This window comes from Myotis yumanensis, unplaced genomic scaffold (assembly GCF_028538775.1).
Source record: "Myotis yumanensis isolate MYYU_CA2020_CCGP unplaced genomic scaffold, mMyoYum1.0.hap1 SCAF_1, whole genome shotgun sequence".
In the NCBI taxonomy this organism is placed as follows: domain Eukaryota; kingdom Metazoa; phylum Chordata; class Mammalia; order Chiroptera; family Vespertilionidae; genus Myotis; species Myotis yumanensis.
Window position 1 is genome coordinate 44,307,515 of NW_027223752.1, and position 262,237 is coordinate 44,569,751.

Sequence of the window (262,237 nt, forward strand, 5' to 3'; positions counted from 1 at the left end):
CACGGCTGGCTCCCTGGTGTGGTCTCTTGGGGATCCTGAAATCTGGGCATAACATTTACTTTAACATCTCCCTCTCCCTCTCCCCTTCCCTTCCCCATTATCCTCTCTGCCTCCCCCCCGCCCCCCTACCCCCCGCATCTCCCTTCCTCCTGTCTCTAAATTCATTTTTTTTTTTAAAAGTTAGAAGCAAATTCAATTTCATCCATGGGCTGCAGTATGGACTACTGGTTGAGCATAGAGATTTTTCTTTTCTTTTCTTTTTTTAAAAATCTATTTCTTTATTGATTTCAGAGTGGAAGGGAGAAGGAGAGAGAGATAGAAACATCAATGATGAGAGAGAATCATTGATTGACTGTCTCCTGCACACCCCCCACTGGGGATGGAGCCCGCAACCCAGGCATGTGCCCTTAGCCAGAATCGAACCCGGGACCCCTCAGTCCACAGGCTTATGCTCTATCCACTGAGCCAAGCCAGCCAGGGCAAGAATAGAGATTTTTCCCTCAAACTGCAGGGGTCTGCCACAAAAGAGAAGTTACTCTAGTCAGGCTTAGTTGCATACCGTCTAGAGCAGTGGTTCTCAACCTTCCTAATGCCGCAACGCTTTAATACAGTTCCTCATGTTGTGGTGACCCCCAACCATAAAATTATTTTTGTTGCTACTTCATAACTGTAATTTTGCTACTGTTATGAATCATAATGTAAATATCTGATATGCAGGATGTATTTTCATTGTTACAAATTGAACATAATTAAAGCATAGAGATTAATCACAAAAACAATATGTAATTATATATGTGTTTTCCAATGGTCTTAGGCAACCCCTGTGAAAGGGTCGTTCGACCCCCAAAGGGGTCTCGACCCACAGGTTGAGAACCACTGTCCTAGAGTCATGAGATAACTGAATGAGTTAATCTATGTAAAGCATTTAGAACAGTGCCTGCCACATTAATTGCTCTGTAGGATTTTGCTATTGCCATATTCTGCTCACTCTGCTAAATATGCTTGGATTGACCACTTCAAATCATTTATTTATTCCTTTAATAAATATTTACTGAGTGGCCTATCATGCTCCAGGCACTGTGGGACAGTGATCCATTTCCTTTACGGTAAGCCTTGGCGTGGTCATCTGGAACCCCTTTACACTCACAGTTGTGCTACAATGGAAGAAGTAATTCTCCAGAGAAGAAAGCACTGAATAGTATGACTAGGGAGGCAGATCCTCAGCAGCCTCTCTTGATTCCCATGCCCTAAGAACAGCCTAGGAAGGTCAGAGGCAGACAGAAGGCACACAAGACACGGCGTCCACTTGGCCAGCTGCTTGTTTGCCTCTTCCCCCCAACACCCCATTTACCCTGGAACTTTTCTTTTTAATACATTTTTATTGATTTCAGAGAGGAAGGGAGAAGGAAAGAGAGATAAACATCAATGATGAGAGAGAATCATTGATTGACTGCCTCCCTGCATGTGCCCTTGACCGGAATCGAACCCGGGACCCTTCAGTTCTCAGGTCAATGCTCTATCCACTGAGCCAAACCATCTAGGGCTGCCCTGGAACTTTGACATATTCTCAGGCAAGGGTGGAGGTTGTACTAGGACAGGGGTAGATGAAGGAGAAGGTGTAATACTATAAGGTCTGTATCTAGATTCATTTTCTTTGTACATGTAGATGGCTAGTTGTCTCAGCACCATTTGTTGAAAAAACTATCTTTGCTCCATTGTGTTGCCTTTGCTCTTTTGTTCAAGATCAGTTGATTATATTTATGTGGGTTCTCTACTCTATTCCATTGATCAATTTATCTGTTCTTTTACCAATACATACTATCTTGATTACTATAGCTTTATCATAAATCTTGTAGTTGAATAGTATCAATCTTCCAACTATGTTCTTCTCTTTCAATATTGTGTTGGCTATTCTGGATCTTTTGACTTTCCATATAAACTTTAGAATCAGCTTGTCTATATTCACAAATAACTTTCTGGGATTTTGATTGAAATTGCTTTAGATCTATAGATCAATTTGGGAAGAACTGATGTCCTGACAATATTGAATCTTCCTATCTATGAACATGAGATACTTCCATTTATTTAGCTCTTCTTTGATCTTTTTTAAAAGATCAGTTTTGTAGTTTTCCTCCTAAAGATCTTGTATATATTTTCTTAGATTTATGCCTAAGTATTTCATTTTAGGGATGCTTATGTAAATGATAATGTGTAAGAAAGTAATGAACTTGTTCAGGTGCCCACTTCTGGCCCTTCATGTGCCCACTTCTGGCCAATCACTTGGCCCCAGAACCTTGATCAGAAGCCCAATTCCAGCGGAACTCCTGGCACCACCCCATTGATCAGGAGGTTGGGGCCATGTGAACTACCGGAAGTGAGCTACGTGATGGGCGTGGATGTGGGCACTTGATCAAGGGGGCAGGGCCATGTGACAACCCAGAGGGTTGGGACTCCTGGTGGTCTGGAGGTGAGCACGTGAACAGGGGGGCCGGTCACATAGGTGGTTGCAGGATAGTTAATAGTCAACAATTAACTCAATAACAATGAGTTGATTTGTGGATTTGTAGTCTCAGCAGACTAGTGCCTGTACTTTGAAGGGTCCGAAAAGGAAAATTACTTTGACATTCCAACAATATGCTATCATAGATGCAAAAAGACAATAGCGCCCTAACCGGTTTGGCTCAATGGATAGAGTGTCGGCCTGCGGACTGAAGGGTCCTAGGTTTTATTCCAGTCAAGGGCATGTACCTTGGTTGTGGGCATGTCCCCAGTAGGGGGTGTGCAGGAGGCAGCTGATCGATGTTTCTCTCTCATTGATGTTTCTAGCTCTCTATCCCTCTCCCTTTCCCTCTGTAAAAAATCAATAAAACATATATATAAAAAAAAGACAATAGACAAGCTCAGTTAAGATAAAGATTGACCTTTGTCAGAGAAGATACAGGCTGAGGACATGACTACCCACCATAAACTGCTTTTTAGTTTAAAAAGTCTTAATTTCAGACCGTCCTTTGTGGTTACTTTAGGTCTCTGAGTTTGCAAGGCTGCCACACAGGCCTTTCCTGAGCTAGTCAGGTTAGCATGTGGCTCCTTTTCATCCACAGATGTCAAAGTGGCATCTGATCAAGGGGGCGGGGCCGCATGATTGGCCAGAAGTGGGCATGTGAACAAGGGGGTGGGGGTCATGTGAACTGCCAAAAGTGGGCATGTGAACAGGGAGGTGGGGCCATGTGAACTGCCGGAAGTGGGCACTTCATGTGGCCCCACCCACCCTGTTCATGTGCCCACTTCCAGCCCTTCACATGGCCCTGCCCCTATGTTGATAGGTGGGAGAGCAGGGCCAGACACCCAACCACAGAGGTGGCACTCCAGAAACAGACCAACTGAGGTCCCAAGGCAGCGGGGCCATATGGTCAGGGGTAAGAGGGCACTTGTACAAGGGGGTGGGGCCACACACTCAGCCAGCTGTGGACAACTGATCAAGGGGGCAGGGCCATGTGTCAACCCAGAGGGACGCAGGTGGACAAGGGTGGGGTCTCCTGATGGTCCGGAGGTGGGCATGTGAACAGGGGGCAGGGCCAGGAGATCAACCTGAGGCTAGAGTGTTTAAAGACCCTAAATCAATCTTTTCCAGGAAAAACAAAATCTGCCAAGGACGAAGGCAGCGGAAGCCAAAAGAATAATCCTGCTTTGCGATCTGAACCACAGAAGGTGAGGGGACTCTAGGTATTCTCCACACATGGCCCTGACTCAAATGCCAGGGGCCTCCACCAAGGTTACTAGCTTGGAGGGACCCTGGGACAAAGAGAGCAGCCACCCAGAGGCACTGGGGCAATGACGGGACCCCTGTCTTGTGGGACTGGAGGAGGGGTGTGGGTGGAAGGGGCAAGCCCATCAGAGCAAATGGCCACAAAGTGAAGGGCCACCTACCCAGAGGTCACAGGTAAAGGAGACACAGTCTGTGGGCAGCCCAAAGTTCTATTTTTAGCTCTGCCCACTAACTGCTGCGTGCCCTCCAAGAAGTCGCTCGCAGGAGCCTCGCCTGTACAATGGGCCACAGCTGCCCTTTCCAGGAGTGTGGGGTGATCGTGTGTGTGTGTGTGTGTGTGTGTGTGTGTGTGTGCAGCACTTGCCCTGAGGGCATTCCCCTTCCTAGTCAACACCCCTGCCTCACCACCCATCCTTCCCCAGCCTTCCAGGGACTGCGTAGGCCCCCCTGGACCACTTGCATGGACTCTGGAAGGGCCACTGCTCTCCTGTCTCCTTTTCAATCCCAGCTGTCACAGTCCCAGCAGGAAAGAGGGGGGCACGCACACACCATTTTCTGGAAGGACTTTGGCAATGGGTCTGTTGACAAATAGGAGAGCAGGGCCATACAGCCAAGCAGGGATGTGGCACCCCAGAAACAGAGGCCAGGGGAGCCCTTAAGGGGGTGGGGCCACGTGATCACATGCAATTGGGCACCTGAAAAAGGGGGCGGGGCCAAGCGATCAGCCAAAAGTGGGCGCTGGCTGCGTGAGGATAGGGGTAGGGTGGGAGAAGGGGTGTGTGTTGGGGGGGGGGGCGGGGGCCGAGACGCATCCCTTCCATCTTCATGTGGCCCCTCCTCCGTCCTCACGTGACTTCTCACGGGAGTTCACATGCCCCCTTGTTCACGTGCCCACTCTCACATGTTCACCTGGCCCTTGAGAACTTGGATGGTCTCTCTTTCCCAGGTGCCACCTCCCTGGTTGGCTGTCTGCCCCTGCTCTCACACCTGTCAACAGTTTCTTTGCCAAAGTCCTTCCAGAAAATCGTTTGCGAATGCCATCCCTTTCCTGTTGGGACTGTGACAGCTGGAATTGAAAAGGAGACAGGAGAGCAGTGGCCCATCCAGAGTCCATGCAAGAGGTCCAGGGGGGCCTATGCAGGTCCTGGAAGGCCCTTCTGAAGGGTAACCAGATGTCCCCAGTTATGACTCTTGAGATGAAGGGGAAATCTACTGAAAAGAAACGCCTTATGAGAAAGCCCTATACTTTACCCTCTTCTTTCTGCCTTGAAAACAAAAATCAAAGGCACAGCAGTTATCTTTTCACTAAGTGGCAGCAAACAAGGAAAAAGGAAAAGAATCATCTAGTCCAGTGGTTCTCAGAGTCGCCCAAGGACCCTTGGAGTTCCTCCATGCCCTCCCACGGGTTCTCACAGTCATCTCTTTTCCAACTCGTATCTCTGTGAGGCCAGATTTCCTTTATGTACTTCAACCACATGACCATGGCCCAACAGATTGACTGAAGAAAGAGATATGAGAATCTGGTTCTTTATTAAGCCAAAGTGAAAGAGTTTTGTAAAACAATGCCAATGTTTCCACTGATTTTCTTTTTGTTTTGGAATTATAGCTATTTTTCACAAAGTATGTTAATAAGTAATGGGCTTATTATTTTTAAATCAACTAATAATTTTTAAATTTATAAGTTTTCCAACATTATAAATATCAATAGATATAACCCACATAAGCAAAACCTCTTGGTTTTTTTGGGGGCGGGGGGTGGTCCTCAATACTTTTTAAAAATGTAAATAGGTCCTGGGCCCAAAAGTCTGAGGTCCAGTGGCCCAGATAATGGTCCCGACAACCATAGTTACTCAACTGATGTTAGCAGCTACAAACCTCTGGAATTCTTATAATGAGAAAAATTAATTCCTATTTGTCTGACTGCTGACAGCTACTCACAACCTCTATTTCTTTTTTTTTAATTTTGTTTTATTGCTTAAAGTATTACAAAGAATATTACATATGTCTCATTTTTCTTTTCCCCTTGACCTTCCCACGGCCTTCCCTACTCCCCAGTGTCTTGTGTCCACTGGTTATGCTTATATGCATGCATACAAGTCCTTCGACAACCTCTATTTCTGAGCTGTTCAGCTGGCATTGCTCAGCGGTTGAGCATTGACCTATGACCCAACAGGTCACAGTTTGATTCCCCATTGGGGCACATGCCAGGGTTGTGGGCTCGATCCCCAGTGTGGGGTGTGCTGGAGGCAACCAATCAATAATTCTCTCTCATCGTTGATGTTTTTTTCTCTCTCTCCCTCTCTGTTTCTCTCTGAAATCAATAAAAAAAATTTTTAAGTGATTTCTGAGCTAACTCACCAATGAGTAGTCATTGATGAGGCATTATTTAAAACTGATCAATTGAAAAGATAGTCTTAATTACTCGTGGTTATTGACTAGTAATAAAGTGAAGTAACAAAATGATAAATCATAACTGTAAAGTATGATTTACAGAAAGACCAAGACAAAAATCTTTCAAAGGCATATAAGGATAACTTTGGAAATTTGCCTCATGATTTTCACCAACAGCCTCCTTACCTCTAAACAGATATCTTCCTAATAAATATTTAGTGCTCATATTAAATAGAGTATGTCTTCTATAGTTCCTACCTAAGGAATGTTCCCTGAAGGCTTTTAAGACCTTATTTAGATTCTTTGATCTTGAAGCCTCTTAATTACAGATCATGTCATTGTGCTCTTTTTTCCATTGCGTTTGACATTCTGACCTCCTTATTTTTGACAGAATTACCTTATTCTTATAACATACCCGTGTCTTCTCTGAAGCACTTACTCTTTACACCTACACCTTTCTTCACTGAGCATCCTTTCACACAGTATTAGCAATGAGGCTAAGTGTTGTCCCAGTTATACAGAATGTTTCCAATCCTTCCTCATTGTAAGAACAAAGACATAACTTCCTGTCACCTCTAAACAGTGAGGAATAAAGCAAAAATCTTGGCGCACTTTCAGTTAGCAGTATTAAAGCTAATCCTATATAATAAAAGCCTAATATGCAAATCGACTGAGTGGTGGAACGACTAGTCAAACGACTGGTCGCTATGACATGCACTGACCACCAGGGGGCAGATGCTCAAAGCAGGAGCTGCCCCCAGCCCACAAGCCCCAGGCCAGCCAAGACAGGTGCCAGCAGGGTTCCCCACCCCCTGATCTCCCCATTGGTTGCCCCGTGGAGGGAGGTTGCCCCATGTAGCGGCAGTGGAGTGATGGGGGGAGGGGAAGGCAGGGCTGGCCAGTGAGCAGGCTGGCGCCACCCCTGATTGCCCTGCCAGTCATCTCCAAGGTGGGTGCCAGAGGGGGCTCCCTGATCGCCCTGTGGTTGCCCCACAGATCAGCCCTGATCACTGACAAGGCCTAGGGATCCTACCCATGTACAAATTTTGTGCACCGGGCCTGTAGTAGAAGATATAAAGCTGGTCTTGGTTTTCGTGGAAACTACTCATTAGGGTATTTGGCCCTGGAGGGAAAAGAAAAAGTCTTGCATTCAGAGTTGCTCTGCTTTTAAAAAAAACCATCTAACATTAAACTGATGAAAGCAGCTCACTGTCAATATGTTTTTAAAATTACCTGTTTGTTTGTTCTAAAAGGAGCATACAACTATTGCATTCAAATCTGATAGGTGTTTTCAGGTAAAATGTAGCGAATCTGGCATTACATGAAAAATTGGCAACAGCTTCATCTATTGAGAGCCCCGTAGCTTTCAAGGACTGGTTTGGTAAAAAGAACAATCAACCATTGTCTTCATTTTTGCATTCTAAAGTAATTTTCATAGACATTCACACATCCTCCCATGTACTAATAAGAAATCTTAGGAACATTGGACTTCTTTAAAGTTTCAATCTTTTTTTTTATTATGATAAAATACACATTAAAAAAATTTACCATCATAACCAATTTTAAGTGCACAGTTCACTAGTGTTAAGTACATTTATATTATTATGCAACCAATCTCCAGAAGTTTTCATCTTGCAAAACTGAAACTCTTTACTCACTGAACAGTAATTCCCCATTTCCCCCTTCTCCCACGCTGCTGGCAAGCACCATTCTGCTTTTTATGAATTTGACTATTCTAGATGCCTTATATAAACGAAACCATACATTAGTGTTTTGTGATTAACGTATTTCACTTAGTGTAATGTCCTCAAGATTCACCCACGTTGTAGCATGTGTCAGAATTTCCTTCCTTTTTTTTTTTGTTTGTTAATCCTCACCAGAGGGTATTTTTTTTTCTATTGATTTTTAGAGAGAGTGGAAGGGAGGGGAAAAGGCAGAGAGAGAAACATTGATGTGAGAGAGACATATTGATTGGTTGCCTCCTACACATGCCCTGACCAGGGCTGGGGACTGATCCTGCAATCAAGGTACATGCCCTTGACTAGAATCGAACCCAGGGCCCTTCAGTCCACAGACCTGACACTCTATCCACTGAGCCAAACCAGATACATAAGTTCCCTTAATAAGGCAGCCTGGCTGGCATGGCTCAGTGGTTGAGCATTGGCCTATGAATCAGGAGGTTATGGTTCAATTCCTGGTCAAGGCACATGCCTGGGTTGTAGGCTCGATCCCCAGTGTGGGGGCATGCACGAGGCAACCAATCAATTATTCTCTCTTATCATTGATGTTTCTATCTCTCTCTCCTTCTCTCTTCATCTCTGAAATCAATAAAAATCTATACTAATAAAAGAGAAACATGCAAATTGGTGTCACTCCGCTACGCCCACCAGTCAATCAAAGTGACTATGCACATTAACACAACAAAGATGGCGGTTAATTTGCATACGCAGGCATGGAGTGAAGACTGAAGACTGAAGAGGCTTGGCTTCTCCGCTGAGGCTGGACCAAAGGCCTGGGTCCCTGGTGCTGGAGGAAAACCGGTGCCAGCAGCCAGGGGAAGGAAGGCCTATTGCACAAATCTTCATGCAACGGGCTTCTAGTATTTAATAAAAACATAAGGAAGGCCAAGAGACATATGAAAACATGCTCAAAGTCACTAATCATCCAAGAGATGCAAATCAAAATGACAATGTGGTACCATCTCATACCTGTCAGAATGGCTATCATCAACAAATCTACAAATGACAAGTGCTGACGAGGATGTGGAGAAAAAGGAACCCTCTTGCACTGCTGGTGGGAATGCAGACTGGTGCAGCCACTGTGGAGAACGGTATGGAGTTTCCTCAAAAAACTAAAAATGGAGCTACCATTTGATCCAGTAATACCACTTCTAGGAATATATCCCAAGAAACTAGAAACACCAATTAGGAAGGATATATGCGCCCCTATGTTCATACCAGCACAATTTACCATAGCTAAGATTTGGAAACAGCCTAAATGCCCATCAGCAGATGAGTGGATTAGAAAACTGTGGTACATCTACACAATGGAACACTACGCTGTGGTTAAAAAAGAAGGAATTCTTACCATTTGCAACAGCATGGATGGAACTGGAAAGCATTATGCTAAGTGAAATAAGCCAGTCAGAGAAAGATAAATATCACATGATCTCACTCATTTGTGGAATATAATGAACAACATAAACCCATGGTTGGCAAACCGCGGCTCCCGAGCCACATGCAGCTCTTTGGCCCCTTGAGTGTGGCTCTTCCACAAAATACCATGTGCAGGCGTGCATGTACAGTGCAATTGAAACTTCGTGGCCCATGCGCAGAAGTTGGTATTTTGTGGAAGAGCCGGTATTTTGTGGAAGGGCCACACTGAAGGAGCCAAAGAGCTGCAGGTAGCTCACGAGCCGCGGTTTGCCGAGCCTCTGACATAAACTGATGAACAAAAACAAATCCAGAGACAGAGAAGCATCGATCAGACTGTCAAACCTCAGAGGGAAGATAGGAGAGGGTGGGGGTAAGGGGAAGAGATCAACCAAAAGATATGTATGCATGCATATAAGCATAACCAATGGACACAGACACCATGGAGGTGAGGGCATGAGTGTGGGGGTGGTGGTGGGAGGGCAATGGGGGGAATGAGGACACATATGTAATACCTTATTCAACAAAGAGAGAAAAAAATCCAAAAAAAATAACAAAAAAAAATTTTTTTTAATATATTTTATTGATTTTTTACAGAGTGGAAGAGAGAGGGATAGAGAGTTAGAAACATCGATGAGAGAGGAACATCGATCAGCTGCCTCCTGCACACCTCCCACTGGGGATGTGCCCGCAACCAAGGCACATGCCCCTGACTGGAATAGAACCTGGGACCCTTCAGTCCGCAGGCCGACGCTCTATCCACTGAGCCAAACCGGTCAGGGTGAAAAATTTTTTTTAATTAAGCATATCCCAGAGGCTCCCCATGCAGGATGCACATCAGTGTTTAACAATCTGGAGTCCAATCACAGAAAGGGTTTAGAATAATCTGTTTCTCACAGCTCAAAGGCCTCTCGAAGGTCAGAGTTGTCAGTGGATGAAAGAGCTTCAGCAGCAGCTGCTTCATTTGCATCACGGGGCAGGGTATGTTTTCTCATCCGGGCCTGTGTGTGAACCTGGCACTCACGTTAGGATATGACAGGATTAGGGAGGCAGCGTGCCACAGCGATTACAGGAAGACTCTTTCTAGTGGGCCTGAGTTGGGTTTGGCTTCACCACTTCCTAGCTGTGGGACCCTTCGCCAAGTTATTTGACTTTCTCTGGCTTTATTTTCTTCTATGTAAATTGAAAGTAATAGAACCCTATCCCATTATTGGTTGTTGGCAGGATTAAATGAATATATACAAAGCACTTAGAAAAGTACCTGATAAACAATAAACATATTATGTGTTTATTACAATTGTTGCTTCTTTTTCATGTACATTTTAAAAAACATATTTTTATTTATTTCAGTTAGAAGAAGGGAGAGGGCGAGATGGAAACATCAATGATGAGAGAGAATCATTGATTGGCTGCCTCCTGCATGCCCCCTACTGGGAATCAAGCCCACAACCCAGGCATGTGCCCTTGACCAGAATCGAACCTGGGACCCTTCAATCTGCCAACCAATGCTCTATCCATTGAGCCAAACTGGATAGGGCTTCGTGTACATTTTTAATACAGAGATAGACAGATCCAGCTGCATATAATGTAGTATTCTTTGTCTTTTTTTTTATAGTAGATTACACACCACATAGAATTTTAAACATTTTTTTAAAAATATCTTTTTATTGATTTCAGAAAGGAAGGGAGAGGGAGAGAGAAATAGAAACATCAATGATGAGAGAGAGTCATTGATTGGCTGCCTCCTGCACACCCCAAACTGGGGATCGAGCGTGCAACCAGGCATATCCCTGACCAGGAATCAAACCAGTAACCTCCCGGTTCATAGGTCAACACTCAACCACTGAGCCATGCTGGCCAGGCCCATTTTAACTTTCCTTAAGTGTATAATTCAGTGGCATTTAGTACATTCACATTCTTGCAAAAGCATCCCCTCTACCTCCAAAACTAATTCATCATCCACTATCTGACTCCAAAGCTTACTCGTCATCCCAACTGAAACTGTACCTGTTAAGCAATAACTCCTCATTCTTCCCTTTCCCCAGGCCCTGGAAACCACTGTTCTAATTTTTGACTCTAAGAAATTGACTACTTTATATACTTCCTGTAAGTGGAGTCATACAATATTTGTCCTTTTGTGGCTGGCTTATTTTACTTAGCAAAATGTCATCTATGTTGGAGCATGTGTCAGAATTTCATTCCTTTTTAAGGCTGAATAATATTCTACTGTATGTATACACCATATTCTGTTTATCCATTCATCCCTTGATGGATATTTGCGTTTATTCCACCTTGGGGCGATTGTGAATAATATTGCTGTGAATATGAGTGTGCAAATATCTGGGTCCCTGCTTTCAATATTTTGAGGCATATACCCAGAAGTGGAGTTCCTCGATCATATGGTAATTCTACATTTAATTTTTTGAGGAATTACCATACTCTTTTCCACAGGTATAATAAAATTTTACGTTCCCACCAGTAATGCATAAGGGTTCCAATTTCCCTATACCTTGTATTTTCTTCTTTTTTGAAAATTTTATAACAGCCATCCTAATGGGTGTGAAGTGTATCTCATTGTAGTTTTGATTTGCATTTCCCTAGTGACTAGTGATGTTGGGCATCTTTTCATATGCTTATTGGCCATTTGTACATCTTCTTTGGTGTAATATAATCTTTTTAGATACACATTTTCTAATTATTAACCCTAAATAATATTGAGACTTAATCTATTAGCATGTAATGAGTACCTTCTACTATGCTTAATACACCATGTGTATGCCTGGCATAGATAAATAGCAACTCCAGTACGGTGATGTGTTTTATTTTTCACGCAGCCGGTTATGATAGCCGATAGCCAGGGTGACAATGGAAAGTTTCTCAAGTGGAGAGACTAGGATGGGAATCTTTCAGGCAGCCTGACGTTGAAAGTTATCTTCCTCCTGAAACTCTTCCAGCTGCCACAGCACTTGCAGAAGGCAATTGATGGCCAACATTCAGAGGCAGGCATTTCCTGGCAGCTGTAGCAAGGATTTTGCAGAATTAGAGTCACATATATTATAACAAGAGCCATAAAAATGCAGTTCTTGGATGCTCTGTTCTTCAAGTTTGCACTCTGAGCAATTTCAGATGGGAAACAAAGGATTCCTTGCAACGAGAGCTTCTGCTCTGACGGTAGAAAGTGATGCGGTCATCACTTGGTACAGGCAGATCTGAAGATAAGCAGACAAGAGAGCGGCCCAGAACCACGTCAGATGCATTTCCCTTCGCCACAGCTGCCTTAAGGTCTCACCAAAACCTGAGGGTACAGGATCCCAGAGTCACTTATTCATAAATGTAGTCATCAAAGATGAACACAGCCTACTATGTGTCAGATGCTGGTTTAGGATCACAGAGATGAACAAAACACGTCCCTGTCACCTTAGCACTATGTGTTATTGGAAGAGGTGGAAAATAAATGATCAGAAGGATCATGTTTGAGCTGGACATAAGTACTGTGTAGAAAACAGAAAAATAAGAGTCATTTAATTATACCTATAAATTATTATAACTCTGTACTTAGTATTGAGTTATATCTAAAGTTTGTCTGTACATAGTTCATTTGATAATATGGAGTCAATCATCTTTGTCTTTTCTTTCAAAGCCCTAACAATGTCTGTAAGTGTTATTAGAGAAAGTGATCTGAGCCCAAGAGTGCCGGCCTGTGTCCCAGAGTCTGTGTGCCAAGCAAGCAACCCTCTCAGAATGGAGCCTGATGTGAAAAATAATCAAGGAGAAGGTGCACTGCTAAGTGAAAAAGGAATAGCTGTGGCAAAAGTAGGCTTACGGTTGTGAGTACACCAAACAATGTGTTCTTGTATTATTGTTTATTAATTATTTTCCATATGAACAACTGTAAACGTACTTTTGCCCCACCCTGTATTGCTGATAGTAAAGCAAAGTGCTATAGCCACTTTGGGAAACAGATTGGCTATTGCTTACTAAGTCAAACATAAATTTACCATACAACCCAGTAACCCCATTCCTAGGTGTTTACTAGGTAAGAGGAATAAAACTTATGTTCACATAAAAGCCAGCTTGTAATAATAGCAAATTTATCCCTAATTGCTCCAAACTGGAAATAGCCCAATGTCTTATGACTGGTGAATGGTTAAATAAACTGTGGTATAACCATACAATGGAATATAACTCAATCATAAAAGGGACCAATTACTGATACACCAACACCATGGATAAATCTCAATTACATTGTGCTCAGTCAAAAGCCTGCATCCTGTATGATTGCATTTATATGACATTTGGGAAAAGGCAAAATATAGAAACAGAGAGCTGATCAGTAGGTGTTAAGTGCAGGGAACTGTCCACAAAGGTGCATCAGGGAGTTTTTGGAGTGATGAAACCATTCTCATCTTGGTTACGGTTACATGACTACACAGGTCTACCAAAATTCATAGAATTATACACCTGAAAGGGTGAACTTTACTGCACATATACCTTAGTCTTTTCCTCTCTCTTCCACTCTCTCTAAAAATCAATGAAAAAATATCCTCGGGTGAGAATTGGAAAAAAAAAAGATTATTATATAGAACTTGTCAGAAAGTAAAGGTTCTTGAAAGTCAACAATCATGAAAGTCAATAAAATTTTTAATTCCTTGTTACATAAAATAAGGTTTAATACAAAGTGCATGATGTGGTCCTGTTTGTTTTTTAAATGTATTTGAGTGTATATGTGCATTTGTATGTGGGTAAATTGTGTAGGCCGTATGAGGAAGTCTTGAAAGATGAATGTTTTGAACTTGGCCCCAGATTCATTGACATTTCTCTCAATGAATGATGGGGTGTACATCTCTTTCCCCTTGAATCTGGACAAGCTATGACTGTTTCATCCCATAGAGTACAGCAGAATTCACATTGTGGATTCTGAAGTTAATTCATAAAAAGTCATGAGGCTTCTGCCTGGTTCTCTTGGAACGCTCACCCTCCTGAAGTTTGCTTTGGGACAGTTCTTCTCAGAACCCACTGGCATGCTGTGAGAAGCCCAACACACACATACACACACACACACACACACACACACACACACACACGAAGGCTGTATTAGATGTTCCAGATTCCAGTCAAGAAGCCCAGCGGTGTCCAGCCTTCAGGTCATCCAGCACCATCAGCAGATCCGGGAGGGAAACAGCCACAGGTGATTCCAGTCAGAGATAGTGAGTCACCAGCCGTTCTCCTCCCAGCCCCGGCCCTGGCATCATGGAGCAGTCAAGCTACTCCACCGTCCCTCTGAATTCCCAGCACAGAATCTGCACACACATCATCAAATGTTTTGTACCACTAAGTTTGGGGTAGTGTGTTATGCAGCAATGGATAATTATGCACAAAATCAATAACTAAATAGTAGATAATGAATGCCAAAGCAGTAATAATGGGATTTAGAAATATTTTCTTATTTATATTTCCAATCTTTCTGTAATATAGGTTATATACCAGACAAATAGTGTTTTGCAAAGAATCTCAAGAAAAATTACAAAAATTCTCTTAGGCCTACTCTTTCAGAGTTGGTTTCCTGCTCTTTATGTATGTTCTCTATCCAAGACACTCTTCATAAGGCAAATGGTTTCTGGGGCCTGACATGGCCATTTCCACCTTAAGAAGCAAGTTGTTCTCAGTGACCGCCAGTTCACCCCGGGGGTGGTGGGCCTGAATCACCTGAACAGAATAGATAAGCAGGCCCATTACGTTGTTTACTGCTTTGGAATATATAGTTCTTAACAAGCACGTGCCACATAGCTACAAGTCCCCTGCGTTTCTGGAGGCTCTGTGTAGGGTATCCCAAAAAAATGCATACACACACTTTGAATAATTATAAAGGCAGTGTTTATTAAGATACATTTCATTTTCAAAATTGAGCTATTGGCTGTGTTAACGTAAGAAACAGTCAAACCTGTGAAGAATTTTTGTGAGTTTTTTGAGCCAAATTGTCAACAAATGCCAGGAAGCAGAGATAATGCTCTGGAGAATGGCAATTTTGCACCTTGTTTTTGATTGTTTTATTACAATCAAAAGAGGAGACATAAGTAGGTTATATGAAATCCATTGGTGACAGATTAGGGAGGTGGGAGAAAGCAAAGCGAGGGGTGGAGGGGGGGGAACCTCTGGGATTGGATAAAAAGTAAAATGATGAAGACATACTTCTTTTACTTAGGTAGTGCAGGATAGTTAATAGTCAACAATTAACTCAATGAGTTGATTTGTGGATTTGTGGTCTCCGCAGAGTAGTGCCTGTGCTTTAAGGGGTCCAGAAAAAGGAAAATTACTTTGACATTCCAACAATATGTAATTATAGATGCAAAAAGACAATAGACAAGCTCAGATAAAGATTGACCTTTGTCAGGGAAGATACTGGCCTAGGACATGACTACCCACCATAAACTGCTTTTTAGTTTAAAAAGTCTTAATTTCAGACCATCCTTTGCGGTTACTTTAGGTCTCTGAGTTTGCAAGGCTGCCACACAGGCCTTTCCTGAGCTAGTCAGGTTAGCATGTGGCTCCTTTTCATCCACAGCTGTTAACGTGTGTATACATTTTGGGGGGACACCCTGTATATCAATGCCCCATCCCCTTTCCAGTGTGGAGATCCATAATCTGGCTGCCACCCAAGACTGCTTCTGTCCATAAGTTCCCTAAATAGATTCTTTGTTTAATTCTAAGCTATCAGCCTCTTTCTTTGGTTTCAGTACACCATGGGAAATTTCTCCAACACTCTCCAAAAAAAACCCCAAAGAGAAACTCTGAAACTCCAAACTAAGAATGGAAAAGAGCTAAGATCAATCTGAGGTTTGCATAAATGATTATGTGATTATTATTTTTGCCCACAGTATATTTCTTTTAAGAAACCAAATGGTACATTTTATTTCTTCACAAATTTTGAAAAATACCTAAGAAGTATCAAGATGGGTGACTCCTTATACAGCAAGAGGAAAATTGCCAAGGTACATTTGGTATAGTAAGTGCCACCAATTAATTATAAAGATAAGTTGGAACAAGTTCAACTTATGTACAGACTGTATACAAGATTGTAAACTGACTTTAATTACTATCCAAACTATGGGGGAATTAGTGTATCGGGTTTAGAGCAAGAACTTGGTAGATGTTTTTATATTTAAAAACTAGAGGCCCGATGCACGAAATTTGTGCAAGGGGCTTGGCCCTCACAACTGCAGCAGCTTGCCTCAGCCCTTGCAGCCAAACCCTCGCAGCCCCGGCTTCATCCGGAAGGTCATCCAGAAGGTTGTTCGGTTGTCTGGTCTAAATAGCATATTATACTTTTATTATTATAGATAATTTGCACTTGTTTTGTACTTAACCATTTAAAGATCACTTCCACATATCACTTCCATGTATCCAGGTGCGTGTATTCTAAGTGAAATACATGCACTTAGTCTAAAAGTCTCCAAAATAAATGTTTAGAGACTTTTAGAAACTGAGTTGCTCCAAGTCATAGGGCAAATAAATGACAAAAGACATTTCACACTAATGAAACCTGTGTAATCTGACTCGAAGGAGGAAACATGTTTTCATCAGATTCTCATGTAAGCTCTTTCTTCTTTCTACAGCATCTCGGGATGTAAGAATTCATCCAAAGTGAAAAGGAACTTTTGCTCCTCCGTTGTGTGGGCTGAAATTCAAAGCCCGTATCTTGCATGTCAGTTAGGGTCTCAGTCAGAAGCATTGGCTGGTTTAAGCAAGAAAGGAAATCTACTGAAAGATATTGGGCATCTCATAATCTTTGGGAGGTCATGAGCCAGGTCAGGATCTGCACTCAGACTGGTGCATGGGCATTAGCACCGCTGCTGCCCCTGGGCCCAGCCCTTGCACCTTGCCCTGCCAATGCTGGACATGGGCATTGCTGCCGGAGACACTGCCCCTGTGCCTCCAAACAGCTGCCAGGCAGCATTCTGCTGGGCTCCTTCTTCGCACCATTAATTTTATTTCACAGTCTAGACGGGTGTGTGCCCTGATTGGCTGGTGCTGTGCCTCCGCCCTGGCTGCAAGAGAGGCTCTGAACGTGAATTTCTGGTATTTTCAGCTTCAGAAGTGAAAGCCTGACTCAGCCTCACAAGGCTGCAGATTCCTGTGTCGAAGGAGGTCCACAGGACGAAAGACAAAAAGAATCAATGGCCTCTGCCTATGATGAGGACCTTTCACTCCCCTCAGGAGGAGACTGAAAGCTGGTACGGAGTTTGCACCTAAGTGAACCTGCTGACACCTTGTTTGTGCAAGTGGTGAGTAGATAATGAATCCATGGGTGTGTGATTTCATTTTGACTGAACAAATAACAACATAATTTTTAAAATACCTACCATCTGTCAAGCATCATCAGGGGCAGGTTTCCTTGGAAGCTAAATAATGTATCCTTCTCCTTAAAAAGAAACCTGCACATTCTATATTCTTCTGGACCAGCAAAACCTGGATCCCCCTCTGAGCACTCTACTAGGTCCTTCATATGCATCAGCTCTAATGTTCACAATGATGCAAGGTAGGTCATAAAGGACAAACAATTTGATAAGCATCTGTGGTCACCTGCACACACGCCTGTACCCATGCTCTTTCTTTAAAAAGATAGTTCTTTTGTTTGCTGCGGCTGCCCACCTCAATCGTATTTCTCAGACCTTGCAGTTATGTGAACTGGTAAGCTTTCGCTTTGTAACAATCCTGTACTTGGTGGCTTAAAACGAATGCAGCATACATGCAGCCGCGCCACTCGGGTTCTTCTTCGAGTGAGGACTCACTGCTTAACAGCAAGAAGTAGAGTCAACTGATGGCTCTCAGACCGAGGTCATTCTCATCTCAGAGTGGCACCTAGCCAACGGCTGAGCAAGGCTGTGGTGCAAAGGCCTAGCCATTTCTGTGTAGTGCAGGGCTCTTCCAATAGGCAATCTTTGGAACTGTCGGGCTGACAAAGACTTGTGAAGAACATCATACTCTGACAGCCATCTCCCTCAAGCCCTCCCCAGCCAAACCCTGCTTCTTGCCCTTTTCCCTTTACAGGTATTTTGTATTCCTGACTCCATTTCAGCATCTGCATCCCAGAGAACTCATCTTGTACCAGGCAGCCATTTATTCAATTCATAACTCTATGGGCCATCAATTTGGGCTGGGCTCAGCTGGGATGGCTCACTTCTGCTTCCCCTGGTCTCCATCCTCCAGCAGGCTGGTTGGACTTGTTCACCTGCTCACATGGCAGTTGGAAAGGATTCCAAGAGGGAAAGTAGAAGATCCCTAAAAAGTCTAGGCTCTAAACTGCTACCACATCACTTCTGCCACAATCTGCTAGCAAAAATAAATCACAAGAGGAAGAGAAACGACGGTACCTCTTGATCAGAAGAGCTGCAAAGTCACATTAAAAAGGGATTGGGTACAGGAAAGAGGGAAAGATTGTGGCCAAAATAAAATATATTTAAAAAGAAAAAGAAAAAAGGAAAGATTGTGGCCAATTGGCAAACCGCCACAATAGGTGTGGTCAAGTGATTAAGTTGCTAACAACAATGAAATGTGAACAGAAGTGAAATGTGCGTTTATGTGCCTGGGTCTTCAGACACAACGCCCTGCCTCCTCCTCTCTCCCTTCCCACCATCTGGAATCCATCAGATTCTGTTATGCAGATGATATCAAGGCAGAGCAATAAACAACCTGGGTTCCTGAATAGCTAGAGAGAAGAGCTGCCCTGCTGACCAGGACCATTTACATCATAGCTGTTGAGAGAAGGAGAAGGGGAGAGGGAAGGGGGAGAGGGGAAAGAAGAAAGAGAAAGAGAGAGCACTCTTTTCTTCAGACCCCTGCTTTTTGTCATGGTGTTGTCATGATCCTAACTAGGCTTATGATCATTGATGTAGGCCCTGAAAAATGCTTAGGAGCAGTTTCAGCGAGCCTCGCCCTGTGTTGTGCAATGCAATCCCTCTAATTTTTTCCTGAGTAACCTGCACTCAAGGTCTTCTTTAATTTTCCAATGTGGATTTTGGCTTATTTCCCCCCCCAAAAAAATGTCAGTATACTAAGCTGGATCTTAAGGAAGCATGGGGCAATCCACAAGGAATGCTTGCATGTGGAATACAGAATTATTACCCCATTTTTAGACAGGGACACTACAGTCATGTAGCAAATAACTGAGGGAAACAATATTGCAATCCTGACTTATCAGACTCCAAACTCATTTCCCACCTAAACATGTATGACATTTATTTTTCCACTGTGAGAATCGTGGAGGTTTTATTCTCTCTACTGTCATCTTTAGAGAAACCTCCTGTGCTATCTAGTGTCACTTGGTGGTCCCTTAGGGGGATAAATTACAGAAAGGTGGTCAGGATTCCAAGACTAATTTTCTCTTTGGAGAAAGAAGCAAGAGAGTTCAGCCAAGTCATCCTTTTGCCAAAATTACCCCTTACATGAAATTATGACTTGTTTGGCATCTTTATTAATTAATTTGATGAGGGAACAGCCGGACTGATGCTATCGATGCAGAATGATGAAGGTGGCTCATGCTTCAGCCAGAAATTGGAAGAGAAGTAGAAGGAGGTTTAAAATTGGCAAAATGCTGTGGTACTCGCTCAGTCTTTTACCAGGGGCTTTGCTTCTGGCCAAAACTGTAATATATTTAATAGTATTTGCATATCTCTTCAAATAATTCATGTGTATATATGTATACACACAAAGGATTATATGGAAAAACATGACATTTTATAACTGTACTTCTAGGTCAAGATTTAGTATCTTATAAGTTTCTGCAACTGAGCAGGAAGGAGGAAAAGTCTAATGCCTGGCACTAAAATTTGCTTTCCAGTTCCAAATAACAGCTTTAAATCTCAAGGCTTAAACAGCAACAAATTCCAAAAGAAATTTATATACATAATTAACTAAGTTTCCAAGCAATAGTACATTTGGTGAACTGAAACAAAAATAAATAATGATAAGAAATTTACTGACAGCTAAATTAAAATAGGATTTTGCAAACATCTTCATATAATTCAAAACTATATTTACAAAAGTAATTCTTTTGTATATTTCATACAAAACATTCTAGGTAATAATGCTGCCAGAATTATTTCTCATACTGAAAGTTAGTGGCTCTTAACCAAAACTTGAAGTTGGGAGAAGACTTGCACAATATCTAGTCCAGCTCATCATATTTTTTTTTTGCATTTTTTTTATTTCAAGAAAAACTATTTTAAATATAATAATGTGCCGAAACCGGTTTGGCTCAGTGGATAGAGTGTCGGCCTTCGGACTGAAGGGTCCCAGGTTCGATTCCGGTCGAGGGCATGTACCTGGGTTGCGGGCACATCCCCGGTAGGAGATGTGCAGGAGGCAGCTGATCGATGTTTCTCTCTCAACGATGTTTCTAACTCTCTATCTCTCTCCCTTCTTCTCTGTAAAAAATCAATAAAATATATTTTTAAAAAAATAAAAATAAAAATAAATAAATATAATAATGTTACATGGAATAAACACCAATCAGCTCATCATAGTAAAGATGAAGAAATTGAAACCTAGAGAGGTTTATTAATTAGCTCAAGATTATTATTAATTTTTTTGTGTTTCTACCCTTATAATTTGTGGGCAAAAAAAGGGATCACATACTAAACCTGACAAGCTCAGGGGAGGCCTGCATAGCTAGCCTTACAGAAACATAAAGAACCACATAGGCCCTGACCGGTTTGGCTCAGTGGATGGAGCGTCGGCCTGTGGACTCAAGGGTCCCGGGTTCGATTCCGGTCAGGGGCGTGTGCCTTGGTTGCGGGCACGTCCCCAGTGGGGAGTGTGCAGGAGGCAGCTGATCGATGTTTCTCTCTCATCGATGTTTCTGACTCTCTATCCCTCTCCCTTCCTCTCTGTGGAAATCAATAAAATATATTAAAAAAAAAAAAAAAAAAAAAAGAACCACATAGGATAGTCTGAAATTAAAACTTTCTAACTAAAATCAAGTTCGGCTGGGTAGATAGTCATGTCCTAGGCCAGTATCTTCCCTGACAAAGGTCAGACTTTACCTTAACTGAACCTACCTATTGTCTTTTTGCATCTAAGATAATATACCTTTGGAATGTCAGGGAAATTTCATTTTCTCTGGACCACAAAACCCCTCATTGTTATTGTTATCGTGTTAATTGTTAACTGCTAACTATCCTATATCCACAAATGTAAAAAGAAGTATGTGTCTATTTCTTTTACTTTTTATCCAATCCCAGAGATTTCCCTCGCTTTACTTTCTCCTGCCTACGCCTTCCTAATCTATCATCAATGACTTTCATGTAACGGTTAACCCCTTATGCCTCTTCCTTTGGTTGTAATGTATAAAATAAAGTGCAAAACTACCATCCCCTGGAGCATTTTCTCAATCCATTGACATTTTGCTTCCCTACAATTGTGGTCAGTTTGACTCAAATAAACTCATAAAAATTCTCTACAGGTTTAAATGTTTCTTATGTTGACAAATTCATCCCTCTATCCTTAGTGCTTTTGTTTAAGTATTATCTTAATTACTGAAATAAAGAAGAGGAGAAATGAACTCTAGAGGCAAAAATGATCTCAGAATTCTAAATAAAACTATTTCCCTACATCATTAAGAATATTTAATACAAGCAAACCTCTTTCTACATACAAGTTTTATCTCTGCCTGGCACATAGTAGAGTCTCAATATTATTTGAATGAGCAGATTCTTCCAGGCTAAAGCAAAAAGTGAAGAGAACCAAGTGTACCCAGCATATGGATTCATTGTGGAAAGCTCTTTCTATAATCCACACCCTGGGTACTTTCTGGGTGACAGGGTACCTGCTCTATTATACCTCAGGATGGCCAAAACAACCCAGAGACTTGTAGGGACACCTCTAAATCAGTTTATTACACCTGACATTCCAATTCTCCTAGTTTTCTTAAACATTTTGCTACAAACCTCCAAACTAATGTTTTATTTTTCTCTCATCCTTTAACTTGGAATTATTGAGATTGATGCTCTGTAAACCATGGAGAATTTACCTGAGCACTGATGATATCACCAGAGATATTACTTGTTGATCAGAACAAATAACATCTAAAATCTAGGCCAACCAGTCTGGAGGGTCCTGATACCCTTACCTGGATATTCCCTCTCACTGGACCGTTTGTCATTGTTCTTGTCATTCTAGCTTTTACCCTAATAATGTCAAAATCTGTAACACAATTGGTCTCCACCAGGTTACAAGGCCTACTCATATTCTGGGAATACCACCCCTTATCAACTATAAACACCATCACAACCTCCTTCTATGCCCAGGCTTCATCGTCCCTCAGAAAGTGAGGATCACTTGGCTCTGAAGGAAAACTTCACCCCTCTTCAGCAGGAAGCAGCTACAGAACAGACCCTTTGCCCCTTCCCTTAAAGAATTCAGAGTCAAAAATCCTTGAAAGGAGAACATAATGGACAGTTAGACAGACATGAGCAGATTAGGAATGAGAGGCCAGGTACAGAAGGTCACCAGGGAAGAAAGCCCCAGATATCTAGCAATAGGCAGAACTGTGAGAACAAGTATTGTAGGACTCCTGCCCCCAAAGTGACTTTTCCTCTCCTAGCATATCACTAGTCATGCAGTTTGGACCCTCTGACCTTTCATATCACTAGTCATGTGGTTTGGACCCTCCCCTGACCTTTCCTCCCCTCACATGTCATTAGTCATGTGGGTTAGACCCCCTTAGAGGAGGAATAAACAAGGGGGCTGGAGAATAGCCTCAAATAAGCCCTTGTACACCCACTTCCTTTGGCAGCCCTAGAGATAACATCTAGGCCTCAGTTGTGTTTCAGCTCCAGGCCTAGAAAAGCAGCAAGGCCAGACAGAGCCATGGCTGACATCAGACCAGATGCAATGACTAATGACCCTCTGCCCTGGCGCTGACCAATCAGTGGAGACCACAACTCTGAGGGAACAAAACTGGAAAGCTATTGAATATTCTATTGAGATTCTCCCCTGAGACCTCCCCTAGAACTCCTGCCTTTAAAACCTTTATGATGAAGGACCCAACACTTTCTCTCCCTCTCTCTCTCTCTCTCTCACACACAACCCCTTACCCCACCCTCTTCTTTCCCCAGTATGCCTGTGCCTTTGCCCCTCTCCTTCTTCCAGTCATGTTCTCAATGCCTTCCTTTTCCCTAAACTTCAAGGGCCCTTCTTTTGCCTCTATAAGTTGTTTCCTGAGCCCACACAGCCCAGCTGACTCACTTTTTCCATGGCTCACTTCTTCTATCTCTGTGACTTTCTAAATTAATTTTTGCTTGTATTTGAGTCTTAACTCTGAATTCTTTCTTAGCCAGAACTCATATACCAAGGTTGCTGAACTGAGGTCCAATTGCCAGTAACATTCTGGTGCCATTTCACTGCTAACATTTCCACCTCATCTGGCCAACCCTCTTATCCCTCTAGTCTCAGTCTAAATGTCACTTCCCTAAGAAAGTCTTTGCCTCCCCCAATCTCCAATCACAGAACTAGGGTAATTGTAGTTGTACTTATTCTTCAGAGCCTCAATCAGAATTTCATCTTTAATTATGTAAGTATTATATAATTAATGTTTCTCTTTTCTACTAAATCAAGGTTTCTTATGAAGGCTTGTGTCTTCACCACTGTATTTATAATACCAAGTGTTACCTGACCAAAGGGTCCATTTGCCTGTGGCATCAAAGCCCACTAAAACTCAAACAGGAGCTTGTGGCAACGAAAGTAAGGGTTTAATTTTAAGAAGTGGCCCACCCTGGAGGCAGGTTAGCTAATGCTCAAAAGACCTGGCTCCCCAGTGACTTCCAGGGGATGGGTTATAATATAAGGAAAGAACCATTAATCATGGTGACTAAGGGAGTTAAGGTCGTGTCAAGGTCATGATCTCTACTGACTTGTAGGCGCTAGGGTAGGGGATACTTGATCATTGCATCTGGTCCTGACGTCAGCCATGGCGTTGCTTCATCTAGTTTTCCTGCTTTTCTAGGCCTCCAACTGAAACACAACTGAAGCCTAGATGTTATCTCTAGTTTGACCAAAACAAAGCTCTGTCTCGGGTCTAGGGACCCAAGGCTTCCTTCCTAAAATTACGTAGTTGATGCTGATCAGAACCTTATTGGCCTGAGGGCTTAATGATTAAGGGAGTGGTCCTGCAAGAAAGAAGGAGACAGGCAAGCCAGGGTACTGGGCAAGACCAGTTTGAATCAAAAGGGAAAGAGAAAAGGTAATATTAAAGAAATGATGTTTCTCCACGGTTACACAAGCACTAGAATTGCCCCATAATAAATTCTCTATAAACATTTGCTGAACATTGGAATAAATGAATGAGTGAATGAACACATAAACAAGCAAATGGCCCTGTGGCAAAATCACATTTGGCCAGACAGACCTACAGGAAAGTATATAATTTGTCTTTCCCTGAGTTATTTAAAATGAGATAGGAAAGGGAATAAAGAAACCAGTCATAACAGATGTCTGAAACTCAGTTCCAGACCACAGGCAAATACAGACAAAATTGTAGCAAGGAAATACAATGGTTGTAAAGAAACATATTCAGGAAAAACTGGCTCTAACAGAACATTTAAAAATATACCAATAATAATATTGTAATAACTATATGATGTCAGGTGGGTAGATTTATTGAGGTAATTGCTTCATAAGTTATATAAATGTCTAATCACTATGTCATACACCTGAAACTAATATAATAATGTATGTCAACTGTAATTAAAAATAAAAATATATTTTTAAAATTATTTTTAAAATAAAACAAAAATATAATGGCATTTCCCACAATAAATTTACCTTTCATGCAAGTCCAACAATGCTGGGGCTTGCTACAGTTGTATCTTGCACACAAACATCACTGAATGAAGGAAAAGCTAACTTTACATTGGTTTTTCTTCATTCTTCTCTGTTGGCAACTGTTACATAAGGATCAAGGAAGGAGCAAGGACAGTCTTACCACAATTTAAAAATGAGATTCAAAATCCTTAAGGCAAACTGTTCATGGAAAACGTCTCTAGCTACCCAATTGACTTATTGGACAACCAATAAAAATGAACTCAAGCTCATGGCTGTATTTATCATAAGTGAGGCGAGAAATGAAGACTAGCTTTTCAAAGTAAGTCAAAAGCTTCAAAGCAAAAAGGAGATCTAAACCAAAAACTAAAAGCTGTGACATTAAACAAAGAGAGAAACACTGGCTATACTTTTACAAATTACAAAAACAAACAAAAGGAAGTGCATACAATAGTTTATATATACTGTTTAACACACGCTTTGCAACAGGAAGGATCAACTTCCAGCAAGGAAGCGCATACCAAGTGAAGCTTTTATCATCAAAGCCCAAAGCAGGCTCATTAGAGCAAGGTTTCTAGGCTGGAAGATCAAAGAGAATCCCCAAAGAAGCAAGATGTAGGGCACTCCTTACATCATCTAAATGAGTGTATCAGAGGAGACATGGGCAAAATAAAGATGAAAATGACGGTGATAACCTACTGAGGAATGTGATGTAATGGGAAAAGTTTGACTGTTGATGGTCAATGTACTTGCTATTGTGAAATTAAGAGGAGAAAGAAAAACAAAAATCACAAGGCAAAACAAAACAGGATATAGATGAATAGTCACTATGGCCCTATTCCGGTTTGTATGATACCGCTAGGCCAGTGATGGCGAACCTTTTGAGCTCGACGTGTCAGCATTTTGAAAAACCATCAAACATTGACCAACACACTATGGATAGCCCAAAAGATAATATTTTTAAAAAGTAATTTATCCTTTCATAACTCAACTTTAGAAGCCCTACTTAATACCTTGATTGAGAAAACAATGGTGTTAAAAGGTAAACCAATAGTTTGGGAGAAAATGAGAATTTTAAATGCTAAGGCTGGAACCATAGTTCTTCACACCAGTGCTTCTCAAACTATCTGTCATAAGGGACCAGGTGTTTTTTTAATCTGTTGTAGATTTATACTTACATAAAATACAATAAGAAGTCATTACTATACTAGAAAAAAAATGAAATAAAAAAAAGACATACTAACCATGAGAAGCATCAGAAATATCTCACTTAAGGGGCATTCTACAAAACATCTGACCAGTTCTCAAAAACAAGCAAATCTGAAAAACTGTTTCAGCCAAGAGAAGCCCAAGGAGATATAAAAACTAAATGTGGTGTCCTGGATAGGATTCTGAAACAGAAAAAAAGACATTAGATAAAAACTGAGGAAATCTGAATAAAGAAATGGACTTTCTTCATAATAATGTGTCAATAATTGTTTATTATTTGTAACAAATGTACCACACGAATGTACTAGTAAGAAGATAATAATGGGGAAACTGGGTGGGGGCACATGGGAACACTCTGTACTACTTCATAATTTTTCTGTAAGTCTGTTCTACAATAAAAGCTGTATTTAAAAATTTTTTGAAAACAAAGACATATAAAGTACCTCCCCAAAAAACTTTTAAAGTATTACATCCAACAGACATAAAATTATTCTGTCAAATCTCTAAATGCTATAAAAAGTTTCTGAATTCTTACTCTCAACTTCTGTACGTACGATAGACTGGAACTAGGCCCTGAGCCACTCTTTGAGGATTACTGGTTTAGACCAGTTCTTCCCAAATACCATGCTGACGTCTTCACTGGCTACATAATGAGAAAAACTAGGACAAGGAATTGAGCTTTCCATAAAGCAAACTTAATTTCATAAAGGACCATCATCCTATGTTTTGAGATTATCTCTTTTCCGTATATTTAGGGGGCGGGGTCTGAGAAAGAGAGAGAGACTGAGACAAACAATGGAGAGAATAGGTGGTAGTTGTCTTTGGATGCCTTTGTTTACAAATTAATGAAGAGTGGCTTAAACAATGAAGATATTTCTCATTTTTCCTACAAGAAGCCTGCACTTAAAGGGGTGCCAAGGTTGAGAAATGCAGGTGATGTATTTCCAACAAGATTCCTTTCATCTCACACTGTGCCATCAGTGTGTTGGCTGGTCCCTTAAACCGGCTTTCCTCATGGTCCCCAGATGGCTGCAACAGGTCCAGCTGTCCCAGGGAGACAATGACGTTCAAAAAGAAAGGCTGCCAGTGGTAATTTACCAAGAAATGAAAGCAGTTTAAGCTTTAGAACCCTTCACTTTCACAGGCTCCTTCCAAGACTCTTGGAAAGGACCCTAGCAATGCATTCACCTGGTCATATATATATACACACACACACAATTTTTATTGAGTTCAGAGAGGAAGGGAGAGGGAGAGAGATAGAATCATCAATGATGAGAGAGAATCATTGATCAGCCACCTCCTGCATGGGGATCAAGCTCACAACCCAGGCATGTGCCCTGACCGGGAATGGAACCTAGTTCAAGCATGTCAAACTCAAAGGCTAACATGGGCTAAATAAACAAGGTTTAAGTTTATGTGGGCTGCAAAAACACAAAAGCTTCAATTTTCATAGAAACGTAGGTTTATTTCGATAGAGACATGCTGAATACAAAGACTGAAATAAATGAGTAATCGTTAACATAAAATAATAGAACATTTTAATAAAAATTAATATTTTTCTTGAACATTAACTTACCAGACACTGAATAACTGCACAAATTAATAAGCATGATGCAAATAAACCTATTTTTCTTGTTCTCCGAAAGATTTACTGTTGCACACACCAAACAAGCCAGTCCAAGACTAATGACGTGGCAATCGGCTGCTAAAATATTCGCTGCTAGTATTAGTAGAGAGAAACGGTGCACCTGCACGTAAGGTGAGTAAGAAAAATGAATGCAACACCATTATAGTAATCAGTCATTAGCGAACGTTGTAGTTCGTTATTAATAATTATGTATAACAGGATATTGTAAAAATTAAGTTATGAAATTTTTATTAAAACATTTCTTACATATTGTTATATTGGCTGGGCCACAAAAATATTCATTGTGGGAGAGCAAGATGGCGGCGATATAGGCAGACGCGTCCCAGGTCTTGTCCCGGAGCAAACGGAGTAAGCAGCTGAAACTAATAACACCCACCCCGAATTGGCAAATTTACTCAGCTGGTGAGACGGCTTGCAGCCTGGAAGGGCAGACCTCCCCTGGAAAGGTTAAAAACCAGGGATCTGGGCAGGAAAGTTTGCCAGACCTGAGCCCAGAGGGTCGGAGGGAGACCGCATGGCAGACAGCCGCGTCTCTTGGGACAGACACAGACCCTGACCAGGGTAAGGAGTTCCGCGGGTTTGCTGGCGCCAGGAGATTTGAGATTTGGATTTTGTGATTGCGGAGAACTGAGACTAAAGGGGGCATCCTGAGGAACTGATCAGACCATGCAGTGCCCATAAGAGAGGAGCGTTTCCCAGACCATGCAGTGCTGGTAAGAGGAGCGTTTCCCAGACCGGTAAGAGGAGCGTTTCCGCGGCCGGCCGGCGTTTGTCTGTTTCTTTGTTTTCACTGAACCCTGCTCATAGGACAGTTCAGATACAGACACTCACCTGTGCTGAAGAGAGGGTGAAGGTGCAGACGAGGGGAATCTGGGGAGAGGCTGAGGAAAGAGGGGGAGCCGGAGGAGGTGGCAGCGAATTGAGTGCTGAGACCCCCCTGGGCCCAGGACTGGGGCAGCCATTCCTCCAGAGGGTGGAATTCCTCCCCCCAGCCCCCCAGGCAAGGAGCACAGCCACACCCAGATTCCACCCTGTATGAGATAAAGGACTAAAACAAGCTGATTAGTCCCTGGGAGTTACCAGGGTCTGGCCTATAGAGGGATTTTCAGTCCCACCAACAACACAGAGCAGGGTAAGGATTAAAAAAGGATAGAGAAGCTGTATAGCCTCAGAGGCCAACCCAAAAACACTGCCACCCAGAGGTTGAGCCACAAACTGACTCTTAGGGGAATACAAATTAAGGCAGACTGGATCACAAATACGGCCTGCTTTAAAATCAGGACTGTGATTTACAACACGGAGGAACAGTGTAATGCAGGCAAATTCAACACTCTCCTAAATACCTGGCAGGACTAAGGCGAACCAGGCTGAAGAGTAGAAGAACCGAAAGACCATCACTACTGCAAATTTTTTCTTTTTCTTTTTCTTTTTAATTTTTTCACCTTTTTACTAAGAAACCAATTTTTTTTCTCTCTTTTTCTTCTTTTTCCATCACCTGATTTTACCCTTTCAATTACCACATTTTTATTTTTAACCAGTATTATTACTCCTACCATTTTACCATTTTTTAAAGTGCCATTTTATTTTCTCTTTATTTTCTTTTGGGATTAGTGTTCTCCATTCTATTTTCATCGTTCCTTTAGCATTAATTTTCCCTATCCCAATTCCACCTCTTTGCTAAAACCCTCTTCCTTACTTTTCCCCTTTTGGTGTCCTGTTTCTCTTACCCTATTCCTGCTCCAGACTTTCCCAATTCCCTCTTTTTACCCCCTGTCTAATTCCACCTTACTTATATATCCTATTTCCAATCTACTGCTCTAAATCCTTATACACCTATTCTTTATCCTTCTTCACTTTCCAACCATTTTTTTTCTCTCTTATCTTTCTATTGTTTTCTTGATTGTTGAATATATTGGGCTTTTTTTTTTTTTTTTTTTTTAATTTGTTTGTTTGTTTTGTTTTGTGTTTTTTCTTCTTTTTTAGGACTGGTTGTGAGGTTGTTTTTCTTTTTCTTTTTCTTTTTCTTTTTTTTTTCTGCTGGTTTTTCCCTTCCCTCCCCCACCCCACCCCAGTTATTTTTGTGCTTCTGTTTTCCCTTACCCCTCTGGATATTATTGGTGGTTTGTAGTTTGCATTCATCTCCAGGGATCTGTTGCTGGAATTTGTTGAGATTAGTGGCAGTTCTATTGGAGTTTGCTCCTCATACGGGGAGTCTCTTCCCCACTTCTACTTCATTCTCTTTTTTCGCTCTCTTTTTTTCCCCCCTCTTTTTTCCCAATTCTATTTTTGCACTCCTTTTTTGTTTGTTTTTTTCTTATTTTTCTTTTCTGTTCTCTCTTTTATCTTCTTCTCTTCTTTCTCCCTTATCCCCTAATTCTCTTAATTCGGGTGGTCACCTTTATTTGGAGTTATTAATATTGTGAATATACTTGTGTTCAGTGCCTGGTACGTTGTGCCTTGCTCTGTTGTATTTTGTGCCTTTAAATCAACGCAGCAGATCCAAGCAACAGCAGCCCCCTGATCACCGCAGCCTCCTGATCACCACAGCCTCCTGATCACCACACCCTCTGTCTGTGGAACAGCAACTGTACGTAAAGCCTCCCCCCACCAGCCAGAAGAGCCAACACAGCTGTGAACAACACCCACCAGAGGAGCTGCTGCCAACTGGAAAGCAGCTGCTACCGCAACCGTCTGAGCAGCAACCACAACCCAAGGAGCCCCTGCCACCCAGGGAGCAGCCACTGAACACCTCAACATCTACATATGTCAGCGAGATCAAACATGGGTAGGCAAAGAAACCCCCAAAGGAAAGAAAAGGAGGACTCGCCAGAAAAGCAGCTAAGTGAGACAGAGATATGCAACATGACGGAAAAAGAATTCAGAATAAGGTTCCTAGAGTACATGCACCAGATGTTCAAGAAGCAAGAAGAAACAGATGAAAAACTCAACTACTTATGCAAGAAGCTAGAAGAAACAGATGAAAAAATCAACAACTTAAGTAAGTCCCAAGAAGAAATGAAGAGTGACATAGCTTCAATAAAAAACTCCATTGAAAGTATCAACAGTAGACTGGGAGAAGCGGAGGACCGAATTAGTGAATTAGAAGACAAGGAAGCAAAACACACTCAAACTGTACGGCAAATGGAGAAAAAAATTAAAAGACAGGAGGAGAGCCTAAGGGAGCTTTGGGACAACATGAAACGAAACAACATACGAATAATAGGGGTGCCAGAACAACAGAAAGATGAACATGGATTAGAAAACCTATTCGAAGAAATAATATCAGAAAACTTCCCTGAGGTGGGGAATAAAAAAGTCACACAAGCCCAGAGAGTCCCAAACAAGGTGAACCCGAAAAGACCCACACCAAGACACATCATAATTACCATGGCAAATGTTCAGGATAAAGAGAGAATCTTACAGGCTGCAAGAGAGAGACGGAAAGTAACATACAAGGGATCTCCCATTAGATTATCAAATGATTTCTCAACAGAAACACATCAGGCCAGAAAAGAATGGACGGAAATCTACAAAGTGATGCAAAGCAAAGGACTGAATCCAAGAATACTCTATCCAGCAAGGCTATCATTCAAAATTGAAGGGGAAATAAGAAGCTTCACAGACAAAAAAGGGCTAAGGGAGTTTATCACCACCAAGCCAGCCATGCAAGAAATGCTAAAGGGACTGGTGTAAAAAGAAGAAATATCAAGCTCAGAAAGAAAACAGCCACACACACACACACAAAAAGAAATGGCTACAAACAAATACCTTTCAATAATAACTTTAAATGTAAATGGACTAAATGCTCCAACCAAAAGACATCGAGTGGCTGAATGGATAAAAAAACATGACCCATACATCTGCTGTCTACAAGAGACCCACCTCATTAGAAGGGACTCACACAGACTGAAAGTGAAGGGATGGAAAAATATCTTTCACGCAAATGGAAAGGAAAAGAAAGCTGGGGTAGCAATACTTATATCTGACAAAGTACATCTCAAAGTGAAAGCCATAACCAGAGATAAGGAAGGCCACTTCATAATACTAAAGGGATCAATACAACAAGAAGATATAACCCTGGTAAACATATATGCACCCAATGCAGGAGCACCCACATACATAAGAAAACTTCTGGAAGATATCAGGGGAGAGATCGACAACAATACAATCATAGTAGGGGACTTTAATACACCACTGACATCACTGGATAAATCCGCTAGACAAAAACTCAGCAAAGAAACAGCAATCCTAAATGACTCACTAGATCAGATGGACTTAATTGACATCTTCAGAACACTTCACCCCACAGCTGCGGAATATACATTCCTCTCAGGTGCTCATGGGACATATTCAAAAATAGACCACATATTGGGTCACAAGCAAAGTCTCCACAAATTCAAGAAGATTGAAATCATAAAAAGCTTCTTCACAGACCACGATGGCATAATGTTAGAAATAAACTACAATAAAAACAACCCAAAATACTCAAACACTTGGAAGCTGAATAGCATGTTATTAAATATTGATTGGGTTACCGATGACATCAAAGAAGAAATTAAAAACATCCTGGACACTAATGACAATGAAAACACAACAATCCAAAACCTCTGGGACACAATGAAAGCAGTCCTGAGAGGGAAGTTTATAGCTCTACAGGCCTATCTCAAAAAACAAGAAAAAATGGTAGTCAATCATCTAACTCTACAACTCAAAGAATTAGAAAGAGAGCAACAAGAAAACCCCAGAGTGAGCAGAAGGAAGGAGATAATAAAGATTAGAGCAGAAATCAATGAAATAGAGACCAAAAAAACAATACAGAAAATCAATGAAACCAAGAGCTGGTTCTTTGAAAGGATAAACAAGATTTACAAACCCCTAGCCAGGCTCACCAAGAAGCAAAGAGAGAGGTCCCAAATAAACCAAATCAGAAATGATAGAGGCGAAATAACAACAGACCCCACAGAAATACAAATGATTGTTAAACAATACTACGAGCAACTCTACTCCAACAAACTGGACAACCTGGAGGAAATGGACAAATTCCTAGAAAAATACAACATTCCAAAACTCAATCAGGAAGAATCTAAAAACCTCAATAGGCCAATAACTATGGAAGAAATTGAAGCAGTCATCAGAAAGCTTCCAGCAAACAAAAGCCCAGGGCCAGACGGCTTCACAGGGGAGTTCTACCAAACATTCAAGGAAGAACTAAAACCTACCCTCCTCAGACTACTACAAAAAATTCAAGAGGAAGGAACGCTTCCAAGCTCATTCTATGAAGCCAGCATCACCCTAATACCAAAACCAGGTAAAGACATCACAATGAAAGAGAATTACAGGCCAATATCCCTCATGAACATAGATGCCAAAATCCTCAACAAAATCTTAGCAAATCGGATCCAGCAGTACATCAGAAGGATCATACACCATGACCAAGTAGGATTCATCCCAGAGATGCAAGGATGGTACAACATCCGTAAATCAATAAATGTGATACATCACATAAACAAATTGAAAGAAAAAAACCACATGGTCATATCAATTGATGCAGAAAAAGCATTCGACAAAATCCAACACCCATTTTTGATAAAAACTCTCAGAAAGGTGGGAATAGAAGGATCATACCTCAACATAATAAAAGCCATATATGACAGGCCCACAGCCAACATCATACTCAATGGACAAAAACTAACACCATTTCCCCTAAGAACAGGAACAAGACAGGGATGCCCACTCTCACCACTCCTGTTCAACATAGTACTGGAAGTATTAGCCATTGCAATTAGGCAAGAAGAAGGAATAAAAGGCATCCAAATTGGAAAAGAGGAAGTAAAACTGTCCTTATTTGCAGATGACATGATATTATACATACAAAACCCTAGAGACTCCATCAAAAAGCTACTAGACTTAATACATGAATTTGGCAATGTAGCAGGATACAAAATTAACCCCAAGAAATCTGAGGCATTTCTATACACCAACAGTGAACTTTCAGAAAGGGAGATCAGAAAAACAATCCCATTTACCATCGCACCAAAAAAATTAAGATACCTAGGAATAAACTTAACTAAAGAGGTTAAAGACCTCTACTCAGAAAACTACAGGACGTTGAAAAAAGAGATAGAGGAAGACATAAACAGATGGAAGAACATACCATGTTCTTGGATTGGTAGAATCAACATCATTAAAATGTCCATACTACCCAAAGCAATCTATACATTCAACGCACTTCCCATTAAAATACCAATGGCCTTCTTCAAAGATCTAGAACGAACTCTCCAAAAATTCATCTGGAATAAAAAAAGACCCCGAATAGCTGCAACGATCCTGAGAAAGAACAAAGTAGGTGGGATCTCAATGCCAGATATCAAGCTGTATTACAAAGCCACTGTTCTCAAAACTGCCTGGTACTGGCACAAGAACAGACATATAGATCAGTGGAATAGAATAGAGAGTCCAGAAATTAGCCCGAACCAATATGCTCAATTAATTTTTGACAAAGGAGGCATGAACATACAATGGAGCCAAGATAGTCTCTTCAATAAATGGTGTTGGGAAAATTGGACAGACATATGCAAGAAAATGAAACTAGACCACCAACTTACACCATACACAAGAATAAACTCAAAATGGATAAAGGACTTAAATGTACGACAGGAAACCATAAAAATTCTAGAAGAATACAAAGGCAACAAAATCTCAGACATATGCCAAAACAATTTCTTCACTGATACAGCTCCTAGGGCAGTTGAAACTAAAGAGAAACTGAACAAATGGGACTACATCAAAATAAAAAGCTTCTGCACAGCAAAAGAAACCATCAACAAAACAACAAGAAAACCCACCTCGTGGGAAAACATATTTGCCAACGTCATATCTGATAAGGGCTTAATCTCCAAAATTTATAGGGAACTCATACAACTTAACAAAAAGAAGATAAACAATCCAATCAAAAAATGGGCAAAGGATCTAAATAGACACCTTTCAAAAGAGGACATTCAGAAAGCCAAGAGACATATGAAAACATGCTCAAAGTCACTAATCATCCGAGAGATGCAAATCAAAACAACAATGAGGTACCATCTCGCACCTGTCAGAATGGCCATCATCAACAAATCAACAAACGACAAGTGCTGGAGAGGATGTGGAGAAAAAGGAACACTTGTGCACTGCTGGTGGGAATGCAGACTGGTGCAGCCACTATGGAAGGCAGTATGGAGGTTCCTCAAAAAATTGGAAATGGAACTCCCATTTGACCCTGTGATCCCACTACTAGGAATATATCCCAAGAAACCAGAAACACCTATCAGAAAGGATATATGCACCCAGATGTTCATAGCAGCACAATTCACCATAGCTAAGATCTGGAAACAGCCTAAGTGCCCATCAGTAGATGAATGGATTAGAAAGCTGTGGTACATCTACACGATGGAATACTATGCTGCTGTTAAAAAGAAGGAACTCCTACCATTTGCAACATCATGGATGGAACTGGAGAGCATTATGCTAAGTGAAACAAGCCAGTCAATGAAGGAAAAATACCACATGATCTCACTCATTCATGGATAATAAAGACCATTACAAACTTTTGAACAATAATAGATACAGAGGCAGAGCTGCCTCAAACTGATTGTCAAACTGCAGTGGGAAGGCCAGAGAGAGTTGGGGGGCAGGAGGGAGGGGAGTAAGAGATCAACCGAAGGACTTGTATGCATGCATATAAGCATAACTAATGGACATAAGACACTGGGGGGTAAGGGAGGGTAGTGGTTTGTCAAGGGCGGGGGGGGAGGGGGAAAGGATACTTATGTAATACCCTTTGTAATACTTTAAGAGGAAAATAAAAAAAAAAAAAAAAAAATATTCATTGTGGGCCGCGAGTTTGACATGCTTGTCCTAGTTCATAGGTCAATGCTCAACCACTGAACCACGTTGACCGAGCTGGTCATACATTTTTGGAAACTGAAAAAGCAAAGACAATTTTATACATTTTTTTAGAGGGCCCCAAAATTGCATAAGCTTCAAGCTTCACAACCTGGATCCTACCCTGAAGAGCATTTTTTCTTCATGTGTCTCTCTTTGTAAGAATAAGACAAATCTTTCCCAAAACTCTGGCATTATATCCTATTGGCTAAAACTTAAGGCTCACCCCTAAACAAATCACTTACCGTGGGGTTGGAATTACATAACTGACTTATACTAATCAAGATTCACCCCTCGCTGCCGGGTAGGGGCCCAGTTTACCCCGAAGCCCCTGGCTGCCAGATACCTGAACAACATTGGGATTCTGAAAACAAGAGGAAGAGCATAGTCAGTCACTTCCCTGATCTCTTCAGACTTCCCAATCAGAGTCTTTTGCAACTTCCTTGACTTGCAACTTATGAGCAAGCATATCTCAAATATATCGGTCCCTTTCTCCTTCTACAGCCCTTGAAACCTGGTGATTTCTTCAGCGTCTTTGCTAGGCATTCATCGCCCCTCCACAACACCCTTTCAAACAGTATCTGGGATAGGTACTCACACTTCTTTCTCTCTCTCTCTCTCTCTCTCTCTCACACACACACACACACACACACACATCTAGGTCTTGAGAAACATCAGGCAGCCTTAGCCCCACTAAACTTTATTTGCATCTGGCCAGCTCCACTCACATCCTTTAGATTTCTGGAACAGAGCCTGCTTTACTTGGCTTGGGTGAGGGACATCCACCCACAAGATCCACTCTATGGTGGCAGTTGGGCAATCCACATCATAGCTCTCTCCTATCCTTTCTCTCTCATCTGTCTGTACTTTCAGTGTGGGTGAAGGGTTTAAGAGCTACTTAACCTTGTGCTATGCTCCACTATTTTAATTTAATTTAATCAAAATTAAATAAAATTTAAAATTCAATTATACCAACCATGTGTCAAGTGCTCAAATAGCTACATGTGGCTAGTGGCTACTATATTGGAAAGCACAGATACAGAACATTTCCATCATTGTGGAAGGTTCTGTTGATTCTTGAATACCCACTTTAAAGTTTATGCATGGTGGTCCATCTCAGAACTTTTGGTATCTAAAACTTATCATACCTTAAAGCCTCAAGCAAAACCCAATCAACTTTTACACATACATTTAAAAGTGTGAGATGTATTAATATAATTAAATATGATTTTCCCATAAATTTCATTTCATGCATAATAATCATTACCTTCTTAAAGTTGTAAATATTTGCAAGGACTACTTCAATCATTTTGCTGCAGCTTAGATTCAATTAATGTGGTATAATTTATCTCAGAAAGCATATTTTTGATATCATTTGATGGTGCTTATATTTGTTAAGTTTACAATTTTTGAAATTGCTCTGTTATATTTTATGTTCAATTCACAAGAATCTAATTCACAAGAATCAAACTTAAAGGTGGTTCATAAAGGTGTAAATATAGTAAAGAAATCAGTAATACAAACATTATAATTGAGAACAACAACACAAATGTAAAAAGTGAGCAAAAACCCTAGCTCAGTGGTCGGCAAACTCATCAGTCAACAGAACCAAATATCAACAGTACAATGATTGAAATTTCTTTTGAGAGCCAAATTTGTAAAACTTAAACTATATAGGTCGGTACATTGTTATTAACTTAATTAAGGGTACTCCTAAGCTGGCCTTTGCTAAAAACGTCCTCAATCTGAGGGGTCAACCTCAGCGAACGTACCCCCACTTCTTCTAACGCCACTTCTTCAAAATAGACTCGCCCAGGCCGAAAACCGACTTCTGCGCATGGGCCACAAAGTTTCAATCGCACTGTACGTGCGCGCCCGCATGTGGTATTTTGTGGAAGAACCACACTCAACACATTGTTTGCGGGTAGTTTTTATCGCGCGCTAACAGGTGGCTCTACTACTTACAGTCAACGTAAAACGTATAAATACGTTTCCCGCATACAATGTGTCAAGGGGCCAAAGAGTTGCAATTGGCTCGTGAGCCGCAATTTGCCGACCACTGCCCTAGCTGGTTTGGCTCAGTGGATAAAGCATCACTCTGAGGACTGAGGGGTCCCAGGTTCTGATTCCGGTCAAGGGCACATGCCAGGGTTGTGGGCTCGTTTCCCAGTGGGGGGCATACAGGAAGCAGCAGATCGGTGATTCTCTCTGATCATTGATGCTTCTATCTCTCTCTCCCTCTCCCTTCCTCTCTGAAATCAATAAAAAATATTTTTTTTAAAAAAGTGAGCAAAAATCCAGGAATATAGAATGTGAGTGTATTCACACAGAGATAAATGAATCTCTGAGTAATTCTGATTTTCCACAAGTAACCAATGGTGAAAATTGTGAACAGGAAATATGATGAATCTATGAAACTGAATGTTACTCATTCATCAATTTCTTCCCCTCTAGTTCTGTGTGTTGTCTCCTTTGAAATGTTGTCAAATAGTAGCATGAATCCTTTGTGTAATATTCAAACAAACCATCTTGACCACTCAGATGAGCCAAACATTTTTTCTATTCCCAAACAAAATCTTCAACATGAAAGTGGTAAAGTTTGCTTCTAGACAGAAACAAAGACTATCATTCATTCTTATGAGTCATTAATAGGTACATGTCTTGGTATTGCTAAGCAATAGTCACAAAGCAAATGATAAGAATCATATTCAGAGAGAAGACAGAAAAAGCTACTAGCAATATCCTTTAGTGAATGACTCTATTGTAGACCCTAATAATATTGGCATACTGGGTGGAAGAGTGGTTGTTACCAGTTGTGCATATTAGTACTTCACAGTGGAAGGAATTCACCGATGAGTATCAGGGTAAAAATCAGCTCTTAGCATATTGTGATAGAACATGTGAGTGAGAAGTTCCAGATAACTTTTTGGTTTTTTTATGCCTGAAAATCCATGCTAATCATTTGCTCGGTTAGCCAAAGTTCTGTGAGTCATAATCTTAACAGGAAAGTGTGTGCTGATATCAGCACTGACCAGACAGGTATGTAACAAGAATGATATCCAAAAAAAGAGGCTGTACCTGAATACCGATCCACATTTATTCAGAGAGAACAGTAGGCAGTGCTCTCTCTCTCTCTCTCTCTCTCTCTCTCTCTGTCTCACACACACACACACACACACACACACACACACACACATCCCTACATACAGCTGTTGGTTCTGTTTCTCTGGAGAACCCTGACTAGCACAGCCCTTTTGGTGACGTCTGCATCTGTCCAAGTCCAGAAGTGGCAGGAGGAGGCAGAACTCTCAGGGTGCTTGGCCTGGATGTAGGATGGCAGCAAGAGAAGTGACCCAGCATCCCAGTGAGAGGCTAGTAAGACCCAGGGAACAGGACCAAGTAGGCCACAGTGGAGTTGGCTGGGTTTCATTGTGGCTTGGGTAAAATAAGTGGCTAAGGGTTCAGGAGGTCGCATCCAAGGAAATCTCAGGAGGAGCAAAAGGTGTCTCTGAAATTGACCTGAATCTAACTTCAGGCACCAATTATCTAGATTTTTAATGTTGAGGGTAAAATATTGGGATTTCTTCAGAAGATTAAATTGTATACATTTGGTTCATTTACAAAGACCTTAAATTTTCACTAACTCTTAATGATTCTTCAGACATCTGGGAGATAAATCAATGACATTATTCAGCATATTTTAAATCATATTCAAAAGCTGCAACAGTGAATCAATTACTTCCAGAGTCTACTGTCACCAAAGAATGAATTAAGAATTCGTTGTTCAAACTTCAGTGTTTGAGTGTGATATGCTACAGTCTTGGCATCTGATGGAGCCCTAAAAATAGTTTTCTATTTCTGCATAACAGACTGCCCCAAAACATAGTGGCTTAAAACAAGAACAATCATTTATTTGTTTACAATTCTGAAATTTGGACAGGGCATGGCTGGGACAGCTTGTCTCTGAGCCGTTGGGCTAGGATGGCTTACTCAGAGGTTGGACTATCTAAGAATGGCCTTATTCACATGGCTGGCAGTAGGTTGTGACTGTTGGTTCGGAACACAGCTGGGGCTATCCCTGGGACACCCCGGTTCTCCTTCACATGGCCAGCTTGAACCTTCTCAGAGCATGATGGCTGAGTCCCAAGAAGGAGAATTTTAAAGGGACAAAACCAGAAGCTGTGAGACTTCTGGAGGCCTAGGGCACATTCTGTTGTACAAGCAAGTGATAGGCCAGCTGGATTGAGTGTGGTAGGCAGGATTCCAAGATGCCTCCCTTGATCTCTGCCCTCAAGATTGCTCCCATGATAATGTTACATGGTAAAGGGAATTTGTTATCCATTATCACACTGCCTTGACAAAAATTGCATACAACATCACCCCTCTTACAAATCTGAAATGACCATCATAAATTTTGAATATTACTTATCGTAAGTGAACAATCTTTAAAATTTTTTCAACTAAATTTTCATAGTCATTTTTCACAAATTGATTTAAATTTTAACTGCATTGTGGTTAAGAATTGTAGTTCCAATTATTTAAAATGCATTGTGACTTGAATTGTGGACTATTAAGTAGTCAAATTTCTTAAGGTTCTGTGTGGCATGAAAAAATGTGCATCCTCCAATTGTATTATGGGATTATATATATATATATATATATATCCATTAATTTGCGCTTGTTAACTATCTTATTTAAAATTTATTTATCTTTACTGATATTTTCACCTACTTCATCTATTCATTACTGGGTGAGTGAGCTAAATTTCCCACTAAGACAAGGGATTCATCTTTATGTAGGTGATTCATTTCTTTTTGTAGTTCTATCAATTTTTGATTCATATATTTTGAAGCTATCTATATATATAAAAGGCTAAGCGACCATCCGACCCGTAGCTATGATGCACAATGACCACCAGGGGGCAGACACTCATCGCAGGAGCTGCCGAGCTACAGTGACTTGGCGACACACCAGGGAACCAAAGAAGAGGGTGCCCAATTCAGGGGTGTGTCACCCAAGAACCGCCCTCTTGCAATCCGGGACCCCTCGGGAGATGTTGGAGAGCAGGCCAGGCCAAGGAATCCACCTGCCGGAGGGACCCTGCTCACTCCGCAGATGTCCTTCGAGCCGCAGCACTGTCCTAGGTATGGCTGGCCAGGGAGGGTCTGAGGGAGGTTGGCTCCAGGGTGTGTCCAGCCCATCTTGCCCAGTCCCACCCTGCCAGCCACCTTCTAATTAATTTCCTTTCAATGTGCACGAATCCGTGCACCAGGGCACTAGTATTACTATATACAATCAAATTTAGAATTATTATAAACATCCTTCTGGTTAATTTGTGTGTATATTATATATGCATATAGATATATACATGCATGTATAAATATACGCATATATATATATATATATATATATATATATATATGGTATCCAGCTTCCAAAATAGCCCTAATTTCCCCACCTTGGTATTTACATCCTGTGCTGTCCCCTTTCACATTGCACCAGGGTTGGCCTGTGTGACCAACAGAATAGAGCAGAGGTAATGGTGTGTCACTTCTGAAATTAAGTTATTAAATAATATGTTTCCATTTTGGGTGCTCTCTAGTGCTTGTTCTTACTTTCTCTCTCACTACATTCTCCCTGGGGAGCATGCTGCCTTGTGTTATCAGCCTTGTGGAGAGGCCTATGTGGTGCAGAACAAAAGCCTCCAGTCAGTTAATAGTCAGCAAGGGACTGAGACCTGCCAGCAACCACTAACTGAGACTGGGAGGGGATTCTCCAGCCTTGAGATGACCGAAACCTCAGGAGAGACCCTGATGTTGAATCACGCAGCTACGCCATTCCTCCATTCCTAATCCCATCTTTAATGAAACAGGGGAATCTACAATCACAAAGAACAGCTATGAAGAATACCTGCCAAACACCTTCAAATTGGATCAGAAATAACGGTGAACCCTGAGAGCACTGGGCCTCAGATATATGAATTTCTGAGAAAGGTGATAGTTCCAAAGAATCTTTGATTAAAGCACCAAGATCAAGGGCCATAGGAAGACCATGGGAGAAGCAGTAGGTGCCCCAAGGAAGACACAATTCTGCACTGTAAAGTGTGTGTGTGGCGGGGGTAGGGGGCGGGCCGGGGCTGAAGAAGAGACCACTATAACAATAATTCGTATTGTCTATAACCTAGTCTAATAGCTGAGAGAGAGAGAGAGTTTAAGGGATTTTCCAGAGGCAGTTTAAGGGATTTTACTGTGAGTATACCACGCTCACCTCCTGAAGAGTACATAAACCCTTGGAAAGAGGAAGTAGTAGATATAGGAAACCAAAGACTGTCCGAAGTAAACCAGCCCAGGCCCTACGAATGTATTCTTCAGGAAGAAAGAAAAGAATAAAGAAATGTAATCAAACTTCAGATAAAGAATATGTGCAAAAGAGGATTTATCCAAGGAAACAGGAAGGGTTCAAAAAAAACACAGTAGGGGTAAAGGCAAGCCAGCAGGACCCAGGAGAAAAATAGTTTAATGGTAAAAACTTACCAAAATAATACTACATGAGAAGTGAAAGTGGGGAAAAAACACAAAACCATAATAAATGACATAAATTACAGGCTTTTTAAAAAAGAGATGGAAAGGGGCAATGATATAAAATATATTAGAGATGATAGATATAGAAATCAAAAGAGCTCTAACAGACACATCATTGATATTCCTGAAGAATAGAATCAAACAAATGAATTTTTAATTTCCCCCCAAATATAATAGAAGAAAAATATTCCAAAATAAATATTTGAATCTTCAGAACAAAAAGCCATATGAACCAGGAAGAACCAAGATAGAATGCCCCAAACCAAGATATAGCCTAATGAAGATTAAAGGAACTAGTGTTACATACAAAAAGAAAAAGTTACACACAACAGAGAAAAGTTAGGCGGCCCTCAGCCTTCACCACAAAAAACATCTGTTCCAGCAGACAGAGAACACCACTTAGACAGATGTATAAGAAAGTGTGACCTAAACATTTATATTTAGCAAATTTGCTCTTCAAATAAAAACACAAAAGACAGAAACTCTCCAGGATGAGAGAATTCAAACAAAACATCCCTTGTGAGCTCTTCTAGAAAAAGAAAACAAAACTCTTTGATGATAAAATCCAGGCATCTGTGCACCAAAGGGGCCACATGCTAACTTGACAAACTCAGGGAAGGCCTGCATAGCAGTCTGGAAAACTCAGAGACCTAAAGTAACCACAAAGGATGGTCTGAAATTACACTTGAACTAAAAGCAGTTATGGTGGGTAGTAATATCCTAGGCCGGTATCTTCATTGACAAGGTAACCTTTACCTTAACTGAGCCTGTCTTTTTGCATCTATAATAACATACCCTTTGAAATGTCTAGGTAATTTGTAACTTTCCTTTTTCCAGACCCCTTGGGGCACAACCTAATGTGCTGGGTGCCAGGACAGATACCACAAATTCCTTCATTAACATGTTAATTGTTCCTGCACCCACCTAAGTATGTGTCTATCATTTTACTTTTTATCCAATCACAGGGGTTTCCCTGCTTTGCTTTCTCCCACCTCTCTAGTCTATCACCAATGGATTTCATGTAACCCACCTACGTCCCTTTCCTTTGATTGCAATGTATAAATACAGATGTAACCGCCAAGCTCCAGAGCATTATCTCAATTCATTGAGGTTCTGCTTCCCGGCATATGTCGACAGTTTGGCTCAAATAAACTCACAAAAATTCATTACAGGTTTCAATGGGTTTTTTACATTAACACATCCAAAGGGTAGAATCAAAACAACAGATTTAGAAATGAAGGAGGCCCTGGTAAAATGACCAGGTGAGTAGACTCTGGTGACAGACTGCCTGGGCTCCATTCACAGGTCTGTGTGACCTTGGACAAGTCCTTTAGCTCTCTGTACCTACGTTTCCTCATTGTAAAATGGGCACAGATGTTGAACTTAAGACTGAAGATTTTCGAAGACTTCATTTGGCTCACGTGTAATGCACCTAGAATAGCGCCTGATACAGAAAAAAGAGCTATGAACTACAGTGGTCGGCAAACTGCGGCTCGCAAGCCACATGTGGCTCTTTGGCCCCTTGAGTGTGGCTCTTCCACACTCAAGGCATGCATACACAGAAGTCGGTATTTTGTGGAAGAGCCACACTCAAGGGGCCAAAGAGCCACATGTGGCTCGCGAGCCGCAGTTTGCCAACCACTGAACTAGAAGTGTGTAAGCTAATATTTTATTTTAGAATAAGTCTGAACAACTATGGGCTGTTGCTGAGAAGTTAGAAACCTTGAAGGCTTCACAGCCAAAAACATCCAAAATATGGCTACAAGACTAGTCTAGTGAGGATAGCCTATTGCCACGGCCAAGGACCGATGACCCCAACCCCCCGGCACTGGACACTGTTGGCCACCTCTGGCACTGCTGTTCCTGAATGACAATCTTGCTGCAGCGGCCCTGAGAGAGTGCACCGATCACATGTTACAACCGAGGTGCAAGGGAAACTGGGAAGGGAGTACCTGCACTTTCACCTTTGTGGTGGCAGGTGGGTTCTGTGTCCAGATTCACGTGGAGGAGAATTTCCCAGGCACAATAAGAGCACTCAGATTCGGGGCCACTTAAAAGAATGACAGATCTCCTCTTCAATAAGACAAGGCAATCTAACTTAAGAGAGATAAGAGCATGACACTCTCCACACAGAACACCAAAGTGCCAATGCTCTGCGACTGTGGACAAGCTAATTAAGCTTTAGGAGCCCTGGTTTCATCTGTAAATGGAGAGGATAATAGTACCACTCTCGTAGTGCTGTCGTGAGGATTAAATGAGTTAATTTATTAAATGAGTTCTTTCAAGTGTTCAGTGAAGGTTAGATCTGAAAGTAATATTTCTTACATTCCACTCCTTCACTGCTCAAGATCAATGTATATATTTCTTCACATACTTGTCATCCCCAAAGTGCTCTCACCTAACAAAATTAAATCATCCTGAGCAAATGAAATTATACCCACCTCTCCTTTTAAGTCCCAGAACTGAAACAGTTACTGCATCCAGTTTCAAGTCCCAGATATCTGTTCCATTTCTCTTTTCTTCTATCACAGCTCTGATCGATAGTCTGTAATATGTAGACTAATATTTAAAGCTAACATGCTCTATATGTAGCTGTGGGGGGCAAGGGAGAAGAAAGAAGAGGGAAACTAGAGTACATTAGCATATTCATGGCACAGTAGAGAAAATATGTGTTGCTAAAATTGTTCTTATTTCTGCAATGCTGTATAAATACCAACGTTGGTTTTTATGACTTATTTTTCCACCACCTAGTTCATGGTCCTTTGGCTTTTCACCAGCATCTCATCTGGTTGGAAATTTTTACCTGATGAAAGTGAACCAAACCTTAAATTCGGCGGGATCTGAGCCTTTTGTGATCTGGTTTCTATCAGGTTACTGTATTGTTCCGCTTACTCTCACCATTGGCAGTAGCTGTGGCAGTGGAGGAGGCAACCCAGTGGTTCCCTGGAGGCCTACCCATATTCCTTCTCCCCCTCACTGTGAGCCATGGTGCCCATTGGGTTCTCTGGAAGTGATCCCCACCTGTGATGTTACGGGGGCAGAAGCAGAATTGAACTGTGTGCCAGCCTGGTGGGGAGCTCTGGAGGGATCACCGCCTCACATGGGCTATCCCAGGAAGGGTCTGGCCCTGGCTGAGGCAGCTCTGTGCAGCTGAGAGTCGCAAGTCCTTCCTTCAAAGGGACCTGGGTGACTCAGATCCCTGCTTTCTATAGGCAGCAATCCCACTTCGCTTAGGGGTCAGGCACCCCATAATCACCCCATCTACACTGTAACTCCTCTTCCTTTGTTCACCTAGAGGCCTGTGGAAACCTCACCTTCCAATCCATTAGAACTGTAGGTGCATCTGCTGCTAGAGGCATTCCTCCCCAGGGCGTGGAGCAAAGCATAGAATGTTGAAAATGCACAATAAAAATTTTGCAAATGGCCCTAACCGGTTTGGCTCAGTGGATAGAGAGTCAGCCTGCAGACTCAAGGGTCTCAGGTTCGATTCCGGTCAAGGGCATGTACCTTGGTAGCGGGCAAATCCCCAGTAGGGGGTGTGCAGGAGGCAGCTGATCGATGTTTCTCTCTCATCAATGTTTCTAACTCTCTCTCCCTCTTCGTTCCTCTCTGTAAAAAAATCAGTAAAATATATATTTTTTTTAAATTTTGCAAATGGGTCATGGAGCATTATGATTGGAGGTGCTTCCTCCATCTGCTTTGTCATTGGAGCACACAGCTCAAGATACAGTATTGTAGTTTTAGGGAAACAGAGATTGACGTGTTCATGTCATAGGGGAAAAAACCTGTATGTTAATCAAATTGTGGCAAATTGAATTGTATTTTAAATGCATTTGGGGAGTTCATAATATAAGGGAAATTGTTCTGCAAAATGAATATTATTTTTGTTAATCAAATAGTCACTTTTTCACCCTCTAACTTCCTTTTCCCAGCTGCTCTCCACCTCCAGCAAAATTAATATATTTTATCCATTAACTTGTATGATATTGAGTTTTAAGAGTAACACACACAGGTACTGTTATCCACAATTTAATATCCCATAATGTTTCCTGGAAATAGTGGTTTCTTGTTCCTAATGAGATAACTAGGGTTTATGAAATGATCCCAGCAGGAGGCAATAGAAATGTGAATATAAAACCTTTCCATTAATGAATGAGAAAAGTTAAATAAATGTCCCTGTGAAAGGGCCCCAAGCACTTGGTCTCATTAAGAAAAATTCATGCCCCAGCTGGTTTGCTCAGTGGATAGAGCCTCAGTCTTCGGACTGAAGGGTCCTGGGTTCGATTCCGGTCAAGGGCACATGTCTGAATTGCAGGCTCAAACCCCAGTAGGGGGCATGCAGGAGGCAGCCAATCAATGATTCTCTGTCATCATTGATGTTTCTATCTCTCTCTCCCTTTCCCTTCCTCTGAAAGAAATAAATATATATGTGGTTTTTTTTTTAAAGAAAAATTCACGAGGAAAGGTGGGGGGAAGTAGGAAGAGATCAACCAAAGAATTTGTATGCACCTATGCTAAACCCAGGAACACAGACAATAGGGTGTGAAGACCTGGGGCAGAGGAGGCTAGAGGAGATCAAGGGGGGGGGGGGGGGGGGGGGGCATATGTAATACTTTCAACAATAAAGATTTTTTAAATAAAATTTTAAAAATTCATAATAGCAAAGAGACACCTGATTGGTGATGTTGCTCTTATGTCAATCAGGGGCAAAGGAGATGTACAGTCCTTAGTTCATCCTAGCTTGATGCCTGTGTTGGTGGCCAGAGCTGTTTCATGCCTGAGGCACATAAAAAATTTTTTTTCACAATAGCCTAAAGAGTTAAGTGAAGATGTGTACATAACTACAGTTCAGTATCATGGAAATTGGAATGTTTTAAGACTTTAGGAGTAAAATGAGTAAATGTCTTTAAATCACTGTGATACAGTTGTAATAACCTAGTTAATATTTAACATGAAAAGGATGAAAGGGGAGAGCAAATAGTATAGGCATGCCATTTATACAGCTTTGCCAAAAAGTTGTATTTAACACTCTCCAGTCTGTTCCCTGCTGATTGATGGGGGAAGGGGCTAGACCAGTGGTCGGCAAACTCATTAGTCAACAGAGCCAAATATCAACAGTACAACAATTGAAATTTCTTTTCAGAGCCAATTTTTTAAACTTAAACTATATAGGTAGGTACATTGTTATTAACTTAATTAGGGTACTCCTAAGGCTTAGGAAGAGCTACACTCAAGGGGCCAAAGAGCCACATGTGGCTCGAGAGCCGCAGTTTGCCGACCACGGGGCTAGACAAAGGTAGCTTATATGCATGCCCAGTAAGGAGTGAGTGACATGGAAGGCTGATAGCCTGTCAATCACACCTGGTAACAGGTCATTGGCCAGGATGGGCGTGGCCCCTGCAAGCTCAGGGTTACCTAAATATTTAAACTTTCAAACAAAGGAAGTTCAGCCCTTCTCTCTCTCAGGTGCCAGCCCTCCAGGGACTCCTGCTGCAAGGGGTCTTTGCTCCCTTGTGCCTGCATGGTGCACGGCCATGTTGGACTCCACACATGGACTGATGGACTTGAATCTGGCCTGAATGCTGAACCACACCTGGTTGCAACATGGAACAGAAACTGCACGCTGGCCTGTTTCTGACCCTGAACTCCCAACTACTCCTCTTCCAGGACTGGCATAGGGGCTTTAGGGCCCAAGAATGTAACTTTACACAAATACAGCCTTCTTCCATATTCCGTCCTCCCATGCAAGTCTCAGAAAAATTCATTTTCTGAAGATATCTCAAGAGCCTCATTCCCACTCACGTCGTGGCATCAATTGTGATTTGATTTTTATTTTATTAGAAGAGTCTGGTCCTAACAGACTCTTTAAATTCCTCTTAATTTTACCAAGACTCTATAAATTTTGTTTTTGCAATGTTCTATAGGATTGTTTATTACTTCAACATTTTCTGCACGTCGGACCAAGGGGTTATAAAATCCTGTCCTTCTCCCTCCCCCCCACCGCCCTCCCCCCCGCCCTACCAAGAAGCTCACAGTCTCTTGGTATACAGAGAAGTAAATAAAAAATGATGCTGGTCAAATATTTAAATGATATACGTGCCCTAATAGAGGTATGCACAAAATTGCCTGAAAGAGGGCAGTTAGGAGGATGACACATGGGCATGTCACTCAAGCCAAGATGTAAGGCTCTATAGGAATTAGCCACAACAAGCTGCCATTGCTCCTTCTTGACCTTTCAGTTGTAAGAATGGTCCTTCAGTTTGCCCTGTGGGAAGGGAAGGAGTCAGCCTTCTTTCACCCCTTCCACAGGCACTGTCCCTCCCATTCTGCCACCCCCACTGAGAGGACCACATCACCATTTTGGTTAGATCAAGTTCTTTATTTACATTACAGTTGCAACGTAAATGCTAGTCATACTTGAGCCATTAGGCATATCATATCTTTTCCTTTCTTTTCTTATTAAATATAATTTTCCTTTCATCTACTTGGTTTTAAGCCACAGATTCTCTAAGTCTCTAAATGTCCACTCCAAATTTTTGGTGCATCAACTTTTGTATTGATTTATCTTCTTCATCTGTCCTAGAGCCTTATGGCCAGTGCCAAGTTCAAACTGGTGGCCCTTCATGCTGGTGCCATCAGCCTGGATTGCGGCAGGCTAGAGACTGGGTTTCTTTTCACTCTCCTGCCAAGAATGGCTCTTTCTCTCTCCTGGATTCACTATCTGTTTTCTTCTCTCTTAATTTAAAAAAATTTTTTTTGATATGTTTTATTGATTTCAGAGAGAGGAAGGGAGAGGGAGAGAGGGATAGAAACATCAATGATGACAGAGAATTATCGATCGGCTGCCTCTTGTACAACCCCTATTGGGGATGGAGCTTGCAATCCAGGCATGTGCCCTGACCTGGAATGGAACTGTGACTGGTTCATGGGACAATGCTCAACCACTGAGCCACACCGGCCGGGTCTTTCCTCTTAATTTACTCCCTCATGCTGGGTATCTCCTGATACCCCAAGAAAGTATAATTGTTGAAACCGCTCATGTTTGGAGATGGGATTGGAGAGAGAAAGTTAGGTTAGTTAGGGAGCATGAGGACACTTTGAGGTCAGAGGGATATATTCGTTATCTTGATTGTAGAGATGGTTTCATAGTTGTATACATATGGCAAAACTCATCAAATTGTGTGCACCGTATTGCATGTCAATTATATCTCAATTAAGCTGCAAGAAAATAAAAAGAGGAAAAAGATATGCATATAAAATTCAAAAGTTCATTAACTTATATTGGCACATCTGTGGGTAAACAGGTACTCATATATAGTGCTGGTGGGAATGCAAATTGTACAACCTATATAGAAAGGAATTTGACAATATCTAGCCAAACAACAAATGCACTTAACCTTTGGCCCAGCAATCCATCCCACTTCTAAGAATCTGTACTACACATACATTGGCAGAAATACAAAATGATATCTGTACTATACACTTTGTTGAAGCACTATTTGTAATAGCAAAAGATTGGAATCGATCTAAGTATCCATCAGCAGAATACTGATAAATGAAGGTACAGCTCTACAAAGTGAAGCACTACTCAGTTGAAAGGAAATAAGGAAGGTCCCAATATACTGCTATGGAGTGATCTTTGGGATTTATTGTTATGTGATGATATCAAGTTATGAAACATTGAGGATATTTGTACTTTTTGTTCCTGAAAATGCTCTCTATCTTGATCTGAGTGGTATCCACATGGGGTGTATAAATATGTAAAACTTCATTGAGTTACACATGACCATATGTATGTTAAATCTCAATTTAAATTAGAAAACGTATATATATAAATGGGAGCAGACTGAAGAAAGAGTGGGAGAAGAGGAAATGGAAACAGTGGGCCTTGGCCATGAACAGGCAGCACTGGTTGGAACAGACTGTAATGCCACGGGAGCGTTTTTCTCTCCCTCCTTTCTCCTTTCCTTTCTGCCTGCCTTTGTTCCTTTCTTGTTATAATGGGAAAGATTGAAGCATATGTAAAAGCTCATGGTTGATGAGAAAGACCAGTTGAAAAGTAAGGTTGACTCCATATAAGAAAAATAAAGAATAGTCTATAGTGCAAGGTCCTTAGAAAGTTGAGGTGTCCTTGGAAGAGAGACACCAGCCCAATGCGGGGAAAGGAGGCTGGAATGGGAGCAGCTACAGGAGATTGTAGGACTGGGAGCACCAGGCACACCGGTACTCTGTAAGGAAGCGAGCTGAGTGGGGCGTGCAGTGGGAGTGCAGAGAGCTGGTTGCAGAATCCAAGACTTAGAAAGAGTCTGAAATAGTATCACAGGGAGTGGGAGAGTCAGAAATGAGCTGGACAGGAAATGTCAGGTGTTAGGGAGTGTCAGATAGTAAGGGTCTCTTTGAAGTTCATGAGCACATGCCTTTCTCCAGAAGGGCTCAGAGGAAGCAAAAAGTTGGATTCATCCAAAGTTGGATTTTGCCAGCTAGGTACAACTAAGACCTAAGGGGGGTTATATAATTGGCCAAGCATGTTATTAAAATGATGAATCATTCAGTCTGAGGTGGATAAATGAGGAAGTAAAAAAAAGCAGAGGGCTGATTGATGAGAAGTAAACAGAAGGCTCAAAGGATGGGCATTGAGGTGAGGTTGGAAAGTGATTGTGGGAGCTGGTGGGGAGGGATTGAGGAGAGAGAGAGAGAGAGAGAGACTCTTGGAAAGCAAAAGGAAGAAGAAACAAAGAAAGTTGTAATGGGACCAGTTGAAAGCTGTGAGTCAGCATTTCCCAAAGTGTGTTCTGAAGAATATTACCAGATAAATGGCTCGTGCACTAATAATGCATCATTAAGATTCTGAAACATCTTGTATCACAGAGGCCTGTACTGTGTTTAACAGAGCACTTTCTGAATCCTGGAATTACTAAGCCTTTTCAGTGGAACATCTATTAACATTCTTCTAAACTAGTGTTCTTCCACACATCTTTTAGCAACTCTGCTTTGTCACATGCTGAAACTCTTACATTAACAGGATGAAGTGAATAATTATCACAGCATGTGATCATTATTTTTATATCTGCTTTCATGTATTTCAATATGAAAAGGTTATTTTTCTATTAAAGGCATGTATAAGAGTAGAACATATTTTTAAAGGTTAAAGGGGGTATGGTTCATGAAGTTAATACTGTTAGGCTTACCTCATTCTGCTATAAAGGTGAATAAAAGACAACACTATTGTGTTGGATAGAGTCCAGATTTAACCACTAAGATTATTATCTTCGTCTGCATTAATAAACCTCGTTTGAACAGTAAGCAGCCTCTCTTAAAACCAATTACATTCCAGCTGCAGAAACACTTTGAATATAATAAAGGTCCTGATGTTAATCACATCAAATGTGTATTTCTATTCTTTAAACTCCATAATAAGATTTCTACCATATACAGTAAAAAGAATAAAAAAAATAGCCATTACAACGTATAAATAGAAAAGGTCTCCATTTTCTTTCACTTCATTTCTGACACATTTAAGAACAATAAAAAAGTAGGTATCTGATGTAAGCTGAATTCATGTTTTTTGCTGCCCACCCCTGAAGGAGGATTATACTTGCCCACCTCCTTGACATTAGTCTTGGCCAATGAAATGTGAGTGGAAGAGACATGAGTTACAAGCAGAAGCTCCAAGAGCCACTGCCTGGTTCACCGTGACCTGTCTCCTTGTAGACCAGCAATGTTCTACAGGCTGCTCTGTCAGCCTGACTCCCTGGGTAAAGGTGACACAGAGCAGAGCTTCAGCTGATCCTTAAAGGACGCATAGCATTAGCAAGAAATGCCAACAGGATGGGGTCATTTGTTACCACAGCTTAACCCAGTTTGTGCTGATTAATACAAAAATTATATCCTGTACCCTCTATTCATGTTTCCCAAACTGGCAACTGTTAATGAACAGAAATAGAAGTAATCACCAGAGGCATCAAACTCCCTCCAGAGAATGTCTGGATCACTGGTGGCCAATTAGCTTCATCTCTCATGTCAACTCTATCAGACTCATAGTGACAACTTGAATCAACTCTGTAGAGAAGGGTTCTGAAGCCATGGCCTTGCCAGAAGGAAAGAGTGCCATATTTATGTGTATGTCGCCCAGGAAAGGTGATGTAATAAGTTGTCCATCCCTGGTCTATAAGGCACAACCTATGCTCACTATCATTTCTGTTATTTTTCTCATTGGTGCAGGAGGCATTATTTTTTTTAATGCCCCTAGAAATAACGGAAGTTAGTTCCCTAAAATATTTAGACCAATAAATAATTTCATTTTATTTTACTTATTTATTTTAAAAAATATTTTTATTGATTTCAGAGAGGAAGGGAGAGAAATACTAACCTCAATGATGAGAGAGAATTACTGATTGGCTGCCTTCTGTACACCCCCCACCGGGGATCAAGCCCTGAAATCCTGCCATGTGCCCTTGACTGGAATCAAACCCAGGACCCTTCAGTCCGCAGGCCAACACTCTATCCACTGAGCCAAACTGGCAAGGGCAATCATTTCATTTTATTTGCTGATAAAGGGAGAAAACAAATTGTTTCTATCAGAGCTAATCACAGAATTCCTCCTCAGGCAGAGACTGTCTTGTTAGAAATATCTTAAAAGGATGTTTTAGTTATTAGAATGGCTCTCACGGCCAAGTCTGGATGGTTTGTGGAGAAAGGGAAGTAGCTAAACTGTTTTGCTTTGGAGATGCGCAGTAATAGTTGGAGTTGTCACTGAAGGAACCGGGAGGAGTTAGGGAGAGGTAAGGAAGAGGGACAGGGGTTCAACAACATGGCTGGAGGCTGGGGAAAAGGCAACCCCAGGAAGTTCCCCTGGGGATGGAATGGCTAAGGGACTTTGAAATGAGATGCTTAAATATTCCGTTGCAAGTCTTTTGCCCGTCTATGCTTTAATGTGACATCCCTAACACTAACACACATACCCACTTGTTATGGCTGACCTGCAACCCTCCCCCCCAAATACATATATGTTGATGTCCCAATACCTCCCATACTTCAGAATGTGGCCTTATTTGGAAAAAAGGACTGTTGCAGTTGTAACTAAGACGAGTCATGCTGGAGAAGGATGGGCCCCTAATCCAATATTACAGTGTCCTTATAAAAAGAGGAAATTTGGACACAGACACACACAGAGAGAGAGAGAACGCTGTGTAAAGAACGGAGCTATGCTGTCGCAAGCCAAGGAACTAGCAGAAGCCAGGAGAAAGGCCTGGAACAGGTCCTGTCTCCGTGCCTTCCAAGGAAGCACAGCCCACCAACACCTTGATCTCAGACTTCTGGCTTCTAGAACTGTGGGAACATAAACTTCTGTTCTTCAAGCCGCTCTGTGTTACTTAGTTATAAGAGCCCCAGGACACACCATACCACACACACACACACACACACACACACACACACACTCCATTGCCCCAGTCTTTAGGAGAGTCTGCAGCATGCACACAGCTGTGAATAGTGGCACAGGGCATGCAGGAAGCAGAACACAGAGTGGAGACCAAGAAAGCAGTGGAAGCAGAGACCAGTGGCAGAGGAAATACAGGCTCCTTCTGTACATGCCAGCAAGAATTCTCAGAGCTATTGGGAAAGTATCTGGCCTACTTATGAGGGATAGAGGTTTGAGGCACTTTTTACTAACGCATAAAGAGCCAGATGAGCTCGGCAAGCTGGGGAAGTTAGAATCACCTAGTGGCTGACATCTGGCCCACACGACTAATGATGCCAAGTGGGTGTCTCTGGTTCACACTGTCAGTGAGTAGTATGTAAGTCAGGAGCAATTAAAGGGAAACGGCTCACTGCACCATCCCTGAAAAGAGCAGTCCCCGCCACAGCCCAGGCTGCTCTGTCCTTGGCCTAATACTCATTATCCCCTGCACTGCGATAATGAGTTTGCTGCTTTGTGGGCTTTAGAGATGAGCTTGGTTTAATGCCTGCTGATTCATAAGACACAGGGGCCCTGGCCTGCCTCTGATGCGATGTGTGCATTTGAGTTGGGAACGATTTCTATTTCATACTCTCCAGCAAAATGAGGTTGGGTTGCTAAAGAAGGCCAGCTAAGCATCCAGAGACAGAGACCTGAGAACTCCACCCTGGGCAGGGGGGTGGGGAAAAGGAAGGAGCAGGCACATTGCCTCTTAGCCCTCCCCCTTTTAGCTCCTCTGCAAGCAAGCTGTTGCCAGAAAGCATTAGACCTGCTGCTGAAGCCTATCAGATGGGAATGACTCTGAGCAGAGCGCGTGTTTGTGAAAGGCGGCCTATCCCACGTTAGGCACCAACTGGACACAGAGATGATTCGACGGGAGTTGGTAATCCAGAAGGGAGTGTCAACAATGAAATACAGGACAAGTTTCAGTGAAATGTTGGCCAAACTGGGCAAAAATGACATGGTATGGGTACGCAGAAGAAAAGCTGTCTTAGCTGTTTCTTGTGAGATCAGGGAGGGCTGCACGCAGAAGGCTGCATCTGAAGGCTTTCCGGGGGCAGGGAAGCTGGAAGAGCTATTTCCAACCGATGGAGCTGTAGGAGATCTGATAACTTAGTGCTTTTTCAGAGCCTGGATGGGTAGTTTGGAAACTGTAGACGGAGAGGTTTTATTTGTTGTTGTGTTAACTTTTCTTTTTTTTTAAATTCCATGTTCAGGAATTTGTACTTTATTTTAAACACAGTGGGGAATGCAGATTTTGCAAGGTGACCTGTGTTTTAGATGTGTATCTGCAATTTACAGACTCAATAAAAAATGAACTCCCTTCTTGTAGGCCCAGCACTCTGCCAGGCACCACAGGGCCAAAAGGAAGACCACAGTCCTTACTCTGAGACAGTGGTTCTCAACCTTGGCTGCACATTAGAATCACCTGGGAATCTTTTTAAAATCCTGATTTCTGGGCCCCGTCCTCCGGAAATTCTGTTTCTTTGTTATGGGGTGGGGCCACAACATTAGTAACAAAGAAACAGAATTTCCGGAGGACGGGGCCCAGAAATCAGGATTTTAAAAAGATTCCCAGGTGATTCTAATGTGCAGCCAAGGTTGAGAACCACTGCTCTAAGGGGATGCAGACAAAGAGAGAATGCACAGACCTAGAGTCGGAGAGAGAGCTGGGAAGAGCACCGGTAAGCCACTGGGCTACAGGAAACCAGAAAAGGAAAGCCAGTCAGGAAAGGCTTCATGATGGGAGCGAGCTGGGGCTAAACCATGAACAAAGTTTAGGATTGGAACTGCAGAAAGAGGGGAGACGTACATTCTGGGGTTGAGCAGGAGGAAGGTGGACTAAAGCAGCATGAACAAAGGTTGGTAGGGCAAGTGGGCGGGGGGTCCTGGGGACACTGGCCTGCGGGAGGAAACTAGAGAATGTGAACGAAGCCCTAACCTCATAAGTTTTGCAGACAGTACCACCCAGGATTCTGTATCAAAGCCACTGCCTTTCCCCAAACCAATGTAGTGATCAAGGCTACAAAAGAGGACCCATTGTAGTCACTCTTTCAATGCAACCAAACCTAGAGATGCCACCAGAAAACTGCAATTTGCAACCTGACGCTAAAACACACTTTGTTCTTTTGGGAAACAGCATGAGTTTGTGCCACACCAGCAAGGCCAAGGGTGAACCCTGAGTGGAGGTGGTGAAGGATTGAGAAAAGACAGACAAGAGAATGAGCTGGGTCTCGGTGGGACGCTGCTGGAGAGACAGTGCCATGGACTACAAGCCGTGTCTTTTATTTTATAGCAGATCCTACGAGGCAAAGTAAGGGCGTGGTCAAGGTGTTTACAACATTCTCATGGGTTTTGATCCTATTCAAGTACATGCACCTGAACTCTATCAAGCCCATATTACTCAGACACGTGGAGCCACGTGTTCGGATAGGTTCAAGCTTACAACTATAACTGTTGGCTGTAATTGTGCTGGGAGAGCTCTGCCCTCCAAGCTGAGACTTGCACGTGGCCATGAGAGGACTGTGCCCTCTCATTAGTCCGAGGCTTGAACCTGTCCAAACACTGTAGCCGCTCTCCACAGAGTTCATCAGTCTGAAAAGTCCTCAAACATTCTTGAAGCTGATGCCCAGGAAGTTTTAGGTCAGTGCCTGGGCTCTAGCAGGGACCAGAGAAGGCATGTTCATACAAAATCATGACACAAAGTAAAAAGCCAGCTTGCACTAGGCCAGTGATGGCGAACCTATGACACGCGTGTCAGAGGTGACACACGAACTCATTTTTTTGGTTGATTTTTCTTTGTTAAATGGCATTTAAATATATAAAATAAATATAAAAAATATAAGTCTTTGTTTTACTATGGCTGCAAATATCAAAAAATTTCTATATGTGACACGGCACCAGAGTTAAGTTAGGGTTTTTCAAAATGCTGACACGCTGAGCTCAAAAGGTTCGCCATCACTGCACTCAGCATATCCTGCACATATGCCAAAAATGAAATTCTCCTACCTTGGTAGTACTGGAAAAAAAAAATCTCTGATGTCCAGCCAGTGTGGCTCCGTGGTTGAGCATCAACCTATAAACCAGGAGGTCACCGGTTTGATTCCTGGTCAGGGCACATGCCTGGGTTGTGGGCTCGATCCCCAGTAATCGGGGTGCAGGAAGCAGCTGATCGATGATTCTCATCATTGATGTTTCTATCTATCCCTCTCCCTTCCTTTCTCTGGAATCAATAATTTTCAAAATCTCCTATGTAGGAGGTGGTGTGGGACCTGGGAAAATCCCAAGGTTGAACACTGGAAGCCCTCCTCACCGTACGACCTAATTGTTTTGAGCTTCAATGTCCTCATCTGTAAAATGAGGGTGACAGCACCCGCCTCACCGTTCTGACCTGAAGATGAAATGAGGTGACACAGGCAAACACCTCGCAGGATAACTGGCATCACCTGAGCCCTGGGTGACCACTGGTTCCTCCTCTTCACTCCCATTGGTCTTGGGTTATGAAGCCAGAATCAGAGGGTTGGTGTGATTTCTGAGAAACCAACCAAAGGATCGTGATGCTAATGAGGCTTGACGCCTCAGACCGCATTAAAGGCCTCCGGGGCATTGGTAATGTGCCACATCTGACATGGCTCTAAGATTTGCGTCTGTTCCAGATGTCACATGCTGCCTCTCCATCACACTTTGGCATCGAATGACAAGATAGGATCTATAACAGGACGCTGGAGTGAGGCCAGCACAGCTGCCCTGAAACCCTGCTCCCTGCCCCCAGCGCTGGCAGGACAGGAGCCAAGAAGAGGTGACTGGGGGTATGGAAACAGCCTCCAAAGGTTTAGCTCATGCAGGAGGAACTGGAGCAGAGAAAGCAAAAGCAATACTACTAAGAGTAGTAAAGGAGCCCTGACCGGTTTGGCTCAGTGGATAGAGCATTGGCCTGCGGACTGAAGGGTCCCAGGTTCGATTCCAGTCAAGGGCATGTACCTTGGTTGGGGGCACATCCCCAGTGGGGGATGTGCAGGAGGCAGCTGATTGATGTTTCTAACTCTCTATCCCTCTCCCTTCCTCTCTGTAAAAAATCAATAAAGTATATTTTTTTAAAAAGAGTAGTAAAGGAGCCGAAGCCGGTTTGGCTCAGTGGATAGAGCGTCGGCCTGCAGACTGAGGGGTCCCGGGTTCGATTCCGGTCAAGGGCATGTACCTGGGTTGCGGGAACATCCCCAGTGGGAGATGTGCAGGAGGCAGCTGATGGATGTTTCTCTCTCATCCATGTTTCTAACTCTCTATCTCTCTCCCTTCCTCTCTGTAAAAAATCAATAAAATATATTAAAAAAAGAAAAAAATATGATTTAAAAAAAAAAGAGTAGTAAAGGAAAGTCCTCCATATAGAACACTGCCTGGCTGCCAGGAAGCCCAAGCAAGTTAATAATCCAACTTGATGGGCAGCCAGAAGACTTAAGGTAGCTCAGTCAAAGTGTGGGCGTTATGCAGCCCAGAAGACAAAGACACATAAACAATAGCAGGTAACATGTGAATCAAGCGATTTAGCAAGTCAGATTGAGAAGCTATCGCTTGCCACGTCTCAGATTCCTAATAGTTAACTTTCCCTCTGTCCCTTCTCTTCATCCTCGCTGCCCTTGCCCTCATTCAGGCTCATATCAACTCCTGCCCGTTCAGGGACACCTTAATTTTCTATATATACAACTCTCATCAAGTTCCTGGTGGCTCGCCAAATAAAACCTAAATTTCCAAGCCAGACATTCAAAGCCCTCCATCATATGACCCCCATCTTAAACAGCCTGTTCCCTTTCAGGGTCCTTCTGTTTCAGCCCAACCAAAATAGACTCACTCAGACCTTGGTGTTTTTCATTTCACTGTCTTTGCTTGAGCTGTTGCTTCCCAGGGATTCTCACATGCCCTTTGTGCGTGTTTCCCAGGCTGCCATAACAAATGACACAATTTGGGCAGCTTAAAACAACAGAGGTTTATTCCCTCGCAGTCCTGGAACCCACAAGTCCAAAATCAAGGTATTAGCAGTGTTGGTTCAGAGGGAGAATTTGTTCCACGCCTCTCTCCTAGCTTCTGCCGCCTGCAAATAATCCTCGTCATTCTTCGACTTAGGCCTGCCAACCTCTGCCCGTGTCTTCAGATGGCCTTCGTCTGCTGTGAGTCTGGGTCTCAAACCTCCCTCTGCCTTTCTCTGAGAAGCTCACCTCTCATTGGATTTGGGGCCCACCCTAACTCCAGGATTATCTCATCTCAAGAGCCTTAACGTGATTCCATCTGCACAGGCCCTTTTCTAAATCAGGTCACATTCACAGGTTCTGGGTAGATAGAGGTGTCTTTTGGAGGGACCACAATTCAACCCCCTACATTCTTTTTGATAATTTAATTTTTTTTTTAATTAAATCTTTATTGTTCAGATTATTACATTAGTTACTCTTTTTTCCCACCATAACTCCCCTCCACCCAGTTCCAACCCCACCCTCTGCCCTCACTCCCCACCCACTGTCCTCATCCATAGGTGCACGATTGTTGTCTAATCTCTTCACTCACCCCCACACCCCTTTCTCCCCCCCCCCAAGAATAGTCAGTCCATTCCCTTTCTATGTCCCTGATTCTATTACAATCACCAGTTCATCAGATTATTTATTCACTTGATTTTTAGATTCACTTGTTGATAGATGTGTATTTGTTGTTCATAATTTGTATCTTTACCTTTTTCTTCTTCTTCCTCTTCTTACAGGATACCTTTCAGCATTTCATATAATACTGGTTTGGTGGTGATGAACTCCTTTAGCTTTTTCTTATCTGTGAAGCTCTTTATCTGGCCTTCACTTCTGAATGATAGCTTTGCTGGATAAAGTAGTCTTGGTTGTAGGTTCTTGGTATTCATCACTTTGAATATTTCTTGCCATTCCCTTCTGGCCTGCAAAGTTTCTGTTGAGAAATCAGCTGACAGTCGTATGGGTACTCCCTTGTAGGTAACTGATTTTCTTTCTCTTGCTGCTTTTAGGATTCTCTCTTTGTCTTTTGCTCTTGGCATTTTAATTATGATGTGTCTTGGTGTGGTCCTCTTTGGATTCCTTTTGTTTGGGGTTCTGTGCGCTTCCTGGACTTGGAAGTCTATTCCTTTCACCAGGTAGGGGAAGTTTTCTGTCATTATTTCTTCAAATAGGTTTTCAATATCTTGCTCTCTCTCATCTTCTGGCACCCCTATAATTCGGATGTTGGTACGCTTGAAGCTGTCCCAGAGGCTCCTTACACTATCTTCATATTTTCGGATTCTTTTTTCATTTTGCTTTTCCAGTTGGGTGTTTTTTGCTTCTTCATATTTCAAATCTTTGACTTGATCCTTGCGACCCTCTGGTCTGCTGTTGGGAGTCTGTATAATATTCTTTATTTCAGTCAGTGTATGCTTAATTTCTAGTTGGTCCTTTATCACAACATCGAGGGTCTCATTAGATTTCTTGAGGATCTCACTACATTTATCGGCGGTCTTACCAGTCTTTTCGAGGGCTTCTAAACAGTTCTTTAAAGACCTTAAAAGTGTGGTTTTGAACTCTATATCCAACAGTTTGCTTTCCTCCAATTCTGTCGTTTGTGTCCTGTTTCTTTGTCTCGGCATTTTTTTATGCTTCGCTGTGTCGATAGAGTGCCTTTCTGTGCTAAGTGTCCCAATTACCTAAGGTAGACACTCTTGGTGCACCCCCTTGTGGGCTTTGTGGTTAAGCCTTGATTGTTGTAGTTATCACTGTGAGGAATTGACCTCCAGGTCAATTGGCTGTGAGAATCAGCTGTGTCTGCGGTGGGAGAACTTCTGTGCTGGAGACACCCCTCTGGGGCTAGACTTGCTTCGATGGGGCTTTGGTGCTCACTGAGTCTGCCTCCTGAGTGTGTCTTTTATGGTTCCATGGAGCTTAAAGCTGGATGGTCCCACTCTGACCTCTGGGCTTCCTGGCTCCTGGATCTCTAGGGAGGTGCTAATCTAGCCTTTGCCTGAGGCTATCCAGCAAAAGCCTCCCTGCAGGGCTTGAGCGGGGCGGGTCCCACGGGATCAACAGGGCGGGGTTAGCAATTATGGCTGCTCTCAGTCTTGCCCTCAGAGGCTCTGCTTCTCAGTGTCCCAGTAGTCTCTGCAAGCCCCACGGAGAGAAAGCTGCCCTAGGGTTCTGAGCGATGCCAGACAGTCCCGCTTCTCCCGTATGAGTCTGGGTCCTTAGAGACTCGCCCGGAACTGGAGCTCAGAGCCTGAGACTCCCTCCCGATTGAAAACAACCGCGCCCTCAGCCTCCAGCCCGCTCCACATGCACTCCGAACCTTAGTATTTTACTTCAGCACTGCGCCTCCTCTGAGCCTCTGTATGCTTTTCTCTTTCCTCCTAGTTGTAGAACATCCACTCAGCCAGCTTTCCTGTGGTTCTGGATGATGTCCGTTCCGTCTTTTAGTTGTATTTTTGAAGTGGTTGTTCGAGGCAGCAAACTCCGGTGTTTACCTATGCCGCCATCTTGGTTTCTCTCCCTTGATAATTTAATTTAACTTTTTTCCATCACCATTTACCCCCTCTGTGCCCTCTTTCACCCTTCCCCACCTGCAATGACCACACTGTGTCCATGTCCATGAGTTCTCTCTCTTTTTTGCTCAATCTCTCCACACACACCCCTCCCCCGCCGCCACCACCAGAGCTGCAGCCTGCTCTCTCTCTATGAGCCTGTCTCTATTTTGCTTTGTTTGCTCATTAAATTCCACATCTGAGTGAAATCATATGGTACTCGTCTTTCTCTGACCGGCTTATTTCACTTAGCATAATGTTCTCCAGGTCTATCCAAGCCAGGGTAAAATTTCCTTCCTTTTTACGCAAGAGTAGTATTCTATTGTGTAAATGTACCACAGCTTTTTTATCCACTCATCCACCAATGAACACTTGGGCAGCTTCCAAATCTTGGCCATTGTAAATAATGCTGCTATGAACATAGGGGTGCATATATTCTTTCGTCAACCCCCGACACTGTGTAAGACTTTGCTCTATCGCTGCCTCCTCTGTGAAGTATGCCCTGATGTCTCTCCTCAGGAAGTAATCTTTCCCACTTGTAACCTGCCAAGACATATGATTGAATTCTATTTGGTGTCACTGTATTTTTATGCAGGACTTATCTTTGAGCGAGTTGCCTAACTTCCACAGACCTCGGTTTCCTCATCTTTGACACTGAGATGGTAAATACATCTACTTACAGCATTGTTTCGATCAAAAGACATTTTCGGGGACTTAAGTAAGTCATCTGTCAATGCTATATATATCATCATTATCTTGATTCCTGCTGTTGTGTTATCTTCTTACCTACTATGTTGTAAGTTCCTTAAAGACAGGCCTATCTGAACCTCTATGGAATCTAAGGAGTGTCTTGCACAAGCCATGGGTGAGTGGCCATGTGAGGGGGAAAGTGACGTGTATGTTATCTTGAAATAAAACAGTGCACACGGAGGCATGCTGGGAAATGTTATGAGGAGAGGGAGCCCTCTATCCAACTCTCTATCAGCAGTGAAGTGCCCGGGTCTTCCCCAACAGTGCCGAGTCTCTTCTTAGTCACTCCTACGATATTTTTGCCAGCAGTTACTCCCTTTGGCTCACAGGAAGCACAACTTGGAGATTTGCCACGCAGGGGCCCTTCTGAGCAAGTACAGCGTATCTCATTTGTGGATTTGTCATCATGACAATTATGTCTTGTTATTGCCATGGTTCCTCTTAGCACCGGCTTGACTGAGAAATAGAAAGGAGAACAGGGGAGGGGAGGGGGGCTGACTCCTGGTTCAAGGGAAGAGTGACTCAGTGGCCCTCAGGAACAGGGTAGGTGTGCTGACTCACCTTGGCCTCCTCCCACGGCTGCTCCCTCAAGGCCTCTCGGGAGGCGTTCCCCACACCCCCAGGGGCTATTTGGCAAAGTTGCCTTCTGAAGGGCCGAGACTCTTGACGGATGGTTCTGTGTTGTGTTTAAGGATAACTCTGAAATGTTCTAAAATATTTCCACTATTAGAAATGAGGGCTGGTCGCCATTCCCACCTGGAGGCAGAGAGTAGTCCCAGCCAGCTCATCACCATTGACTGGGCACTTGTTGTGTGCCAGGCACTGTACTAAGTGCTCTACTGTTATCTCATGTGACCCTGCCACAGCTCTAGGGCAGACCTATGATTAGCTCCATGTCACCGGGCAGAAAGCGAAGGCTTACAGATATGAAATAACTTGCCTAAAATCACAATGCTGGTGTGCAATTAAACAAGTATTCAAACTGAGGTCTAACTCTCATGCTCAGTCTCCCAACCACTGTACTCCACTGCCTCCTACCTGCATCCACACAGTGGGAAAGGCAGCTCTCTCTCCACAACTGCAAAAATGGGGTACCCTGGATACTGAAGTAGTGAATGAAATTAATAGTCTTCTTCTGACATTTCCCAGGTTAGAAACATTGAGACAGACCCTCCGCAGATGGGTGAACAGCTGAACTCGTAGAAGTGATACTTGATTTTGCATAATAAATGTAAACGTGTTTCAAGTTCCCACAGAATGTCTATCAGAATTCCGTTTCTAAATGCTAACTCTTGGGGAGGAAAGATGGTGTTGGAGAGCCACTCCCGGCCTGACTCTAATTACACAGCATGCAAGTGCAGACACGCAGGAAGATTCACATCGTAGCGAGGTGCGCACAAAGTGCAGTTCAGTGGGAAGACGGAGGCTGAAGCCCTTACACGTACTTCCCCAAGCAAATATTGTAAAACCTCATCTGCGGAGTGTGGCAGGGGGCAGGGAGCCGTCATCCAGGATCAGACCTCCCTGGCGGTGTTCAGTTTGGGAAACGGCAGAGCCACCCTCTCCTGCCCAGAATCAGGACTGACTGATTTGGTTCTGTTTCCACAGAACAGTTGCCCAAACTGTGCTTATCACTAACACTTCCTATTTACAATATGCTTTTAAAAATAACGTATCCTTTCGTGTTGAAACTCTCTGATGGTAGATCTCCACCTGGAAAGAAAATAATAGGGATTAAGTCAAAAAAAGAAAAAAGGAACTTGTGAGGTTTTCATTCTTGTCTTTAATTTTACATTAAATTGAGCCATGTTCCTGGGAAAATTAAAATACAGTAAGTCTTCTTTATGTCCAGTGTACAGTGCCACCTGAGAAGGAAGGTGGTGGCATTATTGGGGAGGCTGTGTAGTGCCACTGCCATTCAAGCTGTTAAAGGACTGCAGTTGGAGAGCCAAGGCTACAGTGACTAAGGAGGTTATTTTTGACACTGCTCCTGTGCCTTCTCGATTAAGCCATTACACGGGCTCCTTCCCAGATGCTGACGCTGATGCTCCACGGCCACTGAAAGGGGAAGGATGAGTTATTCTGAGATCTTTTCATTTCAAATGATTACTGAAAGGACAAGAATTCATCAAATTTTGATCTAGACAAGACCTTCAAGCAATGCTCAAATCCACCCCCATAATCTTTTGTTTGAAATCCCTGTCAGGAAACTGACAGCTCAGTGTAGAGATTAATCAAAATGAATGTCCATGGCTCCTAAGAGAAAGAGAAGGCTACATCTAGCAAAATTGCCACCAGATTAAAAAATGTTCTCTCCTAACGTGGCCTCAAGAAACCTAATCCCATTTACGCAAATTCTTGCCTTTCAGCTTTTCCCTGGGCAGCAAAATTGCCCTTCACATGTAACACCAATCAAGGTAGTAACAAGGTGGATTACTCTACAAACACTTGCAGCTGGTTTACCCACTATAATATGAATCTCTTCGTATAAATATGTACAAATGTATTTTCATGGATTGGTACAGTGACTAATCCTATTTACTTTTGGAAGTACATCCTGATCTCCAGCCACAGAGAAATCGCCGCTTTTTATTTTAACATCTCAAGGGTGCACGGACCCCTTTGTTCTCCCGCTCCAAAAGCAGTTTGCTCCCCAACCCAGAAGATAATTTCCTTTATGGAGAGGAACGAGCGCCCCCTAGTGAAACAGTGTTTCCCAACATTCCTTCAACGCTGATGTTCCATCTCAGTTTTTCTTTTCTTTTTCTTTTTGAAACACATTGGGGTTTTATTATTTTTTTTCCAATATTATTCTGTATTAGTTTCAGGTATACAACATAGTGGTTAGACAAATCATATACTTTACAAAGTGGTCCCCCTGAAATTTCAAGTAACCTCCTGGCCCATACATAGTTATTAAAATATCATTTCCTCCCCCTCCCCCCCCCACATTGACCTCTCCCAGGCCATTCCCACCCCCCAGCACATGCCCTCGCCCCTCTAGTGTCTGTGTCCATCGGTAATGCTTATATCCATGCATACAAGAGCTTTGGTTGATCTCATCTCAGGTTTTCTTGCCAGAGAATCTCCTGGACCAACAGTGGTGCGGAGGCCCAGTGCCTAGGGCCTATGAGCTTTTCAAGGGTCAATAAAATTGAAAGCTGAGAAAAATCTACTGGCTCCAAGAAATGTTTTAGTTCCAGAACTGAAATTAGTAAATTAACTATCTACAAAATGTGACAGGTCAATTAGTCACAAACAATTCAACTTTTAAATAACTATATATAAATTACATTTGATGTGGGTTCATTTTAATATTTTCTTTGATGAGAAACAGGGCCTCTTAAAATAAGAGTAAAAACCTCTTTTCCATAGAGTTGACCTCTCTTAAAGACTTCATGACCATTAACACGGTCCAACTATGCCTTGACATTACTCTTTTTTAAAAAATATATATTTTATTGATTTTTTACAGAGAGGAAGGGAGAGGGATAGAGAGTTAGAAACATTGGATGAGAGAGAAACATCGATCAGCTGCCTCCTGCACACCCCCCACTGGGGATGTGCCTGCAACCAACGTACATGCCCTTGACTGGAATCAAACCTGGGACCCTCCGGTCCGCAGGCTGACGCTCTATCCACTGAACCAAACCGTAACCGGCGACATTACTCTTTAAAGACATTAAAAAACATACTTTATATGTGCAAAGTGCCTGGTAAAAGTTTACACATACTACCATTCCACTCATTTAATCTTTTTAAAAAATGTATTGATTTGAGAGAGAAAGGGAGGGAGGGAGAGAGAGAATAACATAGATTGTTGTTCCATTTATTTATGCATTCACTGGTTGATTCTTTTTTAAAAAAAAATCATTTTAGAGAGAGTGAAGAAGGAAGAGAGAGACAGACAGAAACACTGATTTGCTGTTCCACTTATTTATGCATTCATTGATTGCTTCTTGTATGTGTCCTGACCGGAGATCGAACCCACAGCCTTGTTGAATCAGATGATGCTCTAACCAACTGAGCTTCAACTCATTTAATCTCTACAATAGTAAATTAAGAAAGAATGAATTAAAACTTTCGGATAATTTGGATATTTTGTATTTCTCTTTCTTTCTTTCTTTCTTTCTTTTTTTTTTTTTTTTTTTTGCCAAGTACAAAATATTACAAATTCTGAAGAAAAAAATCAGAAACAAAACTGTTTAATAAGCACAGTTCAAATGAAAGCAAACTTCTAATTTGAAATAGCATATGTAGACTTTGATGAGAGACAATACATAGCATGTGGCTTCGGAGTCAGATACTTTGAATAAGAGCAATGTGACCTCGGACAAGTTACTCTCTGTGTGCCTCAGTATTCTCAACTGTAAAATGGGGATAAAATAGTACTTATCTCACAGGGTTGTTGTGATGCTTAAATCAGTTCATATGCAGTTGTCCCAAAAACATGGATACACACTTTAACAGCTGATAGCTCAATTGATGTTTCTTTCTTTTCAGCCAAACTAAGCTTTTGTTGTTGTTGTTGTTAATCCTCACCCAATAATATTTTTTCCATTGATTTTAGATAAAGTGAAAGGGAGGGAGGAAGGGAGGGAGGGAGAGAGAGAGAGAGAGAGAGAGAGAAAGAAACATCCACTGGTTGCCTCCCGCATGTGTTGGAAATGGAGGCTGCAACCGAGGTACATGCCCTTGCCGGAATAGAATCCCCGACCCCTCAATCGTGGGCCAACACTCTAATCACTGAGCCAAACCAGCTAGCTCCAGACTAAGCTTTGAACAAAGGAAATTCATCCTAAAATGCTACTGGAAGTGGGAATATGCATTTTATGTAGTTGAAGTACAAATGCTGCCTTTATAATTATTCAGTGTGTATACATTTTGGGGGGACACAGCTGATAACTCACTTAATTTTCACTCCTTTTCAGGTTTAACTGATTTGAAATAATGGGTAAAGCCAGGTTAAGCTTTGAACAAAGAAAATTTATAAATTAGACTTTAAAAAAATATGTTTTTATTGATTTCAGAGGGAGGGAGAGAGAGGGATAGAGAGAGATAGAAACATTAATGATAAGTGAGAATCATTGATTGGCTGTCTCCTGCACACCCCCTACTGGGGATCAAGCCTGCAACCCAGGCATGTGCCTAACCGGGAATCAAACCTATGACCTCCTGGTTCATGGATCAATGCTCAACCACTTAGCACACTGGCTGGGCTCCACTAGACTTTTTAAGGGGATACATAAAAGATAAATTTTACGGTACAAAACCAGCAATAGTTGATGAAATAAGGGCATGCAAATACCGAATGAAATTATTCTTGATGTTTGTGATTCCATTGCTTCACGCTATCAGCAGTGCCTGGACCAAAACGATCATCAGTTTGAAAACAGGCATGGGCAAAATAAATTATTCACTTCTGTAGATTCTTTTAAATTTTAAAAATGAACTATATATTAATAAACACTGACTTTATAATCATTCAAAGTATGTATACATTTTTTGGAACAACCCTATATATGAAACACTCAGAATAGTGCTTGGCACATAGTAAGAGTTCAATGAATACTAGCAATTAATTATTCAGTCAAATCACATCAATTTTTTATTCTCAGAAATAAAGTAATTTAAGATTTTGGGTAAGTCAATTCTCAGCAAAACAACTGAAAACATCCACAAAAACAGTCACTCATCTTTTATTTTGAAACCTCCTATCCTTTATAATAAAGAGGCAATATGCAAATTGACTGTCATGCCCTTGCACAAAGATGGCCGCCCCATGTGGTCACAAGATGGGGATTGAGCTCGCAACCCAGGCATGTGGGCAATCAGGCCAGTAGGGGAGGGCAGTTGGGGGCAATCAGGCTGGCAGGGGAGTGGTTGGGGGTGATCAGGCTGGCAGGCAGAAGCAGTTAGGGGCAATCAGGCAGGCAGGCAGGTGAGCAGTTGGGAGCCAGCAGTCCTGGATTGTGAGAAAGATGTCCGACTGCCTGTTTAGGCCCGATCCCTGTGTGGCAGTTGGGAATGACCAGGCAAGCAGTCTGACACCCCCTAAGGGGTCCCGGATTGAAGAGGGTGCAGGCTGGGATGAGTGACTCCCGCCCCCCAGTGCACAAATTTCATGCACCAGGCCTCCAGTTTGTAAATAATTTCAAACTTAGAAAAAGTTGCAAAAATCAAAACAGTGCAAGGAACACTCATGTACCCTTTACACAAATTTGCTTATTGTTAACATATTATTCATTTGCTTTGTCATTTGTACTGCAGATCACTTCAAATCTGGTTGTTAGCCAAATTCGATGACTTGCAGCTATAAGAATGAGGTCTCCATTTCCTTGCTGGTTGTCAAATGTGAGCCATTCTCAGTTTCTACAGGTCACTCATTTTCCTTGAAACATGGCTTCACCCATTTCCAAAAGAAGTAATGAAGAATGACCACACGTTTCTGAATCTTCCTCCCAAGGAAGAGCCCCAGTTCCTTTTGAGAACTCACCTGATTAGGCCAGGCTCACCCAGGATAATCTATTCTCCTATTTTTATTTTTTAATATATTCTTTTTATTGAGTTCAGAGAGGACAGAGAGATAGAAACATCAACAATGAGAGAGAATCATTGATCAGCTGCCTCCTGCACGCCCCATACTGGGGATTGAGCTCGCAACCCAGGCATGTGCCCTGACCAGGAATCAAATCTTGACTTCCAGACCACTGAGCCACACCGGCCAGGCTATTCTCTTTCTATAAAAAAATTTTTATTTGTTGGTTTGAGAGAGAGAGAGAGAAAGAGAAACATCGATTGTTGTTCCACTTATTTATACATTCATTGACTGGTTCTTGTATGTGCCCTAATCAGGGATCAAACCCACAAGTTTGGTATAGCAACTAAGCTACCTGGCCAGGGCTATTCACTTTCTTCATGTTAACTAATTTTGGACCTAAATTTCTGCAAAATCTCTTCACAGCAGCATGTAGCTTAATGTTTGAATAACTGGGAGAAGGTGTATATGCATCAGGAGGCAGGAATTTGGGGCCATTTCAGAATTCCTCCTACCACAAATGAGACACTTTGTTAGTCTATGTGTTAGTTTGCTGGGAATAGCGAAATACCACAGACCGAGTCATTTAAACAACATAAACTTATTTTCTCACAGTTCTGAAAGCTAGAAGTCCAAGATCAAGGTATCAGCAGGTTTGTTTCTTCCTGAGGTCTTTCTCCTCATCTTGCAGATGGCCACCTTCTCACTGTGTCCTCACATGGCCCTTTCTCTGTTTATGCACATCCCTTCTCTCTCTCTCTCTCTCTCTCTCTCTCTCTCTCTTTCTCTTCCTTCTTATTAGGACACCAGTCATATTGGATCAGGGCTTCAACATATAAATTTGGGGGGAGGGAGGCACAATTCAGTCCATAACAGTCTAATAACAAAACTAAAAGCTAATATTTGAGCTGCTAGGTAGGTACTGTGCTAAGCAATTTTTGTAGGCTATCTCATTTAACATAAATCATTAAATTATATATCATTATAAACATTATATAAAATTCCAGCTTTATCAAAATGTTTACTATTCTTGATTAGGAATTCTGTAAGATTTTTACTGTTATCTGATTCTTAGAGTGATGAGTCTAGATTACTATCATGTGCTTCCCGCGCTCCATTCTGAGTACATTTTCATCCACCGATTAAGTTTTATTGATCATCTAAGAGCTTGGTACAAAGATACAAAGATGAGCAACCGGATTCCCTGCTCTCAGAGACGAAAGGCATGTTTTACATGCGTCTCCGTGTACATTTTGAAATACCTTACATTTAAAAATCAATTTTATTTATAGAACCATTCTGCGCTTTTAAGTTCTTATGGAAACTGAGGCGCTGAAAATTAAAATAAGGATTTCAAGAAAGAGGAAACTCCTGTGTATATTTGGATTTCTTGAGCTGCCTCAACCCTAACTGTGCAGCGGCATTCTTTTCTGTGGGGCTTGCCTCAAGTCTCTGTGATTAGAAAAAACCACCTGGGATTTGAAGGTGAGAAACAATCGTAACATAAAAGCAATACATCTGACTGGGTGAGGTGCCTCAAGTTCCTCTCACTCTGCTCAAGAAATGAAAAAAATTTTTCTTTAAAACAAAGAAAAAGAGAAACCCTTTATTTCCTTACAGTCCAACCCGTTCACTTTTAACGCTCCTAACGGGGAGACCTCTCCTTCAGGAGGCAAAGGCATTTGCAGGTACTGACGAGCATCTCCCCCGATTTGCAGGCCCGGTTGCTTCTCAGCTGTGGGCAGCGTGCGGTGATGGCACCTTGGCAAGGAGCCTCTTCCAAGCCCCAGCCCCAGCCCTCCTCTGCCCAGTGGCCGTGGGCCGGTATAGGTTCTGCATCCCCCTCCCTGGCTCATCATTCATTCACCAGCGCCGTCTGCGGGCGCGTGGACTGGGCGGGGCTGCACCCCGGCCCCACCCACGCCCCGGGCCCAGACCCCGGCCCCGCCTCCACGCGTGCGGCTGCGAGGCTAATAAATGCTTCGTGCGCCCCGCGCGCCTGGTCGAACTCCGCTGTAGCTCGACCGACCTCGGCGCTTCCCCGCATCCGCTCCCCAACCCCACCCAAGAGTGGGACCTCCGCGCATGGAGAGGGAAGAGCGGTACCTGGAGCTCTACCTGGACCGGTGCACCGCCCAGGTGAGCCTGGAAGCTGCTGCACCGACCCAGCGTGAGGGACTGCGTCCCGCCCTAGTGCTTGAGCGCCAAGTCCTGCGCTGTCAGGGCTTTGCCTTCTTCATCTCATAAAATCCCTAGTGACCCTAAGAGATGGGCTTGATTGTCTCCATCTTTCAGTTGAAAAAGTAGAAGCTTCGAGAAGTGAAATCATTTGCCAAAAGGTTGCTAGCCAGACCTCGAACCTGGTCTACAGTCAATCCAAAATGTGAATTGGAGGCACCTGTGGCTGCTTTCCGTTTGTGATTCCTAAGTGTTGTTTTCTTCCATTTTAAAAATCTTTAGAGTCAAGTATTGTAGAAGAGAGAGGAAAGCGTCTTCAAAAAAGAAAAAAGAAAGAACGAAAGAGAAAAGGAAAGCAAGAGAGCAACTTATGAGAACAGGAGGGCCTGGTGAAAGGGGAATTTAAGGTAGACAATGTAGGGCTGAGGTAGAAATAGTGACGTGCCATAGCCTTTAACATAGCAGAGGAGAGTCCTCGCAGGAAAGGTTCTAGGAAAGATGAGTAATGGTTCTGCAAAAAACCGTTTTAAAAATAAGTTTCTTCAGATTTAAGGTCAAGGATGCAGTGAAGACACTACCAGTACAGCCTCTGAGGTGTGTTCCCACAGGTAAACTCATAAAACATCCCCCTTCAATATCTTGTTGCCATTGCCTTAAATTTCTTGTGGTTTTTAAACGTGTTTACTTGTATTTTCAATTAATTTATTTTTAATTGAATTTATTAGGGTGGCATTGGTTAATAACGTATATTTCAGGTGTACAATTCTATAGTACATCATCTGTATATTGTATTGTGTGATCACCACCCCAAGTCAAGTCCCCTTCCATCCATTTTAAATTCCTGGTTGGAGTTTAGTTTCCTTGGGTGAGAGCTTTGCCCCTGCTAAAACGCCACAGAGGGGAGAAGAGGAGGCACTGACTGTTGCAGATATTGGTGCTTTAGTGTAAATTGGCTGATGAGGTCCTTTCCAGCCAGGACTGAAGAGGCGAAGGAAACCACGGAGAGGAATCGGGGCCATCATCCCCACCTCACTTTTCTTAGGGTCAGTCTGTGGGGTGGGGGTGGGGGAAGATCGGAGCTAATTAAGCAATTCAAAATGAAATAAGGTCAAACATTGTATTTCAAGAGAATGACCGCATTCTTCAAAGTGTTTTCTTTGATCAATTAGTCACCCCTGCCATCTGCTGGACGTGTAGAACCAGAGCAATTGAATAGGATCTGGCCAGACATTTTATCTTACCTGAGGTAGCTTCGTCACGGAGACGATAGAAATGAAGAGGCATTCCTAACTGTTCTGTTGTCAGAAGTAAGATCTTCTAAGCCTTAGAATCTAAGGCAGTGGTTCTCAACCTTCTGGCCCTTTAAATACAGTTCCTCATGTTGTGACCCAACCATAAAATTATTTTCGTTGCTACTTCATAACTGTAATGTTGCTACTGTTATGAATTGTAATGTAAATATCTGATATGCAGGATGGTCTTAGGCGACCCCTGTGAAAGGGGCGTTCGACCACCAAAGGGGTCCTGACCCACAGGTTGAGAACCGCTGTTCTAAGGGATGAGGTTATTCTGCAAGCAGTGCTCAAAATCTAGACTCTTGGCCTGCAACCGGGGCAAAGCAGGCGGTAATATATGTACCAAGGTAATCAATTTTTTCCATAAAAACTCCATGAATTTTACACTAGCTGATTCCCTCAGTTACACACCCTATTCCCTCAGTTGATAGTAATGGAAGTTGAGCAACCTTCTCTCAGGTGGAAATACAATATAATGATTTAAACTATTCTTGCCATTTAAATTTCAATAACTTTTTCTTGTTGCCAATTCACATCACTAGAACATTTTCTGGCCTCTGCTTCACTAGAAGGAATAACTCGGAGTCCTCAGGGGAGCCTTGATTAGCACTCAAGCTATATCTTAGACTTCCTTCCACTTACTGGTCTTCTATTTAAAATATGAATGTAAAACTCTAAAAAAAATATTTAAATCAACTAAAGTTTATAATCAATTTGAGGGGTAGAGTAAATCTACTCTCTGCAAACTACACATAATCTAGAGCAGTGGTTCTCAACAGTCTGGCCCTTTAAAAACAGTTCCTCATGTTGTGACCCAACCATAAAATTATTTTTGTTGCTACTTCATAACTGTAATGTTGCTACTGTTATGCATCATAATGTAAATATCTGATATGCAGGATGGTCTTAGGCAACCCTTGTGAAAGGGTTGTTCGACCGCCAGAGGGGTTGCGACCCACAGGTTGAGAACCGCTGAAGAGCATGGTTGCTCAATTACAAAATTGGGTTTAGAGCAGGGGTCCTCAAACTACGGCCCGCGGGCCACACGCAAATACAAATATTGTATTTGTTCCCGTTTTGTTTTTTTACTTCAAAATAAGATATGTGCAGTGTGCATAGGAATTTGTTCATAGTTTTTTTTTTAAACTATAGTCCGGCCCTCCAACGGTCTGAGGGACAGTGAACTGGCCCCCTGTTTAAAAAGTTTGAGGACCCCTGGTTTAGAGTGGCAACTTACTACAGACCTAACTAAAGTAGGACAAGCATTTTATGGAAAAAAAAATGCTTTTTCTGGTCGTTAAGATATACTTTTCTGTTTCTGTCAGGTGTGTTGTGACACTAATAGAACTTCAGTGGTACTTTGTGGAGAGAGACAGGTCAGCTGCAATGCATTGCCTCTCATCCTGAATACGTTGCCTGCTGGCCATGGCAGTAGCCCGTGGGTGTGACATCCCGTTCTGTTTGTTGTGTTTTGTCTGTCTGTTTTGGGAACCACCTAGGATGGCCTCGCCCCACCTGGGTTGCCCCTGCTCAGCCCAGTTGCACCCTATGATGTCTACATATATAATTCATCCCACCCGGAGGCTGTGTTTAATCCACATCTTGAAGAAGTCAAAGAAACATCTGGTGGTTTCTCATCTGTGGACCTTAGCTTCCTACCAGATGAACTTACCCAAGAAAATAAAGACCAGACTGTCCTTAGAAGCAAGGGTGAGGATGAAGAAAATTGTAAAACTCAAAGTCCGCAAAGTAAACTGCCATTATCCAGCCAACAGGGCGTCAGTCTGGGCTCAAACAGCAGCAGTTCGTCAAATTCCCACTCACGTCTGCATCCTGGTGATGCTGACTCTGTTCAGCACTCTCCTGAGAAACCAGACACCTTGCCTGTGGCGTCCATAGCTCCCATGACGCCAATGGCCCCTGTTTCAGAAGGTTCTGAGATTGTGCCTCAACTACAGTAAGTGGTGTGTTGGGGCTTTTTAAATGGGTGGTGTTTCTGGGTACATACTTTAGATTTCTGAATGTCATGACCACTAATTTCAGGATAGTAATGTAGGAAGAGAATTTTATTCAGATTTTATTATTCTTGGTTTTATCAGTTCTTAATAGATTGAATAGATTGTGGCTTTAGACAGATTGGTTTTCTGTAAAATGAAGTGCTAATTCATGATCTCCCAAGAGAGCATTAAGAATATATACATTATTGAAAGATTGCATTTCTACTAAGACACGGTAGTTGCTGAAAATTGTGGTTGGGGTTGGTTAAACATAAAAAATATAAAGATGTAAAACTGAATTCTATTTGCAAATTGATTTGAATTGAGCTATTTTGAGACATAGTTTTGAAAAAGATTTAGAACTTAATTTTAGTCAACCAGTCATAACATTTTAGGAAAAACTATTTTACTTTAGTACCTTCCTTTGAAATTTTTACATTTTACCATGTTACTAAGTATTTAGAATAATTCTCCCTCTAACAGGGGTGGGGAACCTTTTTTCTGCCAAGGGCCATTTGGATATTTATACCATCATTTGAGGGCCATACAAAATTAGCAACTTAAAAATCAGCCTGCTATATTTGGTCAAACATTTAATTAACTCACCCCTAATGATGGCCAGACCAAATGATTTCTTGGGCCTGCTCTACAAAATCACTAATGTACAACCTATGAAGTGAGGAAGTTAGTTTCAATTCTTTTTTCAATTTTTATATCTTATATAATTTTCTAAGTTGACTTATCCCTTTAGGAATATAGTTTCCACTGCAAACCTTGCCTGTAAATTGGATCTGAAGAAAATAGCTTTGCATGCAAAAAATGCAGAATATAACCCAAAGGTAAGCTTTCTCAATATTCCTTTCAACAGTTAGCTTCCTCTTAGATTTACTTACTTTCATATGATCAAGATGTTGATTTATTTATTTGTTTTATTTTTTTTAAAAAGAAAATGTGTTAGTGGAAACCTTTGGGTAACTCAAAAGGTTAATTGCCTCAATCTCTGTTTTGAAGTTCTAAAAAATAATCTCATTCTCTATTCTGAATAAAGCAGTAATTGAGCAATTCCTAAAAATTAAGATCTTTCCATTTTCATTCAGAAAGTTTTTCCATTTCAGTATGACTATTTTCAGCCTGACTATGGGGGTGTTAAGTTTCTTAAAATGATATCATATTTTTAGAAATAATTTTTCTAAATGTTGTCCCTCCTCGCTGGCACTTGGGTATTTTTTTCAGTTACAGCTTCTCTTCTTTGAGAAAGCTAAATTGTTTAAAGTGTAAAATTCAAGCTTCCCCCCCCCCCCCCCAAAGTTTAATAAAATCTATTCTTTCTTGTGTCCTGCTAAGGCCAGGCATCCCATTTCAGTGGCCTGTTTCCCTAGGAAATGGATTTGTTAGTTTGATTTACATTTAATGATTTGGCAGGCTCTGTACTTAGGAGTTCAAAGTTGAGTAAGACCTGGGAAAAAGTTCACTGTCTTGGGTGGTGGAGGATTATGAAGTTAGATGAAAAAGACCACTTTGGTAGGAACCCAGAGGACCTTGCCAGCATCAACTCTTTATATAAAGATTATTTGTTTTTTGCTGTTGTGTTATTGTCATTGCTGACATCTGAATCCAAATGTTACCCGAATGCAATATAGCTTTCCTTTTAATATTTCACATAGCTGGACAGAAACATAAGGCTCTTTTAGCTGCTGCAATGATTGACCACACTTTCAAGCAGTCAGGATTTTAAGCATATTTTATTCTCTACCATCCTCAGCTTTCCCCTCATTTTATTTCAGGGTATAGGACGTGTCCAAACTTGGACGTGACAGCCAAAGAACTTGTCTTGCACTTAAGCTACCATTAGAATGTGACAAAATGGTACTGGGTGAGAGTGCTATCTGTTTTTGTTTGTTAATCCTCACCTGAGGATTTTTTTCCCATTGACTTTTAGAGAGAGTGAAGGGGAGGAAAGAAGGGGGAGAGAGAGGAGGAAGACACAGAGACAGAGAGAAACATTGATTTGAGAGAGATGCATTGATTGGTTACCTCATGCAAGTGCTCCGACCAAGCCCAGGGATTTAACCTGCATGAGCCCTTAACTGCGAATTGAACCCAAGACCCTTTGGTGCGCAGGCCAACACTCCAACCACCGAGTCATACCAGCCAGGGCAAAAATGCTATTTTTTTAGTAAACACCAAGAAATCGTTAATAGGACTTGATCAACTGTATGTATTTCTGACTCAGGGTTCTTTTACTATCTGCTAACACTTCAAATCTGAACTTGCCAGCCCCACCTCGGTCCTGTGGAGTAGATCTGACCCATAGAACTTGAAGTCTTCTTGCATAGTATCCAGGCCAGTTTCCTTCCCAACTTCAAGGGAGAGTGTGGGGCGAGGGGCGGGGAAGAGAAGGGCAAGGGAGTGTCTGTATAGGACCAATAGGAAGAGCAGGTCACTAAGTGACATGTCAGTGTGGCAGGCCAGTGGCCCTCAGCCCACCTCTGCATCTGCCCACCTGGAGGGCTTGCCTGTGCTCCTGGCCTGTGGACCACTCTTGGAGAACTACTATGGCAGGTGAGAACTTGACGAATCAATTTTTTGTCATTCGTCGTCAGCATGCCTATCAATATACATATTCTGTTCTTTGTTTTGGCTGCTATGTAGTACATTCTTCAGTCTGGCAAGTCTGTAACATTCCTTTTCAGTTTTTTCAAAGATACTTTGAAATAAAGAGGTGGTTTTAGATCTCACCTTTAACATTGCCTGTGGAATGTTGGAAGTTAAATAACCACAGTTTCCCTGTGTATGAAATGGGGATAATCATGGACTTACCTGAATCCTGTTATGAGGATAAATGAGAGAAACCTTGTACAGCTCTTAGAATAGGGCCTGGAACATATCGGGCCCTCAAATTTAGCTTTATGACCCTCTTTGTTATTTAACCTTAATTGTGGGCAGAATAGACCCAGACATTGTTTAGTTTTCCCATCCAATCTCAGTTTACTCAAGACTGTTTTCATCCCAGCTCAGCTTTTCAACTGGAACAGTGTTGGCTCTAGCAGAGGCTAACTGTCCTTTTGGCTTCTGTGTATAGAGGTTTGCTGCTGTCATAATGAGGATCCGAGAGCCCAGGACAACAGCCCTCATATTTAGCTCTGGGAAAATGGTCTGCACAGGAGCCAAAAGGTATGAGGAACGCCCCCCACCCCCATCCCTACTAGAGGAAGAATTCAGTATGCAAAGTAAGGAAGGATAACATTATTGTCCTAAGACACATGGAGAAGCAAAATACTTGGCTAAATAAAGAGTTAAATTCATGCAATGACAAATTTTGGGTTAAAAACATTCAGTCCCATAATGCTGACTTCTATCCCACTTTACAGTCCCCTCTTGAACTAAGGGGGCTTCACTAGGCTGTTACAGCTTGTTTTTAAGGTGCAGTAAAAAGAAAATAAGCTACCATAGGGATAAAGCCTGTTGTACACCCGGGGATGTAGTTTTCGTGTATTTCCCACATTGCCAATAAATGGATAGGACTTTTTACAGGAAGGGAATTAGCTCTTTCTTGACCATTAGCTTGAGCATTAACTCAGGAGGCATCTCTTAAAAGGCTCGTCTTCCCAGGACCTCATGCAGAGGCAGCCCTGTGCTGCGCTGATGTAGAGCCTGTCACCAGGAAAGTGTAGTGGAGAGCTGCTCCTCCTCCTGAGTATTCAAGATGAGTAGCAAATTGGCCTCCTGAAAGGCTGTGCCAATTTCCCCTCATTCTAGAGATGCATTGAGTGTTCATTTTCTCCAATGAACACTGGTGTTCATATGTTTTATATTTGCCAAATTGATTGGCAAAAAGCTATGTTGTTTTAATCACATTTCTTTGATTTACTAGTGAGACTAATTTTTTTAAAAAATATATTTTATTGATTTTTCACAGAGAGGAAAGGAGAGGGACAGAGTTAGAAACATCGATGAGAGAGAAACATTGATCAGCTGCCTCCTGCACACCCCCTACTGGGGATGTGGCCGCAACCAAGGTACATGCCCTTGACCGGAATCGAACCTGGGACCTTTCAGTCCGAAGGCCAACGCTCTATCCACTGAGCCAAACCGGTTAGGGCGAGACTAATTTTTCATAAGCATATAAACTGCCTATTGTTTTCTGCCCAATATTCTTTGAAGATATTTGTCTTTTGCCCAATATTCTGTGAAGATATTTAAGTATTTTCACCATTTTATACTGTAAATACTTTTCTCAGATTAATGTTATGGTGTTTTATAACTTTGGGTTTTATTTTTACACAATGAAAATATTTTCATGCATAGTTAGTCTACCCAATTTTTTTCTTTACAGTTTCAATGTTTGTCTTCATGCTTAGGAAGGCATTCTTCATGTACAACATTATATAAATATTGACCTCCATATATTTTTCTGGCCTTTTTCAGGTCCTGCTTTGCACTGAGGAAGGGAAGTAGATATTTTGATGCCTCTAGAGCAGGGGTTCTCAACCTGTGGGTCGTGACCCCTTTGGCGGTCGAACAACCCTTTCACAGGGGTCGCCTAAGACCATCCTGCATATCAGATATTTACATTACGATTCATAACAGTAGCAACATTACAGTTATGAAGTAGCATAACTTTATGGTTGGGGGTCACCACAACATGAGGAACTGTATTAAAGGGCCAGAAGGTTGAGAACCACTGCTCTAGAGCTTGCTCTAGATCAGTGATGGCGAACCTATGACACGCGTGTCAGAGGTAACACTCGAACTCATTTTTTTGATTGATTTTTCTTTGTTAAATGGCATTTAAATATATAAAATAAATATCAAAAATATAAATCTTTGTTTTACTATGGTTGTAAATATCAAAAAATTTCTATATGTGACATGGCACCAGAGTTAAGTTAGGGTTTTTCAAAATACTGACATGCCGAGCTCAAAAGGTTCGCCATCACTGCTCTAGATGATAGAATGTTGTATATCTGTTCTGTCCACTGTGGTAGCCCCTAGTTACACGTGCCTATTGAACACTTGAAATATAGGTAAAACAACAAACTGAATTTTAAATTTAATTTTAGTTAATTTAAATTTAAATATCCATGTGTAGCCAAGGCTACCATATTGAGCAGAGCAGGTCTAGAATTTTACTTTAATGTAAGATAAATATTTTTTTAAATGGCCAATCAGTGCCCAATACAATTATTGAAGAATCCATCCTTACTCCATTCCCCGCCCCAACCTGTTTTTATAGTTAAGTTTTTTTTACATGTGTTTGAGTAAGTTTCTAGGCTTTTTCTTTTGTTGATCTGTGTATCCTTAGACCTAGAAGTCTCCACTGTTAAGTCATTATTGGACAACTCTGCGAGATTATCTGCAAGTATGTTCATTTCGGTATTGTCTAAAACAGGGAGAAACAAATTAAACATGTAATGGAGGTTTGATTAGATCATAAAATAACATTGCATTTAGCCATTAAAATACACGCACATATATTGAGTTGGAAGGATGGTCACATTGGGTTAAGTTTGGGAAGGGAAGAACAGGCAACTAAATTGTAGGTTTATTATCCAAACTTCACTTTAAAATATGCTCATGCATTCATTAATATCTTTCCCTACCTGAATTTATTTGGTTCCTAACATTTGGTTCCTAATTTATTTGGTGAAAGAGGATAGTGAAGTCAGATAATAAGAGATATTGTTATTCAAACCTATCTGGTTCTTGAGTTTTGGATAGAGAGTTGTGAACATTTGGTTAGTAGAGATATCAGAATTATCTTCACAAATTTGCCAAACCTCTTCTCTTTAGTTGTAATAACCAGAGTTTGCATGGTGAGGGAAAAGAGCAAAAGGATCAAATTTATCAGTGGCTTTCACCACTGGTGTGCCACTTCAAGGTTCTTAATCTATATTTTCTTTCTTTTTTAAAATATATTTTATGGATTTTTTACAGAGAGGAAGGGAGTGGGATAGAGAGTTAGAAACATCGATGAGAGAGAAACATCGATCAGCTGCCTCCTGCACACTCCCTACTGGGAATGTCCACAACCAAGGTACATGCCCTTGACCGGAATCGAACCTGGGACCCTTGAGTCTGCAGGCTGATGCTCTATCCACTGAGCCAAACCAGTTAGGGCTTACTCTATATTTTCTAATGTTTGTATGATAACATGTATGTAGTCTTTGTTAGTTTTATTTTTTTAGTGGAAATTTCTATGTGATAGTAATAACTGATATCCCAAGAAACTACATGGTAATGAAACCTTTGAAACTTGATCTTATAAACACATAGGAAATGTAAGGGGTCAATTAGGCAAAATGTAGTTTTTCAAAATAAAAACATTTTGTTTCACTGCTAACTTGGGGACATGGCCTTACTAGGGACATTCCAGGAGTTAGAAGTGGGTGAGGAGAATCAGCGTGAAGTGAGGCAAAGTAGGTGAAGTAATGAATACAATTAAGAATTGTAATGAATACAGTGTTGGGAAGAATCCAGATAGAAAGCGAATAGAACACTTTCTTTGGTCCAGCAAACACATTCAACTTGGCTTCTCTTTCAGATGCTTCTGAGTTTCAGCTTAAAGATGGGCCAACCCATAGGAGCGGGTAGAGTTCACATGATTCACCCACCAGGTGTTGCCCCAGTTTGGCAGCCCCTGCTACTCATTCTTTTGTTTGAGCAGTGACCATTGAAAAGTGCCTAATGAAAACGAAAGCCTCAGGTCTCAGGATTTCACATGTTCTGACATGGGTTTAGGGTTGGAGTAGGACAAGCACTTAGAACAGAACCACAAAGTTGGATGATTTATTTATTTATTTATTTATTTTATTTCTCATATTGGATGAGTTCAGTAACAATTGTGTGAGAAAGCCTGAACCGAATTGGGCAGGTTTTGAAGTATTTTCACGTTTTTGTTAAAATATAATTTGCCCCATAAAGACCCAAGTCCTACATTATGGGTCATGTCTGTGCTGTTCAATTGGCATAAGTCTTCCTCATGTTGATTTATATATATAAATCATATATATATATATATATATATATATATATATATATATATGCATTTGTCCTTATTTTTGTTGCTGCTGTTTCTATCTAAATGGCACGCACTTTTAGAGCAAATGGATGGTTCTAAAACTTTAGTGAGCATCACAGTCACTGGAGGGCCCCACCCCCAGAGTGTCTATAACTCTGAGACAGAACCTGGGACTCTGTATTCTAACAAGTTCCCAGGTGGTGGTGTTGCTGCTGCGGCTGGTCTGAGGACACACTGTGAGAACCAATGGAATACTTAGTTTTATCTAAAAACACTGAAACCAAGAAAAAAAATACCTTATATGCAATAGATGATGAATTAAGACAAAAATATGTTTATGATTCAGTTCAACTGTACTTGGTACCATACTGTTTACTAGGTGCCAGAGACAAGACTGGAGGATGTAGGTTCTCATGCTGCAAGTCTACAGATTCATAGTGTACTTTGAAAGATAAACATGGTATAAAGGTAGAAATACAATCAAAGGAGTGTGTGAATACAGCCCAAGTCATATGGAGGACATGATGATTTGTCATCTTTAAACACGTTTGCCCCTCCCCAGCGAAGAGCAGTCTCGACTTGCGGCGAGAAAGTATGCTCGTGTGGTGCAGAAGCTCGGATTCCCCGCCAGATTCCTCGATTTTAAAATTCAGAACATGGTTGGAAGCTGTGATGTGAGATTTCCCATCAGGCTGGAAGGTTTGGTGCTAACCCATCAGCAGTTCAGTAGGTATGATTGTTGTAAAACTTTGAGTTTGCCAGCATATTAAGTTGGATTATGGGCTGCTTTTACAGTGGATCTTTTAGAAGAAGGATCCTTTTTGTGTGTGTAAAGGCACAGTATGTGAAAGGGTTAAGATGCTGTGCCTAAGTCCTCATTAGTTACCATATATGTTCAATCTTTTGAAGTAATAGTTCTTAAATTAAATTGAGTAGTAACCACCTAGAAAGCTTAGAATTTGTAGTTCTAACAAGCTCACAGGCAATGCCAATGAGCTGCTGGACAGTGGCCCACAAAATACCTTCGATGTAGAGATTTCTCAAACTGTACATCTGGCTTGGAGGTGACGGCAGTGGAGGGAAGAGAAGGGGTATGGGATGGGGTAGGCTAGTCTGAAGGGGCTGACAGCTGGCGAGGGGAGAAAGGGTTGAAGACAAGGTGAGAAAAGAATAGTCATAGCATGTTCTATAAAGACAGTTCCATCTCATGTTTGTCCTGTTGGGTCGTTTGAGGGTAGTGGTCGTTGTGTGTGTGTGTGTGTGTGTGTGTGTGTGTGTGTCCGTCCCAGCACAATTTCTTCTGTAGTACTCATATTCCTAGGGGAGTATCTCCAGCCTGCCTGGCTTCTTTAAATGTAACTTTTCATCTCACCAGCAAATGCTACTGCTGCTGCTCCTCCCTCCCCTCACTCTCCTTCTCTCTCTTCTGCTCCTCCTCCCCCTCAAGCTACTTTGGGGCTTCTCCCATCCGTCTCAGGCTCTTAGAGAACAGTGCTGGAGTTTGACTGGTCCAGCAGTCGCCATGGACCACCGGTGGTCTGTGAGGTCCGAAAGGTTGGTGACCGCTGGACTGGTCAACACCAAATCTCACCTCTCCTTGGGATATATGGGCCTGGGTACTTGCACTGGCCTGGAATCACAGATGCTCTTGATCTAGCTTGACCTTAAGTCCTTTTCACTCCAGCACTTTTTCTTCTCTTTGCCTTTGGGCCATTCTTCTGTTTAATGGAGGATGGGGATCATATAGCTGTGCTTTCTCTAGTATTTGTTAGCTTTCTTTTGAGATGTGATCTGAACAGAAGTTTAAAATTGCCTTGTTTCTTCCCTAACATAAAAAAAAAATTTTAGTTCAGCCCTAGCTGGTTTGGCTCAGTGGATAGAGTGTCGGCCTGTGAACTGAAAGGTCCCAGGTTTGAGCCCAGTCAAGGGCACATGCCTGGATTGTGGGCTCGATCCCCAGTGGGGGACTTGCAGGAGGCAGCTGATCAATGATTCTCTGTCATCATGGATGTTTCTATCTCTCTCTCCCTTTTCCTTCCTCTCTGAAATCAATAAAAATATATTTAAAAATAAATAAAAATTTAAAAAATTTAGTCCATTCTGAGATTTAGCTTTTATAATATTCTTCAGGCAATGTTTTTTCCCCTTGATTGTGTTTTCTTTTTTTCTCTGCATGAACTTCTTTTCAGCATATGCTTATTGAGTGCCCATGATGTACCCACTGAGTTCACCGGGAAGTCCTGCCCCGCCCCCCCCTTCAAGACATATCGCCTCTTTATGTATCTTTTTCTTTCATCATCCTTGTGATTATTTGTAGAGTCATAGTAAAACCTCCATTGTTAAGAGTTTGTCAACACACAAACCATCTTATCTTCCAGCTTCTCAACCATGGGCCTCCAGTCTGTCTTTCTCCGAAGCAACTTTTTCTGAACATGTGAAAGATCACTGTTTGGATTCTAATTAGACTTAGCATTCCCCTTCCTGGCCAGTTAGGGCTCTAAGATGATGTGGGCGCTTCATTTCATCTCTTCTCCACTAACATTGCAGCTCAGATTTAAATCTAGCGCGGGAGTACCCCTTGCCACTACTACCTTCTGAAAGATACAGGTGCCAGCAGGGCAAGAAGAGAATTCATCCGCTGCACTGCTTTTAGCCACATGGAGTGGGCCTGTCACTGTTCTGTCTTTCCTCTGAGCCAGTTTTATAATCTCATCCATTACTTTATTTTAATTTGGCAAGGAAGCCTGCTTTGTATTCTCACAGCTACCTCATTCTAGTCTCATTCTTGCCTCTCCCAAATGTTCTCCATCAGCCTCCATCCTTAGATTATGGATTATATCAGATTATGTTTGTGACATCGGGCACTCTTTTATCAGCAGGTTTTATCTTTAAAATGATCTTTAATTGCCCGTAGCCCTGCGGGCAACCATGGCACACACCCGTTCAAATTATCAGGTCAAGTTTGCCTTATGTTAAAACCTCAAGTTCATTTGATTTCCCAGGTTCTACAAATTTGTATGTATCAGCATTTGGTAAAGCAGACATCTTCCTTGTTACTGGAATCTTCTCCATCAATCTTCCTATGATATAATTGTTTTCTGTTTTCCCTGAGCAGTTTTTCCCTTCTCTTTGATTTTAAAGTCAAAGATATTCTGATAATAAACATTTCTTAAATGAGTAAAGTCTAGGTGGCTACCAGTTAGCAGATGCTATGGTGACAGTGACAATCAATGCAGCCAGGGTCCCTTGCCCTCATGGAGTTCACCTTCTGAAAGGGAAGACACACAAACCGAAGACAGTAATGAAATATGGTAACTACGAAGGATGAACTCCCCCTCCACCTGGGAGTGCTCTGGTACCATCAAACAGGTTGACGTAATCGGGGAGGTGTGGAGGTCAAGGAAGACTTCTTAAGGGAAGTGACATCGAAGCTGAGACTTGAACAATAAGTCGAATTTGGGTTGGCCCAGAGATTGGCAGGTGTTTGTTATTCTCAGTCCTCATGAAGTATTCTCCTTCCCTAACCAAAACCTCTTTTTCTTTTTTTTTACCTCAACCTTCTCTTGAAATTGAGGCAGAGAATAAATACAATGAAGTAAGTCTTTAATCAGGAGATTATTTTTCTGGCACCTTAAAACCATAGTTCTGAAAGCCAAATGCAGTACACCATCATTTACATACTTTTTTTTTTCTCTTGTCCCTCTTAGAATCCTAAGATTCAGCTGGGAAATCAAATGAAAACATTCCCTCTGTGCTCTTTCTAGTTCCCGTGGGGTTTTCCAAGGCGCCAGCTGGTCTCATCGTCTTCCCGTCTTCCCGTGTCAGGAAGTGGTTAATGGGTAGAAGTTTTGACAGAGTGATGTGGTAGGACCACCCACAGCAATCTTTGTGTACCTTTGAAGGGCAGCCACTGTCTCTTCCTGGAGCCAATCGGAGAGTTCACATCTGCTGTTGAATGGTTCTTTTGCAGAATGGAATGGGGTTTTTCATGTCACCTGGATTTCCTTAGTTGCAACTATTCATGTGTATTCTAGTGTTCCATTTCTCAGATATCTTCTTTTTCTTATATCTGTTCTCCATTAGCAATTGTTTCAAGAATAGTTTTATCAGCTTCCTCTTCCTGACCTCTCTTTTGTAGACTCCTCAAGCTTTTCCAATTCTCTCTCCTTTTTTCTTTTTTGTTAATCCTAGCCCGAGGATATATTTTCCCCCCTCCGATTTTTAGAGAGAGTGGAAGGCAGGGAGGGAGAGAGAGAAAGAAACATTGATGTGAGAGAGACACATCGACTGGTTGCCTCACACACACACACACACACCCCAACCAGGGCCAGGGATCAAACCTGCAACCCAGCTACGTACCCTTGACTGGGAATCGAATCTGCGACCCTTCAGTGCTCAGGCTGACGCTCTAACAACTAAGCCACATTGGCCAGGGCAGTTCCTCTTCTTTGTGCTGGAGTGTGGAGAAGCAGTTCTTAGCCCAATCATCCTTTGCTCCGTGGAGCAGCCAGCTTACTATTTAGTAGTAAATAACAGTGAGTTACTATGTATAGGAACAAATCCTGAATTTTTGAAAGTTAGAATAGCTTAGTTTTCTTTCTTTATATAGTACCTGTCCAAAGACAAAAAACAGTGGTTTAGAAAATGTTTTAGGTCTAGCAACTAAAAATGATAACTTTATCAGCTCATAATGAGCATACAAAATATGCTCATTATTGGGGGAACTTGGAAAATTTAGAAAACGTGTTTATGTATTTTTATCAACAGACTCTTTTGGAAAGATGGTGAACATTTAACCAACAAGATTTTAATACATTAAATCTGATACCTTAAGTTACCTTAATTTCTAATAGCTTAGGATGACATGCATTTGGAAAAAATATGACTCAAAATAAATTCTGTTCTTGACTGACACAAGCAATTACCTAGCATGCTCAAGACTACTTTATCAAAATGGCCAAAAGGTTTTTGACAAAACAGCTTTTTAAAACTGCTTTAATATGCAGCTTTAATATATATTGGGTCTGGAATATTATGGGAAAGTAGTTATAGTGCTATTTTTAACTTTTTCCTTTTACATCTTAACAGTTATGAACCTGAACTGTTTCCTGGCCTTATTTATAGAATGGTAAAGCCACGAATTGTGCTGCTTATCTTCGTATCTGGAAAAGTTGTGTTGACAGGTAAGTTCTAAAATTATTTTCTGACTTTCTAAAATTCAGTAGCTATGCGTGTGCTTTGATTTCCTTTTAAATAGCTTTGTTCACCATTATAAAGTAATTCTATTATAGAACTAGAGGCCCAGTGCACAAAAATTTATGCACTGGTGGGGAAGGGGGGAGGGGGGTGTCCCTCAGCCCCACTTGTGCCCTCTCACAGTCTGGGACCCCTCAGAGATAACCACCTGCTGGCTTAGGCCTGCTCCCCGGTGGAAGATGGCAGGCCCGATCCCTCGGTGCCTGCCCCGCCTCCCCGGGTCGCACACACGGCAGGGCCAATCCGGGGGTTGGGGCGCTGCCCCGGGTCGGGTCACACACGGGACGCCCGGGCGGGCCGGCTGATTGCTGCTGCCCCGCCTGGCCGCCCAGGGTCAGGTCGCACATGGACGCCCATCACCCCGGGTTGCAGATAGCAGGCCCGGATGGCGGCAGGGCAGGCAGGATGGCGCTGTCCCGCCCCACCGCCCCAGGTCACAAATAGCAGGCCCAGATGGCGGTGGGGCAGGTGGGATAGCGCTGTCCTGCCCTGCCTGCAGTATGCAAATTAGCCGCCATCTTTGTTGGCGGATAATTTGCATATTGTGCTGATTAGCCAATGGGAGGCATAGCGAAGGTATGGTCAATTACCATGTTTGTCTATTATTAGATAGGATACCTGGGTGGGGGGAAGCAGAAAGGAATATAACAGCGGTTCTCAACCTATGGGTCGAGACCCCTTTGGGGGTCGAATGACCCTTTCACAGGGGTCGCCTAAGACCATTGGAAAACACATATATAATTACATATTGTTTACAGTAGCAAAATTACAGTTATGAAATAGCAACGAAAATAATTTTATGATTGGGGGTCACCACATCATGAGGAACTGTATTAAAGGGTCGCAGCATTAGGAAGGTTGAGAACCACTGGAATATAACTTCACCCATCAGTCCCAATACCCAAAACAATGTAACTTTTTCATGTTTTTATGTCATTTTGACATGTATTCATATTTACATCCTGCCTTTTTATTAACCATTGTAACATATGTAAAGTGACTCCTTGTTACAAACTCTTTATGAAGGCTTTTAACCTGCAACCAGCATGTGCCCTGACCAGGATTAGAACCGTGACCTCCTGGTTCATAGGTCAATTCTCAACCACTGAGCCACGCCAGCCGGGCTAAACTGTTTTTGAAGGGATGTACAATATAGTTCTCCTATGTCTTACCAGCAGTGTATAGAAGTATCTTTTTAAAAATCCTCAGCAGCACTAAAAAACAAAATAACATAAGAGAAAACTTTCTTTTTACAAGTGGGAATTATCTCACTGCTTTAACCTTAATAGTAATCAGAAATAGAAATTCATCACTTTTACTATCTATATATAAAAGCCTAAGCAACTGTTACGACCAAATGACCAGTTGAGAAGTCGCTATGATGCACACTGACCACCAAGGGGCAGACGCTCAATGCAGGAGCTTCCCCCTGGTGGTCAGTGCACTCCCACAGCCAACTCCCATGGCCGGCCAACCTCCCACGGCCCTACCTTGCCCCCCTGCCAGCAGGCCCTGATCATCCCCTATCCGACTGGGGGAGATGCCCTGATCAGCCCCGATCACCGGCCAGGTGGAGGGACCCTACCTGTGCACAAATTCATGCACCGGGCCTCTAGTATCCAATAAAGATCATTTTAGCTTTTGTAAATAGTGGGTATGTAACTTACTCCTTTTGTCCACTTAGTTTTTATTAGTTTTTCCCCCCTAAAGATTTGTGTGCATTTAAAATAATTACTCTTCATTATATTTTTCCAGTTGACTTATCCTATATAATAAAAGGCTCATATGCAAATCAACTGAACGGTGGAACGACCGGTCACTATGACACACACTGACCATCAGGGGACAGACGCTCAACACAGGAGCTGTCCCCTGGTGGTCAGTGTGCTCCCACAAGGGGAGCGTCTCTTAGCCAGAAGTCAGGCTCACAGTTAGCGAGTGCAGCAGCGGTGGCGGGGAGTGGGCCTAAGCCATCAGTCAGACATCCCCCAAGGGGTCCCAGACTGTGAGAGGGCGCAGGCCAGGCTGAGGGACACCCCCCTCCCAGTGCATGAATGTTGTGCACGGGGCCTCTAGTATATACTAGTATATACAATATCACTTGGGAAAATAAAATGTGTAGTAATGACTTGGTGTAAGAATATAATTAGGAAATCCAAGTAGAATTGGAAATTGATATTTGGGTTGCCTAAAGCATAGGATAAGGTTACAAACTCTTATCGAGAGATGATAGATGTTTAATAAATTTTGAGTGCTTACTAGAAAACATACATTTTAGCTGCTGATGATATAAAAGTGAATATAACACATCTCCATCTCTAGAGCAATAAAATGGCTTAGATTTTTTTAATAGCTTAGATTTTGTAAAATGTTAAGGTTCAAAAAGGACTCTTTACAAGCCTTCTGCCGGAAGCCAATTCTAGCATGTCATAATTTCAAGAGTTCATCAAAAGGTTGATGGAACTTGGGGACTCAACAAGGGCTGAGTCACATATGTTATCAGCTGTTGGGAATGGCTAAAGGCATTTCCCCAAACCTAAAAAGGGATGATTGTTTGCTGCCAGACAGCTCAGGGCATCTTAATTGCCTCCTACTGGCCAAACACCTGAACAGCCTAGGCTAATTCTTCCAATCTGACAATGGACTCAATATATGAAACCCTGACCCTTTGAAGTGTATATCTTTGCCTCACCTCAGGACAATTTGTGTTAATAAAAAGCATGGGGTCCTGAGATGAGGAGATCATTTTAGCTAAGCTCCTCTGACCCCCAAATGCCTTTCAAAGTTATGCTTCGTCTCTGGACTCTTTAAGTTACACACACAGCCTTTTTCCAGATTGCTGAACCCTTCTAGATGCTGGAACAAGAACCCCGGCAGCCTTCCCTTACTTAACTCTTGATAACAACCCTATGAGAAAGACTATTGTCCTTATTTTATAGGTAAGGAAACTGAAACTCAGAAGGTAAACAATTTGCCTGTGATTTCAGAGCTAGTTAATGGTAGAGCTGGCTTTTGAGCTCATATCATTTGATCTCAAAGCCAGTTTTTTTCTGCAGTCCACAAATCACAGAATTTCCACCTCAGTCACCAAACTTAGGAATTCTGTTTATCCTCCAAAGTGGTGGATACAGTTCCTTATCTGAAGGAAAAGACTGGTAAGTTTTGCTTAAAAGGCAAGAATCACCTAATTGAAGTCTGGTGCCACAAATTGGGATGTTTGATTATTGATTATTAAAAGAAGCATGGGGCCACTTTAGGGTTCCTTTAAGTTTTTTGTTGTTTTGTGGGGTTTTTGCTGTTTACATACAGTATTTTTTAAATGTATTTTTCAATTATAGTTGACAGTTTCCCTTATGAACATCTTTTCATGTGTCTGTTGGCCATATGTATGTCCTCTTTGTAAAAATGTCTATTTATATCCTCTGCCCATTTTCTAATATAATTGTTTGCTTGTTTGATGTTGAACTGTATGAGTTCTTTATATATATACTAGAGGCCCAGTGCACAAAAATTTGTGCACTCTGGGGGGAGGGGGGTCCCTCAGCCTGCCCTGTGCCCTCTCGCAGTCTGGGACCCCTCAGGGGATGACCACCTGCTGGCTTAGGCCCGCTCCCTGGGGGATTGGGCCTAAGATGGCAATCAGACATCCCTCTGGCAGCCCGGCAGCCCTCGGGGGATGTCCACTTGCCAGCAGGGAGCAGGCCTAAACTGCAGTCAGACATCCTTAGCGCTGCTGAGGAGGCAAGAGAGGCTCCCACCACCACCGCTGTACTGGCAGCCATCAGCCTGGCTTGTGGCTGAGCAGAGCTCCTCCCATGTGAGAGCGCCCTGACCACCAGGGGACAGCTCCTGCATAGAGTGTCTGCCCCCTGGTGGTCAGTGTGTGTCATAGTGACCAGTCATTCCCAGTCCTTCTGCTGTTAGGGTCAGTTTGCATATTACCCTTTTACTATATAGGATAGAGGCCTGGTGCACGGGTGGGGGCTGGCTGGTTTGCCCTGAATGGTGTTCCGGATCAGGGTGGGGGTCCCGCTTGGGTGCCTGGCCAGCCCGGATGAGGGGATGATGGCTGTTTGCAGCTGGCCACACCCCCTTTAGGGTGGGGGTCCCCAGTGGGTGCCTGGCCAGTCTGGGTGAGGGGCTGAGGGCCGTTTTCAGGCTGGTGGGTGACTGAAGCTCCCAACCTCTCCTTTTTGTCTGTTTTTTTTGTTTGTTTTTTTTTATTCTGGGATTTATTTACCTTCTATGGCTGTCACTGGAACTGAGAGACGGCTTTAGCTCTGAGGCTCGGCTCCAGCTCTGAGACCTCGGCTGCTGAAAGCAGGTATCTGGGTTTGTTTGGCTTCTATAATTGAAACACTGTTGCAGCTCCAGCTCTGAGGCCCAGCTGGCTGAAAGCAGGTTTCTGGGGTTTGTTTAGCTTCTATAATTGCAACATTGTTTCTTAGAGTGCAGCTCAGAGGCCGGCAGCGGCAGCGGGGAACCTTGGCTTCCTCCTTCACTGGAGCAAGCAAGCCTCCTGTTCGCTTCAGCTGCCTGGCTGCTGGCCGCCATTTTGGTTGGCAGTTAATTTGCATATCGGCCTGATTAGCCGATGGGAAGTGTGTCGGAGATACAGTTAATTACCATGTTTGTCTATTATTAGATAGGATTGGATATTTGCCCCTTATTGGATATATTATTTTCAAATATCTCTCCCATTCTGTAGGTTGCCTTTTTGTCTTTTAATGTCTTTTTTTATTTGTTATTCTTAGAAAATCTCATATATAGTGATTTCAGAGAGGAAGGGAGAAGGAGAGAGAGAGAAACATCAATGATGAGAGAGAATCATTGATTGGCTGCTTCCTGCACGCCCCCTACTAGGATTGGGCCTGCAACCCCAGCATGTGCCTGATGGGGCATCCAACTGTGACCTCCTGAGTCATGTATGGGTTGATGTTCAACCAGCAGGGCAGAAAATTTCATTTTTGACTGGACTCTGAGGTAGAAGCCCTCAGAGAGGACAACATATGTCTCTTGGCAATCTGTTCCTGGTATTTTTGTTTGGGTTCCTTCATTCTCTTAGCAAAAAGTTTAGCATACTCATTTTTCTTAGGATGCTGTTTCTTCAGAGCAATAGACCAATGTTTGTGTTGCAGGACATGTGGAATAACAAGAAGCTGAATATTGGGTGCTTTGGTCCTGGGATTCTTACCTTTTTTGTTTAGGGGCTTTCTCACAACATATTGGTGGACATCATGGTCTTTAGAGAGATTGAAAAGTTTGAGGATCCTGATAGCTCTTTTGGGCCGCAGGCAATGAGGCACAGTAGTATCAGTGAGACCAAGAATATCTCTCTCTCCTTTGTTTACAATGACCAAGTTGAGAACACTGAGATTGGCATCCACAGTGCAGCCCTGAACAGATTTGCACTTTCTTTCTCCAGTCCTCCTTGGTCTGTAACAGGAATACCCCTTACTCAGAAGCAAGCCATTAGTCTGCCTCATGGGAATCCTTGTTTGTCATTCCCACCACTGACTGGAACCACATAACCCTTCCATTCTTCTCCCAGAACGTCAGCAGCAACTTCTGTGGCCATACACTTCTCATAAAAGGTATGGCATTTGCATTCATCTTCAATGAGCTTCTGGCAGCCAGTGGCTGGGAAAGGGATGTTCAGTTTCATCCTGAAGCAGACAACTGCTTATGAGGCGCCATGAAAATAGGGTTGCCTTTTTGTTTTGTTGGTGCTCTCCTTTGTGGAGCCAAAATTTTATGGGTTCAGGTCTTACGTTTAAGTCTTTAATCCATGTTGAGTTTATCCTTGTGTATAGTGTAAGAAAGTTGTCTGTATTCATTTTTTTGCATGTCTTTCCAGTTTTTTCAACACCATTTACTGAAGAGACTGTCTATACTCCATTGTACATTCTTGCCTCTTTTGTCATTGATTTAGTTTATTTCTGGGCTCTCTGTCCTGTTCTATTGATCTATGTGTTTGTTTTTATGCCAGTATCAGGCTGTTTTGATTTCTAGAGCCTTGTGGTATAGTTTGATATCAAATAGGATGATACTTCCAATGTTGCTTTTCTTTGTCAAGACTGCTGTGACTATTTGGGGTCTTTTATGGTTCCATATAAATTTTAGGATTATTTGTTCTAGTTCCGTGAAAAGTGCCATTGATATTTCGGTGGGGATTGCATTGAATATGTAGATTGCTTTGGGTTCCCTTAAAGTTTTGATGCCAGTAATTACATTGAGGAAACATTTAACTAACCTGACAAAATCCGCTTATTTTAACACCCAGTTACAACATTGCCAGTTACAAATCCTGGCAATGTTTATTTGTTGACTTTGGGTGCAAAAGAAGGAACACTGGATACACAAGAACTTCTCCCATAGCTGCTATCATTATCCAAGGGAACTTCAACTTCTTGGGCCCCAGTATGAAGTGAAGAAATTGTACTAGATAATCTCCCTAAAGCCCTTTGTGTCTAAAGCAGTGGTTCTCAACCTTCCTAATGCCGAGACCCTTTAATACAGTTCCTCATGTTGTGGCGACCCCCAATTTCATTGTTACAAATTGAACATAATTAAAGCATAGTGATTAATCACAAAAACAATATGTAATTATATATGTGTTTTCCAATGGGGTTAGGCGACCCCTGTGAAAGGATCATTCGACCCCCACAGGGGTCGCGACCCACAGGTTGAGAACCGCTGGTCTAAAGGTTTCCTATGATAGAAAAGAATGATCACTCTCAATGCCTGGTCTCTCTTGGCAATGAGTGTTTTCTGCTCACCAGAGGCTACCAGAATGTTATAGTCTTTGGGCTTGAATGCAATGCTCTTAGGTATGATTTTTTCTTTGTTATGCTCAAACTGAATTGCATAATTACTCAAAATTCTGGACCTAGATACTCTATTCCTCAATGAAATGTAAAAAGAACCTTAGTTTTGGTATTTGGGGGGGATGCGGGGGGCGGGGGGGGGCGGGGGAGGGGAGAAGTGGGAGTGTGTTTGCTATACATACTTCACTGTCTCCTAACAAGAAGGCTATTCTATTCAAATGTATTCAGAAGCCCCAAACATCCATCAAACCAGAGGCAGGGAGTTTCTTTTCTTTTTAAATATACAGTAATACAGTACTGGTGTTTTATTTCTTCTCCAACCCACTCTTTGGTTTCTACAAAACCATTCTCTTTAGAAACTAAAATTTCAGTGTTGTAACAAAAATCTGCTGAGACAGGGTTTCTCCTACCACAAGGGTTCAGAGTTTCTGTTATCTGTGCCAATAACTCACCTTCTTCCCTCCCCCACATGCTTGAGGGTGGAGACTGATAGATAGTAAATGCCTTGGCAATGAATAAGTAACTTTTCCCCCTTATCTCTCAAATACTTAAGCTCATAAAAACTTCATCGTTGATTCTTTAAAAACATTTTAAAGAATTTATTGAAGTAGAATTCACATAACATAAAATTAACCATCTTAAAGTGAACAATTCAGTGACATTTAGTACATTTATAATGTTGTACAACCGCCACTTCTGTCTAGGTCAAAACATTTCCATTACTTCAAAGTAAAATCCCTTTCGTTAAGTAGTTTCTCCCTATTCCTCCCTCCCACTAGCCCCTGATAACTACCAATGTGCATTCTGTTTCTGGAATTATCTATTTTGGTTACTTCATATAAACAGAATCATACAATATGTAACCTTTTGAGTCTGGCTTCCCTCAGGTAGTTTTTGAGGTTCATCTGCATTGTAGACTGTATCAGTACTTGATTCCTTTTTATGGTTGAATAATATTCGGCTATATATGTACACCATAGTTTTATTTTATTTTTTTTTTTTATTTTTTAAAATATATTGTATTGATTTTTTATAGAGAGGAAGGGAGAGAGATAGATAGTTAGAAACATCAATGGGAGAGAAACATCGATCAGCTGCCTCCTGCACATCTCCCACCGGGGATGTGCCCGCAACCCAGGTACATGCCCTTGACTGGAATCGAACCTGGGACCTTTCAGTCCGCAGGCCTACGCTCTATCCACTGAGCCAAACCGGTTTCGGCAACACCACAGTTTTATATCCAGTCATCTGTTGATATACACTTAGGTGGTTTCCCTTCTTGGCTGTTTTGAATAGTGCTGCAATCAACAGGCATCTACAAGTGTGTTATTGAGTACCTGTTTTTAATTTGGGGGGATACATACCAAGAAGTGGAATTGCCAGGTTGTGTGGTAATTCTTATTTTAACTTTTTTTGAGGAAGTGCCAAACTTTTCTATAGAGGCTGAACCATTTGACAGTCCCCTCACCAATGTCTGAGGGTTCCTATTTCTCCATAGCCTTACCAACATTTGCCATTTTTAAAATGATAGCTCATCTTTGGTTCTGAATGCTGATTTCTCAAATCTGATGATCCTCCTTTTGGTAATTCCCTGTGACTGGTCCTGTCATTAAACCAGATAGCCACAGGTTATTTCTGTTCTCTTGCTGAGCCTTCTTCCTCTCTAACCTTTGTAGCTCCCAACAAAGCCTTTATCAACTTAAGCTATTTTCCATTCCTCTTCATGCTAAGTTTTTATATTCCTTTCACTAATCTCCTTGCCTCCTTCCCACAATAATACCAGATAATTTCCTGATTAACTGACAGCCCATATACATAAGTAATACTAGGCCACAACCCTTAGCTCAATGTGCTTTGAAGGTGGAAGTAGTTAGTGGTGGTAGGTGGTGGTGAGAGATGAGTAGGGACTGAATGATATCTCTCAAGGGTGGGGACCATGTCTAATTCATGTTTTTATCTCTTTAACTCCTAGAGCAGTTTAAAAAAAAGATCTCTGGAAATTTAAGAATCTTAGGGATGACAGTGGTACAATTTTCCCCTCTAGTAATCTCACATACACTGACATTTAAAACTTTTGCTCCAATTTGTCTCACTCTGTTAGTCAACGTTAGAGATTCAAAATGTTAACTAGGGATAAGTGGATCCAAGGAAGTCTCTTTTGCTGGTAGCTAAATGCCTACAGGTAGTGATGAAGGTCGTGTTCTGGGGCTATATTCATGGCACACCTAGAGATAACATTCCATATTTCATAGTGAGTCCTATGTGGCTAAAGATGATCTGATATGTCCACATAGTGGAAGTATTAGAAAACTCTGGTCTGCAGTGTGCGTTTGTGGAAATGTGGCTGTAATCACTAAATTCTTTTGTCTTTACCAGAAATAAATGCCACTTCTCAGGTACACCTAAAGAGATGTCATCGTATTAAAAGTAATTGGAGATTACAATGAAATTTTAGTCTTAAGAAAATTTTGGGATTGTTCTTTTTTTAAATATATATATATATTTTTTATTGCTTAAAGTATTACAAAGAGTATTACATATGTCTCCTTTTTTCCCCCGCCCTTGACAATCCTCTGGCCTCCCCTACCCCCCAGTGTCTTGTGTCCATTGGTTATGCTTATATGCATGCATACAAGTCCTTCGGTTGATCTCCCCCCCCCCCCGCCCCCCAACCCTCCCCCTGCCCCCCAACCCTCCCCAGTCCTCCCGCTGTAGTTTGATTGTTCTTAAAGATTATATAAAATTGGATTTATTTACAGGTGCCAAAGACCGTTCTGAGATCTATGAAGCATTTGAAAACATCTATCCCATTCTAAGGGGTTTTAAAAAAGCCTGAGTATATCACTCAACATCTCAAAGTATATTGATGAGTATGTGCATAAGTCCAGGACAGAAACAACTGGATTTTTCTACCTTTAATTGTAGATGTTCCATGCACATTTTGACTTATTAAAAGGTGATTCTATGTGAAATGAAGAAAGCTTCTTATTTGAAATGACTCTTGTATGTTATTTTTAAAACAAGTAAACTTATTTCAGAATGTGAGAGATTTAAGGCCTTGCTAGCATGATTTTGTAGCATCATTAAAATTTAATGTTCTGCTCTGGTTAAAGATGTAGAGCATAACATGTCCTCTGAAAATGTATGGTGATATATAGAAATTTCAAATAACTGCATAAAATAGATACTATCTGTAATATCTAGCAGGAGAGAAATCAATGTGTCTGTTTTTTGCCTTTTAAAATATTGATTAAATGATCCTAGCTATCAGATACAGGCACTGTGAAGGATCCTGTCAGAATACAAATGAAACATGAAAGTCTGAAACCTTGAGGAAAATCACATTTTTTTTTGTTTGAAATGATCAGAGAATATTCTCTCACTTAAAAATAAATCTTAAACTTTCAGGAACTATTCAGATTTAGTGCAAGTTCTATTTTGAAACAGCATGGGGAATTTTTGCTTTTTGTGTGCCTTTATAATCCTACTAGAGGCCCAGTGCATGATATTCATACACTGGGGGGGGGGGGGGGGGGGGGAAGGGGTCCCTCAGCCCAGCCTGCACCCTCTCACAGTACAGAACCCCTTGGGGGATATCCACCTGCCTGCTTAGGGAAGCGGGCCTAAGCCAGCAGGCAAACATCCCCCAAGTGGTTCTTAGCACTGCTGCCGAGACGGGAGAGGCTCCTGTGTTCGCCACCACCCCTGCACTCGCCAGCCGTGATCCCGGTTTCTGGTTGAGTGGCACTCCCCCTGTAGGAGCTCACTGACCACCAGGGGGCAGCTCCTGCATTGAGCATCCATCCCCTGGTGGTCAGTGCACGTCATAGCGACTGGTTGTTCCACCATTCGGTCGATTTGCATATTAGGGTTTTATTATATAGGATTTTGTTAAAACAGATCAGATAAAACTAAGAGGATGGAGCAAAGGGTTTAGATTCAAGACCTAATTAGTTTGTGGAGTCATCAGCATTTGATGGAGATGTGGAGGTTAACAGGGAGGGAAAAGGCTAACATGACTCATAGCCCCAAGTGGTAGTGATTATGTCTTTCTCAAGAGGAGGAAACAGATTTGTGAGGAGAGCGAGCTGGTGGCCATGGTACATCATTGCTGCCTAGCGGGCAGTTATGAACCTCTAGGTGTGGAACTTGGGAGGGAAGTCCCTGCTAGAGAGAGAATTTAGGGCAGTTATCAGTTGACAACCTCCCAAAATAATCCTTGGGAATCACTGGTCTAGATAATTTGACCTATAAGCCCACTTTTCTTTTTTCCTTCTGTGGCTTAGGAGCATATTCAAACACTAATTACAGTACTCTGTTAACAATCTTATGACCCACCTTATTTACCCCTCCCTGGAAAAGAAACTGGGAGTAATCCTATTTAGGTTATTTTCTGTCTAGTTCAAATTCTTTCTCAGAGCATGGCCCAGACAGAGTGGGTAGGGGAGGAATGTTGGCCATTACTTTAAAATTATCTTTTCAGAAAGATAAAAAGGTGATTTCTACGTTCAGTAGTGTGGCTGTTTCCACTGGTTAGCTATTTGTAAACTATTATCAGATTATTAAACGTGTTCACTTATAATTATCACGATGCTGGTTAGGTAGGTACATCTCCATTAAGCAGATGAGAACACAAGCCAAGAGAGGTTTGGAATTTGCCCCAAATCACACAGCCATTAAGGAAGTGGGTGAGCCGCAATGAGACCTCATTCCAAGACCCAGCCCTTCACCAACCTTGTTTGGAGTCGTTTTAGCCAAATTTTAAAGCATCAAGCGAATTAAAGGAAGTCCCTTATTTTGTTCCCAATCCGTTTTCCCAGACTCCTTGGGGCATCGTATGACTGACTATTTCTGGCACGAGTCAGAGACGTAAATCTGTGGCCTTGGCACGATCCCGCGAGGATGACATTTTGTTGGCGGACTCGCCCCTCCAGCAGAACTTCTGCTTCGGGACACGCCGCCCCTCCGCGGACGGGAAAGGCAACGGCGACCCGCCCCCGGGAGGCGGGGCCAGGGCCTCGCCGGGACCCCGGCCCGCGCTCCTGGCGCCTCCCAGGCCCCGCCCCCTCGCCCAGGATGCATCTGGTTGAAAACAAAATCCCACGTGACTGGCTCCGCTCTCAGGCTATCATGGCGGCTCCCAGTGGGAAGGGAGCCCGGGCGCCGGAGGCTCCGGGCTGCGGGCCCCGGCCGCTCGCCCGGGACCTGGTGGACGACGTGGACTACGTGGAGGGGCTGTACGTGGCGGTGGAGCGGTGCCCGCTGTGCAACACCACCCGCCGGCGGCTGACCTGCGCCAAGTGCGTCCAGAACGGCGACTTCGTCTACTTCGACGGCCGCGACCGTGAGAGGTACGGCGGCCGCCACGGCCCTATTGTCTCTTCCCCGGGCGGCTCCTCGGCTCCGCGCTCGAGGCTGGAGGCTGGAGGCTGGAGCCCGGGGCCCAGGTCTGGAGCCCGGACTCCCGCGAGAGGAGGGGGAGCTGGGGAGGGGAGCTACTTTGCTCCCAGGGAACGGGGTCGGGGTCGGGGGCTAGATGGGGTAGGTCGCCGTTTCCCCATAACCCACCCTAGAGCCTGGCCCCACTGTGCTCTGGAAAAGGGATGGACGGTGACTGGAGAGGTCTCCCCCTGTTGCTGCCTGAGAGTTGTAGTCTGAGCTCTGCTGCACTCCCATTCAAAGCTTGGTTTAACCTTTCTCTGTCTGAAAATACACTCATCCTCTAGGAGAGATCAGAAGAGAATCAATCAAGTAAGTGGTTAAGGAGGGATTCGAGCCCGGGAAGCCTGTGTCGCAGCTGGACCTTGTTATCAGACATGCTTGCTCTCTGTGGACTGGGACTAGCTAGTTGCTCCCTGGTTGTTTTGGAGACTAAGGAGTTTGGGCATGTGTTTTGGCCTTGTTTTCAGCCATGAGTTCAGAGAATTAAATTTAGGAACAAGTTTTGAAATCAAAACAGAGCTACAAGTCCTTGGTTAAGGTAGTTGAAGAGTTGGTGTGTTTAGTTGAAGGGTCTCTCTCCCAACTTTTATTTCACTAAGATCAGCTAACTTTTCTATTGCAAAAGTTCAGGCAGTAATTCACTTAATCCAAAAAGTTATTATCCCCAACTTACTGCTGAGTAAACTGCATAGTAAGTGCCCTCTCCTCGGACACATAGTTGAGTGTAGGGACCAGAATGAAGATCCAGACATCCTGAACTCTTATACCGTGCATTTAACCACTAGTTTGTACAGCCTTTATGTTTGGATTATATTTGGAAATGTTTTGAGTTCCTAGTTTTCCTCTGATCATGAATGGAGTTTGGTTCTTTTTTTTTTTTTTTCCTGCTTTGAGATTTGTAGAATATAATCTTTAGTTCATTGCCGTGTTCCATAGATGCATTTGATGACTTTAGAAACTGACCTAATAAGTGATAGCTTTAAAAATTAAAGCAGTTTTTTAATTTTAAGAATACTAGGTATGAGACGGGAATGTCAAACTGGTCGAGTTTTTGAAGGGTTCAGTTCTGGATCTTCTATCTGTATGTTTTCCTACATCCATTCTTATGACTTAAATACCACCTATATGCTGAAGACTGCCAACCTAGATCCAAACCAGACCTCTCTGGAATCTAGAAAACAGCTGCCTGCCCAACATCTATATTTAAATTTGTAATAAGTATCTCTATCTTGGCAAACTGAAGTTATTTTCCAATATAAATCTGTTCCTCCCATGCTCATGCCAAACTCAGTAAATGGTAACCTTATTCTTCTTTGGTACAGGACAAAAAACAGTCTTCCTTGACTCCTCTCTTAATGCTACCCCATCTAATCCCATCAACAGACTCTATCCACTCCAAAAGCTATCCTAAGCTTGACCCTTTCATCACTACGCTGATCCACCAAAAGAATAATGCCTCACGAGCCTCTGCTTCCGCCTTTGCTTCCTTATAGTGTTATTTCCATATTGCAACCAGAGTAACACCACTCCTCCATTCCTCTCTGAAAGCTTTCAGGAGTTCAGAGTAAAAAGCTGACATCCTTAATCAGAGTTCTGCATTGCCTGTTCTCCTCTGTTCTATTATTTTCCCCTTACCTGCTCTGCTATACCACCTGGCTTCCTTGCCAGTCCCCAGACTCACAGAAAACACTTCTGCCTCATGGCATTGCAGGCTTATTCACACTGCTGGGAGCTCTTCTCCCCAAAATAGTCAGGGCTGCCTTTGTTTCCTTTAGGCCTCTGCTCATTAGAGAAACTCTTTTTGACCACTCAATTAAAATGGTCCCCTCCTTTCCCAGGCTACCTGCTTTATTGGCTTACATAGCAATTATCTCCATCTATGGCTTACATGTTAATATGTCTAACAGCCTCCACTCCAAAGATGTAAGCTCTATGAGGGCAAGACTTGGCCAGTTTTGTACTCTCCCATGTCTTCACATAGTAGAGGATAAGATTACAAGATTTGTTGAATGACTGAATGGATCTACCTCTCTTTCCCAAACTGTCTGATCCTGAATCATTTCCTTTTTATCCTTCATGGTAATCCCTTTGTTAGTAAGCCAGAAGCCTGGGAAATCTTTCATGTATCCAAATAATTGGCAAGTCTAATTTGATTTGCTCTAAAATAGATCTTGAATTTGTCTACTTCTAGTCCAGACTGCCTTCACTTCTCTCTTTGCTACTTATTGGTTTCCTTTATTTTTTTAACTCTACAACTCCTCCCCAGCCTCTCTGGCCAGCACACAACAGCCCCTGTAGAAAAGTAAATCAGATAACGTTATTGTTTTGCTTAAACCTTTCAATGACTTTCCACTGAGTTTAAAATTCAAAAAAGTTAATTAATTAAAAAGTAAAGCCAACCTCCTTACCATGGCATATAAAGTCCCACGTGATTTGGCTATTGCTTATCTTTAACTTTGGCTATAAGGTTGAGTTAAAAATGTAGGCTTTGGATTGATACTGCATTGAATTGAATCCAAGCTCCCTCACTTGCTATGTGATTTTGAACACGTTAACCTTGCCTATGCTTGTTTATTTCATTTTGAAAATGGTGGGGTTCCTGGTAGTGATTACATAAGAGGATGCATTAAACTACTTAGCATGAAGTCTAGCGTATATTAAGCACTCAAATATAAACTCATGCTATTCATGCTCAAATCATCAAACACATTAAACTTTTTCACCACTGGGCTCTTCCCCTTGCTGTTCCCTCTGCCTGGAACGCTTTACCTCCTGATTGGCATCTTGTCTTTCTGTGTTAACTTTAATGTTCCTTTCTTAGTGAGGCTTCCCTGACCTTCACTAAGGTAGATTCACACTTCCATCTCTCCCCCGGTTATTCCCTATCACAGTACTCAATGCCGTCTGGCACTGCGCATGATGTGTAACGTTATTTATTTGAGGAGGAGCTCTGCATCCACAATGTAGTTTCATGAGGACATGAATTCTGGTTTTGTTCAATCATCACCAGTATTTTGCACAGCAGCAGTGGAGCACACAGTAGGCATATTGTTGAAGGAATGATAAAAGGCAATAAACCTTTAAAAAATAATTTTTTTTCTAAATCTGAGCCTTAAAGTGAATTTTCAGGAGAGGTGTGTTCTAGTGGTTTTCTTTTTCTGACCAAGAAAAAGAGCAAATACCAGAACCATTCAAAATTGAGAGATAAAAAAGAAAATTTAGGGTTCAGGGACAAGAAGACTGCTAATAAAGTGGTCTGCTAAGCCAGCTTCATGTCACTTTTCCTTGTTCCCATTTCTGAACTGTGTATTCCTTAAGAAGAGGAGTTTGTTTTCATCATTCCCAGAACAATGCCAAATATCTAGTAGGAGGAAAGAATCTCTTGAGACCCAGAACCATTGTGCTAAAAGCCAAATCATTTTTTATGAGCTCTCACTGGATGCAGTTATCTACACAAAACATTCTTGCAAGTTACAGAAGAGAAAGGCAGGTCTCTGCTCTCAAGGATTTACACTGACTACTAATAAGTCTCCAGTTTCAGGGGTCAGAGGTTGGTTGTGAGCTATTTTTAGTGTTTATGAAAGTTTTGTACTCTGTGTTTTGCTTTCAGACTCTTTATGAAAAACTCCTCGCTAACTGTGGGAAATCACTTGGAAATAAAATATGGAGATTTACAGCACAGTTTAAAAACCCTTGTTTAACCTCTGATTCTTTTCAGTAAATTAGCCTAATTATCTGTGCTTACATGGATCTTGAATGTGATCATGCATATTAAAGTTCTTGTAAATGTTTTGTGTTTTTTTTTTAGTTTCATTAATGGGCTATCTGAATATACAGGTTATAATAGTTTCACTGGCCCAGCGTGGCTCAGTGGTTGAGCATCAGTCTATGAACTAAGAGGTCATGGGTTCGATTTCCAGTCAGGGCACATGCCCGGGTTGCAGGCTTGATCCCCAGTAGGCATTGTGCAGGAGGCAGCCAATCAATGACTCTCTCATCATTGATGTTTCTATCACTCTCTCCCTCTCACTTCCTCTCTAAAATCAATAAAACAGTGGTTCTCAACCTTCTGGCCCAGTTCCTCATGTTGTGACCCAACCATAAAATTATTTTCATTGCTACTTCATAACTGTAATGTTGCTACTGTTACAAATTGTAATGTAAATATCTGATATGCAGGATGGTCTTAGGTGACCCCTGTGAAAGGGTCGTTCGACCGCCAAAGGGGTCGCGACCCACAGGTTGAGAACCACTGCGATAAACATATATATAAAAAAATAGTTTTAACAGTTCAAGGAAAATTCGATATTAAAGACTAACTATCTCATAATAGTTCCTTTCACAACTAAGAAGGAAGCTTGTGTCTTTATATAATTTTGTAAAAAGTAAGAGTTGGTAGGCAGATTGGTTGAAAAATATCTAAACACTACTTTTTTGTTGTTCAGTGGGAAGACTTCCTTATACCACGGTATTCTCACCAACACTATCCTTTCCTCATCTCTCACCTTGGCCCCAGTCCTAAGACAATACCCACTTACTTCTCCACTTTTTCACCTGCCTTTTAACTTGTGTGCTTTTTTAAGAGATGAAGAGAAGTGATTTAAGCAGTACTCCAACACAATCCTTGGATTGTACTGGTGAACATTTTACAATTACAGGTCTTTTTTTAAAAAATATATTTTTATTGATTTCAGAGAGGAAGGGAGAGGGAGAGAGAGACAGAAACATCAATGATGAGAGAGTGTCATCAATCGGCTGCCTCCTGCATGCCCCCCACCGGGGATCGAGCCCGCAACCTGGGCATGTGCCCCTGACCGGAATCGAACCCGGGACCCTTCAGTCCACAGGCTGACGCTCTGTTCACTGAGCCAAACCAGCTAGGGCAATTACAGGTCTTTTAACAGGAATATAGTTTTCTGGATTATACATTTATCTGATACCAAAAATAGCACTGTTGCTCAATAGGGAACTGACAAGTTAAAGTCATCTTCCCAGTCAAAACTGGAAAGAAGTCAGTTATTGGTTTATAATAGGGGTAGGGATGGGATGGGGAGCAGAATGTGAGGATACCCAGAGACTAGCACCAGGAAAATCTGCCTGCTGGATTAAAGTGTGGATTAAAAAGGCAGACATATTTTATGAGCATTTTCAGGAATGATGCAGCATTACCTTCACTAATGAGTTTTAAGAATATATTACTACATTTTACCAGGAAACAGAAATATAGGCACTAAACAAACTGAAGTGTGATAAAGGATGAACAAGAAATTTAGACATTACTGAAGATTTCAAGGGGAAAACACAACCAACATCCAAAAAATTATCTTTTAGATATTTCTGTCTCCCTCTAGTATTCTTTTGGTTGTCAGTGACGATAGCCTGTCTATAAAAATCTGTTGTCTTAAGAATTCAGTTCTGAGACCACATTTGTATGCCTCACTCAGCAGAACAAAAGCTCTACAGGTAGATGATCTCCCCACCTTTAGACAAGAGTTTACCACCCCTACTGCTGTTTGATTGTATCTGCTAAGAAAATATAAGTTTGGTTTTCAGTCAGTATCACTGGCTACGCTTCATCATACCTTTTAGAATTTATGAAAGGCTTTCACATTTGTTATCTGTCATTTATTTCCTACCACAAAGCTGTGTGTTATTAACCTATCTTAAAAGTGAAGAAACAGAGGAGTTGTGCCTAGACTATGCTAATTTTTAAATTCACTTCCAGATCTGAACTGTATTTTTATATATATATATATATATCTACACACACATATATATATATATATATATATATATATATATCTACACTAATAAAAGAGAAACATGGTAATTGGCGTACGACCGCTACCCTTCCCATTGGCTAATCAGCATATCCTTATGCAAATTAACTGTCAGCCAAGATGGCGGCCGGCAGCCAGGCACTGAAGCGAGCAGGGAGGCTTGCTTCCTCCAGGAACTGCAGATTCCAACGTTCCCCGCCTCACTTGCCGGACTCTCGACTGCAACTCTAAGCAACTATTACTATGTTGCAAATAAGAAGCTAAACAAAACCGGCTTTCAGTCAGCCCCGGACCGCAACATTGTATCCATGTTTTCAGCAGCGAGGCCTCAGAGCTAAAGCTGGCCCAGAATTAAAAAAAAAAAAAGAAAACAAGGAGCGGTTGGGAGCTTTTAGTCAACTGCCAGCGGGAAAACAGCCCTCAGCCCCTCAGCCAGCCTGGCCAGGCACCCCAGTGGGGACCCCCACCCTGATCCAGGACACCCTTCAGGGCAAACCATCCAGCCCCCACCCGTGCACCAGGCCTCTATCCTATATAGTAAAAGGGTAATATGCCTCCCGGCACTGGGATCAGCGGAGCAGCGAGGCTCCCGGCACTGGGATCAGCGGAGCAGCAAGGCTCCCGACACTGGGATCAGCGTGACAGGGGGCAGCACCCAAACCTCCTGATCAGCCCTGCTCTGTGCCTGATAGGGGGGAGCTCTCCAATCCCCCGATTGCCCTGCGGCTCTGTGTGAGACAAGGTGCAGCCCACCAACCCCCTGATCGGCCCTGCTCTGTGTGTGACATGGTGAGGCGCCCCAACCCCCCGCCCCCACGGGCCCTGCTCTGTGTGTGACAGGGTAGAGCCATAACCTCCCCATTGGCCCTGCCCTGAGTGTGACAGGGTGCAGTGCCCCAACCCCCTGATCGGCCCTGCTCTGTGAGCGACAGGGGGCAGCGCCCCAACCCCCCCAATCAGTCTATCCTGAGTGTGACTGAGGGTGGCATTGCAACCTCCCGATCCGCCCTGCTCTGTGCATGAGGGGGCGGCGCCCCAACTCCCCAATCGGCCCTGCTCTGAGCCTGACTAGGGGCTGCACCTAGGGATTGGGCCTGCCCTCTGCCACCCGGGAGCAGGCCTAAGCCAGCAGGTCGTTATCTCCTGAGGGGTCCCAGACTGTGAGAGGGCACAGGCCGGGTTGGGGGACCCCCCCCCCCCCGAGTGCACAAATTTTTGTGCACCGGGCCTCTAGTATATATATATAGTTCAGTTTAATACATTCGTAAGATTAAGTGCTAAATCACTCATTATAATGAAGAAAAAGGAAACTAGAGTATATTATGTGCTAAGTGCCTGTACTTGATGCTTTCACATTTATATTATTTAATCCCTGTAACCAAGTCCTGTAAGCAGTTTTCCCATTTTACAAGTTAGGAGACTAAATGGTACTTGGTTTCCGTTTTCTACTGACTTAACCTTCATTCCTGCCAGTGGAGTGTTTTTACTGTATTTTCTGAAATCCTAAATATCTACACTAATAAAAGAGAAACATGGTAATTAGCGTACGACCGCTACCCTTTTCATTGGCTAATCAGTGAGTATATGCAAATTAACTGTCAGCCAAGATGGCGGCCGGCAGCCAGGCAGCTGGAAGCGAACATGAGGCTTGCTTGCTGCAGTGACTGCAGACTCCAACGTTCCCCGTCTCACTTGCCGGCCTCTGAACTGCAACTCTAAGCAACTATGTACTATGTTGCAAGTAAGAAGCTAAACAAAACACCAGAAACCGGCTTTCATTCAGCCGGGCTTTAGCAACATTGTATCGATGTTTTCAGCGGCCAGGCCTCAGAGCTAAAGCTGGCCCAGAATAAAAAAAAAAAGAAAACAAGGAGCGGTTGGAAGCTTCAGTCACTCGCTTCCGGAAAACAGCCCTCAGCCCCTCACCCAGACTGGCCAGGCACCCCAGTGGGGACCCCCACCCTGATCCAGGACACCCTTCAGGGCAAACCAGCCGGCTCCCACCCGTGCACCAGGCCTCTATCCTATATAGTAAAAGGGTAATATGCCTCCCGGCACCGGGATCAGCAGAGCAGCGAGGCTCCCGGCACCGGGATCAGCATGACAGGGGGCAGCACCCAAACCCCCTGATCGCCCTGCGGCTCTGTGTATGACAGGGGGCGGGGCCACAACCTTCCTATCTGCCCTGCTCTGTGCCTGATAGGGGGGAGCTCCCCAATCCCCTGATCGGCCCTGCTCTGTGGGTGATAGAGGGTGGCGCCCCACTGCCCTTCCCCTCCCCCCCCACGGGCCCTGCTCTGTGTGTGACGGTAGAGCCATAACCTCTCCATCGGCCCTGCCCTGAGTGTGACAGTGGCGGCGCCCCAACCCCCTGATCGGCCCTGCTCTGTGGGTGATAGAGGGTGGCGCCCCAACCCCCCTCCACGGGCCTTGCTGTGTGTGTGACAGGGTAGAGCCATAACCTCCCCATTGGCCCTGCTCTGTGCATGACAGGGGGCAGTGCCCCAACCCCCTGATCCGCCCTGCTCTGTGCATGACAGGGGGTGGCGCCGCAACCTCCCCATCGACCCTGCCTTGAGTGTGACAGGGGGTGACTGAGGGTGGCATCGCAACCTCCCGATCCGCCCTGCTCTGTGCATGACAGAGGGCGGCGCCCCGACTCCCCAATCGGCCCTGCTCTGAGCCTGACCAGGGGCTGCACCTAGGGATTGGGCCTGCCCTCTGCCACCCGGGAGCAGGCCTAAGCCAGCAGGTCGTTATCTCCCGAGGGGTCCCAGACTGTGAGAGGGCACAGGCCGGGCTGAGGGACCCACCCTCCCCCCCTGAGTGCACAAATTTTTGTGCACTGGGCCTCTAGTTCTAACATAAAAACCATACTGATGAGGACCATGTTTTTTCCCTATTGCATTTGTCCATAAACATTCCACCCTTACTAGTACATGCCTAAAAGCTAAGGAAGAAAAATTTGATGGCTAGTAATTCTTACTGTGTTCATATCCTAATTCAAGAAATAGTTACTTCTTTAACCACCTCCACTTAAACAAGGAGATTGCTGTGCTCTCACTTACCTGAGAAGCCTCACTGCCTTATTTCTATATCCAGAAATAGTCATTAATTCTTCTTCCACAATCTGGGCCCAAATCAGTGGTGGGTAAAACTCCCCACAGTAACCTAAAAACAGTGTGTTTATTTCTCCCCCTTACATTTAAGGAACTCAAAGAATATAACCTGTCTCAAGGGACCTAAGAACTTTAGATACTTTAAGGGGATTATATATGTACTAGTGGCCTGGTGCACGAAATTCATGCACATTAAAAGGGGATTATTTAGAGGAAATATTTTAATACAGTGGGGCCTTGACTTATGAGTGTCCCGACTAATGAGTTTTTCAAGATATGAGCCGTCTCTCGGCCGATTTTTTGCTTTGAGTTGCGAGCTAAAATTTGGGTTATGAGCCAGCTTCAGATACCCCACCGCTAGTTGCCGCAGCGAACGTCACAGTGAAGGCCACAACATCAGCCCAGCATCACGTGTCTCACTCGTTCACTTTAAGATTTGACATACGAGTAATTTGAGTTACAAGCTCTGTCATGGAACGAATTAAACTCGTAAGTCAAGGCCCCACTGTATTGCTATTTGCCCTTTCTCTATAATAGAAGTGTCAGAGATGAAAGAAAATTAGTAAAATGTATATGAAAATCTTCCTCCTGTCAGAGTCTGGGATGCACCACGGGACCCAGAGTCAAGTCCCTGCCCACCCATGTCCACCTCAAAATTGCACAAGACCCAGACCCGGCCGGCCCACCCCCCATTGGGCTAGATCCAGATCCGGCTGGTCCCACCCTTGTCAAGCCCCGCCGGGCGGGGGATGTGGCCTGAGATCCCTGTCAAGCCCTGCCGAGCGGGGAGCATGGCCTGAGGTCCCCCGTAAAGCCCTGCCGGGTGGGGGGTGTGCCTTGAGGTCCCCTGTCAATCCCCACCGGGAGGGGGGCGCAGCTTCAGGTCCCCCGTCAAGCCCCATGGGGGGGGTGGGGGGGTGTAGCCTCAGGTCTCTGCTAATTGCTCATTAAGACTCGTTATGGGAACTTGACCTCCGCTGTGGGTACAGCCATCTTGTGTTACGGAAACCCCCGCCTCCACTGTGGGCGCCACCATCTTTGTGGTGGAGTGATGGTCAATTTGCATATTCCCTCTTTATTCTATAGGATTTTTATAGTAGATGTGATCCTCAGGGAGTGAACATGAGAAATTTTCATTGATTATATATCTTTTTTCTGATTGTAAAAGTATATGTGTGAGTATTGTAGAAAATTGTAAAGTACAGAAATACATAAAGAAGGAGACAGAATATTTTTTTAGGCCTTCAATTGCTTATTTGAAAGTTTTGGATTTTTTTTCCTTTCTATAATATGTTAGTGGTTATAATACATTAAAGGTTTCTCAGACCTTCCTATTGCCATAACCCTAGGCACAAAGTAAACATATAGCCTTAGGGCGAGGGAAAGGACTGGGCAGGCAGATGGAGGGATTGGTTATTTTGTAAAAGGTGCTGTGCTTGGGACATCTAAGTGCTCAGTAGGTGGCTTAATAGTTGTAGGAGTTATAATGATGTTAATTATCTATCACCTAGCACAGAATTGATGTGGATCCCTAATAGAGAGCCTGCCCTGGTGCTGTTTTTCTGGTAATATGGGATATTTATGAATGGTAACCTGTGGATAGTTCTCAGTTGCCCATGATTGTCAGTAGCCAAGGCTCACACTCATTAGCAGCCCACTTCTATCCTCAATATCCCACTTGGGAGTGTTGATGCTCTGGTGCAGAGATTAATTTTTTATCTTGTGAAACATAATTTCCTCTGTCCATAATGACTTCCTTCCCTTCACAGGGCCAGCTCTAACTTATCCCAAGTCTTAGCCCAGATAGGCATAGCTCGCACAAAGCTCCCTCGGAAGCCTGCACTGGGTGGTGTGCTGTCTCTTGTACCACTGGGGTGCTGGGTGATTACCTCTCTCATTCCCTTTCACCTCTGTTGAAGGGCGAATGATTTGAGGTCAACTTAAGGAGTTTTTTTTTTTTTTTTTTAATGGAAAAGATATAATTAGTTGTAAAAGTATGGAAGAATTTAGGAAACAGTAATCAGTTTAAGGAAGTACCTTTTTAGGGAAGAAGATAAATCTTATAAGTGGAGAAATTTGGTAGATAATGTAGAAGGCCTTTTTAAATTGGGTGAGAAAATATAGGAAACTGTTGTAAAAGCCATGGTGCACAGTACAGGTTCACTGGCAGATTCCTTTCAGAAACCACAAAACACTGAAGTCATTGAACAAACCAACACAAAATTGATAAATGTATCTGCATAAAAGTTGGAAAATTCTGTAGAACAGAAACATGAGTAGTCAGAAAGCAGATTGAGGTGGGAGATTTTTCAAGATGTATGAAAGAAAAATGGCTAATTTCCCTAATCCTTAAAAAACTGTAGAAAGATGGACAAAGGACATAGAAATAACAAAAGAAAACTAAATGGTTAATTATATAGGGAAAGGGCATTCATTTCTAGTGAAATAAAGTATTTGAATTATGAACTATCTTTGGGGGAAAGGGGTGGGAAAGCCCATCAGGTTAGCAAAGACTAAAATGTGCAATGTTTAGGGAGGGTATGAAAAAACCGATTCTGTTACTGGTGGGGTTGTGAATTATCCAGAAGAAATTTAAAGATAACTGCCAGAATTTTGCTTGTAAATATTGGACCTAGCAATTTATTTTACTTATTGGAATTTCTCTTAGAGAATCTTAAAAGCTTGTAAAGATTTATGCACTAAGATATTCATTCATAATATTGATAATAGTGAAAAATTGGCAGTGTTTAATAGGAGTTTATATAAGTAGATTATATGCCCTATCCTGTTTGGCTCAGTGGATAGAGCGTTGGCCTTTGGACTGAAGGGTCCCGGGTTTGATTCCGATCAAGGGCACGTACCTCAGTTGCAGGTACATGGTTGGGCTGGTGCAGGAGGCAACCAATCTATGTGTTTATCTCATATTGATATTTCTCTGTCTTTTCCTCTCCCACTCTCTCTAAAAAATCAACAGAAAAATATCCTCAAGTGAGGATTTTTTTTAAAAAGTAAAATATATGAGGTCTATTGTAAGAAATTGTGTGTATCTGTTCAAGAATGAAAATCTTATATGTTCTGACATGGAAAAACATACATACAGAATATTTTATGTGATAAACCCAACTTGAAAGTACATATAATATGATTCCTTCCCCCTACTTAATAAAATCCTCACAGAGGATATGCTTATTGACTTTAGAGGGAAGAGAAGAGTAGGGGGGAGATATATGCCCTTATCAGGAATGGAACCCACAACCTTTTTTTTTTTTAATATATTTTATTGATTTTTTACAGAGAGGAAGGGAGAGAGTGAGAAACATCGATGAGAGAGAAACATCGATCAGCTGCCTCCTGCACATCTCCTACTGGGGATGTGCCCACAACCCAGGTACATGCCCCTGACTGGAATCGAACCTGGGACCTTTCAGTCTGCAGGCTGACGCTCTATCCACTGAGCCAAACTGGTTTCGGCCCACAACCTTTTTGTTAATCTTTCCATTTGTTGGAAACCATATTGAGAAAGCACAGACTTATGGGATGAATTTTTTTTAATTTAATTATTTTTATTATATATTTTTATTGATTTCAGAGAGGAAGGGAGAAGGAGAGAGAAGATAGAAACATCAATGATGAGAATCATTTATTGACTGCCTCCTGCATGCCCCCCACTGGGGATGGAGCCTGCAACCCAGGCATGTGCCCTTGACTGGAATTGAACCTGGGACCCTTCAGTCCACAGGCCAACGGCTCTATCCACTGAGCCAAACCGGCTAGGGCTGGAATGAATTTTTTATCTATTTCCATGAGTAGTGGGATGGAGAATGCAGAGAATGGATGAGTGTGCTGATGAGCAGTTGAAATGCTGACCCAGCCACATTCCTTGATATCATCTGCTGTTTAGCTTTGTTAACACCATTTAGTTTTAATTTCCTTCATCAAGGATACCATGACTCATGAACTGTTTGGTACAGTAGGAATTATCTTCTGTTTATTATTCTTGCTGTCAACTGTATTTGTTTTAATTTTGTGTGTGTGTGTGTGTGTGTGTGTTTCTTAACAAAGCCCAAGAGAATCAACCAGCTTTTAGAGCTGAACAAAGTTGTTTGTCATCCCAGTTTGTTCTAGTGCAAAGTGGAGTGGCATTTTTATGACATCTGAAAGGAGAACTTTCATAACTTCTAAAAGCAAGATTTTATTTTCCTCTGTCAGTTCTTTTTTTTGCATGGTTTGATGAATCTTGTCAGTTTGTCTTATCCTTCAGGTTACGGGACCATGAATCACCACATTTCCTTAGTGAAATAGAAATAAATACCACATTAGTTTCTCTTTTATATACAAGGAAATGGAAGCATAAAACAAATAAGTAATATGTCCAAGCTACAGAACATATCATTAGATTTCTTAATATTGTGGCAGATTTTTTGTTATAAGTTGCAGGCACACAATAAAAGCCTGATAAGTTAATTGATGAGTCTTTGGGTTTGTCTACATTTCACATTGTTTTCTGAGTTTTCTAGTACTGTTCCATGCACTAACCACCTTACTGGCCATTGCAGTGCTACCCAATAGAACATTCTGCCATAGTGTTCTGTTTCTACACTTTCCAATATGGTAGAAGCCAACCATTTGGGGCTATTGAAATGGGATTAGTGTAACTGAGAAACTGAATTTTTAAAAAATATGTTTTTATTGATTTGAGAGAGAGAGAGAGAGAGAGAGAGAGAAAGAGAGAGAAATCAACATGAGAGTGAGCCATTGATTGGTTTCAGGCGCCCCCAGCCCCCATGGGTCCCAACTGGGGACCAAACCCGCAACCTGGATATGTGCCCTGACTGGGAACCAAACCGTGACCTCCTGGTTCATGAGTTGATGCTCAACCACTGAGCCACACCAGCTGGGCTTGATTTGCATTTTTGTTTAATATATTATGTACTAGAGGCCCGGTGCATGAAAATTCATGCACTGGAGGGGGGGTCCCTCAGCCTGGTCTGCCCCCTCTCACAGTCCGGGAGCCCTCAGGGGCGGGAGGCGACTGGGCGATCAGGGGAAGGCAATGCCCTCATCACACTTGTGCTGCTGCCACTGCTGGCAGCGCAAGCCTCGGCCAGCCCTGGTTACCTGAGCCTCAGGTGGCCCTGGACGGCTGGGCAGCTGACATACAAGGCTTGCCTGAATCTCGGGCCGGCCCTGGGCGACTGGGGAGCTGAGGGGACTGGGGGTCTCTGGAGGCAGGCATGTGAAGTGGCGTGGCTGGGCCTGCTTGGGGGCGGGCCCAGCCTTGCCGAGCCTGCGTAGCAGTCAATTAGCATATTCCCTCCTTATTGGCGCCATCTTTGCGATGGTGTGAGGGTCAATGAGCATATTCCCTCTTTATTAGATAGGATTGTACATTTCCAGTGGCTATTAAACGGTCATAATTAGACCATTTGGGTATGTTTCAAACATGGTGTTATAGAACTAGTGTTTTAGAGAGGCTAGTAAGGAAGAGATTTTTAGGGCTGTTATTGTTCTGTTAAATTGTTTTTATTTAGGCTAGAAATTCAGGAGACAGGCAAAAGCCTGTCCTTAGACTGTATACCATGTTGCTGTAGCACCATTGTTTCCTTGAAAATAGTGAGCCACTGTTAACTCAATTGAAAATCAGTTGCACAATGTTAGTCATGCAATTCTAAAATCAAATCCTTATTAAGCAACAAGCCACATTTCAGGTGTTCAGTCGCCACGTGTGACTGGTGTTTACCATATTGAACAGCACAGATCTAGAAGATCCTAATGACACTGTTAGACACCTGCAGCTAGTTGACCTTATAGAGCACTGTACCCAACAGCTGTAGAATACACGTTCTTTCAAGGGCACGTGGAACTTTCACTGAGGCAAACCAGTGAAAGGCAGTCTCAAATCAAAAGATTGAAATCTCACAGTATATTCTATGACCACATCAGAATTAAGAAAATAACAACAAGTAAGTTACCTAAGAAAGCCCTTATATCTGGAAATTAAACAATATACTTTAAATAACTTGTGAGTCAAAGGAATCTTATGGAAAATTAGAAATTTCAAACTAAATACACTTCATCAACATTTTTGGTGTAGCTAAAACAATACTTAGGGGGGAATTTATAACTTTATATGGTTATATAAAAAGAAGGGGGCCTAAAATCAATGATTTGAGTTTTTACCATAAGCTGCAAAAAAGGGGCAAACCCAAATAGGTAACAGGAAGAAAATAATAAGTATGAGAGTAGAAGACTGACAGAAGATTCACTGCAATATGATATCCCTTCCTTTTGGTAACTTTTTACTAAGTAATTTTTTAGTCTCCAATGACTAGCAATAAAATAAGTGAGAAAAAAATGTACTTTAAAAATATAAGGAACAAATTAAGGATTAATATAAGGATTAAATTAAGCTTAATAATTAAATTTTTATTTTTTTGTTGTTCATCTTCACCCAAGGATATTTTCTCCATTGATTTTCAGAGAGAATGGAAGGAAGGGGGTGGGGGAGAGAGAGAGAGATACATCAATTGGTTGCCTGCCCCAACCAGGGCTGGGGATCGAGCCTGCAACTGAGGTACATGCCCTTGATCAGACTCCAACCTGAGACCCTTTAGTCCGTGGGCCGATGCTCTATTCAATGAGCTAAACTGGCTAGAGTAAAAATTATCTATAAAAATAAAAGCATAATACGCAAATCGACCAAACGATCGTCCGGATGACCTTCTGGACAAAGCCTGGGCTGCAGCCGTGGGATTGAGGGCAGCCGCTGTGACTGCAAAGGCCTACTCTTGCACGAATTTCCTGCATCAGGCCTCTAGTTTTTATAGTAGAAGCCTCAGTTTTTTTAAAATTCAAAATTCACATTAGTGCTCTGATGTGCCTGTTTGGAAATAATTTAACCTAGGGGTGGAAACCTATAGACATTTTATAAACCCATGACAGAATTTTGAAGCTGAGAGTTTGAATTTAACTTTAAAATAACCAAGTGGTGAGCAGCCACATGCATCCCATTGAGAAGTTGTGTACAGTACTTACTTTCAGTGACATTTCCAGGTGAGTCTGCAGAAATGATTGGCTTCCCAAGAGTTCATATAATCTGATTGAACTGAAAAAAAAAAAAAAGAATATTTAAATAAAACATTCCTTTTTTTTCTTACAGGTTTATAGACAAGAAGGAACGGTTAAGCCAACTTAAGAGCAAACAGGAAGAATTTCAAAAAGAGTGAGTCTTCATTTGGCTTTTTAATTTGTGGAAGTTATGTGGTTTAATTCAGTGCTGTGATATGCAGATATATGGATTGCTAAATTACTAAATTTAGGATATAATCTGAAAGTACAGAAGAGCAGTGCATCTTGGAGAAGCAAAATAGGAGAGTTATCAAGTTTCTAGAAAATACTGGGATCAGCCCTGGTGCCTGTGCCCAGTAGGCACTAGCGATGGGATGGATGAATTAAGCCCCCAGCCTGATCATTGGTATGTGGCAGACGGGTCCAGGACAGTAGGCATGCTAGACTTAAGTTAGTGATGGTGGCTCCTATAGGATGTTACTGCTTCCATTTAGCTTTCTTCTCTATCAGTGTTTTTGCAAAGTGTGGTCTGCAGATCATCTATATCAGAATTCATTAACTGAGGTAATGGTTAAAAATGCAGATTCTTAAAATCCTATCCTCAGGTATTCTGATTCAGTAGGTCTGAGGGGAGGCCTGGGAATCTGAGTTATTACCGAGCACTGCCGGTGCATCTCTCACACTCTGGATTTGAGAATTTTCCTATAGTCTCCTATCCCAAACGGACCAGTCACTGTTCTGCAGACACACCCCTGGTCAGATAAACACATTCATAAGTGGATTAAATAGCCTGAGATGCCTCACATTAGAGCAGTGGTTCTCAACCTTCTGGCCCTTTAATACAGTTCCTCATGTTGTGACCCAACCATAAAATTATTTTCGTCGCTACTTCATAACTGTAATGTTGCTACTGTTATGAATCGTAATGTAAATATCTGATATGCAGGATGGTCTTAGGCGACCCCTGTGAAAGGGGCGTTCGACCGCCAAAGGGGTCGCAACCCACAGGTTGAGAACCGCTGCATTAGAGAAACCTGCTTGGATTAATTTAACTTGGTTATTTCTCTAATTTATTCAGCCATAGAAACTATTTATTTATATTTAAATTCTTCCCTGACACCATGCTTATTTTTTTTAAGAAAGAGGGGAAGAGAAAGAGAGAAAGGGACAAATGGAAAGGGAAGGAACAATGACCAGTTGCCTTCCTGCACACACCAGGACTGGGGTTCAAAGCCTTTCAGTGTACAGGACGGTGCTCCAGCCAATGGAGCCACACTGGCCAGGGCAGAAACTTCTATTTTTATAGAACACTTCACTCCATAAAACAAATATTCTCAGATACTGGCTTGTGCCTTTTCTTTCTGTAATGATCTTAGCATTTTTAGTCATGAGTTCTCTTGTAACTATCATTAATTATGGCTGATGGAAATTATTAGTTATGACTGAGGACAAAGGCTCTGGCTGTTCTGGAAGTTTATGATGAACGTCTGCAGAAAGGCTCCGGACTGTGTTAGAAGTGCAAAAAGAAGAAGGTGAGAAAAAATTGCAGAGAAGAGAATTTGGAAAACACTTTGCTTCAGTCCCATTTTGCTATTTCAAGCCATTTATAAGAAGTTGTATTTAAAAGTTGTTGATTTTACATTTTTAAAAAAATATATTTTATTGATTTTTTTACAGAGAGGAAGGGAGAGGGGTAAGAGTTAGAAACATCAATGGGAGCGAAACATCGATCAGCTGCCTCCTGCACACTCCCTACTGGGGATGTGCCCGCAACCAAGGTGCATGCCCTTGGCTGGAATCGAACCTGGGACCCTTGAATCTGCAGGCTGATGCTCTCTACTACTGAGCCAAACCGGTTAGGGCTGATTTTACATTTTTTAGCTTTATAAAATTTAATTTTTTAAGGGCTTATTCTGTATCTCTCTTCTCCATACAGAGTGTTAAAAGCTATGGAAGGAAAATGGATAACAGATCAGTTGGTAAGCTGTAAGAACTATTTAAGTAATATTCTTTGTACTTGAGGTTACATGTTTTTAAGTTGGTGGTGCTTCAAAAATCATTGTGAGTTTAAATTTTTTTTTGTTCATTTTTGGAAGTCCTCTCTTTGAATATATTTGTAGTGTGGGCTTCTCAGATATTTTTTGGGGGACCAAAAACGGGGTGTTGACAGTTCATTAGGGAGCTGTAGTAAAGGTTATGAAGTCTGGTAGTGACATAGAAATATAAGAACAATGGGCTATCCTTTTGGAGAAAACGTACTCATCATAAACACACACAGTTTAAATGGAGTAATGATTAAATGTAAAAAGTAAACTCATAAAAATGTGACAAGGAAATAGGGGAAAGTTTTTATGTAATTTAGGAGCGAGGACCTTGATAAGCCATAAAAGAAAACATTTTATGTTTGTTTTGTTAATCCTCAGGGCATAAACAGAACTTTCTGTGATGATGCAAATGTTCTATATCTACACAGACCAATATGGATGGTAGCCATTAGCCACATGTGTTGAGCATTGTTGAGCATAAGACATATGGGTAGTGTGAGTAAGAAACTCAATTTTTAAAAATATGTTTTTATTGATTTTAGAGAGAGGAATGAAGAGGAAGAGAGATAGAAACATCAGTAATGAGAAAGAATCATTGATCAGCTGCCTCCTTCAAGCTCGCTCCTGGAGATTGAACCCATGTGCCCCGACTGGGAATCAAACCTTGTCCTCCTAGTTCATGTGGCTCAATCACTGAGCCACCTCGGCCAGGCTGAATTTTGTTATTTTATGTAATTTTAATTGACTTTTAAATAACCACCTGTGCCCAGTGGCTATATATTGAACAGAGCATGTTAAGAGAATATCCTGCAGCATATTTTTCTGTGAATTTCTCTTTAATTTTCTAACAGCTTCTGCATTGAGCCATAATAACACATTTTTTTTTCTTTTTGGTAATCTGACATAGTTATAGAAGCTATAATACATATAACAGTTTTCATTAGATTTTCTAAGATATACCTGAAAAATGGGTGGTGATACTGGGTAGATAATCATATTAGTTATGAGACCGTTTCTGATATTTATTGCATACTTTTTAAGAGATGGAAAATAATGTCCTGCAAGATGAGGATTGAACAGCTGAAACAAACAATATGCAAAGGAAATGAAGAAATAAAGAAAAGTAAGTAATTGGAGCCCCTCCCTCCAGCCCTAATAAAGAGCTCATGTGGAATTTCATGGGATTAATAAACTAGAGAGGCAGAGAAAGGGAGAGGAGTAGAGGTAACAGCAACCTGGAAAAGTTACTGCTTACCTTCCTCTCCTTATGAAACGTTTGTGTAAGGGATTCTTATACAAAGACCTTTAAATAACCTGCTACCTTTCTCACTTTAAAAAAGTTAAGGAACATATGTTTCCCATTTGCCTTAGCTAAGAGGAGACCCCGAGTCTAAGTTGGAATCCATTTATAAGTATTAGTTCCTACCAGAGGCATAGAATATTTTTTCCCCATTAGTGTATTTTATACATATTTTAATCTGTATTAATTTTACATTATACTTTTACTGATACTCTATCAATATGTGGTTATCAAAATTTAAGAGAGTTCTCTTAGAAATCCTACATCCTTGGAAATACTCTGTGTATTTCTGAAGGTCAGTGTTTAAAGTGTAGAATGAGTCACCATCAGACCTTGTGAATCCCTCTCCTGTTCATTGCTTTCAGAAGCAATATCTTGTAAGGGGTACATAGTGGAGTTAAAGCCTTTGAAGACATTTGTCCTCATACAGTTCTGTAGAGTTTCACAGGATTAACAAGAGAGAAGCAGGGCAGCATGATGAAGGGGCACCAGGACTGCAGATAGTCAATTGCTCACTGGGTTTGGCACACATCCTCCAAAGCCTCTGGTTCAGCAGCAGTGTAGGGACTTGTCATTTAACCTTGAACCTGGTGTACCTCTTTCCTCACGCTTCCGTGATGTTCACCCCAGGGGTTGGCTACCAGGTATCTGAGAACCGCCTCAAATTGCTGAATTTACTGACCTTGTGCAGTTCTCTGGTGATCAAGTTTAAAACTTTGATCAGCTCTAATAGATTCCTCGCACCAAAATACAAAAGCAGCAACCACAGAGAATAAAATGAATGGTTCTAAAGCAGTGAACTTAAAACAGTGGTTTCCATCCCTGGCAGAGAGATCTGGGAACCTTTTTAAAACCTAGAAAGGGAATTTTGGGACCCACCCTGGATTTAGAAAATACAATCTCATGCATGGGGACTGGGTCAGTGGTTCTGAAACTGTCTGTAGTAAAAGACCAGTAGTTTCTCTTTGATTTCCAATCTGTCATAAACTGATACCAATACTTTCATAAAGTATAATAAAATAAATTACTAGAAAGATGGTCATACGCTTGAATTTTATGGCAATGTCAAATTGCCATGTCAAAGAAAACATTTTCTAAACTTAGTCTGTGTTTCTGTACATCTCTTGTCTGATTGGGAAAAGTTTATAGACCGACCCAGATACATACATAGGCCACACTTTGAGTCCACTGCTCTGGGTGGTTCTGATGGTCTGCCGGGGTCCCGAACCCTGCTCTTTAGAACATAATGCAGGCTAGTTGCCATGCTCACAAGCTAAGGGAGTTCTTAGATTCCAGGACCTATTTGTAGAGATAATTGTTGAGTTTGATTTATTTTAGATTCTGAAGGCCTTCTCAAAACCAAGGAAAAGAATCAGAAGCTTTATACTCGAGCACAACGGCATCAAGAGAAAAAGGAGAAGATTCAGAGGCATAACCGCAAACTTGGGGACCTAGTAGAAAAAAAGACCATCGACTTAAAAAGTCATTATGAGCGTCTGGCAGATCTTCGGCGGTCTCATATATTAGAGCTCACCTCTGTCATCTTCCCAATTGAGGAAGTGAAGACTGGTGCGAGGTACAGTAAGCAAGTCTTTTGACTCTACATCAGGTCCCAAAATCAAGTATTTTTTAAGTGTGTCAGCACCTCATTTATTTGACCTCATTCTGGGCCATTGGCTTTCCTGGTAATTAAACTGAATGAAGTCTTATCTGCTTCAGCAAACACTGCACACTGCATGAAGTTGGGGAGGCAGCCAAGGTAAAGGGCGGTGGCCCTCAGAGGAGCTTGTGTACACTTACAGCTTCCCGATGAGGTGCTGACTCACCCTGATCAAAAAACCATCTGATGGCCGATGTCAGCTGCAATCCCAATCGGGTTGTTTATTAGTTATATGCTGTGAGGCAGGTTCTTGAACCTCAAAGTCAGGGATAATAAATGCCTACTTCACATAGGATCAGGAGCTAAAGTGGAAGAAAGCACCTGGTGCTTGGGGTTTCTTACATGGTGACAGCCTTTTACTGCTGACTAGCTGTTGTCAAGCGCCGGGTATCTTCAGTCTACTTTTAGCAGTAGTACATGGATAACCTATTGAGTCAAAAGACAACTAGTCAGGCCAAAGCTGGTAAAAAAGCTGACAAAACAGAAACATTATGCCACATAAAATTGTCGTGGGCCGGGGCCTGCCAGGGGAACATGAAAGAGGCCACAGATTCCTTTTGGAGAGAGCTTTGAACTCAATGAGTAGACACCCTCCCAAGTTAACAAAATTTATGGACAAGAAGTTATCCTTGAAATTAACTGGTGGCAGACATGTCCAAGGAATATTGCAGGGATTTGATTCCTTTATGAATCTTATGGTAGATGAATGTGTGCAGATGGCAACAACAATATTGGAATGGAGACTCACAATTGCATACAAAGTTGCAGAAGAGAAAATGGAGAAAAACTTTCTCCTTTCTTCCTGTGCTGTTTACATTTTTCTGTTAGTATATATTAGTATATACTGTTAAATTTTTTTAAGCTGATGATTTCGAAGTTATCTCTATAAGATTTCGTGTTTATTCTTTTTTTTTTTTTTAAACAATTCTATTTTATTATGTTTTTAAATCCTCACCCGGGGATATTTTTCCATTGATTTTTAGGGAGAGTGGAAAAGAGAGAGGGAAAGACAGAGAGAAACATCGATGTGAGAGAAACACATCGATTGGTTGCCTCCTGCACAAGCCCTGACGAGGGCCCAGGCCGGGGAGGAGCCTGCAACCGAGGTACGTGCCCTTGACTGGAATCGAACCCGGGACCCTTCAGTCCACAGGCCGATGCTCTGTCCACTGAGCCAAACCGGCTAGGGCTCATGTTCATTCTTATTTCTCAAACTTCTTGAGTGGGAGAAGGAGGAAGTAGTATTACAGCTTGGAGCTGGCCTAGTCCCCCTGCCTTAACCGTGATAGCCGGTAGGAGTTATGCTATGTGTGTTGTGGCAGAAGGAAAAAGGATCGAGAACCACTGGCCGAGAGAACAGAATCTAAACTTAGTGCAGTGCAAAAGGCCCTTCCCAGTCTCCCATTTCCTACCCACCTTTCCAATACCGTCTCCTGGCACTTCCTTTGTGTATTCTATACAACCCCACTGATCATCTCTGCTCCCAAACACACTGTGTCCTTCCCCTCCTGTGCATTTGTGCCTGCTGTGACTTCTCATTCCCATCATGCTTCAGACCAGCAGATCTCCAAGTGTGGTCTGTGGGCTCTGTGGGTCCCTACAACCCTTTCAGGGGGTCCATGCAGTCAAACTGTTTTTATTTTTTTTATTTTATTTATTTATTTTTTATTTTTTTAAATCTTTATTGTTCAGATTATTACATTTGTTCCTCTTTTTTCCCCCCATAACTCCCCTCCTTCCAGCTCCCACCCCACCCTCCACCCTCACTCCCCACCCACTGAGTTCATCCATAGGTGCATGATTTTTGTCCAGTCACTTCCCGCATCTCCCACACCCCTTTTCCCCCAAGAATAGTCAGTCCATTCCCTTTCTATGTCCCTGATTCATTATAGTCACCAGTTCATTCTGTACATCAGGTTATTTATTCACTTGATTCTTAGATTCATTTGTTGATAGATGCATATTTGTTGTTCATAATTTGTATCTTTACCTTTTTCTTCTTCTTCCTCTTCTTAAAGGATACCTTTCAGCATTTCATATAATACTGGTTTGGCGGTGATGAACTCCTTTAGTTTTTCCTTATCTGTGAAGCTCTTTATCTGACCTTCAATTCTGAATGATAGCTTTGCTGGATAAAGTAATCTTGGTTGTAGGTTCTTGGTATTCAGCACTTTGAATATTTCTTGCCATTCCCTTCTGGCCTGCAAAGTTTCTGTTGAGAAATCAGCTGACAGTCGTATGGGTATTCCCTTGTAGGTAATTGAGCCTCTTTCTCTTGCTGCTTTTAAGATTTTCTCTTTGTCTTTTGCTCTTGGCATTTTAATGATGATGTGTCTTGGTGTGGTCCTCTTTGGATTCCTTTTGTTTGGGGTTCTCTGCGCTTCTTGGACCTGTAAGTCCATTTCTTTCTCCAGGTGGGGGAAGTTTTCTGCCATTATTTCTTGAAATAGGTTTTCAATATCTTGCTGTCTCTCATCTTCTGGCACTCCAATGACTCTGATATTAGTCCGCTTAAAGCTGTCCCAGAGGCTCCTTACACTATCTTCACACTTTCGGATTCTTTTTTCATTTTGCTTTTCCAATTGGGTGTTTTTGGTCGAATCTTTGGTTTGATTCTTGTGCTCCTCTGGTCTGCTATTGGGTATAATATTCTTTATTTCAGTCCGTGTATGCTTACTTTCTAATTTCTTTATCGTAGCATCGAGGGTCTCATTAGTTTTCGTGAGGCTCTGCACAAATTTATGGCAAGCCCTCAAAATTGCGATTCTTAGCTCCATATCCTCCATTTCTGTCATGTTTTTTTGTCTCCGCATCTTTTATGCTTTCTTGGTGCACCCCCTTGTGGTCTCTGTGCGCAGTCTTGTTCTAGCCAAGCCTTAATTGTTGTAGTTAACACTAGAGGGATTTGACCACCAGGCCGACTGGCTGTGGAAATTAGCTGTGGGAAAACTTCAGTCCTCAGGGGAGGCGCTAGTCCAGCCCTTGCCTGAGGCGATCGGCAAATGGCTGTGCGCAGGGTTTGGGCGGGGCGGGCTCAACAGGGCGGGGGGGAGGGAGCAGCTATGGCCGCTCTCAGTCCGTCCCCAGGGGCTCTGCCTCTCTGTCCCAGCAATCGCTGCAAACCTCGGAGGGGCCGTAGCCAGACAGTCCCGCTTCTCCCGTTTGAGTCTGGGTCCCTAGAGACTCGCCTGGATCTGTAGCCCAGAGTCTGAGACTCACTCCTGATTGAAAACGACAATCGCGCCCTCAGCCGCCAGCCCGCTTTGCGCGCGCACCCTCACCACCGCACCGCCGTACCTTTAAATTTTCCACACTGCGCCTTCGCTGAGCGTCGGAATGCTGTTGTTTTTGCTTCTAGTTGAAGAGACTCTCCTCAGCCAGCCTTCCCGTGGTTCTGGTTGATGTCCGCTCCGACTTTTAGTTGTATTTTTGAAGTGGTTGTCCACGGCGGCAGTCTCCAGTGTTTACCTATGCCGCCATCTTCGATTCCCAAAACTGTTTTTATATAATAATATTAACACTTTATTTTCCTTTTTCACTCTGTTGACATTTGCACTGGTGGCTCAGAAGCCATGGTGGATAAAAACCTCTGGTGCCACAATACATTTCAAGGCAGACATTTCAAGGCAGTGACACCAAGCTGCAGTAATAGTCATTGTATTCTGCCATGTACTTGCAGTATTAAAACAAAAACAAAAACCAGTTTTGCAGCAATAGTGTTCTTGATGAAGCAATAGGAAATATTTTTATTTAAATTTTATTGGCTTGCCCTGCAAACACACCTTTTTAAGATAGCATATGATGAAATGGGAAGTGTGCAGAAGCTGCTTTTGCTGCAGACCGAAGTGCAATGGTTGGCTCAAGGAAAAGCACTTGAATGAATTGTAAGCAGTAGTTGCTTTTTTCATGGGACACTATTTTACTTGAAAGAACAATTGAAAGACTTGGGTATTATAGAGGTTTTTTAAAAATGTTGATCAGTGCTGTATTGTGTTTTTGACTCTTTACTAATGTACTTGTTTGAAAAATACAGATATTTTCATAAGGATATACTATGTTAACATGTAATAAGTTTATTATTTTTTAATGAATTAATAATTTTAAATGTTCTTGGATTTCTTATATAGCAAACCTCAATAGACCTAACCCCCACACACAAAAGCTCTTTGAGGTCCTCAGAAATTTTTAAGCATATAAAGGGATATTGCTACCAAGTCATTGAAGAACCTGATATTTGAGGCCCTTGCTCCTGGTGCCCCCTTACACCCATGTGGACTTCCGTGCTACAGCTGGTTTGATCTTCATCTCTGATAGCAATCACTTATCTCTGCATGTTCCACGTCACTTCCTGTGCTCATGTGCTTCTTCCCAGTGTTCTGTATATCTGGCAAGTATATTGCCTGCTCTTTAAAACCCAGTCCCTTGAGACCTGTATGCATCTTCTGATTTTTAGAGATCCCGCGGATGTGTCTTCAGAGAGTGACAGTGCCATGACCTCCAGCACCGTGAGCAAGCTTGCCGAAGCCCGGAGGACGACTTACCACTCAGGGAGATGGGTCTGTGACGACCACAATGGGGACACCAGCATCAGCATCACAGGGCCTTGGATTAGCCTTCCCAACAACGGGGACTACTCTGCCTACTATAATTGGGTGGAAGAGAAGAAAACGACGCAGGGGCCTGGTGAGAAGCAAGACAGTGTTTGGAAACTTTTATAAACATGAATTTTGTTTGTTTGTTTTTTTGTTGAGGGATTATGAATTTATTCGATCACCCACACACCAGGTGGCTGAGCCTGGATGGCTCCAGCCAACATGTATACTTTGAATTGAGGTAAAATTTATATAACAAAATGAACAGTTATGAACAGTTAAGTGGCATTTAGTACATTTACAGTGTTATAAAACCATCACCTCTGTCTAGTTCCAAAACGTTTTCATCACCCCACATGGAAACTCCAGGGCATGAAGCAGTCACCCCCAGCGCCCTCCCCAGAGCCGAGCCCTGGCCATCACTAATCTGCACCCCGTTTCTGTAGCTGTGTCTATTCTGGGCATTTCATATAAAAGGGATCATACAAAACATGGCCTTTCGTGTTTGGCTTCTTTTACTTAACATGTTTTCAGAGTTCGTCCACATTGTTGCATGTATCATTCTTTTTATGATTGAATGACATTCCATTGTATGGATATACCACATATTGTTTCTCCATCTGTGGATGTGCTGGAAACATGTATTTCAGATATTTCTCCTCTTGGGGGTCGATACTGCTTTATCTATATAAAAAGACCTCACTATTTAAAGAAACGTAGTTAGCCTGAGTCCCATCCCATTTTGATAGTTTTTAACTTTGTAAAGAGCTTGTTTAGCAGTCCTAACTGGAGATTGAATACCACACTAGAGAAACCCTGTAACACCCGTCGCTTTTCTCTGGTGGAGAATTGTTCATTTAGTCATTCAGCACATACTTAGTGAGATGTGCTTTAGTCATGTACTGGTGATACACAGGTGGTGTCACCCAGACAGGTGTGCCTCCCTTCCTGTGGGGAGGACAGGAAGCAAGCAGTCATCAAAAGCATTGTACACTGAGTGCGTGCTGTGGGTGGGGACTTCAGTTTCATTTATGCTGGGCCTGTCTAGGCCCACTTACTTAGGTGTCACTCAGTGAAAATCATAGCAATGAAACATGGACCTTTTATTAGGAAGGAGTAAAACATTACCATAAATGTAATGATAAATTAGAAATCATAAAATGTAGGTTCATTCGTATTTTTTGCTGAAATTAAGGTTGTTCTATGTGTGGTGGTTGTTTTTACACTTTAGACATGGAGCATAACAACCCTGCTTACACCATCAGCGCTGCGCTGTGCTATGCGACTCAGCTGGCCAACATTTTGTCTCATATACTCGACATAAATCTTCCTAAAAAGCTGTGCAACAGGCAAGTAACTGAGGGCAGTGATGTCTTCTTCGTCGTGGTTCTCTTACACTCTTTTTGTATTCTCATTTGTTCTAATGAATCCAAAATCAAGAATTTAAGTGTTATTCAGACAGAAATGACCATAGATACTGAGATTAATTCCATAAGCCTCATGTGGTACAAACTGGTGTTATCTTACAATTGCATGTGAAGTGTTTGAGAAGACCACAGAGAATTCTCCCACTTGCAAAAAGAACTGAAGGAAAACCCAGGATATTCAGAGGGTGTGCTCATGTGCAAGAACTGGGTAAACACTAGGCAAATTTTGTTTTTTGTTTTTAAAATGATTTTAGAGAGAAAACATCAATTTGTTGTTTCACTTGATTTATAAATTCATTGGGATCAAATCAGCATTTGTCTTTTATTTGTCTTTCAAAAGTACAAATACAAAGACAAATGCTCATTTGTGGCGTATTGGGACACACTCTAACCAACTGAGCTACCCAGCTGCGGCTGTTTGATTTTTTTTATAATAAAAATATGTGGTTTAAAATTTTTAAAAAAAGGTAAAGGTTTACAGTCTACCCAAATCCTACTAATACTTTCCTACCAACCTTTAGTTTTCCTTGCATTTCAAGCAAATATGAATATGGTTACCATCTTTTAAACACAAAAGGTATCATGCTGTACCAAGGAGTTTTAAATACCTTGCTTTTTAAGTTTTTATTTATTTAACAACTATTTATTGAGTGTGTGCTATGGGCCAGGCACTGTTCTAGGTACATTGGTGATGAAAGCATAATCCCTACCCCTTTGGCCATTAACTTTAATGAAGGGACAAATAAACAGTATGTCAGATGGTGACACGTGCTGTGGAGAACGTTAAAGCAGGGTGAGAGAAAGGGGATGTGGAGGCAGGGAAGGGCTTGCAGTGTTTGAGTGGGCAGGTGTGTGATCATGTGTGAACCTGAGGGAGGAAGCGAGCAAGCCAAGTGGACCCTGGGGAAAGAGGCTGTGAGCAGAGAGAGGCCTGCAAAGCCCTGGAGGAGAGAGCTGCGAGGAGCACAGAGGAGACCGAGTGCACCAGGAAGGTAGGAGTGCAAATCGTGTGGGGCCTGTCCGGCCTTCAGCTCTCATCCTGCATAAAGTGGGCAGCTGCAGAGTTTTCCTTTGTATCAGTGTCCCAGGATCTCACCAGTCCTCTATTGACACTTGGGGGTCATCTTACATTCATCATTTCACTAGTTTGCAAGTATTTGTGTACAGTAAGTTTTCAGAAGTGGAATTGCTTAGTCAAAGGATCTATGTATTTGTAATTGTTACAGATTCAGTGAAATTGTTCATGAGGGGAATAGTTCATTCCTAGAAAGTTTCTAAGTACATTTAAGAGGCAAAGGCCTCAGGGTAAGTTTTATACCGAATTGCAGTGTAAAGTACACTCTTCAAAATGAACGTTGTAACATAGAATTTCCTCCAAAAAATACAACTTTACAAATTATGTTTGTTTTACAGTGAATTTTGTGGGGAAAATCTCAGCAGACAGAAATTTACTCGAGCAGTAAAGAAACTGAATGCAAATATTCTTTACTTGTGCTTTTCTCAGGTATGGAAAATGTGCTGTGAACTAATTTTTAATTTCTTAACATGGTTGAAAATAGTAATCAATTTTTTGTTTTTTTTCTAGCATGTAAATTTAGACCAATTACAACCACTGCATACCCTCAGGAATCTAATGTACCTGGTCAGCCCGAATTCTGAACACCTAGGCAGGTAAGAAGGGTGTCTGTTGCTTTTCTCTGAGTGGTACTGTTGTGACGACTTTTAAGTGGAGTTGTATGTGTTGACAGTGTACAGGGGCCTGTTCCTCAGCCCCAAATCTCCAAACAGGACAAAAATACAGTCCCATATAGAAGGAAGCAATGGCTAATCATATTTGAGCCATTATGGTTCTTAACATAATCGTTTCTCAGAGAAATTAATAGCATTTTAACACCTAAAACAGAAGAACCCAAGGGTCCCTGGCCTTTCTGTGCTGTCCCTGAAGATCAAACGCCGTTTCTTTGAATCCACATCTGTTTCTGCTCTAGCCTGTTGCTTGTGCATCTTCTTTTGTGCCTGTTCATTCCTTCCCATAGCAGTTCTTCACAATTCTCTCTCTGTCACTGAGTCAGTCTGGCCACCATTTGTTGGATAAAGGGTATGAGATGTTTATGGGATGAATAGTTTAAAATCCATTCGCTTAAAAACAGGAGTAACAAAAAAGACCAACCAGGACTGGTCTAAGGGGTCTTTTCAGTTTCTCAGCCCATAAAAAGCATGGCATTCATGAGGCTTATCTTCGGTCGCATCCAAGAGCCCCTTCTCTAGGTGCTGACCTTTTTTCCTTGTTCTTAGAGGTCTGTCCATTCATTTCTGCAGATAGGGCTTATCTATTGTATTTGTAATTTTGAAAGACAAATAAAAGGTGAGAAAATTCTTGTGGGGTCTCTTCCCATCATTCATTTGCTTTGACACAAACCAGGGCTCAAGGGGAGTCCCCTCCAGTGACCAGGATGCCTGGTTTCCTTCACATTGCAGTGAACTTTCTATGACAGTCTGCCTTCAACGGTTGTCTTATGTTTCCCCCCTCTTCCCTCCCCCTGCCTAAAACAGTAGTTAACTTTGGAAAGAGCTGTGGACTCTCTCCAGGAAACTACATATGCACCTTGAATGTTTTGCCATTGTATAGGGACTTCAGACTCCTTAGCCCAAATCCCATTCATTAATTTAGGAGCCACAGAAAACCTTTAGAAATCCATCCTAATTTTAGTGGTTGATTTCCATGGGTTTGCTTGCCATCCTCTCTGTACTTTATTTGTAAATGGTTCAATGTTAGGAAATTTATTATTCATAATAAGGACAAATATTTATTTACACTGGGCTAGACACTTTACATGTCTTAAATCTCTCTTTTTAAAAAAATATCTTTTTATTGATTTTGCAGAGAAAGGAAGGAAGAGAGAAAAAAACATCATGTGAGAGAGAAACATTGATTGGCTGCCTCCTACACGCCCCCTTACTGGGATCGAGGCTGCAATGTGCCCTCATGGGGAATCAAACCTTTTGGTGATTGGGATGATACTAACTCATCTGAGCTACACCAGCCAGGGCAGGATTATTATCCTTATTTCACACGGGGGGCAACGTGGTAGCAGGCCAACTAACTCGTGCCCATGGTCACAGAGCCAGTAAAAGTGGTGGAGCCAGGTCCCAACACACCTGGCTGACGACTCCCAAGTACTAGGTACTCATGCTTTTATTTTAAAAAAATATATATTTTACTGATTTTTTACAGAGAGGAGAGGGAGAGGGATAGAGAGTTAGAAACATCGATGAGAGAAACATCAATCAGCTGCCTCCTGCACACTCCCCACTGGGGACGTGCCCGCAACCAAGGAACATGCCCTCCACCAGACTCAAACCCGGGGCCCTTTAGTCCACAGGCCGACGCCCTATCCACTGAGCCAAACCGGTCAGGGTGGTACTCATGCTTTTAACCATGCACATTAACTTTATCACATTAACATACTAAAGAAGAAAGAACGTAGGACTATCCTTATACAGATGCCAGAAAAGCAATGGATAAAATTCAGTTCCCCTTAATAAAGAAAACTATCAAATTAAAAAGATGATTAATAAAGGATACCTACCATAAGCATGGAGCAAAAGCTAGTTTAATGGCATATCGTCAGGAAGAAAAAGGGTGCCCTGCTTGCCCTGCTACATTAACATGGCTCTGGAGGCCCAGCCAAGGCAGGACATTTTAAACAAGGAATAAGGTGCATTTATATTGGAAAGAAGGAAACTAAGCTGATCTATTGTAGATGGTATGATTACACTGGATACCCAAAAGAACTACGAAGCTGTTAGAAATGATACTTGTATGGTGTCTAAATATAAGATCAACACACATTAAAACAGTTGCTTTCTTATGTGCCAACCACAACTTGTTAAAAAAAAAAGTCATGGGAAAAAAGATCCCTTTTACTTTAGCAACAAACGCTATAAACTATAGAGAAGTAATCCTTACAAAGTACATGCAAATTTATGTAAAGAAAATTTTGGAACTAAAAAAAATATTCAACCTGTAATTTTTGAATGTCTGCCCAGCACTGTATGAGGTGTGGCACTGAATGCAAGAAGGCCAGGGTGGTGATTTTCTAGGAGGAAGGCTCAGTATTGTAAAAGTGCTACTTCTCCCAAAAAGGAAACCTGATCAGAATTTTAGCAGATATTTCATGGAACTTTGATAGGCTGATTCTAATGTTTAACTAGAAGCATAGTCTGCAAGGAAATTTTGACAAAGAATAATAAGGGATGGTCTTGGCCCCTTTTAAAACATAGTATAAAGGTAATTAAAACAAGACCCTGTTAGCATGCAAATCGGTAGAGCAATTAAAACAATAGAAGAGAGTCCAGGAACAGACCTTTGTGTATGTGGGAAAATAATATATGATAAGGGTGGCACGTTGAATCATAATAGCTCAATGGTGGTGGGTCAGTTGGGTATTCATATGAAGAAAATGTTGGATTTATATGACATTCCACATACAAAAATTAATTCCAGATGAAATAAAAGACTTTAATTTTAAAAACTATAACTAGGAGAAAAGAGTGTTTATAATCATAGGGTGGGGAGGGGATTCCCAAGCAAGCCACAAAACCCAAAAACCATGAAGGAAAGGAGTTACATATTTTTCTATGGAAAAACTCTAAATGTCTCTGGTAAAAGATACCATAAACAATGTTAAAAGACAAGCAATAGATATATTTTACAGTCTCTATAAGAGACAATGGATTAAAATCCAGACTCCTTAAATCTTTCAGGTCAATAAAAGACAGGCAAGCAACCTCATGAAAAAATAGAGAAAGTATTCAAGCAGGCAGTTCACACAAAAGAAATGCAAGTAGTCACAATTCAGATGAAAAACATCTTTAGCCTCAATCAAGAATAAAGAAATGCAACTCAAAGCAGGTTTCCATTTTCCATCTGTCAGGTTAACAAAAAGGAAAGGACCTGATACCCAATGTTGGTGGTTGTTTAGGAAAATTGGCAATCTTGTATTAGGGGTGGGCTTCCTTGTGGATCTGAGTTTTCTCTGGGCTTCCCCTTGAGTCAGCCCTCCATTTAGAAGGCTCTGTCCTAGAGACGTGCACACACACAGCCAGGCTCTCGTCACATCAGAGCTTTCCTGGTCTGTGAACCAGGAGGTCAGCGCTTCAGAACCCCCTTTCCACACCTCCCTCAGTCAGGCTTAGAGAGACTGGTAATGGAACTTGGGTAGGACTTCCTGTTTCCATGGAGACCACCTAAACTGAGGATTCTATCCTGACTCCAACATAACTTATTTTTTTCTTTGAAATAAATGCAAACTTACAGAAAAATCAAAAAATAGTACAAAGATGCATATACCCTTTACCCAGATTCATCTTCGTTAGTGTTTTACCCCATTTGCTTTGTCATTTGTGCAATCTCTCCCCCTCTCCTCCCTCCTCTCTCTCCATAAAATTTTTTTTTCTGAACTCTATGAGGATAAGTTACATAAGTCATGGCTCCTGACCCCTAAATAGTTCAATGTGTATTTTCTAAAAATGGGAATATTTTCTCTTCTTTTTTTTGGGGGGGGGGGGGATATTTTCTTAACCACAGCCCAGTTATCAACATCAGCACTTTTAACACTGATGTAATACTTTAATCTACTGCCAATATGCACGTTTTGTCAGTGCACCAGATAATGTCCTTTATAGCATTTCCCCCTCCAGGATCCAATCTAGAGTCGGGTGGTACATTTAATTGCTAGGACTCTAAATTTGGAACATTTTCACAGCTGCCTTTGTCTTTTATGACATTATTTCCATTTTTCAAATAGAACTTTCATTTTGCGATTGGGTGTTTCCTTGCAGTGAGATGCAGGCTGTGCATTTTAGGCTGGAACACTTCCTAGGTGGGAGTATCTCCACATATCACACTTGACCAACTGTCCTTTATTGGTGATGTTAATTCATAGTCAAGATGCTTTCTGACTTTGCCGCCGTGTGATTCCTTCATGCTTCCTTCCTTGCAGTGTGGGACCGTGCAGTTGTCCTCCTATTCAGAATCCCCCCCTGGATTTATTATCTATTGACGAGTCTTATCTGAGCCAGTCTTTACTGTGCTGGTGCCTACATTCACACCTTATCATCCAAAGTCTAGAGTTTACTCTTGATGCCATACATTCTATAATATTTTTGAAATAAGCTGTTGGCAAAAAGAGACTTTTAAAAAGCCAAAAAGATCTATCATCTTGTTGCCTTAACCGATAAGGATAACATCCTGTATCATGAGAAAATGAATGCTCTGGCTTCAGGGTCTTGAATAAAAAGATGTCAGTTATTCAGCTAAACTGAAAATTAGAAGAATTATTTTATAATCTGTATTTCCAAAAGACTTAATTCTTTTGCTAGTTAGTTCTGTGTGATGTGTGTGTGGCCCAGGCATGCTGGGCAGGTAGTAGATTATGCTGGAAGTGTTGGGAGAAGGGCGTCGAGTAGAGAAATGTCCCAGCCGCCTCTGTAAGGGTCTCTTCTGCTCCTGGTGGTGCTTAGAAATGTAGGCTAGTTGCTGGAACTAAAATTGTTCCTACTGACCGCTGTGGGAATCATCCACTAGTTTCTCATGTGAGGTTCTTAATTGAGCACCTGCTCCATGCCAAGTGGACTCTGCACTTTGGAATTTCAAGCAGAGAACGGGTCCAGTGGCTCCAGTGAGGGCCTCCACCTGAAGGATGTGCCACTTCCCCCTTGTATCACTCAGGCCTGTCTCCTGGAAAAACCCTTGAAGAGGGGATCTGGAGACAATAGCAGTCTCATGCCAAGAAAGACCCTAAGAGTAGATAAGGCAGCCTCAAGGCTAGCAGAAAGGAAATAGTGATGGTGAAGAGCTGACCTGGACCTGTGAGGGAGCGGGGGGAGTCAGAAGACTTAACCCCCAGACAGCAAAACTGAACAGAACAGAATCCGAGAGCCTTGTGTTTGGGAAAGGAGGGAGACCAGCTAAGACACTTAAATTGGGACCTTTTTTTAAATTGATTTTGAGAGAGAAAGGGAGAGGGATAGATAGAAACATTAATGAGAGAGAAACATCATTGATCACTGTCTCCTGCATGCCCCCTATTGGGGATAGAACCTGAAACCCAGGCAGTGCCCTAACTAGAATTTGAACCATGACCTTTTGGTTCATAGGTCAACACTCAACTGCTGAGCCACACTGGCCTGGCAAATTGTGAACATTTTTAATAGGCAGACACCATGAGAGAGACAGTTATTCGGCAAGCTGAGGTGGGTGGGGGGCAGGACAGGCTGGCGGTGGTAGTGATAGAGGGAGGACCAGAGCCGGGGGACACGTTGAGGATGGGAAGGGGACTTATTTGGTGGTGTCAGGCAGGAGGGTGAGGGAGGAGGGAGGAATCCCAGCGGGCCGTGTTTTGAGACCTTGTTGACCGGCTCAGATACCCGAGATGAGAGTGTGGTTAGTAGCACTCAGTCGGGGAGCTCTGACAGACGGGTGATTGGGATTGGAGCTTGGAGGAGAGGAATCTGGAGGAAAAAAGAAAATAGTCTTTGGAGTGGACTTGTTTGCCAAGGAAAAACAAAAAGGGAGACAATAAGTAAATGTAAGGAGAACCACAGGAAACAGAAAAGGGGCACTCAGAGCCAAGAAACAGGTTGCAGTGGTTTATGGGAAAAGTTTCAAGGGGAGGAACGAAGATTGTGGGGAGAATCCCCTCCCAATTCTTGTTCCCTTCAGCCCTTGCAAAATCACGACTTCGGGGCAAGGTGGAGGCCTGGGAAGCTTGGCAGTCCCTGGTCTGAGGGGCTTCTTGGAATGTAAATTGTTCACTAGAGACCAATGGGAAACCCTGTGGCACATCTTCCAATGAATGAAAACTTGTAAAGCCCTAAAAACAGTGCCTAGAGCAAAAACATTAGCTATTGCTGCCCCAGCTGGGAAGCAGGGCTGTCTTGTAAGAATGAAGTCTAGTTGGCCCTGGAAGAACGGGTCAGAGGTGCAGGTCTGCGGAGGCGCTTGGAGGCCAATGCTAGGCTTTTGTCATTATACTGTAAAGAATTTGGGACCACAGACTAAAGGGCAGGTTATACTTTCCTAAGGTATTTCTCATTTTTGTTATTTTTGCTTTCCTCTGTCATTTCTCCCTAAGTAATTACTAGTGAACCTCTTAAATGAACTGAGGCATCGGGCCTTACTTGGGAGCAACGATGGAGAGCTAGGGGCTGCTGAAGCGACTTGGTCCCACCCTATAGCTGGTTGCAGGAAGTCCCCTGGAGAAGATGCAGCCTGGCCCCCTGGAGGCAGGAGTGACGGGCACTGGAAAGGGACAAGGAGAAGCAGGCCTGGTGGGGTTTGTGGCGGCACTGAGGGGCTGTCACAGGGAGTGCGGCCTGAGAAAGAAAGGTTGAGAGATTTGGAGGTGGGGACATTACTAGGGAACTTTGGGCAATAAAATGTTTTACTGAAAGACCTTGCAGGAATATGCACTATTCCAGATGAATATATTTTAAATAATCACATCTCATTTTATGCCATAAACGTGTCCCTAGAAAATTGTGTGATGATATCTTAAAATGTGTGCGGGAGCCGGCTGTTGACACCAGTCCTAGGAGGCTTTGCTAACATGTACATAGCAATATCATTTAGCCCCTTTGGGTCTTGAGTTTAATAACTGAGGGCTTCCATAGGCAGAGAACATCTTAATTTCCTTTATATACCATTTGATACTGGTTCCACTAACTAATATACCCGAGTATATACATCATGTGACTGTTTTTGTCAAAACTGTGTCATTGGAATGTATAGATAGTACAGTTGTTTAAAACAAGATCATACTGTGAACCAGAATGGAAGGTCTCACGGGATGGGTTTTTTTCTGTCCAGGGTCTTCACAAATAAAGTAGGTAGAATTGAGACGTGTGGTATTATTCATTAGTTGGATGACAGTTATTTAGATAAAGAAAAACTGAATTATAGACCAACAGTGAGTGGACACAGTGCAGACTTAGGGAACGGATGCAGTGATAGCTCTGGGCCTCCTACATGCATTAGGTCTTCTGTCACCTGTGTCACGTGTTGTGAGAATGGTGGTGTCTTAGAGACCCTTCACTGTCGGCACACAGGTCGGGACCCTTTGAAGTGCGCGCAGACCTCGAGGAGTCCATGGAATTTGTGGATCCCGGAGTTGCTGGAGAATCAGATGAGAGTGGAGACGAGCACATAAGTGATGAGGAAACCGACTTGGGCACAGATTGGGAGAACTTGCCAAGCCCCCGGTTTTGTGACATCCCTTCCCAGCCCGTGGAAGTCTCGCAGAGCCAGAGCACCCAGGCCTCCCCACCCATCGCCAGCAGCAGTGCGGGCGGGATGATCTCCTCCGCTGCAGCCTCGGTGACCTCCTGGTTTAAAGCTTACACTGGACACCGTTAACGAGCATGGATCAAAATGTGCCAGATTTGCATCAGGAAAGTAAACTAGTAAACTATGTATTTAGGTAAGATCATGCCTGGAACAAAAAGTTTTTTTAACTGTTTTTTTTTTTTATGTTGTTAACCCTCACCCGAGGATATTTTTCCATTGATTTTTAGAGTGGAAGGAAGGGGGAGAGACAGAGAGAAAGAAACATCGATGTGAGAAAGATACATCGATTGGCTGCCTCCTGCATTTGCCCCAGTCCGGGCCCGCATCCCAGGTATGTGCCCTTGACGGGAATCAACCCGAGACTCTTCAGTCCACAGGCCAAACTGGCTAGGGCTAAACTATTTTTGTTGTTTAAAGCAGGGAGATAGGCATTTCTTTGTCAAATGGCCAATGGTGGTGACAGACATACTGAGGATAATAAAACAGAGGGGTCAAAGGTCCTTCTACCCAGACTAGTGTTGGTGGAAGGAGGACCAGTGCACGAGGCCAGTTCTGTTGAGGCAGAAATTCATCTAGGCTCCCTCTGATCACAGGCCAGAGGACCCAGACCCAGCCTACATGTCGGTCCTCGTGATGCTGATCACAGGCCAGAGGACACAGACCCAGCCGATATGTTGGTCCTCGTGATGCTGATCACAGGCCAGAGGACCCGGACCCGGCCTATATGTTGGTCCTTGTGATGCTGATCACAGGCCAGAGGACACAGACCCAGCCGACATGTTGGTCCTCATGCTGATCACAGGCCAGAGGACACAGACCCAGCCGACATGTTGGTCCTCATGATGCTGATCACAGGCCAGAGGACCAGGACCCGGCCGACATGTTGGTCCTTGTGATGCTGAGACTATTCCTGTCACTTTATGTTGTAGAGATTGAATCTCAAGGAACTGATTCTTGATGATTTAGGACTTGAAAGATAAAAAAACTGTTTAATATGAGTTTGTTTTTATGCGATCATTTTTGTACAGAAAACCAGCAGGCAATTTGAGATACTTGATTTCTTTATAATTTGGTCACGTTTGGTTTTTAGGTCAAGGATTTTGGTTTTGTTTGGAAGGGTGGTGTTTATTTTTGGGGGGAAAGGGGGCCGGGGAGTAATTTAAACATTATTTCACTTGTGCTGCTCTGTCGTAGCTCATCAGACATTCCTGTTTTTCTTTCTCCCCACACACCAAAGAAACTAAGCTCTTTTCTTTAGGACCCACATCCATGAACAGAAGAAATTCTAGCTGCAATAATGTCCTAGAGATTGTAAACCTATTTTCTTATATTCTGAGTGGAATTTAGTTCATTCTTACCTAGATTATTGAATTCCTACCATCTACACTATGTGCAGTTTGAAATGAAACTTATTTTCTATGAGTGAAAGATTAAGTCATTAAGGTTGTTTGCTAATGAGGTTACTAGTAAAAGCCACTTTTAATTAAGTGGCCTTTAGTAGTCTTCTGGTGTCCAATTTGTTTCTAAGGGATATAGTAGGTGGCAGGTTTTTCCAGGGAAAGCTATCCTGCCTGTTTCCTAGAAGTCTTTGTTGCTCTAAGGACACTACCTTCCTCAGAAATGCAGAGGAAATCATAGCTGGTACTCGTCCTGTCTCCTGGGGGAAGCTCCAGGGAAGGATGTTTCCTCACCAGGAGACCATTTTCAGCTCGTTTCTTGTCATTCTCTAGTGACAATCTTTGAAGAAAACCGTAGAGAGGCATTATGTACAAATATGTAAGTAGTTTATTTTTAATAACTGCAAAAAAAATCCTATGTAACTACAAAAAGAAATCCTATGAAAAATTCCTAACAGGCATTATTACCACATCTTGTTAGTGTGATTAGCATGATAGTACCTCAAATAAATCACTTGGGGGTTTGCCCTGCCCTAGCTTCTTTTCTCGTTGTAATTATTAGAGATGATCTTTGCCTCCAAACCCGAGGTGCTATATAGCTTTTGCTATTGGTATATTTAGTGTTTGGCAGAGTTTGGGGTAGAGTTGCAGAAGGGTTGTTTATTCCTACCCAGGAGTCCCAAGTTCCCTGAGTATGAATTTGCCACTTTAGGAGGAAACAGGCTCTGTTTTAACTGCTCAGCTTTATGTTGCTGGGTTTGTGTTGTACCATCCAGGCCTGTAATTCATACAGTGGTTGACTTGAACAAACACCAAGTGAACTTAAAATCCCATGAGGTAAGACTTACCAGGTACTTCCAACCCTCAAAAAGAAGAGCTTAGTCTCAAGAGTTGAAAGACTGGGATTTGGGGCTTGAGGGTAGAGCTTGACTTCAGCTGAAAGATGCACAATAGTCACGGTTGTTCTCAAATAAGCCTCTTGGAAACCATGAATGTGAGATGAAGCTTAGGAACAGAATCCAGAGATCACAAACTCATAACTAGAGTAATTCAACAAACCGTGAAGGGTATGGGAGATGTAGGGATTGGTAGGGTATATTTTGTTGTTGTTATCAACTAGAGGCACTTTACTTAGGGTTAAAATGATCAAACCCTTTAGTGGTTATGAACACCAACATACTGGCTTACACTGCTGAGGTATTTTGGTTTTCATTATTTTGCACTGGATCCACCCTGTAAATATTCTTAAGTATACATTTCAACCACTGTTTTTTCTATTCTTTTTGCTGCTCATTAAATTCTTTCATGTAGGTGCCAGAACCATATGTAAACAGCTTTTTAAAAAATTGAAGCTGGTTTTTATTTTTAAACAAAAAGCCATAGACCTTGGTCCTTTATTCCACATTAAAATGATTTGTTGAAACAAAATAATACTAACAAAAATCCAGAGGCACCAATAGGCCGCTTAAAATGGTTTGCTAAAGACTTTTTTGTAATGGAGTCTGACCAAGAAAAGTTTTGCACATCTGTAAGTTAAGACAAAAAACATGTCAGCATTGGGTCTAGCAGACAGGATACATTTAAGGATTCGTGTGTTGGTAATTTGGAAAAAAGCATTTGGTGGCATGCTGTTAAAAGAACTACAGTGTCTGGGAATCTCTTCCGTGGTGTCATGTTGCAGGAATTTCCCATTGCTCTGCAACTTCCAAACCAGATTGAGTCATACAAATGTTTTCTAAACTTTTATTGTATTATTACAATAAACCTTTTACCAGTATTTTGCTAATATGTATGTCTTTTTTAAACTAATTAATTGAATGAGATCTAGCCCTGGATAATTTTATATAAACTATAGGATAATTTTTTTAGGATTTTTTGCCAAGCAAGGAAAAATGTCTGCTAATACTTTTATAAAATTATTGATCATGGTGGTATTCATAACGGTCCATCTTTAGGAAGCTGGGAAACGGTTGCTTACCAGTTACATACTTTCTCTAAAGATGGATTTTTCTTTGGTAGCCATCACATGCTGCTGTTGCCCTATGGTGACATGGTGTCTTTTAACAGTCCTCTAGGGAGGGATTAATTTATAGCATATAAAGGAATAATTTGTGACAATAGGACACTAAAGGGGAAGAGAAAAAGGACTGGAATTGCACAGGTAAATAAAGATAAGATGCAATCAGAAGAAAAAGGACTGTGAAAATTTTTTAACATAAACCTAATGAATCACAAGGGCAAAAAACACACACAACCAGAAACACAGGACAACCAGAAAACTAAAGATAAAATGGCTATATTAGGTTCTCATATCAATAATCACCTTAAATGTAAATAGACAGAACTTACCAATCAAAAGGGAGAGTAGCTGGATGGATTAAAAACTACATGTTGCCTTCAGGAGACCCATCTCAGCTACAAAGACAAACAAAGGCACAATAATTTTGAGAAAGGAAACAAAGTTGGAGTTGGAGGTATATGCTACATGACATCAAACTATATTACAAGGCTATAGTGATCAAACAGCATGATACTAGCATAAAAACAGACACATATATACATAAAAGAAAATAGCCTGTAAACAAATCCATTCCTATATGGTCTATTAATATATTTTAAAAGAGGCAAGAGCATACAATGTGATAAAGACTGTCTATTCAATAAATGGTGTTGGGAAAATGGACAAATACATGCCAAAAAAATGAAACTAAACCTTCTCACGTGATACACAAGAATAAACGAAAAATGGATTAAAAACTTAAATGTAAGACTCAAAACCATAAAACTCCTAGAAGAAAACATAAGCAGTAAAATCTCTGACATTTCTCTTAGTATTTTTTTCTGATATATGGCCACAGGCAGGGGAAACAAAAGAAAAATTTTAAGAATGGGACTACATCAGGGGTGGGCAAACTTTTTGACTCGAGGGCCACAGTGGGTTCTTAAACTGGACCGGAGGGCCGGAACAAAAGCATGGATGGAGTGTTTGTGTGAACTAATATAAATTCAAAGTAAACATCATTACATAAAAGGGTACGGTCTTTTTTTTTTTTTTTTTTTAGTTTTATTCATTTCAAATGGGCCGGATTCGGCCTGCGGGCTGTAGTTTGCCCACGGCTGGACTATATCAAACTAAAAAGCTTTTTTCACAGCAAGGGAGTTTGCCAATGATACATTCTATAAGGGGTTAATATTCAAAATTTAGAAAAAACTCAAAACCCAAAGCCAAATAATCCAGTTAAAAAATGGGCAGAGGACCTAAATAGACACTTCTCCAAAGAGGACACACAGCCAATAAACATATGAAAAGATGTTCAACATCGCTAATCCTCAGGAAAATGCAAATTAAAACTACAATGAGATATCACCTTATACCTGTCAGAATGGCTGTCACCAATAAATCAACAATTGTTGGTGAGGATGTGGAGAAAAGGGAACTGTGGGTGCGAGTGCGGATTGGTGCAGCCACTATAAAAAACAGTAGGGAGATTCCTCACAAAATAAAAAATGGAACTGCCTGAGGAAATAGGGATTCCATTTCTGAGTATATATCCAAAGAAACCCAAAACACTAATGCAAAAGAATATATGCTCCCCCATGTTCATTGCTGCATTATTAATAGCCAAGATATGGAAGCAACCCAAGTAACTTATCAATAGATGAAAGGATAAAAATGGTGGTGCATAAATACAATGGAATATTACTTGGCCATAAGAATGAAATCTTAGCATTTGTGACAGCATGGATAAATGTACAGCTGTGCTAAGTGAAATAAGTCAGAGAAAGAAAATTCCATTTGATTTCACATATATGGAACCTAAAGAACAAAATAAATGAACAAACAAACAGAAACAGACTCATAGATACTGAGAACAAACAGGATGCCAGATGGGAAGGTGAAAAAGGTGAAGGGATTAAGAAGTACAAATTGGTAATCACAAAATAGTCACAGGGATATAAAGTACACCATAGGGAATCATCTACACTAATAAAAGAGAAACATGGTAATTAGCGTACGACCGCTACCCTTTTCATTGGCTAATCAGTGAGTATATGCAAATTAACTGTCAGCCAAGATGGTGGCCGGCAGCCAGGTAGCTGGAAGTGAACATGAGGCTTGCTTGCTGCAGTGAAGGAGGACTCCAACGTTCCCCGCCTGCGCTGCCGGCCTCTGAGCTGCAACTCTAAGAAACTTTGTAACAAATATAGAAGCTAAACAAAACCCCGGGATCTCAGAGCTGGAGTTATACATTGTTTTGATTATAGAACGCAAACAAACCAGCGGAAGCCTCAGAGCTAGAGCCAGAGCTAAAGCTGGCCCAGAATAAAATAAAAAAAAAGAGAAAAAAAAAAAAGGAGCGGTTGGGAGCTTCAGTCAACAACCACCAGCCTGAAAGCAGCCCTCAGCCCCTCACCCAGACTGGCCAGGCACCCCAGTGGGGACCCCCACCCTGATCCAGGACACCCTTCAGGGCAAACCAGCTGGCCCCCAGGCCTCTATCCTATATAGTAAAAGGGTAATATGCCTCCCAGCACCGGGACCAGCGGAGCCTCGAGGCCTCCTGGCACCGGATCAGCATGACAGGGGGCAGCACCCCAAACCCCCTGATCACCCTGCAGCTCTGTGTGTGACAGGGTGCGGCGTCCCAACCCCCTGATCGGCCCTGCTCTGTGGGTGACAGGGAAGGCGCCCCAACCCGCACCCCCCCCACACACACAGGCCCTGCTCTGTGTGTGACAGGGTAGAGCCATAACCTCCCCATCAGCCCTGCCGAGTGTGACAGTAGCGGCGCCCCAACCCCCTGATCGGCCCTGCTCTGTGGGTGATAGAGGGCGGCGCCCCAACCCCCTGATCCGCCCTGCTCTGTGCATGACAGGGGGCAGCGCCCCAACCCCCTGATTGGCCCTGCTCTGTGCGTGACAGGGTACGGAGCCCCAACCCCCGATGGGCACTGCTCTGTGCGTGACAGGGGGTGGCGCCACAACCTCCCCATCGACCCTGCATTGAGTGTGACAGGGGGCAGTGCCCCAACCCCCCAATCAGCCCTACCCTGAGTGTGACTGAGGGTCGCATTGCAACCTCCCAATCCGCCCTGCTCTGTGCATGACAGAGGGCGGTGCCCCAACTCCCCAATCAGCCCTGCTCTGAGCCCGACCAGGGGCTGCACCTAGGGATTGGGCCTGCCCTCTGCCACCCAGGAGCAGGCCTAAGCCAGCAAGTCGTTATCTCCCGAGGGGTCCCAGACTGTGAGAGGGCACAGGCCGGGCTGAGGGGGTCCCCTCCCTCCCCCCCAGTGCACAAATTTTTGTGCACCGGGTCTCTAGTATCTAATAAAAGAATAATATGCAAATGGACCCTCACTCCAACACACAAGATGGCTGCCCCCATGTAAACACCGGATGGCCTGCAAGGGAGGAAGGGAGGACAGGGGTGACCGGGCCAGCAGAGGAGGGCAGTTGGGGTGGGGGGGGGGGGGGACCCAGGCCTGCAGGGGAGGGCAGTTTGGGGCAATCGGGCTGGCAGGGGAGCAGTTAAGCATCGATCAGGCTGGCAGGGGAGTAGTTAGGGGCAATCAGGCAGGCAGGCAGGCGAGCAGTTGGGAGCCAGCAGTTCTGGATTGTGAGAGGGCAGTTAGACATCCCTTGAGGGGTCCCAGATTGGAGAGGGAGCAGACTGAGCTGAGGGACACCCCCCCCCCATGCACTAATTCTGTGCACTGGGCCTCTAGTATAGTCAATAATATTGTAATAACTATGTATGGTGACAGGTAGGTACTGGAAACATTGGGGGGTGACCCCTTTGTAAAGTATATTATTTTCTAACCAGTATTCAGAACATAGGAAACCAATATAAAATAACTAGAGACCCAGTGCACGAAATTCGTGCATGAAGGGGGGGTTCCCTCAGCCCAGCCTGCACCCTCTCCAATTGGGGACCCCTTGGGGGATGTCCCTCTCACAATCTGGGACTGCTGGCTCCTAACTGCTCACCTGCCTGCCTGATCATCCCTAACTGACCTTCCCTGCTGGCCTGATCTCGCCCCCAACTGCCCTCCCTTCCCGGCCTGGTTGCTCCCAACTGCCCTCACCTGCTGGTCTGATCTTTCCCCCAACAACCCTCCCCTGCCAGCCTGATCTCACCCCCAACTGCCCTCCCCTGCAGGCCTGATCTTGCCCCCAACTGCCCTCTTCTGCTGGCCAATTTGGTTCTGATAGGTCGGTTTCTATGCCAGTCAGCATCAGAAGCTCCATCTCCTAGGCAGCCATTGGTTCTTCACAGCACCCACATTTGGTTCTGATTGGTTGGTTGCTATGCCAATGTCCAAAGCTCCACCTCCTAGGCAGCCATTGGTTCTTCACAGCACCCACATTTGGTTCTGATTGGTTAGTTCCTATGCCAGTCAGTGTCTCTGGGCCTATCAACGGGGCCTGATCAGAAAGGCGGGGCTGATCAGCAGCCCCGATGTAGGCCTGGAGAGAAATGGAGGCATGGCTCTAGCCAGACTGGGAGAGAAAGAAAGAGGCAAGTGCTGATCAAAAGCTGCCACAGAGGCAACGGATCAGTCCCGCTTCTCTCTTCAGGCCTCTCTCTGACCCTGATTCGCAGTCCCCTCAGCAGTCAGTGCCATGGCAACCCAGCGCTGACTGCAGGACTGACTTCTGGTTGGTCGAGCCTTGGTTGTTATGGCCCAGGGTTTTTATATATCAGAATGTAAACTGTGATTGGAAAAAAAGAATTAACATAACGAAAATATCCATATTACCAAAAGAAACCTACATATTCAGTAGAATTCCTATGAGAATCCCCATGGCATTTTTCACATATATGGAACAGAAAATTCTAAAGTTTGTGTAGAGCCACAAAAGACCCCAAATAGCTAAAGCAATTTTTTTTTAAAAAAAGAACAAAGCCGAAGTCAAAACACTATAGTATTGGCAGAAAAACAGATATATAGACCAATGGAACAAAACTGAGAACCCAGAAATAAACCCACACATATATGAGCAACTACTTTTCAACAAAGGAGCTAAGATTACACAAGAGTGAAAGGAAAGCCTCTTCAATAAATGGTGTTGGGAAAACTGGACAGCCACATTCAAAAGAATAAAACTAGACTACTTTCTTAAACCATATACAAAAATTTACTCAAAATGGATTAAAGTCTTGAATGTGAAACCTGAAAGAATGAAATACATAGAAGAAAACACCCTCTAAATTTATTGACCTTGGTTTCAGAAGTGTTTTGTGAACTTCACTCCAAGGCAAGAGAAACAGGCGAAAATAAAAGACTTCTGCACAGCAAAAGAAACCATCAACAAAACAAAAAGTCAACCAACGAAATGGAAGAAGATATTTGTAAATGATATTTCCAATAAGAAGCTAATATCCAAATTATATAAAGGAATCATACAACTCAAGACCAATAACTTAAAATCCAATTGAGAATTGGGCAGAGGACCTGTATAGCTACTTTTCCAAAGATGGTAGCCAAGTCACCATCTCTGCTCAGGATAGTCAGTCAGGGCAGGGGCAGTACTGTTCATGCAGTAGAATCATGCTCAACTGCCTACGGAGAGGGTCTGGTGAGGAAGGCCCACAGCTCATCCCAAAGTGGAAGTGCTGGGTGGGCCAGGCCTGGCTCCATCCATACCCTCCCACCAAACCTCAAGCACTTGTGCAAACTGGGTTTCTAACCTCACAATGGGCAGGCACTGACAGTTTGAATACAACCTTGCTCTACATTTTACTGACTGTCTGGCAACTGAGTTTGCATACTTTTTTTTTTTTTTTAAGAACTGCATCAGTCTCTATACTACTTAACAGGCTTCTGAAAATTCCAGTTTGTAAAGCAACTGTTTGATTCTCTGATGGGGGTGGGTCAGATAGGAGGGAAATAATTTAAATAGCACAGGTGATTCTACGTCAGTTAACTGGCAGGTGGGATCTGTTGCTCCCCGAGTCTGTTTCTGCACACCGCTTGTCACTCCGCAAGAGTACCCCATCTTACACGGCTTACACATTTCCCACCACTGTATATGTCATCCTGTCATCCTCTACTGGGTGATGAACACAAAGGATTTCCTAGAATAATTTTAGCGGTATGTCATTTCCCCCAAATTGCTAACCTTAGAACCTAATCCCTGCTGTGCTTTATCATTCCAAAGAAGAAAGCAAAATTTAGTAGAACTTTGTAATTTTTAACTTTCTTATAGTCCTCCTTAATCCAAAAAAAATTTGAGACAAAGAGACTTAAAATTAATTGGTTCTGATATCTGTTCCCTGCTAATTAAAAAGTGGATGTGGGGCCTTTGAGGGGGTTGTTGTAGTGTCTATTTGCCATTGCTCTGCTCCCAGCTACCAACTCAAGAGGCTCTGTTCCTTTTAAAATAACACCAAGGTCAAATAAGCCATCTAAAATTGGGGTGCTGCCTAACTGGTTTCCCTTAGGCCAGTTAGCTATAAATACACTGGATGCCACCCAAGGGTGCATAACCACAGTGATGTTTATTCTTCCCATGAGGTTGTGCAAACACCAGCTATGGCCACAAATTTAGGAATGGTGTGCATGTCAATACAAGGGATTGCACATTTCTCACACAGGTACTTTCACCAACTCACAGAGATTGCAACACTAGCTTGTCTGAACACAAAGGAAAACGGGGACAGAAGCTATCAGATTCTCAGAGTGACATGTCGGGTGCTTAGCACAGCAGAGAATGCACTTAAAGGAATGTGGTCCTTTACAGGCACTAAGACTAGATAACACCAGCTCTTATTGGTGCAGTTTGCGATATGTGGCAAGAAGGGTTTTGGTGCAAAGTGGCTTTATTCTGTCATTTTTTTGTGGCAAGCTATGGGATGAAAGAGAGGATGAAGAGCCAGTCAGCTGAGTAAAGAAAGAATGAAGGCAAATAAAGCCCTGGAAAATGCCTGGGAATGCCCATGTAATAAAAAGTGCTGGAAGCCAATCCAAAAAAGTTGGCAGGGAGGCCCTGAAAAGTTCCAGTTAGAAGGGGAGGGGAAGGCTGGACAGAGCCCAGGAAGGGAACTCCAACATCATGCGTAACCCTCACCTTCTGCAGTTAGCCCATAGCAGCCTGCCACCAGGGGAGCCCCTGGCAACAACAGAACCCAGATCACACCAAATGCACACTGTTACCCAGCAGAAGTCCTCAGGCTGCCATGGAGCATCCCTAAGAACGTTCCCATGGGGCCAGCTGTGGCCAGAGGAGAGCTTCCTAGATCCCTTTATCCACCTTTCAGGTTTCTCATACTAGATGGGAAACAACCCAGAGCAGTAAGAATCTGCCTGTACCCCTCATATTAAGATGGCCACTAGAGGGGAATATAAACATGTTATGAGGGTGTACTGGAGGCACTGGGGATGGCATGACCAAGCTGCCCTCTCTGGGCCCAGAGTGAAGTCCAGGTACAAAAATGGGAATGATGCCGAAACCGGTTTGGCTCAGTGGATAGAGCGTCGGCCTGCGGACTGAACGGTCCCGGGTTCGATTCCGGTCAAGGGCATGTACCTGGGTTGCTGGCACATCCCCGGTGGGGGATGTGCAGGAGGCAGCTGATCGATGTCTCTCTCATCGATGTTTCTAACTCTCTATTTCTCTCCCTTCCTCTCTGTAAAAAATCAATAAAATATATTAAAAAAAAAAAAAAGGGAATGAAATGATAGACGCACAGGGTACACCCAGCCAAACCCAGTGGGCCAAGGTTGGGGGTGGGGTCCCGAAGAAGATACCTCCTGAGCAGAGTCATCAATGTGCTAAGGGGATGTGGTCAATTTGATTGATCTTTTCACGTGGCTACTTTAAAGCCAGAGTCATTTTGACAAGGCCGGGAAATTTAATCTTAGCCCTTTGTCCATTTCCAATTCATTTCTTCTTTGGCCATTTCCACTGGGCAAGGGACAAAGTCAAACTTCCCAAAGATGGGGAAGATGCTCTCTGATTTTTGGAGAGCAGATACAGCGTTTGGGCAGGTTCAAGCCTCGGACTAATAAGAGGGCAGGGTCCTCTCATGGCAAAGCCACGGGCAAGTCCTAGCTTGGAGGGCAAAGCCCTCCCAGCACATTATAGCCAAAGGCTATAGTTATAATCTTGAACCTATGGTCTGAACCTGTGGTCCCACATGGCTGAGTGATGTGGGCTTGACAGAGTTCACGTGCATGTAATTGAGTAGATTTGAAACCCACGAGAATGTTGTAAACATCTTGACCACGCCCTACTTTGCCTCGTGGAATCTCACTATAAAATAAAGACATGGCTTTCAGGCTGTGGCGCTGTCACTAGGTCTCCATCAGAGAGGACAGCATCCCACTCAGACCCAGCTTTCTTCTCTTGTCTTTTCTCAATCCTTCACCGCCTCCTCTCAGGCTCACCGAACCTGGCTGAGCTGGCTCGCCACACTGATTCTTCCAGATTTCTCTGGTTCTGGTTTTTCTTCCAAATGGTGAAGTGAGGGATAGGAGATAAAAAACTAGGCTAAATGGATCTGAGTCTCTGAGCAAAAGCTAAGGGGAAGTTTTCTATATTTGAGTGGGGGAGGGAGAAGGGCTAGGATCCTGATGCCCACATTGTTTACTCTTACAAGTCTAATATCTACAGCAAGGTGTAACGGAAGGAGGTAGGTAGCCTGGGACTGTTGAAGAAAATAAAAAATGGGCTTGGCCGAAACCGGTTTGGCTCAGTGGATAGAGCGTCGGCCTGCAGACTGAAAGGTCCCAGGTTCGATTCCGGTCAAGGGCATGTACCTGGGTTGCGGGCACATCCCCAGTGGGAGATGTGCAGGAGGCAGCTGGTCGATGTTTCTCTCTCATCGATGTTTCTAACTCTCTCTCTCTCTCTCCCTTCCTCTCTGTAAAAAATCAATAAAATATATTAAAAAAAAAAATGGGCTTGTTTCCCCAGCTTGGCACTAGGGGGCTCTGAAGCACAGTCTTTCTCCTCAGGGGAGAAATGGAGACCAGGGAAGGGCTACCCTTTGATGTCACCTGCTAAAATTCTCTATGGTTCACACAGAGCACTGGGAACTGGGTCCTGCCGCATCATTCAAAAGGGAGAAGGGCATGCCAAGATGGGGTTGGGCTATTCTTACTGTGTCCTCTGCTCCGGGTCAGTTCAGCTCCTCAGTCACAGCTTGTGTCCCACGTGAAAACCAGATCTGGAACGGCTGAGTCGGGAAAACCAAGCAAGAGTGTTATTTATACTATGTGTCCACTCTGAGCAAATGTAGACCTAAGAGCCAACAACGATAGCTAACTTGCTGGGCACTTACCATACACCAAATGATAATCCTACATTCAGAATCACAACAAACCTAATAGGAAGGTCCATTGAGATTGCCGGTTTAGAGCAAACCACAGGGAAGGAGGACAAACACTGGAAATTCAGCCCAGGGGACTCTCAGGCTGAAAGGCATTTCCAACATTCATAGTCATATAAATAAGTCATATATAACTTCATAAGCTATATACATATCTGACCACAATGTTTTATTCCGGAAACTAATTTAATAATGTATATTAAGTGTAATTGGGAAAAAAAATTTTAATTAAAAGAAAAAAAGCATTTCCAACATACCTCGGCTGGGGTGAGTCATGAGGAAGGACACTCACCATTAACTTTACTAAAATCCAGTGGGAAAATGAAAACAGAAACAGCCACGTTTGCAAAGCTGTAACCTTGATAAGAGGCCATGACACAGCATTGGAGCTTATCAGCCCCAAATCCCCACATCTCTGCTGGAGGGGCTGGTTCTGTGGAGGTTCAATTGGGTCAGACTGGGTTTCCTGATTCTTAAGAGCTGGTCAAATAATCTGATCCCAAACACAAAATGACCCTTCTTCAAACCAAGACGGGTTCTGTGTCTTGTACTCTTGACCCTGCCTACCCCTGAAGTACCTTGGGTTCTGGGATTTGTAAAATTCTTCTCGTTCTCACTGCTGATGCCCAAAGTCAGACTGTGGTGCCAGTGCGATAGCCCCTCCTGGTGTGTGGACATCAGCAGGTGCTTCTCATGGGGCAAGGACAGGGTGTCACAAGGGCCTCCTGAATGGCCAAAGACCAGAGAAGGAAAGTGTTCTCAGCCTCTCTTCAGTCCTGTCACAATCAGTGAGCCTGCAGGATCCAGCTTATCAGAAGTGTCATTATGATGTGTCTAACAGGGAAGACCTGCTCAGCATCAAGAAACACTTTGTAGTTCAGGGAGGAGCAGATACTGCCTAAGGATAAGGGCAGAAGAAACCAAAGGGGCCACCACCGCCTCAGCCACAGGTGACTCCTGCTCCATCTGGCTTCGGTGCTGCTTGGCAGACCTGGCCAACACCTACTCAACCTTTCCATCTTTCTCCTTTGGGACCATCACAGCACAGCCCTCACTCATCCCTTCCCGATCAGCCCCTCCACTGGGTCATTTACCACTATGTCTCCACAGCCCAGAGCTTACAGAGGTTGCAAGGTTTGTTTTTTTTTTGGTGGGTATTTGATTTCAAGCCACCAAATTTTTAGATCCTCCACAGCAGCTTTCTGGGGCCCAAAACCTCCCAGCCCCAACAAGCAGTACATGATCATAGGCCTGAATACATCTTAATGACTTCTGAACAATTGACTAATTATGCCCAGACAAGCTGTAAGAATGTCAGATAACACCTCATCCAACAGGAAATACAGGGGTTGTTGGGCATATGACAAACTCAAAGTAAGTGTTAAAGGGCTGCAAAAATGTAAGCTTGTTATGTTTAAAACTAGAGGCCCAGTGCACGAATTCGTGCACAGGTCGGGTCTGGCCGGCCCGGCCCCAATCGGGGCCAGGCCTGTCAGGAGGAGGAGAAGCGGGAAGTTGGCCAGCCAGCCCCACCCCAGAATGGGGTGGTGGGGGCCGATGGGGGCCAGTAGCCTGGGGGAGGAGCCATGGATGGTTGGCTGGCTGGCCCTGCCCTTGATCGGAGTGGGGGGGCCAATTGGGGGCAGAGCTGGCTGGTGGGAGGAGTCGTGGGCCAATCAGGGTGGTGGGGGCCCATTGGGAGCGGGGGCCGGTCAGGGGGAAGGACTGTGGGGGGGTTGGCCGGCCGCCCCGCCCTCCATCGGGGTGGGAGAGTCCGATAAGGGGTGGGGCCAGCCAGGGGGAGGGGCTGCAGAAGGTTGGCCAGCTGGCTCAACCCCCTAATCGAGCCAGTTCGCTGGCCGCAGTGGACATCATAGCAACCGGTCGTTCTGGTCGTTACAGCGTTCCGGTTGCTGGCTTTTTATATATATAGATGGTCTCTCTTCAGTAGCAGAAAAAAATTCTCTCCCCCTCCCCATAACAATTCAAAAAATTTTTAATTCTTACAACTCAATTTACAACATCCTTCTTTGTTACTTGCAAAAAGAAGGGGAAAAAATCTGCAACTCAGGTCCCATTTAAGATGCATGTTTTTATTGAAATTAAAAAAAATTTGTAACCAGACAGAATAAAGTAGACAAGAATGTTATAATCTGACTATATAATCTCTCAATCTTGTTGAATCACTAAAATATAACGTAGGATTGTTCTCTATGCTAATTTTAAGGTTGTCCAGTTAAACCATTATTTGGTATCTTTTCAACAGGTACTCTTAACTATTTAGAATTTCTTATCAGAAACATTCATATATTATACAGGAAACATTCATAGTTTATTTTCAAAACATTCATATTTATACAGGATATACAAATTTGAAACAATAAAAAAACACACACACAATTATAGCTGCAACACTATCCTAGCTGCATTGTGGTGATGATATTTCGTCAGCTGTCCACTATACACAAATGGGTTTTAATAGTGTTACATACAGAGGGGCCAAAAGCACTCATCTAAGGTAAAGGCGCTCGGGTTTAATGTGCACTTTCACAGCCCTGTGAAAACACAACCATTATATACACTGTAAACACCACAGGGCATGAAATCCATCTCCATCCACAAACATCAATCTCACAGGATCAAGCATACAAGGCCTAAGGTAAGGTGCCTGACTTCTCCTTCATAAGCATACTTTTCATCCATGACTGCTGCTCTTCTTTCCATAGGACACTACTCACTTATTTCAAATATGGTGCCTGCCAGTGCTCAGAAATTTCTGGAACCCCTTTTTGGGGACTGCATGCATAGTCTGCAGTGAACTTTTCTGTCCGTCCTTGATGATGGCAAGTCTTCGTCCTCTGAGGATGGATTTGATTTGGGAAAACAGGCATAATTATTCACAGCCAACTGAATCAAACTGGGCTTCCACCCTGGATCAAATGGGAGGCGCCACTATTAAACAATGAGACCAGTTTTCTTGTACAGCTTGTAAATGAAAAAATGCCCAACAGCAGTCCTGAAGGAACAGGTACAGATTCTCCTAGAGTGATGGCTCTGAGAGGCAACACTCACTTGAACAGTGAGTCTAGGTGGTGTTTTGCAGTATTAAAAATCAGCCATTTGGTCGCCTCTCACAGAGACTTTAGTATTCCTCTTCAGTCTCAGTCCCTTTTGCTTTCTTGTGGATTGCCCGATTAAAGCTGTGGCAAGCAGGGACCCAGTGATTGTCATGAAGCCCCAGCTTACAGCCAGGGAAGCCTTTCTGAGAACGATGGCAGCACATCCAGTATCCTGGCCCGTAAGGCAATGCCTGGCAATAGGGCTTGGGATGCCACCGGCACAGGGACACATCCCCTTTCACATATTTTTTCTTGCACTGCTTACAAGGGTCCTCTCTATAGCGTGGGTCTCGAACCCAGCGAGAATCTGCTGGCCTGATGTTGTAGTATTCAATGATGAACTTGAAATAGCAGCAGGTACATTTAAGAGCCACTAAACTCTTGGTGGGAAGTAACCTGAAGATTTTCACCATAATGTGGTGGGGCAGGAAAGCCATGTACTGCTGAGGTTCTAAAAGCTGCTGGATTTTAAATCTGGTCTCCAGAAAGTCATGGGACACCTGCTTCTTCCAACTGGAGGCCTCGAGCACTGGTACTGTACTTTCCACAGGAGGGGCTGGCGCTGGGACGAGCAAATCAGCTGAAACACTTTTTTCCTCAGATGCACTGCCACCCTCAGCACCATCTTCAGGCTGGCTGGCCTCTGGAGACTCTTGGGTTGTGCTTTCATTCAACTGGGAACAGTCTGACTGCTGCTGACCAGGCAGCAAAAAGAACAGCCTCCCCGGAAGTGGGTCTCCACAGGACTTTAAACTAGAAGGCCGGTCTCTCTCCACCTTAGACACAGTGATGCTAATGCACACAGATTCTTTTCTTCGCTGATCAGGATTTTGTGGCACAAGCTCTTCAACAGGATCTGTGGGCAACTCAGTGGTTTGGGGACAGGTTTGAGGAGGAAAAGGTGGCTCAGGTTCCTCTGTCATTTCTACATCAAACCTATTGCTGTTTTTCACAGCAGTGTGCTGATCTGGCTCTGTTGCTGCACTATCCATGTGGAAACTCACACCTGCTGGCAATGAGGGACAGCCTGGAGGAGCCCCATCCCAGGCCTGCTTCCCCTCAAGAGAATAATGGTCAGCTCTTGACGGGCCACAGTCCACAGACACAGGGGCCTCCAAAGCGCCTTTGTTTGTTTTGCCTTCATCAGCCTGAGTGCCATTTGCAAGCAGCACCCGGCCTACATTTCGACGGAAGCTGTTATTCCTCGAGAGGCTCCCAGGCTCACTTTGGCTCTGCCGCTTCAGACACTCAGACTCCAGCCGGGCTACCATGTCGAGGACGCGGACTGGCTCACTCTGGGGTTCACCAACCTCAGGATTTCCCCTTTCCATGGGTTCTTCACAAGCTCCTGGGGCAGAAAAGGGCTCAGAGGCTGGAGGCCCACCTCTGGATTGCCCAGAAATCCTCCCGACGGCAGGTGAGTTAGTGCAGTTTTTCGCACAACTGGCCAGCAGAGCAGCACTGGCTCTTTGCTCCAGGAAGGCAACCATCTGTATGACCGACAGAGGCCTCCCAGCACAGATACTGTCCCCACTGTCACTCACGTAATGCACAGAACAGTGCTCAATGCCACACGCAAAAGGCTCAGGCTCATAGCACCTGCTGTTGATTTCCCTCATCCTTTCTAACTGTATCTTGGCTTCTTTAAGATCCCCTGATTTTTTCCTTCTTTTAGTAGCTCTCCCATCAATATCCCAGGAGCTTTTTATTTTCATAGATCCTATCCTATTGCTACACTGGTGGGCTGCAAAGAATGCTATTTTCTCCTTGGTATTTCCTGGTTTCACCACAGCCCAAATATCAAGCGGCCCTTCCCCTTCTTCGCCCTGATGGATTGTTGCAGATGGTGCATTCTTCTTGGTTTTAACATTCAAGCTGCTCTCTACAGGACTCTTCCCACTCATGCTGCACAGAACATTTGGAGAAAGGACCCCAAAAGGCTGTCGAGATGATGCTTTACCAGGAGAGGTGGAAGGAAAGACACTTGATTTCATGTAGCTAGCTTCGCATTTTTCATTATGTATAGCCTCTTGGTGGCTCATGGAAGTTTTCAGAGTTTCCTTGCTAATTTGAAGAGGTTGTGCTTTCTTCTGCAGATTCCAATATGGTTTTAGGTGCATAACAGAGGCTCTACGGAAAAGAAATACACATTTGATTACGATACTCATTTTGTTTTTAGGAATTTTTTTTTTTTACTTACACTCAGATGGTTCTAGCAAATAATAGAAACATTTTCTATCAGTTCACTAAATCTTTACCAACTCTCATTTCAGCTAGTTTTTAATGTACAGATCAAGAATAACAAAAGCAAACTCACCATTTTCCATGGTGTATAGGCCAGAAAATAAGTTGGTGAATTTTAGACTCAGTGGACAGACTGAGAGAATTTCAGAAAACTGACATTTAGTCAATATTCTATACATAAAATTAGTGCTTAAAAGAAAGAAATCTGAATCTACAGAATATATTCCAGTAGGTAGAAGGCAGTATAGAAGAAAGGAAACTAGAAAAGGAACTCATTCAGAATTCCTAGTAGATTAACACTATTTCTAAGTCATTTGTAACTAGCATTTTATTGATTGCAAAAGTTTATAAAAAGTATACTGTTTTATAAGCTATTCCCACACTGTTGAATATCCATATGTTTATAACTTTTCACTTTTTGCTTATGTACTTTGCCCATCTATTAGTCTTGATTTTCTAAATAATCTATTTGTATAATCTCCTCACTGCCAATTTTTCTGTGAATATTGTAAGTCCAATCTAGAACCTCTAATTCTTATTAATTCTACAAGCCATTTGGAATCAATTCAAAAAAAGTGCCTTGTTTTGTTCTCTAACCTGGGGTAGAGATGGGAGCCATTTTTAAAATCAGACAAAAAGATGATTACATGCAGAGATCTGAGTTCTAGTCCTTGCCATATCACTAATGAACCACACAGGATGATTTTTACCTTGGACAAGTCACTTACTCTGAGTCTGCATTGAAATATTAACTGAGAGGTCAGAATACCAGATTATCTATCCAAAGATCTCATCATTTAAATGTCAAAATAGCCCACTGCTATACAAGAAAGTGTTCTGTAGGGATGCCTGGTCTCCTACAAAATAAACCTACAGACCAAAATAAACATCTGTAGTCCCAGGTTGGTGGAGTGAGGCAAGAGCAGTCTAAGAACATGGACTTTCATCTACTCTCACTCATGGGGACACCAGTCTAAGACATACATACTCGGCAATTCAGCATATTCCTCTCATTCGCCACATAACCTTACTGAGTGAGTACCTGCAGTGTGGCAGCCTCTGTGGTAACTGCTTTCAGATATCAGCTTTAATAATCAAGAGTGAAAGTGACCATCCAGAACAAGTTTACCTTTCATTTCAACTTTTAATTCCTAGAGTCCAGTCAAAGCTAAAAGAAGAAATATGGATATGAGTATCTTCCAGCTAAGTAAACAGAAATCTTGCATTTAAGGCACACCAAGTATCTTTTAAAAGATATCCCTGAAATAGATCTTTTTTTCTGATCTTTGGTAATTTATATCCTAAATCTGTAAAGATCTTCCCCTTTCTGCACGATAACATTTTAATAGTTTTCTATTATATATTCTGTAATTTGGTCTTATAAAAGAACCACCCATAACTCAAGAATAAGATGAAGATATATGAATAAAATAGGTAAATTAATAAATGATAAATGAAAAAAAGAGGCACATCTAGAGCTATTTGTGTCAAAATTTTTGGGGTTTTTTTCCATATCCCTTCAACTCCTAAATAAAATGAAAGACATAGAGTTTGCTAAAAAATCCAATAAATTCTCACATAATGATCTTATTACAGAATGTCTGTGGATAAATTTAAACTCGAGCAATGTGTGTACCATTCTGCATCGCACAATATGTTCTCTCTATGCCTTCCTCCCCCACACATTATTTTAGGTGCTAAATTGATAGACAGGGACATTAAGAAGAAACAGATTTTGTTTGCATTTATTAACCTGTAAAGTCAGCTCAAATGACACATTACTAATAGATAAGGTTTTATAGCAGATTAAATAGAAGACGATCCCAGGAAACAGAAGGGAGGGAAGGAAAGGTACAATATGGAAGGAGAAAAGCTAACAAAACCATGTGATGCAATCAGGGTGACTGTGGGTCCCCTGAAGAAGAAAGGACATTTAGGCTTGAGTTCCCAACTGGCCTAGGATATTAACCTCTCCGCTCCTTTGCAAGCCTTGAAGACCCTCTCCTGGCAAGACATATAGAGTAAGAAACAGAACTCTAGGTTCTGGTTGAAATCACTGGTGGACCATATGAGCAAGGGCACCAAGGGCATCTGCTGCAAAGATCCATGAAAAAAACTTTGCATCTCTAATAGATTACATCAGACGGTGGCGCTTTTCCCACCCCCACCTCACTCCCTCAGACACTGCAGAAAGCTCCAGCCAGGTTTCCATGGTTGCCAATCTCTTTATCACAATTGTATTTTTAAAGTCTCTATAATAAAGTCCTGCTCTCTTGCAATTAAATAAAATGCAGTGATATAACACCTACCTACACAAGACTGTTCCTGAGACAAGATATGTCCTTGTAAAATTTAAGATCCCTGGGCCCATTGAGTCAGAATTTCTGGGATTGGGTCCAGAATCTGTTTTTAACCTTAGATTAACTTGAATGGAACTTCAAAGGTCATGTGTTAGATCTGGTGTAAGAGTGTCATGGGTTCCAGATTTGGGCTGGGGTGCGGACTGCCTCAATAGGGGTAAGGTGGAACTGCCCAACAAAAAGCCAAGCAGAGAGTCTATACTGAAGCATTCAACCTGACAGGTAAAGACAGACCCATTTTCTTGTTATTCTCTTTAAAGTTGAAAAAATTTTATGGCCTATCACCAAATTTCCTCTTCAACTTCAACCCTTCAGTTTCTTTGACAATGCTTTTTCCCAGATCTCTTCTTCTCCTGCCCTTACTCAGTGTTACTCAGAGTTTTGTTTTTCTAGACCATTGTCACGCAAGCCATATATCTAAGTGATCTCTTCTAGTTTTAAAGACCACAAACTGATGACTCTCCACTGATGTGCTCTCCCAAACTTCATATCCTATTGCCTGCCTAGCAGACATACTCACCTGGATATCAAAAATAATCTCAAAAACTAACAAAACTAGTTAATGATTACATCAAGTACCCAGTCCAGAAAGTTGAGTCACTTCGATTCCTCCACCCTGACCCCACATCCAATCACGAAGTCACTGATATGCTCCCTCTTCTTCATCCCTAGTACAACTGCCCTAACTTAAACAGCCATCTCATCTCTGCTACACTGCTGTTACCACAGGAAAGCCTACCCTTCCCTGCATACCAGGCGGTGGAGCCCACTCCAGCCAGCCTATAAGATCAGCTCCCAGCCTATCAGCTCCCCTCCTGCTTTGCCCTACTATCATACTTCACACTCTGGAAACTCGTCCACAGAACCATTACCATGGGAACAGGTGAACAAAGGCCAATCATATCACTTTAAGATACAAATTTTAAGGCATCCAGAACCATAAAACTAACATAACATCTTTAAATTTTTTTCATATTAACGGCCACCCATTTCCTTCTATCCATTTATTATGAAAAATTTACTAAACATTCTGGGCTGGATACTACTGTACAATCATGAATAAGATCTAAAAGCTGCCTTTAAGGAAACGAATAATAGGCGATTACAACAGAATGTGATTATGTGTTATAAGGGTAGTATGGGTGCTGGGATACTTGGGGGGGGGGGGGGGGAGGCTCTAAATGTTGGCATACAGAGAAGGGAGGAGTGTGTGAGAAGAGGAGAGGGGACTCTCAGCACCAAGTTTAGTTTTGAGGGTATAGAAAGAGGTCAAAGAAGCCCTGATTTTCAAAGCTAAATAAGCGCTGAAGGGAGATAAATGAATTCCTAAGAGGTTCAAAGTAGACAGTGCTTTTGGAAAACTGAGGTAGGTGAGAAATAACCAGAGTCCAAGCTAAGGTTTCATGAGTGGAAAAAGGACAAGTAAATGAATTAGTAAGAAACAACAGGCAGGATTTTAGCCACTAATTATAAATGGAGATTGAAGGAGAGGAGTAAAGGTTGAGTCCTCGTCTTATGGCTTCAGCAACTAGATGGAGAGCGGTACCGTCTAGTGAGATGGTAACAATGGTAGCTGAGCAAACCTGGAGCAGGGGGAAGCAGAAGCTGCCTTTTGGGATGATTTTTAGTTGTTGCTACCTAGTAAGGAGATTAACACAAGAGAACAGGAGGAAAGGAATAAGACAGTTGTCATAGAAACATTTAAATGAGGAAAAGGTTTTCTGGATAGAAATTACAGATGTCTTTTTCCAAAAATTTCACAATACTGGTATATCACCGTTATAATCAAGGAAAAAATGTGCATAAAAGGGAGGCGCAGACACTTTTAGATCCTACAGCAAGATCAAATAAAGAACCGTGTCCAGTTAGCTAGGGAAGGAGATCCCTGGTAACCCTGCTGTGAGGCCCTGTATTGTGAGTAGGACAGAGCCAGAGTTCTTGGTGGAAGAGTGACTAGAAGGTGAGAAAGTGAACCTTAGCAACTCTTTCACAAAACTTGGCAGTGGAGAAAGTCTTTGTATGCACCTATCACCTTAAATCCTTTCCAAGAATAAGGTGAGAAACAACAATGAATTAATTAATACTTGAACACCTTTTCTCCAAAATCCTGCTTTCAAATAATTCCAGCATTCCTTTTAGTCTGTAACTTCTGATCTCAACTCAAAAAAGCTGGAAAAACTCTTTAACAAAATAGTATACAATCCCAACATAAAGACATGGGAGAGAATTTAACTTTGCTTAGGGAAAATGCTTGGATAAATCCCAAAGCCTAAAGAGTCCTACTAACTGTTTTCTGAGAAGGGATGAACCTGATCAACGAGCAATGGAAAAGACAGAATTTCTTTGAGCTATCAGGAAGCCTAACATGAAAGGCAGATAGATGCCTGCTTTATAATTCGTCACTCGTAGTCTATGGTGCCTTGCCTATCAAAACAGTTTAGAAGATAAGGCACTTTCTGTTTCTATTACATTAAAAGTACAGGACGGCTAATTCCAAAACAGGAATCATCATTTATTAGCATTAACAGTTGCTCTCTATTTACAAAATGCCAGAGTAATAAAAATGGAACAGTCCCTGAAAGACCCTTCCCATGATACTTTTATAAAGGGGAAAAGCATACAGTAAATAAATCCACTATTTCTTTACAAATGTAAAAGCTGCTAGAGGACATCTTATGACTGCCTTCTTCACTGAACCATTACAGAAATGATGAGCAACTCCAGCAACATGTACATATAATAAAATCCTGGTTTTTGCAAATGAAGTAACAGAACTAAAACGACCTTTGAAGCCCCACAGCTAGTTAGTGGTGGAATTAAGATATGAATTAGATAAGAATCTCCTGGATCTATATTTTCCTTGTTACCAAAAAAAACAAAACAAAAAAACTCAAAAAAACAAAAAAATCACCACAAAACAGCATATAAAATCTTAGATTTGATTACGACACAAATAAAACTTATTAAACACAATTAAATAACTCTGATAGCATCTCTTAGGAGAGCCCTTATCTTTCAAGTTGGGTCAATTTTTCTTAAATTGGATCAATTTTTTAAGTGCCATGTAAAACCTCTACACAGAACTGTGAATTAAAGCAGACATATCATAATCACATAGGAAGCCATACATACTTATGTAAAAGTAGGTAGAAACTGCTTCTACAGCTAGTAAAGTAGAAAAAAGTGCCAAAACCAGGAGGGTGTGAATACAGGCAGAGGAATTAGAAAAGACTTCCCTCCATAGGCCTCTAAGCACTGACAGAATGCATCCAACCCCAACAAAGCACCTTAACAAAACAGCAAAATACAGCCTAAATCAGAAAAGATGGTATTTATCAAACTGAGTTCCAAAATACTGGGGGCGGAATTTCTTCAGGGAGTTAGCTCACTTTTTTTTTTCTTCTTTTTAAGGAATATTCTCTAAAGCTGATATTTCATGGGAATTCTGAACTTTGCCTCAGGAGGTCCGGATGGTTAGTAGTACACAATTTAATGGGAAAATCCTTTATTGTCTGTTAATAGATACTGAATAATACAGAGAATGGCCTTTGGAAACATACATGCAAGGTTTTTAAGAACTCAATGCTCACAGCTTTCATCATTCTTAGAATTCACAATGTTATTGAAGTGCAGCACATACCTGGCTTCATGGTTATCTCTAATACGTATAGATTCTATATCATGATTAAAGACCAAACAAAGCTAACTTCTAAAAAATAAAGGTTATGATAAGCTTGATGGGCAACAAAGTATATAAAACACACTGAAAAAGAATATTACAAGTTGGGAATGGTAGCCACTACTCTGTTATTCTATTGTGATCACAACAGAAGTGATACTCAACACAATTAACGGTACTGCAAAATACTGAATTAGGGATATTATACTAGTTTACATGGGTCTCCCCACTCCCCTTTTCTTGGAGTAGGGAAAAAGGAGGGGGGCCTGAAGGAAAGAACACTTGTTCAGGCTGTTACAAATTATTAAACAAACAGCTGGGGAACAGAGACATAGTGAAGTATTTCATTTTGGTTCAATTTACCATGTTTATCTATGTTAACCCAGTAGTTTACAAAGTTTTTCCTACTGTTCCTGTGACATAATGCCAAATGCTCTAAAAAATCTGGCACATCACAATTTATTGCTACCTAAGCAGATGAGACATCTACAATTTGGCAACCCTGGCTAAAATGCACATCAAAATCCAAATGAAACCCAATAAAAAAAGTTTAGAACCCCCAAAATCATTAATATATTTTGAGAAGTATATTATTACTAAGAAAATTCTGCCTCCACAGATTTTGAGATATTCCGCATTCCTGATAATTTCTTACAGAAAACAAAGGAAAATAAAAACTTTATCCTTTCACATAGGAAACTGTTACTTCCTTGAGTGAGCTGATGCTTCTTTCAACTTTGAAACCAATCATTCTTCCATATATATTTTATGCAAATTTATATATATTTAAGGCAATAGCAATTTTTTACATCACTTGTACATGACATGCAGTACTTTCAAAGAACTGATCAGAGCTTTAACATATGCCCTATTTGACCAAAATGTAACTCGGACATAAGGAGGTCATCTCTCCCAGGGAATAAATGTTGAAGATTCTAATACTAGCTATAAACACAGTTCAAATATCCATTAGGTGCCAAATAAAGATTGACATGAAACCTAAGAGAACAGCTACTAACTCTACAGTGTCAATGCAAAATACCACACTGCTTGTCTGCCAACATACACACCCCCCTGGGGTTGGATGCCTCGGTCTTTTTTTATTTATTTGATTTTTAGAGAGAGAGGAAGGGAGGGAGGGAGGGAAAAAGGGAAGAAGAAAGGAAGAGAGAGAATATATGCATTCATTGGTTGATTTTTGTTATGTGCCCTGACCGGGGATCAAGCCTACAACCTTGGTGTATGGGGATGATGCTCTAACCAACTGAGCTACCCTGGCCAGGGCAGGTGCCTATATCTTAAGCCAAATACCTAACTGGGTATAGCCTAGCTCATTAGCACCATTATACGTACCTGAATTTCAAATGGCTTATCAAAAAAAAAAAAAAAAAAAAGGAGATAAAAAAGTCAAAATTCAGGTTAACAAATATGAAGGCACCAAGCAAAACAGTTTGCTTGCAGTATCAATGCAGACAAAAGATTGGACAAGTTAAGACTTTTGTCAGCAATCCTGGGTGGGGGTGGATGGGGTGGGAGAATTACTTCAGAAATAGGACTCACGATGTTTACCAAAGAAATAAGACCTAAACCACAGTCCTGACTGCACCCAGCTGTTCAGTAATTAATTAATCTTCCTTCAACCACACTCCTCTAAGCATCTGTTGAGCCAAGACTGAAGTAGCAGTTCATGTACTGGCTGGTCAAGGTGTACACTTTAAGAATTACCACTTGAAAAGAAATAAAGTGTCAACAGAAAACAAGACCAAAAAATTGTTGCTTTGGCACTTGTTTTTAGAACTTACCAAAGCCAATTTGAATATTAGAGTTAAAAAAGTAGTATATCCAAGGGATAAATGTGAGAAAATCTAAACTGCAGAAAACTAATTAGGCATTAAGAAGCCCAAGGTGTCATGTTATTGGACAAAAAACTACTCCATGAGTACATAGAAGGTGTATCTCCATCTTTTACTCCACAGCCATCCCATTCTGTAGAATTTGACTAAATCTGGAATTTCTAAAGCCAAATAGGAAAGATATAATTATAACAAGATATAAAGAAATCTCAATTCAGGGTAAACATTGGGCCTTTAGAACCGGTTTTGCATAAAACTAGAATCTAAAAAGAAGTCATGGGTTTAAGAGAGCCCTTATAAATCTTATCCTCTGGAAATTCCTAGATGTATGTATTTACTTAACATGGTTATAATCATATTGTACATACAGTGCTGTACTTTTCATAACAAGTAGTATTTTACATGTTATTACATGGTTTTCAAACCCACCAACCATAGAAGTGTAAATGCCAAAACTTATTAAACCATTCTCTCCAACCCTGGACACTATAATGTAACATCTTCATGGATGTAATCTCTTATGTATTTAAGGGTATATCCTTAGAAGTTTCTCAGAAGTGGAATTCCTGAGTCATAGTGTTAAGTATTTTTATGACTGGATATATCTTGCCCAAGCACTCCCAAAAGCATAGTGCTAACTTACATGGCTACCACCAAGAAAATCATGTCAGTTTTATGGCAAAGATTTTGTTCTTTAAAGAGAATTGTCTTATACCTAGGGAAAGAAACCAATGTAGAACTAGAGATAAAAGATACCAGATACAAACAAGTGAGAATAGAATAGCTATTTCCACACTAGAATAATAGCTTTAATAGCTCTAAGATGCTTACCATGTGCCAGGCACTGTTCTAAGCTTATAATCCTCCCCCAAAAAACAACTTAAGAAGTGCATACTCTATCTCCAACTGTACATGAAGAAACCAAAGCAGAGGGAAGTTGAGGAACTTGCCAGGATCACACAGCAAGCACATCAAGGCGCCTGAATGCACATGTGGTAGGAGCCAAAGGCCATCTCTGAACTACTATGCAATGAAGGAAGCAGATGAGGAAAAGGGAGAGGGTACTTCTTAGCAAGGTAATCCTTAATATCATAAAAGAAGACTGAGGAACCTCAATGTGACAGGAAGCAGAATTTGGGCTACGTGCTCAATTTTGGATGCCTTGAGTTATACCGTATTAGTGTTTATCAAATATTTAATGTCTTGCTGAGTGTCAGGTACTGACTGTGCTAGATCCTGGGGCTTCAGCATGAACAAAACTGGAATTCCTGCCCTTGTGGTGAACTTGACAAATATACATTCATCCTTTAGCTTTTCATTCATTTTCAAATCTGAAAGTTTCCAGTTTATTGAATCAAGTTAGCAACAGAAGCAGACATCACTAGAAACATTCCAATTTATTTTTGGCAAAGAGAAACTTCAAAGACTAAATATACAGGCATATCTCGTTTTATTGCGTTTTGCTTTATTATGCTTCTTACAAATTGAAGGCAAGCCCCTCCCCCATTTGATTACAACTCGCTTTATTATGATATTCGCTTTACTGCAGTTGTTTGGAACCAAACCCACAATATCTCCAAGGGATGCTTGTAATGTCAAAAACTGACAGTCTGGAAGAGGTGTGAGGACAGATCACAGTACCAGAGAACCAGTCTGGGCTGGAATGGCTGTACAGAACACACATGGGAGAATACACAGAGACACTGTTCTGCTATTGATTTATAATAGACTTATTTATAAAAATCAGTCCCATAGAATGAGAAATGCTAGAGACTAGAAGACAAAATATAACCACAGGCAAATGGGAAACTGTAAAATGACAAATAAATCAATAAAGAAGACCAGTAAGAATAGGAATTAATTTCATGGGTCTAAATTTCATGAGTCAAACCATCTCTTTCAGATACTAGATTATGTAAAGCTATCCACAACATTTTATCATATGACCCAGTACTGGGGGACAAAAAAAAAAAAGTTAAGTTACCTTGCTATACTCTTTATTGTCACCCAACTGCTACTTTATCCTGAGTGTATTACTTTGCTAGGGTGGCTTGAAGAACAGGAAAGTTACTTCTCACAGTTCTGGAGACTAAAAGTCCATGATCAAAGTGTCATCAAGTTTTGTTTTTTTTCTGAGGTCTTTTTCCTGGGCTTGCATGTGGCTACCTTCTCACTGTAGCCTCACTTTTTCCCTCTGTTCTTGCATGGCTCTTGTATCTATCTTTTGTGTTCAAATTTTCTCTTCTACCAAGGGCACCAGTTAGATTAAATTAGGGCCCACCCTCTCTCTGTCCAAATTCAGTCGCATTCCAAGGTACTAGGAGTTAGGCCTTCAATACATGAAGCAGGGAAGAGCACACAATTCAGCCCATAACAATGGGGTAAATACAAGAACTCACAGGTTAAAGTGTGATGTTTGAAGATCACATAAAAAAATACTAAAGCTATTTTGATTTGACTTCTATATAATCCAAGCTGGCTCAAGAGAACACTTCAACTAATTCAAGAGCTCACTACTCCAATAATAATAAACATCTGGACAATCTCCTAACTTTCTGCAAAATATGTCTGGAAGGGGAAAAATTGTTATCCCTATTCATTAAAATCCCATTTATACATAAAACACTGGTTATTAACCTTTTTTTTACAGTTGCCAAGCCCTTTGGAATTCTGATGAAAACAAATGAGGCCCTCCTGAGAAAAGGGCATGCATCTACATATCTACAAAGTTTGGCATTATCATTGCAGGAGATTCACAAACCACCTCCCTAAAGCTCATCAGAATCCAGGCACTCAGGTTAAAGGGCACTGACCTAAAGGACCATTTATTATCTAAATTAAAAACTAAGTGTCAGAAATTTCAAGTTATCTCTGAGCCTCTGGGTGGTCTTCCTTCATTGTGTCTCTTTAACCTGACAAGCAACTCAGTATCTTGGAAAAATGCCTCTTGGACTTTTAAGCAGAATGTGACTCTTCATTCGTAAAATAAAAACAGATTTGAAAACTCAAAAAAAAACAAGTGTCCACAAAATGGAACAAAATACTTGAAATTGAGATTATCTTGAAAAATAAAGGAAAAACAAACAAATGAAAATTAAGAATACAGAATATGTAGTAACCATCTTTACATTTAGCTACTTCCCAAAGATCTGGAAGTAACTAATGATTAACCAAATAATACCAGAATAAATTTTAATCCTACCAGCCAATAATAAAGAGAGAGAGAGAAGAAGATAAGCATTATTTCAGAAAATCTAAACTAAGAAAAAACCTGCAATTTAGCACAAAACTTAGAATAAAAAGAGAAAACAACAATGGGTAGAAATTACTAGTAGGTTTCTTATTTACTGAAAAAAAGAACCATTATTTTCTACATACCAAACTCAAAGCCAACAAAGATAATGTTGTGTTGTAAAATTTTAAGACTCGGCTTATATTCTACTCTCTCTACTCAAGAGTAGTCTCTGATTTTCCTCAAAAAGCAGCTCTGGACAAGCTGGTCAAAACAGAACCTTATGTGGAATTCCACTCACTATTCCACCTCGGGAATTCTGTGGATAATTTCAGCAATATGTAAGCTCTCAGGGATGGGGACCCCTTGTCTGCCTGGTTTACTGCTGTTGCCCCAGAGTCTCACTCAAAAAACTGTTTGTTGAATTGGAGTAAATGATGTATTCTACATGAAGCAATCTGAATCAACAAGGCAAGAATGTAACATTCATTTCTACTGTACAAGCACCTCAACTGGATCACTCTAGCCTTGAGTTGGATCTAACAAAGTACAGGGTGGGCAAAAGTAAGTTTGCAGTTGTGAGTACATGAAACAGAGCTTATTCTTATTATTATTTCTTAATTATTGTATTATTTTCTATATGAACAACTGTAAACCTTCTTATGCCCAGCTTGTATTAACAACAAGATGAAGGCTCAGAAAACAAAACTGCTATTCATTTAAGAGATGTATTATACCATCATTTTCTAAAGAGTTACCTAAAAGATAACCTGCTAAAAAAAACAACAACAACAAAACTTGCTAAAGACTCATTTGGCAAAATGCTGAAATTTTTGAGTTTTATTTCCTGATCTAACACTTTAATTTCCCTTCCATGTCCATTTAAAATGATCACAGGTCTAAGTTCATCTGGAAGGCAGACTCTCAAAATCCCCCAAAGAAAAGCAAAAATTAGGTTTATTCCACTGCAGATGTACCTGAAGATTATAATCAACTATACTTATTAGCTTTGACTAAAGAGCACACTGAGCTTGAACAAGATCTGAAGAAAGTAAAGAAGAAAGGGAGTAGTAAGAATATGAGGGAAAGAAGTCAGTTATCTGGTCTGTTGAAGAAAACCTCCCCTATTAACCCCACCACAGACATTCTTATTGAGCTCACCTAAGCTGGTCAAATCCTAGGCTTTAGAACACTTTATAGTGCTCCAGCTTCAGCTGCTTGCTTTAAATGAAATATCTACGAGGTGAATGGTTTTTTTTTTTCCCCCCAAACAAATAAATTATTTCCAAAAATAAAAATATTATTTGGAAGGTCCTCAAAGACAGAGTGGGCACCAGACCCTTTGGATAATACTCAAATGTAAAGGCAGAAGTTATGCAATAGGACATACTGTAAATTAGAAAACTGAAAAAAAAATCAAATTATCTTCCAAGCCTCTTCTATAATTTTACAAAAAAAAACTGTACAATTTTGAAACTCAGGTCTTCTATAAGTAACACCAAAGCTAACTATACTAAAGAGACATATTTTAGACTTTATTACTCCCAATTCCAAATCAAGCCTAGAACGGATTTTTAGAAAACCAAACACATAGCTCATTTTAAAAATAATTTACATAAGCGGGTAATACTTTAAAACAGTACTTTATAATATTATACAAATAAAGACGTTACATACTAATTAGAGTGTATATTTATCCCTAATTCGTATTTCTAGCTGGAAAATAACCATCAGTAAGCACTCTATGACAACTTCCTAACTAGATGAACTGTATGGTCTGGAGTCATTCTGCAGTTACCAACTACTTAATATAGTATATTGCACATCAACACCAAATCAAGTACTATATTTTAATTACTGCTACAAAGCCATAGAGAAAGAATACTAATTCAAAATAAAATAACTTAAAGCCATTAAATGACTTAAATAAAATTTATTTCCTGATCAGTTTTGATTAAAAAATAAGGGGACGGAATGACAGAAATAGATACTACAATTTTTCAACTTTTAGTGAATTAACAGATCTAGGCATTGATCATCAGTAGCTGCTAACATTCCAAAACTGAAACACAACCAGACATTACATGCTCCTGATGGAGGTGGAAGGGCTCATTTTAAGTCCCTGCCCACCAAGCCACAGGCTGTCTGATGCATCCACTCCTTCCTGGTTCAGACACAGGGCACCAACTAACGTAAGTTCTTGTCCTACTCCACACCCATTACTGAAAACTGGACAGGAAATCAGAAAGCAACAAGAAAGATAAAAAGAAATGAAAGAGAAACAAACACAGGCAAATAAAATCCTATATAATAAAAGCCTAATATGCTAAGTGTCCAGTCGTCTGGTCGGCCATTCAACCAATCAAAGCATAATATGCTAATGATATGCTAAGGCTGCTCAACCACTTACTATGATGTGCACTGACCACCAGGGGGCAGACAGTCTGACTGATAGGTTAGCTTGCTGCTGGGGTCCAGCCCATCGGGACTGAGCAAGATGGGCCAGACACACCCTGGAGTCTGCCGGCGGTTCCTCCCTGGCTGGCCAACCTCCTGTGTCCCTCTCTAGCCCCGATCATGCACCAGTGGGGTCCCTCTGCCTGGCCTCTGCCCTCTTGCAATCTGGGCTGAGTGACCATGCCCCCAGTGCATGAATTTCGTGTACCAGGCCTCTAGTCATTTTATAACAAGCCACTCCCCTCCTCATTCACCCACAGGGAAGGGAAAAATGACAACATTAATATTAAAATATTACTACTAATAATAATGTAGCCATTGATATTTATTGGGCACTTAAACTTTACACTAGTCTAAAGAGTTTCATTATATATGTACAGACAGTCCTCGGGTTATGTCGGACTTGATGTACGTCATTTTGTGGTTATGTCACCATCTCCCATTTATTTATAAAAAAAAAGTTCCGTCATTTCGACGTATGTACATATGTGCTTTATGTTTTTTATTATTTATTTACCACAAGTAAAGGTCAGGAATTATCTTTCTTTAAATTTTTTTTTACTGTTTCACTTCATTACTGCTGTGTATGTGCTCCATGTGAGTGACATAGGTGCTTATGTAGGTGGGTTCCGACTTACGGCGAAAATCACGTTACGTTGCACCGTAGGAATGGATCTCCGACGTAACCCAAGAACCTACTGTATATGTATTAATTAATTTTATCTTCATGAGAAATATATGAAATCAATACAATTATTGTTATTCCCATTTCACAAATGTGGAAATTGACCAATTAAAGTGTAATAAATAATTTTAATGAATGATATGTTTAATGAATATATAATTAATATATAAATCATAACTATACTTACTATACACTTACATAGAATATATTTATTTAATGAATATATTTGTGAACATAAATATAAATGTAATTACAACTTAATGAATATTTTAATTTAGTGATTGAATATACAAGTGGCATCTTAGAACGCTAAGTGCTGAATCATTTTTTAAATGTGCTTTACAGTATTTTAAATAAAGCCTTGTGTGCATGTATACACACATATTTATATAACAAATGATTAATAGTCAGAAGAGTCAAATCCTGACCAAAGGTCAACAAATCAGTGGTACAGAGGTTCCTAATTATAAGTACAATATATTTATGACTGTATTTTCTAAACCCTCAAATCCCAGTAGTTAATCCATTCTTCAAAAGGAAAAATAAGTCACAAATCAAAGTCACTTGAAGTTCATTTTAGCAGAAATGTTTCTCTTTGCCCAGTAAGTAAAGACCCAAAGATAACTAAGCATACGTAGATCCAAGGTGAACAAAAAGTCCAAAGAAAAGCATTACAATACCATCAACTCATGAAGGGTAGGGGTCCCTGTCTGATATTTTATAGATTCCCACACAAGATCAAGCACAGAACACTTTACATATAAGAGGAGCTCATGAAAAGTAAATGCCAGGAACTATTCTACAACAGCATTCTAGTCCTCTACATCTTCATCAATCTGGCCTCCAAATAAAGGGGGAAATGCCAAGGAACTCCTTTGACTGAAAAAAACACCTGTCCTTCATTGTCATGCAGTCTCTAATGGATCTACCTAATTTGATGGGTGAGAAACCCAGGCTGGTGAGGCAACCTGGTGCCCTCTGGAGAACACTGCATAAGCTCAGTTCCCCAAATCCCACCCTACCTCCCGCAAGGAAAAATCTGTTCTACCACATCACTTCCTTATTTCTCTACAAAGCCTCAAAAATCAACATCTCAGTCATCAAAGGTTGTTAACTTAGCACAGCTAATTTTCAACCTTTTTCATCTCATGGCACACAAAAACTAATAGTACTAAAATTCTGTTGCACAACAATAATACACGCACGCACGCACTCACTGAGTGGCCAGATTATTATGGCCACCTGATGTTTGTAGGCAAATTAGCTATAATTTCGTGCTCAAGTTGCAAGAGGGCCAGACCATTATAAATAGGGAAGCAGGTTGTTTACCACAACGGAAGTGATTTTTTTCTGAAGATATGGGTAAACAATGTGATTTAACAGCCTTTGAACGTGGGATATATATACATATACATTGAGTAGCCAGATTATTATGACCACCCCATCAGTACTTCGTTGGGCCACCTTTTGCCTTCAATACTGCAGCGATTCTTCTTGGCATTGACTCCACGAGATGTTGAAAGGTGATGCGAGGAATCTGACACCATGCCTGATGCATAGCACTGTCCAGTTCTATGAGATTTGATGGTTGTGGAACCAGCTGCCTGATGGCTCTTTTAACTTCGTCCCACAAATGCTCAATTGGATTGAGATCTGGTGATTGTGGGGGCCACCTAAGCAAGGAAAAGTCTCCCTCATGTTCTTGAAACCACTCCTGCACAATACGAGCACCGTGGCATGGCGCAATGTCTTGTTGGAAGAAGCCATCTCCATTGGGATACGCCATCAACATGATAGGATGAACTTGATCAGCAATGATACTTAGGTATGTGGTGCTATTGAGACGTCGTTCCACACGAATTGAAGGGCCCAAATCATGCCAGGAAAACATGCCCCAAACCATAACACTGCCCCCACCAGCTTGAAGGGTTGTACTCATGCATGTGGGGTGCATGCTTTCATGCTGTTTCCACCAAATTCTCACTCTGCCATCTGCATGATGCAACTGGAAACGTGATTCATCGGACCAGATGACTTTTTTCCAATGCTCGACTTATCCAATCTTTGTGTTCCTGTGCGAATTGGAGACGTTTTATCTTGGTAACTGCAGACAGCAAAGGTGTTCGAACAGGCCTTCAGCTTCCATATCCCGTATGATGCAGTGTACAGCTAATTTGCCTACAAACGTTAGATGGTCATAATAATCTGGCCACTCACGTTCAAATATATCCCATGTTCAAAGGCTGTTAAATCACATTGTTTACCCATATCTTCAGAAAAAATTCACTTCTACTGTTGTGGTAAACAACCTGCTTTCCTATTTATAATGGTCTAGCCCTCTAGCAACTTCAGCGCGAAATTATAGCTAATTTGCCTACAAACATCAGTGGTCATAATAATCTGGCGTGCACACGCACGTGTGTGTGTGTGTGTGTGTGTGTGTGTATTTTTTTTTCTGATCTGACAAAAGAAATCGGTATAATTTTGATTCATACACCAGACAACCATTGTTGTGTCGGTTTTTTACTTGAAAATCTAAGGGAAAAGAGGTCAGTGCCCCTGACTAAATAGTCAGGTATTGCATGTTTCAAAAATTCTTGCAGCACAGTCGTTGAAAATTGCTGACTGAGCACAACGGTTTTCAACCTTTTTGGGGGCCCTGGACCCTTTTCAGAAATTGAGAAAAGGTCTGAGTTCTCTGCTCCAGAAAAATGCCAGAGTACACACATAAACAATTTTGCACACAATTTGGGGGAAATCTCAAGACCTTTTCATTAAGAGTTTCCTTAGTTTCTCCTATTTTTCCTTTCACCTTCACAATGGCTATTTGGCCCTTTCCCCCTACCATTAACACCTCTATCATTCTTTACCCACTGGGACTATGAAACTGTTTTCCCAGCTGGGCCCCTCCCTGCCCAGGTCTCATCCACTGCCCCATCCCCACCCACCCATCAATAATACAGAAGGGAGGGAGACCACCAAGATGGCGGCATAGGTAAACACCGGAGACTGCTGCCGAAAAAACCACTTCAAAAATACAACTAAAAGACGGAACAGACATCACCCAGAACCACAGGAAGGCTGGCTGAGGAGAGACTCTTCAACTAGAAGGAAAGACAACAGCATACCGAGGCTCAGAGGAGGCGCAGTGTGGAAAATTTAAAGGTGCGGAGGTGCGCGCGCAAAGCAGGCTGGTGGCTGAGCACGTGGTTGTCGTTTTCAATCAGGAGGGAGTCTCAGACTCTGAGCTCCAGACCCGGGCGAGTCTCTAGGGACTCAGACTCAAATGGGAGAAGCGGGATTGTCTAGCATCAGTTGGAACGTGAGGGCAGCTTTCTCTCCGAGGTTTGCCGTGGTTGCCGGGGTTCTGAGAAGCAGAGCCTCTGGGAACGGGACTGAGAGCAGCCATAACTGCTCCCTCCGCCCGCCCTGTTGATCCTGTGCGACCCGCCCCGCCCAAGCCCTGCGCAGAGCCATTTGCCGGATAGCCTCAGGCAAAGGCTAGATTAGCACCTCTCCAGAGGACAGAAGTTTTCCCACAAAGCTGATTCTCACAGCCAGTCGGCCTGGTGGTCAAATCCCTCTAGTATTAACTACAACAATCAAGGCTCAACTAGAACAAGACTGTGCACAAAGACCACAAGGGGGTGTACCAAGAAAGCATAAAAAATGCGGAGACAAAAAAACATGACAAAAACGGAGGATATAGAGCTAAAAAACGCAATTTTGAGGGCTTGCAATAAACTTGTGGAGAGCCTCACAAAAAATAATGAGACCCTCGATGCTATGATAAAGAAACAACTAGAAACTAAGCATACACGGACTGAAATAAAGAATATTACACCCAATAGCAGACCAGAGGAGCGCAAGAATCAAGCCAAAGATTTGAAATGCGAAAGGCAAAAAACACCCAACCAGAAAAGCAAAATGAAAAAAGAATCCAAAAATACGAAGATAGTGTAAGGAGCCTCTGGGACAGCTTCAAACGCACTAATATCAGAATTATAGGGGTGCCAGAAGATGAGAGACAGCAAGATATTGAAAACCTATTTGAAGAAATAATGGCAGAAAACTTCCCCCACCTGGTGAAAGAAATGGACTTACAGGTCCAAGAAGCGCAGAGAACCCCAAACAAAAGGAATCCAAAGAGGACCACACCAAGACACATCATAATTAAAATGCCAAGAGCAAAAGACAAAGAGAGAATCTTTTTTTTTTTTTATAGGTAGATTTTTTTTTTATTATTGATTGTTTTTACAGAGAGGAAGGTAGAGAGATACAGAGTCAGAAACATCGATGAGAGAGAAACATCGATCAGCCGCCTCCTGCACATCTCCTACTGGGGATGTGCCCGCAACCCAGGTACATGCCCTTGACCGGAATCAAACCTGGGACCTTTGAGTCCACAGGCCGACGCTCTATCCACTGAGCCAAACCGGTTTCGGCGACAAAGAGAGAATCTTAAAAGCAGCAAGAGAAAGAGACTCAATTACCTACAAGGGAATACCCATACGACTGTCAGCTGATTTCTCAACAGAAACTTTGCAGGCCAGAAGGGAATGGCAAGAAATATTCAAAGTGCTGAATACCAAGAACCTACAACCAAGATTACTTTATCCAGCAAAGCTATCATTCAGAATTGAAGGTCAGATAAAGAACTTCACAGATAAGGAAAAGCTAAAGGAGTTCATCACCACTAAACCAGTATTATACGAAATGCTGAAAGGTATCCTTTAAGAAGAGGAAGAAGAAAAAGGTAAAGATACAAATTGTGAACAACAAACATGCATCTATCAACAAGTGAATCTAAGAATCAAGTGAATAAATAATCTGATCTACAGAATTACCTGTTGATTACAATGAATCAGGGACATAGAAAGGGAATGGACTGACTATTCTTGGGGGGGAAGGGGAATGGGAGATGCGGGAAGAGACTGGACAAAAATCATGCACCTATGGATGAGGACAGTGGGTGGGGAGTAAGGGCGGAGGGTGGGGCGGGAACTGGGAGGAGGGAGTTATGGGGGGGGGGGAGGAACAAATGTAATCTGAGCAATAAAGATTTAATAAAATAAAATAAAAAAGAAAGAAATAAAAAATAATACAGAAGGGATTTTACACGCCTCTTTTGGAGTCCCAAAACTCTGCCTCTCATTCAACACTACTTACCATGGTCTATCTTGTCTTCCCCTCCCCTACTACACTGTAAACTCCTGAAAGGTATGAGTAATCATAATTCGTTTTGTACCTCTCAGAGAGTACACAGCACAGTGCCTTATACATGGCAAACATTCATTAGAGTGAAATCAATGTCAAACCTAAGGACTTAAAAGAAACCAGCCAATCAGCAAGAATCATCTTGAGTGAAACATTGTGAGTGTCTGACTAATCAATACTTGGGCAACCTAGGAAGTTAATGCAATTAAGCAACTCCACCCACCCAAGGTTTCCTGGTCTTAGCACCCTGCTCTCTCAGAGATGGGAGGTGGAGAAGGTGAAGACACAGAGGACACTGTGGTCACCTTTAATCTTGTTTACTTTTCTGCGAAGTAAAAGGTAGTTTTTGGCTTGCGTAATGGCTCCCCGCTCCCCCTGAATTTGTTACCTAAGTCAATCCTATGCAATATCAGATTTTAAGGAAAATCCTATTCACTAGCCAGGTGCAAACAAACACTTCCGTAACAAAGTTATTTAACTTAATACTGTTTTTACTCTAGTCAGTTTAACTAGAGTAAAAACGACGTTCATGTGGCTTAATAACATCCAGGACAAATCAGTCTACATATGCAGCATTCAGCTATGAGTTAGGCAACCTCTCTCTCATTTTCAAAGTCCCAAACCACATCCTTTAAATACTAAAATACACAGATACTAAGTCCTAACAAGAAACAGTATAAAGTCTCCCCATGGCTCTTTACTGTATTAAACACAGCTGTCTAGGGTCATGTTTACAAAGATAAAAAAAAAAAAAAGTCAGCACTACCAAAATTTCTGATAAACAGATTCCTACACACCCAAACTAGAAAGGAGGAACACACCAAGAAGTTTAAAAATACTTCCATCTTTAAGGGTATAGAAACAAACTATGTCTTATTATCAAGTTTTGGTTATTCCTGTAAATTTTCTACATATATAAAATTTTCTTTTGAAGTGACAATGCTTCATTAATTATTTCAGCAGAAAATCCTAACTTCCCTGGCTCTAAATTAATTATAATGCATGCAGAGTTCACACCCAGAACCCTTAAATACTTCAATTGTTAACAAACTAAAACACAAAAGAAAACCTGATACCTAAGATCAGGTTTCAGTGTTAGATGTATAGATGGCAAAACTGTACATAGCAAACAGCAAAGCCAAACATGGTAAGAGCTAGAAATGATATAAAACTCCCTCACCCAAAATTTCTAGTCATTAAGTCTATTCCTCTCTTTCCTATGCCAATCTTATAGAAAAAGACCATTAGTACAAATGAAGGAACAGTAATCATAACGCACAAACTGCTGGAATTTGTGAGTCGTGGGTCCTACTCTTCCTTTTCATCCTCAAAGCAGGATCCGACTCCCTATGGAGGGTGGCCTTGTAGCTAATGAACCACAGCTCAGTGGAAAAAAACAAACACATCTTCCCTAACCCTAACAGCACCTGAGCTATAAAGGAATGTTTCATATCTACAAAGTATTTATAAACATCTCATTTGGCCCTCTTTCTGTTCCTAAGCTCATTGGCATCTTGGGCCTTTGTACCAGCTGCTGCTCATTTCTCCCCAGTCTGCATACTTATCCCCTTGTGGTCCTCATGTCACCATAAACCTCATATCCCTCAATGTCGTTTGTACCTCACAACCTGTAACCATTGTGCTGAAAAGGAGATAAAAGCCCAGAAATTGAAATTTGCTCAAGATCACAGCAGTGATTGTAGCCATTGCTTCAAACGCTGACATTTTCTGACATACTAAAAATTTAAAACAAAACACATTTTAAGTTATAAAAGGTTTAAATAAAGAGATACACCAGACCAGTTGTCTTCAATGTGGATTTGGGGGGAAGGGGACTGTTAAATGAGCCTTAATTGGAAGCTACTGGATTATCCTCAGGTAGAAATTAAAAACATCTGAATATGTTTTGGAGTCTCTGTGATGAAACCTCAACTCAGGGAATAGTACTTCCTCTACAAACCATCTCAGCTTTATCTTGTGCATGCTGAGGATGTTAAGACACACCTTTTGCAGGCATGCTTGTCCAATCTATAAAAGGGTATTTGGATTGTGTTAGGTCCTTTAGAAAAGCAATAGACGAGCATTTTGCCCCACTTCAAGGCTATGAGTTGGCTCCTTGTTACTATGGTGATGAGCACTCTATGAACAAAGATAATTTGCTACTTCACAGAAGCTTTGATTTTTATCAGGGATAAGATGGGAGGTGCTGCACCAATTGTGGACCATATTTATAAACATGTAAAGGAGTGTGTTTCTTGAATCTGAATAGCAAGAGTTTAAATTGTTGAGCTTACAGGGGAAAAAGAAGCGAACGAGAAGACTGAAGTAAATAAACATGCTGGGCTATATTCTACCATGTACAGCTCTACACCATCACTGAACTCAGCATTACAGGTGTAGAACGTCGGTTTTTAGATTGGTTTTCAGATTTTGTGTATGTGTGACCAACAGTCTGGATGGGAAGAAAATCCACTAAAGTAACCAGGAAAAAAATAAGACAAACAGTAGTGCAAACCCAATACTCCTGAAATATTAACAATTTAAAGAAAAGATGCATATCTCAGATTTTTAGAAAGAAATAATATTTAGCATGTACTCTTGATTTTTTTAAAAAAAAAATCCTTGCAAACTATTAAAGACATTCCCAAATTAGAGCCAAGAATAAGATGCCAGCGATCATACAGTGGGGCCTTGACTTACAAGTGTCCCGACTAACGAGTTTTTTGAGATACCAGCTGTGTCTCTCCGCAGATTTTTTGCATTTAGTTGACAGAGTAATTTGAGTTAACGAGCTCTTTAACGAGCTCGGTCTGGGAACGAATTAAACTCGTAAGTCAAGGCCCCACTGTATTCCAAAAAGATTAACATATTCAAAGGGACGAAACAAAAATCTGTCTTCATTTGCAAACTACATGTTATCTGGGGTTTTCAAGTTAAACAATCAAAAATCATTTGATATAATAGAAAAATTTACCAGACAAAAGATGAAAATTAAAGATAAAAACAAAAACCATTAAACAGAATTAACATATGACCCAGCAGTTCTTCTCCAATGTATACACCCAAAAGAACTGAAACAGCTATTCAAATTTTTGTACACAAAAATTTATAACAGTACTATTTAAAATAGCCAAAGGTGAAAACAATCCAGTTATTCACCAGTGGATGAATGGATAAATAAATTGTGGTATGTACATACAATGAGTTATTATGTAGCCATAAAAAGAAATGAAGTATGGATACACAATACAATATGGATTGATCCTTGAAATCATCATCCTAAATGAAAAAAAAATCTAGACACAAAAGACCACATACTGTTATGATTACATCTGTAGGAAAACGTTCAGAACAGGCAAACCTATAGTGACGGAAAGTGGATTTGTGGTTGCCTAGGGCCAATGTGTGTGTGGATGGGGAGGGGTAGACATGGGGTTGTAGGCTGGGACTGGTATCAGGACAGGACGAGTGGGGAGAGAAAGGAGTGACTGCTAATGGGTATGGAGTTTCTTTTTGGGGTGATAAAATGTCCTAGAATTATGGGTGATGGTCGCACAACTTTTAAACACCAGTAAACAGTATACTTTTAAAAGGTGAATATTATGGTACTAGAGGCCTGGTACACGAAATTCAAGCTCTGGGGGAAGAGGGGGGAGAGTCCCTCAGCCTGGCCTGCACCCTCTCGCAGTCCAGGAGCCCTCGGGGGATGTCCAATTGCCACTGAGGCAGGAGAGGCCCCTGCCACCACTGTTGCACTCACCAGCAGTGAGCCCAGCTTCTGGCTGAGCATCACTCCCCCTGTGGAAGGGCACTGACCACCAGGGGGCAGCTCCTGCGTTCAGCGTCTGCCCCATGGTGGTCTGTGCACGTCATAGCGACCAGTAGTTCTGCCGTTTGGTGGATTTGCACATTAGCCTTTTATTATATAGGATGTGATTTATATCAAAATTAAAAGGTAAATGGGAGAGGCTAGTCAATACAGTACATGCCCAGCCAACTAAATATTTGGGAAGGAGAGTTAGGAGCATATATATTTTTGGCATCTATTTTCTTTTCTTTTTTTAAATATATTTTATTGATTTTTTACAGAGAGGAAGGGAGAGGGATAGAGAGTTAGAAACATCAATGAGAGAGAAACATCAATCAGCTGCCTCCTGCACACTCCCTACTGGGTATGTGCCCACAACCAAGGTACATGCCCTTGACCGGAATCGAACCTGGGACCCTTGAGTCCGCAGGCCGATGCTCTATCCACTGAGCCAAACCAGTTAGGGCTCTATTTTCAATGTTGTTTGAATTTCTGACCACAGTATATTTAATTTTATAATATAAAAAACTATTTTAGAAGAAAAATGTCTGAGAGGCAGAACTTTAAGTAGCTGAGGGCCATTAAAGGATTTTTAAAAGGGAAGTAGTATGGTTAGGTCAGTATTTTTGACAGATCCCTGGAGCACCTTTACAGAGAATGGACTTGAGAGGCACCAGTTTGGAAACAGGTATTGATCCATTTCTCCATTTAACAAATCCTGAATGCCTACTGGGGCCTGGCACTGAGCTAAGCACTGGGATCTGTTAGACATGCTCCAAGTTGTCTCGGCAAAAGGTCACATATACCTACTTTGGGCAATGGTGCAAGGGATATAAGGAAAGACACCTATTCTTTTTTTCTTTAAGGGAGTGGGTATGAGGGGATGTATGTTTAAAGCCCTTGCAGTTTTAAGGCATCTGTGGATAGTATCCTTCTGATAATCTTTATATTACAAGAGGACCAGGTATTTTTGAGAGTTAACATCCATTTTTGTCAGTTCAGTGAATAGAAACAGCAAAAACCCTTATCAGCCTTGCTCTTTTAAGTTAGTCTTATTTTCAAGATTCTTTGACTTTGAAAAATCCATTTCTCAAAAACCTCTGAATGAGTAAATTTCAAAGCCACCTTGGTCATTTGCTCTGGTTCATTTTTTTATTCTTTGGTTTTGTCAAAGCTGAATAAAAAGACACAGTATTAACAGTTAACCCAAAGGAAAAATATTTTAGTGAATCAATTAGAGATATTTAAAATTATGATTTCATCTGCACTGGTTTCTTTTTCACAGTTCACACGTTCCCATTTTATCACAGCCATCTGCTATTTCAACAGTAAGCCAGTTTTAACAAAAGTTGTAATAAAGAACATGACTGTACATACAATTTTAACTTTCTTTACCTTAAAACTATTTTTTTAAAATAAAAGCCCCCTAACTGCCTTGATAGAAAAAAGAAACTGCCGATAAGTTAAGAAAAAATTCACCCTATCATTTAGTTTAGGGCATTTCAGAAATGTGAGAGGCATGGCAGCAGCTCCTTAGGGCTATATACTACCTTAGGGCTAACTGCTTTAGCATCCAGGACTGAGAAAAGGAGCTCCTCTGAGGTTGCTGGTCAACCTAGCAGGTATTCACTATCTCTTTGACAGTCACCTGCCAGGGTGGGCTTTTTTTTAACCCTACCATAATTCTCCACAAACCATGCCAGCAAGGCCCCTCATTTATAGAGTTCCCATTTCAAATGCAGTGTGGGTAGTGCCAAGGTAAGTGCAGGTCAGTTTCTGAGGAAGAGATTATGGCAATCATGACAGTGACAGGATCCAGATAGTCCCAATTTTGAATTTTAAAAAAACGTAAGGTGACTTGTTAAATATGTGATGCAAGATGATTTAATAGTTGTACTTGAAAGATTTTTTTAAATAAATTTTTTAAAAATATATTTTATTGATTTTTTTTTTTTTACAGAGAGGAAGGGAGAGAGGGATAGAGAGTTAGAGACATCGATGAGAGAGAAACATCAATAAGCTGCCTCCTGCACACCCCCTACTGGGGATATGCCTGCAACCAAGGTACATGCCCTTGACCAGAATTGAACCTGGGACCCTTCAGTCCACAGGCCGACGCTCTTTCCACTGAGCCAAACCAGCTAGGGCTAAATAAATTTTATTGATTTTTTACAGAGAGAAAGGGAGAGGGATGGAGAGTTAGAAACATCAATGAGAGAGAAACATCGATCAGCTGCTTCCTGCACACCTCCTACTGGGGATATGCCTGCAACCAAGGTACATGCCCTTGACCAGAATCGAACCTGGGACCTTTCAGTCCACAGGCCAACGCTCTGTCCACTGAGCCAAACCGGTTAGGGCTTGAAAGATTTTTTATATGAATTTTATATGAATAAAGTTCAAAACCCAGAAAAAAAATCTTTCCAGACTCTCTACACAATATTGCTCCTGAGCATATAGCAATATGGAAAAAACCTGGCCTAACTACCCCCCATATATCCTGAAAAAGAGAAGCATTTCTTCCCAGGCAAGAGATGAGTAGAAATTACAAAGGATTAAAAAAACAAAAGAACAATAACAAACAGCCATTAGCACATACAAAGAGTCTAATCTGGATTTCATCCTATAAAATGTGTGTGTGGGTATGTGCTTATGTGGTGGGGGGAATGACACCTTTATTTGAAACACAAAAGCTGGTGAGGGAAGGAGAGACTGTTAAAGAGGAGCAATAAGCAGGAGTTGCCAGAAGCCCTTTTTGTAGAAATGTTTAATTTAGTAATTAAATATTCCTGTACACTAGATCTTTAGAAATAATTACCATTGTCACAACTCTGAACAAGAAGGTTCAACTGGTCATCTAATCTATTTCACATGTACAGTGTCAAATAGAACTTGATCAAATATCTATTTCTATTTCATTGTCTTGAACTACAAAAATCTTTTATAAAAATGTATGTAAAATATATGCATTCCTCAATAGAGGAATCCAGGAGTTTCTTAAGTGTCTGAAGGGCCCACATCCCCCTCTGAGATGACAATTTCTTCTACTTAAGTTGCCACCCTGGTATCCTATGACCTTTCTACTCTGCCTTAATCAGAAGGTAACCATCAATTCTCAAAGGAGAACGTAGTGGACTATGAGGTGGCCTGTTGTGAAATTAAGAGTAATAGGAGTCTAAACAACCCAATCTAACGGAGGTGGGCCACTGAATTTGAGCAGAAGAGGTTAAGAGCAGAGACAAAGTCACAAGATTAGAAGACTCACTAGTGCCTGCTTCAGAGAGGATAAGGTGAACAGGTCACCAGATCAAGCCACTGATGGACAACTGGAATTGCTATAGATCTGGGACAAGTAGCTACTATTGTTCCAATTGTCCCAAAGACCAAACTATGTGACCTAAAACTGTTTTATGTGTTTCCTCATGTCCCCACACATCCATATGTAAAACTACAGTGGGTCATGTGTTCAATACCTGCTTATGTAAAGGGTTACTCCTTTATGAAATGAATATACTAGAATCAGAATTTTTTCCTGACTGCACTTATATATGACTTGTAAACCAACAGGGGATTGGCTAAGCCTATTTAGAACACCCTTGCCCTAACTCGTTTGGCTCAGTGGATAGAGCATCGGCCTGCGGACTGAAAGGTCCCAGGTTCGATTCCGGTCAAGGGCATGTACCTTGGCTGAGAGCACATCCCCAGTAGGAGGTGTGCAGGAAGCAGCTGCTTGATGTTTCTCTCTCATTGATGTTTCTAACTCTCTATCCCTCTCCCTTCCTCTCTGTAAAAAAAAAATCAATAAAATACATATTTAAAAAAAAAAACACCCTTAAGTTGTTGAGGCTATTTACCTATTTTTTTCAAGAATTATATTCTAGACTTCTAAGTAAGGATGGTAGACTTAAACACCAAGGGATTTTCTTTTAAAGATACAAACTCACAAGGATGAAGAGAAATTAAGGTTACAGGTACAAATTTTCAAAAGCTAGAAAATAAATGGACAAGAGGTAAAGGACTCAAATACCCCAAAAACTGAATCCTAAGGTAAGCATCAGGGAACACTACTCCCCCAAATGATTCAGCAGGGATAAAATGGAAAAGATTAACAATCTTTCTGAAATTCAATTCCCAGATCCCCACCCCCCCTTCTCTCTCTCTCTGGCAGGCAGACAAATGCCCTTCCCTCATCCTTGCAAAGGCTGAAGGTAATCTAAGGAGGGTTAAAACAGAGGATTATCTAGACTAGAGACCACCACCAGGTAAGGTGAAGGCAAAAGAGGATAAAGCGGGGGATAAATGGTGATTGAAGACTTGACTTGGGGTGGTAAATACATAATACAATGTACAGATGATGTATTACAGAACTGTATACCTGAAACCTATAGAATTTTATTAACCGACATCACCCCGATACATTTAATTAAAAATAAATTAATTACATTTAAAAAAGCATGGTACTAGATCCCAGTCCACGGTACGCTGATAAATAAATGTTTAACTTCCAGAGGGACAGACAAGGGTAGTTATTTGTAATATTTGCTGATTCCTGTGGTATAAATACTCTTTCCGTGGCTGTTTCAAGCTACCAAATGATGTCACTGAATGCAGAGTTCAGAAAAAATGCACAGTAGCCTATTACTATGTAGTATTTCCTCCATAGAGATGTAAATAATCTCAAGATCATCCAAAATAAAATAACTAGGAAGTGGTAAGTTATTAGTATTTATTACACCTTGATTTTTAATATAACATTTAATTATACGTTTGTATAACTTTAATAGTTATTGAATTTAGCAAGTGGCTCACAAAGTTCCTGATAATTTAACAATTGGCTCTGATGTATCAGTACAAGCCACCTGACCCCAGCCTCTTCTATCAATACTCTTCCCAAAAGGCTTCACTTCCAAGCAGAGGAGATTAGAAGAAACTTCTCTGGGGAACCTGACCAGTGACTAGTCTGAGGAAAAAGATAAAAATACTGACAAATTCCCTAATAAATTTGTCCAGCCAGGTCATCTTACACTTGATAAATGTAGCTCACACTTGATAAGCCCTACTTGCATTTTCAGAGTTTCCAATCAGCATTTTGGGATCTCACTTTTAAATATTAGCAAATGGCCAAGAATTGTTAGACATTTTTAGTATACAAGACAGTGATAAAAACAGAAAAAGCAAGTGGGAAGAGAGAATAGGGTTAGCTTCATAAACTGACCTGGGCAGTCATGTAGTACCGTGCACTTAAGAGAGCTCCATGTTAGAGTTAATACTCTGCTGCTGCAGTGTTGGAATTCTCTTATAAATGTGGAAATGGGAGCCCCCCATTCTCACTCTGTACTAGGCCCTGAAAATTATGTAACTAGTCCTGATAAAGACTATGCAGGCAGAAAAACTCTGGGGAAAAACACACATTAATATTTTCAGAAATATAAAATACTACAAACATGAAGCAAGAACACTATGCTAAATAAATATATATATTAGAAAGAGAATCAGAAAGTAAAAATGAGCACAGGCATGCTTTCCTGGTAATTAAAAATGTAAAGTAGAGCCCTGGCCAGTGTGGCTCAGTTGGAAGGGAAGGGAAGGGAAGGGAAGGGAAGGGAAGGGAAGGGAAGGGAAGGGAAGAAAAGAAAAGAAGCCAATAAACTATTTTTTAAAATGTAAAGCAGAAATTAAACATTCAACAGAATAACGTAAGAACATTGGAAGATCAGTCCACGAAGTTCAAGAGAAAATTAAGAGGGGGGGAAAAAGAAAAAGGAGCAGAGAAAATCATCAACAAAACAGTTCCCAGAGTAAAAGGGTTCAAGTACTCAGTACAATGAATGGAACCAAACTCACATTAAGGCGTATTGTTGTAAATTTCAAATATCCAAGAAACAAAGACAAAAATTGATCACATAAATAATCAGGAACCTAATGGCTTTGGGCTTCAAGAGCAATGAAATAAGCACAGAGGAAAACTAGAAAACAATGAAGCCATGCCTTTAAAATTTCAATGGAAAAATTTCAAGCTAGATTTCTATACCAACCAATCAATCAATTAACAGTAAGCACAGAATATGGAATTTTCATCCATTCGAGGTCTAAAAGTTTAACTCCCATGAACTTTCTCAGCCACCCACTAGAGAATATATTCTGCCAAAATAAAAGGGTAAACCGAGAAACAGGAAAATATAAGATCTAGAAAACAAGAAATCCAACACAAAGAGGCAAAGAATTTCCCCAAGATGCTGGTGAAGGGCAGTTCCAGGATAAGTGTTGTGGATAAAAACAGTGGGCAACCAGTCAAGATGGGAGCACATCTTCAGGAATATAAGGAGCTAATAGAAGGCCTGAAGTGTCAGAACTTCCTGAAAGGAAATTTGAACAAGTTACAATTTGAACTATATAGCAAGTCCAATCTTAACATCGTAAATAGCTTCTTGAAAATTGCTAAACAATGTATAAGGAAACCAATTTACCATAAGCTAAATCAGGAGTGGGGAACCTTTTTTCTGCCAAGGGCCATTTGGATATTTATAGTATCATTCACGGACCATACAAAATTATCAACTTAAAAATTAGCCTGCTACTGGTATATTTGGTCAAACATTTAATTAACTCACCCATAATGCCCTGGCAGTGCCAGACCGAGTGATTTTTCGGGCTTCATACTCAGGCCCTTTCTTCCCCACCCCTGGGCTAAATGATATAAAAAAAGAGTTAAATTGCAGGAGGCGCCAGTAGATACTTCTCTCTCATTGTATTTCTGTCTCTCTATCCCTCTCCCTCTCCCTTCTTTCCTCTCTCTCTCTCAAAATCAATAAACACACACTAAAAAAAAAAAAAAAGGATCCACAACACTTCTAATACTAAACATTACAATAAATATGAGCTATCATATATTTTAAGAGAGATTAATAAAAACAAGTAAGGGTCATGGGTGGCAGGAGCCCATCTGGCAGCTCAAGGCCCAAGGTGGGGACTCTACCCTGGACGGAATGCCCTTCCATCACAGGACATACTCACACTCACCCACACTGACTCATACTGTGACAATTTAGACACTCCAGTTCACCTCATGTGTACATCTTCGGAATGTGAGAGGAAACCAGAGTACCTGGAAAAAACCTATGCAGACATGGAGAGACCGTGTAAACTCCACATGGATAGTAGTCCCAGCCGGGAACTGATTTTCCGCCCTCATCAACATTATAACGAAATGATGTTGAATGAAATGAAGTTGAAGGAAATGACATTATTCAAGGATCTGCTGAATTAGTGAGAAGTTAAACAACAACAAAAATATATATGTAAATTTCAGGAAAAAACAAGAGTTGTATAGAAAAGTGTTCACAGATTACTACATGGTTTAACAATGAATAGCACTTTCAGTCTTAACTGTGTAAACACTGAATACTGATTTAAGCCAAGTTATAAACACCTATACTAGGATAGTAGAACAAAAAGGGTACTTGGGGATGTGGGGAAAAGCCTAAATTCTCACCTGCCATAATGGGAAATCAAAATATAAGCCCTGAAGCTGAGAAATCAAGAAATCAGAATACAAAAATGCTGCTAAAAAAATGACAGTGTTCAGAACTTGCTACCCCAAAGTATGATGCCTTGGCATATTGAATATTTTAAGCTGAAGAAATTTGAGAAAGGAAGGACTTTGACCCTTCCTTCTCCCCTGAAGCAGGTCCTAAGACCCTCAAGTGAGAAGTGCGCTACCTATACTCACAAGAAAGGAGCATCCTTATATCTGAAGATGGAGGGACACAGAAAAATGAAAAGGAACTGGCCTTGCTATGTTCCCCAATTCACTATTCCTCACTCATACTCTCTTGTCCTATCACAATTTTACATCCCCTTTCACTCTTCATAGAACCTAGCATAAAAATGCTCAGCCTTTACCGCTTCTTCAGATCTTCATTTCCTTACAAAGGTTCCCATGTCAAATAAAAGTTTCATTAAATGTGTATGTTAAGCTAACTGGTTTGGCTCAGTGGATAGAGCGTCGGCCTGCGGACTCAAGGGTCCCAGGTTCGATTCTGGTCAAGGGCATGTACCTTGGTTGCAGACACATCCCCAGTAGGGGGAGTGCAGGAGGCAGCTGATCGATGTTTCTCTCTCATTGATGTTTCTAACTCCCTATCCCTCTCCCTTCTTCTCTGTAAAATCAATAAAATATATATTTTTTAAAAATTTGTATGTTAATCCATCTTTTGTCTGTCCAGTTTACAGGGCACCAGCTGGAGAACTCAGAAAGGTAGTAGGAAAAAAATAATTTTCTTCCCCTACAAAAACAGAGATAAATGCAAAAAAAGAATTAGCTGTAAGAAATTAAAGTGTTCACACCTAGGGAGGGAAAGTGGGGGATGAAGTGGGAGAACTCTTGCCTTTCAAAACAAGTCTTATAGAGCTACTGAGTCTTTAAACTATGCACATTCAACACATTGATAACAAATACAGAACAAGCCCAGCCGGTGTGGCCCAGTAGTTAGTTGAGTGTGGACCCAGGAACCAAGAGGTCATGGGGTTCAATTCCCGGTCAGGGTACATGCCTAGGTTGTGGGCTCCATCCCCGTTGGGGGGGCATGCAGGAGACAGCCAGTGATTCTCTCTCATCACTGATGTTTCTATCCCTCTCCCTTCCTTCTAAAAAATAAGTAAAAAACATTAAAAAATAAAAACAAGCAGAAAAAGTTCAGAATGTTCTAGTTCATGATTCCTTTTTCAGATTACAAACATTCTCAATACATTTTTTCCTTTCATTTGTTGTATTTTCCAATTTGTCTTCAACACAAATTGACTGCTGCCTCATTATTACTACTAATCATCTTACTACTATCTGATACTCAAAATTATCTGTAACTCCAATTTTTATTTAGGAATGCTCTTATATGATACCAAATCTGACCCAGCTCAGGAAAAGGCGGTGGCTTACCCTCCAGGAGTTCCCTCAGTAGTTTAGAACAAATTGTCATACTGGGTTTCCTTCTGCTAGCCTACATTCTTTCAATACAGTATAGAGACTGTGGACGAAAAGCGGGTTCAACCTCACAGGGCAATCTGATCATCAGTTCCTATCTGGGCAGGTCATGGTGGGTAGGAATATACCTTCTTTAGTAAAAAGTTTATCTTTGCCTTAAGCAAGCCCTGTCCATTATTTCTGTGCAACTAGGTTAACAAACCTTTGAAATGCCTTTTTCAAAGTAACTACCCTCAAGATGAAGGTAGATAAAAGGTGCATAAGAGATGCTGCAAACTCTCAGTACGTTGAGATCTTGCTTCCAGGCACAGGGTCAGTTTGGCTCAAATAAATTCTTACAAAAATGTTCTACAGGTTTAGACTTTTCTTGTATCAGCAAGACTTTCCATTTAACCCCATGAGAAAATCTAATAAACACAATAAACTCTACAATGTTCCTTTAAGGGAGCAACAACTTCAATTTCTTTCATATCTTTATGATTCCCAACACTGTATTAAAACCTTTCAGTATATATAAATTGCAATGTGCAATATATTATCTTAACACGATTGGGTAGAATTTGTTTTTATTCTGTCTTTATATAGCTCTCACATTGACTTATCTAGCTAGACAAGTAGTTATGGTCAAATGTTACAAAAATGTTCAGATAAGCAAATGTCATATCCTGTTCAGCTCCAGACTGGATGCTGCTGATGGTCACCATAGGAGGGTTAAGAGGAATGTGCGCACAGAGAACTGAGCCAGTCTGCAGACAGATGTAGTCCAACCACAGCACTTAGCGTATTTTCACGTATTCTCTCAAGAGTGATTTGAGCTCTGGCCAGTATGGCTCAGTCAGTTGGAGTGTAGTCCCGTGCACAAAATGTCACGGGTTCAATTCCTGGTCAGGGCACATGCCCAGGTTGCGGGTTCAGTCCTTAGTCAGGGTGCATGCAAGAGACAACCGATCGATGTTTCTCTCTCCTTCTCCCTCTTTCTAATACCAATTTGATTTCTTTGGATTTGGTACAGAATCATTTCTGGATTTAAGGAAAACTAAACAAAGTTTTACAGCTTGCTATATTGGCAGTGAGGCAAGCAGGCAGCCATGAAGAAACCCTAATCTTAAGAAACCCTACTCTTAAAGATTCCTTTTGCATTTAAAATTGAGATGAGATGGGATAGACATACATAAAGACATGATCTACATTTCTCATCTTCACTCTGCCTAGTTAGTCATGGCAAAGATGTTCTTGTCTTCATTATTAGTGAATTCCAGTATGGTAATTTGACCTGTTTGATCATGAACACTCCTCATACACGCACCTAATATCAGTAAAATATCCTTTTGGCATAAAATACTAAAATTTTTCTCAAACTGGCAACAAAAACAAGCTGCTACCAGAAGAATTTTTTCTCAAAGTTAAATTAAATTTGGCCAGTGTACTGAGAACATACTTTCAGATTAGTGGCTGTTAATCTTACCACACTCAAAACCTCATGTTCACACTAGAGTGCTTTAGGTAAATAATACTAATCTCTTCCGGCTTCTACATAGCTTGCAGACTTCACGGAAGTTCATCTGGTTTCTTGCCACCTCCATCCATCCCATATCTCATCCTCCCCGCAAAAAAAGCAGCCTGAGTTTTTTGTTTTGTTTTTGAAACAGCTTGCTTTTTCCATCCTGAGCTTTCCCAAACTATTTCAGGGTTCTGACAATTCTGCCAGTGACTAAATCTCCTCCTGGGAATAGCTGCCTCATTATCACTACTAAAAACAGTCACTCCTAATACTAACTGATAAGGATCTGGAAACTCATTGTAACTTGGGGAATGCAAATCCCACCCTACCCAAAGATAAATGCATTACAAATGGAATAACAGACTCAGGGCTGGACCAGGACTCCAGAAGTCTTTGTGTTCCAATTAAGCTATGAGTTCTGTGTATACTCCTACTTCTCACTAATATGAAGAATTTGTTACCACAGTATTTCTTTCCTCATAGTCAACTAGTACATATATATTAAGAACCCAAGAATCCAGCAAGCAAAAGGAATAAAGGAGAAAACACACACACAACAACAACAACAACAACACCCTAGCCCTAACCGGTTTGGCTCAGTGGATAGAGCGTCAGCCTGCGGACTGAAAGGTCCCAGGTTCCATTCCAGTCAAGGGCATGTACCTTGGTCGCGGCCACATCCCCAGTTGGTGGTGTGCAGGAGGCAGCTGATCAATGTCTCTCTCTCATCCAATGTTTCTAACTCTCTATCCCTCTCCCTTCCTCTCTGTGAAAAATCAATAAATATATTTTTTAAAAATGCCCTAATATTTTTTAAAAATATATTTTGATTTTTTTACAGAGAGGAAGGGAGAGGGATAGAGAGTTAGAAACATTGGATGAGAGAGAAACATCAATCAGCCGCCCTCTGCACACTCCCTACTGGGGATGTGCCCGCAACAAAGGTACATGCCCTTGACCGGAATCGAACCTGGGACCCGTGAGTCCGCAAGCTGACGCTCCATCCACTGAGCCAAACTGGCTAGGGCCCTAATATTTTTAAGGTAATACAGCCTTCCAACTGATCTTCTGTTTCAGAATATTCTGTACAGAGTGTGTGTGTGTGTGTGTGTGTGTGTCTGTGTCTAACTTTTTTTCTTGGCAAGCTAGTCCTCCTGCTTAGAAAATCATCAGCAGATAACCTTAAATAAGAGGGTCTTTCCTATATTCCTCAAATAAAACAACTACTTAGAAACTTAATTCTTTCAAAAAGGATATGCAAAATAGAGGTGATCATAAAGGTATTTCTATTATCACTATTTGGCTTCTACTGAGCTTGCTCAGTATCAGTGGAAAGCAACATAATCAAAGTCCATCATACTGGAAACATGAGAGAGAGAGGGATATAGAGGCAACTCCTCAATCCACACACAGCTCCACCCCAACCCCAAGTGTCCAGAAAGTTCTTTCACATCAACTAGAATCAACTTGGGCCATTTTGTAGTTACTGCTCAAGGGTATTTTACCTTTTTATGCCATAAACTCTTTTGGCAGTGTACGAAGACTATATACACACTCTTTCGCAGAATATTTTTAAAGTAAAAATACCCCCACACAAAGAAAACCAATTACTTTAAAATATAATTGTTAAATATTTTCAAAGTTATAGTATTAAATACACTTATTTCTTTAATTTATAAAGTAACAAGTTCTAATAACAAGTCTATTAACTATCATAATTTCCAAATTGTGACCAACATAAATGGTATTTTCAAAACATCTGCAACAACTGCTATGTGATATAAAAATATTTGTGATTTCAAATAATGACAAAGTCCCAGGGACAGCTGATTTGCTGTGGTTTGAAGAAAATGATAAATTTCAGTTAAAGATTAGTGAAAACAAGTATCTAATATTTTTCATTCAAGTTCATGGACCCCTGAAGCTATTAAAGCATTATCACTTTGGAGCATGTAAAGAGGCATTTAGAGATCACTTGGTTCAACCTCTTCATTTTAAAGATAAGAAAACTAAGGAGGAATTGATGATACTGCTTGCCTGAAGTATCTTGATTCCAAATCACTGGGTTCTTCTGAACCAGTTTATAGTAAACCACTGTGTTCTTCTGAAAACCTGAATCTCACATCTAGCAATACTTAACACTTCAAGCTTCCACTTCAGTTTCATCATCTGTAAAATGAAGATAATAACCCAATTATGGAAGAACCTTAATGTGAAAGTAAAATTTAAAAATCCATGTTAAGGTATTACAGCAGTACCTTTAAAGTTAAGACTATTATCAATGAATTCCCTGAGAAATTAAAGACAAGTTATTCTTATTCTATAGTATACTCTAAATATCATCAAATTCTTATTTATTTAATACACTAAATATTTTATGCTATCAAGTGGCTCTTCCCAAAGTACAAACTGACCCTAGAAATAAGCCACTTCAAGTGGAAAATTATTCGTTTAGAACAAAAAGTATTGACTTTGGAGTCAGTCTGTTACAAGCTATGTGCTTGTAATTCTAGGCAAAATGCTTGTTTTCTCTGATCCTCCATTTCTGAATCACTAAAATGCCATGAAGATCATTGTCAGTCCCCTTCTCCTAAAAAGGTTGATGAGGAATACATGACTCAAAGATAATCTCATAAAGCAATAAGGAAGCTTTTCTGATTTCTGCATTATGAGTATTTACTTCCTCTTCTTACATCACTTGATAGTTATTTAAAACAGAATAAAGTATGGCACAAATATATTCTTTCTTCATTGTCAGTACAGAATCTCTGAGCAATCTAAAACAGAGCCATTAAATAGCCAGCAAGTTTTTCCTATAGAAACACCTTGTTTAAAAGATCACGCAGTAAAGAAGTATTACTACTGTGCACTAAAAAAGGGAAGGGATTTAAAACCAAAGGCCATTCTCAAATATCTAAACCAGACCGAAGTAAACAAATGTTTGGAGGACAAGAGTCATACAAAATAATTTAAGCACATTAAGTATTAAAACATGCAAGTGGGGAAAAAATGCCAATAAAGGCAGAGCCACTTAACTTTTCCCCACATACTTTGTTTTGTTTGCCTCCATTAAAAAAATTCAAAAATTCATGACTGTAGACATGTCAAAGTGATAGTGACAAATATGCAAATGTATTAGTTGACTAGGAACAATATACATAAAATGCAGTAGGACTTTTGGGGAACACAAAAGACTCATAGTACAAAGAGATCTGTTAAACGCTAGCGGTGGAAAAAAAAAGAACCATTATCTGTCATGCCCTCCTGTCACACCCTTTATTTGTAGTTATAACTGCAAGCTATTTTAAAGACAATGGCAATGTTATTAAGGGCACCTTCATACTCTGCCAAAGCACATACACACAGCAATTCAGAACAATCAGTCTTACTTTCATGAAAGCAAAGGTTGCAGCCAAATGAAATGGGTGGATACCATATTAAACAATCTTGGAATTAGCTAATAGGATATAGGAAAAAATTATCCTAATGTAAATGCTAAATTCTCTTCCTCCTTAACACAATACAAATTTTTACTATTTGAAAAGCACTAGACAAGAAAGGTTCCATTTACTAAAACCTAAATATGGCCTGTTTTAAAGCACAAAGATGCTTATTATCTCCTTGTATAATCTGTAAACTTAAAATATATGCATTGAATACTAGATTTGACATCATGTAATTTTCAAAAGGATGCTGTGTAGAAACAACTATGTGAAAACTTTTAAATACTGGTGCTGCAACTCTAGAGAAAAACCAAGTATTTCACAAACATTTAATAAAGGTGAAAATTGAATAAAGGCAACAAGTAACACCATAAAGACTAATGCTTGGTTTGTTGTGGGTATTCTACTGCTCTTATTCCTGAAGAAACAAATTATTCTCCTTAATGGCTTTCCTGACTCCATGGTCCCTAATCATAATGAAATCCAAAACATTAAGCAGTTGTGCTGGTGGGAATGAGACTGGTGCAGCCACTACGGAAGACAGTATGGAGTTTCCTCAAAGAGTTAAAAATGGAACTCCCATTTGATCCAGTGATCCCACTTCTAGGAATATATCCCAAGAAACCAGAAACACCAAACAGAAAGGATATATGCATCCCTATGTTCACAGCAGCACAATTTACCATAGCGAAGATCTGGGAACAGCCTAAGTGCCCATCAGCAGATGAATGGATTAGAAAACTGTGGCACATATACACAATGGAATACTATGCTGCTGTAAAAAAGAAGGAATTCTTACCATTTACAACAGCATGAATGGAACTGGAGAGCATTATGCTAAGTGAAATAAGCCAGTCAATGAAAGAAAATTACCACATGATCTCACTCATTTATGGATAATAAAGACCATTATAAACTGATGAACAAAAATAGATACAAAAGCAGAGCAGCCTCGAACAGACTGTCAAACTACAGCGGGAAGGCCGGGGAGGGTTGGGGGGCAGGAGGGATGGGGTAAGAGATCAACCAAAGGACTTGTATGCATGCATATAAGCATAACCAATGGACATAAGACACTGGGGGGTAGGGAAGGCTGGGGGAATGTCAAGGGGGGGGGGGGGGGAGACATATGTAATACTCTTTGTAATACTTTAAGCAATAAAACAAAATTTAAAGAGAAAAACATTAAGCAGTTGTTTTTCAAAGTATGTTGATAACATAATTCAACTTCATGACTTACTCTCAAGCACAGTATAACTCTATTTTGTCTTTTAAATGTTTGGGGAAAGAAAACTATAAATTATACAAATGCCCACATATTTAAGTAGGTTTTTCAGCTGAAATATAAAGCTTATTTGATAAAACACTACAGCTACTCTACTGCTAGACCACACAGGTTTAAAATGTGGCATTTTATCTGTCCTCATGGCACGTCAATATTTTATCCAATGCATTCAGTCTTTATTACTAACATTAGTCAATACTTTGTTGACTGACTTAAAGGCAAAAATCAGAGAGGAGATGAAAAAGCTTTAACAATGATAAAAAAAATGACTTTATAATCACAGTAATGCAGCCGTATAAATAGATATAGCACTTAGTAGTAAATGGAGAAAAATGGAAAATAAAGTTCAGGTCTTGGGAGAAACTCCATTATTGAATTGATATTCAGTAAAAAAAAAATTATGAAACAATTAACAACCTGCTTTCAGACTGATTTTTTAAACATTTTTTTCAGATGCAATTAGAAGGATGTGAGGGCGATCTGGCTGCGACATCTGTCACCCCATTGATCGCCAGGGTTGATTCGGCTGATCTGGCTGGCTAGGCGGGTGTCCCCCTCCTCCCTCACCGATCCATGTGCGTCCCTCCCGAAGCTGCGCGCTCGGTCGAAGAGGACGACCTTCCCCCCCCCGAGGAGAGGACCGGTCTTCGGTCAAGGGTATACGAGTAGCTGCGCTCCCCTGCTAGAACCTCCAAACAAGCTCTCAGATGCAATTAGAACTTATATATTAGGTTAGTTAACTGGGAAAGTGAGAGGAATCTATTGCTCAAACTGAAATGAAAGGGAGTGTCTTCTCAGATTGGCTATTTTTAATAGACTTCCAAAGAGTTTTTAAGTTCTTCAGTAGGTTCAGCATCCACTGCCCTTGTTTGCTCTAAGAATAGAAACCATTTATGATAATTTCCACCAAAAATCATTAAGTACATAAAAAAGAATATTTTATTTTTCAAAAAATTGTTTAAAAACAATGATAAAAAATGACTTTATAAAAATATTTTGAAAAACCAACCAGTCCTACACAGAGCTCCAACCCTAGAAAAATGGCTTGGCCCGCTAAATTACTTGCTATTTACAGTGACTTTAGGCAAAATCATTTATCATTATTTAAGACTGAAGCCATAATTTCAAACTTATTGGGCAGATTAGGTGACAATGATGCAAGAAGTTTAGCGCTTGTTCAAATCACTGCAAAAAGCAAAACAGAGGTTCATCTCGTATCAAAATGGCATTTCCAAAAAATTGCGCAAAGCTAATTTTTGTATATTGTCTTCTATTTTCCTCTTTATCTCTAAAAAATGGACTAGGTAACGCTTTTCTTTTTTGGGGGTGGGGGTGGGGGAGTGGAGTGACTTTACGGTAGGGAGGATAGGAAGAATATACTCATACATAATAAAGAAAAACATGTAGAATGCTGCAAACCTTTTCTGAATTATATACTAAGGGAGGCAATTATTTTTAAAACAAAATAAGAAAATATGAGAAAATTCAATCTATATTATATATTTAGAACCAACTTAAAGGTCAAAAGAAGAAAAGAGCTTGATTAAACAGAACATGAAAGACTAATAAATGACTCATTTCAATCAAACCCACACCTCACCCTCACTACTCTGAAGTGCACGAACTCTGTCTCATGATATTTTTGGAAAGTGCAATTTGGGATATTTTGTTTTGTTGCTTTTGCTTTGCAATTAACTGACTGCTATGATCACAGAAAAAAAATCATAAAAAAACATAAAATTACTCAAGTTCATAATAAATTAAGTGGTAGGTAAGTATAGGGATATAGAAATAGAGAATAATTCATTCAAAGATTCTATTCCCCCCAAAATGACTTAATATTATGTCAAATTAGTACCCAAATGTATACATTCTGAAGGATATTTTCATGGATGAGAATGACAGTGACCGTGTTAATGACACAGGGGGCTGGTGTTTCAAATGTTAGAGATAATCTGCTGTTCTTAAAATAAAAAGTACAGAATTCAATGCTGGCAGATTTTTAAAGTTTTTGATGACAGAATGAGAGGTTACCATAGTAAAAGCTAAAATCACAAGCATAAATATAGATCCTAGAGCCAATTTCATTAGAATTGAGACATACATTTACTCAGATTAAATAATTTCATCACTTTAGCAGTAAACATATGTCATTGTAACTAAGCAATAAATCCAAATACTATTCTTTCCCTTGTGTATCCTTACAAGGTATCAGATTGCTAGATTTATTTTCTGATGTAAAATCCTAAATTTGTTTAATACATACAATTACATATACATTTCTAATAAACACCCATTACGGAGGCTGTTTTAAACCCAGATTATTTTTTAAAATGCTAAAAAAATAATCCCTCCATGATTTAGTTTAACCCTAAGAATTTTTTACCACGATTCTTTTTGAAGTATGTCTAACAATGTACTTACATTTAGTTAAAGCACTACACTAGATTGATATTTCTCATATTTTTAAAAATATGTTTTTTTAATTGATTTCAGAGAGAGGAAGAGAGAGGGAGAAAGAGATAGAAACATCAATAATGAGAGAGAATCATTGACTGGCTGCCTACTGCACACCCCCTATTGGGGATTGAGCCCACAACCCAGGCATGTGTCCTGATAAGGAATTGAACCTCAGCCTCCTGGTTCATGAGTCAATGTTCAACCGCTGATTGCTTTGTTGTTGTTGATCCTCGCTCGAGAATATTTTTTCATTGATTTTTTGAGAGAGAGTGGAAAGGAGGAGGCAGGGAAGAGAGGGAGACAGACAGACATCAATGTGAGAGACACACATACAGTGGGGCCTTGACTCACAAGTGTTCCGACTAACGAGTTTTTTGATATACCAGCTGTCTGTTGGCCGATTTTTTGCATTGAGTTGATAGAGTAATTTGAGTTAACGAGCTCCTTAACGGAATGAATTAAACTCGTAAGTCAAGGCCCGCTGTAGATTGTTTGCCTCCCGCTCGTGCCCCAATTGGTGCTGGGGAATTGAACCTGAAACCCAGGTGCATGCCCTTGACCGGGAATCAATCCAACCGTGATTTCCTGGTTCATTGGTCACACTCACTATTGAGCCACACCGACCAGGTGATTTAATATATTTTGTTAATAGCTCCTTAAAATCTGTCTTTCCAAAATCACTAATAATCATTATTGAACACTTAGTTCTTTCCAAGCCTCAAACTAGGCCCAAAGGTCAAATAAATAAGACAAATACCAGCCCATCTTTGTTGCTGACATTCTAACAGAGAAGACAAAACTAGTTAAATAAGAAGAAAAACTATAAAACTTTTAGAAGAAACGTAGGCAAAATCTTCATGATCTTGGATTAGACAATGGTTTCTTAAATATGACAACAAAAGTTCAAACAAGAAACGATAATTAGACTCCAACAAAATTAAAAAGTTTTCATTTTAACAATAAAGTAAAAAAAAAAAAGAAAGAAAAAGAAAAACATAACCTCCAAGGATAGGAGAAAATGCCTGCAATTCAAATATATCTCATAAGGAATTGTATCTGAAATATATAATGAACTCTCATAACTCAATAATACAAAGACAAATAACCCAAATAAAAATAGGGAAAGGATCTGAATAGACATTTCACCAAGACAATAGTATACATGAAAAGCTGCTCAACATCATTAGCCATCAAAGAAATGCAAATCAAAACCACAATAAAATACCACTTCACAGCCACTTCACAGGATGGCTACAATAAAAAAGATAATAAATGATGGCAAGGATATGGATAATTGGAACCCTCCTACACTGGAGTTGGAAGATGTGCAGCGCAACTTTGGAAAACAGTTTGGAATTCCCTCAAGAGTTAAACAGAGAGTTAGCATATATAATCCAGCAATTCCACTCCTAGGTATATTCTCATGAGAATGAAAACACACAAAACTTGTAAACAGATATTTATTGTTAAAATTAAAACTTTTTAATTTTGTTGGAGTCTAATTATCGTTTCTTGTTTGAACTTTTGTTGTCATATTTAAGAAACCATTGCCTAATCCAAGATCATGAAGATTTTGCCTACGTTTCTTCTAAGAGTTTTATAGTTTTTCTTATTTAACTATTACAAGAAACTTGTAAACTTGTAATCAGCATTATTCATAAAAGCCAAAAATAGGAACAACCTAAATGTCCATCAGTTGAATGAATAAACAAAATATGATATATACATACAATGGATTATTCAGCCATTAAAAAAGAATGAATTATACATGTGGCAACATGGATGAACCTTAAAAACATTATGTTAAGTGACACAATGTATGATTCCACTTATATGAAATGTCCAGAATAAGCAAATCTACAGAGACAGAAAGTAGATTTAGTGGTTGCAGTGGCTGGGAGGGTTGGGGGGAATGTGGAATGAGGAATTCTTTCTGGTACTCTCATGATTTGAATCAAATGTTCTAAAATTGATTTTGGTGATGGCTGTACAACTCTGAATATCACTGACAGTACACTTTACATAGGTTAATTGTATGGTATGTAAAATTATATTTCAATAAACTTGTTACTGAAAAATAATAATAATGTTTACAAAGCACTGTGAAGAAGTACAGAGTATTAAGAAAACATAAAAAATGAACTCTAATAGTATGTGGGGAATCGGAGGAGAGTTAAGTGAAGACCTGATGAATATGCATTTTAAAACAAAAAAGGGCACAGCGTGTCTGAATAACTACTAGTAGCTAAAAGAATTCAAGAATGGCTGGAGTTGAGTGATAAGGTGGATGGAAGAGTAAGTAATACTTACTGACCTGTTACGTATATGCCAGACACTGCTTACTGCAAACCCTAAAATACATTTTTATATTTAATCCTAATAACTATTTAAAGTATAGATGGTTATTATCCATTTAAAGAAACTGAGGCATAGTAAAAGAAAGTAACCTGCCCAAGGTCACAGCAAGTGATGCTATCATGACTTGAACCAAAGCATTCTGACCCCAAAGTCCCACAATCCTTAACACTTTATCGCCCACCCTTTCCTGGAAATTGCCTATCAATTACAACAGATAAAGTTTTGTACATTCATCCTCTACAGTAACCAGATACACCATACACTTATACACAAGTTTATTTGGTTAAGCAAATAAAGTACTTAACTTGGGTTTAGAGACCATGTTTTATAATACTTAACTTTTTTTTTCTTTTTTTTTTATAATACTTAACTTTTAATCTCTAGAATCACGCTCAGCAAGGCAGGTTGATCACTTAAGCAGCTCTGAGAACTGAAACTTCCTGAAAGATATTTCCTGTCTCACACTTAACTGGGAGGTGGGGAATGGGAGCATTTACTCATTATATTATTAAAATTATAAGTGTGTGTGTGTGTGTGTGTGTGTGTGTGTGTGTGTCCTGAAGCCATACAGTGGAATGTGCTTAAAACTTACCGGTATTTGTGTAACAATGTGGGTCAAGCTTAGGTTTCTAGTGTGAACATCTGTGTAGATGATAGTTCCTGAACATGTTTGAGAGAAAAATTCTGAGCTCAGTTTTGGACAAGCTGAGCTAGAAGAACTATGAGACATCAAAATCAAGATAACTGAAAGGCAGTTAAATCTGTGGACCTGGTCCTCAGAAGAACTGGATCAAGGAGGTAAATTTGGAAGTTTGGGCACACAGCATGGTTAACTCAAGCCATGATAATAGATTAAATGCCTAAAGAGAAAGCATAGACAGAGAAAGGTCTTAAAACATTGGTTTTCAAATTTCAGCAAGTATCACAATTACCTGGAGGGCTTGTTAAAACCCATCCACAGAGTTTCTGATTCAGTAGGTCTGGGTGGCCCTAAGGATTTTCATTTCCAACAAGCTCCAAGGTAATGCTGATATTGCTAGTCTGGGGAACCACACTTGGAGAACCAACGGCCTTGTAGCAAAACCCTGCAGAACTCTAAGTTAAAGCCGAAAATAAGGTACTTAAAAGGGAGACCAGGAGGAGCCCAGACTAAAGTGGGAAAAATACTACTTCAATTAAATTATTTTTACCAAGGTCACCAGCAACCTCCTAAACTGATAATCCAGTGGAAACTATGACTCCTTAAAAACTCACAAAATTCTACTTGCAACCAGTATTTATTGAGTACCTACCATATGCCAGGCACATCTGTCCCCTGGAACCTGACAATCGTCTCCCTTGGCTTGCTGCTGCTAATAATGCTCTTTTGAACACTGATCTCTGTTCTCTCCTTCCACCTACTCAAAACATTTCAAGTTTCCCCATGATTCAGAGTCTTCATCATACAAGCTCTACCAGGACAATTTCACCTAATCTAAAACTCTGAGTACCATCTAGCTGACAAGAATTCCCCACATCTCATTTCTAGTACCAACTTTGCTGCTGAGCTTTAGATCCTAGTTCCAACTGCCAACCCCAAGCAGACATAAGCACACTAAGCCTTTTTCCAAATTTTCTCTCCAAAAGCACAACCATCCATCAACCCAGAGACCCAAACCAAAAATCTGTGACTCTTCCTAGAGAAACTACTCTTAACCTTACCTGCATATTGGAACATCCCAGGGAGCTTGGGGGGAAAAGAGTAACATGCCAGGGCCAGGTGTTAAATGGTTAGAACTTCATCCGGCTACACCAAGGTTGCAGGTTTGGTGTATGAATGAATAAACAAGTGGAACAACAAATGGATGTTTCTCTCTCTCTCCCTTTCTCTCTCTAAAATCAATGAATAGCCCTAACCGGTTTGGCTCAGTGGATAGAGAATCGGCCTGCGGACTGAAGGGTCCCGGGTTCGATTCCGGTCAAGGGCATGTACCTTGGTTGCGGGCACATCCCCAGTAGGTGTGTAGGAGGCAGCTGATCGATGTTTCTCTCTCATCGATGTTTCTAACTCTCTGTCCCTCTCCCTTCCTCTCTGTAAAAAAATCAATAAAATACGTTAAAAAAATAAAATAAAAATCAATGAATAAAAATTTCAAAAAATAAACAATGAGTTTTAGGGAAAAAAAAGAATAACACCTCATTCATGAGTCTAATAATATGACAACAATGATCCTGTTCTACCTTCAACAAACATGACTATAAAGTGCTTAGCAAAAATGCCATGAGCACTCAATAAAGGGAGCTATCTTTACACCACTTCAATTTTCAGCTCTTCTGAGGTCTTTTCTGAAGTTTCTGATTAATCGACACTTCTTTAAAAGCTATTTCATGAAAAAAGAAACGAAAACAAAAAATATGTTTTTAAGTCCTTCTAAGGTAAACTTACAAAACTTAGGTTCAAATTCCTATCCCAACTTTTTCCAAATTTCCTTTGGTTTAGCCACTTATAGTTTATTTACAAAGGGGTAAGTGAAAGTTGTTCAATAGATACATCACTGGAATCATGAACTTCTAGCTGAAATCTGGCCCATGAATAAGAGAACACAAACCAGTGAGTAAAGTCTTGTTGTTCACAGAACCATTCAGAGACACTGATGAGCCATAAATGTTTAAAAAAAAAAAAAAAAAGAGAGACCAATACATTCCAAAAAGCTAATAGGAGAAATCCATTATACAACATTACTTGAAAGTGTTCGCAAATGAGACATTCAACTCTGTAGTGATGTCAAAGCACCCTTGCACCTTGTCTCTTAGGTGCTATTTTGTATTTTGATTATTTTCAAAAGAGAGTGGCAAAGATTTAAAACAGCCACTATCTTCCCAAGTAAAATGCTTTGTTTGTGCCCCTTGCCCCATGATGTTAGCAAATCTATGTTTTCCTGAAAAGATCTGCAGAGATCGGCAAGTGGTAATTCATTTAAGGCTGTACAATTTTGCCATTTTTCACTTAAGATGGCCAGTTTCTTATAACTTTAGCAAAGCTCATAAATAGCCAGAAATATGTCAGAAAACAAAAGAATAAAAGCTACCAAAAATTGAGACTGGCATAGAGGGTAAGGGGTGGTTTTATTTGACTATTGTGTTTGCCTTTACTTAAACAATTAGTAGTACATCTGTGTTACAAATGAATTAAAATTAAGTTATGTATTTTAAAAACAAAATGTATATGCAAATACCACTCAAGTACATAAAAACCATCCTTTTTTTAAAAATTACGATCTGGTAAATGGAGAGGGGCCTGCAGTTGTTAGCTGAAATGGACTAAATGGAAGCTTTATTTATGTTTACAGTACAGTTAATAAAGATATGTGGGTGGTGGGGACTAGAGGATGATTGCTCCCCCTTTTTTAAAGTACTCTGTATGTATACATGAAGTAACCATGTTTCCAAATGGAGATAAATTAGAACTATGAATACCTAATAATGAGGACAAGCAGTGAGAAGAAATTTAAAGGTGTTTTTTTCAGTTTTGTTTTTCTAGATATGGGAAGTCTTCAATTTTTAAATGAACAGAATATGCATATAATCTGAAGTTTCCCTATTTCCAATATGATATCTGAGTCCTATTTATAACCTATCCCCAAGAGGTCACACAGTCTGAACATCTCTAATGGTAGAGAAGTCATTCCACCAACAAAAACTGTTCAACCTCAGAGAGCTGTGCCAAAGGATTAATAGCATGCTTTTCAAACTTTAAAACCTAATGCAAAAGGAAGTTCATTTAATACCATCATTGCACCAAACCCTGGTATATTCAGGGTCCCACGTTTATGGGGGTATATTAGGTACATCTCAAGTGTTTTTAAGCAGATTGCCAAGCCAGTTGACATAACCAAGACCCTTCCTCAAGAGTCTACCTATATTCCCAGGAAGGAAAGGAACCATGAGAACTGCAACAGCAACCAAGCAAAAACTTGCTAGTTCAACTCGCTTATAAATATATTTACTATTATAAATGTATCTCCAAACAAACTGCTGAAATTTAAGGAGCTAAGAATTGTTTCAGTTTTGTTTTTCTCCTATGTCACATCCTAAGAGTGGTTTCTATTGTATTGGATACCTTTTACTCCAGGCAATGAATGCACCATGTCCTTGACTATTTCTTATACTCTACTCTGCTCCAATATGCTCAACATACTATTTGTTTTCAGTTTATTCCAGAACAGGAACATGAAACTACACTGCTTAAATTCAGGAACAGTAGGAGCAAATAATGGTGGTAAGATTTTGACTCAGAATTAATTCACAAGCTCTGACAACTCTTAACCACTTCCATTATTCATCAGAAAAAGAAAATAGATCTAGTTCAAATCACAGGCAAATCCCTTACACTTTGACATATTTGCCCAGAGTGGTTAGACTGGATTTAGAAAGAACCTTGCCTAAGAAGAAAAAACAAATTCTTAGCCTTTATTCAATTCGTCTCTAAACACCAGAAACACCATAAAATGTGTTTCTCATATCTAATAAGTAACCAGTTAGCAATACTTTCTAATTAAAAAGTCTATTTTAGTATTCAGACCCACTGCTACCTCTGAGAAAAATAACTACTTAAGGCAGTTTCCTTGAGAAGACTCCTTTATCCCTACACTTACTGTCCTCAATAGGTTCTTTTATCATACAAGAGTTAAGTTCCTATGGCATCTCATCACAAAATAACATTATTCAAGGACCAGCTGTACTTTTTCCCAAACAAATACTACCAAATCACCTGATGTGAGCAAAGGCATTTTAATTTCTATCCTACCAACTAGCCTAACATCATACAAACTTCCTACAGCACCAAGCAGAGGCAAACCAGCAAATAGCCATTTTCCAGGTCCAAACTTTTTATTCCAGCTGATGAAGAAATTCCAAAAGTCATCTCCATTTGATATCCTGCTATTCAAACCTAAAGGTTTGGTTGGAATACTCCTACCAATAAACCATTTTGAGGCCTCATGAAAGAAACTATCACTTAAGAAATTAAAAATTATTCCTTTTTTTTTTTTGTCTAAAGTTTTACATATGTCTCCTCTTCCCCCACTTGACCTGCCCCCCCCCCCCCCATTCCCACCCTGGGCAAGCCCCTACAGACCCAGTGTCTGTGTCCATTGGTTATGCTAATATGCATGCATACAAGTCCTTCGGTTGCTCTCTAACCCTGCCCCCCGGCCCCTGCCATTTGTCTCTGGATGTTGTTGTAATTAGATTTTCTGCATGCAACTTTGCAACCAGCTTGCCCTTCATTGCTGCTGGAGCTACATCTACATCTTTTAGCTAGTCCCTTTGCTTGGTCTCTGGCTCCCCATGGTGCCCCCTGCTGCTCTGTCTTCCTGTATGCCTAGAACTGATCTAGTGCTTATGTTCTAAACTGTATTATCTACCAGACAGCAACCAGAGGTGGGGAACAAGGAATGCTGGACTATGAGTACTTGTGACATGACTCACCTGCTATAACCAGCTGTTTCATAACCTGTCCTGCCCAAGTGGCTTAGATTGTACACCCTGCCTCCCTCAAACAGACCTGTTCTTGACCCAACCTAACCCTTTAGAATGGCTATGGTTTCTCTGGCCACCTGCCTTTACCTAAAACTTCCTACTGAAGACAGAAGAGTAACATTAACAGATTTCAAGGACTTCCCCCACTCGTGTGAGAAAGGGGAAAAAAATAAGGTAAGTAATCTAAACTAAAACCCTCAGTTCAAAAAAGGGTCAAGTTTGGGAGAACAGGGAGAGTGCAGGAACCAATAAGGAGTTTTACTCATTAATTCACCTAAATTTTACAAATAGGCAGCAGAGAGTGTGGTAAGGAAAGTCTCACAGTGTTCCACCATAATGGGGCATACCAAAGCAAAAAAAAAAAAATTTTTAAAGAAATTATTTCCTCCTGCCAGTCCTTCCTTAAACATCCACTTCAAAATTAACCACTGTACGCCATAAGCGTCTATAGATGCAAGCAGCGCAAAAGATAGCATTATAAAATATTTGAAATCCCTAAACTCAGAGGGTTTTCTCCAATAACAAAACCTACTAGTTGAACTAGTGTTATCTGGCCCTCTCTGCGGTGCCCTGTGGGAACTGAGTCTCGGGACACTAAACACAAATGAATGCTGATACTCTGGCTACTGCTATTGCTCTGAGTAATACTGTACTTGGCCTCTGCCTCTAAGCCTTCCACCAACACGGGATCTGTGTCTTCTATCAGCATCCATAAAGCTGTGACAGGCTAACTCATTAGCTTTTAATTAGATAGTAGAATCTCAGATTCTTTACCATTCTTGACAGGTGGTGAGAGCTAAATCTTTACTATCATTGCAGAAAGCCAACAGATAATGTTTAAAACTGACAAATCAAGAAATGGAAGTATAAGCATATTAATATGGGAGACAATCACTAGAAGAATCAAACATAGAAACAACTGAACTGGTTTCCCTGGAGACAGAATTGAGGTAGGGAGGTATGAGTGGGACAGGGGATTACTGCTTTTATCATAAGCACTTCTAAACCATTACATGCCCCTCCCCCATGAACATGTATTTGAAAAAGAAGTGTTTTTCAGTGTTTTCATCCCACTATAATTGGATGTATCGAGAAAAGTATCTAATTAAGTATGATGTTCTCATCACAGTTCTAGAAACATAGAAGGGAAACTCTCTCACCAATGATCAACTCAAGCCAGAAAACAGTCTCAATATGTCACAAAAAATGTACCTCATGTCTTGCTTTGGAGAATTTTTTTTTAAATAAAATGATTCTAATAGCCATGTACACAATAGTGTCCTACACCTCTCCTACGCAAAGCACATTTCTGGCTTCAGCATGTAAATACGTATCCTTACACATAATTTCCTACAATTGTAGATTCTAGTTTACTCCTCTAAATCACCATTGTTTTAAAATTGAAATTAAAATTAATTTATGACACTGAAGATAAATCAGGTATTGTCTGTGGTTCTTTACAAGAGAGAAGAATATTTTTATGGCAAGGGGAAAAATATGCCATTTTTGCAAAAATAAAAAATAAATAAATAGCTCATTAAGGTACAAAAAGTAATTCACATTATGAATCAGAATTTTCTAATCAAAATTTGAAACTAAATTATTTTGTGTGGTAGGCAGTGAATGACTATTTCCATTAATATAATTTTATACAAATTATAGGGAAGTTTTCCTCTTAAAAATCTAGAAAAACAGCAAAACCAACCTACTGTCTACCCCTCTACTCCTCTACTAAATTATACCTGCTGAATCTAATTTTTAGGGAAGATGAAGGAAGAATACACACATTCTGCCCCAGAGTTAAGCTAAATTGCTCTTAAGCTAAACTAAGTCTGAGTAAGAAGATCTGGTTACGAGCCAGTTCTAGTTTTATTTAAAATATTCTTTATTTAGCATTGATTAACTTTAACTTAATATTACGACTTCAATCACAGTGGCCTCATTCAATCTACTTAAGTCATGGGAAACTGGAGCAATAAAAGATAAAAGGTCTCTGTGACATTAGAGTTCCACTAAGTTGTTTCTGATTTCTTTTTCTCTTCTAGGTGCTCTTCTAGGAAGGCATTTTGTAGGGAAGTTCCTCTATAGGTCAAATTGCTTTGGTTGGCAGGTACCTGGGTTGCAGGTTCTATCCCCAGCTTGGACAGTGCACGTGCAGGAGACAACCAATTGATATGTCTCACATCAGTGTTTCTCTCTCTCCTTCTCTTCCACTCCCTCCCCCTTCCTTTCACTCTCTCTAAAAATCAATGAGGAAAAAATATCCTCAGTTGAGGATTAACAACAAAAAGATTAAAAGTGATAATGCACATAAAATAAGCAAGGAAAAAAGGAAGGGGGAGGAGGGAGGGAGGCAGGGTGGGAGGGCTGATTTCCTTCAACCCTAGAGACTCTTTTTTATTAACTAAACCACCACTGAAGACTATGAGAAGCAACTTCACCAGGGAAAAAAAAAATGTTAGGGGCTTGAGGCAGATGATGCATTTCATCAAGCCAAAACTCAGTTCCTTTTCCACCAAGAGAATATAGAGTCCCTAAACTTCACACCGCTTTGTTTGCCTTGGTATCATTATGGAACACAGTGGTCTTCAAAAGCAAAACTTCAAAAATAATAGAAATATTTTTAAATATATTTTTTAAATGTAAATTATTTGTAGCTAACTTTCTCACATGTTACTTTCCTACCTTCATTCATTCAACAAATGTTTGTTGAGCACCTATGAGGCACTTGAATAAAGTGAATAAATAGTTCAAGCCCTCAAGGAACTGATAATAGTAACACTCTGGTGGTGAAAGAGAGAACAAATAATAATCATAAATAAATGACACAGTATATGTTTCAAGGAGGCATATACTTATTTAAGCATTCAATGGTTGATTCTTGTGTAGAGGGCCCCCAGGGAAGACACATGGGCATGCTTCCTAAAATATCGTCAGCTGAACCCAAGGTGACCAGCAGAGCCGAGCCTTGGATACACATCTAACCAAGGCGGCCATGTGTTCTCAGCATTGACTCTTTGCTGCCCAGGTGTTGGGGAGTGGGTTTTATTATTGTAAATCCAGCCAAGCACTAGGCATGAATAGGACTCTCCTCCCTCTGACTGGCCCCGTCCTGTGGGAGGGGCCCTGAGGTAAAGCCACACTCTCAGGTTCCTGACTGCTCCTCACGCCCACCAGTCAGGCCCAGCCATAACTGACATAACTTCCTGGTGTTTGGGAGTATAAATTAAACACGTGGTTCGGGTGCTGGTGCTCTGTTCATCTATCAGAGGGCAGACGCCACACCCAGGCCCAGCTTTTCCCTCTATTTCTGTCTCAGTCTCGTTTTTCATTTTCTTCCTTAACCCTCATCACGTTCTACTCAAGATTCTTGAGCCCCCACGTTCTCTCTTTCGACACTGGTCGCTGGAAGAGAGAACGTACCCCCATATTCTTGTATGTGCCCTGAGCGGCGATCGAACCCACAACCCTGGCGCATCAGGACAATGCTCCAACCAACTGAGCCGCCAGGGCAGCAGTTGCCATTTTTAACAGGGTGCTCAACATAGGTTTTCTTGAAGTGATATATAAGAGATTTGGAGGAGGTGAGGAAATGAGGCATGAAAATTTATCTAAGAGAATAGTGGTCCGGGCACAGGGAATAGCCAATATAAATCCTAAGGCAAATGCATTTCTAGCTGATTAACAATGCCACCACTACCTAACAAATCAGCAAAGCATCAGCCATTGTTATTATTCTAACCATATCCCCTTGTCCTCCCCAAAATATCTGTGCTAGCAAAACAAAAATAAAGAGAAATTTATAAATATTCATGCAGCAAATATTTATTGAACACCAACCATGTACTAGGCACCATCTCCTATTCTAAACCAGGAAGACCTCAGGAAGGGGCCTGAGGTTGACTTCAAAGCCCATTTATTAAGTACAAGAAATATGTATATCCTGTTCTTTGGCTTACTGGGCCTTCATTGCTTTAAAAAACAAAAACAAACAAACAAAACAAAACAAAACAGATTTACAGAAATCTGACTTCCAGATAAAGTGGGATGATACTGCACTGAAAGTATCTCAATTCTCTATCTGTAGAGCACAGATATTGGCCCCTTATTAAGTTTCTTTACCTAAATAGGCAATCATTTCAAAAGCACTCCCCCATGCCCCTGAAGGTAGTCTACTAATTTTTCAACCACCTTCCAAAGATTCACTTTAATTAGAGGAAAAAGGTGATTTACCAAGTACAAGGTGCTATGCCATGTGCTATGGTAGCAGTGTCTGCTCTCTGATTATTTATAGGTATGTAGTTATTGCCATTTTATCGTTTTCTGATTGTTTTTGTAGTTCTCTGTTCCCTTCTGATTCTCTTGCTCTCTTGTGGTATGGAAAAACATATGCATATACATCCTTTTTTATGCTATTTCCCACTTCAAAATTAACCATTGTACACCATAAGCGTCTATAGATGCAAGCGGTGGAACTTTTCAAATTAAATTCAAAATACTGTGGCAGTTAACTGGTTAAGTACAGCTCATAATAATACCTGGTTGCATAGGACAGTGATGGCGAACCTATAACACGCGTGTCAAAGGTGACACGCGAACTCATTTTTTTGGTTGATTTTTCTTTGTTAAATGGCACTTAAATATATAAAATAAATATCAAAAATATAAGTCTTTGTTTTACTATGGTTGCAAATATCAAAAAATTTCTATATGTGACACGGCACCAGAGTTAAGTTAGGGTTTTTCAAAATGCTGACACGCTGAGCTCAAAAGGTTCGCCATCACTGGCATAGGAAAATACTATGAATTTTTCTTCAAGTCCCAATCAAAAGCTTATAAAGTTTAAAACACATTTTAAAAACACTTATTCTATAAAAATTACAACTTTAGAATATACTTTATATAATTTATCTGAGCCCCCTTAGCAACTGAAGTAAAAGGTTAGAAAGCTGAGAACCACAAGAAATATTTTATAAAAAGAACCAAATGGCCCTGACCAGTTTGGCTGAGTGGATAGAGCGTCGGCCTGCGGACTGAAAGTTCCCGGGTTCGATTCTGGTCAAGGGCATGTACCTTGGTTGCAGGCACATACCCAGTGGGAGGTGTGCAGGAGGCAGCTGGTCAATGTTTCTCATCGATGTTTCTAACTCTGTCCCTCTCCTTTCCTCTCTGTGAAAAATCAATAAAATATATTTTTAAAAAATTAGTCTCAGAGGTGCTTGCAGCAATTACCAGGACATTGAGACTTGGGACCTCTTAGGGCAGGACTGAGGATCAGCCACAGCTGTTTGCTCCGCCCTGTTGATTCCCTGAGAGCCCGCCCCACCCAAGTTGTGCACAGAGGCTTTTGCATATGAGTGGGCTGGCCCTTTGAGATCTAAAATTACCTAACAAACTGCAGCTGGGTCAGAAAGACCCAGAACATCCAAAAGAAGGCCCAAAGCCCCACAGCAGCTTGCATTGTTTCACAGCTGGGCCTCATCTGGGCACCTCCGAAACCCAAACAAGGAAGAGGAACCTGCAGATCTCTCCATAGCTTCTGCTGGGTAGCCTCAGGCAGAGGCTAAATTAGCATCTCCTTAGAGATCCAAGAGCCAGTATACCCAGTGGTCAGATTGGGACCATCCAGATTACAACTCCTCAGATACATAAGGGACACACTCAGGGGGCAGACTCAGTGAGCACCAAAGCCCCACTGAAGCAAGTCTTGCCCCAGAAGGGTGTCTTTAGCACAGAAATTCTCCCACTGTAGACACAGCTGATTCTCACAGACAATTGGCCTGGAGGTCAATTCCTCCCAGTGATACCTACAACAATCAAGGCTTAACTACAACAAGACTGTGCACACAGCCCACAAAAGGGGTGCACCAAGAGTGTCCACCCCAGGTAACTGGGGAGGCTGAGCCACGGGGCCCTATAGGACACCTAGCCCACAAAGCCACTCTATCAACACACGGAAGCATAAAAAATGTGGAGACAAAGAAACAGATCACAAATGACAGAAATGGAGGAAAGCAAACTACTGGATATAGAGTTCAAAACCACGGTTATAAGGTTTTTCAAGAATTTTCTAGAAACCACCGATAAATTTAGTGAAACCCTCGAGGATATGAAAAAGGACCAACTAGAAATTAAGCATACACTGACTGAAATAAAGAATAATATACAGCCGAACCGGTTTGGCTCAGTGGATAGAGCGTCGGTCTGCGGACTCAGGGGTCCCAGGTTCGATTCCGGTCAAGGGCATGTACCTTGGTTGCGGGCACATCCCCACTGGGGGGCGTGCAGGAGGCAGCTGATCGATCTCTCTCATCGATGTTTCTGGCTCTCTATCCCTCTCCCTTCTTCTCTGTAAAAAATCAATAAAGTATATTAAAAAAAAAAAAAAGAATAATATACAGAGATCCAACAGCAGACGAGAATCCCAAGAATCAAGTCAAAGATTTGAAATACGAAGAAGTAAAAAACACCCAACCGGAAAAGCAAAAAGAGAAAAGAATCCAAAAAATATCAAGATATTGTAAGGAGCCTCTGGGACAACTTCAAGTGTCCCAACTCCAAATTATAGGGGTGCCAGAAGAAGAGAGAGAGCAAGGTATTAAAAACCTATTTGAAGAAATAATGACAGAAAACTTCCCCCACCTGGTGAAAAAGAAATAGACTTGTGATCGCTTAGGCAGCACACACGGAAATAGACTTACAAGTCCAGGAAGTGCAGAGAACCCCAAACAAAAGGAATTCAAAGAGGACCACACCAAGACACATCATAATTAAAATGACAAGGGCAAAAGACAAAGAGAAAATCTTAAAAGCAGCAAGAGAAAAAAAGTCAGTTACCTACAAGGGAGTACCCATACAATTGTCAGCTGATTTCTCAACAGAAACTATGCAGGCCAGAGGGAGTGTCAAGAAATATTCAAAGTGATTGACAGATAGCAAGAACCTACAACCAAGATTACTTTATCCAGCAAAGCTATCATTCAGAATTGAAGGTCAGATAAAGAGCTTCACAGATAAGAAAAAGCTAAAGGAGTTCATCATCACCAAACCAGTATTATATGAAATGCTGAAAGGTATTCTTTAAGAAGAGGAAGAAGAAAAAGGTAAAGATAAAAATTATGAACAAATACATATCTATCAACAAGTGAATCTAAAAATCAAGTGAATAAAAAATCTGATGAACAGAGTACACTGGTGAATATAATAGAATCAGGGGTGTGGGGGGTGTGGGAAGAGACTGGACAAAAATCATACATAATTGTTTGTCTCTACTAAAATAAGATGATTAAAATAAGATAATTAAAATCTACCTACTAGGAAAGGTAGATTCACAAAGTAAAACAAGGTAACAACTACAATAAGAATCAAGCAATTTTTTGGTAATAAACCCAAGAATATCTTAAGTGACTGAGAAAATCCGTAATACAGAGTCTAAGCCACTGGATCAAATAAAGAATAAAATAATTCATTTTTTAGATTCGAAAATAAAATGTAGCTAACATGGTTTAAATTTTCACTTAAATTTCAAGACCATGATTTTTTTTTTAAATTCAGTACTTCTAAAATGTCTTCTACTATAATTTTTAAGTGTAAAAATATTTTATACTATAGTCTTATAAATAAGTGCAACTAGAATGTAAAGTTGTTTTAATTTGAGGGAAAGTTACAACCTCCTGCTAGAAAAACAAAATGTAAACTTTCTAGAAATGTTAATATTTATTTGGACTAATAATAATCAATTAATGATATTTTCCAAAAAGGGAGAAAAACCCCACAAGGTGTTAAGACAAAAAATAAATTCTTAAATAAAGGCTACTTCTTGCCAAAGACTATATAAAGGATCTGTAAAATAGTGCAAAGATAAAAAGTGACAGAGGTTAACTAATGCACTTAGCATAGTGCCTGGCATATGAAATATACTGCACTTTTTAAAGTAAATGTATAATAAACAAGCCTTGAAATTCCACAAGTTAAAAATGTTAGTATATAACTAGTTTACTAAGCTAACCATATAACATGTTAAATAAAACACAGGCATAGAAAATGTCAAGTGAAAAATAGGATCCCTAAAGCATAAAGCCCATGACCTGTGCTGGACTTATTTTCAGGATCCATTTTCATACTCCTATTTGCAGTATTCCAAATAAGCTAAAACACTGTTATGGAGGTAGAAATCTTCATCTAGGCAAGACTGCCTGAACTACAGACTAAAGTGACTGGTGGGTAGAAAGTACAGAGAATAATTCTGATGACTGAACTTGAAATAAAATCTCTTGCCCTACTTGGGAAACAAGTTTACCTCTCCTGGTTCCTAGACAATAGAGCAAATGTGTCCTTTGAGACTTCCTTATTAAACTCAAATTTCACCTTCAGAAACTTCAGATAATCAATACTTTTGTTCCAAGAGTGATTTTACCACTACAAATACTACTACTTCATAAACAATATTTTTAATTTTCAAGAAGCAAATGAACATTTTAATACACAAACTCCTATAACTGAATCTGCTAGAAGGTGTCTAAGTTAACCAGCAGAGTAGAAAACAAAACAGAATAAAAACAAAACAACTTAAAGCTACAAATTTAAACCCAGAGATAGTCCAGGTATGTCCCTAAAGATAAGGGAAAAAAGCTAAGCCTTTAATTATGTGTCTACAATTTGGGGACAAAAGATACGAAGCTTAGAATTTAGTAAATTTAGTAGGGGAGATAAGACTAATACACATGAAGCAATTAGCAATAAACATCAATATATAATGAAGTGCTAAGTGGCTGAGTACTCAATATACACCACAGGAATTCAGGAAATGGAAAGACTGCAGAGGGACTGGAGAGTCCAAAGAGGTTTTACTGGAACAGGCTTCTTATAATGGATGACTACACTTATAGAGAACTGGAGAGGGAAAAGCAAGGCTCAGGAAACTGCCTAATTGAGCACCAGATTTGCCACAGGCAATCCCAGAGACATGTGATGGGGGATAGGATGCACCATCTTACAAAAAGTCTTAAGAGCTACTTTTAAATGTGATGCCATGGCCTGATTGGTGTGGCTGAATGGTAGAACATCTACCTATGAACCAGGTGAACCAGGTGGTCACAGTTTGATTCCTGGTCAGGGCAGATGTCCGGGTTATGGGCTTAATCTCCAGTAGGGGGTGTGCAGGAGACAGGCGATCAATGATTCTCTCTCATCATTGATGTTTCTATCTCTCTCCCTCTCTGAAATATAAATATAAATATATGTATATGTATATTTTAATTTTTCCCCCACAGAAACCTAGTGCAGGGGAGTAACATGATCCCAGTGGAATTTTTGTTCAATTAACCTGGCAACTGTATAAAAAGACTAAAGAGGGGCAAGTAATGGATTTATGAAAACTACTGATAGAGACAACTATAGATACCTAAATTCAGAATGATCATTGGTCTAGTTCTGTGCTATCCAATACAGAAGCCACTAGACACATGTAGCTTTTGAGCACCTGAAATATCACACCAGTTTAAGCTGAGATGAACTTCAAGTGTAAAATGCACAATGAATTTCAAAGACTTTGTATGAAAAAAGAATGCAAACTATCTCAATCATTTTTATATTGATTACATGTTAAAATCATGATGTTTGGGATATACTGTGTTAAATAATATAATATTAAAATTTTTAAATGTTTCCTTTTACTTTTTAAAATGTGGCTAACAGAAAATTTTAAAAAATATACTTTTATTGATTTCAGAGAGGAAGGGAGAGGGAGAAAGAGATAGAAACTTCAATGATAAGAGAGAATCATTGATTAGCTACTTCCTGCATGCCCCCTACTGGGGATTGAGCCCACAACCCAGGCATGTGCCCTTGACTAGAATCGAACCCGGGACCCTTCAGTCCGCAGGCTGACGTTCTATTCACTGAAGCAAACCAGCTAGGGCGCTAACAAAATTTTTAATTACATGTAGCTTATATTTCTATTGAACAGAACTGTTCTCTGGTCATCTCAACTTTCTTGACCTCCCATTCCCATGATTAACAATTTTAACATGTGCCCATAAATATGTGTATGTATGTATGTGTTGTGTATGTGTGTATACACCACTGTACTACTATATTTCTTATCCCAGTGGTTCTCAACCTTCTGGCCCTTTAAATACAGTTCCTCAGGTTGTGACCCAACCATAAAATTATTTTCATTGCTACTTCATAACTGTAATGTTGCTACTGCTATGAATCGTAATGTAAATATCTGATATGCAGGATGGTCTTAGGTGACCCCTGTGAAAGGGTCGCTTGACCATCAAAGGGGTCGCGACCCACAGGTTGAGAACCGCTGTCTTATCCTATCCTATATAATAAAAGGCTAATATGCAAACTGACCAAATGGCAGAACGAACAGTTGCTATGACGCACACTAACCACCAGGGGGCAGACACTCAACGCAGGAGCTGCCCCCTAGTGGTCAGTGCACTCCCACAGGGGGAGTGCTGCTCAGCCAGAAGCCAGACTTATGGCTGGCAAGCGCAGCCTTTCCTGCCTCCGCCAGTTAGACATCCCCTGAGGGCTCCGAGAGGGCACACGCTGGACTGAGGGATTCCCCCCCCCCTCCCCTGTGCACGAATTTCATGCACTGGGCCTCTAGTACTACTATATTTTACAAAGAGAATAAACATAAGCAAAAATAAATACTAAAAGGATGCGAAAAATAAATAAAAGTTCTAATATTTTTCTTTTTGCAACCCAATGGACTATCACACATACTCCATATTGGAGGCCTAGGATGTTACCAGAGTGACTGATCAGGAAAGGACAAATCCAAGTAAAAGATTCACTAAAACTTATAATAATTGGTTAACTATGAGTGCAAAGGAGAGGGGACTAAGTATGACATAATGGACAGCTACTATTTGCTACTCAGCATCCAGTAACCCCTGGATGAGAACTCACTCCTCTCTCAACAAGCTGCTTAGGTAGCAATGACCCCATCCCCAGCTCCAGGGGTAGGCCCATGCTGGCTAAACCAAACAGATATCCATATTCTCAGTGACTGGTTCAAGAATGTCAGAAATGTAATCCAAAGTCAATGAGATACAAGACATTTGCTGGGGCTTCTGGGGAGATAAACTATCTTCCAGCAGTGGTTCTTAAGCTGTGGCTCACAGACTCCCCACAAGGGGTTTAGGTATAGGATTCTGGGTATCTATAAATTCAGGTGAAGGGGAAAATTCATATCTTTACTAACCTCCAACTGAAATTCAGCATTTCCCTCCATTGTGAATTCAGTCACCAGACCACAATATTAACAATATCTGTCACTGTCACAAGTAGAAATCAGATATTTTCCTATCACATGATCTTCGGTTACACCTCCAAACAATGTTCATCACTACTTGGAATTTATTAGACTTATTTGGACTAATTTATTATTTAATAAAGAATATTTAATATTTGGACTAAAATATTATTTATCAAAGAAGCACATATTAACCTTATAATTTAAAAAATAATTTGGTTAACTATATATTATTTTTCTTTTTTTTTACTATAAATTTAGAATTTTTTTTATTAAAAATTTCAAAACACCTAAAAATGGTAAATACCATGACAAATCAAAGATAGCTCAATCATTAGGAATTTACTCAAATATTTTGTATACTAATAAGTCAAAGAAGAAAAACCATATAGTTGAGGATGGCCCTCAGGTACTTTCTTCCTGTAATAGACATGCAACTTGCTGGCTCAGAAGAGGTCAACCATGATAAGATCATGGGAAATCACGTCACACACAGGAGCCATCCTCCATGTCCCAGATCTGCTTCTTGATTGCCTATCCTAGGAATTATTAGTGAAGCCTGACACTGGGCAAGAGTTCTAATTCATGATTGATCTGACAATCTGATCCTTTGTATTATATCAGTGTGGATTGGGATTTTTTAAAATCATTTTTTATTTTTCAATTATAGTTGACATACAATATTACATTAGTTTCAGGTGTATACTCCAGTAATTATGTAATTTACTAAGTGATCATCCCAATAAATCGTGTACCATCTGACACCAAACATAGTTTTTAGAATATTATTGACTATATTCCCATGACTATTCTTTAACTACCAATTTGTACTTCTTAATCCCTTCAACTTTTTCACCCACCCCAATCCCCCCTCCCATCTGGCAACCATCAAAATATTTTCTGCATCTATGAGTCTGTTTCTGTCCTGCTTGGCCATTTATTTTTTTAGATTCAATTGTTTATAGGTATGTATTTATTGTCATTTTATTGTTCAAATTTTTTATCTTCTTTATTCTTCTTTAAAAAAGACCCTACATTTAATGTAATACTGGTTTGATAGTGATAAACTCCTTTAACTTTTTCTTGTCTGGGAAGCTCTTTATCTGTCCTTCAATTCTAAATGATTGTCTTGGTGTGGGCCTGTTGGGTTCATGTTGTTTGGAACTCTCTGCACTTCCTGGACTTGTTTGGAAGTTTTCTGTAATTACTTTTCAAATAGATTTTCAATTTCTTGCGCTCTCTCTTCTCTTTCTGGTACTCCCATAATATGAATGCTGGTACACTTGAAGTTGTCTCAGAAGCTCCTTACACTATCCTCTTTTGGATTCTTTTTCCTTTTTGCTCTTCTCATTGTGCGTTTTTTGTTTCCTTATATTCCAAATCGCCAATTTGATTCTTGGCCTCAGCTATTCTACTCTTGATTCCCTATAAAATATTAAATTGTTAGTGTAGCCTTCATTTCTGACTGGCTCATTTTTATGGTTTCCATGTCCCTCTTTATTTTTATTTTTTTATTTTTTTTAATATATATTTTATTGATTTTTTACAGAGAGGCAGGGAGAGGACTAGAGAGTTAGAAACATCGATCAGCTGCCTTCCTGCACACTCCCTACTGGGGATGTGCCCGCAACCAAGGTACATGCCCTTGACCGGAATCGAACCTGGGACCCTTGAGTCCGAAGGCTGATGCTGTATCCACTGAGCCAAACCGGTTAGGACTCCATGTCCTTTTTTAAGATCAGCCACAACGCTGTTTTGCCTGGGGCCACCTAGCATGAGTTAGAAAGCAAGCTGCAGATGCCCGCCACTTATGTTGGGCTTGGAGGTGCCCAGGTAAAGCAAAGCTTCCAACCCAGGGGGCTGTCACTAATACTGGGCCTCCGACCACTTAGTGAGAGGTACAGAGCACACTGAGGCCAGGTGCTGCTTGTTTAAGAGAATTTAGGAAAATCTGAAGCATGAGCTAAGACAGGCCATTTATATGGAAAAGCCACTGGAAATGACTTGGATGGGCCCACAAACTGGGTGGGGGTCTCAGGGAATCACCAGTGTAGGGCAAACAGTGATAGGCTGATTGAGACTCAGATATGGTACCTGACTGCTAGCTCTGTGGGGGAAGGGCTCAAAAGGAACAATGGCCTCTGCCAACACTTCTGTCTGAGAGAAAAACTGCCCCTCCAAGCTCTCACTCTGATACCAGACAGTTCTTCTCCATATGTCCCCAAAGCCTTCTGACATGTTGTCCCAGTGCTGGAACTCAGAGGGAGTGAGCCCAAGTAAGTTTGTGCTCAGACCCTTTAAAACTGTCTGGGACTCCAGCAGCTTGCCATTTCACTCAGCCACAATCCCTGCTGGATTTTACAGCCAGAAGTTATGGGGACTTCTTTTTCTGGCACTGGAACTCTGGGCTGGGGAACCTAGTGTGGGATTAGGACCCTTTGCTACTCACAAGGGACCTCCACAGCCAAGATATTCCTCCTGGTTTTTATCTACCACAAAGGGTGTTAGACCAGCCTGTTCCATGCCCCGCCCCCCTGATCCCCACTCTATACCAGTTTCAATGTGGCTTCTTCAATTTTTATTCCTTTCTAAAAACCCTTATTTTCTCATCACCATTTATCCCCCGTTCCCTCTTCCCCCTCCACCCATCCCCACTCCACAATCACCACACCATATTCCATGTCCATGAGTTTTTTTTCTTTTTTGCTATTCCTCCACCCACCTTCCCCAGTGCCCCACTCCACAAGAGCTGTCTGACTGCTTCTATGAGTCTGTCTCTATTTTGCTTGTTAGTTGTTTGTTCATTAAATTCCACATGAGTGAAATCATATGGTACTTGCCTTCCTCTGACTGGCTTATTTCACTTAGCATAATGTTCTGCAGGTCCATCCATGCTGTCATAAAGGGTAAAATATCCTGCATTTTTATGGCCGAGTAGTATTCCACTGTGTATATGTACCATAGCTGTTTTATCCACTCTTCTACTGATGGACACTTGGGCTGCTTCCAAATCTCAGCTATTGTAAATAACGCTACAATGAACATAGGGGTGCGTATATTCTTTCAAATTAGAGTTTCAGTTTCTTGAGGAAAATTCCCAGAAATAGAATTGCTGGATCATAAGAAAGTTCCATTTTTAACTTTTTGAGGTAACTCCATACTGCTTTCCACCATAACTGAATCAATCTGCATTTCCATCAATAATGCATGAGGGTTCCCTTTTCTTCACATCCTTGCCAAAACTTGTGCACCCATTCAGTGGGTTATCTTTTCATTCTGTTGATGGTTTTCTTTGCTGTGCAAAAACTTTTTAGTTTGATGCAGTCCCATTTTTTTTCCTTTTGTTTCCCTTGTTGAGGAGATATATATTTTTAAAAAGTATTGCTACGTGGAGTGTCCAATGTGGCTTCTTCTTTACATCCTTAGTGGTAGGTCTTCTGTTCATCTAGGTTTCAGACAATTCTGAATGATGGTTGTTCTGTAGATTAGTTGTAATTTCGATGCAGTTGTGGGAGGACACAAGTACCACATTTATGTACACCGCTATCTCGATGGAAAGCCAAATATATTTTTAATATAACTGTTTTCTTTGTAGTTCTGTGTATTTCATTTTTAAAAATATAACTCAGAATGGGGGTCCTATAAGCCAAAGGGGTCTCTGGAGCAAAAAAACAAGAGACCTGTCCTACAGCTTCTATAGAAGCACTCTTCTTCCCCTCCTCTGAAATTCATGGCATGAGGATGTGGGGCTTGAGCTGCAGACAAACATGCTCTAACCACAAAACACCATGGAAGCAGACTTCGAGGAAGATGAGGTTCTGATCACATAAGTTCAAGTGGATCAAGCTTCACCTTTGGACTTTTCAGCCAGTAAATTGAGTTGGGTTTTTTGTTATCACAATATAAAAAATCTAAATGGTACAGTTGATTTCAGTAGTTTCTATCTTAACACATTGTGGACCAGTAGTTTTATTGCTAGCTTTACCCAGTGGCCAGATAAGTTTCTATTGAACGAGTACAAAAAAACATTTTACATAAATGTTAAAGGCACGCTTTAAAATTAAATACCCATTGCATTTTGAAGTTATTTATTACATGTTCTTACAAGCTAATATCTTTTTAAAGTATGATACTTTGAAAAACACTTTGTAATATGAAGTGGAACTAAACAAAGCTGGCAAATTCTCGTGATCCATCCGCAATGTGTTAAGAAACTAGAATAATACCTAAGTCTATGCTTTGAAACAGCAAAATTATAAAAGGTTTAACTTGTCACATTGAGGGAGTCTGAGGAAAATTAGTTTAGTTTTCACAAACTGAGTGTACTGAATATTCACTCAGTACTTACTCCAATCTATTCTCATAAGGACTTCCTGTCATAGAGGATGGACAACTAAAAACTACAATTTCCAGATGCTCTGGAAGCTGAGGTTTTACATATGACATAAATGTGGCCAATGGAGGACAGAAAGTAGTATATAATGATGATTCTGTCTATGGAAGTTAAACTTCTGCCTAAGTATGGTGGCAGCAGCATTCTGATTCAACAACATGGTCCATGGTGGCAGTAGGCAAGTTCTGCAGTATCTTTCTTGTTCCAAGAAACTTAGTCTAAACTGTCCATTCAGTCCACTGAAAGTTTACATATCTTCCTTTCCCAATAAATCCCATTTGCTACAACTACTTAGAGCAAATGCTCTTGCTAAAGTAAATAGGGATATACAAAGAGAAGCATTTTATTAACAGTTAGAAACCTAACAAGAGTTAACAGCTTATGGACACAGATGTAGGCATAACCTGGAAAGAATTAAAATGGAGAAGCCCTAAGAGGTAAGGCAAGATTACAAAAAATACCACAGAGTAAAGAACAAAGCTTTCAATAGTTTGGATCTGTAGGAATTATCAGCAAAGCTGAGAAATCAGAAGAAATCAGAGGCAAAGAACTGAGAGAAGAGAATTCAAAAGATGAAGAGGTCTTCTATACAAATAAATCCAAAAGATGACAAGAGGATAAGAATTTAACTGAAAGATCAGTTTTTCACATTACTCTCCTCCTCAAAAAGCAGCTCAGTTGGTTAGAGCATTGTTCCTATACATCAAGGTTTCAGGTTTGATCCCCAGTCAGAGTACATATAAGAATCAATCAACCAATGAATGCATATGATCTTTCCTTCTTCTCTCTCCCTCCCTCCCACTTCCTCTCTCTCTCTCAAATCAATAAAAAAAATTTTAAATTGTCATGGGTACAGATAATGCTCAAACTCCTTCCAAAACTGGGTCCCAACCACCTTTGTTACAACTGTTCCTTTATATTATAACTTCTAATCATAGTCCATTAAAAATAAATAAATCTGGACCCTAAAATAAAGGCCCAATTCAAGACCCACACCTAGGAAGCTTTCTCTGGCAATACCTAAATTAAAACCCAAACTAAATTATAAGCTTAAAGAGAGCAGGCCACCCCGGCCTGTTTCTCAGTGGTAGTGGTTCTCAACCTTCCTAATGCCGCGACCTTTTAATACAGTTCCTCATGTTGTGGTGACCCCCCAACCATAAAATTATTTTCGTTGCTACTTCATAACTGTAATTTTGCTACCGTTATGAATCGCAATGTAAATATCTGATATGCTATGTGTTTTCCTATGGTCGCAACCCACAGGTTGAGAACCGCTGGGTTAGAGCATTGCCCCGTGCACTGAAGGGTCCCAAGTTCGATTCTTAGTCAAGGACACATACCTGGGTTGCAGGTTCCATTGATTTTTTAGGAAGAATGGGAGAGGAAAAGACAGAAACATTGATGTGAGAGATAACATATCAATTGGTTGCCTCCTGCACGTGCCCCAAACAGGGCCTGGACCAGGGATGAGCCTGCAACCAAGGTTCATGCCCTTAACGGGAATCGAACCCGAGACCCTTTGGTCCACAGGCCAACGCTCTATCCACTGAGCCAAATTGGCTACAGCTTTTCTCTCTTTCCCCCTCCCTCCCTCCCACTCTCTCTATAAATCAGTGGGAAAAATATCCTTGGGTGAGGAGTAACGAGAGAGAGAGAGAGAGAGAGAGAGAGAGACAGAGAGAGACAGAGAGAGACAGAGAGAGAGAGAGAAGAGGGCCTGTGTTCTTGATGTCTTTATATTCTGATTACCTAACAAAATGTCACCCAAATGTGCTAACAAAGCAGGCTCTTTGAACAGGTAGTTTCAGAAGATACTGGTGGAAGTGAGATTGCAGGAGATTAAAAAGTTAAAATGACTTGGACGTGCATGAAGGAACTTTCTATAGTAATGGCAACGGTCCTATAGCATGACAAGGTTATGGGTTACATAGATGTATGAACTTATCCCACCTAAGGGAATGCTTCCCATAAGATCTGTATTTACTGCAGTATATAAATTTTACCTAAAAAACTAGTAAACAAATAGTTCATGATAGGCATACAGGGGTAAAGTATACTTACTTTGAAATATAACAAAAATGAGATGCATTAATGAGTGGATAGAAGAAGAGAGGGAAGATAGAATGGATACAGAAAAGCAAATTCTATAAAATATAAATTGCAGAATCTAGGTTGTGGGTATTTAGGTATTCAATATACAAACAATTCTTGCAACTCTTCTATGAAGGTTTTCATTATAAAATGATAAGGAAAGAAAGCAAATAGTGGAAATGAAGGCTGTGAGAGGCTCACATATATCAGAAGTTTGTCAATTAAAGAAAAGGACTGACAACAAAGAAGGTATATAACATGCCTCTGAGATTGGGATGTCTAGACTGTTCCTCTTCTACCTCCAATTTTAGACTGCATATATAGACTAGTCTGGCCTTAAGTGTTTATTCTTGCCTCAAAGAAAGAGCTCACTCACTTAAACTCCATTTATTCTAGGATTATTCAAATCCATGGATTCTAGACCCTTTGATAATCTGCTAGCCATTCTTTTTACCTGAGCTTTTAATACATCCTTAAACCAGCCTTTAGACAAAACCTCTGGCCAACCTGGTATAACATTACTGGTTTATCCTCTTGGTCCAATTCTGGGCCCTCAGAATCATGGTCCTCCATAGCAAAGGAATGTTAAAACAAAATGTCCTTGCAGTAAGGACAACTCATCTGAGTGAATTGTACCTGGCATAGAGGTACTCAAAAAATGTTTGTTAGATGAATGAACCCCATGCCTGATAATATAAAACACATATGTAGCTTAGTTTCACATTTATACCTACATTGTATTGAGGATAGTAAATGTATGTGCTAGGATTCTGAAGGTAAAGATTTTCAACGAAAAGATCTGGAGCCTTTTCAGTGGAGCTAAGTAGAAGATGCAGCTGGAAATTTAAGTTTGATAAACTGAACTATCACTAGGAAACACCTACATTTTAATTATTAATACTTTCCCAGAAAACACAGTAAGTTCATCAGCTTCAAAATACCGTAAGTATGAACTAAAGGAGAAGATAAATTATGCAAAGATAAAGATTGACAGGAATTCAATTTCCAAATGACCTAAATGCATTTGGAGCTAATCTACTCTTTTTGTTGTTGTTTCCAAAGGACTGCAAATTATGCACTTGTTGAATTTTGCCTTTGTCACACATAACCTAACAAGGAAGGCATTCATTATACCATAGTAGCTTCCCTCAAGTATCTGTTTCTGAACAGCTGCAAATTTTGGAAGATAACACCAAATGATGTCTCTAAAGATTAGTACATTCTCTACCCCAAAAATATTAAAACAAGTTAATTGTTGTTGTTAATATGTTTACTAGAATATCAAAACCATATTAAACGGGCTTAGCATAAATTTTAAACTTAGAAAATAAAGTAGAAAGTTTGTATAAGAATTTCAATTCTACATGTTAATAGAATTGATCCAATAAACATATCCTAAAGAATTTCTAAAATTTAGCACTTCATTCTTCATGATGTTTGTTTCTATCTATCAGAAAAATGCTGTATCCCTAATGACTAATTGATTTAGTCCCTTCAAATGCTGTAATCTGGATAGACAAAATATTTTAAAATAATAAGCCCGATCCTAAATAAATTTCCATTTATAAGTAAAAGCTGCTTCATAGACCTAAAACAGCAAGGCCTGGGTGAAAAGCATCCTTTGGAAAAATGTTTCAGAAGAATTATGACTTGTTAAATAGTTATGCAACTATATGCATAACCAGGCTTTTTTTTTTATTACTGTCATTGTTCCTCAGTCACATAGAATACACAGACATTCATTCTCTACCTATTAACTCATTTTCCATGAGGAAAAATAAAAGTTTCTCTTCCTTGGCAGTGCATTTTCCCCCTCTATTTGAAATGCACTGCCAAGGAGGAGCTATTTTATTATCATCATTTATTTACCTTTCAACTCGCATTTAGTTTGACTTCGCCCCTTCCCATTTACACCAGTACACTTAATTTACAGAGCCATATAGCCTGGCCCAGAAAGGCCACCCAGAAAAGACACATGCAAGGGTTCTTTTTGTACCTCTTTCAATTTCATTATATCTTGCCATGATCCTTTCATCATAATAGATTAATATCCTCAATATCATCAGTACCTATCAGTCCCGAGGATCCAAACAAATACTGTCTTTAGAACCATTGCTCAGCATTGTCACCATACAATTCCCAATTTCTTTAAAAAAAAAAAAAAATTAACAACTCTCAGGAGTACACACAGTGCTGCTGAATTTCCAAGGTATGGTGAGGATCAAAATGAGATTTACAAGAAAGCTTTGTTTTGTGAACTTCCAGTCAAATCTAATAGTAATTAATAAGGGTAAAATTTTGTTCTCATTTCCTTAGTTAATAGGTATAGCATAACTTTCCCCTATATGTTGGTGCAAAATCCAGAGAGACAATACATTGTCAATAATTTATAAAGAGCCTGGAAAGAGTATTAACCACAACAACAAAAAAACCTACCTTACAAGTCAAGGTCAGTGAAAAAGGATTGAGGATTCCTATCCAAGCTTCCTACTGAAAACACGAAATTGTAATTATGCTTTAATTTTAAACCATCTACCTTTCAAACTAGATTCCAGTAAATGATTCTACAGAGAGGAAGACAGGATGAAAGTATTGATAAGCTGAACCTGGAGTGAGTCAGTAATGGCAAATGACTAGCCTCTCTTCCACTCTGATCTCTTTTGAAAGCTCTGGAAGAAAACCAAGAAACTTTAAAAAAAAATTCTATGGTTTCATATTTGCAAGCACCACTGACAAAAAGTTACGCGTCCAGACAAGCAGTCCGAGGATATTATTATGTATATTGTTATGGCCCAGCCTTAGTAAGAAAGCAAGAAAAAGGCTTGTTGCTGAGCTCTAACCAGAGAAAACCCTCAATTATCCATGGTAGCATGGGGCAGGGACAAGCTGGATGAATTAAATCTTCAGGTAATTATTATCTAAGAATAATGGATTAATTCAAACACCCTCCTCCTTACAATAGGAAAAGTTCATTTAAGACCTACTCTCAAGCAAAATAAATCAGTCAGAGAAAGACAAGTATCACATGATCTCACTCATATGTGGAATCTAAAGAACAAAATAAACTGATGAACAATGTAGATCCCGAGACATAGAAACATGTAACAGAATGACAAATTTCAGAGGGAAGGCGGGGGGTGGGCTGGTGGGAAGAGATTAACCAAAGAATTTAGACGCATATATGCATAATCCAAGGACACAGACAATAGTGTTGTGAAAGCCCGGGGCGATGGGTCAGGGCCAGCTGGGAGGGGTCAATGGGCGGGGAGGCCGGGAATGGTACATCTGTATTACTTTCAACAATAAAGATCAATGTCAGAAATAAAAAACAGTAATAAAAAGATCTGCTCCCCCTCTTCCAGGCCATTCTCTAAGTCTAACAAAAATGAGAACTAGCAGATAGATGATGTCCATACTGTCTAGCAAAAAAGAGTTAAGGCAACTGCATCACCAGCACTCAAATCAGTTCTATTTCCCCCCACAATTCCTATCCACAAACCACCAAACTATGAGTTTAGGTTCCTGGGAGGCATTTACATTCAACACCCCAGCCCCACACCCCGACAAGTCCTTGTGATGAAGCTGTCTCTAAATCAAATGTGCCTGATACTGAAGTTAAGGAACTTGACAACTCTTACATTAAAACTGGAAAATGCTGGTGTCGAACAACTTTCGGTTCAAATCCACGGCGATTCCCGGCCACAGGAGACGGAACTTCCTCTCTCCCCTCCGCAACCCCCCGGCCCTCCCGCGCCAAGGTCCCGGCCAAGGGCCTGCGGTGACATCACAGCCCCCCTCCCGGACGTCACAGGCGCGCGGACCCACAGCACCATGACTTCATCGCCGACCGGAGCCGACCCGCAGCCGACTTCCGCCAGTCCGGAGGCGAAGGCAGCTCGAAAGGTGAAGGCCGGGCGCCAGCTCACCTGCGCGGCCGCGGGAAGGGCAGGGGGGGCCGAGCCCCAGCGGGCGCGACCGCGCGCGGCGACCCCCGCCCAGGGCCCGACTTCCTCACCCGCCGCTGGTCCCGGCGGTGGGCGAGCCGGTCCGCTGCCTCCTCACGGCCTATCCGTCATCGCCGAGGCTTCAGCCCGGACGTGGACCCCGCTCCCGCTCCCGCCCGCCGGTCCGCCCGACCTCCGTGGCCCGCGGGGGCGCTCAGCGCCGGGCCCGCGTGCGGCTGGAGGCCGGCCCGGGGAGAGGTGCGGGCCGCCGGCTCCGGCCCCAGACGCGCCCGCAGCGCCGCGCGCCCCGGACCCGCGGGCGGCGCCCCCGCCCCCACCCGCCCCGCGTCCTGGGAGCGCAGGCGAGCGGCGGGAGGGGGCGGGGAACGGCCACGGTGGCCGTCGCTGAACCCCGACCGCGCTGCCCCAGCGCCACGCCACGCGGCCCCGACTCACCTGCGCTCCTGCCCCGGCCCGGGCCTGGCCCGGGGCTGCACACCCCGATGCGGCGGCGGCAGGAGGCCTGGCTCGCTCCCCACCGCTGAGGCGGACCGAGCGCCCAGCGCGGCGCGGCGAAGCCCAACGCTCGCCCCGAATCCTATTTGTTTGGCTAAAACGGCGTGACGTCACGCGCCGGCCCAATCGACGGTTGGCCGAGGGAGGGGCCGCGGGGCCAGGTGATCGCAGCGCCCCCTGCCGGGCATTGTGTGGTACTTCGGCCGGTGGGGCGTGAGGAGCGGGGGCGAAGCATCTGCGGGCCCCCAAGTGGTGGCGAAGTGTGAAAGCTCCAGCACGACCTGCAGGGAAAGCAATCAGACCTTGGGGCTAACCGGAATGGCAGTAATGCCAGTGTTTAGTCAATAAACATGACAAGTTTATTAATACTCATGGGTGCACCTGGAGCTATAAATGGTATTAGATGACCACGTATTATATATCCTATTGACTTGGGTTCCAATTTTGGTTCTGCTACTAGCCTGGAAGACGGGGCTTCAGACTTGTCATTTGTAAAATGAAGGAGTTGGGAGAGTCCCTCTGACTGTCATTCTTTTCTATGCAAACACCAGCAGAAATACCTACCAGTACATACGCAAACTTTGAGATTGACAATGGACTTGCTCTACAGCTGGCCAGCAGGTCACACTTAGAATAGCACTGGTCTATGAGAAGACTAGAAGGCAGTGAAACCACTTTAGGCAAGTCCTTCCCTTGATTCTATTTCTCCATTCATACATTGGGAATGATCCCAAGAAATGATGCCAGTAGGACCCACGCAGTGTGCATCAGGCCCTCAGGAGGGAGTCCTGGGTGGGATTGGTGTGGCACAGAGAGACCATGAGACTCTAAGGGGCTGGAAGAGGGGCGAGATTAAGGTGGCCTGCTCCTAAACAAGAGTCTTTCTAGTGGGATTTTCCCCAGGAGATGTTTTCTCCACGGTCAGTGGAGTAAGACCAAATGTGACGGTCCAGATCAGGCCACAGACCCTGCAGCCTGCAGCCACTCGTGTGGGAACACAAGGTTGCAGCTTCTTAGAGGACTAGTAGGGCTAAGAGCTTGTGCTTAAGAAGGCTGGAAGCCAAGACAGCAATGCTACCTTAAGAAACAAGGGGGAGGGTCACAAAAGGAGAACGCAGGTTTGCATACCCCACTAACTGTTATAGCACAAAAGGAATGAAATCCAGCTGAGGATCTTACTGCATTCCAAGTACTAAAATATAACAGGCAAAGGAAAGCAGCTTATCACACACCATCCCCAAGCCCATCAATCCTTCTTTTTCTTATCATAAAATCAGAACTCTCTACTATGACCCATTATAATCAGACATGTCCTCTTCTTTAATTTCTCCATTCTCCCCCTTGTCTTGGCCAAAATGTTATCTCCTCAGAGAGCTTTCTCTAACTCTCCAATGTAATATTTCAGCCTTGTCACTTTCCTTAATCACCTAATTGGCACCCAATAAATATCTATTGAATTAAAAATATTCATACTTTTTCTCGCCAGACAATCTAATCCAGGATGCAAGTGTTCATCACCAGTGGATGGCTAATAAAAGTGACTAGAATGTCTTATATATTAGAAATAGGACATGAATAATGGGAGAATCTAAGATATTGCTGTAAGAATATGACCAAAAGGAGGAACATCTGAACTCAACCAGTCAGTCATGATTTTGGTGCTTCAACACAAATTACACTTGATTAAATGTTCTAAATTACCAATTGGTTATAAGGATACTTATATTATCTATTTGGCATTTAGACAGGAATTAGATTTCACTTAGTAATACCAGGTAATTCATTCTTATATATTTTGTATCCTATATAATAAAAGCCTAATATGCAAATTATCCCCTGGTCCAGGAATTCAACGGGGGGGGGGGTCGGGGGGGTCAAACGGCTCATGTCCCATCCCCCTGGCCATCCTGGCCCACTAGCCCTGATCTGGGCGGGCCAGCTGGCTCCACCTGTGCATGAATTTGTGCACTGGGCCTCTAGTTTTTAATAAAGCCCCAGTCTGTTTATTGAAAAATGGCAAAAAAGAAAATGAACTAGGGAGTTACTACCCACTGGCTGTATATCAAATAGCAATTCCATGGAGTAAGTGAATAATGACCTGAGCCAGTGGTTCTCAAAAAGGTGATTGATTGATTTTGTCCCCAAGGGGGTAAGTGCTATTGGCATCAAACAAGGAGAGGCCAGGGATACTGCTCAATATCCTACAAGGTACATTTCAGTCCCCACAGCAAAAAATTATCCCTCCCCAAATGCCAATAGTGTCAAGGTTCAGAAACCTGGCTAATCAGTGTGATCTTAACCTCCTCGTCAGTGATTGGTTTAGGCACAAGTGTGTGATGTAAATCTAGCCAATAAAATGCAATGGAATGCAATGGAAATGTACTGAGATACTTCTGGGAAAGGTTTTTTCTACCCTAAAGAAATTCATTTTCTGTTGAAATGCAGCACTTTTCTAAATAAAATATTTACCAACAATGAAAAAGAAACAAACAAGAAGAGACAGTCCCACATCTGCTGCTAGATGTCAGTGTGTCTGTGTGTGGTGTCTGGTGCTGCTACTGCCATCTTGGGACATGAGAGTTGTTAGCTGAATAGAGCATAAAAGGATGGCTAAGCAGAGAGATGGAAGTAACCTGCATCGTTGATGATATCATCAAACCTCTGATTTAACCAATCCATGAGATTTCTTGTTATATGGGGTAATAAATTATATTTCTATTTAAGTCATTTATAGGACTTTTTTAAAAATTAGAAAGTAATTTAAAACATCCTGGTGTGTGTGTGTGTGTGTGTGTGTGTATTTGTGTGTGAGGCTGTTGAAAAGGAAACAAAATGGGAGGGCAGATACTAACCTACTCCTTTGGAGGCAAGCTCTACAATAGTTTAAATAATAAAATGATTTTGTTTTGCTATGCTTCCAGAATAATCTTTTAACTAATAATACCCAAAGCTGATAAAATCAGTGGGAAAAGAATCATTGTCTATAAATGCATAAATGAGTAGGAACTCATGTGACACTTGAAATATTTCAGGAAATGGTATTTTCCAACCATTAAAATTTAATGTGAGGGAGCCTGCAGCATTAGAATGAGACTAGCAAGTCTACCCTTATTCTTCCTAAGCTCTAGCACACCTAATTCACAAGCACTTGCTATAGCAAAGGAGAGGCTGCCTGGCTAAAATAACTTAGTTACAACATCTTGCTAAAATGGTCCAGGGGATAGATTTTTGCGCAGAACTGAGTTCTGTAAAAAAAAAAAAAAAAAAAAAAAAAAAAAGCCACCAACGTATTCTACAGTTTTAGGATTTGCTGACATTTTCTACAAGGCATAACTATGCTTTTAATGCCAAATCCAGCTTTGAAATACCAAAATCACTTTTCAAAAAAGTACAGAACTTAATTACCAGCATTTCCTTGCAAAATCACTTGTTTTATTGATTAACGCTATACCCAAACTGGGTACTCAAGTGTCACATGAGTTCCTACTCATTTATGCTTTTATAGACAATAAAAGTCTTTAGGATGTACCACCATCTGGACACCCACACCACTGTGTTAGTTTAATGTTAGTCTAACCGAGAGTCCCAGGGATCTTTCACCACACCTCACCTCTTACCTCTTCCTACCACTGCTCAGCTACATGTAATTTTTGTGTGCTGTCAGCAAGAAAACATCTGTGTATTAGTAAAGTAAATTGAGCCTGTTTTGCTCTTTCTCTAGACCAGCCATTTTCAACCGGTGTGTCGCAAGAAGTTTTAGAACATGCAATACCTATTTAGCCAGGGACAATGGTCTCTTTTCCCTTACATTGTCAAATAAAAATATGACAACAGTCAACACTATAGCCGTCTGGCATGAACTAGTCAAAGTTATACTTTTTTTGGCAGATTGACAAAAAGGGTTTGTTTGTTTTTTTGTCTGCTGCTGAATTTTATTTTATTTTTTCTGCTGCTGAATTTTAGTAATTAGTTTGTGTGCCACGAGATGAAAAAGGTTGAAAATGGCTGCTCTAGATGCTCACTCCCAACAAAGCCAAGGTGTGCCTCCAAAGTGGCAGAATGATGAACTTGTAAAAGGGTGAGGGCATCTGATTGCTTCTCCTTGTTTAGAGCTACTCTGGTTTTCTTATATCTCAGAGCCAACATTTGCACACATTATATGCTCCTTAGCCTCATGATGCCTGTGGCTTTGCAGTCTGTTACTTTTATTATACAGTAGTTGCACTTTTCTAACTTTCTGTATGTTTTCCTTCTCTCTTTGGCTTCTGTCCCTACTATATCTACCATATTTCTTTTTTAAAATATATTTTTAATATGTTTGAACCCTGACCTGGGATCAAACCCAAAACCTTGGTATGTGCCCTGTTGGGAATCGAACCTTCAACCCTTCAGTACACTGGATGACTCTCAACCAACTGAGCCATACCAGCCAGGGCTCCCATATCTCTTGACTTTCTTGACAAATGGCTCGCATTTCATAGCCAAGAAGAAGACTCATTTTGGTCCATTCATAACATTACTGGAGTCTCCACATATGAGTGTATGGTTTGAATCCTCTCCTTTTCTCAGTATTTCCTTCATTCCCTGCTACTGAAGGGCTACTTTTGCATGGCTGCATGCATTTTCTTTTTTTACATTTCCAGTATTGGCAAAACTCTAGAGCTCCACTCTCTGAATAAAACCAATGTGTAATTAACATGTGTGGTAAAAGCCCCACATGTTAAATTCATTAAATACTTCTTTAAATTGTCCTAAATATGTTTTCATATATGTGTTATTTTGTATACTGACACATCTGATTCCTAATTTCCTGCTTTGAGGAAGAAGTTGTGTTCTGATCATTAAAGCCCTATTAAAATATCACACACACACACATATTTTTCAAGCTCCAAAATTACTGGCTAAACCAATCTTCCTTCAAAAGGCTATGTAAAGCATGAGATGAATAAAATTAGCATTCTTCATTTTTTACCCTTTGCCATTGCTCTTACATTTGGGTGGCTATCAAGCTGCCCAGAAAAGAACTGTGATACACACACACACACACACACACACACACACACACACGTTATCTACCTACCACAATATCTTTGCCCTTGAATCCCTATACAAAGTGAGTCATCTCCATGATCTATGAGCTCATGGTACTTTGTCCCACTTTAGCTATTTCACATAAAACATTTCAATATAATTTATCTATGCCTTGTTCCTTTGAGGGCTCTTTACACACATATACTACTCATTTGCTGAATCAGTGAATGGATGAATGATCTATGAGAACAACTTCATTGTTCTCATACAACTACATCAAAATATTCAGTGGAAAAAATGCCTTTCTATTAAGTGCCATAGTTAAATTGCCAAATTTGTTGGTTTTACATAAGTGGAACTATGGGCAAAGTTTTGTGTTTCTTCCCTGGGTAGTTAACTAGTTTGCATGACTGGAATGCTGCTGGAGTGAATCGTGTTGGCCTTTCCGAAGGCTCATGTTTTCTTTAGTGCTTCCTTGAGGGTAAAATGACTGACATGTTCTCTCAGGGAGTTTGATGCCATCAGGTAACAGATTGGACCTTATCCTGGATGGGACCACAATTTGTACACTGTTGTCAAAGGTAAATGATGTCAATCTCCCTAAAAATTATTAAATTACATTTTAATAAATTTGTAGCAATGGTTATTTTGTTGTTAAAGCATAATTTAATTGATTTAGGCAGCAATTGAACCTGCAAATTTAAAATTTTTATTTCCCCTCCCTCTTTTCCCTGTCATTCTCATAAAACTGTCAGTCAAGTTTAAATCCGTTGCAGAACTAAAAAATACCTAATGAAGAAGAAGAAGAAGAAGAAGAAGAAGAAGAAGAAGAAGAAGAAGAAGGAGGAGGAGAAGGGGGGAGGGGGAGGGGGAGGGGGAGGAGAAGAAGAGGAGGGAGAGGGGGGAGGGAGATGGGGAAGAGGAGGATCTGGACAAATAGGGGATAGATGACTACATGGAGATATATTTGTACAATGGAATAAGAAACTGCATTTAAAATGAATCATCTAGATCCACCACGTGTATCAACATGGATAATCTCAGAAAATATTTGGTTCAGTGTAAAAGAAAGTTATAGGTGGATATACACTATGTTACCATTTACACAAGTCTTAACTCGCAAACAAAACAGACACGCAACAATGCCAGGTATTGCTATGGACAGCTAAAATGACAATAAATATAATAAAGACATGGGTGAGCAGGGTCCAAAACAACTTCAGAGTAACAGTTAACGTCTGGGGAGAAAGGGAGAATACTTGAGTAGCAAAAGGCACAGAGAAGAACTTCAATCATATTGGTAAGATTTTATTTATTTAAGAAGTTAATATCTGAACCAAATAGGGCTGGTTCACTGTTAACATGTTTTAAAATCTAAGTGGTGAATACATAGGTATTTGTAAAATTACTCTGAAATTGTTTTGCATCTTAGATGTATTTCATAAATGTAACCATTTCAAATCACTTGAAAATTTTGGAAGCAGTTGTGATGTGAAGAATACCCTTGGGAAGAAAACCAATTATTATTATTTATTAATAATTTAATAACGTAGGAAGTGGGGCTCTGTGATCCATCTTCAGCATATTCAACTTTTAATGGAAATGGTTACTGAATTTCCCCAGGGCAAACAGAATGTAGGGAGGAGGGAAGAGGATATAAGAACAAAGAACTGTGCCCTAGCCAATTTGGCTCCATGGACAGAGCACTGGCCTGTGGACTGAAAGGCCCTGGGTTTGATTCCTGTCAAGGGCACATGCCCAGGTGTGGACTCCATCCCCAGTAGGGAGTGTGCAGGAGGCAAGCGATCAATGATTCTCATCATTGATGTTTCTTTCTCTCTCTTCCTCTCTGAAATCAATAAAAAAAAAAATTTGTTTTAAAAGAAGAACAAAGAACTGTGGACGTGAGCCAGTATCTTGGTGGAAACCCCTCCCCCCATGCACCTGCCTCAACTAGACAGGAGAAAATGGAGACAACTAGAAAAGGCCTCAGCCCATTTTTTAAATGGCCCAATAGGAGACAAGACCTAGAGAACATATGAGGAAACTATTAACCCCATCGTACTCAGCCAATGAGGAACCGGAGGAGGGACTCTCACACCTAAGAGGGGTAAATAGGCTGTGATCACTACTCCATGTGTGCCTGTACAACCAGACACCTGCTCTGAAAAATGTATTAAAAGTCTCATTTTTGCCATACTTCTGTCTCCGAGTTTGTTATTTGAATTCGGACAGGTTATCCTTTCTCACAAATAATTAAGCTTATTACCTGAAAGAAATATTGATGCAAAGCAAGCAAACAAACAAACAAAAATCTTAGATTCTATTTTCTCCTCTTATCCCAAAGCATTTGGGAAACATAGACTCTATTAGCTAATCATGTAAAGGTCTTACTGTACAAAAATAATACTTCTTTGTGAGTGGAGGAAGTGAAGCTAAAATTTCTGTCTCTCTTTGTCTGGAATTACTGCTCTAATTTTTCCAGTGAGAAGACAATAACAAATCCCAGGCATTTATAAGCCACCTGGAATTTGAACTCTAGGGGCAAATGCTTCCATAATGCTGTTCAATGCATACACAGAACTGGCAGCGAGACAATATCAAAGTTCTCACCCCTAAATCATCCTCCTATCAGATTTTTTCTTTGGTTGGTTCCATACCCTCCTAGTATAAAACAGGACCCCTCAATGGCTAAGCACAGTGAAAAACATGTCTATGGCCGCCACCACCCCACTCAAGTGCCCAAATCCTTGACTCCTGTGCTTCATGCAAAATACATTTCCAATATATTGTTAAGGATAATGACAGCTCTGCAAACTCCAAACAAAAAGTTGAATAATCATTAAACCTTTTACTTTTGCCTAAACGTCTTTTGAACAAAAGGAAAAGGCTCCAGTTACTTAAAATGTGTGAGTGCTAGAGATCTATGTCAAAAGCAGCATAAAGAAACCATTTTTGCAATAATGTTAGATACCTGGTGGGAATGAGAGCTAGCAACACCCACCCAAGTATTCTCAGGAGGGATTGCCAGCTGAGAAGAGCCTTAGGCTCCCGTGCAATCTTTTCACAAACCATTCTTTACATGCCTCAGGGGAGAGAGGTCCCAGTGTAGAACTCAGAATTTGAAAAGATAGACTTGTTTTTTCTTCAAGAAGTATTAGGGAAACATCTAAAGGTCTCCGTCACAATAAACAGATCAAAGGCTGGTTCAAAGTCTGCATTTACACACAGTGTTTCTGAACTTTGCTACACATTAAAGTCATCTAGGGAGCTTTTGAAAAGTAGGATGCCAAAAAGTCATCCCAGAACAATTGAATCAGAATCTCTGGGAGGAGGAGCCCAGGCATTTGTGATTCTGATGCACAGTGTTGCTTAACAATTACTTCTTGCCCTGGCCAGTGTGCTCAATGGTTAGAGCATCGGACTGCACACCAAAGGGTCAATTCCCGGTCAAGGGCACGTACCTGGGTTACGGGTTCACTCCCCATCCCTGGTCAGGGTGCCTGTGGGTGGCAACCAATCTGATGTGTCGCCCTCACATTGGAGTTTCTCTCTCTCCCTCCCTCCCTCCCTCCCTACTTCCTTTCCACTCCCTCTGAGAAACAACGGAAAAAATATCCTCAGGTGAGGATTAACAACAACAACAAAAAGTACTGCCTATGGCCAGGGATATGCTGGTAAATGGGCTCTCACGTATGGGAGTTAAGTATTCCTGGGAACTCTGATGTATACAGTGTGTAACTATTTCTTGGTGTAAATACTCCCACCTTGGCCAAGTTGAAGCTACTGATGTGCAGACAGTGAATGAGGGATTGGGAAGAGACGTGCATAAGCAGCACTCACGAGCTTCTAAGGGCTAACTCCAGCACCCCACCTTTAGGGCCCTGTGATGATGAAGTCATAGTAAGGGTCAAGAAAGCAATGTATTGTTTGTTTGGTTCTTTTTACATAACACAGAACTTTGTCAGAATTCAAGCTCTCTCAGTTTAAAGAATACAAGGAGAAACTAGCATTAGATAAAACAATGATATAGCGACCATACCATTTGCTTGTTCCATTCTATTTTTAAAGCCAAAACGTATTTGAAAATATTAGTTTTAACACAATTATTTTTCCCACTTTACTAATAATTGATATTTGAAATTAGCTTATTTATGCATTCATTCTTTTATGTATCCTGGCTGGGAATAGAATCCACAACCTTGGTGTATTGGGAACTGAGCTAGCTGGACAGGGCCTGAAAGTCAATTTTAAATAAACTACAGTTATAAAACATTATCCTGTGAATTATAATCCTATCAAGCTTATATCTTAGCAATTGTATAATAACTAAAAAAGAGTAGTCAAAATCACTTCATAAAAGTGATTTAAAAAATCCTGTTTCTAGATCAATAGAAGAGACTTGTTAAATAGCAATACAAAAATATGATACACTATTTAGAAATTAAATAAGATGGGAACAATTTACTAGTAGGTTCTACATTATGTAAGGTACAGTTAGAAAACCTATCTAAGAATTACAGTCCTAGTAAGTTTCCATTTGAGCTGTTGTATAATCAGTTAAACAACAAAACCAAAAGAGAAAAAAATTATTTTAGAAGACAAAAAATGTGGTTTTGAATTATTTTGATGAAGTTATTAACAAAAATACTCTTATTATACTATCTATACTAATAAAAGGGTAATATACTAATTAGACTGGGTCGACTAGACACCTTCCTGCCATCCAACTTCCTTCCGGACAGTTACGAGTGACCAGACAGACAGGGGGGGCAGTTAGGGGGCAACCAGGCTGGCAGCGGGGTAGTTAGGGGGTGGCCAGGACAGCAGTGGGGCAGTTAGGAGGTGGCCAAGCCGGCAGGGGACCAGTTAGGGGGCAATCAGGCCGGCAAGCAGAAGCAGTTAGGGGCAATCAGGCAGGCAGGTAGAGTGGTTGGGGGCGATCAGGCAGGCAGGTGGAGTGGTTGGGGGCGATCAGGCAGGCAGGTGGAGTGGTTGGGGGCGATCAGGCAGGCAGGTGGAGTGGTTAGGGGTGATCAGACAGGCAGGCAGGCGAGTGGTTAGGAGCCAGCGGTCCCTGCAGGATGGGTCCTAAACCAGCAGCTGGACATCCCCCAAGGGGTCCCGGATTGGAGAGGGTGCAGGCCAGGCTGAGGGACCACCCCTTCTGTGCACAAATTTCGTGCACCGGGCCTCTAGTCTACAAATAAAATGGAAGCAATTAGTTTTCAAGATTCACATTTTAAAAATCTACTGTTGGAAAATTGGACAGATACTTGCAAAAAAATGAGACTAGAACACCAACTTACACCATACACAAGAATAAACTCAAAATGACTAAGAGACTTAAATGTAAGTCATGAAACCATAAAAATCCTAGAAGAAACCATAGGCAGCATAATCTCAGACAGCTCTTGTAGCAATATGTTTATGGATACATCTCTTAGGACAAAGGAAGCTAAGGAGAAAATAAACAAACGGGACTACATCAAAATAAAAAGCTTCTGCACAGCAAAAGAAACCATAAACAAAACAAAAATGGACCCCACTCTATGGTATATCTGATAAAGGGCTAATATCCAAAATATATAAGGAACTCATACAACTTAACAAAAGGGAAACAAATAATCCAATTAAAAATGGGCAAAGGACCTAAATAGACACTTCTCTAAAGAGGACATATAGATGGCCAAGAGACATATGAAAAAATGCTCAAAGTCACTGATTATCAGAGAAATGCAAATTAAAATGACAATGAGGTATCACCTCACACCTGTCAGAATGGCTATCATCAGCAAATCAACAAATTGATGAATCCACCCCTGACAGGACAATGAGAGAGGAATTGCCTGGGTCAGAGGCTCCCAGTTCATGTGGGAAGTTGAACCAAAAAAAGACCCTAAGTGATGGTCAGTGTAAAAAGCAGCAGGACGAACTCTGTGTTGCTCATGTAGAGAAGGTCCACATCAAGATGGAATTAGCCTGTTGGAGGGATCCTTTTTCTGGGATCCTAGCCCTGTGGAAATGGCATCTGGTCCATATGGGACACTGGACCCTGGGTCTCCATGACATCACAATTGGATGTCTCCTCTTACTCGGAGATCTGGCCAATCCCAAGTGATCCTCTTAGGCCTCTGTCAAATATCCCATTTGGAATATCAGGAGCACAAGGATCTTTTCCCAAAACCTCCCAATGCATGTATTTTTAAAAACTATCCAAGTTTCTTTCAACGAACAGTGCTCTCAACCCATTACCATGAGCCTTTCTTTCAGTGGGAATGAACTAGCTTGGATAATAACCAGCAGTTCTTTTGAATTTTTCTGAAAGAATTTAGGTGGGTATTCAGATCTTCGTATACACAGCTAATCTTCATATCTGCTCTGGACAGGTCTCCTCTCTCTTCACAGGGTAAATTCTCTCCAAATTGGTTATTAGGTGAAAATTCATTTTTTTATTGCAATTCAGAAAGAAGTTGAAGTTTTCTGCCAGAACGCTGACTTCTCGCTTTATGTGTGTTTTTTTTTTCTAACTGCAATGACACTCATTTGGACACTTTTATTATGATCTATAACTGTGTCAATTACCTTCTTCAGTTAATTTAGTGGGCATTTGGTTTTGTTTTTTTTTTTTTGAGGGGTTTTAGGTATTTAACTCAGCTGTGTCAATCTGTTTCTTTAAAATTCCTGTTATTCATTTTCTAAGAGATGGCCTTTTTCTAAAGCATTTGTTATATCCATTTCCAAGTTCCCACCTTCTTTGTTGTCTTCTCCAAGAATAGCAATCTGATCTCTTATCTTTAGCACATGCTCACCTGAGGCTTGCACTGACTTTACTATTTAGAACTTGTTCCACGTGCGTTTTAGCATGTCTTACCTTTTTTTTTTCTGTTGGATTCATTTGGTCACTCTTGTTGTACAGTTTCTTGCGAGTACAACTTTACACTTCCCTAAAAGTCAGAATTCTCATTCAAAGTATTGTTTAGTGCTTCTGAAGTTGGTTTTCATTCTTGTCATGTATTTTGAAGGCTGTTTGGGGTGTAGCTACTTGAAATATTATGTGTTTTGATGTATCTTGTAAAGACTGGATCTTTTTTAGAATGTCAATCATCAGCTCAAGTTGTTTTAATGTTTAGCTTTCTTTATTTTCAGTCCTTTCCTCAAACTCTTTATTTTAAACCCATGAAAAGAGTTGGAAGTTTCCAGCTCTTCATTAATGGCCTCCAGTTTTTATCTGATCATTTGTTCTCAATTGTGGCATCCATTAAAGTTGGTTCAAGTCTCTAAATTATTTTCCTCTTCCTGAATTGTATCCATTATTTTGCTATAAATGATATTACTGGGACAATTAAATTTAATGGTGCCTCAGGACTAGGTGGTGTTATCAATGTTAATTTCCTGATTTTGATGATTATATTGCAATTATGTAGGAAAATATCCAACATACAACCTCTAAAGTATTCGGGGGTGTTTGGGGCATCAGGTTGGTAACTTACTCTCAAATGTGTTCACGATAAAACGTTATCTGTACTGTACTTGCAACTTTTCTGTACCTTTCAGATTTTTTAAAATATATTTTTTATTGATTTTATTTTTACAGAGAGGAAGGTGAGAGGGATAGAGAGTTAGAAACATCGATGAGAGAGAAACATCGATCAGCCGCATCCTGCACACGCCCCCCTACTGGGGATGTGCCCGCAACCAAGGTACATGCCCTTGACTGGAATCGAACCCGGGACCCTTCAGTCCACAGGCAGACGCTCCATCCACCGAGCCAAACCGGTTCGGGCCAGATTGTTTTTCTTAATTAATAAACTTTATATTTAGAGCAATGTTATTTTTATTTTTTATAAGATGAACTTATTTATTTTTATGTTTATGTATTTATTGATTTCAGAGAGGAAGAGAGAGGGACATATAGAAACATCAATGATGAGAGAGAATCATTGATTGGCTGCCTCCTGCATGCCCCCCAATGGGAACCAAGCCCACAACCAGGGCATGTGCCCTGACCAGGAATCAAACTACGACCTCCTGGTTCATAGGTCAATGCTCAACCAGTGAACCATGCTGGCCAGGCTACTTTTTAGAGCAATTTTAGGTTCACAGCCAAACTTAGCAGAAGATACAGAAAGTTCCTATATATCCCCTGTTCTCTCACACACATAACCCCCCCCACACACACACACTCATTATCAACCACCCTCACCAAAGTGGTATATTAGTTATAATTGATGAATCTACATCGACACATTATTATCACACAGAGTTCACATTAGGGTTCACTCTTGCTGTTATGCATTCTATGCGTTTGGACAAATGGGTAATGACAAGTATACACCGTTGTAGTATCATACAGAATTGTTTCATAGCTCTAAAAATCCTCTGTGCTCCACTGATTCATCTCTTCCTCTCCCCACCCTGGCAACCACAATCTATTGTATCCATAGTTTTGCCTTTTCCTGAATGTCTTGTGTTTGGAAGCATACAGCAGGTAGTCTTTTCTAAATTATTTTCAAACCAGGTGAAGGTTGTAAAAAACTTGATGTCCTTCTCCAGAAGGGCAGTTCTTTGTCTCTATGTACATAAAGTAGGCTTTTAATCATTAAAAATACGACTGTGGATATAATTACATCATTTTCCCAACAATCTATACGGATCTGGCCCTGGCTTGCTCTCTGCTGTCTGTGCCTGCACCACCTGGCCGTGTCTCCAGGACAGATGTGACACAGAGCATCACAGCCATCACTTTGAACCCTTCACGTTGCCAGGGCTCTCTATGCTGCCCAGCTATGTATGTGATGGGCTCTGCCCTTTCTCTCATCTTCCTCCTAGAGCAGGAAAGCCCAGTCATGTCTTCCCTGGGCAAAGGCAGAGGCACAAGTGAGCCTTTGCATGTTATAGTTTCCCTCAGCTGTGAGGTATTAACAATTGTGTTTTTTTTTTAAATATATTTTTATTGATATCAGAGAGGAAGGGAGAAGGAGAGAGAGATTGAAACATCAAGGATGAGAGAGAATCATTGATCGGTTTTCTCCTGCACGCCCCCGACTGGGGACTGAACCTGCAACCCGGGCATGTGCCCTTGACCAAAATTGAACCCAGGACCCTTCAGTTCCCAGGCCAACACTCTATCCACTGAGCCAAACTGGCTAGGGCATTAACAACTGTTTTTGATGGCCTTTTCTTTCCATAAAGTCCTCATCCTCAGGAAGACTAAAGGCTGTTTGGACCTGGGATATAGAGAAAGAGCCATGTGGATGCCCATTTCTTCTGTTGTTGTTGTGGTTCACTTCACTAGCTCCAGAACCACACCATCTTTGTTTACCTGCAAAATGCATCCCCTGCACTCTCCTCTTTGTCCGTATGACCCTATTCTGAAACAAAGTCCTGAATTTGATTAGCAGAATCTACATTACATGTCTGCACCCTACCAAGAAGGAAAGCTGGTAAAGGGAAATGGTTCAGAAGACTTGAGGCAGCCATGAATGGCAGATGCTCACTACAGTTGCTCTACTTGTATCATGTGACCTGGCTTCTTAAGACATAACTTTTCATCTATAGACGGACCATTAGGGAAATATTTACCCTTTGAGGTGGCTTGTGGGAGAACTCTCTAATAAGAACAGAGAAGAACAAGCTGACCCAATCAAACCCTCTCTCAGGACATCTGAGAGACATACACGAAGGCAGCAGTTAGCGAAAAGTGGGGTTACAAGGATGGAGAGAGATAAGAGCAGGGAGCAGAAAGCCACAATCACCAGATTTCTTCATCTTATAAAAGCCACTGTGGTGTCACTAGATTTACCACAGTGTCTGGACTGACATCCTACTTTTATATGGAGCCTGACATAGAACTCACATTGCAAGAGAGGACCCCAACATATCTGCTCCTGCAATCCGAAGCATGAAACCTGCTGCATCTACCAAAAGTATAGCAAACTCTGAGTGTCCAGTGGTGGGCCACTAGACTTGAGCTCCCAAAGGGAACAATGTTTAATCCATTTATGTGTCATTCCAAAGCATCTAGTACTTAAAGCAGTCAGGATTTGTCTGTTGAAATGGAAATGAGGGTATAAGCAGTAAGAGCTATGGGATTCAGAATAGAGAAAAGGCATTGTTACAACCCCAGTATGCTAGGTGCTCTGGGTGTGACCCCTCGCCACAGATTCACGGTCTGCTCTTCTCTGCCTTGCTCTGTGCCTTGGGAGGATGACCTATGCTCCTTTATCTTGTGGCTTTCCCCTGGGGATGGCCAAAGAGAAGTACAGCTCCTGAGAATGGATGGGAGGGAGGCAGATGGGAATTCATTCCCTCCCACCCTATGCGTTCTTGCAAGGGCTGTGTTACCATGCTATGACCAAACTACTGCCAGGCAGTCTCTCTCCCACGTTTCCAGTGCTGGTGAACCTATGACACACGAACTCATTTTTTTGGTTGATTTTTCTTTGTTAAATGGCATTTAAATATATAAAATAAATATCAAAAATATAAGTCTTTGTTTTACTATGGTTGCAAATATCAAAAAATTTCTATATGTGACACAGCACCAGAGCTAAGTTAGGGTTTTTCAAAATGCTGACATGCCGAGCTCAAAAGGTTCGCCATCACTGGTTTAGGCTCTCAGGTCTTTGGTGGCAATGCTTACTTCCCTTGCCTCTTCAGGCCTTTGTTTTGTTCCTAAACCCTGCCCACGCCTCTGAAAATAGTGCCCTTTTAAACTCTTCGTATTCTAAAAAGATAGTCATATTCTAGAAAAAGGAGATAGCATTGTCCTTGTCCCCAAGTAGTCTTACCACTTGGAGACAGGTCAAGTTCACAAAGTCAGAAACAATATACAAAACAGTCTTTTACTTCTAGCATTGAAGATACAGGAGTGACTCCTCTGTTTTCTTCTATCAGTTCTACTCCCCAAATTCTCTCACTGGGCCCAGACCTCAACCTCTCTCTCCCTCACCCCCATAATCAGGGAAGCCTCCTTCTCTGTAGCTACAGATTTCTTTGTTTAGTTTTTCATCTCCCTTTCTCCTGGCACCCACTGCTTCTTCTGCAGTTTGTCAGTCTTTTGACCTAGTCAAGTTCTTTGCCAGATGGTGTTGGGGTTTCTGATCCCGGAGGCTCAAGATCGAAAGAGAAAAAAAAGGCCTTTTTAATGCCCTGCCCTCACGTCGTGCTACCTGTAAAATATCAGATCGCTCACTATTAAGGTTAACTGTCCTACTATCCTATAGTGTTTCCTGCACTTGCCGGGAGGTTTGCTAAAAGGCCAGGCATCTTCTTTTAGGCTGGCCTGACATGGATCTGACTCTACAGCAAAATCAAATTTTCAAAATTATAATAAATTATATAAAGCAGTCCAAATTTCCAATATATTATTTGGCATAAAGAATGGAATAAGTTAAAAAGAACATATTTCATCTGCTTGATGTTGTTTCCTTCTGTTTTGTACTGGAATTCAGTATCAACAGCTGCGAACATTAAAAATAAAAAAACAGTAAAAAACGGACTTTCTTTAAAAAGAACACAAAGGGACTGAATCTAAGCCTGGTGAAGCCTCTGGATTCAGCTGCCAGTTTCTAGGAAACGCGGAGGGCTCAGGGACATGCTGAACTAGATCAGGAGTGTGCAGTCGGCAAAGTCCACACTGCAAGGTACTCTGTGTGCCAACCAGACTGAGTTCCACAACAGATAAAGTACAAGAAAGGATGGGAGAGACCCTACATTAAAAGAGATTAAAAGACATAACAAGGTTTGCTTTTTTTAAACAGGCAAGAGTAAACTACAGTGGAAAGCAGCAATTTTCGACCTTTTTCATCTCATGGCACACATAAACTAATTACTAGAATTCTGTGCACTCCAAAAGAGATTCGTTTTGCTAATCTGACAAAATAATAGATATAATGTTGACTCATTCACACCAGGCGGTTGTTGTTGTGTTGGCTGTTGTGTTTCTTTTTTTGTTTTTTTTGGTTCATACTCATCAGAGGAAGTCTTTTTCATTGATTTTCAGAGTGGAAAGGAGTGGGGAGGGGAGGAGAGAGAGAAAGAAGAGAGAGACACACCTACTGGTTGCCTGCAGCACACACCCGGACAGGGGCAGAGAATTGAACCAAGACCCTTGGATGCAAGGCCCAAGCTCCAACCACTGATCCAACCGGCCAGAGCACTGTTGTCATTGTTTTTATTTGACTGTCTAAGGCAGTGGTTCTCAACCTTCTGGCCCTTTAAATACAGTTCCTTATGATGTGACCCAACCATAAAATTATTTTCGTTGCTACTTCATAACTGTAATGTTGCTACCGTTATGAATCGTAATGTAAATATCTGATATGCAAGATGGTCTTAGGCAACCCCTGTGAAAGGGTCGTTTGACCACCAAAGGGGTCGCGACCCACAGGTTGAGAACCGCTGGTAAGGGAAAAGAGGTCAGTGCCCTGACTAAACAGTCAGATATTGCATGTTTTAAAATTTTCAATGGGGCACACCCACTGAAAATCGCTGGTCTAAACATTTGCCTTTGACCTCACACATCTGGGGAGGCAGTTAACTCATAATTAAGATCACAGGCTTTGGGGTTAGGCAGTGACACCCCATTCTCCTCATTTCCTTCTATTCTTATAAGAGGAAAATCTTTTTTAAAAACAGAAAAAATTCTAACTAAATTTTATTGCTTTATTAAGAACATTCTTTTAAAAAACTATATACTTTAATTGATTTCAAAGAGAAGGGAGAGGGAGAGATAGAAACATCAATGATGAGAGAGAATCATTGATCGGCTGCCTCTTGCACACCTCACACTGGGAATCGAGCTTGCAATCCAAGCATGTGACCTGACTGGGAACTAAACCATGACCTCCTGGTTCATAGGTTGATGCTCAACCACTGAGCCATACCGGCCAGGCTAGGAGGAAATTTTAATACCACAACACACTATGACATCATATTAGAAAAAGAACCAGAGACTATCAGTTGAGTTAGCATGTGAACCAGAGACTCTCCCTCAGGGGCTGTATTTCCATGGTGTCTCACTTTTCTATTTATTTCAGTTTGACATTTTGACAGAAAATGTGATCTCGTGCCCAGATGGTATGGCTCAGTAGTTGACTGTCGACCCATGAACCAGGAGGTCACATTCAATTCCAGGTCAGGGCACATGACCGGGTTGCCGGCTTGATCCCCAGTAGGGGGCATGCAGGAGGCAGCCAATGGATGATTCTCTCTCATCATTGATGTTTCTATCTCTTTCTCTCCCTCTCCCTTCCTCTCTCTGAAATCAATAAAAAAAATTTGTTAAAAAGTGATCTCATGAGTACAGCCTTGAACTAAAATTAGGGTACTATTTTTCATTTCCAGTACAACCTCTGATAAGCCCTATTATCACAGGCAAACTATTTAACATAAATGCACTTACTTCTTCATCTATAGCAACAGCAAAATTCTGATTTTCAAGGAAGCAGATACGATGATAAAAATAGCATAATAGGCTATTTTTATCTCAGCATATGAAGGAAGCAGCAGGGTGTGGAGGAAAGTGCAGTGGGCTAAAAGAACATTTGAATTCTAGTTCTGATACATCAGTAGGTGACTGAGTAGTCTTGTACACATTACTTAACCTCTGTGGGTGAGAAGCTAGCTGCTAAATAATCTCCAGGGTCCTTTCCAACTTTTAGAAAAAGTCTAAGATTCTAATCATTACTCTGTGAATGACTATTGTGCATGTCTAAAACATTTCTGTAAATTATTTATTTTATTGCCTCATGCTGAGGCCTTTGAGGGTGCCAATAACTATCACCCTTCTTCCGTGCCCTAATTCTGAACCAAATGAGATGTAATATAGAGTATAAGGCAGTAGGGGTGGAAAAAGGCAAAATATTACCTTTATCCTATATAATAAAAGCCTAATATGCAGCTTGTCCCCTCGATTGGGAGTTTGACAGAGAGTTTGGCCAACCGCCCAGGGCCCCTTCCCCAGCTGGCCTAGCCCGATCGTCCCCAATCAGGGCAGGCCGGCTGGACCCCACCCATGCACGAATTCATGCACCGGGACTCTAGTTAATAATAAAGACTAGAGTAAAATATATGGCATATACCTGTGAGCAAGTGGACTTCTTAAAACTGAACCCCAAACTTAGAAGACAGGCTCCAGGCAGTGGACTATCCCAGACTGCCCTACATGGAATCAGTTATAAACAAAATTTTTGGAATGGAAGAACAAAGGAAAGTATGGACTCCCCAGAGAAAGTTTTTTGTAGATGTCCTTTACTAGGTTGAGGAAGTTCCTTTCCATTCATGGTTTATTGATTGCTTTTATCATAAAAGGGTATTGAATATTATCAAATGCTTTCTCTGCATCTATTGAAATAATTATATGGGTTTCATCCTTTATTCTATTGATATAGTGCAGTGATGGCGAACCTACGACACGAGTGTCAGAGGTGACACGTGTACTCATTTTTTTGATTGATTTTTCTTTGTTAAATGGCATTTAAATATATAAAATAAATATCAAAAATATAAATCTTTGTTTTACTATGGTTGCAAATATCAAAAAATTTCTACATGTGACACGGCACCAGAGTTAAGGTAGGGTTTTTCAAAATGCTGACACACCGAGCTCAAAAGGTTGGCCATCACTGATATAGTGTGTTACATTAATTCATTTCAGGTATTAAACCAACCTTGCATTTGGGATAAATTTCTCTTGGTTATAGTGAACTAGAGGCCCGGTGCACGAATCTGTGCACCAGTGGGGTCCCTCGGCCTGGCCCGCAGGATTAGGTTGAAACTGGCTCTCCAACATTTCCCTAGGGGTCCCGGATTTCGAGAGGGTGCAGGCCAGGTCGAGGGACCCCACCGGTGCACGATCAGGGACAGGGAGGGATGTGGGACATTGACCAGCCAGGGAGGAACCACAGGAGGGCTCCAGGGCATGTCTGGCCTGTCTTGCTCAGTGCTGATGGGCCAGACACCAGCAGCAAGCTAACCTACCGGCCAGAGCATCTGCTCCCTAGAGTCAGTGCACATCATAGTGAGTGGTTGAGTGGCTTTAGCATATAATTAGCATATTATGCTTTGATTGGTTGAATGGACAACCGGACACTTAGCATATTAAGCTTTTATTATATAGGATAATCCTTTCTACATGCTGCTGGATTCAGTTTGCCAATATTTTGTTGAAAATTTTTATGTCTATATTCGTAAGAGGTATTATTCTCTAATTTTCTTTTTTTCTGTTGTCTTCAATTTTATAATGGCCTTATAGAATAAGTTGAGAATTGTTCACTCCTCTTCTATATTTTAGAATAGTTTGTGAAGAATTGGTATTAATTCTTCTTTAAATGTTTGATAGAATTCACCAGTGAAGGCAGCTGGGCCTGGACTAAGCCCTCTTTTCAAAGTCTTCCAATTGATAAAGTCAGGGCCACCCAGGATAATCTCCCTTTTGATTAACTTACAGTCAACTGTTGAGCAACTTTAATTACAACTATAAAATCTTTACATAGGCCCAGCCGATGTGGCTCAGTGGTTGAACATTGAGTTATGAACCAGGAGGTGTGTGCATGCTATAACATGGCTGCTGCCTCCTTTTTCTTTTCTTTTCTTTTCTTTTCTTTTCTTTTCTTTTCTTTTCTTTTCTCTTCTTTATTTATTAAGGTATTACATATGTGTCCTTATCCCCTCATTTTCCCCCCACCCACCTCCCACTCATGCCCTCAACCCCCTGGTGTCTGTGTCCATTGGTTAGGCTTATATGCATGCATACAAGTTCTTTGGTTGATCTCTCCCCCATGCCCCCACCCTCCCCTACCTACCCTCTGAGGATTGATGGTCTGATCAATGCTTCTCTATCTCTGGTTCTATTTTTGTTCATCAGTTTATGTTGTTCATTATATTCCACAAATGAGTGAGATGTGATATTTATCTTTCTTTGACTGGCTTAGCATAATGCTCTCCAGTTCCATCCATGCTGTTGCAAATGGTAAGAATTCCTTCTTTTTTACTGCAGCATAGGATTCCATTGTGCAGATGTACCACCGTTTTTTAATCCACTCATCTGCTGATGGGCACTTAGGCTGTTTCCAAATCTTAGCTATGGTAAATTGTGCTGCTATAAACATAGGGGTGCATATATCCTTTCTGATTGGTGTTTCTAGTTTCTTGGGATATATTCCTAGAGGTGGGATTACTGGGTCAAATGCGAGTTCCATTTTTAGTTTTTTGAGGAAACTCCATACTGTTCTCCACAGTGGCTGCACCAGTCTGCATTCCCACCAGCAGTGCACAAGGGTTCCTTTTCCCCCGCATCCTCGCCAGCACTTGTCATTTATTTGCCAATGTTATCACTGATAAGGGTTTAATCTCCAACATTTACAGGGAACTCATACAACTTAACAAAAGAAAGATAAACAACTCAATCAAAAAATGGGCAACAGACTTAAATAGATACTTTTCAAAAGAAGACATAAGGAAAGCCAAGAGACATATGAAAACATGCTCAAAGTCACTAATCATCTGAGAGATGCAAATCAAAACGACAATGCGGTACCATCTCACACCTGTCAGAATGCCTCATTTTCTTCTCCAATAATAACAAGAGGAGATCTCTTGTCTTCCATCCTAAGAGGAAGCATGCTGGAAAGGAAATACTGGTGACTAGCCAAGTTGACACATCACAAAGCCATCAGTTTCCAAACTTATAACTGTATCATTATCATGAAGAACTTATTACAAATGTAGATTTTTTACATCATATTCCCAAAGGTTGTGGTTTCCATTCCAGATCAGGGCACATACCTAGGTTGCAGGTTTGATCCCCCATCAGGATGCATTTGGGAGGCAACTGGTATTTCTCTCTCACATCAATGTCTCTCTCTCTCTCTCTCTCTCTCTCTCTCTCTCCCCTATAATAATAAAAGCGTAATATGCAAATCAACTGAATGGCCGAACAGCAGAATGACCATCTGGATGACCACACTATGACACCCACTGGTGCCAGACCAGCCAAGGTGGGTGCGATGTGATTGGTTGGGGGCCTCCCTCTGTGGGGGCAATCCATCGTGGAGTCCTGGCTGGGTGGGCAGGGCCTACCTTTTTGGGGTGATCCATCGTGTAGCCCTGTGATGGATCGCCCTGCAGAGGGAGGCCCAGGCTACCTGGCTGGGCACTGTGGCGGGTGCGCAGGGCCTCCCTCTGCAGGGCAATGGATCGCAGGGCTCCCAGACTGTGAGAGGCCACAGGCCAGGCTGAAGGATTGCCCCCCCACCGCCCTGCCTGCGACTCCTCTCCAGTGCACAATTTTCATGCACCAGGCCTCTAGTCAATAATATATCAAAATACATACCAGCCAAATGCTATGTGTAGACCTTATTTAGATCCCAAGTCAAACAAAATAATTATAAAAAAATTTTATGACACATGCCGTAGGTGATTTTGCTCAGTGGATAGAGCATTAGTCCATGGGTGGACTAAAGGGTCCCGGGTTTGATTCCAGTCAAGGGCATATGCCCGGGTTGCAGGCTCGATCCCCAGTAGGGGGCATTCAGGAGGCAGCCAATCAATGATTCTCTCTCACCATCGATGTTTCTATCTCTCTCTCCCTCTCCCTTCCTCTCTGAAATCAATAAAAATATATTTTTAAAAATTATGAGACAATTGGGGATATGAACACTGCCTGGTTATTTATTAAATTTTTTAAGTATGATCATGGTTTTATAATTATTCTTTTAAAATATATTTTACTTTTAGAGATACATACTAAAATAATGAAGGATGAGAACTATATAATATCTGGAATTGATTTTATAATATTTCTTTTGGAGGAAGAGGGGACACTGAATGGAGTGTAGTGAACTTCACTGACCATGAGTGGATGATTGCTGAAGCTAGGTAACAGGTATACAGTGGGGTCTTGACTTACAAGTGTCCCAACTAACGAGTTTTTTTGAGATACCAGCTGTCTCTCGGCCGATTTTTTGCATTGAGTTGATAGAATAATTCAAGTTAACAAGCTCCTTAACGAGCTCGGTCTTGGAACGAATTAAACTCGTAAGTCAAGGCCCCACTGTATAAGAACATTACCCTCTTCTCCCAACTTTAGAATATGATTGAAATTTTCAATAATTAAAAGTTTTTTGTTTTTTTGTTTTTTTGTTTTTTTAAATATATATTTTATTGATTTTTTACAGAGAGGAAGGTAGAGAGATAGAGAGTTAGAAACATCGATGGGAGAGAAACATCGATCAGCTGCCTCCTGCACATCTCCCACTGGGGATGTGCCCGCAACCCAGGTACATGCCCTTGACCGGAATCGAACCTGGGACCTTTCAGTCCACAGGCCGACGCTCTATCAGTTGAGCCAAACCGGTTTTGGCAATAATTAAAAGTTTTAAAAAGGTATTTGTGTAGTGCTATTCCCATGTATTATCTCATTTAATCATCATAACTGTCTTGTGAGATAACTGGAATGACTGTTTTACAGATGAAGAATTTGAGGCTCAGAGAGATTAGGTAACATGCCTGACACAGCTAATTAGAGGCCTGGACCCAAGCAGTGTACCTTCAAATCCGTTGTTATGCTATCACCCCAAACTCTGTATGAAAAACTGAATAATCATTATGAATTGTTTAATGAACAATAAAGTGAGAAGGATCAGAGAAACAGATTAAACACCATTACTCTTATTCAGAATGATGAATTTGTAGCATGCTCTTCTCTAATGAGGAGAGAGATTAATAACAACCATCAGCTGCTATGAGTTTATTAGTGAGCACAAAGAGACGCAAGCTACTAAACAGGATTGATTTATAGTTCCAGATGTGTGAGAGGATCTATTAACTTTTTTTTTTACAAACCATCAAAGATGATAATAAAAGCAATTTAAGACATTAAATACATAAACTGACATTGCTCTTCTCCAGACTCAAAGGTTATAGTATGCTCATTTTCCTTTAAAATATAGTCCATATTTGCTGAGAAAAACAAAATTTCTCAGGCTAATATCTGAAACAGGGACAAGTAATTAAATCATATTTGGATTTTGTTAATGCATCTATTGTCATATTAAATGATTTCTGTCTTTGATCTCTCATGACTTTCTAGAAGGCCAGGTGCCTATTGGCATATGATGGTATGTTTACATATATCAAATTTTTACAGCAGGGGTACAGCTCAGCCAATGTTTTATTTTTAAATATATTTTTATTGATTTCAGAGGGGAAGGGAGAGGAAGAGAGATAGAAACATCAGTGATGAGAGAGAATCACTGATCAACTATCTCCTGCACACCCCTTACTGGGGATGGAGACCACAACCCGGGCATGTACCCTGACCAGGAATTGAACCCTGACCTCCTAGTTCATAGGTCAATGCTCAACCACTGAGCCATGCTGGCCAGGCTCAGCCAATGCTTTTAGCCAATATTTTCACTCCTTGACAATTACAATGCAGTGAAGTATCTTTTTTTTAAAAAAAACATTTTAAAAAATATATTTTGATTTTTTTACAGAGAGGAAGGGAGAGAGAGAGAGAGAAAGAGAGAGAGAGAGAGAGAGAGAGAGAGAGAGTTAGAAACATTGATGAGAGAAAAACATGGATCAGCTCCTGCACACCCCCTACTGGGGATATGCCTGCAACCAAGGTACATGCCCTTGGCCAGAATCGAACCTGGGACCCTTTAGTCCGCAGGCCAATGCTCTATCCACTGAGCCAAATCAGCTAGGGCAGAAGTATCTTTCTTAAGCTAATAAATTAACCACTTCATATCTAGTAGGAACCACACAAAAAGGTATTAACATATGAATTACTACTCTGTATCTAGATGCTTCACTAAATATAGATTGATCTTAGGATAGTAGTTACTCACCAATGAATAATCTCATGTAGCTTCATCCCCTCAAGAAAGATTTGCACACCTTTGACTAATGCTGTCAAAATGTCCTAAAAGGAACAAAAAACAATGGGTTAATAGTGATGGGATTTAAACATTCAGAAAAAGAGTTATGAAGTCAATCTTGAAAGAATTAAACTAAGTGTCCTACAGACTCTTATTTCTGGGTTGTGTGACGACCTTGAAGAACTTTAGACTTCTTGCTCAGATCAAATGCCTGCTTCCCAAGCAGCTGTTCTAAATCCAACATCTCTATCATCTACAGCAGCAGTCACTTCCCCCTTCAGGTCTGAATTTACCCATTTCACCTGAGAGCTGAAGTCAATGAAAGGTAGAAATGAGGAGGAACCAGGAAGGCAGACAGAAGGTGATTGGCAAGCACCAATTTATGAAACAGTGAGTTCCAATAATTACATCACCAAAAAAAGGTACAGTAGTCCCTCCTTATCCACAGGGACTATGTTCAAACACCTCTAGTAGATGCCTGAAACTGTAGATAGTGCTAAATCCTATATGTACTATGTTTTTTCTTATACATACATAGCTATGATGAAGTTGAATTTATAAATTAGGCACAGGAAGAAATGAACAACAATCCTACATAATAAAAGGCTAATGTGCAAATTGACCGAACAGTGGAATGACCAGTTGCTATGATGTGCACTGACCACCAGGGGGCTGAAGCTCAATGCAGGAGCTTCCCCCTGGTGGTCAGTGCACTCCCACAGGGGGAGTGCCGCTCAGCCACTGGCAAGCACAGTGGAAGTGGCGGAAGCCTCTCCCGCCGCCACAGCAGCACTAAGGACCCCTTGGGGGATGTCCACCTGCCAGCTTAGGCCCACTCCCCATAAGCCGGCAGGTGGACATCCCCCGAGGGGTCCCAGACTGCGAGAGGGCACAGGCCTGGCTGAGGGATCCCTCCCCTGCAAGGGACCCCTTCCCCCCCAGTGCACGAATGTCGTGCATCAGGCCTCTAGTAACTAATAATAAAATAGAGTAATTATAACAGTATACTGTAATAAAAGTTATGTGAATGTGGCCACTCATTTCACGGGACCCTGGCTGAAGGGATCATCTTCGTGTAGGCTCAGTGCTTTCTGGTGTAGCATGTTGCCTTCATTAGGAATACGTTTTCTGTTCATGTCTCCCGCCCTCAAACTTAGTGCCTTTTCCCTCTTAAGTTAGCCCTTACCATACCCTGTGGCTGCAACCTTTGCCGTTTGAGGTACAACAGCAACACTAGCATGGGTTTTTCTTTTTTCTTATTTTCTTTTTAATATATTTTTATTGATTTCAGAGAGGAAGGGAGAAGGAGAGAGAGATAGAAACATCAATGATTAGAGAGAATCATTGATTGGCTGCTGCCTGCACACCCACCACTGGGGATCGAGCCCACCACCAGGCATGTGCCCTTGACCAGGATCTAACCCAGGACCCTTCAGTACACAGGCCAACGCTTTATCCACCGAGCCAAACCAGCTAGGGCTAGCATGGGTTTCTTTTTCCTTCTTCACAGTTTCATGGGTAGAAGATTCGTTCTTACTATAGATCTTAGCAGCTTCAGCATATGATTTTTTTCTTTCCCTGTTAAGTCAAGAACTCTTGCCTTTTCACTTAAATGAAGAATTTTATGGCTTCTCTTCTGCATATCCACATTGCCAGCATCACCACTCTGCGCTTTGGGGCTGTTACTAAGTAAAATAAGGGTGACTTGGACACAAGCACTGCAATACCATGACAGTCAATCTGATCAACGAGATGGCAACTGAGTGACTAACAGGCAGGCAGCTGTACAGTGTGGACACACTGGACAAAGGGATGATTCACGTAAGGGTGGGGCAGAGCGGGGCAGCATGAGATTTCATCACGCTGCTCAGAGCAGCACACAATTTAAAACTTACACAGTACTTATTTCTGGAATTTTCTACTTAATATTTTCAGACCATCAGGGTCTGAGAAGGCTTGTAAACTAGTGATATCTTTTCATGTCTCTTGAGCAAAGACTTGTTTTCTTTAAATTAAAAAAATTTAAAAAACACGCATGTCTGGCCAAAAAGAGTGTAAAGACTTTGTCACCTTCTAAAAATCATGAGTATTGAAAACATGACTTTCCATATGCAGGTTTTACACTTTTCTGAAGTAATTGGGCTCTCTTCAAGAGAGGTTTCCCACATACTTTGAAGGAACCCACATCTTGGGGCAAAAATTCTTCATTTAGGGACATTTAGATGGTGAAAGAAAGCACCCCCCCCCCCACACACACACACACAGATAGTGTAATAAATAGTTACTAGATTTTATACTATCATAAAACAATATGTTTCACAAAAAAATATTGGACATGTAATAAAAAAGAAAATACCGAGAACCAAAATGGCGGCACAAACGCCTATACTTGCTGCCTCCCACAACTACATCAAAACTACAACTAAAAGACAAAACGGATTTCATCCAGAACCACGGGAAGGCTGGCTGAGTGGAAGTTCGACAACTAGAGGGAAAGAGAAAAGCGCACTGAAACCGGTAGGAGGTACAGAGGTGTGGAAGAGCGGAGGTACGGAGGCGTGCAAAACGGGCAGGGAACTGAGTACACTGTGGTCTTTTTCAATCGAGAGGGAGATACAAGCTCCTGACTGCTCTGAACTCCAGTTCCAGGCGAGACTCTGGGGACCCAGACTCATACAGGGAGAAACTGGACTGCCTGGCATCAGGCCAGAACATGAGGGGAGCTTTCTCTCAGAGGTGCTCGCAGCATTCATTGTTCCTGCAAGGGACCGAGGGACACAGAGACCCAGGGATCTATCGGGGCTGACGGGCAACCATTGCTGTTTGCACTGCTCTGTGATTCCCTGAGACCACACCTCACCCAATTTACAACCCCACCCAGTTTACAACCCCACCCGAGCTGTGCGCAGAGGCTTTTGTATATGAATGACCTGGCCTTTTGCAACCTAGCCAAACAAACTGCAGCTGGGTCAAAGAACCCCAGAGCTTCCAAAAGAAGGCCTAAGGCTCATCAGCAGCCTGCATTGCTTCACAGCTGCACCTCATCTGGGCACCTCCAAACCCCAAACAAAGAGGAAGAATCCACAGATCTCTCTGTAGCTCCTGCTGGGTGGCCTTAGGCAGTGGCTGACTTTGCACCTCCTTGGAGATCCAAGAGCCAGTGTACCCAGTGGTCAAAGTGGTACCACACCAGATTACAACTCTTCAGATCCATAAGAGACACACTCAGGGGGCAGACTCAGTGAACACCAAAGCCCCACTGAAGCAAGTCCTGCCCCATAAGGGTGTTTCTAGCACAGAAGTTCTCCCATTGTAGACACAACTGGTCCTCACAGCCAATTGGTCTGGAGGTCAATTCCTCCCAATGATACCAACTACAATCAAGGCTTAACTACAACAAGACTGTGCACACAGCCCACAAAGGGATGCACTAAGAGCGTCCACCTCAGGTGACTGGGGAGGCTGAGCCACTGGGCCCTATAGGACACCTAGCACACAAAGCCACTCTATCAACACAGGGAAGCATCCAAAATGCGGAGACAAAGAAACATGTCACAAATGAAAGAAATGGAGTAAAGCAAACTACTGGATATAGAGTTTAAAACCACGGTTATAAGGTTACTCAAGAATCTTCTAGAAACCTCCGAGAAATTTAGTGAGACCCTCAAGAATATGAAAAAGGACCAATTAGAAATTGAGCATACACTGACTGAAATAAAGAATAATATACAGAGATCCAACAGCAGACAAGAGGATCCCAAGAATCAAGTCAAATATTTGAAATACGAAGAAGCAAAAAACACCCAACCTGAAAAGCAAAAAGAAAAAAGAATCCAAAATATGAAGATAGTGTAAGGAGCCTCTGGGACAACTTCAAGCGTACCAACACCCGAATTATAGGGGTGCCAGAAGAAGAGAGAGAGCAAGATATTGAAAACCTATTTGAAGAAATAATGACAGAAAACTTCCCCTACCTGCTGAAAGAAATAGATTTACAAGTCCAGGATGCGCAGAGAACCCAAAACAAAAGGAATCCAAAGAGGACCACACCAAGACACATCATAATTAAAATGCCAAGGGCAAAAGACAAAGAGAGAATATTAAAAGCAGCAAGAGAAAAACAGTCAGTTACCTACAAGGGAGTACCCATACGACTGTTAGCTGATTTCTCAACAGAAACTATGCAGGCCAGAAGGGAGTGGCAAGAAATATTCAAAGTGATGAATAGCAAGAACCTACAACTAAGATTACTCTATCCAGCAAAGCTATCATTTAGAATTGAAGGTCAGATAAAGAGCTTCACAGATAAGAACAAGTTAAAGGAGTTCATCACCGCCAATCCAGTATTATATGAAATGCTGAAAGGTATTCTTTAAGAAGAGGAAGAAGAAGAAAAAGGTAAAGATAAAAATTATGAACAACAAAGTAACAACAAATACATATCCATCAACAAATGAATCTAGAAATCAAGTGAATAAAAAATATGATGAACAGAATTGGTGAATATAACAGAATCAGGGGCATAGAAAGGGAGTGGACTGACAATTCTCAGGGGGAAGGGGGTGTGGGGGGTGCGGGAAGAGACTGGACAAAAATTGAAAACCTATGGACGAGGACAATGGGGGGGGGGGGGTAAGGGCATGGGGTGGAGTGGGAACCGGGTGGAGGGGAGCTATGGGGAGAAAAAAGAGGAACAACTGTTATAATCTGAACAATAAAGACTTATTTTTTAAAAAAGAAAAAGAAAATACCCCTGATTGTTCTGCATGAAGTAAAAATTATCAGTTCATGCCAAAAAGCCATTCCTGACTTACCATACCTGCTCCATGCCTGGCTCACTCTGTGATGTACTGCTTATTTAAACAGGACAGCTCAGCAGATGTCACATCTGGTTATCCTGCAGGTTTGGAGCTCTAGTTTATTTTTAGTTGGAATGGCATGAGGAAGTTTAATACCTTGGGTAAGCTTACACTGCAAAAATTTTTAGCTTGAACTTTGTTACATCTAGGACTTTCCTGAATCTTTAAGATTGGCCTGATAAGAAAGAGAAAGTGAGCACTATTCAATAGAAGTAGGACAAGGAAGATAGGGGGAAAGAAAGGTCAGTACTGAAACCCTCCAGATTCACTCACTATTCACCCTGGACGCGATACAGTTATTAATGCTGCATCAGGTAACCCAGTTATGAGCAAAAACCTTTCAATGAAAAATGTCTGGCTATTCCAAAAGTGTTTGGCCAAGTTTTCTGAATTTAATTTAACTTTATTGTTAGTCCTTCTTACTCTTTGGCAGGCAAAGTGCTGTCCAACCCAATAGAATCCTGCTGGGGAATTACCAGACTTCTGGACTATTAGCACTATTCTCTTTTCATTTCACCTTTGCAAAACAAAATGAGCAACAAAACTTTATTTGCACATTAAGTTGCAATAACTATTTACTACCAAAACTGAACATGACAAAACCCCCTCTAAACAGGACAAAACACACACACACACACACACACACACACACACACACACGCATGCATATACATACATAACACACACAGGCTAGAAGCCATACGACAATGATTTGGTAAATTATACTACTATCACAATCATACAACTCCAAAACAAAAATACTAGAGACAGAAAGGATATGGGTAAACAGGAACCCTCATTTACTGCTGGGAAAAGTATAAGTTGTATGATACAACCATTTTGAAGAGCAATTAGGCAATATCCAGTAAAGAAATGTGCAGGAATCACAACATGCAGTCTCACTTGTAGATAGATAGACTAGAGAAATTCTCAGACGTGTGCACAAGGAGATATGTTTGATGCAGCATTATTTTGACTAAAAGAAAAAAAGGGGAATAATCTAATGTTTATTAATTTTCAAATAGAGTTTCCAAAAAGGAATACTATTCAGTAGTGAAAATAACACTCAACTTACATGTATCAACATGGATAAATTTTGAAGTCACCCTGAATAACCATGATAAATTGCAGAATGATATTGTATTGCAGAATTAAATTATATTATACACATTTTTTGTTAATCCTCACCTGAGGATATTTTTCTATTGATTTTTAGAGAGGGAGGAAGGGAGAGGAAGAGACAAAGAGAGAGAAACATAGATATGAGAGGGAGACATTAATTGGTTGCCTCCTGCACACACTCCAACCCAGGCCAGGATCAAGCCTGCAACTGAGGTACATGCCCTTGATTAGAATTGAACCTATGGGTTGATGCTCTATCCACTTAGCCAAACCAACTAGGGCATTATACGCATTTTAAAAAGACACCTAACTTTGTGAAAAAGTATGGAGTCATAGAAGTACACTGTTTAAGATGCTTGTAAAAAATCACAGGGGACTCCCTTGTTTAGAATAAGTCTAACTTGGGTTCTTTAAAAAATGAGGAATGAGCCCTGGCCACTGTGGCTCAGTTGGTTGGGCATCCTCTTATACACCAATAGGTTGTTGGTTCAATTCCTGGTCAGGGAACATGCTCGGGTTGCAGGCTCGATCCCTGGTAGGGGGTGTGCAGGAGGCAGCCCATTGATGTTTCACTCTCACATCCACGGTTCTCTCTCTCTCTCTAAAAGTCAGTAAAATTTTTAAAAAATTAAATTAAAATAAGCAATGAGGTAGAAGTTTCAGAATATCAAAAGACTAGAGATTATTCAAAGATTTTCATGTCTTTTAATTCTTTCTGCAAAAATGTTCAGACACGACCACACTGGTTTCATCACTCTGCTTATGAAATTTCTTCATTTTTTTATATGTCCAAGAATATCTGAGTATCCCCAGCCCCCATGACCATCACCTTTTATAGAGGTAGACATGAGGGTTTGACCCCAACAAATGTATGCTTCAAAGTACAGAAAAAGGTATTATGGCCTTATAAAAATTAACTTCCCCTGGGGTCAAAAGAAATTATAGTATAATATCTAAAACAGATCTGATTATAACACAGTGACCTCATTTGAAGCAAGTTTGACGGGCAGATTTTTCTCTGTTCTTCATTAGCAACGTTAATCTGAAGGCTGGCACCGTTTGTGAATAGCATCTCACGGGAACTTTACAAGCCTTACTATTGCAATAACCTGAAATTATTCTCTCTTAGAAAGATGCTTGCAAATCCTGGTGAGACTTACTGGGGAACAACTGTTGACAGTCAATTTGTTATTTCTGTCTTTTCTTTTCCTCTGAAAGACATAGGAAAATATTTAAACCTTTGGCTGGAGGGGGTTTCCAGGGATATAGAAAGGTCTCCAAAAAGAGATGCACATCCACCTTCAAAGTGGCGTTCACCTATAGAGAGAGATGGAGACCAATGGGACCAGGGAAAGCATAAAAGAAGCTTCAATTGTATCTTTAACATTTTAGTTTTGTTTTTTTAATTAAAAAGGTGATGCAAATATTGAGAAATGGTAATATGTTTTAAACCAGATGGCAGACATATATGTCCTCATTACATAATTCTCCCCCGTTTTCTGTATTCTTGAAATGTTTTAAAAGAAATAAAACAGCCCTGACTGGTTTGGCTCAGTGGATAGAGCGTCGGCCTGCGGACCAAAGGGTCCCGGGTTCGATTCCGGTCAAGGGCATGTACCTTGGTTGTGGCCACATCCCCAGTAGGGGGTGTGCAGGAGGCAGCTGATCGATGTTTCTCGCTCACCGATGTTTCCAACTCTCTATCCCTCTCCCTTCCTCTCTATAAAAAATCAATAAAATATATTTTTTAAAAAAGAAATAAAACAATGCTGTCAGTGTGGCTCAGTGGTTGAGCGTCAACTGTGAACCAGGAGGTCACGGTTCAATTCCAGTCAGGGCACATGCCCAGGTTGATTTCCAGGAGGGGGCGTGTACGAGGCAGCCAATTAATGATTCTCTATCAGCAGCATTGATGTTTCTATCTCTCTCTCTCCCCTTCTCCCTATCTCTCTGAAATCAATAAAAATATATTTAAAAAAATAAAGAGCAATCCATTTCTAAGATGTTCTCTGTTGGATAGAGTTGCACAAAGGCACAAAGATATATGTATAAAGGTATTGCTTATCATAGTAAAAAAATGAAAAAAGATAATTTCTATCTACGAAAGACAGATTAAATTTATGATGCTATGTCCAATGTACAGAGTACTATGCATCCACAAATGAAGATGACCACAATATAACCTAAGTCCAAAAAAGAGCAAGTGGTGGAACCTCATATACAATACAATTCTATTTGCACAAAAAGGCATACATTATACCTATCTGTGCATACAAGTGTCTGAAAGAAATGTTCACTGACTATCTCTAGGAGATGAGACTGGAGGCTGGGAATGCGAAAGAAACATGTTATTTCTTCTGTACTTTTATTATATCAGCTAGGACTCTGCTGCCAATGACAGAAATCGCCAACTCTAGCTGCCCTAAGAAACGAGTGAATTCGTTGCCTCAATTTAACTGAAAAATCTGTGTGTGTGTGTGTTGGGGGGGAGGGGGAGGGTTCAGGTTAATCAATTTATTTCCTGTTGCTACCTACAAGGTTGCCCTGTGCCTAAATTTTTGGACACATGCTTCATACAGCTCCACACGATACTGGTTTGGGGGCTTTCGGCTGCCACCACGTGGTGAGTATGCTGTACTGCTACTTGGTTCCCTTCAAGAAGGACTCTAGTAATTTGATTTCCAACTTGTAAAGTGGTAATACAGATTCTGATGCGACTAACAAAATAGATGAATTAATGTTTCTATTCAAAGATAAAAAAGATTTCTCTTCCAAAAGGAGGATTTAAGATCAGGTATATAATGACTTCACATACATTTATAGTTCAATTGAATATATTACTTTCTGCTTGTATATTTAACATATAAAGAAAAAATGACATTGCAAATATTATGAGCCACTAACTGTAAATGCCTTGAAGCTGGTAATGCATAGAAAGTATATGAATAAAATTTACATGCCAGCAATGTATTCAAACCTTTGAACCTACTAACAGATTTTTTATTATTGTACTTTATTCTGAGAACAAATTGCTGTAATTTTCTTTGAAACTATGCTATTCTGTAATGGCTACATAACAGTAATATCTCCTAAATTATACACTGAAATTTTTGAATGCTCGGTAGCGATACATCATTCAAATAGGTCTTTCCAGCATTTTACATTTGGGGGGTGGGGAGAAAAGAGAACATGAGCACTGAACATTTTAATGAAAACTAGAGGAAAAGTGTAAATTAATGAGAAATTAAAGATTTTGTGTGTACACTCAATGCACACAAAAGAGAGGGGAGCAGAAAAATGGATGGACTCTAAACAATGCTTTATTCTGCTAAATGTAAAGCTTATTATTAAGAATATCTTATAGGAAAGGCTTCAGATCAAGGTGTAGACTGTGACACATAACTAATTGCACACCCTCCCACTGACATTCCAACACAGATATTTTTTTAAGAATAAACACTTTTAGAGCATCATCAGTGTACCAGAAATTTTGACTACCTGGAAAACAGAAAGCAAATGGGGTTGAATTTCCTGAGAAAAATAAAAAGAGAAGAAATTACATCTCAGGACCCAAAGGCTATGTAGGTTTTTTCTAAGAGGTCTCAGATAAGCTCCAGGCTCTCAGCAAATTCAAGAGAGGAGCTGACTGTGGAGCAACCATCAGTGTAGTTCATTAAAGGTCCTTCCTGGTGAGAGTGTTGGGGGCTGAGAGAAAAATCAAAGCCAGACTTTAGTAACTTCAGAATTTCCGCTCCCCCCCCACCCCCGCCAAAAAAACACATTAAACAAGAGACTTTGTAATATTAAAAGCAGAATTCACAATGAAGACATAAAATCTATGCACCAAATAACATAGCATCAATATTCATAAAGCAAAAACTCTAGAAGATACAAGGAAAGTCAGAAACACAATAGAGAGAGAGACTTCAATTCACTTCCCTTAATCTATGTTGGAGCAAGTAAAAAACAAGAATATAGAAGAAAAGGGAGTAATGTCTTCAAAGGCTTAAAATAAATTGTTGAGCTTAGCTTTATTATTAAATAATCACGAAGACAAAATAAAGGCATCTGGGAATTTAAAAGTTTACCTAAATGAAAAAAATTATGTGAAGAGTTCAGCACAAACAAAGGAATCCAAGGCATCAAGTTTTATAATAATGGTGTCAACTAAGTGAACCAGAACAAGTAAAGGAAAGATTTAAGCAGCACAGTTTTAATGTCATAGGATTCCGTTTCCTTCTAAATCCAATCACAATATTTGGTTATAGTGAATAATACTTATCTATATTATAAAAGGCCTGTGGCCCTCATGCTGTAACGACCAAAGACTGGCGCGGGTAGGCGGAGCTGCAAGTGCGGGTAGGTGGGACTGTGCGATTTCGCACACTGGGCTTCTAGTCCTATATAATAAAGAGCTAATATGCAAATGGTCATCACACCCTTGTGTCCTCACGCCCTCGCACTGGGGCCAGGGGACCTGAGGCCGCACCCCCGTCCTGGCGTCGGGGCCGGGGGACCTGAGGCCATTCCCTCCGCCCTGGCAGGGCTTGACGGGGGACCTGAGGCTGTGCCCCCCACCCTGCGGGCCTTGACGGGGGTGGGGCTGGCTGGGTCTGGGTCTCACGTGATTTCAAGGCGCGAGAGGGAGGGCGGGGACTTGACTCTGGGTCCCGCGGTGCACCCCAGACTCTGATAGGATCGAGGTTTTCATATACATTTTACTAATTTTCTTTCATCTCTGACACTTCTATTATAGAGAAAGGGCAAATAGCAATATTAAAATATTTCCTCTAATTAATTCCCTTTTAATGTGCACGAATTTTGTGCACCGGGCCACTAGTATAATCATAATAGCTATCATACATGCTGTCTATTGGTTTTCACTTTTGAGTGTTAAATAATGCCCAAAGCATAGAAGAGTTAATAATTATATTACAGAGTAGCATGTAAATATCATAAACCTTGAGAATTAAAAAAAATTACATGGCAGGGTATAAATGTCAGCCAACAAACTGAAGTGTAGAAGAAATATCACTTTGTTTTCTACACTTCAATTTAATTTCTGCCTCTGAGAAATGTCCCCTATCTCCTTCCACCACCCCCATACAATCTGCTGGATGGGAAATATAACCGCAGACATTCTTGGGGTTTCTCCGCTCTCCCTGGATCCCAATTGCCAAAGCTTCAGAGAGAAGAGGGACCCTCCATGTAACAGAGAGACTCAACAAATGATTGTTCCCAGTGCAGCAGATCTCTGCTCTTTTGGGGTCCCATGAAGCATGGGAGTCTTAGCTGAGGTTGGAAATCCTGTGCTAGGGTCCTGCCTTTCCCAGGTATCTGACACTGCTCTCTCTTCTGAGGCTTGCTCCCTTCTCAGTGCTCCTCCATAGAGCAGTGTTTGGGTCCCACGTAGCTTTTCACCACCAGCCAACCCTCATGGAATCTCTGGGGGGGAAGGCTCTTCCCAACTCCTGCTTCTCCAAGTTACCATGCTTCCCTCCCTCAAATCCTGTGCTCCCGCAATGAGTTTAGGCTTATGGAAAGCAAAAGCCAAGAAAAATTGTACAGGCTAGTTTTGTTTTCCTCCCGATCCTGAGGTGATAAAATTCAGAGCCTGTTACTTGCTTAAATGGAGAAATGGGACAGAAAAATAAAAATCAATATCATACAATGTTATTCAGACACATAGTAATGTAATTACGGAACAATTGGGATGTAGATAGAAATAGAAAGGTTAGTATTCTTGTTTTTCATTGTGGGTACTTAGTCCATATTAAATTGGATAAATCAAGAATTAAACATTTAAATGTATTATTTAAAGTTGATAAGGCAACCATTTGAAAATAAAATAATTAGATATTAGTAATAAAGATAAATATAATAAAATAAATGTAAGCAGAGATGGGAGGATAGTTCACAACAATTCTTAATCTTTCACAGTGGGATATTAATAGGTTCTGTATTAAATTGATAAAACTTGAAATGAAAGAATATGATATTAAACTAAAAGCAGAAACTATTAACAGGGGTGATTTCCGGGAAATGAATTAGGGCTGGGGAGAAACGGAGAGTTAGGAAGGGGAGGGAGAATTTTATTTTTCATTTTAAGCTTTTTTATTCTAATTTTTTATTATGTGCATGGAATTATTTTCTAACAAAAATTATATTAATTCAAAATAAATAAAACTATTTTTAGTGTATTGCTTCATTAATATTAATAAGATATATTTAATAAAGAACTCATTAAAATATTCCTATGGCATTAGACCTTTACTTTAAAAATTGACTATTAAATTCCTCACAATATTATGAACAGCTGCTAAAAAATACACCAAAAAGACAAAAGCAAACAAAATATAAAAAAGAAAAACAACAAAATTTAAAAAAAATAATTTAAAAAAATATATAAATTATTAAATTAAAAATCCACATCAAAAAACAAATTTCTTTAGCCTTATATAGATAAATAATTTACCCAAAAGAAACACTTGGAAACAACTAGAAGGAAAGAAACACTAACAAAAATGAGCAAGAGTGACAAAGCAATGTTAATGAGCATGCAGCCTTTCATTCAAAACATTTCACTATTGCCCTGGTTGGTGTGGCTCAGTTGGCTAGGCATCATTTCATGCACCAAAAGGTTGCTGGTTCAATTCCCTGTCAAGGGCCATGCCCAGGTTATGGGCTCCATCCCTGTAGGGGCCCTGCAGGAGGCAGCCAATCAATGTTATGCTTTCACATCAGTGTTTTTCTCTCTCTCCCTCTCTCTTCCACTCTCTCTAAAAATCTATGAACTATTCTTTTTTTAAAAAAAATATTTTTATTGATTTCAGAGAGGAAAGGAGAAGGAAAGAGATATAGAAACATCGATGATGAGAGAGAATCATTGACTGGCTGCCTCCTGCATGTCCCACACTGGGGACCGAGTCCACAACCCGGGCATGTGCCCTGGACCACAATCAAATCATGAGCTCCTGGTTCATGGCTTCATGAGCTGCCGTTCAACCACCGAGCCACACCAGCTGACAAGATGTGTTTTTTAAA

The 262,237-nt window shown here is 41.2% G+C and overlaps 3 protein-coding genes and 1 pseudogene across 6 annotated transcripts; 2 read left to right on the forward strand and 2 right to left on the reverse strand.

Annotated features, from left to right (window-relative positions):
• The first annotated feature begins 70,854 nt into the window (after window positions 1–70,854).
• On the forward strand, window positions 70,855–96,188 carry TBPL2 (TATA-box binding protein like 2). Its single transcript, XM_070403783.1, has 7 exons — window positions 70,855–70,917; window positions 73,751–74,208; window positions 75,000–75,087; window positions 77,331–77,422; window positions 81,832–81,999; window positions 86,358–86,452; window positions 96,112–96,188. The coding sequence occupies exons 1-7, from the start codon at window positions 70,864–70,866 to the stop codon at window positions 96,186–96,188; spliced, it is 1,032 nt and encodes a 343-aa protein (XP_070259884.1). The 5' UTR covers window positions 70,855–70,863.
• On the reverse strand, window positions 91,487–92,190 carry LOC139002668 (small ribosomal subunit protein eS6-like; annotated as a pseudogene).
• A 2,293-nt stretch (window positions 96,189–98,481) lies between the features above and the next one.
• ATG14 (autophagy related 14) lies at window positions 98,482–138,308 on the forward strand. 3 transcript variants are annotated; one of them, XR_011471935.1, is made up of 11 exons: window positions 98,482–98,703; window positions 114,853–114,915; window positions 116,698–116,740; window positions 117,848–117,929; window positions 119,445–119,682; window positions 124,220–124,449; window positions 125,590–125,707; window positions 127,199–127,289; window positions 127,371–127,456; window positions 134,897–135,267; window positions 135,362–138,308. XR_011471935.1 is itself a non-coding variant. In XM_070419302.1 (10 exons), the coding sequence occupies exons 1-10, from the start codon at window positions 98,483–98,485 to the stop codon at window positions 135,201–135,203; spliced, it is 1,479 nt and encodes a 492-aa protein (XP_070275403.1). In that variant the 5' UTR covers window position 98,482; the 3' UTR covers window positions 135,204–138,308. The 3 variants fall into 3 exon arrangements, 1 of the variants encoding a protein (XP_070275403.1); XR_011471936.1 differs by having other exon boundaries at window positions 135,728–138,308; XM_070419302.1 differs by having other exon boundaries at window positions 134,897–138,308.
• Window positions 138,309–150,179: 11,871 nt separating this feature from the next.
• FBXO34 (F-box protein 34) lies at window positions 150,180–224,363 on the reverse strand. 2 transcript variants are annotated; one of them, XM_070419295.1, is made up of 2 exons: window positions 224,233–224,363; window positions 150,180–153,118 (listed from the first exon to the last, which is right to left on the reverse strand). In XM_070419295.1, exon 2 carries the CDS (start codon window positions 153,106–153,108, stop codon window positions 151,012–151,014), a length of 2,097 nt encoding a protein of 698 aa, XP_070275396.1. In that variant the 5' UTR covers window positions 153,109–153,118; window positions 224,233–224,363; the 3' UTR covers window positions 150,180–151,011. The 2 variants fall into 2 exon arrangements, with proteins under 2 accessions (XP_070275396.1, XP_070275400.1); XM_070419299.1 differs by lacking the exon at window positions 224,233–224,363 and adding an exon at window positions 223,759–223,778.
• Window positions 224,364–262,237: the final 37,874 nt, after the last annotated feature.

Bases quoted from the DNA above. Each gene is read 5' to 3' on its own strand.
- TBPL2 (XM_070403783.1), top strand. From the start codon at position 70,864: ATGGAGAGGGAAGAGCGGTACCTGGAGCTCTACCTGGACCGGTGCACC. The intron at 70,918-73,750 runs GTGAGCCTGGAA...GGAACCACCTAG, and splicing joins TGGACCGGTGCACCGCCCAG to GATGGCCTCGCCCCACCTGG. The intron at 82,000-86,357 runs GTATGATTGTTG...ACATCTTAACAG, and splicing joins ACCCATCAGCAGTTCAGTAG to TTATGAACCTGAACTGTTTC.
- ATG14 (XM_070419302.1), top strand. From the start codon at position 98,483: ATGGCGGCTCCCAGTGGGAAGGGAGCCCGGGCGCCGGAGGCTCCGGGC. The intron at 125,708-127,198 runs GCAAGTAACTGA...TTTGTTTTACAG, and splicing joins CCTAAAAAGCTGTGCAACAG to TGAATTTTGTGGGGAAAATC. The intron at 127,290-127,370 runs GTATGGAAAATG...TTTTTTTTCTAG, and splicing joins TTTACTTGTGCTTTTCTCAG to CATGTAAATTTAGACCAATT.
- FBXO34 (XM_070419295.1), bottom strand. From the start codon at position 153,108: ATGCACCTAAAACCATATTGGAATCTGCAGAAGAAAGCACAACCTCTT.